The sequence below is a fragment of the Sus scrofa genome, chromosome X, assembly GCF_000003025.6.
Source record: "Sus scrofa isolate TJ Tabasco breed Duroc chromosome X, Sscrofa11.1, whole genome shotgun sequence".
Classification (NCBI taxonomy): Eukaryota; Metazoa; Chordata; class Mammalia; order Artiodactyla; family Suidae; genus Sus; species Sus scrofa.
The window spans coordinates 32,332,609-32,620,966 of record NC_010461.5 but is presented as its reverse complement, the minus strand read 5'-3'; the positions used below and the strand labels follow the sequence as shown (position 1 = coordinate 32,620,966).

Genomic DNA, 288,358 nt, shown 5'->3' with positions numbered 1-288,358 from the left:
ATTTTAAATCATTTTCCATTTCAGATATGTTGTGCTGCTGCTCACACCCCAGGGTTGGATATAAATTTCTGACTAATCCAATATTTTCACCCAAAATTCAGTGTTAATAACATATTAGTCCTCAATGCTGAATGATCACCCCAAATTTATGGTTACAATTTCCAATTTAGTCCCAGAAAACATCTTCATCTATTTACTTTAAGAATACAATTTTGTGCTTAGAATTATAGAATCTAGAATCCTTTTGAAGGATTAATACTAGTTTAGTCCAACCACTGACTTTTTATAATTTTTCTCTAAAGCTTGCTCCAGTTAGGCTTCAATTTCTTCAACCAGTAGAACTGTCTCTTCCCAGGATTTGCTAACCACAGTTTCCTGTGAAGGAAACTACCTCTGGTGGTAGGAATAAGAGGAGGAGTAGAGTTTTGCTGCATGCCAAATGGAGTGTCGCTACTAGTAGTTCCAATTCCTAAAGTGCTACAGCAGAAGAGAGAAATGAGCCAAAATTGAGCAGTCAGGAGAAAAGAATAGAAGTTTGAAAGTAGAAAAAAAGTCAAGGCTGTATCTTGAAGGAGTTAAGCAGAGGCAGGGAAAAGGAGACAAGAATGACTCAGCAGTGAGAAAATAAAGCAAATTAGGTACAGTGTAGGAAAGCTTTAGTCCTAGATACTGCCCCTGTGTGTTCCATAGATCGAGGGTGGGGCTGGAGAGGGGTTGTCCTTTTGTCTAGCTCCTTTGTGAGATGCTTCTGCATCAGTGCTTCTTCAGATCTGCCCATCAAAAGGCTGCTTGAGGGTGTCTATGAGCTGTCAGGCCATGGGTCACTGCAATAGACCTCAGGAGTCCAGAATAGCTGAAGCAGCCCTTCCTGTGTTTCAGCATCCCTTCACTGATGACTGAGATAGGCAGGTTGGGAAGAGGAGTTGGGCTTAGAAGTTACATGTGAGGGAATAGAATTCAGATCCATCATCTAAAAAATAGTACAAATGAACTTTATGAAACAGAAACAGACTGACAGACATGGAAATCAAACTTAGAGTTACCAAAGACAAAGGAGAGAGGGAGGGATAATTTGAGAGTATGGGGTTAACAGATGAACACCACCAAATATTAAGCAGATAAACAAGGAGGATTTAGAGTATAGAAGTAAATGTTTTTCTAATAAACCATAATGAAAAAGAATTTTAATAAAAGAATATATACATATATGTATAACCAAATCACTTTGCTTTATACCTGAGACCAACATGATACTGTAAGTCAACTGTACTTCAATTAAAAAAAAGAAAAAACAGGAAGCCATCCAGACATTTCTTACCAATGTACTTATGGAAAAAATTTTTCCTTCTTTCTCTTTTTTATGGCCACACCTGTGGCATATGGAAATTCCCAGGCCAGGAATTGAAGCCACAGCTATGACCTATCGTGGCCCCAGATCCTTTGACCCAGTGTCCCAGGCCAAGAATTGAACCTGCACCTCTGCAGTCACCTGAGTTACTGTAGTCAAATTCTTAACCCACTGTGCCATACTAGGAACTCTTATGTAGGAAATGATTTCTGATGAATTTATCTATAAAAGGTCATTGCTTAATCAAAATTCTTCATTAAAAAAAATAGAATTGAGGTCCATCAGGGCTTGACTGAAGAAGGGTAAACTAGCATGCAAACTAAGACACCAGAGTAGAAGCCACCTCTTGTCAAAGTAGGGAGGTTGAAGACTGACAAACCCTTATCATATCAAGATGAAAGACTTACAGAAGTATGACGTTTGCCAGATCTGGGTATGAAGCTACTATTTTACCAGCTTTGATCAAGATCTAATTAAGATCACAAGTTCCCACTGTGACTCAGTGGTAACGAACCTGACTAGTATCCATGAGGATGCGGGTCCAATCCCTGGCCTTGCTTAGTGCGTTAAGGACCTGGTGTTGCTGTGAGCTGTGGTGTAGGTCTCAGACCCCGCTCAGAACCCTAGCCTGGGAACTTCCATATGCTGCAGGAGCAGTCCTAAAAAAAAAAAATAAAATTAAATTAAAAATAAAAAAGACAAGATCAAATTAAGATCAGAAGTTAGATGTGGCTTGAGCCTACAGTTTGAGTGATCTCAGTGTGTGTGGCAGAGTGAAACTCTGGTAAGCCAGGGATGGATATTCATTCACTATTAAATTGAATAGAATGATTATTGGTAAATATTCTTTGGTAACCCAAATGAATACTAGCAATTTAATCACGATATAAACTCTCAATTTTGTATGTGTGTGTGTGACTTAAAAAATACACCCTTAAGGGAACTTTTCATTCTTTTGTTTCCACTCTTATCTCACATTTTGTCTTTTGGCATGTTAAGCTTGAGGATACCAAGTGTTTGTCTTTGGAAAGAATTTGAGTGGCTTTAGCCAGATGGGAAATTTGACCATCTGCTGTTATCTCTGCATGCAATATAAATCAACATACAATAAGAGGGACTGGCCAACTGCCCAGGTAACACCACCAATTCTCTAGATTTATTGAATTTTTCCAAGAACTTCACTTCATCATGGAAATTTACTTTCAATCAGAGTACTATTCCAATTTGCTTGGAAGAAGAAAAAAATTAAAGAAAATAATTAAAGGAATGGATGAAAGAATGACTTAAAAATCCAATATTTTATTCTTATCATGTATCCTGTACTAGCCTTTCAGCTTCCTAAAATTATTAAAATTGGAACAATGGGACCTCATGAAGACCAAACCTTCTAAAAAGATATGAACACTGTAACCATGAATATATGTAGCATTCCTTTTTTCTTATTTAATGTAATATATTTTTCCCAACTAAGGAGATGCCTTTTGCAAGGCTGTCTCAGGATCATATCAGGAGAATTCTCCTTGCATGCTGTAGTGTAGTAAAGAAAAATCATTTCTTCTACTTTCTATCCTGGTGAGTTCTCTAGGGTAGATAAAACCAACAGCAACAACCACAACAAAAAAAAGTAATGACTCCAGAAAGGATGTCACCAGTGGGACTACTTTTGCCAATTCACCTTTAGAGAAATTCTTGGATGGTAACCCATGGGCAATTTGTCTCTTGAACAAAAAGTGTTTTGTGATTCTAATACATTGACCAGGTTGGATTTGAAGAGATTCTTTAAGCAGGATCTGTGGACAAAGACCATAAGTATTATGTTCTTTAGCTTTGCTGAATGCCTAAGACAGAGGTGGACACAGAGCAGTAGTTTAAAGAATAAATGAATAAACTACTTTCTTATCTGTTCCTACCTCACTCCTGATTACATTTTTTTTTTTTTTACTTTTTTGGACTAAACGAGTCGTTATTTTTCATAATATCATTTCTTTCTATTACAGTTTCTCCTATTATATATGCTCCCAAATTTCCTGGGTGTCACATCAACTTTTCTCTATGTTTACTTCCATCTTTCCATTAACATTTGACATTCATAACACCCTCAGGTATTAATACCCTGGCAAGGTCCCAAACATACTCCTTTCTGCATAATTCTACAGGTTACCACCCTCCCAACATTTAAAAATTAAAGTATCAGGAATCACCTTATCTAGCTTCATAATTCCTGAAAAAGATTTAATTCTTATGATTTAAGTTAGTGAAGAAGATAAAGTAAGATCTTCATAACATTCACTTTTTGTAATTACATAATTCAAGTAAAGCTAAGAACATAAATGACTGAGGCCAACTTTGAGACCCAGTGCCATTTCTTACAACTGATCCATAGGGTAGAATATGAAATGATAAATCAGCAAGTGTCAATGGCCAACAATCTATGTTAGGGCATACTCAATAATTTGATGTTGTATTTCAGCCTAAATTCTGTACATGCGTGAGTGTGAGAGTCATGGTTTATGGTGATATGAGTTGCAGAAATCACATAGCAGGTAAATTTCCTGTTGACAATTTCCTTAATTGCAAGGGAAGTAAATTCAGGCACTTTTTCCAGAAATGGTTGTATTTGGCTACGTGTTACAAATAGCTGATATAAGGCAAGAATCGTAGCAACAGAAATTTGATACAGAACTACTCCTGAGCAATTTTGAGATGGAAGCATTTTAGTCAAATCTGTCTTTCCTTTAATATTGAGTGATAAATTCAGGCTTCTTGGTAAACACCATGTAAATATAGGTAACCTGGTATGTGCTCCACTCTTTTCTAGCTTTTCCTGGAACTAATCAGTAACTTATCAGTAACATTCTTACATTCATTTATTTTTCCATACAGGGACATTATTGTACATACAACTTGTAATACAGCTCAGAAAATGACTACTCTCTTTCAAAATCGGGTTTTCTCCATACAGATTCCATTATGGAAATACAATTCATGTGGATGGTTTTGAACAGTTTGGTTTCATACAGTATCTTCATTTTTTACCTGCTATAAACATATTTGATGGCAAGCAATTTACTAGTGATTTAATTAAATGAAGATGGGTCAGGAATGTCTTCAAATGTTAATGGGCTCCAAGGCTGACTTCATTCATTGGATGTGGAACTTTTGGCTTTGGGGCAATTGAAAGCACAGAAAGCCAACTGCTGAATGAGAGAAGACTGGGGAAAGGAGTTGGCATGAGCAAATGAAGAGCATCAAGGAAGATCATGTATGTGCTTGAGGAGGCCAGTGGAGTGTCCTTCACCTCCACTCCTATCCTTTTCCCATGGCTTCCAGTGACCCAGGCAGTATGGCATGTCTCTGTGGGCAGTACAGTGGTGGTGCTAGACCGCTGCATTCCTTCCCTACCCACGCCCCCTCCCCATCTCTTTGGTTTTAGAACAATTCTCTGATTCTGTGGTGACCCTCTTATGGCTTCATTAAATTCTGGGAAAAGAAACATATATTTTGAATCTGGGAAAAGCAGGCCAGCCAACATTGGAAATAGGTAGGAAGGATCTCTCTTCCCTTCTAGGCTGTCTTCCTCTATAGTCAGCTGAGCACCCAGACTGAATTCTGCCAAGCAGACCAAGCACTTCGTGCTGTACCAAACCATTTATTTTAACTCTTTTTTTTTTTTTTGTCTTTTTTTTGCCATTTCTTGGGCCGCTCCCACGGCACATGGGAGGTTCCCAGGCTAGGGGTCCAATCGGAGCTGCAGCTGCCAGCCTACGACAGAGCCACAGCAACGTGGGATCCGAGCAGCATCTGAGACCTACACCATAGCTCACGGCAATGCCGGATTCCTAACCCATTGAGCAAGGGCAGGGATGGAACCCGCAACCTCATGGTTCCTAGTCGGATTCGTTAACCACTGTGCCGTGACGGGAACTCCCCAAACCATTTATTTTAAATAATGAGCCTACTCACTGTTCACCTGACAATCAATTTCAGTTTTATACCAATAAACAGTCTAAAGAGATGGCTATCTCTTGCTAACTTTTTCTGAAATAGTCTATGATCATTTTAGGTTTCCAGAAAATATGAGCAAGTTAAGTATGAACAAAGCAAAATACTCTAAATGACTAGCTTCTTCCCAAATTATGGTGGTACACACTCCCCTCCCTCAAACACACACACACACACACACACACACACACACACACTCCAATACTATAAGCTGGGCAAGCATATCAAGCATATGTGTGAGTGTGAGGGAGCCAGGGCATAAACAAATATAATCGTAACCAGCGACTAACTCAATGGAAGGCCTTCTCTAAACTTGAACTACAGCCATATTTTCTACATCAGTAGTGTTCAACCTTGACTGCCCATTATAATCACTTGGAAAGCAGTTAAAAATCCGGGTGCTAAGGCCACAGCCCACACTATTAAGTCAGAATGCCTGGGGTTTTGTCCAGTAACCAGAATTTTATAAACCTCCAAGTGGTTCCAGTGTGCAGCCAAGTTTGAGAATCACCACTTTACATGATAGTTTGCAACCAGAAAATCTTTTCCAGGTCTAGGCCTTCATAATCATCTACTACAGTAGTTTGTGTTTCTATAATGGACATAGATCTGACGACACAGGCCTCCAACAAAGCAGCAAACTCACTTTGATAAGATACAAATTTGTGGCAGGTGAGAACACAGTTCCCTAAGTCATATGTTTTTATATGGGCTGTGGTATTAAGAACAATTATCATTTATCCACAAGCTGCTCTCCCAGGGTTAAGGGGTTCTGCTATGATGCTTTTTTCCCATGGTGCAGATTAGTATATACAGTAAAAGTCCACAGAGACAGGCTTCATTAGGAGGAAGCCAGTGGAGTCAGGATAAATAATCAATGCAGCCCACTTACTGCCAGCATTGGGAAGCATTTGATATCCAATATTCACTAGAATGCATGTCAAAATGCCATTTTCTACCGATTAGCGCTCTGTGGTAAGGTGGTGGGGAATCACAGCAGTTTTTTAAAGAGCTCTCACAAGCTCGTCAATGTGGTCTTCATGCTATTATAGCATTTAGTGTTGCAACCAGTCTTAGTCATATTATATTCTCAAACTCTGATAGGAGTGACATATGCCACTCATTACTGGAATATTAAATAAGAGTTCAGGTCTACCCTTCAAGAACCTGAGTACTTCTGTAAAACTTTTATCTCCCAAATTTATATACTTCTTAAATCTGCATAATGCAAGAAGAAGCACTGAATCATTCAGGTGCTTACTTTGCCAAAGCAATTTCCCACTCCTCTTTGCTCTTTATCCCTTACTTTTCATTTCTTTCACTCAATGTGAGGGAATAAAGAAAGTAAAGAGGGGAGATGGAATAGCATACTTTTTACTAACAACTCTCTTGAACAGTTACCATATAAAACTTGGGTTAGTGCATAAAACACTGATAGGGTCAGGATTTAATCAGTGTTCCATACCTCTAGAACTTATAAAAATCCAAAACTCTTACGCTGCTTAGGTTTAAGGAGTACGGGCTTTATTTTAGAACTAGCTCTCATGGCATGACTTGGATTCTAAATATTTTATATATCAGTTCAGTTTGGGGAACCATTTTTTTTACCCAAATGAATTTGGACTCATTTTTCTTCAAAACTAAATCCATTATCAACATCAAAATGCAAATTAGAACAAAGTTGTAATAGGTACTCTTTGTGGAAATATTTACTCTTTTAATTGTAAAAGAATAAAGATGTTACAATTGAATTAGATCTCCAAAGTGTAAATGATCTTCATCAATGCAGAAGAAATCTGGATTAAAACACATAATGTATTTCCCAAATTTATGTTCCTGGGTCCATAAAAGAAGTTCTTAGAAGTTATATGAGGTGGATTGATTCAGTTACTTTATTCAATACATGTCTGGTATTTTCCCAAAACTGATCTGGGTGTAAGGATACAATATGTGTCCTCAGAACTTTTCCAATATAGAAAAGAAAAAATATACTTAAACAAATACACACAAGTGGGACTGCAATGGCTGTGTGTATGAGGATGCTGTGGGATCATAGCAAAGGCCATGCCGACACTTTCCTAAGATATCCAGCAATATCTTTGTTGAGAAAATTATATATTAGTTGATTTTTGAAATGTGAAGGGATATACAGGAAAGGAGTGGATAATGAAAGTCCAGGAAGAGGGCAAAGCTCATGTAACTTACAAATAATACAGGGAAATTGGCAGGGGCTCAACTCTCAGAACAAAAACTGGGGAGTTGCAAGTGATGAAGCCCAAGGAACCTGTCTTGTGAATTAGTCTAAGGAGCCTGAACTTCATTTACTTGGGAAATCATTGCAGGCTATGGCATGATCAGGTTTTACATTTTAAAATATAAATCTGACCACAGTGGAAAGTTAGAACAATCCAAGAAGGCCAAGGAAATAATTCAAATGAGAATCTGAATGTCTTCAACTAAAAACTAAGCTGTATTTTAAAACAGCATGTTGGGTGATGTTAGCAATATGGCAGACTAGGAGCTTCCAGACCTTGTCCTCCCTCAGAAACATTTTAACAATTACTCATAAGTAACTATGGGAGAGCTTTGGAACACAATGAAGAAGCTGCAGCACTCAGGGAGCACAAAAAATTGAGGATGGCCACATAGGAAAGCATAGGAATATGTTTACCTATGTCATCCCATCCTGCAGCCAAGCCCATTTTGGGGCCAAGAAGTATCACAATGGCCATGACCTCTCCTCATGGAAGGAAAAGAGACCAGGAGGACCCTAGCACCTTTTGCCACAAAGGAACTCAGCAATGCTGTGGACACTCATAATTTTTATCATAAAAGACCCCATTCTCAATCTTTGATGATGCTGACCCCAGCTGATGGAGCTTACCTGGCGTCCATGCCATTGCACCCTTTTCTTGCTGGATAGGCTAAACTTCCACCCTCTTCCTGGTGCTGCCACCTCTGTACTAATACTAACACAACAGTCATGCAATTGACAGCAATACAATAATAATGGGGGACTTCAATACATCACAATAGTGAATGGAGCATCAAGACTAAAAATCAATAAAGAAACAGCTGAGGAATTCTCATCATGGCTCAGTGAAAAAAAAATCTGACTAGTATCCATGAGGATGCATGTTTGATCCCTGGGATTACTCAGTGGGTTAAGGATCCAGTGTTGCCGTGAACTGTGGTGTAGGTTGCAGACATGGCTCAGATCTGGCATTGCTGTGGCTGTGATGTAGACCAGTGGTTACAGTTCTGATTCGACCCCCAGCCAGGGAACATCCATAGGCCCTGGGTATGGCCCTAAAAAGACAGAAAAATAAAGAAACAGTTGACTTGAGCAAATTATAGCCCAAATTAACATGACAAACATATACAGAATTTTCCACCCAACAGAAGAATACACACTATTCTTAAGTGCACACTGATAGATCTCCATGAACATTTTCCATGATAGATCACATGTTAGGTCACTAATGAAGTCTTTAAAAATTTTAAAAGATTAAAACCTTCCAAGTATCTTCTCCGATCAAAATTGAATAAAATTAGAAAAAAATAATAATAAAATGGAAAAAATTCACAAATATGTGGAAACTAAACTCACTCTTGAAAAACCAATGGGTCAGAGAAAAACCAAGAGAGTATCTAAAAAGTAAAAACACAACATATCAAAATTTATATACTCAGTACTATGAAGGAATTTCATAGCAATAAACGCCTACAATAATAAAGAAGAAAGATCTCATATAAGCAACTTAAATTTACACTTCAAGGAAATGGAAAAAGAACGAACTAAACTCAAAGTTAGCAGAAGGAAAGAAATCATAATGAATCAAACACAGGGAGCAAAAATAAAACAAATAGAGAATAAAAATAGGAAAAATCAATGAAACAAAAATTCGACTTTTTTTGGAGAGTAAAACAAAACTGACAAACCCATAGGTAAACTAAATAAGAAAAAGGGAGAAGACTCAAATAAATAAAATGAAAAATGAAAGAGGAGATGCACCACAGCTGCCTCAGAAATAAAAAGGTTCATCAGAGGTTATTATGAACACATTATTATATGTCACAAAAAGGATAACCAAAAAGAAATGGATAAATTCCTAGAAACGTAAATCCTACAAAAACTGAGTCAAAAAGAAATATAAAACTGGAATTGACTAATCACAAATGAGAAGAGTGAATCAATAATAAAAAACTTTCCAATAAAGAAAAGCAAAGGACCAAATAGCTTCACAGGTGAATTCTACCAAACATTCCAAGGCAAGTTAATACTAATCCAATGCAGACCTGCTGTAGCACAGGGAACTCTACCCAATATTCTGTGATAATCTATGTGGGAAAGGAATCTGGGGAAAAAAAATGGGTGTATGTATATGTATAACTGAATCACTTTGTTATACAGCAGAAATTATCACAACACTGTAAATCAACTATACTTCAATAAAACTTAAAAAATGAAAAAAGAAGAGAGAATACTAATAAACCCATTTAATGAAGTCAGCACCATCCCAACACCAAAACTAGAAAAAGACACTGCAGGGAAAGCAAACTATAGAACAGTATCTATGATAAACATAGATGCAAAAATTCCTGATAAAATAGCAAACTGAATTCCACAACACATTAGAAGGATCATATAGCACAACCAAGTGGAATTTGTCCCTGGGATGCAAGGATGGATGAACATACACATATCAATCAATATGATACACCACATTAATAATGAAAGAAAAAATGGTAATTTCAAAAGATGCATAAAAAGCCTTTGACAAAAATCAACATCCATTTATGATAAAATTCTCAACAAAGTAGGTATAGAAGGAACTTACCTCAAAAGAAAAAAAGGCTATACATGAAAAAAAACCCCACACATCTAATATCATAATCAATGGGGAAAAACTCAAAGGTTTCTCCCTACAATCTGGACAAGGCAAGGATGCACCCTCTTACCATATCTATTCAACACAGTACTGGAAGTCCTAGCCAGAGCAAGGAGAAGGAAAAGGACAAGGGAAAGAAATATGAGGCACCAAAATTAGAAAAGAAGAAGTAAAATTATCTCTGTATGCAGATGGCATGATCATATATGCAGAAAACCCTAGAAGACTCAACAAAAAACTGCTAGAACTAATACACTAATTCAGTAATGTTGCAGGTTACAAAATCATCATACAAAAGTGATTTTCTATACACTAACAACAGAATATCCAAAAAAGAAATATAGGAAACAATCTAATTCACAACATCAAAAACAGTAAAATACCTGTGAAAAATTTAACCAAGGAGGTGAAGGATTTGTACACCGAAAATCATAAGACAGTGATGAAATAAATTGAAGAAGAAACAAATAAATGGAAAAACAACCCATGTTTGTGGATTAGAATAGCTAATATTGTTTAAATGTCCATACTTTCTAAAGACATCAATTAAATTCAATGTAATTCATATAAAATTTCCAAAGGCAGTTTTCATATAAATAGAAAAAACAACCCTAAAACTCATATGGAACCACAAAAGACTTTGAATAGCCAATTGTCCTGAGAAAGAACAAACTTGGAGGAATCACACTTCCTAAGCTTATTTAGTCAAAACAGTATGGCACTGGCATAAAAACATATACAGACCAGTGGAACAGAATAAAGAGCCCAGCAATAAATCCATACATTTATGTTTAATTGATGTTCAACAGATAAAATAAAATAGATAAAAAAATAAAATAGATAATTGATGTTCAACAGGTGTCAAGAACATATAGTGGATAAAGACTGTCTTCAATAAATGGTGTAGGGAAAACTGGATATCCACATACACAAGAAGGAAATGGGACCATTTTCTCACACCATATACAATAATCAACTCAAAATGGATGAAAGACTTAAATTTAGACCTGAATCAGTAAAACTATTATAAGATAAGGAAAATGTTTCTTGTCATTGCTCTGGGAAAAGATTTTTTTTTTTTGATATGACACCAAAAGCACAGGCAGCAAAAGCAAAAAGAGACAAATGGGATTACATCAAACTAAAAAGCTTCTGCACAGCAAAGGAAAAATTCTGCAGAATGGAAAGGCACTCTAGATAATGGGAGAAAATATCTGTAAATCCTACATCTGATAAGAGATTAATATCAAAAATATGTGAGGAATTTAGGAAACTCAATAGCAAGAAAATTAATAACCTGATTTTTAAAAGTGCAAAGGATCTGTTTTTAATGGCTGAGTAGTATTCCATTGTATATATGTACCATATCTTCTTAATCCATTCATCTGTTGATGGACAATAAGGTTGTTTCCATGTCTTGGATATTGTGAATAGTGCTGCAGTGAGCTTAGGGGTACATGCCTTTTTGAATTATAGTTTTGTCATTATATGTGGAATTAAAATATGACAGAAATGAACCTATCTACAAAGCAGAAACAAACTCATGGACATAAAGAACAGACTTGTGGTTGCCAATGGGGAGGGGGAGGAAGTGGGATGGATGGGGAGTTTTGGGTTGGTAGAAGAAAACTATTACATTTAGAATGGATAAGCAATGAGGTCCTACTGTGCAGCACAGGGAACTATATCCAATCTCTTGGGATAGAACATGATAGTATGAGAAAAAGAATGTGTGTATATATATATATATATGTATATACACACATACACGACTGGGTCACTATACTGTATAGCAGAAATTGACACAACACTGTAAATAAACTATACTCTAATAAAAATGTTTTAACAGTGCAAAGGATCTGAATAGATATTTCTTTGTCAAGGACATACTAATGGCCAACAGGTGTATAAGAAGATGCTCAACTTAACTAGTCATCCGGGATGTGTAAACCAAAACCACAATGATATATCACCCCACATCTCTTATAATATTTATTATCAAAGACAAAAGATAAATGTTGATGAAGATGTGGAGAAAAGAGATCCCTTGTTGGTGTGAATATAAATTGGTAGAACCATTACAGAAAATAGCATAGTGGTTCCTCAAATAATTTAAAATAGAACTACCATATGATCCAGCAATTACTCTTCTGGGTATATATCCAAAGGAATTGAAATCAGTATCTTGATGATACCTGTGTCAGATACCTGCCCTCAAGAACTATAAAATACTAACTTTGTGTTGTTTTAAGCCACTAAACTGATAGTAATTTGTTACAGCTGCAATAGGAAGCTAATACATGTGCTATCCTTGGACCCTAGATTTGACCCTTATCTGAGATCAAGGCATCTCTAATACCTGCTCAGAGTCAGAGGTTATTCATAAAGAGGAGGTAAAAAGAGATATCTGGTGGATAGACAACCACAGTGTTTGCTAAAGAAGCCTTCTCATAGCACTTATAATGTATTGTAAATTCATCCTTTCACATAGCTGCCTCTTCCCTTAAACTATAAACTGCTCATAAATATTAACCAGGATGTATTAATTTTGATATTTTGATTGGCTATCATGGGACCTGACCTATTATAAACTTCAATAATTTAAAAATTAATAGATAATAGAATGAATGCATAATTATCAAAGTCACCCATTTTGAAAAACAATGGGTTAGAAAAATGGGTAAAGACAGTGGTCCAAAGTAAAAAAAAAAAAAAAAAAAAAAAAGCTGCTGTCAGTTATCATTTTTCACCACTATATAGATTTAGAGTGCTTTTTTGTGTGTGGGTCTGTCACTCCCAGGCCCAAAGCTTTCCACAGTCAATTGCATTTTTTTCCTTGATGACTTTAAAAAGTGGACTTCCAAAGTGACCCATTATTTCATAAGTTTAGCTGTCTTTAAGAGGAATCGCAATTCAGCTTGAGACAATAAAAATGTCATTCTTCATGGTATCATCAAAATTTCATGAATATTTTATAAAACTGAGTCATGGGCACTGCAATTTTCTTTTTGGATGCTGTCAGGATGAGATACTGAAAGTTATAATCGAATATTAAAAGTTTAGGCTTCATGTTTGAAGATTACCTAAAAGTTTACACCTTCCAAAAACTCGCAAGCAATTATTTATCCACAAAAATGTCAAAAAAATTGGCATACAGAAAGTTTGAAGGCAAAAAGTTTTCAAATAATATATTCCTTTTTATCCTCAAAGAAATTAAACATATTAAGAATAAAATTTGGCTCTCTTTGTAAATATACAGTGTAGGTGTTATTCTGTATACATGATACCATAATCTATACTTTAGATAATATATTTGCTAGAGAAAAAATTCTAAGATAAAACACTTCATGCTCAAGTAATCTGCAATATTTGATTCTCTTAAAACGATTATTCAGTGAAGTAAAGAATAAAATTACAAAATTTAGTGACTATTTTAGCACTATTAGATTTGAAGCTCCTATTTCATCCTGGTATCTCAGATCTTCCTCTCTGTTTTCCCTTTATAGTTAGTTAGTGAATGTGCTGTCTTAGAATACTTTGAATAATTCATGATTATTGGACCAGGAACCAATTATTTCAATTGAACCTGATGATTTACAATATCTCTCCAAGAACTTAGTATCTGGAATTATAGTGCAACTATGGGAGCTTTCTATTTTCCAATTACATAGAGATTAGTGGAGTCAAATTTTAAAGTGAAAAATTATATCATCAGCATAGTTTATGAAGTTTTTACATATTAATGATAAAGCATCTTGGTAAAAGAAGACATATTAACCCTTTTCACAGAATTTTGTCACCCAAGAGACATAAAAGACAACCAGGGCCAATATCAAGGGCAAGGAATGTGAGTATCAGAATCAAAATCTCTATTAGAACTAGAGCCTTAACAGCATCCAGGAGTTTTACTAGAATTCCACAGCCAGTGAACACAGAGAAATTATTGAACTGTTGTCATTAGAATGGATCCAAGTATCCAGATTCCATATACTGGGAATGTCAGATCCTGATAGAAGGGAAACAAGCAGACTTAATTGTGCCCATCAAAGTAGGGTGGACATAAAGGATAGCCATGTACAATGAATGGGGTTTGCTTGGGCAGTTCCAGTTTTCACCCTTGTCCAGTTCTGTGTCCCTCAGTATAGAGAAATAATTGTGGTAGTCCAGATCCCAGAGGTAGAACCCTGGCACTGACTCACAGAGATCTGGTTTCCCAGTAGTATTTGAAGTACCTCGTTTTTTATGTAATTTGAGAGCCAAAAGCCACTGAAAATCACCACAATTATATTTTTTTGTGACACGTGGCTTTTTCTCCAGTCTAGAAAAGTAAATAAAGTTAAAGAATGAGGCATTTTTGTAACCTACTGGTGCCTTGAGCAAAAGTAGCCCTTTAGAATAGTAGCTTTATTAAGCAGAATTACTCAAAATTGATTATTGAGAGTTGGAGAAAGAAAGAATTCTTGAGGGAACACAGGAAGAAAATATCCTAAAGAAGGCGACTCTTCCTCAACACCAAAACTGTAGGCGTTATGGAAACTACCATGGGATCATCACACCATAATTCTCTGCCACAATTTTATTGGTAACTTAGAGTAATGAAATATATATCAAATCTAGGAAATTCTGGTGGCCTTCAGCAATCCTTTTATTACCTTTGTGTCTCAGTTTCCCAAAACGGAGATAAAGTGCTAGAATCTGGTGAACTGTAACATCCATCAATCTTTAAGTTTGTGAGCCTCCTTTTTCTTGCTGCTCTCCTGCTTTCTCTGTTTCGGGCTCAAATCCATCTTTCTTATTCCCTCTACTGCATCCTTGATGTCTCCTTACTGTTTCTTGTCACCTTTGACCCCAAATAGACAGCTTTAGAGACTATTAGTCAGAATTACTACATGGTCATCATCAAAACCAAACAAGCGGCCTTCATCAGGGAGAGAAGGGCTGAGCAAGCATGAAAGCAACAGTCATTTGACTGAAATTAATGAGCAACAAACATCACCAAGGAAAAATGGTATTGCACTGGATTGCCTCTGTATTCCATTCTTTATATGCTTTTCTTTCCTGATTCTTTTTTTTTTTTCCCTCATCTGAGAGTTACAGGAGTTTTTGCCCAAACTATATAGGAAAGGCTAATCATAACAGCTTCCTGGTTTTTCCACCTTACCTCCCAGTTTGAAGGATGGACACTAATTATATCTCAATACATGGATTAACTGGCTACACAGTGTCCCAGTTAACCCCAACTTCTGCATTTCCTATAGTGCCTACCGCTTAAATATGTACTAAAATGTGTGTCCACAAAAATATATATATATACATATATTTACACACACACACTTTGAACTTTAAGGAGAAGTTAAACTTTTCCTGCTAGTATTAAATTAAATGATGGATAATGATACTTAGTGGTATTTAAATATAGGAATCAGTTTTACTGGAGAGAACTAAATGTAGATGACTCTAAATTTAGTGTGGATTTTGTTGTTATTCTTCCTTTTAAAAGAGAAAAAAATCCTCAGCATTGCTTTTTTGTCATTGAGCTGAGTCCAAACATCAACTCTGATCATTTTTAGGAGTTCCACTTTACTCATTCCATTTTTTATAGTATTTTAATTTTTTGTGGCTTTTTGTTTGTTTTTAATTTTTTTTATTAAAGTATAGGTCATATAGTTTTTTAAATTAACATTTTTATTTTTATCTGAGCCTAAGGCATATGGGAGTTCCTGGACCAGGGATTGAACCTGTGCTATAGCTGTAACCAGAGCTACAGCAGTGACAACGATAGATACTTAACCTGCTGAGCCACAAGTGAACTCGTCATTCCATTTAATACCAGGTATTTAGAGCAGATTAGAGAAAAACAAGAAGAGGAAAAATATAGATTTTGTTTAATGAAATTGAGTTTAAATTTGTGAAGAATAATAAACGAGGCACACATGAGAATAGGAAGGAGGTTAAAAAAAAACCCTTTAATTTATGCACCAGTATGGTAGATTGTCACCATATCCTACTATTTAAAACAAAAAAGGAAAGAATATTAAGAATTGCTGTAAATACCATTTAGGGTTAGTAGACCTGAAAACCTGGAAATGAGTAGGATATTGGTAAGCTATACTTAAAATATTACAGTTTCTAAAGAGGTGAGAACAAAATAAACTGTGTTGAAGAGGTGATCTACTGGCTTACTCAATAGGAGACTCCTTCAGAGTGTCAGTGTTGCTAGGTTCGAAATGTCCTAACTATATTTACCTCCTGTCACTAGTGAGGTATCCAGGTCTCAATTGTCCTTTTGAAAGGCTTCCAATGTGATGCAAATTATACATTAAGTAAGAAAAAAAGTTAAGAGAAAGGTCACTTAAGCCTATGGTATTCTCTGTTAGTCCCATATTTTTAAATTACTTGCATTCTGATGCCTTACAGTACTTTACCATTACAGAAGTTGTCTGTGACAAAAGCTAGAGTTAACTTTCAGACGCCACCACTAACAATAAATCTGTTGTTTACACGGATTAAAAAAAGAAAAGATTAGCCAAAAATACCAGTGAAAAATACAGGAAAACATCTGTTCATTCATTCACTGAGCTAACACTGCAAGATATTTTCATGTTCCATACAACTTCCTGGGGACCAGAGAGGAAAAATGGTACATAGCTTCTATTATGAAGGAACTTACAATATTAAGTTGACAGAAGACAAATATGTGAACAAATTATTTGAATTTCACGTCCTTAGTGTAAGTGATATCTATAGGTCCTGGAAAGGGCTGAAGTATCACCAATCATTTGCAAAGAAAAAACAAAAACATTGTCAACACCAACATTTGCGAACGATTTCCTTTTGTTCTATTTTAGAACAGATTCAAGTTTATTTCTGTATCTTTTCTTGGACCTGTTTGCTTTCTAATGTTTCTCTTGAATGGGGCAAATGAGATGTTAGAGCTGGAGGAAGTGTCTGCACAGAATTTTATTCATCCTTTTTTTTGGCTGCAACTGCAACATGTGGAAGGCTCAGACCAGGGACTGAACCCATGTCACAGCAGTAACCAGAGCAACGGTAGTGATGATGCTGGATCCTTAACCCACTGGGCTACCAGGGAACTTCTATTCATCCTTCTTTATCAATATCACTGCTGGAACAAAGTACTTCAAAAGCCTATAGTACTTTAATAGCACTCCATAGCTTATATTTTACTTCCTTTTTAAAATTTTATCTGTAATAAATATTTTATATGGAGAAAAGCAAGCATTACCAAAAAAATAAAATAAAATCTGTGATTATATTTTCTTTAATCCTCTGCAAAATATTTTATTTTGGGGTAAATTTTTCATTAAATTCTAGGCATAGAAAAGGGAAAATATCTACAATGAAAGTGGCTCATGCTGGAAAAAAATCTGAGGCCCACTGATCTACAAGATTCAGCAATGCTATAGAAAGACGGGGCACGTGCCACCTTGAGGAGTTTGGGTTTATTAAAATGAGAACAAAATATTTTAAGGAGGTTACTTCTATACTTGGATCTACACATTATACCAGCCCATCTTCTGACTGTGTAGAATTTGATTTTGTGTTGGTTGAAAACAGCATACAGAATATAAATAGAGATACTTGCAATGTTTCCATCCATGAATGAAAGGGCTTAGTGTTGATGTTGAGCGAAGTGAGGGAGTGGACCGGAAAGGAGGGAACACATACAAGGTATATGATGATGGTAAAATGAATATATTGGTCAGTGATTTGTTCTGCTTGAGATAGCTATCTTTTTGGTCTGGGTTGTAAGATCAGGAGAGACTTGGGGGAACAAGATAATGTTAGAAGTTTAGAAATGGTAGTTTGAGATCCCTCTAGAATTGAAAAAAGTGAAAGGTGTAATTTCCATGAAAAAGTCAGTGTTAAGACATGAAGCTAAAGAGAATGGTATTGGCTGGAGGGAAGCACTTGGGAGTCATTGACTTATGGACAGAGATTTAAAATATGCACTTGCACCCAGACAAGGGGCCTAAGAAAACACCCTAAGTAACTGATCACTTGAATGGCTGGAAAAGAAAAGTAATGTTTGGACTGACCTTGAGAAGGAGGTATTTGAGATGCAAACAAAAACCTAGAAGAAATGAAAGAATGGAAAGATAAGAGCACTGGAAGATGAAAGAGATTGTCAGCAATGGCTGTCAAACAGAGCTGAGAAGACAAGTAAAGACTGAAAAGTGCAATTAGAATCTGCCAATTAGGAATCCAAATCAATTGACTAAGAATCAACTGGGACTCAATTAATGCTCTGGGAGGAAGCAAGATTTCAGTGGGTTGGAAATTTAATGGAAGGTGGTAAAGCTAAGTCATCAGGGCAACCAACACTTGGACTTAGGCCTCTATGAGAGGATGTCCACTAGAATGACACTTTGGGTACCTTCATTAATCTCCTCTGTCACTCATTTTCTAGGATAAATCAACAAATAGTGTGGACCCATCAGATATCTTCCATATTCCAGCTGTTTCTTTTACTGTAGTAGCTCATTTAATTTTATTGAAGCAGTACCACCTTCCTAGCAAGAAAAGTTTGTTTTTTTTTTTTTTTTTTTTTTTGGTTCAGGATACATGACTAGGCATGTGCCTCTTCTAGAGTCTCCAAATAAATAAGCTCTTGAGTTTCATTTGAACCAGTCAAAGAAGAACACAATATATTCACATGTTGTAGGCACAGCACTGCACTTGCAGTGGCCCACTCTGGGTAGTTAACATCCATTCTTTTTTTTTTTTTTTTTGTCTTTTTTTGCCATTTCTTGGGCTGCTCCTGCAGAATATGGAGGTTCCCAGGCTGGGGGTCCAATCGGAGCTGTAGCTACCGGCCTACACCAGAGCCACAGCAACATGGGATCCGAGCCGCGTCTGCAACCTACACCACAGCTCACGGCAGTGCCGGATCGTTAACCCACTGAGCAAGGGCAGGGACCGAACCCGCAACCTCATGGTTCCTAGTCGGATTCGTTAACCACTGCGCCACGACGGGAACTCCTTAACATCCATTCTTATCACAGTCAGATCTGAGGGGTTTAACACCCTAATGGTTTCCTTCTATTCCTACAAAGTCTGGTCATGAAATTCTTCTGCAAAGGTGATGGAAATCTCCAATCTCCTGCCATGCTATGTAACTACTTCTTCAACAAATGGTTTCAAGATTGCCGTTACACCATCCAGTCAGTAGAAACTGTGGAGAGTAAACATGAATCACACCCACTTTTAAATGCGATCCAGAAATAAGCATACTACTGCCATTTGCTTTTCATGTGCAAGAACCTGAATAGATTCCAGGAGGCTGGGGGGGTACAGTTCTATCCTAAGAAGAGGGTAGAGGTTTGATGAGTAACTAGTTCGTTTCTACCAATCTACAATTCTGGTCATCGTATATCTATTCTACTATTTCCCAACACACAGAAAACACCCTTCCCCTTTCCAGGAGATACCTCAAGTTCCCTCTAGTTGCTCTATTCAGATGCATGTATTCTAAGCACTTTTTGCCATTCTGAGTGAAATTAATCTTCCCTTTGATAAGCTCATAAATTCTCCCTACACTGCCAAACCCTTTTTACCTTTTAAAGATACAGAGGTTCTTTGTGATTAGTTTGTTTTTGGCCATGCCCATGGCATGCAGAAGTTCCTGGGCCAGAGATGGAACCACATCACAGCAGTAACCAGAGCCACAGCAGATCCTTTGCCTGCAGAGCCACCAGGGAACTCCTAGTTTTCTTTTTTCTTTTCTTTTTCTTTTTTTTTTTAATTGTAATCAATTGTTATGTCCCCAATACATTTTTTTTTTCTACTGTACAGCTTGGTGACCCAGTTATACACACATGTGTGCATTCTTTTTTCTCACATGATCATGCTCCATCATAGGTGACTAGACATAGTCCCCAGTGCTACACAGCAGGATCTCATTGCTAATCCATTCCAAAAGCAACAGTCTGCATCTATTAACCCCAAACTTCCAAACCATCCCAGTCCCTCCCGTTCCCCTTGGCAACCACAAGTCTATTCTCCAAGTCCATGATTTTCTTTTCTGTGGAAAGGTTTATTTGTGCCACATATTAGATTCCAGATCTAAGTGATATCATATGACATCAACCTTAAAAATGTTTTCTCAGGTCTAGTTTTCTTTTTTATTCTGATACATCTATTCCTAATTTAGGAACTTCTGTCCTTTCCAATCCAATCTTTTTTTCTCCTGCCTTGAAAGGTGAATCTTTAAATACCCAAGACTCTTGGGTTTTACAAAAATTTTCAGTTGAGAAAGGACCTTTATTGTTGGTGAGTATTATTCATTATAGGTTCATGTATTTCTATTTCCTGCTTAAGTGTTCTGATAACAAACTGAAACTAAATATATTTGAAGCCTGTTGTGCTGGGGACTGTTGTGAGAGTTTTATTGGCAAAGAATATTCCCAAGTGAAAAGAGAAGACAAATATTTCTTTAGTCTCTAATCCCAGGTTCCTTAAGCTTCACTTAATAGTTCCAAGAAATTTCTCAATGACTCCCCAACTTTCCTCTTCTTGACAATTCTGTCATTTTTGCTCTTTACTGCTCTCTTATTTTCCTATATTAATTCCCTTGCTATTATTTTTTTCTTAATCTTGATCTCATATTTGATCCAGGGATACCCATATCTTTTTTTGGAAGGGGCTGTGCCCATGGCCTATGGACGTTCCCAGGCAGGGATTGAACCCATCCCACAGTAGCAACCCGAGCTGATGCAGTGACAAAGCCAGATCCTTAACCTACTGCACCACAAGGGAACTTCAGGAGTCCCATGTCTTGTCCAAATTTCCTAGGAAAGAAGCTAGATGTTGTGGAATATGAAGCTAATATAATTTGGTGTGGGGGACTCCAAGTAAAAGGATATAACATTATAACCAGTCAGAGCCTCAGAAGCAGCCTCAGCAAGTTAAAGGCCCTGAAGACTGAGTTTCATTAGTTTAATGGTAAATCTGCTTATCACAATTAGTCCATCCCAGATTTTTTTCTTCCTTTACTGTTTGTTTGTTTCTTTCTTTCTTTCTCTTTCTCTCTCTCTCTCCCTTCCTCCCTTCCTTCCTTTCTCTCTCTTTCTCTCTCTCTCTCTCTCTCTCTTTCTTTCTTTCTTTCGGGCCATACCCAGGCCTACGGAGTTGCCCAGGCTAGGGGTCAAAATGGAGCTGCAGTCAAAATGGAGCTGTGGCCTACACCACAGGCAGAGCAATGCAGGATCCAAGCCACAACTGTTACCTACACCGAAGCTCACAGCAATGCCAGATTCTTAACCCACTGAGTGAAGCTAGGGATTGAACCCACGTCCTCATGGATACTAGTCAGATTTGTTTGTGCTGAGCCACGATGGGAACTCCGACACTGACTTCTTATTATATATTCACTAGAGGCCATATTAACAGAGCTTCTGCTACGTTTATTTAGCATCACATGTTCACTTATTATGAAGCAGCTATTTCTACAAAGAAAGAGCAGCGGACTTGTCAGTAAGTCTCAGAGTTTTAGTTCTTAATGTAAATTTACTGTGAATAAAACTGGAGCTAGACAGGATTCTGAACTAGACAGGCAATGCAACTTTTCCTTTGAAGGAGAGGGAGCTGAAGTTAGACAAGCATAGATGGAGAGAGTTGACATACAGTTTTGTACTACTTATTGTGAAATATACATATATCAGGGAGTTCCCGTCATGGCTCAGTGATAACAAACCAAAGTAGTATCCATGAGGATGAGGGTTCTATCCCTGGCCTTGCTCAGTGGCTTAAGGATCCAGCACTGCCATGAGCTGTAGCGTAGGTCACAGATGCGGCACAGATGTGGCATTGCTGTGGTTGCGGCGTAGGCCAGTGGCTCACATCCCCCATTTCGACCCTTAGCCTCCTCATAGAACTTCCATATGCCATGGGTGCGGCCAAAAAGACAAAGAAAAGAAAATGTAAATCAAAGGGAAATTTGGAAGCCGTTGACAATAGTGAGTTTAAAAATATATATCAACTTACATTTTTATCGAGCTTCAACTGCCTATTCCTATTGCTAAAGAAACACTGTCAATTTAAAGAAAGACTTGAGGCTTTAGAATTAAATAGATCTCAAAGCAAACCCTGGCTCTGATACTTACAAGCTATGAGATTATAACATCTCTGAGGTACTACTACATCAAGTATGAATGGAAAGGAGAACATCCAGTTTGTTGTTAGGATGTGTTATGATATTTGTGTGTGTGTGTGTTTTATGTAAGTGATACTAAATGAATCACAGCCATCATGTAATTACTATTATGAAGCAATCAATATATGTGTATGTCTGTATATACATGTATATGATGTGCATATATGTTATTAGGTATATAATATATACACATAATTGATATAATAGCCATTAAATGAAAGTTAGATTAAAAGTTTATATTCATGTTTAAGGCAGAACAATAAGCCTGCTATTTATAATCTATTTTCTGAAGATTTTTTCATAAGAATTTTGCCTTATTATCATTGTAGTAATAGCTTCATAGATTAACAACTGTATCTTTCACTTCTTGAATTTCACAGCTTGAAACAGACTGTCACACCTCATCACTTGCCCCCTCTCAAACTGCATGCTGGTAATTGTAATTGAAATTTATGTTCTTATTAAACATTTGTTTCAGGTAAAAAATTCATTAAACTGCCAATTGCATTTCCATTCTCATAAACACTATTCTATGCAAAGTTAGGAAGCATTTTAAATTCTGAATCATAAGGGGAAACTGAGGCTGAGATCAAAAGGTGTTTTAATAGAATTCTATGCAGAGCTCACAGAATTGACAGAAACAATACTGGAAAAGAAACACAGGCATAGGTCGGCAGCTACAGCTCCGATTAGACCCCTAGCCTGGGAACATCCATATGCCAATGGTGCGGCCCTAAAAAGACAAAAGACAAAAAATAAATAAATAAATAAGAAAAAAAAGAAAAGAAACACAAATCTAGGTAACCCTTGCGAAATTAGCTCAAAAACCTGCATTAGAAATCTTTTATCACTAAGAATCTAATCCAGTGTTTTTCACACTTCAGGTAAAGGCTTATAGTGAGATAGGAAGTCAATGCATGAGTCCTGACCAGAATTTTAAAATGGAATGGAACAGGAATCCCCTTCATGGCTCAGCAGTTAACGATCCCCACTAGGATCCTTGAGAATGTGGGTTCGATCACTGGCCTCACTCGGTGGGTTGGGGATCTGGCATTGCCATGAGCTGTGATGTAGGTTGCAGATGTGGCTTAGATCCCTCCTTGCTGTGGCTGTGGCCAGCAGCTACAGCTCCAATTAGACCTCTAGCCTGGGAACTTGCATATGCCTCAGGTGTCGCCCTAAAAAGCAAAAAAAAAAAAAAAAAAATTAAAATTCAGAAATAAAATGGAATGGAATAGAATACAACAGAAAGAATAGAAACAGGGATGGTACATCACATGGATAGTTCTAATAAATAGTCCTTCAATATAACAAGAGTATCAAATTAGAAAAACCTATATCATGGTCTTGTTCTCTAATATTTTCCAAAATTCATTTAATTCCACTGCAATAAACAATTAGCCCTGGATATAGACCAAAATTACATTAAGAGGGACTGAATATGGGGCACCTGAATCAACATTACCTACTTAGGCCTGGCATGAAACACACATACTCTTGGTATGTTCTGCTATTGGAAGCTTAAAAATTTCAGCATGTATGTCCAGCTGGGAAAATAAAAAATGCTCTCTCTTCTCAATCTCTCTCTTATTCCTTTTTTCTTATGCATAAATATGTGGAAAACTCAAATACTTGGAAAGCTCAGCTTGTTTTGATAAAGGCATTAACCAGGAATAAATAGCTTTCTTCTTCAGTCATTTAATCCTTGTATTAGCACAGACTGCTTGGCGAAAAGCTAAGCTGATGTGGGTCAGGGTGAGGTCAACGTGAAGCTTTGCTGTCTATGCTTACTAAGGCACGTCCTGTCCAAGCCACCTAAAAACCCACCAAGGTGAAAAAACCACATGACTTAAGAAAACATTGAAACCTGATGACTCTTGCCCAGACTGTGTCAGAATCATAGATCTTTTCTTCCCCAAATATCAATGCAAGGCTTCCAGCTAATGGTCCAAGATGCTATGGTATTAGGGTGCCCATGAATACCACTCTTATTCCTTTCACCCAAGTTAGAAACTAGTTTAGTGGCAGGAATCTGACAGAGAAAAAAAAATCAAAGTAATACTTTCATTATTGATAAGGATGAAAGAAAGATTCAACTCCTAACATCAGAAAAATACACAAGGTATAAATAACTTTAACAAATGGTACATAAGTAGTGAATGGTCAAAATTACCAAACATTTTTAAGGTTCTAAGAAGAGTTTAATAACTTGAATTATATATCATAGTCTAGAATAAGATGACATCATATTATAAAGATATCAGCTATTCCTAAATTAATCTATAATTTTAAGACAGTTTCAGTAAAAATCCTACTACTTTCCCTTTTCCATGAAACCTATGAATATCATTCTAAACTTATTTGAAAAAGTAAGTGACTAATATTAACAAAGACAACTTTAGGGAAAAAAGAATGACAGAAACTTATTCTTTCATTTATCACAATATATCACAAAAATTCATCGTGGTTAAGAAAGTAAGGTTTTGGAGTTCCCATTGTGGCTAAGTGGGTTAAGAACCGAACTAGTATCCATGACGACGTGGGTTTGATCCCTGGTCTTGTTCAGTGGGTTATGGATCCCACATTGCCATAGGTTGCAGCATAGGTTGCAGATATGGTTCAGATCTGGTATTGCTGCGGCTGTGGTGTAGGTCGGCAGCTGTAGCTCCAGTTCAACCTCTAGCCTGGTAACTTCCATATGCCACGGAAGGTATGGCCCTAAAAAGAAAAAAAAGTTAAAATCAAAAAAGAATATAAAGTTTTGGCAAGGGTATAGGAAAGCAGACAACAAAGAATACAGAGTACAGAAAGATACACAGAAAAAAAAAAGGATCTGTACATGTGACAGAGAATCATTAATCATGAAACATGAGTTATTTATCTACATGAAATTAATTATACAAATGAAGTAGTGCAATTAAACCAGAATCATTACACCTTACTCTTAAAGCAGTTACAAGTGGATTAAAACATAAAACAAATAAAAAATGCTGGAGAGGGTGTGGAGAAAAGGGAGCCCTCCTACACAATTGGTGGGAAGGTAAATTGGTACAACCACTATGGAAACCAGTAAGGAGGTTCTTCAGAAAACTAAATGTAGAACTACCTTATGATCCATGAATAATATTCCTGGGCATATATCTAGACAAAACTACAAGTCAAAAAGATACATGCACCCCTATGTTTATAGCAGCACTATTCACAATAGTCAAAATATGGAAACAACCTAAATGTCCATTGACAGAGGAATGGATGAAGAAGATGTGATATATATATCTATAGATATATATATACACACACACAATAGAATATTACTTAGCCATCAAAAAGAATGAAATAATGTCATTTGCCACAACATGGATGCAACTAGAGATTATCATATGAAGCAGGTTAGAAAGAGAAAAACAAATACCATATGATATCACTTATATGTGGAGTCTAAAATACATCACAAATGAATCTATCTACAAAACAGAAACAGACTCACAGATATAGAAAACAGATTTGTGGTTGCCAAGGTGGAGGGGATTGGGGAAGGGATGGAGAGGGAGGTTGGGGTTGGCAGAACTAAGCTATTATATACAGAATGGATAAATAACAAGGTCCTATTGTATAGCACAGGGAACTGTATTCAATATTCTGTAATAACCTATATGGGAAGAGAATCTGAAAAAGAATGGATATATGTATAACTGAATCACTTTGCTGCACACCGGAAACTGATGCAACAATGTAAATCAAATATACTCCAATATAAAATAACAAAGTTAGGTGTTCCTGCTTTGGTACAATAGGATTGGTGGAATCTCTAGAGCACTGGGATGCAGGCTTGATCCCTGGCCTGGCACAGTGGGTTAAGGATCTGGCATTGCTGCAGCTGGATCACAACTGTGGCTCAGATTTTCTCCCCAGCCCAGGAACTCCATGTACTGTGGACTGGCCAAAAAAGAAAAAAATATATACATACATACATAAATTAGATTAAATTGGGAAAAAAAATAATGTAAAAAACTGAATGTTTAAAAAAATCTAAATTACTGGACATATATTTCAGACTTTTAGTTACGGAAGGATTTTTTTCTTGTCTACTTTTTGCCTTTTCTAGGGCCGTTCCTGTGGCATATGGAGGTTCCCAGGCTAGGGGTCTAAATCAGAGCTACAGCTGTTGTCCTACACCACAGCCACAGCAACACAGGGATCCGAGCCATGTCTGCGACCTACACCACAGCTCACAGCAACGCTGGATCCTTAACCCACTGAGTGAGGCCAGGAATCAAACCTGCAACCTCATGGTTCCTAGTCGGATTCGTTAACCACTGAGCCATGACAGGAACTCCAGGGAAGGATTCCTTTTTTTTTTTTTTTTTATTTTCCCACTGTACAGCAAGGGGATCAAGTTATCCTTACATGTATACATTTTTTTTCCCCACCCTTTGTTCTGTTGCAACATGAGTATCCAGACATAGTTCTCAATGCTACTCAGCAGGATCTCCTTGTAAATCTATTCTAAGTTGTGTCTGATAAGCCCAAGCTCCCAATCCCTCCCACTCCCTACCTCTCCCCCCGCCCCCAGGACAGCCACAAGTCTGTTTTCCAAGTCCATGATTTTCTTTTCTGAGGAGATGCTCATTTGTGCTGGATATTAGATTCCAGTTATAAGTGATATCATATGGTATTTGTCTTTGTCTTTCTGGTTCGTTTCACTCAGTATGAGATTCTCTAGTTCCATCCATGTTGCTGTAAATGGCATTATGTCATTCTTTTTTATGGCTGAGTAGTATTCCATGGTGTATATATACCACATCTTCCGAATCCAATCATCTGTTGATGGACATTTGGATTGTTTCCATGTCCTGGCTATTGTGAATAGAGCTGCAATGAACATACAAGTGCATGTGTCTCTTTTAAGTAGAGTTTTGTCTGGATATATGCCCAAGAGTGGGATTGTGGGGTCATATGGAAGTTCTATGGATAAATTTCTAAGGTATCTCCAAACTGTTCTCCATAGTGGCTGTACCAGTTGACATTCCCACCAACAGTGCAGGAGAGTTCCCTTTTCTCCACAACGCCTCCAACATTTATTATTTGTGGACTTATTCATGATGGCCATTCTGACTGGTGTGAGGTGGTATCTCATGGTAGTTTTGATTTGCATTTCTCTCATAATCAGGGATGTTGAGCATTTTCTCATGTGTTTGCTGGCCATCTGTATATCTTCCTTGGAGAATGGTCTATTCAGCTCCTTTGCCCATTTTTCCATTGATTGATTGGCCTTTTTGCTGTTGAGGTGTATAAGCTATTTATATATTCTAGAGATTAAGCCCTTGTCAGTTGCATCATTTGAAACTATTTTCTCCCCTTCTGTAAGTTGTCTTTTTGTTTTCTTTTTGGTTTCCTTTGCTGTGCAAAAGCCTGTCAGTTTGATTAGGTCCCATGGATTTATTTTTGCTCTTATTTCTATTGCTTTGGGAGACTGACCTGAGAAAATATTCATGAGGTTGATGTCAGAGAGTGTTTTGCCTATGTTCTCTTCTAGGAGTTTGATGGTGTCCTGTCGTATATTTAAGTCTTTCAGCCATTTTGACTTTATTTTTGTGCATGGTGTGAGAGTGTGTTCTAGTTTCATTGCTTTGCATGCAGCTGTCCAGGTTTCCCAGCTGGAAGGATGAAAATACAACCTAAGCTAATGAGAAGCTTAAAATTGTTCTGAATTCCAGAGTTTGTTCCTTATAGGTAAAAGGTTAGGTTTTTTGCTGTTTTAAAATATGCGGAAGTAAAATAGGCCCTGAGTACGTGTCTCTAGGCATGAAACTTCTTGAAACTATTTGAGATAACAAGAAAAGGGAGTTTCTAACTGCTTGTTTAGCTTCTGTAAAACTGCTTGCAAAAGATAGAAGGAGAGGAGGTTAATCTCTAAAACAACCTCAAATTGGTTGCGCCATAAAGATGTTGAAATGTTGATACACATATCTTGGTGACAACATGTCTCCCCCACCCCGAAACATGCGCAAATGTGTAACTCCAAAACAATTTAAATTAATTGGTCCACGAAGCGCGGGCTTTGTTGTGAACCCCATAAAAGCTGTCCCGACTCCACACTCGGGGCCGCAGTCCTCTACCCCTGCGTGGTGTATGACTGTGGGCCCCAGCGCGCTTGGAATAAAAATCCTCTTGCTGTTTGCATCAAGACCGCTTCTCGTGAGTGATTAAGGGGAGCCGCCTCTTCCGAGCCTGGAGGTTCTTTTTGCTGGTCTTACAGCATGCAGCTGTCCAGGTTTCCCAGCAATGCTTGCTGAATAGACTTTCTTTTTCCCATTTTATGTTCTTGCCTCCCTTGTCAAAGATGAATTGACCCTAGGTGTCAGGGTTTATTTCTGGGTTCTCTATTCTGTTCCATTGGTCTGTCTGTCTGTTTTGGTACCAGTACCACACTGTTTTGATGGCTGTAGCTTGGTAATATTATTTGAAGTCTGGGGGCATTATGCCTCCTGCTTGGTTTCTATTTCTCAGGATTGCTTTGGCGATTCTGGGTCTTTTGTGGTTCCATATAAATGTTTCGATTGTTCTAGTTTTGTGAAAAATGTCATGGGTAGTTTGATAGGGATTGCATTGAATCTGTAGATTGCTTTGGGTAGTATGGCCATTTTTACAATATTGATTTTCTCAATCCAGGAACATGGAATATCTTTCCATTTCTTCACATCTTCTTTGATTTCTTTGATTAAAGTTTTATAGTTCTCAGCATATAGGTCCTTTACCTCTTTGGTCAGGTGTATTCCGAGGTATTTGATTTTGTGAGGTGCAATTTTAAAAGGTATCGTATTTTTGTATTCCTTTTCTAATAGTTCATTGCTGGTATACAGAAATGCTACTGACTTCTGAATGTTAATCTTATATCCTGCTACTTTGCTGAATTTATTAATCAGTTCAAGTAGTTTTGGGGTTGAGTCCTTAGGGTTTTCTAGGTATAGTATCATGTCATCTGCATACAGTGACAGTTTTATCTCTTCTCTTCCTATATGGATGCCTTTTATTTCTTTTGTTTGTCTAATTGCTGTGGCTAGGCCTTCCAAAACTATGTTGAAGAGCAGTGGTGAGAGTGGGCATCCCTGTCTTGTTCCAGATTTGAGTGAGAAGGCTTTCAGTTTTTCCCCATTGAGTATTATATTTGCTGTGGGTTTCTCATAAACGGCTTTGATTATATTCAGGAATGTTCCCTCTATACCCACTTTGGCGAGGGTCTTGATCATGAATGGATGTTGGACTTTGTCAAATGCTTTTTCTGCATCTATTGAGATGATCATATAATTTTTGACTTTTCTTTTGTTAATGTGGTGTATGATGTTGATTGATTTGCGTATATTGAACCATCCTTGTGAACCTGGGATGAACCCAACCTGGTCATGGTGTATAATTTTTTTGATATGTTGTTGGATTCGGTTGGCTAAGATTTTGTTGAGAATTTTTGCGTCTATATTCATCAATGATATTGGGTGATAGTTTTCTTTTTTGGTGTTATCTCTGTGTGGTTTTGGAATTAGGGTGATGGTGGCATCATAGAATGTCTTTGGGAGTATTCCAGGGAAGGATTCCTTAATCAAGGTAAAATAAGCACAATGTAACAAGGAAATCAACTTAAAATTTGACTAACTTGATACTGTAAATGTCATAACCATAACCATAATAATCAAAAGGATAAGGTTTGGATTGTATTTTTTGGATCACTGTTCCTAAGCTGCGGCCCACATATCCCTCCCTGAGCTACAAACACATTTTGGAGAGATGCTAATGGTGGAGAGAAGCCACAGAAGGAATCCTAAGTGCAAATTAACTGCTCCAGGAGCACTTTGGAATGGAATGCTATCCAGAGTACTTTCTTCTCTGTCTCCAGAAGGATTATAGAATTACTACTGAGGGGAGTTCCTGTCGTGGCGCAGTGGTTAATGAATCCGACTAGGAACCATGAGGTTGCGGGTTCGGTCCCTGGCCTTGCTCAGTGGGTTAACGATCCGGCGTTGCCGTGAGCTGTGGTGTAGGTTGCAGACGCGGCTCGGATTGTGTGTTGCTGTGGCTCTGGCGTAGGCCGGCGGCTACAGCTCTGATTCGACCCCTAGCCTGGGAACCTCCATATGCCGTGGAAGCAGCCCAAAGAAATAGCAAAAAGACAAAAAAAAAAAAAATAATTACTACTGAGGATTCTTGTATTTCTCATGGAAAATCTTTACACAACTTGGATAATTTCTTATCGCTATTAACTACCATATGCTGATAGCAGCCCTGCTTTCCCAACTCCATGGATCCAAAGTGAGTTTTATTAAAAATTTTCTTCTTCTAAAAAGGACAAGTTAAATTGTATATTTAAATACAGTGAAAAGGAAGGGCTTCAAAAATCCAATAACCCCTATGTATAATGCTAGCAGCAATGTTTTGTCTTTTCCTCTCAGAATGGTCACCCGTGTTAACCAGTTCCCAGATGTTTCACCACTTGTCTGTATCCCAGTTCAACTCCCCTGTGATTGGAGGATTCCCTGGAATCAACTCAAATTTCCCCTATTGTAGTCACTGACAAACTGGGCAGGAATCATACACTGATGCTTTAATCATTGGGAGAAAAAAAGAAAATCAATTCCGTGCTAAATTTGACCTTTCAAGAAATACTTTTCTTATCACATTATAGTAAAAAAAAAAAAAAAAAAGAAAAAGAAAGAAAGAAACCAGACACCTCTTCAGTTAGGTTTTAAAAGATTTAGTTCATTTTCATATGAATAAAAGAAACTCTCTTCATAGTCAGACATTATAATGTAATCAATCCTTTATGTCATTTAACCCCGGATCAAGAGTTGGTAGGAAATAAGACCCTATGGCAGTTTTATTTTACTGTTGATGGTTGAATGACAGGGCAAACTATCTTACAAGGTTCAAAAATGATATATTAATAAGTCATACACTTGCTGTAACAACACAAAGACATGAAACTTTTTAAAGGAATGAAATAGGATCCAAGAAAACTATAATATCGTTCCTCACATGCACACTCACACCTGCATATAACAATCGCCATTTGGGTGGTATGTGAAGTTTTAATAAGTAATGAAAGGAATAATGAAGCTTTAAATCCAGAGCATAAGAACAGCATCCATAGGGATTTGGCAGGGCCAAAGATAACGCTGAGGTATGCTATTAAATGGATCTGGCTCTGTGTGATTAGACATAGGCAGTCACATTACCTGTTATAATTATAAAATGATGTCAGAGATTAAGGATTTGGGTTTGTGACAATGAAAAAGGCATCTGTATAAACTGCAAGTCTATTATGATTTCTTTTGGAATTTGTCAGCTTTTATAGAGTACAATAATTGAAATCATCTTTCACCCCTTTATATCTCCATGAGGACTACACTCGTTAAGAAGCACTTCTGAAAGTATTCCAATTACCTTCAATATTTCAGCATTTATTGAAAAGTATTAGGTTCCATCTAAAATGAAGCAATGACTCACGGCATGTTTTATTCACAATGCAATCCATGTCCTTGGATGGAACTGAGAAGAGTATATGTTGAATTTTGTCTCTTTCAATTAGCCTTTGAGATTTGAGGGGTTAAAATTGAATAAATATATTCTTTGTATTTCACTCTTCAAATAAAAGATGTACAAATAAAGGTTATCTAACTTTCCTGTCAGCCTTCTTCATCTCCATTTCCATAAAAGGTAGAGCTAAAATTCTCCCAATTATACAAACTCAAATGCACAAGGTCATCATTCGTTTGGCAGATCAGCCATAAACTGGACTAGGCTCATGGAAGATAAAGTATAGGATTCCTTCTCCCAAAGAAAACCACACCTTGGTAAACAGCCACCAAGATGTTCCCCAAGGATCCTCTGCTGGTATCCACACCCAGGCATATTGCCTTCCCACACTGAATTAGGGCTGACCTACAGGATTCTATAGAAGTGATGCTGAGAGACTTCTAAAGCTAGATTATAAAAAGTATGAGTGTTTGCCTGACTCCTTGATCACTCCCTTTAGGGGAAACCAGCATGTTGTAAGAATGCTCAAACAGCCCTACAGAGAGGTCTATACAGAGAACCAAAGCCTCTTGCTAACAGTCAGCACCAACTTGGCATCTAAATTAAGTAAATCTTAGGTGAGGATTGCCCAACTCAATCCAAACCTTCATATAATTGCAGACTTGGCTGATAACTGTCCACAACCTCATAAGATATCCCAAGCCAGAATCACCAAGCAACATCATCCTCAAATTCCTGATCCTCAGGAAATGTAAGATAAAATTTATTGTTGCTTTACATTGCTTAAATTTGGGGAATAATCTGTTATACATACCCTTTATCATTGTCTAATCAGATGCCAAATATGGAAAGTCTATCTTCATAGATCATGCCATCCCCTTTTCCATTCCTGTCATTAGAACCCTGGTTCACCCTCACAACCTCTCACTTATACTATCACATTTCCTCCTCAATGGTCATGCTCCACAACACTGTCAAGATAATAGGCTGATAATGCAAGATGTCAAAAGGTACAAACTTCTAGTTATAAAAATAAGTCTTGGGGGTGTAATGCACAGAAAAAATAAGACAATGTGCTGAAATTACAGTTCTGATTATTTCATTCCCCTGGTTAAAAGCCTTAAAAAGTTACTCACTTCTAAAATTGATTCCCCTTTCTTTATCTTGATATTAAAGGCCCTATATTATATGTGATTTTTTTAAAATTTATATATGTTTCAGGTGTATAGTATTATAATTCAACACCTGTATATGCAACAAAGTAATCACCACCACAAGCCTAGTTACTATCCATTACCATACAGTTGAGCCCTTTACCATTTCACCACCCGCCCACCCACTTTCCCTCTGGGAATCACTAATCTGTTTTCTGTACCCATGAGTTTTAATTTTTTTGGTTTGTATGTTTTGTTTTTTAGATTTCATATATGAATGATTTCATATGGTATTTGTCTTTCTCTACCTTATTTTACTTGGTATAATACTTTTGAGTTCCATCCATGTTGTTTCACATAGCAGGGTTTCATTCTTTTTTTTCTGGCTGAGTAGTATTCCAGTGTGTGTGTGTGTGTGTTTGCACGCACATGCACGCGTGTGTACATACACACACATCACATCTTCTTTATCCATCCATGGGCACTTAGGTTGTTTCCATGTTCTTTGTATACAACCATTTTTTGGTGCTTAGCAACCATGTTACCATGTGTTGTCCAAGCCAAACTGACTGTAAATCCTGCCTTTGTGTTTTCGTTTATGCTGTTCTATCCTCTCCATATGTGTACTCTTTATCCTTCTTTGGTTATCAGAGGACAGATCAAATACTTCTTCTTTCATGGAGCCTTTTTTTTTTTTTTATGGTCACACATGTGGCATGTGGAAGTTCCTGGGACAGGGATTGAATCCAAGCCACAGCTGCAACCTACGGCACAGCTGCAAACTATGCCACAACTGTGGTAACGCCAGATCCTTTAACCTGCTGCGCCAGGCCGGGGATTGAACTGGCACCTCTGCAGCCACCCGAGCTGCTGCAGTCAGATTCTTAACCCACTATACCACAGTGGAAACTCATGGAGCCATTTTTGATGATCAACCCAGACAATATTTCTACCTCTTTTGTTGTTCCACAGAAAGTAATATTTTTTCTTACGGAGTTTACCATGTTCTTCTTAATTCTATAATTTTTGGTCCTTTATTCTTGAGGCTAAGAATCATATTATTCAACTTTGTAGCTCCCAAAGTACTTGGCATCATGAACTGTATGTAGTAGGGACAGAATATTTACTGACTAAATTGGACATGGATTCCTGATTGGTTCTATTATAAATCAGCTATTTTTTCTCTCTTCTTCTGCTTTTTTTTTTTTCTTTTTCTTTTTTAAGGCTATACCTGCAGCACATGGAAGTTCCTTGGGCAGGGGTCAAATCAGAGCTGCAGCTGCAACCTACATCACAGCTTACAGCAACTCCGTATCCTTAACCCACCGAGCCAGGCCAGGGATAGAACTTGCATTCTTGCAGAGACTATGCCAGGTCCTTAACTCACTGAGCCACAGTGGGAATGCTTCAGCTACTTCTTTTTACTCCAAGACTTTGGTCCTCCATTGCCTGCCTGAAATTCCTGTTCTTAAATACCTACTGCTGATGACCTGCTCGGTGAAGTGCCCTCCTCTAGGGCTGAACTCCAAGATGTCTGGCAATCACTGCCCTTTGCTTCTTGGATAGATTCTCTGGGTCCTGACCATATATGAATCTTTGGCTCATGAAAACAAATTTTTCCTTTACCCTGTGAGAGCTTCTAACTTAGTCTCCTTGCTTCTAGTGGGGATCCTCTGTCAAGCAGCACTTCCAGAATCATTTTCAGAAAACTTAAATCATGTCCTTTAACTTCTCTGGGGTTGGCAGTTTCCTGTAAATGAGATTTCATCTCTTTCTCCCACTGACTAAGATAGCAAATCCAAACTAATTTCAGTGGTTGCTTAAGATCTGCTAGTGGATTCCAGCGTTACTCTCTCTGACTTTCTCTCCCTGTGTCAACTCAAGACACCACTCCCATAAAATACCATTTCGTCAAACTAGCCAGATTTACACAAGATGTGTATGGTGTACTAGTCAACTGAATGTGGATACAAATGTTTGCTTAATAAAATGCATTTGAAAGTTGCTTATGATGAAATGGAGAGTCAAATAACAAATTGCAAAGTCAATATCAGGGCCTCCATTCATCAGTAAGCAAATATCACCATTGGGATGTAGTGCTTATTATTACTGCTTTTCATAGGTGTGAGTATGGCACTTCCTTTCATGATGAGATCAGTGACACAGTGAGGAATCTACACATCCCTGTATCTATACACCCGTGTAAATATCCAGATCTTTGGGTCAAGGGAAAGAGAATTGAGGAAAGCTTTGTGGGAAAATGGATTTCAGTTTCACAAAATATGATATACGGAAAGAGGGACTTGACTCAGAGTTAGCTCCTACCCCTCCCCCTTGTCTCAATTCAGGGGTCATTTGGAAATAGAATAATCATCTAAATGGGGCTTCTTTCCCTTAAAACACTAATTTCATAACACAGTTGCCAGGTTTCAGAAATTAGGAAATCAGTGCTGTGATTATGATTTGGGTTTGGTATACTCATTTCATGCCTTTCTCCTTAACAATCTCTCAGTGAGTTCTTATTAAGGATTTTATAAAGACAAGAGAAAGACATAAGAATAAAAGTATGAAAACAAGTGAATGAACTGAGGTACATTCTGTTAGCCAACAGTCAATTAATATGTTTAAAGATTTATAAGAAACTGAAAATTTATACAAAAATAAAGCATAGCTGTGATACCAACCTGGGTTACTGGGAGTGACTAAGGTGATCCCTCCATCCCAAATTGCCTCTGCATCTTCTTTCATTACTGTGATTCTGCATCTCCCTTTTGGCAACAGGGTTTCTCAAATACCACCTCTCACACTCCTTTGTGCAAGACTAGTCCCTTCCAGCTTTCATAATTAACATAGTAATCAGAGAATTTTTAGTCTTTATTGTCCAGATACTCTGCATCCTAAATTTCAGCAACTATGTTTTACTGCAGCTATTTTTACATTCATTTTTTAAGGACTGTTATTCAAATATGCAAAGCATAACTTCAAAGACCAGGACATTTGCAATTTGAGGGCTTGCACATGCCTCTGTATTTTAGAAAGAACCATATTACCTCTCAGGGAATACACTCCATCATTCAAATGTCCTTCCCTTTATGTGCATTTGCTTTCTCTCTCTACAAAGAGCCCCTCTGCAAATAAGTGCATGCCATAGGACTGAGTTAACCAGTTCAGGTCTTTACTGCTTACCTGTTTATTGATTTTATTTATCTTATTTTTTACTTGGTGCCCAACACTATTCCATGCTCTGGGGGACAAATAAGACAAGTTTATTACAGAAGGTGAATACAATATTTCATTACATAAGGCAGACTATTCCAGACCTATAGAGGTGGTTCCAAAAATGTCCTGTTTCCTCATCTACAAATTAAGAGGCAGTGGAAAAGCAGGAAAAGGCTCTTAAAGAAAGCTTTCAAAGGAAGTGATTCATGCCTATAATATAAGGTTTGTAGCAGCACATGGAACAAAGACAGATGACAACATTAGTACTGCATACTGCATTAGACCACAGGGCCTCAAATAGGGATGCACATTGGTGGACATGTAATTATAATACTCAATTCATTAAACTGACCAATGTTCCATGAATGTCACTTCTCCATCTGTAATAGGCCTGAAAAGTCAGATTCAATAGAAGTGAATGCTCTTTGGCTTGATAAATATTGTGAAAACTCTAAGGGACCTTAGAAGTCTTGGAGTCCAGAGTTTGAACTTGGGCAGAAGGAAACTGTTTCTTTGGCAGTTTAAAGAAATGAGCCACAAATCTTTCCTTCATGATCTGTCATAGAGCAGTTCTTTATGAAAATTCACTACCCTTCCAGAGTCTATATCTTCAGGCTTATCTATTCTGGGGAGAAATAAACCTCATGCATCCTAATCATTCACTCATTAATTAACTCATTCAATTATTACTTACTGATGCCACATTTTGTGGTAGGTACTGGTAATAAAATAGTGGATAATACCGAGCTTGCACCTCCCTTCACAAAGTCTGGAAAAGGAGACCAAGAGTTTAAGCAAATAATTGCTACGTGATAAATGATGCAATGGGGAAGTACAGGGTGAGATGTGAGCTTACGGGAGGAGCGACTAACCCAGTCTAGAAGGTTAGAGAAGATATATAGTTAGGATCCTGACAAGAAATAGATAAAATTCAGGTGGTTAAAATAAAACAAAACAAAAAAACAAAAAACAAAAAATACTTGAAGAAAGGGATCACTTATAGATATGTAAATAGAATTGAGGGAATCACCACCTTCCCCAGACTATTGAGAGCAAGAAAAAACTGGTACTCATGGGCCTGAAGAGGAAAACAAAGAAAATAATGTTACCAACCCTAGGAAAAGCTGGAGTCAGAAAAGGGACACCCAAGAGAAACTGTAGTCAATGAAAGGACTCAGCCACTTACTGAAAATGTCACCCAGGACACAGAGGGAGCTGAAAACAAGCATCCCATCCTCTCCTCTGACTGTGTTTCATTGGCCAAACCATGAGAAGCAAAAGAGTCTATGTGTTTCAGTCTCTATCGGTCAGCTTACTAGAACACAGAGGAGGACAGAACAATGGACAATGGATAGAGATAGGGCACAGGTAGCAGTCAGGAGATAGCAAAAGGAGTAACCAGCAGAGAAGGCTTCAAGGAAGAAGTGGCTTCTTATCAAAGAACTGAAGGGTGAGAAGAAATGGTGTAGCATGAAGAAAGGAGAGAATGTCCCCAGATTTGATGAATTCTTTTGAGTTCTTAGAGGCTGGTAGCCAGCTTGAGCACATCAGAATTGAAGACATGAGTTTCTATTCATACCAGTCATGCTCTCATAATTCTCTAACTTAGCCTACTTTTCTTTTTATAGATTCTTAAGGGATAAAGGTAGGCTACTAATCTGAGCTCTTTCTTTTAAATGTAGACATTAGCTTATTAAAAGACAGGGACATTTTTTTAAAGTATGAAATGTTTCAATGACCATCTGTAAATGTTGACTGAAGCTAAAAGCATCTCTCTTTTAGCAAGACAAAGGGAATAGTATTTTACTTTTCATCAAAGGAACAAAAAATTAGTTCAAGGCTTCTGCTTGAAATAATAAGTTTTGAGGTCACCTCACCTGCTTTTTCAGTAAATATTTCCTGAAAAAGGAAGGAAGGAACTGACTTTTATTGGGCATATACTATAATACCAGACAACTGGCTACTTATACTATTCATTTAATCCTTCAAATGGTGCATTGTATGTATGGTGTTACACTGTATGGTGCAAGTTGGGAAGCTTGGGAGTAATAGGTAGCCTGATGGTAAATAATACAGTCAGGTTTCAGAGACAGGATGTTGGGCCTCCACAGTCACAGCTTTAAGTAGTTTATATGTTTAAAGCATTGCTGATGCCGACATTGGAGTTACAGTGCAATAGGCAGCATCTTCTCTAGGAGCGCATATTAAGAATGGCAAGTGCTATAAGAATCCTTTTGATACAAGATGAAATGAAGACGGTATCACTTCTCTATTAAGTAATAGAGCAGCTTTAGGGAGAATAAGATATCTAAGCATGATGTGTTAAGAGAAATCCTTCAGTATCAAGTAAATAATAAAACCTGTGGGCAATATTATGTTAATTTTTCCCTTCTCCTGGAAACATGTTCTTTTTGTTAAGCTAAGTAGGGCAAATCACAGAGCTTCTTCAGATATGCTACATTATCTTCTTGGAGAGAAAAATGAATGACAACTAATCTGCTGGTTTCAAAACTTCTTTGTTTAGGAATTCTGTCTGGCTGTTCTTTTGATTTGTGCATTTCCATAAACAGACTTGCAAGAGATCTGTTCTACTGTTTCATATATTGGCTCATCATTTTTGTTCCAGGCAAAGAAATACGGTGGCTACTTCCAAAACATATCTCTGTAGGAACAGTGACTACCGCATCAGGTTACTCATTCTATGTCCTGCCACTGATAAGTGACTGACCAGGGATATATCAGGAACCCAGGAATGTCTGGAAAACAGAAGATGCCCTCCTTTAGGCAAAAGATGGCACATGCTGTGGGAAATACCTGGGTATTTTTAGGCACTGTTGCAAATAAAGGAACAAAGGATATTGATAAATCCTTTTTTCCACCAGTCTATCCATTAATTTCCTAGATGTATATGTGCTAATGATTTTTGAGAAATCATAGCATACTCTGGACCAGAATAGGGAGCAAGCAGGAAGTAAAAGAACTGAAGTTGATTTTAGTTAATGGTGATGCACGCACCTCATACACCTAAGAGAAAAGTTATATTTCTACGCTTGTTTTAGAAAGGACCAGTTTAAAACTGAATAGCTTAGAGACTTTCCTTGTGCTTCTCCTTGGCTTAATTGCACCTTAAATGCAATCACCCATAAGCTGCAGATCAGGCACCCTGAGCACAACTGCCTGTGGGTCAAAGTTTATAAGCACATGGATGTTCTTTCAGGGACTTGCATAGATTGCCTTAATCTCTGATCAATATGCCCTTTTTGCAAGTATTTTTGTTTTAGGAAAAATTGAGATACAATAACTCAGAAGACCATCAGGATCATGCTGAGATCTCATGACAATTTTGATGACTAAGACTCACCCAAAGAAAGAATCCATATTTGCCCTGAGCCCTGATACATATTCAGAACCTGTTTTTCTCCCTTTAACTATAAAACTACTCACAATTCTTCCCAATGGAGGTCAAAGTCTTTCAGGCATTTGCTTGCTGTGGTCCCTTTTGCCTGGCAAAGCAATAAAATCTATCTTTTTCTCCTTTACCCCAAACTCTGCCTTTGCATTTCTATTTGGCCCCGATGGACAATGGCTGAGTTTCAGCAACAATGGGATGATTTGTTTGGCTATTTGAAGTAGAGGGAAAGTAGAGAAGTGATAGGTCAGGGACCTATTCAAAATAATCCTCTAGTTTGGAGCACAGTGTGATGTAAGTGATACAGCGCTCCCATTATAGAGATAGCTGGAGGGAGGAATCCAAAGCTAGAAAGAAATCAGGTGATATACTGCTCTGACTGTCTGGACTATGTTAAATAAGTGAAAGGTGAGTCTCAATGCCTATGTCTTTTGTTGCAATGTGTAATGAAAGAATGGTCCCACTAGGGATGTATGGGGCATGCTGGATCATACAAGCCAGGGACACACAGGCAAGATCTGGAGTGAAATAGCTCTGAGAGAAAGGGATACTCCTATAAGAACAGGAACTGCACAATTTCAAATTATAGAGGAACAAAACTTACCACCCCCAGGAGTCTCCATTGTGGCTCAGCAATAAGGAAACCAACTAGTATCCTTGAGAATGCAGGTTTGATCCCTGGCTTGGCTCAGTGGGTTAAGGATCCAGCATTGCTGTGAGCTGTGCTGTAGGTCACAGATGTGGCTAGGATCTGGTGTTGCAGTGGTTGTGGTGCAGGCCAGCAGCTGCAGCTCTGATTCGACCCCTAGCCTAGGAACTTCCACATGCCTGGGGTGTGGCCCTAAAAAGACACACACACACAGACCCCAAAAACTTGCCACTCCCAAATGTTTCTTTGATATGCAGATTATTTTGAGCAGAAAATAATCAAGGCCAAAAAAACTCAGGAAGAATCTTTAACCTTCCCCCTCAGTGCCTAAAATAATTTAGATAGAGGGTCTGTTTGTTCCCAGTATAGAGCTATCCTCAGAGAAATCTGCAAATACTATGGGTTAGATGTAGTGGGGGAGACTCAGCAGGACCTAGAGATCAGAGTCCACTCTGTGTTGTCTCTGCATAGTCCAGCAAACATTTATTTACCAAACATTTTTGCTTTTTAATCCCTATGTGAATTGCCTTCCTCTCCTCTTAAGTCCCAAACCACTACCCCCAACATCCTCTTTTGTCTTTAGTTGAAGATGGTATTTAAGGCAAGGGCTTAGGCCATTTTGGCAAGTTGCTCAGTTTTCCTGGGTCTCTCTCAGGTACATATATTATTAAACTTCTGTTTCATTTTCTCCTATTCATCATGTCAATTTAGTTCTCAGAACAGCCAGATGGACCTAGAGGGGTAGAGGAAAATTTTTTCTCCACAAAATTTATATAGGCAAAAGATATAGAGAAACACAAAGCAGGAGCAGTATCCAGAAGGCAGCATATGGGATTAGGAATTACAGAGTTGAGTTTTCAGTACTATATGAACAACGGATTATAAGGGAAGAAAAGAGGCAAATCATGACACATAGGCAGGCTTTAGATATAGGAGAACACAACAAGTAAGAGCTGGGACAAAGTTCATAAGACAACAGTGGCAAACATGAAATTGCAAGCAAAGTGTAGCTAAACTTTGGAAGTGTCAAGTGAAAAAAATGCACAACCTCAAAGTTGAGAATTATATTTCATTCGAAAGACATACTAAGGATCTAAGACCAGGAGAGCCTCTCAGACAGCTCTGAGGGACTGTTCCAAAAAGGTAAGGGAGGAGCCAGGATATATAGGAGTTTATGCAACAAAAAGCAGGTAGTCAGAACATGAAAAGATTACTGTGACTTAAAGAAAAACTAGACATCTCAATTTAATGGATTTCTCTGTGTATAGGAAAATGCAAGAGTCTGGGCTCCTTGAAATCGGTCCTTTGCTATGCACCTTAACTATCTAAGGCCATTAGACTTTTTTTTGTCCCCATCCTGAATCCCCTCAGGATACATAGTCAAGGTGGCTGATGGCTTCATGTCTGCAACATCCTTTATGTACTGATCTGGTAGGCAATTTTCTTTGCCCACAGAAGTCTCACGTTATTTCATAAACTGTGTTACGTTTTGGTTAACTTAGCCTTTCAAAGTACAGAAAACTCTATAGAATATTTCAGACAAAAGTGTTTATGGAATTATGAGTTATCAGAATTCCTCTGTTAACAAATTGCAAGTATGAGGGAATGAGAAATGGGTATGGATGACACTTAAAGTTATGACACTGGAAATCAGTGCATAGACACAGTATGCTCAAGCTTTCGTAAGTTTTTCTAGGGAAATGGATTTAGGTTAGCTAGAAGTATAATGTATGTTTTCAAATCAGTTTGTTCGTATTTCAACTTTAGTATTGTGTGGCTCTCCCTTCCATTCTACAGAAATATGATGCCTGTTTTAGCTCTTCATCCTTGATCATAGGTTCGAGGTACCTGAATTTAGCAAGGTTATTATCAAAGCTTGGTCACTCCACCATATGCAATCTAGACTGCCACAGATGTCCTTACATATTTTTATCAAAATTTATGAAAAATAATGATAGGCTTGGTCTAGGGGTTGGAATAAAAAGAATAAAGACAGCTTAAAATGATAATAAAATATATATTGACTTTGTTCTGGGGAGAGACGAAATGTAGTGCTTTAAGGCCAGGGGCAGCTTAGGTCAAGACAAGGATGTATAAGGAAGGAAAGATAGATTTCTCTTTCCCGGAGGCCACAACAGTCATGAAAAGAAGTGACTCCACCGGTAATAGATGAAGGGTAGGGGTACTTCAGGTAAAAATAAAAACAACATAAAAATTTGAAATATTTTGAAGAATGATATTAAAGATCTTATTCCAGATAGTTTAAGGTTATATGCTTCTGTGACTAGAGGAGCTCTTTCAATGCAGAGTTGACTTAAGTTCTAAGATATTTGATGACACAGACTGTAAATCGATTATCAGTTTATTCCATGTGCCCAATATAGTTTATATATAGTAAATTTTTAATGAGTATTTGTTGAAATGTCACCCTTACAGAAATAAAACAATAAACTTGCTCATGCCTAAACTGTATACTACAAGAAATAAATTACGCTCAAAAATTATGAGACAGTATAATAAACTCTAATGCCTTGTAACATTCTGAATGCAAACTAGCCTGTTTATGATGTAACCATTCCATTAAAATTACATTAATAAAGATTTAACCTACCATTTATTGAGCATCAAGATAATGCCAGGCACTGAGCTAAGTACTCTACCTATATTATTTATTTTTTGAATGATTCTATAAAGTAGGTACTATTTTTATACTTACTTCAAAAATGAGGAACTAAAGATTAAAAATATTTATTAACCTGACAAAAGCTCAGGATTTAGACTCAAAATATTATCAGGACCTTCATATATTAACAAAAATTCTATATAGTGTAATAAGGATGAATTTCCTTACTATTCACATTGCTAATCCCATAAATAGATTATTGAAGTTCAGCAGTTTATTCAAGGTCACACAGCAAGTAAGAGGTTGAAATAAATTTTGATTATAAGATAACATGTGGGATATTACCATAAAATTACATGGTAAAGGGATTAATTACTATGGAAATTACCTTTCTATCTCAAGCAACTAGAAAATTAGACAAAACACATCAAACAACTATGTTCAAGTGAAGAGGAATAGAGTATGCCACCCTGAAGTATACCTTTTTGGTGTAAGAATTATTTTAGCCTAATTATTTTTAAGAAATAAGAGACATCAGTGAAGCTTTGAAAACCCAGTAGAAGTTACAATTTTATAAGATATATTTACATTTATATTTTTATTGAAGTATAGTTGATATACTGTAAAACTTAAGTAAGTTGCAGGTATACAATATACTGTTTCAAAATTTTTAAAGGTTATATTCAATGTGTAGTTATAAAATATTGGCTATATTCCCCATTTTGTACAATATATCCTGGTAGCTTATTTTATACCTAAAATTTGTACCTCTTAATCCTCTACCTCTATATTGCCCTGTGAATTAAAATTCATATTATATGGCAAGACAAGAAAAATTTAAACACCAAAAATTGTTTTCTGCCCTTTGGCCTTCTTTCTCCCCTCCTTGTGCTTTGTATGTGTGCATTATGCATTAACCAAACCTCTCCCACTGGCAGAAACACCCACTCAACCATAAAAAGCCACAGTCTCCTGGTACCAACAATACAACTCCTTAGAAGATGACATTCCTTCTTCATCTAATAAGGGGTCACATGACCCACCACAATGATGCTTAGATCTAAATTATGTAAACTGTCAGTAATCCGTCATTTAATGTATAGCCCTCTGTCTCAAAAAACTTAACTGTACTTCGACTTCTAACAGGCAGAACAATTCTCAGAGCTTTCTGAGATGCTCTTCCTAGGTTATAATCCTCAAACGGGTCGAATAAAATTTTCCATTTCTTTTTAGATTGAGTAATTAATTTTTCATTGATAGCCCCTCCCACCCAAGAGACATTTACATTTACAAGGGCAGTCTTCTTTTGTAAGAGTGCCTCCATCTCTATACAGAGAAGGATGACTCTAAATCTCTAGAAACTCTAGTAAATGGAGAAGATGAGGAGTTGAATCTGCAGAACAATCACCCTTGTTATTGTGCTTTGCCTGAAAATTTCCCATAAGTGGCTCCTGACCCCCAAAATCTCCTTCTGCCTTTAGCTGGAGATAGAATTTAAGGTGATGTCTTAAGTTATTTTGGGGAGTCACTCAGTTTCCCTGGGTGTCTCCCATATATACACGAAGCATACATGTTATGAGAGTTCTATTTGTTTTTATCTTGTTAATATATTTTATTGTAGGGAGGTCTTAGCCAAGAACCTAAAAGGGTAGAAGGGAAATTATTCTTCCTTTCCCATGCAGACATTGGTCAATGGACAGTGTAAGCATGTAATCCACAAAGAAGGGAACAGTCATAGAGCTCAGATCCACCTGAGCTCTATGACTGTTCTAGCTATCTTGTAGGCAATTTTGAGGTAGTTTGAAGTATAAAGAAGAAGGGGGAAAACAGACCCCAGAGATCTTACTGAGTTGAGATTTAAAAATCTGAGTTCTGAAAGGCCAAGTAGGCTAGAATTTCAGTGGTAGAGTACTAAAGAGGAGGAAGCAGAAAAGAGAGGGAGTTCTGCTCTATGACGGCTAACTCACCCTTTGAACTTTTCAGAGCATTACCCTTGAGTCTTTGCTGTATACTGATTTGTGCAAAAATAGAAAGAATTTTCATAAGAATGAGGAAAGAATCACTGGAAAGCTGTAAGCCAAAAAATTCCCAGAGCTCACAGAGGGACATATTGGGACATTTTGCATTCCTAGCAGCCAATGCAGAGACTTTATAATATAGTAGGTAGCATCTGGTAGAGTCTTTAGGGAATTATTCCCTTAATAGTAACACTGAAATAAAGATTTTTTTTTGGAATTCCCATCGTGGCTCAGCGTTTAATGAACCCCACTAGCATCCATGAGGATGTGAGTTCAAGCCCTGGCCTCACTCAGCGGGTTAAGGATCTGGTGTTGCCGTGAGCTGTGGTGTAGGTCGCAGACGCGGCTCAGATCTGGCATTGCTGTGGCTGTGTTGTAGGCTGGCAGCTGTAGCTTCGATTCAACCCCTAGCCTGGGAACTTCCATATGCCATAGCTGCAGCCCTAAAAAAAGGACAAAAAAAAAGTCAGGACTTAAAAGGATAAAGTTAACCCCAAATTTTTGCACAGTAGAACAAAGTTTAATACTCTTTAAAGAAGTATAACAATATCCAGAATAAAACAAAATAAAATTAACAAAGACTAGTATCCAATCAAAAATTACCAGGAAAGAAGCAGGAAAATATGACCCATAATTATAATCGGATGCCATTACATATCTATCAGAATGGCTAAAATTAAAATACAAGTGATAGTACAATCACTATGGAAAACAGTATGGAGGTTCCTTAGAAAACTAAATATAGAACTATCATATGATCCAGCAATCCCACTCCTGGGCATATATCTGGACAAACTAGAATTCAAAAAGATACATGCACTCCTATTCTCATAGCAGCACTATTCACAATAGCCAAGACTTGGAAACAACCTAAATGTCTATCAACAAACGAACAGATTAAGAAGACATGGTACATATACACAAGGGAGTACTACTCAGCCATAAAAAGAAGAAAATGATGCCATTCACAGCAACATGGATGCAACTAGAGATTCTTATACTAAGTGAAGTTAAGTCAAAGAGAAAGGCAAATACTATATTATATCATGTGGAATGTAAAGTGTGGCACAAATGAAACTATCTACAAAATAGAAATGGACTCAAAGACAGAGAACAGACTTGTGGTTGCCCAGAGGGAGGGGGAAGGGAATGGGATGGACTAGGATTTGGGGGTTAGTGGATGCAAACTATTACATTTAGAATAGATAAACAATGAGGTCCTGCTGTATAGCACAGGGAACTATATTCAATCTCTTCAGTTAGACCATAATAAATCAAAAAAAGAATATATGTATATATATGACTGAGTCACTGTGCCGTGCAGTAGAAATTGGCACAACATTGTAAATCAACTATACTTTGATTAAAAAAAATACAACTGTTAACGTACAGAAAAAGTGGTCAGATTTGAGATCCCCAGAGGCATGGGAATTGGAGGAAGGTGATCAAAATGTACAAACTTCCAGTTATAACATTAGTAAGTACTAGGGATGTAATATACAATATGATGACTATAGCTACCACTGCTGTATGATGAATAGGAAAGTTAAGAGCGTAAATCTTAAGAGTTCTCCTCACAAGGAAAATAGTTTTTCCTATTTCTTTAATTTTATATCTATATGAGATGATGGATGCTCACTAAGCTTAAGTGGTAATGATTTCCTGATGTAAGTCAAATCATTATGCAGCACACCTTAGATTATAGAGTGATATATGTCAATTATATCTCAATAAAACTGGAAGAAACAAAATAAGTTGCTGAGAATGTGGAACAATGGAAACTTTCATGTAATTCCCCTCAAATAAAAATATTAAACAAAATGAGTTGGCAGGATAGTGTAATTGTTTGGAACATAAAATCTGGAACCAAACTGTCTAGGTTCAAATCTTGGTTTTGCAACTCACTGTTGTGTGACCTTGGGCAAATCACAAACATTTTCTGCTCAGTTTCCTCATTTGCACCATGAAGATGATAATACCTGCCATATAGGATATTGTCATCTTTAGTTGATATGTGTAAAGCACATAGAAGAGCAACTAGCACATAGTAAGTGCTCAGTGAATGCTCCACTTCTAAGCTATTGCTTCTGATTCCGCCACCAAGCTAGTGACATTGATTGGGTCATTTAAATTCTACGTCATTTTGTTCAACTTTAAAAATGCAGGGATTATATGGACTTACTTGTATGGTCTTTCCAGGATTCTAGGATTCTGACACTCTCAAGTCTATATAAAGACATGGAACAATTTTTTTATACTCTCTTAGAAGACATTCTTTGCAAAATGGATACAGGGAAGGTTTCTAAAAGAAGCATTGGAACCCTGAAAATACTTGTTTATCAAACAGAGAAATTAATTATTTACTTGTCAAAACTCTTAGGATGATACGCACACATTCAGCTCAAATCACGTTTTGCCACAGAGTTAGGCTTAAAAATACTACTGTCATCAAAATCTCTTTTGACAGCTTTGCCAGTAGCATACTCTTTTTGCTACAGCTTGGCTTTCGTTTCTGGGAAAATATGTAAAATTGTTCTTCAAGATTGATAAAAGCCCCCTGATTTGTTTAATGAAGTGCAATTCAATAGGTCCATGAGTTCCCCTTGATGTTGACTACCGAAGACATCAAACCCAGAATCTTGCAGCTGATCAGCACTTTTGCTCCAGACACCTAATCTCTTCTCTCACTTAATGATGCTGTCTTTGATAACATAGTGATGCTCAATTAGCTGGAGGCCATATGTATTTGTCAGTAGATTCTTGACAGATAAATTGAAAGGATTATTAGATTTTCCTATTCAGTGTGTCTACCTTAAAATGATTTATAAGAGAACAAATTAGAATTTAATGGTGAAATGGCTGAGAAAATAATTCTAACAGTCAGTTACAGTATAGGATCTAGGTGGAAGGTCCACTCTTCGAAAATTGTCAAAGGAACTTCAATTTCCTACATGAAGAAAGGCACCTGCTTCAAGAGCTCAGCCAACTTAAGTGCATCCATGTAAATCACCCATTTTCCTGCCGTAATAAAATATCATCTCTGTTTCACACCTCTTGCAAAGATACATCAAGATTAATTTCAATTAATGAAATTTCCTGACATGTTCTTGGATTCTATGAAAACCCCTGATGATTGATTGCATGTTTAATAAACAATAAAACTTACAGCTGTCATGTTCTTGCTAAAACTCTATTTTCCCTCTGGTAATTGTGTGAGGGCAGAGGAGTGTGGTTACATTTCTTGTCCATATTTCCCTGAAAGGTGTTTTATGCAAAGACAGCTCAGCTCTTGAGCCTAATTCATTTACAGGCACAGAGCCAGTATGAGTATGTGATGTACTGCTGGATGCCAATGCATGCTTTCCTCACTGAAGGTGAAAACTCCAACTACTACTCAGCCATAAAAAAAAGGAAATGTTGCCATTTGCTACAATACGGATGGACTCCGAAAGTATATGCTAAGTGAAATAAGTCAGAGAAAGAAATTTCTAATGATCTCACTTATATGTGAAATCTAAAACAAACAGAAACAACTTGAGTTCACAGATACAGAAAACAGATGGGGGGGGGGAGAATTGGGTGAAGGGGTCAAAGGTACAATCTTCCAGTTATAAAATAAATAAGTCATGGGGATATAATGCACAGCACAGACTATAGTTAATGTATAGCATATTTGAAAGTTATTATGAGAGTAGATCTTAAAGATACTCATCAAAAGAAAAAAAATCTTTTTTCTGTAACTATGGTGACAGATGTTAACTAGACTTAGTGTAGTGATCATTTTGCAGTATATATACAAACAAATCATTATGTTGTACATCTGAAACTGATATGTTATATGTTAATTATACCTTAAGAAAAAACTTAGAAAACAAAAATAATTAAAAAGATGGAAACTCGGAGTTCCCATCACGGCTCAGTGGGCAACAAGCCCGACTAGTATCCATGAGGATGTGGGTTCAATCCTTGACTTTGCTCAGTGGCTTAAGGTTCTGGCGTTGCCATGAGCTGTGGTGTAGGTTGCAGATGCCGCTTTGATCTTGTGTTGCTGTGGCAATGGTGTAGGCCAGCAGCTGCAGCTCCAATTCCACCCCTAGCCTGGGAACTCCAAATGCTGTGGGTTGCAGCCCTAAACGGAAAAAAAAAAAAAAAAAAAAAAAAAAGGAAGAATGTGGAGTTATTTTTACCATGTTTCACTCCATGCAACAGTGACATTGTGGTTCAAACTCAGTTCTCATGTGTTTCAGAGATTGAGAGAATTAATCTTAATTACTAAATCACTCAGAAATTAATTACTGCAGAAATCAACACAACACTGTAAATCAGCTATACTGCAATAAGATTAGAAAAAAATTAATTACTGAATGCACACTGTATATATTTGATATTTCTAGAAATTAAAACTCAATGAGATTTCAGTCTGGGGGGGATATAATTAAAGGCATTTGATGGCAATTAAAGAATAATGCAAGGTAGAAAATACAGCTAGGTTATAAATTTACATAATAAAATTTTAATGGGTAGATAAACAGAGACTCATTGGTTTTTATTTTGTAACTAGTCTGATTTGATCCAAGCTACACCTGCTTCTTAGTGAAATACATACACATATACGTTACATGTAGACACAAATATATAGTATAATATACATACATACACAGATTTAGTGTGTAATCGTACTTATATGTATACGTATTTATGTATACGGTGTACGATTTGGTTTAAATTTATGATTTAAATAATGTATGCAGTCATTTTAGATCCTGCCCCATGCCTCATTTGGATTAAACTATTTCAGTCTCTCAGCTCCTCCCCCTTGCTCTTCTCCTTAAAATGGATTCCTGGTTAAGTATCTTCACTGAAGGAGAGAGGGTGTGGTCTTTGGAGTTAATGCCTTCTCTCTCTTCTGATATCTATGGCACTAAACTGTAAGGCAATAGGACTATAATGCAAAGTTGAAAGAAGACACTGAAGTAAGTTTAAGGTTCAATTTTCACTAACGATATCACCAGAAAGGATTCAATAAGAAGCACACTCTTCTGGTTTATTCAAAGATATCACCTCCCAACATGAAATTCAGAAGAAAATAGCAAGAAGAAAGAAGTGATTGTTTGCATCCAAATACGTGTGGTTGCCTAAGAAACAGCAATGTGAACAAGGATAAACACAAGAACAGCTCTGGACATAGAGCTTTTCTACACTCTAAAGCTCTAATGCTACAGAGGATACTATTTTATATATTTTCAACATATCTCAAAAAAGAAGGGCATCTCAGTGACTTGCTAATTCGTGAGAACCTGAAAATTCAAAGCAGAAGATCCAACTTCTGTCAAGCATAATTACGCTAAGCGTCTGATTTCCCTTAGCAAATATCTCACTTCTGGATATCCCATACTGATCTAGGTGCCATGCCACTCAACCTGACTTTCAGCTTTAGGCCTCAGAAAGCACACGTGATTCAAGTCAATATGCAGTTCATTTTGACCCAGGTTCAAGCTGTGGGAACCTGTCTTAACACTAATGAGAGAAATGTTGAAGAAAGAACACCTAGAGTTGTAAAGCACACAAAAGTGTAGATCATAATGGAAAAGTTGTAGTAAAAATAAAAGTCTGGAAAGAGTTGGTCAAAATGCTAAAAGCAAGGAACATGTATAACTTAAATTTTGCAGACATGGAGTATTTCAAAACTGAAAGCAGGTATGTTTATCTGGATTTTCATTTACTTCAAAAATAGAACAATAAATCAATTTTTCCTCATTAAAAATCACTTGACTTTATATAATGAGATATTGTAGGAATTTGTTTATCTTAACCCAACATCCAAACATGTGTGGAAATTTACTACATTATATTGTAAGCAAAAAAGAGTTCTAGCTACAAGTCATATGCTGTGCTTAGCTATGCATGTGACTTTAGACAAATCCGAGCCACCTCCAGGATTGGTTATATGGGGATGTGCCAGCTGTTCTTGCAAAACTCTAGTGTGGGTGCTTCACTTCCTAATCTATGTGAATGATGCTGCCTGCAGTGCAAATACATTCCCACATAAATGAAGAAATCAAGTTCCTGGGGGCTTCAAAAAGGAAATCAGGAACAGAAAAAATGAGAAGGTAGCAGCGTGAAGTGAAGAGTTTGATTGAAAAGAAAAAGAATTTCTGGACCAGGATTACAGTTCTAAAGAGAAAGGACAATTCCCAGCATGTCATAAATCTGCCCATTATCTTGATACCTTTCTTATAATAAGCCATTTTCAAAAACTGGGTCAAATCACATTTAGAGTACAATGCCATAATATGAAATATACAGCTCACCATAATGTTTTTGTGATTCACTCTTATTGTTACTGAGGAATGAAAAAAAAAAAAAGGCCTCTTGGCACATAACAGCAAAATTTAAACCTCTACACTAAGAGACTTGACCAAACTTCAGCATGGTTTCTAAGACCTTAAGGCTATGTCCCTAGGATGACTCCAGCATCCCTTAAAATGTCTGCCTGAGAAAGCTCAAGACTGTCAGAAGAATCTACTCTTTGTTTCAACTAAAACCTGTGGATAGGCAGATAGGCTCCTAAACCTCCACCTCTTAGAGCAATTACTTTAGGAAGTTTGCAATTATAAATCTTTTCTCTGCCCCTTTGAGATATAAATCTTCTAGTATCCAGAACTGTATCAAAGACCTGAGAGCCATTTCGTTGAAATGTACACATTCAAGGAGATGAACCTTATTCTTGGTCTCAGTCTCTAAGAGAGGGTAAGGTCCTCACTTTAGTGGGTGCCTTGCTCCAACCTGTACCGTTGGCTCTTTTCATAAAGGTATGAGAAGTTTCTTTCCCCTCTGACTGAGCACTAATCAGTAAACCCAGATGCCCTTGGTGCTTTTTCTTTAGCACACCCCAGCCTTTAAAGTCTCCTGCCTTTTGTTTTGGTGGAGTTGAGTTCAGGTGACAGTGAGTTCTCTTTACTGTTGCAATTATTAGTACCAAGTTAAAAAAGCTATCCTTACTGCTTTAACTAGTGTCTGGCTTTGTTTATCTTTCACATTACATACAGCAATATTTATTATATTGTTAAATGAATTCCATTAAAGGAATATGCCATCTGTTAATTTTGTCATTCCACTTATAATTGGCTTTTAACTCAAACTCTTTAAGAAGCCATTGTAAATTGAGATATTTGTTTATACCTGATTATTAGAGTGTTTTGGCAGATATTAGTAACCTCCAACAGAGATGGAAAAAGTTTTCTAGGTCTCCTTCCCAAAGATGTCATCACTAAATCACTATGGTGCAAGACATAAATAAGATTCCGTTATGCGAACCACATTTATGAGACAGTAAACATAACTTTGTCTTTTCAGGCATTTTAGAAAACATTTGGCTTCAGATTTCCATGTAAGACAGAAATGACACTATTCTGAATCCTCCAAAAGCAGCCGCACTCAGGAAAGCCAGACATAATCATAGACCTGGGGCTCAGTCCAAAAGGTACAGGATCCCGGCTTCTCAGGACCTCTTGTTTCAATTCATGCAAAGGCAGACATATAGACAGTATTTCTAGCCAATGTACATATATTTAAACCACTCAAGTCAGTAATTACAATCATTCCTTACATTATACTCATTAACAAACCACCCGGTGCTGATCAGCGACAATGATAGTTGAAGGACAGCAGTGGGGTTGGAATTTCTGAATAGAGACTCCGAAATGCTAAGTACCCAGGCCCAGGACTGAATACTCTTAGACTGGGGCCTCACATGCTCACTAATGATCTCCAGAGTGTAGAATGAAAACTAACACCCCTTCCCATACAAACACGCACACATAATACATATCACACAAGCCACATTTTAAAGTAAATTGCAGACCGTGTTAGAAATTTTCTTATAATGTCTAAGTCCAAATTGCTAAAGCAGAGCTCATCTCTACATTGAGGAACTAGCCCAGAGGAGGCTGCTCTTCTTGGCAGATTAAGGGTGCCTGTCATTGTTCATTTGGCTGATTGAGTCCTAGCTTCTTAGCCCTGGGCCATCTTTGAAGTTTGTCTTTAAAGAATCAAATGGTGAGAGACAGAGAGCAAATTATCATCTGTTAGTACAGGATGTTGCTGACCTCAAGTCCCTGGCATTTCACTTGGAAAACAATGGGAACATCTCTGTTCATTAGCTCTGCCACAACACTCTGTGGCCTTTACAGAAAATTTTGTTGGATCTGCAATAGGACAGTAGAGCTGAGACAACTGGGAGTTGGGCAAATTAGGATAGGCCCTGCCACGGTACTCCATACATGTCATTTGGGTCCCAGGCTGGGGAAAGCCCTCTCATGCCCAAGGCATGAGAGGGCAAGTGGAAACACGCGAGGCGTTATAGGGGCTAGGCTCTCGTTCACATCCATCCACATGTCATAGGTCAAAGCAAGTCAGCAGTTCAAGCTGAAAGTCAAGGGGCAGGGAGGGCTGCTCTACCCACCATGAGGCCACGGTAAGGCCTCCATAAGACCTCCCCAAAGTCAAGGGGAGGGCCGGCTACAGCAATCAGCTAGCACAGTCTCCCCATAAACCAAAATGCACTCTTAAGCTTTTGCTGAATTAATGACTTCCCCTCTTCCTTTATAATAGTTCAAAAATCACTGACTAAAAAGGAAAAGATTCTGTTTTTATTTTCTGTATGCTTTTTCCTTTTTCCATACAAGCCTGTGGCAAATATCAGGGCCTGATGGAGATGCTGTTTTAAAGCAAGGTATTTACTCAATTCATTTGATAGTCAGATATTGAGTCCAAACAGATCATCAAGGGAAGTAAATTGTGAGAAATACAAAGTGGGATTAGACGTGCGTTCTTTCTCAATGATCTTGGATGCTTTGGATAGGAGTGGCATCAAGTACAGAAATACAATAGGGTGTTTAAAACCACCAGTTTGGGGCTCAAGCAATCCTAGATTTGAGTCTCAGCCTCACCATTTCAGGCACGCTATTTATTCTCTCTCTGCCTTAGTTTTAGCAACTGACAACTAAATAAGAATACTTACCTCAAAAATAAAGGGTGAAAAATATGTAGTTTGGGCCTGCCACCTTTAAGCGCTCAGTTAGTGGCTCACTCAATGCAACAACGCTACTTTGATCAGTGACATCCTTCGTAATGACAGCCTGTAGAACCCAAACCATAGGAAGTCAGACCTTTTTCAGGGGTGGGTTCTGTAATGAAACCAATTATTGAAAATCCTCAATCACTTTTCTGAAGAAATGATGACGTAGATCCTATCTAGAATAGAATCAAAAAACCTGGAAAGAACACTCATTTCACCCTCCTGATCCTGTGCTATGTGACTCACAGCACAATCTATTTGATTGTAAAACCACAGAAACGATGTGACCCAGAATGACAAGCAGTTGATTTTCTAGAATCTAATGACTGAGAAAATATAGTCTCAATGTGAATTAAACAGGAGACAGGGCCACTCCAAAATAAAACAAATAAGCAAGCAGCTCATGTGGTTTTAGGCAGAGCAATGCTCTCTCTCTACACTGGAGTTTGGTGTCGAGTGGACCCCTTGGGGGCAATGGTCAGTCCCTGCCTGGCCCACCCACCCACCCAGTGAAGGGAGTAGGAAGATGGAGCAATGAAGTAGTTACTTATAAGGATGCTTGCATCATCAAGGATGTTGAAGGAATTGAGATGGATAAGAAAAAGCCGGATGGAAAAGTCTCAGAGATTGAGCAGGATGAGCAGGAGAGGGGGTGATGGGAGGAGTATAGAATGTTATAGATGACTGGTATGAGGCTCAAAAAGTAAAGATCTTTGTTTACATAAAACAAAACATTTTTCCTCCAAAACTGGTACCCAAATTAATTTTAAAAATCTGTGCCTGAGAATTAGTTTAATAATGTCACCTGTGTAAATACCCACATCATGTGTAACATTCTAAACCTTTAGTCTCCTGTGATTTTGAAGGGATAATCTCTCACTCTAACAGATGCTATAGAGACTTTTCTCATTTAATAGACACTGTACCATTTAGCCAATCAATACAGTTTTTTTTAAATTGGTACCTCCCTAACCAGAATAGTCCCATTAATCAGTAAACTTTCTCCGTTTCTACCTCAAGACCCTAATCCAAGTTACTATAATTGGTTGCCTGAATTAATAGCCTCCCAAGCGGTTTCCCTGCTTCCACCCTCATCAATCTGTACAGCAGCTGGTGTTCTCTTTTTAATACACAAATCAGATAATACTTAAAAAAATCCAATGGCTTCTTTTCACACTGGCAATAAAGTCCAAACCTCCTTCTCCTCTTAAAGAATCTGGACTCTTGCTGCCTCTCTTCTTCATTCTCTACCACTTGAGCCACAAAACGCATTTGTTTCTATCTGAGAATATTTGCTCTTCCTAGTTTTTTTTTTTTTTTTTTTTTTTTTTTTTGCTTTTTAGGGCTGGACCCGAGGCATATGGAGTTTCCCGGGGGCTCTAATAGGAGCTACAGCTGCCGTCCTACACCACAGCCACAGCAACACCAGATCCAAGCCTCATCTGCGACCTGCACCACAGCTCGTGGCAACGCCAGATCCTTAACCCACTGAGTGAGGCCAGGGGTCGAACCTGAAACCTCATGGTTCCTAGTTGGATTCGTTTCTGCTGGGCCATGACGGGAACACCCCTAGGACCTATTAAAGGCATAGATTTCCCCATGATTTCGCCACAGTTCAAGCCCTCATTCCCGTAAAATTTCTACTCAAAGACCTGTTTCAAGAAGACTTCTTGACTATTCAACTTAGATGATCCTGTCCTGTCCCCAGTAAGCATTGTTTTTTACATTATCCTCTCTCTCTCTCTTTTCTTTTCTTTTTTTTTTTGAGCATGCATAGTTCTCTGGAATTAGCTTTCCAATTCCTTTGTTTACTTGTTTCTTTCTCTTTCCACTCCATGAACTAGAGGCCCTTGTCTGTCCCTATCACTATTTTATTTTCAGCACCTGGATATCATAGCAAGTTGTTGAATAAATTAATTATGTAGATTTGTATGGGGAATCATTCCCATTTCAGCCTAAAACCAACCTATACTTGGTTTAAAAAATACCACATTCCAATACTCTGAAAATCTGATATCACTTCTCATTTTTCAGATCTCAAAATGTGTTAGATCAATCTCAACTCAGGAAAAGGAGGAAAAGTGATCTACATTCCTATTAAATAACGAGAAGACCTAGAAAACAAAAGAGATGGAGAAGACAGAGGAGGAGAAAGAGAGTGTGTACTGGTAATTTTTATCTTTTTATTTGCCATCAAAAGGAGTCATAAAGGAGATTTGCCAAATGACAATATCATGAGTTAGGATCTCCTGTGCTAGAAAGAAATGAAGCCTGCTTCTGAAACTAAGGGTATTTGACTTGAGTAAAAGTGTTCTTTCTAATTTTTGTCTACATCTTTGAAAAATTAATAACTTTATTAAAGCAAGGCATGGGATAGATAACAAGGAATACATCTGGTGTTCATCATCTACCACTCCCCCTGGCAAAGAACTACAAGAACCCCAGAAATTTCTTGAGGAATGGGACTGTCATTATTATTCAATGAGATGATTATCCCGGGCCTCTAGGAAGCTTCAGGATGGGGGCTGGTAACCAGAAAGACCACCTACCAGGTTGGAACGTTGGGCCAGGATAACTTCAGGGGAAGGGAGTGAGGTGCAGAGCAAGTTCAATTATAGAGCTAATGGTTTACTCAGTCAAGCCCAAGTAATAAAACCTCAGTAAAAACTCTGGAGGTCAAAGCTAAGAGGAGCTTCTTGCCTGGCAAACACACTGGTGTGTGTGTGTGTGTGTGTGTGTGTGTGTGTGTGTGTGTGTGTGTTGGGGCGGGGGGATGCATTCTGAGTGTGTGTGAGCCCTTACTCCAGAGGGAGAGAGTACAGAAATTCTGCATTCTAGCTCTTTCCAAACCATGTCCTATATAAATCCTTTATAATAAAATGACTATTAAAATAGAGATTTCACTGAGCTCTGTGAGCTATTCTGATGAATTATTGAACCTGAGCAAGTCATGTGAATCCTCAAATTTATAGCTCATTGCTCAGAAATGGTGTGGCCCCTGAGAGTTGCTTGCTGGTGTTTGAATTGGGAACAACGTTGTGGAGGGCTGGCCTCTTAAATCTGGAGTCTAGTGCTATCGCCAGGTAGCTAGGGTCAGAATTGCACAGCAGTACAACCACTTATGGTAGAAATAGAGCACAAAGCCTTCAGTTTTCTCTTAGACATACAGGGTGAAAAAGAAATCTATATTATCAGACATAATTTACTTATGTAAATGATTTCCATTCATCATTGGAGACACCAAAATTCTAGTGAGCCATATGTCTCTCTACTGTCTAATTTTCACAATCAGGCCTGCTTTCTTAAGTAGTAAAAAGTACCAGGCCACCTAGGCTCCAATGCTGGCCTAAGTGTGGACTAAAGTATATAGCAGAAGAGTTTTCACTGATATGTGGAAACATGGCATTTCTCTAATTTTAATTTTTTTAATGTACAGAAAAGATGATCCAGGTGATTTCTACCTAGCAAAGTTTTGGTTGTTGCCATTTAATTGTATGTCAAAAACTCATGAAAGAAGCTGAGGACTGGAAAACACGCATTAAGAAGGTTCACTCTATGGGACATAATTAACTCTTTGTCATTGCTTTGTGCTCCAATATTAGTTCCCCCAAAGCCACAGAATCCCACTGAGTTCCACATCTGTGGATTTCTTAGGAGCTGGCCCAGACACATTCAGTAAACCCAACTGACAAACATTTCCTACTTCACCTTAGCCATGTCATATCCAGAGTTCAAGGAGGATCCAGTACCTTAAGAAAAACTTTCTACTGTGAGAGTCACTCATTATTTTTGCTTTGGTTTTTAAATTTAGTAGATTGGATCAATGGATTGGTTGAAATGATGGGCTGGAATTATCCATTTAAAAAGATATCTTAGGATTTTCTGCTACAGTGCAACGGGATCAGAGGCATCTCTGCAGCAATGGGGAGAAGGTTCAACCCCTGGCCTGGCACGGTGGGTTAAAGAATCCAGTGCTGCTGCAGCTGTGGCATAGGTTGCAACTGTGGCTTGGATCTGATTCCTAGCCCAGGAACTCCATATGCCATGGGGAGGCCAAAAGAAAAAAAATATTTCAGGAAAAGCAAAGATGGTCATAGAATTAATCTTGAACACACTTGGGAAATGAAACTTCGAATTCAGTCCTTCATTTCCTTTCATTGCTTTCTCTTCTCAACTCTGATGTTTCAAGAGCTGAGTCTCCCAACATCCTCCCAGGAAAATGTATGCTCTCAACTCATAATTTTTTCCTTTAGTCTCTTCGCCTACCCATACTCTTGTTGAATTTGTACCTATTTCTCACTAAGTGTTTGAGAGAAAACCTTACTGATGTCATAAATGATAAGTAAGTGCTTATCAGGTATCAGAAAAAAGCTTTCAAACTAATAGCCACCTTTTTTCTTTGTAATGAGAATGTTCATTTAATGAGTTTTTCCTTCCACTTCCACAGTACCCCTGCCCTCCCAAAAAGTCATTCAACAATAATCATGTGTTCATTTCTTTGGGGAATAAGGTAAACCTCAGACTGTAGAACCAAGGCCAAAATAATTTTGCAGAATTAGAATGTGTTCAAGAAACCAGTCACAAGGGATAGAAGGGCGAGACTTTGTGAAACTGTACCCTTTAAAGTCGGAATTTCTCAAAAAATAGTATGCATCAGGATCACCTGCAGGACTGGTTTACAACACAGATTCCTGGGTCCCAGCCCTGGTTTCTGATTCAGGAGATCTGAGGTGGGGCCAGAGAATCCACATTTCTAACAAGCTTCCAAGTAATGCTGATGCTGTTGATTACCTTGCAAACTACTACCTTTCCCCCCAGCCACACATGCTGCATGAAGTTCCCAGGCCAGGGATCATATCCATGCTGCAGCTGTGACATACATATGCCACAGCTGTGGCAATGCCAGGTCCCTAACCCACTGCCTGAGGGCCGAGAATCGAACCCACACCTCAGCAGCGACCCAAACTGCTGCAGAGACAACACCAGATACTTAACTCACAGTACCACAGCAGGAACTCCAAGAACCAACTGCTTTAAATTAACCTAATTTGTCTAGGCATCCAAATGCCAGTCAGTATAAGGTGGACTCCAGCATTTTCTGTCCAAACTTTCTAGTCAAAATTTGGGATTTTTGAACCTCTTCATTGTAACGGTCTCAAGCTGCTATAGGGAGAAAGGTATTAAGTTTGGGTTCAGATCTGTATTTGCTGTCTTCTCAGTTACCCACTGGCAGTACTGTCTTGAAAAAAGTTCTTTTAAGTCTCTGAGCCTCTCTTCTGTATCATAACAGAAAATAAATCCAGGCACTCAATTTCATGGTGGCACTCAAAACACAAAACACATGTGAAGGTGCCTGGTAAACCATCAAGTGCCCTACAAATGGTGGTCCTCTCTATCCCTGGATGCAAGAACTGTGGGATAGAGGGCCAACCGTACTACAACATTTTATATAAGGGACTTGAGCATCTGTGAATTTCGGTATCGGTAGGGGTCCTGGAACAAATTCCTACAGATACTGAAGGATGATTAACTGTTTTAAAGTAAGTGGATACTCCAAGTTAGCTATCAAGAATGAAATGACAGAGGATTAACCCCTGTTTTGTGAAAATCAGATCTACCTGTGTTCCTTGTGTCACCCACTAATCAAGTTTCCCCAACCTCTTCTTTCATAAGTGTAAAAGAAACACAGTACTGAGCTTTGATGGGAGGCTTTTTATGCCCTGGGAAGCCTCACACACAGCCCGGATCTATAGGGGAAAAAAAAAAAAAAAAGAGAGAGAGAGAGAGAGAGAGAAACTCTCTGGCATCCTACATGTTTCAAGAAGAGCCGTAGTCCCTGTCATGGAAAATCCATAAGAACACCACCTATGCAATCTTCCTTAGAGTCAATACATTCAGAAAGCATCAGAATAGAGCTGCATGAACATGGTTCTTGAATGGATCTCACCCTATTTTCTCCCTTCATGCCTCACATGGCACTTAATAACTGGGGAAGGGGAAAGAATCTTCTGTGATTACAACACATACCACTGTACATTCCATTTGTTAGACCCCAAATCCCATCTTAAAATCCCTATAACCCCAACTCCTGAAAATAGGCAGCTTTCAAAGGATACAGGTCCAGATACAGAACGGCTGGGAGGAGCCATTCTAGTGTCCCTGGAACAATTCTCTAATGCTGGAGCTAAGGCAGGAACAGATGGTGTCTCTGCAAAGGACAACTCGAAGTTCTAACCCCTTGGAAGCATTTGTCCCTGAACAAGAGCCCTTGTAGAAAGTAGAAGAACTGCACATTGTGGGGTTTGTTTGTTTGTTTGTTTGTTTTCCTCAGCTGGTGAGGTCACTAACACTCAAGGTTTTTCTTTCCCTAACACAAGAGCAAGTGGACATGCAGATGCTGAATAAAGGGAGATGGGATTTCATACAAAGCTGAAAAGAACTGAGTTGTGATAGTCAACTCAACTCATATCATGCCATGGCCCCACCCACCTAATGACAAACCAAATGATATTGTACGTCCCAATGAGACAGGAAGACAAGAGTGCAGCCATTTTGGAAAAGGACCAGGGAACAGCCTTAGGCAAAACAGGCCTTCCAAGCTAAAGAACAAAAGTCCCAGGGGCCTGAGTTGCAGAGACAAAATCCAGGCTCTCAGGAATAAAAGATCAACCTTACCTCTGTTACACTAACAAGTATATCTAGTTGCCACAAGACAAGACACTCAAGTATAAATTTTAAATATATCTGTTGTTGTACTTCCCTGCAGAAAATCCCCATACATTTCTTAACCCTGCCAGGAGCTCTCCCTATTCCCGATGGTCACCATAGAGCCACCTGCTGCTAATCAAAGAAGTTAGATGATTTCTGGAAATTATCAGTGATTTTGACACAATCCCTCAGCTTCGTTATAAAATTAACCTTTCTACTTGGGGAGCTGGCACTTTTCCTTCCACCTTCTCCCCCGTGAACAAGCTACCTTAAACTTGGACAAATTTTGCTTACCTAAAAGTTGTGGAAGTGATATTCATTTCTATGGTATTGCTGTCCAAGAATCTGGAAAGGGCCCACCAGCCCAATAACAACATGAATAATGAAAGCTCGGAAAATAAGGAAGGGGAGGAGAAAGCTACAATTTCACTTCTTATGTGTTTCCTCATCAGAACCTCACCTTGCCTTCTTGGATTCCTCTGCTGTAGCTGCAATAATATCGTCTCTCATCAGAGGGAGCAGCCCCAAACCTCCAAGTACCACCAGGGATGTATGCTTGTTAATGTGACCTATTTGGAAATAGGGTCCTTGCAGATGTTCAAGTTAAGATGAGGTCATCGAACTGGCCCTAATCCAATACGATTTTGTCTTCATTTTTTTTTTTTTGTAAGAAAGATAACTGAACACAGAGATAGACAAAAGGAAGAACACCACGTGAACATAAGGACAGAGATTAGGGTGGGGAATCTACCAGCTAAGGAATGCCAAAGATTGCGAGGAAACCAACAGGAGGTAGTTGAGAGGCACAGGACAGTTTTATCTTCACATTCTCAGTAGGAACTCTGCCCACACCTTGATCCTGGGCTTAAAGCTTCCAGAATTGTGAGACAATAACTTTCTGTTGTTTAAGCCACACAGTTTGTGATACTTTGTTACAGCAGCTCTAAGAATAGAATACAATGACCAAGACTAGAATGGTCTTGGATCACCTGTGAAATCAACAGAAATGCCAGGTAATTCTACCCATTCTGGCCTCTCTTCTCCCTTCTGAGGTTCCACTGTTTCAGAGTTATCCCCTCTACTCCTCTCACTACGCTTCTGCAATTTGTCATTCATTCGTGATTTCTTTCTGGTTATGGCACATGTTACAGGATATAGGGGGAATGCAAGCATAAGAAATGTGATGTCTTAATGTTCATCCATTATGCCAGCAAATAGTTTGTGTGTATATTTACCATCTAGGTGCTTGGCATACATCACTGAATGAAATAAAAAACTGCCTGTCCTTACAAGAGTTTACCGTTCTACTGAGTTTATAATCTGGAATTAAACCCAGTTCTCCATCCTTCTTTTACACCAACGGTGGAATGCATTTATTCTCAGGAAGAAGAAAATGCTAATCAAATCAATATTTCTTAAAGTGTCTTCCAGAAAACCTTCCTCAGAATATCTTAACACATTTGTACAAAGATTAATAGGCTCCAGAGAAGGCCCACTCAAACTCTAGAGGGTGGAGCACAGGAATCTTAACATTCTTTTTTTTCTTTTTAAAATGATTTTTATTTTTTCCATTACATTTGATTTATAGCGTTCCATCAATTTTCTACTGCATAGTAAAGACCCAGTCACACATACATATATACATTCTTTTTCTCACATTATTCTCCATTATGCTCCATTATAAATGACTAGATATAGTTTCCAGTGCTCTTCAGCAGGATCTCATTGCTTATCCGTTCCAAAGGCAATAGTGTGCACCCATTAACACCAGATTCCCAGTCCATTCCACTCCCTACCCCTCCCCCCCTTGGCAACCACAAGTCTGTTCTCCAAGTCCATGAGTTCCTTCTCTGTTGAAAGATTCATTTGTGCCATATATTAGATTCCAGATATGTGATATCATATGATATTTGTCTTCCTCTTTCTGACTTACTTCACTTAGTATGAGAGTCTGTAGTTCCATCCATGTTGCCGCAAAGGGCATTATTTTTCTTTTTTTTGGCCGAGTAGTATTCCATTGTGTATATATACCACATCTTCTTAATCCATTCTTCTGTCGATGGACATTTAGGTTGTTTCCATGTCTTGGCTACTGTGAATAGTACTGCAATGAACATAGGGAGCATATGTCTCTTTTTCAGGAAAGTTTTGTCCAGATATATGCCCAAGATTGGGATTGCTGGGTCATATAGTAGTTCTATATTTAGTTTTCTAAGGTACCTCCATAGTGTTTTCCATAGTGGTTATACCAATTTATATTCCTACCAACAGTGTAGGAGGTTCACTTTTTCCCACAGCCTCTCCAGCATTTGTTATTTGTGAACTTATTAATGATGGACATTCTGAGAAGTATGAGGTGGTACCTCATAGTAGTTTTGATTTGCATTTCTCCAGTAATCAGTGATTTTGAGCATTTTTTCATGTGCTTGTTGGCCAGCTGTATATCTTCTTTGGAGAAATGTCTATTCAAGTCTTTTGCCCATTTTCCAATGGGGTTGATGGCTTTTTTGCTGTTGCGTTGTATAAGTTGCTTGCATATTTTAGAGATTAAGCCCTTATCAGCTGCATCATTTGAAACTATTTTCTCCCATTCTGTTAAGTTGTCTTTTTTTTTTTTTATGGTTTCTTTTGCCATGCAAAAGCTTGTCAGTTTGATTAGGTCCCATTGGCTTATTTTTGCTGTTGCCTTGGGAGAATGACCTGAGAAAATATTTGTAAGGTTGATGTCAGAGAATGTTTTGCCTATGCTCTCTTCTAGGAATTTGACGGTGTCTTGTCTTACATTTAAGTCTTTAAGCCATTTTGAGTTTATTTTTGAGCATGGTGTAAGGGTGTGTTCCAGTTTCATTGATTTACATGCACTTGTCCAGTTTCCCCAGCAATACTTGCTGAAAAAGACTGTCTTTTTTACCATTTTATATTCTTGCCTCCTTTGTCAAAGATTAATGGACCATAGGTGTCATGGTTTATTTCTGGGTTCTCTATGCTGTTCCATTGGTCTGTGTGTCTGTTTTGGTACCAGTCCCACACTGTCTTGATGACTGTGGCTTTGTAATATTGCCTGAGGTCTGGGAGAGTTATGCCTCCTGCTTGTTTTTTGTTCCTCAGGATTGCTTTGGCAATTCTGGGTCTTTTATGGTTCCATATAAGTTTTTGGATTGTTTGTTCTAGTTCTGTGAAAAATGTCCTGGGTAATTTGATAGGGATTGCACTGAATCTGTAGATTGCTTTAGGTAATATGGCCATTTTTATGATATTAATTTTTCTAACCCAGGAGCATGGAATATCTTTTTTTTTTTTTTGGCTTTTTGCCATTTCTTGGGCCGCTCCCGTGGCATATGGAAGTTCCTAGGCTAGGGGTCAAATCAAAGCTGTAGCCGCCGGCCTACGCCATGAGCCACAGCAATGCGGGATCTGAGCCGTGTCTGCAACCTACACCACAGCTCACAGCAATGCCGGAATCTCTAACCCACTGAGCAAGGCGAGGGATCAAACCCGCAACCTCACGGTTCCTAGTCGGATTTGTTAACCACTGAGCCATGATGGGAACTCCCATGGAATATCTTTCTATTTCTTTGAGTCCTCTTTAATTTCCTTAATGCTTTATAGTTCTCAGCATATAAGTATTTCACCTCCTTGGTCAGGGTATTCCCAGGTATTTAAATTTTTGGGGTGTGATTTTAAAAGATATTGTATTTTTGTATTCCTTTTCTAATATTTCATTGTTAGTATACAGAAATGCGACTGATTTCTGAATGTTAATCTTACATCCTGCTGCATTGCTGAATTTGTTGATCACTTTAAGTAGTTTCTGTGTGGAGTCCTTAGGGATTTCTATATATAGTATCACATCATCTGTGCACAGTGACAATTTTACCTCTTTTCTTCCAATTTGGATACATTTTTTTCTTTTGTTTGTCTGATTGCTGTGGTTAGGACTTCCAATACTATGTTGAATAAAAGTGGTGAGAGTAGGCATCCTTGTCATGTTCCAGATTTTAGTGGGAAGGCTTTCAGCTTTTCTCCATTAAGTATTATATTTGCTGTGGGTTTGTCATAAATGGCTTTTATTATGTCAAGTTATAACATAATAAGTTTTTTTTATGAATGGATGTTAGACTTTGTCAAATGCTTTTTCTGCATCTATTAAGATGATCATGTAGTTTTTGACTTTTCTTTTGTTAATATGTGTATGATGATTGATTTGCGTATGTTGAACCATTCTTGTGAACCTGGGATGAATCCCACTTGGTTGTGGGGTATAATCTTTTTTATATGTTGTTGGATTTGGTTGGCTAAAATTTTACTGAGAATTTATGTGTCTTATAATTCATCAAAGATGTTGGCCTATAGTTTTCTTTTTTGGTCGCATCTTTGTCTGGTTTTGGTATTAGGGTGATGGTAGCAGCATCATAGAATGTCTTTGGGAGTGTTCCCTCTTTAACATTTTGGAAAAGTTTAAGGAAGATGGGTATAAGTTCCTCTTTGTATGTTTGATAGAATTCGCCTGTGAAGTCATCTGGTCCTGGACTTTTAGGGATTGTTTCTTATGACATATTCAATTTCATTTCTAGTGACTGGTCTGTTCAGCTGATCTATTTCTTTTTGATTCAGTTCTGGCAGGCTGTAAGTCCCTAGAAAGCTATCCATTTCCTCTATGTTGGTTGTCAACTTTGTTGGCATATAATTGTTCATAGTATTCTCACGGTTTTTTGTATTTCTGCAGTATTTGTTGAGATTTCTCCTTTTTCATTTCTTATTTTTTTTTTGAGGTTTTTCTCTCCTCTTCTTGGTGAGTCTGGCCAGAGGTTTGTTGATTTTGTTTACCCTTTCCAAGAACCAGCTCTTGGTTTTATTGATTTTTTTCTATTGTTTTTGAATCTCAATTTTTTTTTTTTTTGTCTTTTGTCTTTTTTGTTGTTGTTGTTGCTCTTTCTTGGGCTGCTCCCGCGGCATATGGAGGTTCCCAGGCTAGGGGTTGAATCAGAGCTGTAGCCACCGGCCTACACCAGAGCCACAGCAACGCGGGATCGTTAACCCACTGAGCAAGGGCAGGGATCGAACCCGCAACCTCATGGTTTCTAGTCGGATTCGTTAAGCACTGTGCCACGACGGGAACTCCTGAATCTCAATTTTTTTGATTTCCTCTCTGATCTTTATGATTTCCTTCCTTCTGCTTACTTTAGATTTTGTTTGTTCTTTTTTTTCTAATTCATTTAGGTGGTGGGTTAAGTTGTAGAATTGAGATTTTTCTTTTTTAAGGAAGGCCTGTATCACTACGAATTTCCCTCTAAGCACTGCTTTTGTGGCATCCTGTAGATTTTGAATAGTTGTAGGAATCAACATTCTTAGCATCCATGATCCCTAAACTTTGAGAAGATCTGTCGAACTGAAGGGATTATGCTCAAAGAGTGGAGGAGATTCAGATTCTTTCATTCAAGCTAAAGTTTGAGATCTGCTGATCAAACAAGAGATAAGCTCAAACAGAACTTCACATACCACCAGCTATGGCAATGTTTCCTAAACTTCTCCATAGAATCACTGAGAGGCATCTGTTAATACTGGAGTTTCCCAGACTCATTTCAATGGATTCTAATTTAGTGGGGGTGGGGTAGGACCACAGGTGACTCTTGGGAAAAATTTCAAGAACACAGAGTTTTAGAATAAAAGTGCAAATCATGGACATTTGGAAACATTCCACACTCTGGGAAAACTATCCAGGAGTGACTTATTAGTCTTATTTTTCTCCCATTTTACTGACGTTTATTTTTAACACAAACTTGTCTTTTTGCTCCTCTGGTTTCTTTCTCTGCTGGGTATGTGGTTAAATTGCAGCTATGGTAGCCCTGGTTATGAAATATTAAGCTTTCATCACAAGAGTCTTCATTAAATCTTGAAGATTGAGGACTAAACTTGTCAATTCAGTACCCACCTAGGGGCCCTCTCCAATAGGTTCTCAATAAATATTTACATAATACTAGCCTCATTAATAGTTTTCTGAGGGGTTAGAAGGTGTTTGGATCTAATTTTAGACCACATCTTGCAATCCTCCTGTGGTCCTGCAATCAATTTTTCACCATTCAGCAAATGAAGTACCAAGTGTCAGTACCTTTGCAGAACACCCTGTCACACCGCTTGATTCTTCCTGGTGTCTCCTCTACCCCCCCCCCCACTCAACAGACAAGCCCAGAGTAGAGCAAGGTGGGCTGATGAATGGACTTCAGAGCTCTACTTGAAAGAGACTATAGCTTTTGATTTTGGGGGCTGTTGACATCAAGCTGGTTATGGTACCACTGGGATAACATTTTAGTATTAAAGTGCACTTTTTAAAGCAAAACACAGCCAATGTCAGTCATTAGTAATTATTTCAGCTAAGCAAAGTAAACCAATCTCTATCCCAGGTGAAATTCATTCAGTTATTAAAGTTATACATTAAAACAAACAAAAAATAATAGAAGAAAAAAGCAAAATGAAAATCCCAAAACCTACAATTACAAAAGAGATTTCTAAATAAGTTGTTTATCATTGCGTTTGGAATTTAATTTGCATTTATCTCATGATTAAGCCTCTTGGAAAATAGGTTGACATTTCAATAAATTTTGAGTAGCCTTGAAGCAGAATTTCTTACACAGTTCATTAATCCATACCCTAAAGGACTCTGTGCCCTTGGGTACAGACTTCCCTACTTTTTCATGCAAAAAAAGTTGTCAATATGTCCAAGTGAACAATGTATCCAGGTGTAGGGTTGATAACAAAACACTGGTAAATCCCAGTCCTGTTCCCCAAATTTAATTTGATAGGTTGGTTGGTAGGTAGGGGCAATTAACAGACAAAGGATCATTCAGAACCAAACAGGAAATCTGCTTCAATCCAATCAGGTATTCTTAAATGTTTTATCATTTGACAAAATACTGACATCTACCTAATTTTCTCCATTTCTGTTTTACCTGATACATTGACAATATGAAGTGCAAAAGAGAAGGCTTATTTGCAAAGATGAATAATTTCAGATGAGTCAGGACACAGACTTCAAAGAATTCATATAAATTGTTTATAACTTGAATGAATGCTTAGCTCTAGTCTCTCAATGGTAAGTGTGACATATATTCCATCTTCACATGTAAAATAGATTATAAGCAAGATTAATAGATTAGGAAGAACACTCATCTTTTGCAAATAGGTCAGTGTCATCTTGAAGACTCTATGTATAAATATGAAGTCAAAGCATGCATCTGTGAAGGTAAAAGCGTTCTGGTCACCAATGCCAACACAGGGGATATGGTGGGTTTCCTCATACCAAAAAGAAGTTTTCCAGACATCAGCTGGGTGTCCTACAATTCAACTCAATGCTGACACTACTCACCTTGAAATAGCATCCGATTCCATGAGTTGAGGGGTCAGTACTACAAGATTGCTCTACTCCCAACCCACTTCAGATGCCAGCAGGAAGCCCAGGTTCTCACCTGTCATTCTGATTGACTAGCTATAGGTCTGAGGTTCCAAGGACCCGTCCTTGGGCTCAATCAATTTCCTAGAGTGGCCAACAGAACTCAGAGAAACATTTTACTTGATACATTATCAGTCTGTAACACAAGGACATAACTCAGGAATAGCCAAATGAAAGAGATGTATAGAGAAAAGTTTGTAGGATGGGATATGAAGCTTTCATGCTCATTCTAGGCACGCCACTCTCCCCAAACCTCCCAGTGTTTACCAACCCGGAAGTTCTAACACTGTCCTTTTGGGTGTTTACTGAAGCTTCATCACATAGGCATGGTTGATTGTCATTGGCCACTGGTGATTGATTCAACTTCCAGACCCACCAGGAAATCAAGGGGTGGGACTGAAGTATGAACCCTCTATTCAGCGTTGGTACCCCTGGCAGCCCCTATCCTAACTAAGGTGCTTTCCTAAAGTCATCTTAAAAACATAATCCTAGGTGAGATGGAAAGAAGCTTATTATGAGTAACAAGACATGCATTTCACCTTTCTGGCTCTGAAGGGTTTACAGGAACTGAGTACAAGACAGCAAGTATTTTATATATATATAAAAAGATGTTCACATTGTTCTTACTGCACAGGAAATTCCAAGGGGTATGGGTTCTGTGATCCAGGAACCATAGAGAGAGACCAAATATATAATTCTTATAAATCATAGTACCAAAAAAGGAAATCTTGAAAGATCTTAACATTTAAAATAAAATCTTTAACTGTACATCAATAAAATAAGAGAATGACAAATACCGCACAATATCACTTATGTGCAACATCTAAAATATGATACAAATGAACTTATCTATAAAACAGAAACAGATTCACAGACAGAATAGACTTGTGGTTGCTAAGGGTGGGGGAGGGTAGGGATGGATTGGGAGATTGGAGTTAGCGGATACAAAGTATTACATATAGAATGAATACACAATAAGATCCTACTGTATAGCACAGAAAACTATATTCAATATCCTGTGATAAACCATAATGGAAAAGAATATTTAAAAGAATGTTTATGTGTATAACTGGGTCATTTTTCTGTACAGCAGAAATTAACACATTGTAAATCAACTACACTTCAATTTAAAAAATTGAGAAAAATAAAAAAATGGAATAAAATATTCCAAAAATTAGTCAAATCAGACATTACCTAGCTTGTACCTAAAACGTCAGAGCTAATTTAAGTGAATGACTGGCACCTCTTGGTGCATAGACATCTTTTTTCCAGAGTTTCAATATCCCTGTCTGCCCTTTATGCTACAAGGAAACTTTTACTCATGCCCTGGATGAGGATAGTGACAAATGAGACAAGGCAAGGAACTTTCAGCTAAATCTCTGTCTGGTATTATACTCTGTTAAAAAGTAAAAATAGGGAGTTCTCACTGTGACTCAGTGGCAACGAACCTGACTAGCATCCATAAGGACATGGGTTTGATCCCTGGCCTCCCTCAGTGGGTTAAGGACCTGATTTTGCCATGAGCTGTTGTGTAGGTGGCAGACGTGGCTTGGATCTGGAGTTGCTGTGTCTGTGGCATAGGCCTGCAGCTATAGCTCCAATTCAGTCCCTAGCCTGGCAACCTCCATATGCTGTGGATGCAGCCCTAAAAAGACAAAAAAAAAAAAAGAAAAAGAAAAAGAAATCAGATAAGAGGTAGGGCACTTCCTAATAAAATACTGTCTTAAGGATGGTATACTTATTTCCAACACTGAATTTCCTCCAACTCCAAATGTGGCTGTTGTTGATGGAGGGGCTGGTCCCCTAGCTATTTGGGAAGGCTCTGTGCTCATTATGTTGCTGCCCTACAATCTCCTTGCATGGATGATGATCCAGTAAAAAGCTTAAGTAGGTGAACCTTCAATTCAATCCAGTAAAAAATGACAGTGGCTGATGTGATGGTTATTTGACCTTGTAGGCATAGATAAACCCTGTCATTCCATACCCCTAGTGTAGAAAAGTGAGTTAATTTCCTTCCCTCCTTGAGAAAGTGGTGATGTGTAACTTCATGTGGCACACACTAGCTTTACCTTGGAAGCCAGAAAAATCCAGAAAGGAAGTTTTTAATACTACTGGACAATAAAATGATTATATCATAACAGTCTTCCTCTTTTCCTCCTTTATCTGTTCCAATAGTGCAGAACGAGAAATTTATACAAGTTCCAATGCACAATTAAAATGTTGTGAGGGTTGATGAGGTAGCATGCAGGATTTAAGTTTTATCATTTTTAGATAGGTGCTCCTGAAGGCAAGTGCCAGCTGTCACATCCCATCTTCCATTTCAGCAACATTGAAAATGTGCTCACGTAGCGGGAAAGTTCATTTGGAGTAATCTGTGCCCATGTATAAGTGATTGGTGGTGCAGCCACCTGTTGGGAAACAATTTTCCATGGATCGCTCATGTTTATGCATGTCTTTTTTTTTTTTTTTTTTTTTGGCCTTGCCCGTGGCATGTAGACGTTCCTGGCCCAGGGATCAAACCCACACCACAGCAGTGACCTGAGCTGCTGCAGTACATCGTCAGATCCTTAAGGGAACTCCCTGTGTGTTTTTTGAATGGAGAGACTAAGAACTTTTGATCTAGACTCTTTTTTCAAGGATGTTTGTATAAGCAACTGGCCTTGGATGACAGAGACAGTGTCTCATTCTTTGCTCAGGAGATAGATTTGTTAGCTTTCCAACACCATAAAGACAATGTCTTCCTTAGAATAAGGTTTAGTTAGGCTTGTCAGCAGGCTCTTGTAGAAGATTCTGGCTTCTTACACTCAGGCTTCTCAGCTGTGACACAAACCCATGGCATACACAGTCTTCTTGGGACTGTTCCATACTAAATCTGTGGGACTTGAGGCACAAGGGGAACCGATATAAATATGAAGCTCATACTGCCTGCTGTGTTGCAAGTAATAAAGACCTTTGTCTCCGACCTTGGAGTAGTGTATCTTCTGCTAACATCCATTAAAATATGATAGACTAACTTGTTATCTTGCAAGTAGGGTAAGAATCTCAGGACAGTGACAGTTATTGACAAATATCTCCCCTGTGGTTGCTCTTGACACTATGATGCAATCTGTCTTATAAAACCAATTTCAAGGATATGCAGCACTGGTGAATGCACCCCAGTGAGCACTGCCCAATCTTGCACCCTGAAATAAGTCCAATGAATAAGGGAAGTGGCTATTCAGACAGTCTTTAGTTTGCCTAGATGTACTGTTCTCCTTGCCAGCATCTTTGCCACAATGGCTTTGATATAATCCTAACATTTCATTATACTTGTTTAAAAAGTAAGGTATACTACATCTCTTTGATTTCTCAGACCTGAAAACTAACCTTAGGCTTTGGGGGATGATTTTACCTAATGCCATTTCCTATGGCTTATGTGTACCTGGTCATACACACAGGAATAATTATATCATTTTAAGTAGATGATTTCAATCACATGGACATATCTTTGTTTTCTTAGTTCCTTGGTTCCTGGTGTGTGTGTGGTGGGGGGTGGGGGGTGGGGGGAGTAGGGGAAGGGACTTGAAACACTGAAATAGTTTAGGTAGGAAATTAATGCACCAGAGACATTAAATTGTGAGGTAAGTAGTGGATTCTCCTTCTAACTTCAATTTAGGTGGTTCCTGAAACTGAGCAGAATCCCGAGGGTTCCTCTCAAGTACAAAAGTCCCTCCACATTACCTTCCTCTTGTCTGTAGAAAAGCTCATCTCCCAGGCCTCCCTTAAGTCACAAAGGAGTAGATTCAGGCAGTTAGTTATTAGAATAGAGTCATAAAATCTTTAGTTCCCCCCCCCAAAAGAACATAGATTAACAGCGTCGGATGAACATTCCTGAATTGTTTTATAGGTATTATAACTGCCCCCAGAGGGAAAATGTTAACTGCATGATGACCAGACTGTAGCCATGACATAAGCTACATCTTGAGCAGTACAGGGATTAACACTATTGCTCATAACAATCTATCTTTGTGGGCATCAAAATAATTGTGGTTTGTTCTGCTCCTATATGGAAATAGGCAACTGATGTCAGAAGGGACGCTACAGACTCATGTTGACATCTTCCAGTCAAAGACCTCGATGCCCTTTCTGAGCCTAAAGAAGCTACAGAAGATCGACTTTTTCCCCTTACCCCAGAGAAATGGAATGATGTTTGACAGTGGGGATTTGCAAGCAGCCCCTGAAAACTAGCAGATAACAAACATCACCAAGCTACATTTTAACTTAACCTTTACACCAGGTGCCCCCATGCTTCACTAACCTCCAGCTCAAGCATACCTCTCAAATCTTTTGATCACACTTTGCCTTGTCTAACCTGCCAATTCTTCTCTTAGATTGAAGAAGTAGGGATGAAGAATAATTAATGGATGACTAGATTTTCCCCCAAGATTCCCCTTCAGTAATCCCCAAAGCAGACTGTTGGAACCAGATAGCATCTAAGGAAAAATCACAAGAAGTCAACAAGCCTGTATGCAATGGAAGATGATAAAGAATCTGACCCTCAGAGTTCCTGTCGTGGCTCAGTGGTTAACGAATCCGACTGGGAACCATGAGGTTGTGGGTTCAACCCCTGGCCTTACTCAGTGGGTTAAGGATCTAGCATTGCCGTGAGCTGTGGTGTAGGTCGCAGATGCGGCTCGGGTCCTGCATTGCTGTGGCTCTGGCTCTGTGGTTCTCCCTAGCCTGGGAACCTCCATATGCTGCGGGAAGTGGCCCCAGAAAAGGCAAAAAGACAAAAAAAAAAAAAAAAAAAAAAGAATCTGACTCTCTACTTCAATAATTATCTGACCCTCTACCTCAATAATTAACTGCCATTATCTTCCCCGTTCTCCTTTTAAAAACTTTTATGGCCAAGCAGAATCTTTAGAGTTGGTTCTGGGACATAAGCCTGACTTCTCCCTAGATTGCCAGGCTCCTAAATAAAGGAAACTTTCCTTTTCCAACCAACACTTCTCTCTCAAGTACTGGCTATTGAATGGTGAGCAGCCAACCTGGTTTTGGTAACATTTCGATGACCTTGGTTGTTATTTAATTTCTCAGGAGAGATCTGCTTGTTTGAAGGGATGGATTAAATCATTTTGAGAATAACTCTAAAATCTTATGAAACTATATCATTTTTGTTGCTAAGTACAATCACAAATATGATGAGAAATCTTCAGAAATAGTATTCTGGATTAAAGTCTGATATTCATAATCTTCCCATAGGCAATGGATCTATAATGAAGATAACACAAAGCAAAAGATTTTGACAAATGGCCATAAATTGAGAGATATAGGATCTCTCTAGCTTCATCATGGGTATCAGATTTTGATGTTTAGATGCTTTCTTGTAGTGCCCTATTACCTCTAATAGATGATGTACTTCTTCAATGATGAAATACTTCCTTAAAGAGTAGAACACTAGAATCTTTGCCATCACTGATTAAAATAGATAATAACTCTAAAAAGTTGCATCAGAAGCTAAATAATTTTATAGACAGGTATTATTCAGCTTCTTTAATGATTAATGAAAAATTATTCCCTACAGAGTGAAGGCAGATCTGTGCAGGTTTTGCTTCAGTGTCTTTCTCACAAGCTCCCCTCTTACTAGATCTTTTTGACAAGCCCAACACCAAGTGCCCTAACACAGGCTCTAATTTTGGATGCACCTGTCCTTTTCCGCATAACTCAAAATATATTACTTTCCCAATAGTTCTTAGTGTCCTGGATCAGTAACCACCAAAATGATTGTCTGTGAGGCCATGCTGATGGGCCCAAGTCATTGTTTTCTGTTATTCATTTCCACTACCTCTGGTCAGAACTTTTCTATTTTCTGATAATGGACTATTTTGTACTCCATTGTATATAATCAGCCTATCTTCCTTCCTTCTTATTGAAAAGAACTGCCAGGAGTTCCCATCATAGTGCAGTGGGTTAAGAATCCCATTGTAGCGGCTCTGGTCACTACTGAGGCACAAGTTTGATCCCCTGCCTGGCACAGCAGTTAAAGGATCTCATGTTGCCACAGTTTGTGGCTCAGATTCAATCCCTGGTCTGGGAACTTCCATTTGCCACAGGTGTGGCCATAAAAAGAAAGAAAAAAAAAAAAAAGAACTGTCAATCAGTAAACTCTAATCAATACATGGTTACAAAAAAGAAGAGCTTCTAAGGTTTGAACCCCAAATCAGTTAGCATGTCAGCACAAAATCTGATAGAATCCAATGCATGACATTTTTAATACATGTGAATTAATGTACTTTGCTTGTATTACCATAAACAATATGAAAATATTATGTTAAAATTTATAATTCAATCAAATTTTACAAAGTCCTGAACAAAAAGTGAAGAATTCAGGTAGCAAAGCCCTGATATTACTTTTTCCCTGTCCTTGTAATGTGATTCAGGATCACAATGGTTCCTTCCTAAAACAATGCCTTGCAACAAAGAATGGGGCATACTGATGGGGACAACTGCAAATGTAGTTTTGCTAAAGAGGACTGCAATCTGACTTGGGTGACATTTATAAATTAGAGTTTGTTTAATTTTTTTTCTAGGCAACTGTGCTTTACTTAATGGTATGGGTCAACACAACTCAGATAATTTTGTAGCTGAAATCAAGGGGCAAATGGATTAAAGACCACTGCAATGTAAAAAAGCAAGTCCGTTGGAAAAATAATGATGTGTAAATAGGAAAAAGTATATTAGTTTTACAAGATACTTAAAGGTGAAAACTAGGCTCTATGCGATAACGTCAGAGCAAACACTGAAAATGACTAACTGCTTTTTTTCTTCTTTCATAAACAATTTTCTAGTGGGAAATTTTCAGCTCAAGAGTGAGTTAGGAAGACTTAATTCTAGCCTCATTTAATTACTGATTTACATATTACCTTGTAGGGGTTATTAATTCCTGCACTTAAAAAACAAAATTAAAAAGGAGGCCAACATTTACAACGAACCCAGAAAGGGCTGAGTTTTAGATATGTTCTCTCACTTAATTCTCGCAATAATCCCAATGGGAATATGTTGTATCTCCTTTTTGTAGATGAGAAAAATAGGGCTGAAATGCATTTTGTTTATGTTAATATGGCTATTGAGAAACCCATCTAGAGCCCAAACTGAAGATTATCTGACTTTATGTTAGATGCTTACTACTCTGCCACTGCTCATGTGTATATACAGCTACTTAGAAAACGTCACAGACCCATGAACTCAGAATTAATGCATGTATTATTATCATTGCTTGAAATATAATCTAAACTGGGGAGTACTCCATCTCAAAGATTATAGTGTTTAATAGTCATTAGAAGATAAGGAAATATATCATTTCACAATTACTAAAGAGAGAATCTAATTAAGTAGAAAACAATCATATAATGGAGAATAATAGGACTACAGTAGCCTTTTGAAATATCTCACATAAATTAATAAGCATTGTGTTTTGTCATGATAAAGAGAGGAGGTAAAATTACCAATATCAGAAATAAAAAATGACAACAATACAAACCCCAATATTAAAAACATATGAGAAGATGGTGTGAACGTAAACTGTTATAGCCATTGTGGAAAACAGTATGGAGGTTTCTCAAAAAACTAAAAATAGAACTACTATATAACCCAGCAATTCCACTCCTGGGTTTATATTTAAAAACACTACTTTGAAAAGGTATGTGTACTCTAATGTTCATAGCAGCATTTTTATATTTGCCAAGGTATGGAAGTAACCTAAGTGTCCATCAACAGATGAATGGATAAAGATATCACACACACACACACACACACACACACACACTGGAATACTCCTCAGCCGTAAGAAAGAATGAAATTTTGCCATCTGCAGCAACTGGGATCTACTTGGAGGGCATTATGCTAAGTGAAATGTCAGACAAAAAGACAAGTACTGTAGGATAGCACTTATATGTGGAACCTAAAATGTACAACAAATTAGTGAATACAACAAAAAAGAAACAGACTTACAGAGAACAAACTAGTAGTTACCAGTGGCAAGAGGGAAGGGGGGAAGCATAGGGGTGGGGGGAAAAAGGGTTATTATGAGATTATATGAAATCATGTATGTGGAAGTTTTGAAAATTGTAAAGCACTGTAGAATTTAAAGACTCATTGAATAAAAATAAATTTTAGAATAATATAAAAAACATACAAGTAGGCATTAGGAATAGTCTTTTAGCAATATATTTAAAGATTTAGATTAAATAGAAAAAATAAAAAACTCAAATTACCAAAAATCATAGAAGAAACAGAAAACCCAAATAATTCTATATCTTTAAAAAATAAAATTTGTAATAATTTAAAATCACCTCATTCCCACTCCAGCCCTCACAAAGTTATTATTTAGCCCTAGATAGTTTTACCTATAAACTCCGCCAAACACTTAAGGAAAAAATAATAGCAATAATATACAAAAGATGGAATACTTTTCCAATTCTTTTATTAGTACAGTATAATCTTGGTGCCAAAAATGAAAATGGCATTACAATAAAGAAAAATATGGATCAATCTCTTTGAAGAAAACAGATGCAAAAATCCTACCCAAAATATTGAAAAAAAAAAAACAAAAAACAAAAAACCAGAACTAGAATTCCTGTCATGGTGCAGTGGAAACGAACCTGACTAGGAACCATGAGGCTGTGGGTTCGATCCCTGGCCTCGCTCAGTGGTTAAGGATTCAGTGTTGCCGTGAGATGTGGTGTAGGTTGCAGACGTGGCTTGGATTTGGTGTTGCTGTGGCTGTTGCGTAGGCAGGCAGCTGTAGCTCTGATTGGACCCCCTAGACCAGGAACCTCCATATGCTGCAGGTGTGGTCCTAAAAAGCAAAAAAAGAAAAAAAAAAAGAATTTCTTAATCTACCGACATCCAGGTTAAGAGACCCCAAAATTCTCGAATCTCCAATTTTCCCTGAATTCCCTGAACCTATAAAGTGGTCCACTCTTAATGACTAGCCCAACACCCTTGTTTGAAGAGGATTTGAAGATGATACAGAAGTTTCTTCTCCATAGGGCAATATGCACCATGCTCTCCAGGAACTGTTCCTATCTTTTCTCTTAAGTGCTAATCTATAACTAGATTTAATTTACAACATAACTCATTGAGACACATTTTAGGTCTAATAAAGGAGGAGAGAGTCTATGTTATAAAAAATCTGAAGTACCTACATTTTGACGCATATATACGTGTCACAAACAGCAGTAACAATACAAGCCTATGATCAGAAGGCACTGGATCAAGTGTGGGCAGAACATAAAGTTAGAAAATGGTAAGTTTATTGATTTGTGTGCACTTCTATGGGACACAGGATTTAACACCTTGACAAGGACCCACAATTATCATGTGAATATGCTGAAGCATGGGAAGAGTGATAACTTTTATAACTGAGATAGAAAAAGCAGATATACTATAGACAGAGAAGGGGGTATTAAAATGCTCATAAAAGCAAGCATACTAGAATGGGTATACTATGCAATTTCTGAAAACCCACCAGATGAAAATGCTTCATATTTGGGTCAGAGGGTACACCTTATACCAAATGAAAAGAAATATGCTGGTGATAGGAACAATCACACCACTAAAATTTTTAGTGGTTGCTCTGTTCTATCGGTAAAGGCTGATGGTAAGAGATGTTAAATACTGGGCTTGTGATACAGAAAGTAAGGTGGTAGGAGTTTAAAATAATAAACAGCAGCAGTGTGTAACTATCAGAAGTCATATAGATGAAATTACTGTTTTGAGCAGGAAAGACAGAGTGACAGCCAGGGAAGTCTGACCTGTAGAAGGCTATGGGGATGATTATCAGAACACAGCATCTCTGGGAGCCAAACAGATGGGCAACTGACAAGGGTATTATTCAAATGGTACAATTAAAAAAATGGATTATGAAATTTGTTGTCCAATGTTACCATCCCTTGCTTAGTTTCCAGAACAGATCCTGTTTTAAGACCCATAACACTCCAGTTGAAGGAGAGCCCTCATCCCCAGAAAGAAGAGCCCTTCAAAACAATAAAAAGTGTATACAATAATAATTTCTCCAATGCTTTCCCAATTAGAACTATGGCCATTTACTTAAATAGCTGTTTCTTAAGCTAAAAAGGTACACAAATATCTCCAGAATTGTTGGATACAGTTTCCAAGTTGATGTTGGAATCCAGAAAGTCAAAGCATCACATGGACCCCTGTAAGAATTACAACATGTAACAGCCAGGTAATAAATGGTTCATCTCACAGTTAATCCATGGGGTAGCTAGTATGAAATATGCAATTAGAATAGATAATGTTGGAAGTTGGCAGAGCCCCACACTGGTTCCTTGGACTATAGAATAAGAGTTACAATACTGTGGAAGGCCAAATAAAAAGTTTAGAAACTACTCCAAGGATCAACAAGACGAGAAATTAAAACCAATCCTACATTCCAAGGGTAGCAGCACATAAAGAATGCAGAATTGGTGGTCCCTAATCATGTCTGTATTTTACTTTACCAATCTAGAGCTTTCAAAATCCAAAACATATTCTGATTTATATTAGTGGACTACTGCAAACTCAAACATTTAATATGCCCAATTGCAGCTACTGTTCTAGAAGAGGTCTCTTTGCCAGAGCTGATTGACACCACCCCAAAGACATGGTCAGCACTCACTGATATGGCTAACACATTCTTCTCTATTTCTATCAGAAGGGAAGATTATAAATAGTATGCATTTACTACAAGAGATAACATATATTTCCAATCTTGTTCTAGGTCTGTATTAAGTTTTATGTCCTCTGAAGACATCTGAACTATCTGGACATTCCTTAGAACATCTGAATTTTTCAAGATACTGATTATATCTCACTAACTAGACTGTAAGAAGTGTAAAGTACATTGCAAGTCCTGGTAAAGTGCATGCACTCCAAAGGGACATGTGGTACAAATATAGATTAAAAAAGACATACATACATAAAAAAGACAAACTAATGCCATTTGCAGCAACATGGACGGATTGCAAGTCCTGGTAAAGTGCATGCACTCCAAAGGGACATGTGGTACAAATATAGATTAAAAAAGACATACATACATAAAAAAGACAAACTAATGCCATTTGCAGCAACATGGATGGATCTAGAGACTCTCATACTAAGGGAAGCCAGAAAGAAAAAGACAAATACCATATGATAACACTTATTTGTGGAATCTAAAATATGGAACAGATGATCCTGTCTAAAAATAACAAACACAAAACAAATGGATCATGGTCAAGAAGAGCAGACTTAGGGTTCCCGGGGGGAAGGAGGAGAGGGAGTGGGAGGGATGAGCATTTGGGGGGTTTTGGGCATATAAACTGTTATATTTGGAATGGACGGGCAATGGGATCCTACTGTACAGCACAGGGAAATGTGTGAGATTGGGTCACTTTGTTGTACAACAGAACATGAAGAAACACTGGAAATCAACTATAATCATCATCATCATCATCTTAAGGGCCCAGTGAGCTGGGATATACCATTACATCTCCTCCAAAGTAAAGGGCGTATTATCGCATCTCAAACATTCCTCCACAAAGAAAGTAAAATTCCACAGGTGCCCTTTTGGGTTCTGGACAAAGTATAATCCATAACTGGTAACACTGTTCCAGCACACATATTGAGTGACATAAAATGGTCTTAGCTCTGAGTGGAGCTCAGAGTAGAAAAGGGCTCTGCAACAGAAACAGGATGCAATACAAGTGGCCCTACTGCTCAATTCACATCATCTAGAGAATGCCATATTATTATAGGTGCTGGAGGTGACAAAAGACACCATTTTGAGCTTATGGCAAGCTCCAATGGAAGAGTCATAACACAGACTCCTAGGGTTCTGGAGTAAAACTATGCCATTTGCAGTGGAAGATTGTACATGCCTCAAAAAACTGTCTCTGACCTGCCTTAGGACATTGATATTTTTGAAGAATGCAGTCTAGTTATTCTGTAGAATTTCTCTCACTCTGGAGTTTTCTATTGTTTCTTTATCATTAGATCATGATTCACATGCCTTTTTCCAGGAAGATTACAGTGGTGATGTGTATTCTTTTCAGTATATCACATCTGGAAGGGCATGGCTAGTGATCTTGCTTTTAATCCCTTGGTTAAAGTGATATCTGCCAGGGTTCTCCAATATATAGTATTTTTTCTTTTGGAGGAGATTCTTTGAAATGATGCCAGTATCTTATTGCTCTGTGGACTTTCATCCACTAATTTTAGAAGGTGGGGATGATTCTTACCTGAATTAATTTTTATCATGGTGACTACCAAATTCATTCTTTTTGCATTTAACAGTTGGTTTTCTACTATAAAGCAAAACTTTTCATTCTCTCACATTTCCTTAGTATACTACTGGGGTTCTGCTCACCCAATTACAATGTAGGAAGGTTTCCCCTGAACCAAGAGTTGGGTGTCTTACTCAAGGTTGAGGGCTGTCCTACAAGATTACTTTGTACCTGCCCCCCTTCTCCACTTCAGATGCCAATAAGAAGCCCAGTTATCACCTGCGCTTCAGATGCCAATAAGAAGCCCAGTTATCACCTGTGCTTCATTGGTCCAAGTTTCCAATGATCTCCTCGAGTTTGATTAATGTGCTAGAATAGCTCACAGAACTCAGAGAAACATTTTAATTACTAGATGAATAGTTTGTTATAAAAGGATATAAATGAGTAACAGCCAGATGGATGAGAGGCATAGGGCAAAGAATGGGGAAATGACTCCGAGTTTTTATGCCCTCTACAAATGTACCACTCTCCTAGAACTTTAACATGTTTACCAACATAGAAGCTTTCTGAACCCTGTCCTGTTGGGTGTTTATTGAGGCTTCATTACACAGGAATGGTTGATTAAATCACTGGCCATTGGCAATTGATTTTACCTCCAACTCCTCTCCTTTCTCCCAGGGTCAGGGGTTGGGACTCAAAGTTTCAATCCTCTAATCCCAGGGTTGGTGGCAACAAGCAGCCCCCACACCCTTAGCTATAGTATGGTCCACCCAAACTACATCATCAACACAGCAAAATATTCTTTTTCTTCTTCCATCATTTAGGAAATTCCTAGTATTTTAGCTTATGCCAGAGATGGCAACAAAGATTTATATGTATATATCATATATAATATGTTTTGCTTATTATAAGTCACTATCACAATATTATACATCTCTACCTATTTACAGATTTATTTACCTGAATATCCTTTTAAATATTTATACCTATATATACTTTCTTGCTTTGTATTGTGTAGTGATTCGATATGACTTCAAATCCACTTATTTATAACAAAAATGTTTTTTAAGAGTGAAGTTGTTTTTTTTTGTTTTTTTTTAAAGGGATTTAATTTATTATTATTATTATTTTTAATTGTTATTTCCCCAATGCATTATTTTTCTACTGTACAGCATGGTGACCCAGTTACACATACATGTACACATTCTATTTTCACACATTATCATGCTCCATCATAAGTGACTAGACATAGTTCCCAGTGCTACACAGCAGGATCTCATTGCCTATCCATTCCAAAGGCAATAGTCTGTATCTATTAACCCCAAGCTCCCCAACCACCCCACTCCCCCCCCACCCCCCTGGCAACCACGAGTCTATTCTCCAAGTCTTTGATTTTCTTTTCTGTGGAAAGGTTCCTCTGTGCCTTATATTAGATTCCAGATATGTGATATCACATAGTATTTGTCTGTCTCTTTCTGACTTACTTCACTCAGTAAGAGAGTCTCTAGTTCCATCCATGTTGCTACAAATGGAATTATTTGGTTCTTTATGATGGCTGAGTAGTATTCCATTGTGTATATATATCACATCCTAATCCAATTGTCTGTCGATGGACATTTTGGTTGTTTCCATGTCTTCACTATTGTGAATAGTACTGTAATGAACATGGGGGTGCATGCGTCTTTTTTAAGGAAAGTTTTGTCCAGGTATATGCCCAAGAATGAGATTGCTAGGTCATATGGTAGTTCTATGTATAGATTTCTAAATTATCTCCATACTGATCTCCACAGTGGTTGTACCAGTTTACACTCCCACCAACAGTGCAGGAGGGTTCCCGTTTCTCCACAATACCTCCAGCACTTGTTATTTGTGGATTTATGAATGATGGCCATTCTGACCGGTGTGAGGTGGTATTTCATGGTAGTTTTGATTTGCATTTCTCTAATAATCAGGGATGTTGAGCATTTTTTCATGTGTTTGTTGGCCATCTGTATATTTTTGGAAAAATGTCTATTCAGGTCTTTTGCCCATTTTTTCCATTGGGTTGTTGGCTTTTTTGCTGTTGAGTTGTATAAGTTGTTTGTATATTCTAGAGATTAAGCCCTTGTCAATTGCATCATTTGAAATGATTTCCTCCCATTCTGTAAGTTGTCTTTTTGTTTTCTTTTTGGTTTCTTTTGCTGTGCAAAAGCTTGTCAGTTTGATTAGGTCCCATTGGTTTATTTTTGCTTTTATTTCTGTTGCTTTGGGAGACTGAAGTTCTTTTGATCCAAGAATTAAGTTTTTTTGGTAAGTAAATTTGTTTTGTTATAAACGTGCAGTTGTTGTGTCACAATGTCTTGATGGACATCTGTGGTGGCATTCAGTAGCTCAGTTGCTGAAAGGTGTTGCTGGAGGCTTATCAACAAGAACTTATGAAAAAGCAACAAAGTTGAAGGGACATTTAGACTATAAATACACAAGGTTGGTGATGACTGCTGTGCATGGTCTGGGCAAGGCAACTCTTTGTTAATCTAAATAATTCTCCAAAGACCTTGGGGCATTAGCTCCAGATTGGCAAAGCAGCCCTTTAACAGCAGTGGTGAAAACTGTGCAGTGTCCATAGGAAGATCATCTTGCCCTGCAATACTGGTGCCTTCCTCCCTAGCAACATGTTCTAGCAACATGGAACTTTTACCTCTGCACAGGCAGCTCCACATCAGCTTATGATCGGCTAAGCCCATTCTCTCAAGAACCAGCTAGAAATGCACACTTCAACTAAACTTGACCTTTATCGTCCCTTGCTTGGAACAATAGTGTTGTTGATAAATTAATATTAATTTATCATTGGTTTGGTATATGTTATTTATTTACCGCTTATTAAGAGACATTATCCTGTATGATACTGGAATGTGAAGTTATTACAATTCCTGCAGTGAACTTGTGTTAAATAAAATACTGGCAAAACAATCTCAGTCTCTGAGTATAATTTTGTAAACAGAAAGAACAAAGAGTATTGCTCATCATCCCCTTATACAAAGGGTTAACTTGCAACCCACTGCACAAGACCATGGACAAAGCACCCTGAGGGGAATTAAGAATGGAAAAAAACAGATGAAGAATTCTGTGCTTTGTATATGGGCCCCTAGATAGTTATGATGCATATCTAAGGAAGACTTTCAATGAAGCAGATTCTTGGATCTTTCTAATCATAGAAAAGTGATAAAATAACTAATTTGAGATATCTGTTCCTTGTGATTAGTAGTTAATCTTTTTATGCTTGACCATACTTATTTCCAAGTCAAAAACTTCATATATATCCTGGTTTCTCCCTGGACTTCATATTTTTTATTTTTTTAGGGCCACCCCCACGACACCCACGACATATGGAGGTCCCCAGGCTAGGGGTCGAATTGGAGCTGCAGCAGCTGTGGTCTATACAGCCAGCAGCAGATCCAAGCCATGTCTGCAACCTACACCCCAGCCCATGGCAACACCGAACCCTTAACCAACTGAGCAAGGCCAGGGATCTAACCTGCATCCTTATGGATACTAGTCAGATTCATTTTGGCTGAACCATGATGGGAACTTCCTTCCCTACCTCTTCAGAGCAGTTCCTCAGAGCTACTGAGAGGCTGTTTCTCAGGCTATATCCTCAGTAGGGTCTCCGAATAAAGCTGAAACTCACTGATCTTACCTTGTGCATTTTTTTTTCCAGCCAGCTATTTGCTGCTCCAAACCAAACACTTTGGCTTGCCTTCTCCTGATTTTGGAAATATCCCATTAGCTGGTGAAAAATCAAGTATTTTCCCAACCATAATACTCATTTTATTTTCCTTCTACCATCTAAAGCCTGTATCAATATAATTTCTTTTTTAATAATTAAGTAGAAAAGGAAACTATAAATTTTTGCAATTTTTTTTGCTTAATAAATACCAATTTTATCCTAGAAGTTATTTTATTTCTTTCTGATTTCAGTTCTTTTTCTATCCTCTTTCATCCACTAAATACTATTACATTTGTAGAATTTAAATAGATGAAATAGTGACATAAAATATAGTTCTATTTCTATATCCACCTTTTTTCTTCTGCTGGGTGTTTGTTTGCTTTCTTCAAACATATACAATGTAGTTTCAGACTCTAGTGGGCCCCAACCACACACTTCCATAAACATGTGTGTTATCTTAATTTTTTATAAGACTAGCTTTGTTCAGAGTAAAATTTTATAAATTAGATTGGCTTGTTCATTCAGTACTTTTCATCTACATTTTGTCTCTGACTTATAATAATGGAAATTAAAAATGAGGAGGGGGGCAGAACTTGTCACTCCAAAATATGTCTCTTTGGCATAAGGATTATTTCATGCTGATTGATTTTAAGAAAGAGCAGGCATAGGAGAAGCTCTAAAAGCTGAATAGATGTTACCCTTTATAAGGGATATTTACATTTATAAAGGAAATCTCCATTTGCAAGGGTGTCTCCCTCTTTGCACCTAAAAAAGAAGGATTATAAATCTCTAGAAATGCTTATTTGAAGGAGACAACAATTTCAATCTGCAAAATAGTCTTACCCTGTTTACTGTGCCTTTGCTACTAACCTCCAATAACTGGCCTCCCCCTCCAACCCCTAGCATCTTTTGTCTTTAGCTGGAGATTTTTTGGAAGGTAGCTTTATTTAAATGGCTTAGACCTTTTGGGAGAGTTACTCAGATCTCTTTGGTCTCTCCCATGTATACAGGAGGTATACATGTTATTAAACTTGTTTGTTCTTCTGTTAGTCTTTTATTATGGGGGGGGTGGAAATCTCAGCCAAGAACCTAGAAAAGGAAAGGGAAAATTATTTTCCTCCCCTCAAAAAATTACACAGTAAAATTTTGAAGCAGGATGCATATAATTCTAGCAAAACAAACCAGAGATTATGATATTTCTATGTTGTACTCTATGATAAGTCTAGAGCCAAAGCATTCCAACAGATTCCTATAAAGATACTTAACATATAACTGTGAAATAATATTCACATGTTATGGCAAGATAAGAATAAGTTAAACAAAATATTCTCTGCCCTTTGGCCTCCTCTCTCCCCTCTACCATGCACTGTGTATCTGCCTTATGCGTCGACCAAAACTTTCTCATTAGCAGGAATACCTGCTCAACCATAAAGAACAACATTCTCCTGGCACCAGTAAGACAACCCCTTAGAAGATAACGTGCCTTCATGATCTTGTTAAGGGGCCGCAATGATGGGTAGATCTGGATTGTATAAATGGAACCAAACAGAACCTTGAAGGGCACCACTACTTCAGCACAAAAGCGAGCAGTTAATGATTAGGACAAGTGTTGGATACACAGTCCTGAGTTGTTTTATAGATACTATAACCACTACCAGAAAACAAACAAACAAACAAAAAATCCCCAAAACAAAAAAACTAACTGCATGATGACCAGACTGTAGCCATGACATAAGTTGTTCCATCTTGAGCAGTACAGAAACTATGGCTAGCACAATTCCAAGAACTGGCCCCATGAAAATGGGATTAACATTATTGCTCATAATAATTTATATCTTTGTGGGCATCAAAATAATTACAGCTTGCTCTGCCCGTATATGTAAGCAGGCAACTAAAATTGTCAGCAAAGAGATGCTACAGATCCAAGTTGACATCTTCCACTCTGAGAATATGGTGCTCTATGTCAGCATGAAGAAATTACAGAAGACAGATCTCTGACCTTAATCCCATAGAAATGTAATGATGTTTGACAGTGGGAAATTGAAAGCAGCTCTTGCCCCTTTCCTGTTTACCCATTTCTCCCCCTCTAACCTTAAAAGAACGTAATTATAGGAATGAGATCACTAAGCAATTGAAAGTACTAACTCCTGACTTATGCTCTCCTAAATGCACACCATGCCTTGTCTAACCTGTTGATTATTTTCCTAGATAAAAAGAAGAATGAAGATTCAAGCAGTTAAAAAATAACTAGCATTCTACCTGCAACATCCCCCTTAGCAATTCTGAGAGCAATTCATACAGGCAAGGAGAAAGAATTAGCCAGTTTACACTCAATGGAGAGTGATACGGAATACAACCTCCTGCCTCGATGATTCATTGAGATTCTTTCTCCCCATTTTTCCCTTTAAAAACTGTCATGGCTGAACAAACTCTTGGGTGTTGGTCTCTGGACATGAGTCCATCTCCCCAGATTGTTGGCTTTCTGATGGAATAACCTTCCCTTTCTACTGATCTTTACCCCTTTAGTTATTGGTTTATGAATGGTGAGCTGCTCAACCTGGGTTTGGTTATACAAACTCTCATTTAATGTACAACCCTCTGTCTCAAAAAAACTTACGTAACTGTGCCTGGACTTGTAACAGGTGGAAGAGTTCTTGGAGCTTTCAAGATGCCCTTCCCGGGTTATAATCCTCAATTTGGCTAGAATAAAATTTTCCATTTCTTTCTTAGATCGACTGATTTTTTGGCTGACACAATTCACTTTCACGTTTTTGTTAATTTTGTTCACATCATGTCAATTATCCTTTATTAAGTTTCCTGAGTGTGCTACCAAAAAGAGAGAAACCCAGAAATGGAAATCAACGGGGATTGTCTAGCATGTAGCTTGCCTCTCAATCTCAATTTTGCCCAGTCATGGCTTTTTCTCTCTCCCTCATTGGCAAAATAACCTTGTAGCCACTTTTGTTTTCTTAATAGCAGACAAAGATTTTAGATTTGAACACAGATAGGGAGTGTTAAAAAAGAAACGACAAGAGTTCACATTGTGGCTCAGCAGTAACGGAGCTGAGGACTCAGGTTCAATCCCTGGCCTCACTCAATGGGTTAAGGATCCAGTGTTGTTGTGAACTGGGATGTAGGTCACAGATGCGGCTCTGATCCTGCATTGCTGTAACTGCAGCATAGGCTGGCCGCTATAGCTCCTGATTTGACCTCCATATGCAGTGAGTGTAAAGAAAGAAAATAAATAAAAAAAAAAATAAAAGGCTCCAAAGGAGTCACTTGTGCTAAAACCAACACTTAAGACCTAACCTAACTGCAGTTACAACTTTCCCCAGGAATGTAATCCTAAGTGGTCAGTCACAAATTTTCTGGTCAGCACCAATGATGTAAGACATCTAGTAATATCTTTTGGCCCCAAAGGGAGAAGACCGAATTGGAAATAACCTTTTTGTTTATAACCTCATTGTCTTGCCTTTAAAAATCTCTCTTTCTGTAGCCCCTTCTCCCGGCTGGAGGGGATGCTGCCCAATTCATGAATTGGTCAATAAAGCCAATTATATTTTTAAAATTTACTCAAATTTTTAAAAACATTTTTGGTGGCAGTGTCAGGATCTGAAATGAACTTCTGATGGGATTTAGGAACAGTGAAAAACACAGGCATGGTATCTGAGAACCTTTGAGTTCCCTGTTCTTCTTGCTGTTCTGAGGGCTGTCGGTAAGGTTCTGAGCTCTGCTCTCTTTGCATGGAGTTCCTAATCTAAACTGGCTTTCCAGTCCAGGGCATAGTGGGTCACCTTGAGCTGACATACTGGAGTCTGAATCTCTTGTCCTCATTCAGTCTTCAATTTCCCAGTTGTTCAGAATTCCTTTCCCCACTTCCAGTCTGCAGTCTCTGTTTATTGTAGTCTTCTGGTTTTGTCCATGTAGGAAATTGCTAGTAGTGTGCCCAGCCTCTATTGTCCAGTCCACAGTAACACTTCCTTGGCTAATGCTCGTATGTTATGATGCACACACTTGTTTGTGTAGATAAAGGCTACCAAAAAGATATGGGATCTGTAATTTCTGAAGACTCAGGTGCACCACCTTCTGGCATACCTGCTTATTATACGTCTAAGAACTATAATCCAGAAGCCATAAATGTCTACAAAAATAGCAAAATATTACTGCATACAACCTAGAGTAACAATGGCCCTTATGGAGGAATATTCCATTTAGATAAGCTCATTTAACACATATATATGGAAATAAGGGTTCTAAAATTAAACAGAATGAAACATCTATTTTAATTGGCCTGCAGGAGCCCCAGAAAACTTCAAAATTACAAAATAGCTTCACTGAAAGTTTCATTGCTAAAGGTTAATAAAAATCAAAGATACAAGAGGTACCTAAAACAAGAGACTATGAGATGGGACCAACCCCTTCCAGTCCTTCTACTCCTTTATTTGAGTACTCTGTCTGAATCATCTTTCCATTCTGAAGAGACTTTATAAACAAAAGTCTGTCAAGATAATGGCCTTACAGACACCCCCATATCCATTCTGAAAAAGGGCCCTGTGTGAGCCCCTCCTAGAGTTGATGGGATGCTGAAGAATTTTCTGTTAAACTCCTAAGTTATTCTCCTTAATAGTCAAGGGAAGGTTAAATTATAATGAATGAAAACCCTGAATCTGCTGAGAGAATCCTGGGAAACTGTCAGAAACCAGAGAAAGATGGGAATTCTTACCAGCATCAGCTCTCCCTAGTCAATGTCTTCAGGGCCCAGATCAGAGAAGGAAATAAAATTTCACAATGCCTCCTCCTTTCCAAATCCAGAGCCATTGCTTATTGATCCTTTCTTTCCCAAGGGTAGCTTTTGCCTTCCTGCTTTACATCCTAAATACTCGACTTGGCTTTCTGCCTGCCTGGGACATGCAGGCTGTGGTTTTTTCTTTGGGTTATCTTTGGGGGTGACTCTAGATCTTGAGAAGATAATTATTTTGCACCTTCCTTGGGGAAACCTCTTGAGTCGAAGGGGTTATTCAGTATCACCAGAAATATTCATTGCTTATCCAGACTGAAAACTGACAAGATATTTGAAAGGATTTAATAACTTTATAACCAGAAGTTTGGCCAAACTGGAAGCTGATATTCAGAGCTTGATAAGAAAAAGACAAAGTTTTAGGTCAACTTTTCTAAGCTGAATGTAACCAGAAGGAAGCATTTCAGCATTGGTGGGTGGATGTATCAGTCCAGGCCACACCCCAATTCTTTGAGGAATCGAGATCCACTTTTCTATCTCACAACTCTTTGCAAAATTAAAAATACAGCTCTAGAGGACTGCAGGAAAAAGAAAAAGGTGGGGGAGGGGATTTTTAAAAATACTAAGTGCTACAGAAGCACTCAAGTCCAAAAATCTAGTTCTAATTCAAGAAGAACTCTTTTTTTTTTTTTTCTTTTTTCTTTTTCAGCCTTGCCCATGGCACATGGAAGTTCCCAGGCCAAGGATCGAATCTGAGCCACAGATGCTGCCTACACCACAGCTGCGCAACACCAGATCCTTAACCACTAGGCCCGAGACCAAACCTGTGCCACTTCAGAGACAATTCTGGATGCTTAACCTGCTGTGCCACAACAGGAAATCCCAAGGAAAACTTCTAAATGAAAAATATAAAGTCTCCTTTCACATCTGTCTATATATGTTCATCTGTGATTCTCTCTATGTGTGTGTTTTAGATGTATATTTTTCTAGCTCAGGGTGCTATTGGTAAAATAACTTTGCAAAAGAGCTCTATTTAGTTGATCTCGACAAGCAAGGGCATTTTTAGATTTATTTATCATTCAAACTAGCCCAAATACTTTTCAAGTTCATGTGATCTATGATAACCTTCAGTAAATAAAAGCTCATTTAACTGTGTTGGTTTAATTAAAGTAGGTATGTCTTCAAAGTTATCAACAATGAATATAATGCAGACACAAAACTTCCTATTCTACCTGGGTTTATTAGTCAAATAAGTTCATGTAATCTCTTAAAAATTTGTTGGCCTAAAAAATAACCTAGGATGATGACTTTTTCTAATATCTCATGAAGTTTTTGTTGGCAGTCTAAACATAATGGTTGAAAATAAGTCAATTAATGGATGTAAGTGAGATAAAAGTTTCTAGGTGAATATTTTAAATAGTTTCCTAAAATTTTTATGGAAACCTGAAATCTTAAAAATTTGTTAAATTAAATGAGAGCCACTGACTATCTAGATCATTCGCAAATAAGATAAAATACCAAAACATTAATCACTGAACACAGGTTTATCTACTTGCTTTCTTTTACAGAGGAATTAAAGATACTTGGGTCTATTAGCAAATATATTTTGTGCCTTGCTGAGAAGTACATTTCTAGAAATTATAAAAAGTATTTATAAATCTGCCAATCCACAGAATGCTAATGTAAAAGGCAGTTCATAATTAGTTATGTCTCAGTTTTTATTTTCAGTTTTCTTATGGTTAAAAATTCTAATATGGGAGTTCCTGTGGTGGCCCAGTGGTTAATGAATCCAGCTAGGAACCATGAGGTTGTGGGTTCAATTCCTGACCTTGCTCAGTGGGTTAAGGATCCAGCGTTGCCATGAGCTATGGTGTAGGTCACAGACGCGACCCCGATCCTGTGTTGCTGTGGCTGTGGTGTAGGCTGGCAGCTGCAGCTCTGATTAGACCCCTAGCCTGGGAACCTCCATATGCCGTGGGAGTGGCCCCAGAAAAGACAAAAAGACAAAAATAAAAAATAATAATAATAAAAAATTCTAATATGTAACTAAAGCTACTAGAAATAATTAGGAAAAGGGGTTTTATGTGTGGGTAATTTTAGAATAAATTTAAGTAAATGAGTTTTAATATCAAAAGTTAGGTGGTGCAAAATTGAAATCTGGTTTTCTCTCTGTTAAAAAAACAAGGTTTTATTGGACTACTGGTCTGCTCTTGATAAGAAATTATAGAAGAAAAATTTTATTTACCTTTTAAAATAATCTATCTACAACACAAATATTCTGTATTTTATCAAAAGAATTTACCACTCCCCCCAGAAAACTGAATCTGCTCTGTTTCTTTCTTTTTTTTTCCTATTCTTTCTATGGCTACACCTGAGGCATATGGAATTGAAGCTGCTGCTGAGGCCTGCAGTGAGGGCCACAGCCATAACACCACCAAATCTGAGCCACATCTGTGACCTATGCTGTACCTTGCAGCAATGCTGGATCCTTAACTCACTGAGTGAGGCCAGGGATTAAACCCACATCCTCACAGAGACAGCATCAGGTCCCTAACCCACTGAGCAACCAATGAGAACTCCTGAATCTGCTCCATTAAAAGAGCAAAGTTTTTTTTTTTTTTTTTTTTAACAACTATTTAACTTTCTGTATTTACCTTAAAGGCAAACTTCTTCTATTGTCACTTTGGTTAAAGAATAACTAGGCATTGTTTTACAGTGAAGTTTTTTAAAAACTTACCAAAATAAAATTCTGGATGAAATCTTTTTTGACCTCCAACAAACTTTGAAATTTTCCAAAGGTTCTCTGGGGACGTCTCAAAACATTTTCTCCCTCTCCTCATAAAAAAGAAGGTGTTAAACTAATTAGGCTTATTTGATATGTTAAATTACAAGGGAAGCATTGTCAAATAAGAAATAATACAAAGCCTTCTTTATGTTGTGTTTATATGGGTATGTGTTCTAAGTAATTTGGAAATTGTGTGAAGTTCCTGGAAATCTATTTCCTGGTATAACGTTATTGGTCATAATTTCAGTTATTATCTTAAAATGTTGTGTATTACAGAAATAACTAGATTTCATTACCAATTCCATAATATCTTTAATAATGGACATTTTAAGTCTTTTGTCATTTATGGAGAGTTACTATTTTACTTTGATGGTTTGCAAAGGTGTACTTGCAAAGGTATTTCATCTTTAGAAACATTGAAGAAAAGGACTTTTTGACAAATGCAGTTTCTGAGAACTTTAAGTCATAAAACTAAACTGGTAACAACAAAGACTGCCCTTGATTCTCCTGGAAGGGACTATATCAAGTCCTCATTACTCAGATGGCAGTTAAACTTCAGTATTCAAGCCTTTGGTACACATTTCATAGCTAAGACATCTGGTCCCATGCAAATGCTAAAGACCTCCAAATCAAATTGACTAGGAAGAGAAGTAGCTAACCTTGAGGTAGACTGCTTCCTCCTAAGATGCCAGATCAATATTTCATAGTTTCACTAAATATGAAACTTTCTCTTTTCTTTTTTACTCTATTTTGGCATTGGGCTAGAAAGATAACACCATCATCTATATGTCCTAGGTCACTGTTAAGAGGGGTGGTCTTTCACATTGCTGCATTGGTCACCAAATTTCTGATGATGGTAGAAACTTACTAGTTTCTTTCCTTGCCTCTTGTTAACACCCCAAGCTTTGCATCCTCTTTGTAAAGGAAGGGACGCAAGGTAAAGGGATAAGAAGCTTCTTCATCTTCAGTAGTGATGCTATGCTAGACTGTGGTTTAAGGACTAATTCCAAATTAATGTAGAGTAAGATTTCTTTTTCCAAAGAATTTACTCCTTCCTTTTAGTTCTCTTTAAAAAACAAAATTCAGAGTCCTGTTGTGGAGTTATAATCACATAAATCTCCCTGGTGCATTGCGTCCAAAAGCTGTAAACACATGCTTGAAGCCACTAATCAGCAAGCAAATGATCTCCCTAAGATTGGAAGGTAAGAAAAGGAATAAAGATAACAACCAGCTTAACGTCTGTGAACCTGAAGCTGTGACCTGTAACTATCACAGGGATTAAGCAAAAACACCATGACCTATGAATACTACAGAGAGGGTCAACAAAAGCTGAGAGAACTACAGAGCAGTAGCTGACACTGCCTTTAATGCTTTAACTTTGGATCACATATCTCCAAGAAGCTGAAAGTCTAATCAAAAGGGGGGAATTGTTAAAATGGAGTCACATGTGCTAAAACCAAGACTTAACCTAATTATAGTTACAATCTTCCCCAGGAATAAGATCCTTTTGTCCCCAAAGGGAGATGACTTAATCTGAAATAATCTTTTGTTTGTTTATGAATTCCTTGTCTTGCCTATAAAACCCTCTCCCTCTCTGTAGCCCTTTGGAACCCCCTCTATTTATTAGATGGGTCGCTCCTGATTCATTAACCACTCAATAAAGCCAATTAGATCTTAAAAAAATCTACTCAATTGAATTTTTTTTCTTTTTAAAGCTGAATTGTGGCATATGGAAGTTCCCTGGCCAAGGGTCAAATTGGAACTGCAGCTACTGGCCTATACCATAGCAATGCTGGATCTGCAACTTATGCCATAGCTTGTGGCAATGCCAGATGCTTAACCCACTGAGTGAGGCCAGGGATTGAACCCTCATCTCATGGAGATTATATCGAGTTCTTAACCCACAGAGCCTCAAAAGGGACTCCGAATTTTGTTTTTTAAAGAGAACTAAAAGGAAGGAATAAATTATTTGAAAAAGAAATCTCTAAATTAATTTGGAATTAGTCCTTAAGCCACAGTCTAGCAGAGCATCACTACTGAAGCTGAACAAGCTTCTTATTCTTTGAAATTGAGATTTTATTTTGACCTGAACAGCTGTCCTCTTTCTTTAAAGTGTCTTTGATTTTGTTGATCTTCTTTCTTTCTTTCTTTCTTTCTTTATTTATTTATTTTGTCTTTTTGCTATTTCTTTGGGCCGCTTCCCGTGGCATATGGAGGTTCCCAGGCTAGGGGTCGAATCGGAGCTGTAGCTGCCGGCCTACACCAGAGCCACAGCAACGTGGGATCTGAGCCGCATCTGTGACCTACACCACAACTCACGGCAACGCCGGATCGTTAACCCACTGAGCAAGGGCAGGGACTGAACCCGCAACCCCATGGTTCCTAGTCGGATTCATTAACCACTGCGCCACGACGGGAACTCCTCGATCTTCTTATATGAAGAAAAAGTTAACCCAGTACAAGATCTAAAGGCATGAATAGATACTTCAGAGGAGGAAACACATATAGGGGGAAAATTGGGCAAAAGTAGTCAGCCACGAGTGTGAACAAGAAAATGCAAATCATTTTAGAATGGATGCCATTTCACACCTGCTTTCTTAGTGAAAGTAAGAAATCTGATAATATCAAGTGTAGGAGAAGACCTGAATTATTGCAATCTTTTAGATATTATGGATGAAGCATTGATTATTACAACCGAAATAAGAGTTTTAACTAAAGAACAACCCCCCCTCCCCTTGGCTAAAAAGGCAGCTGCAAGCCTTTCCAGCTATGCTTGCTTCATACCACCCTTCTTGTAATAATGTAGCAACTGTGTGCCCTACATCCAAGCCAGCAGCCCTGCTAATGGTGTACCCAGCATTGCTTATCAGTTCCACTTCTGTAACCCAGCTTGCTCAGTTTCTTAGGGAGGAACACTGCTTGGGGAAGGGGGGAGGTCCGGGATGCTTACATGGGAGAATCAAGACCTTGTAATGTATAAATGTTGCTGAGAACAAAGACCTGGTGCTCAGACTCTGGAGGTGACTCCTCTGAGCCTACACTGGTGCTGAGCAAACCTTGCTTTTCCATATCTCTGAGTGCCATTTGTCTCCTTCCACTGCCACGGTTTTTGCAGTTTCCGCAACACAACCATTTTGGAAAACAGCTGGCAATATCTTGCAAAGATGAACATTCACAAACTTTATGGCCCAGGAATTTCCCTATTAATCATCTATCCCAAGGAAACACTGGCATACATACACCACCACCACCATAACCACCACCACGAGATATGAACATGCATGTCCACAGAAGCTCTTACTTAGTTATAAAAGCCTGGAAACAACCATTAGCAGGAAAATGGAAAATAGTAACATGGTGTCAACTGGAGTTTGGCACTTGCCATCAGCCTCTATATGAATTAAATCATGAGCCACTGGAGCTGCTGACCTGCAGCACCCCCTGAGCAAAGCTCAGGTGGAGATCACAAGTGAGGCCCTGTGTGCACTGGGAAAACTGGCAGAACAAATCTTCATAGAGTTATAATATTTTAGGAGAAGATTTTATGAACCCAATTATTTCATCTCCTTGTATCTAGAAAATCGCTAAAATCCTTCTTGGTGATATCTGCTCCTTGTGACCAGTAATAACCTTCAGCAAACCTCTGTGAAATGTGTGCATGGCTACATGCACATCCCCCTTCATCTGCCTGGGCTATTTGTTAAAAAGCAAAAGATGTCACAGTCATCAGCAAATGCAGCCACCTCCAAGGATGAGCCCTAAGGGAACTCGGAAAGAAACAAGAATAGCTGCCGTTTAGCAGCCATCAGACTGCAGCCACCCTAACAGCAAGCCCTGAGGAAACCCAGGCTGTGAAAACAAAGCTTACTGGCCCAGCTAGCTGAGGTGCATATCAAAGAAATTATTTCAGTGAGCGGAGACCTTTGCATCTTCCATAGAAAAGCACTAAATTCCTTAACATAAGATATCCGGTTTTCTGTTATGAGCAGTAATCTTTTGTTCCTACTACCTGCCCTTTGTTGCAAAAACTCCCATATATCCTAACTCCTCCCTTGCCTCCTCAAGAGTGGTTTTCTCAGGGCTACTTGAGATGTTGCCTCCCGGCTTAAGCCGTAATTTTGCCCCAAATAAAATTTAACTCTCAACTTTTAGGTTGTGCACTTGTGTTTAAGTCGATAATAGATATGATTGAACAGCAGCTGTATGCAATAAGGATGAATGTTAGCAGTGTAATTTTGAAGAAAAAAACTAATCCCATAAATGTCATGTTGTAAGATAAGAGCTTAGTATAATAACTGATTTATCTGTCATTTCTGACAACTCCTTTTATTTGAACCACACAGTCCTCCCTCATTAACACAAGACTGGGGGGCTGTAACATTCCATGTTCTTTGCCCCAGAGAAACGGCAACAGAAGAGAATGCTGAGGCAAGATTTAAATTGTTTTACTACTGCCAATTGGGCTTTAAATAGCAAAACAAATCTCTAAAAGAATCAAGAAGCACATTTTAGGTTTCAACAACAGTTTGCAAAAAGAAGAAAAAAGTTATGCAAAATATTATCAACCACAACAAAAACTTACACTTAAAGGCAACTCACTAAAACCATCCTTTTTGAAATAAGAAATGGAAAACCATGTCCGTTACCAATAGTATATTTCAGTATTGTGTATTCAGTCCTGGGAAGTGAAGAGGTGAAAAAAGAACTGTAAGGAAGGAAAGGAAGAAAGAAACTTTGCTTTTCCTTATAAGATACGATAGATAGTATGTTGAGATGAAGCCTCCATCAGCCGGGAATCCTGAGTGACCGCACTGAAATACCACCACTGCCAATCCATACAGAGCATTACGTATGAATGAGAAAGAAATTTTGCTTTTGTGAGCCAGTTAGATTTGGTTGTTTGTTGCTAACTTAGCCAAACTGATAGGGGAGTCCTTCAATTCAACCTATACTGTTTTATAGCTAAGCTGCATGGAAGTACACTGGTTGCTTACAATCATCTTTACCTGAAATAGTTTGTGATGTATAGCTAAAAATGAAATGAATGCATGAGAAGACAAATTTCCCTAATCTGGACACTAGGCAAAGTTAACTCAGTCTGGGTAAGGGAGAGTCAGAGTACAATAGTGTTAGTTAGACCACAGGGATCTCTTAGTTGGAGCAGGGAGTCTGAGATTTCCCCTCTTCCTTCTCAGGGGAGAGACGGAGTGGTTAAAAAAAGAGATGAGGGAGTTTCCCCTTGTGGTGCAGCAGAAATATATCAGAGAAAGTTTAAAAGACTCAGAAAACAGCACTCAGAGGAAAAATGGCTGCAGAAGGGGCTTGGACCAAGATGGCCTACCACACCTAGAATCTTCTTCATTGGGTAGCATCTGTGAGTTTCCCTAGCTTTGCCCTATCTCCTAATAAGGGGCTGCAGAAGGCCTGAGAGGTGGTGATGGTCTGTAAAAGACCCTGTGACTGAGAGAAATAGGACACAGAGTGGGGGATGCATTTACAGAGCCTAGAAACCACGGCAGAACTGGGAGGCAGGTGCCAGTGGATATAGTTGCCAGTAACCAAAGGTGATTCAAGTCCAACCCCACAGTCCCTCTTGCCCCTTCCAGAGGACATCTACACAAAGATATGCTGACAATCCAGATTCGTTTTTTTTTTTTTTTTTTTTTTTCAAATGACACTGTTCTACATGAGCCCTGGACCATATGTGGCCACCTCAGAGAAAGGAGGGATATGCCCAAATCCTGGATGGCCTGAGCTTAAATTTGATTTGACTAGGAAAATTCTATAATAGTGATGACTGAATTAAATGTTTTGCCTTCATGCTGAGCTGGGCCTCAAAACGAAGGCTGAACATTTGCAAAGTTAAAAGTAGGCACAATGATTTGCTTACCTGCCTTTTGTGGTAAATCAAGTACTCCCTCAAAGGGCCGGTTGGACACTGCTAGTAAACTAGACATACCTGAGAGAGAGAGAGAGAGAGCACTGGGGAGGGATCAGGTTTCAATAGCGGATGTACCTTTACAGAGGTTGGTACTTGGGAGAGAGAGCTTCACCAGCAAGGGCTGACTTCCAGCTGCCAGTGCAAAGGTCCCTGATCATTAGAGCCTGTTGCTAGGGAATAATGTTGCTGGTGTTGACTCTTGGCAGGTAAGATGATTCCTTCCAGGGGCCACTGCATGGCTTTCACCACTGCCACTAAATGTCATCTTTACCATCTGCAGAAACTAGTGCCCTAACGTCTTCAGAGAGCTAGGTGAGCAAAGGGTAGCTCTGCCCAGACTGACACTCCCTGAATGTCCTTACAAACTCTGTTATTTATAGCCTCAATATCCCCTCACTGTTGTTGCTTCTTGTTTCTATTCATAAGCTTCCAGTAGCATCCCTCAGCAGCTAAGCTACAAAGTGCTTATTGGCAACCACAGTTGTCAATGAAGACATCCTGACACACAATTTTCTCCCCCCTTTTTTTGTTTGTTTTGTTTTTGTCTTTTTAGGGCCGCACCCACAGCATATGGAGGTTCCCAGGCTAGGGGTCTAATCAGAACTGCAGCTGCCAGCCTATACCACAGCCACAGCCACACGGGATCCGAGCCACATCTGTGACCTACACTATAGTTCACAGCAATGCCGGATCCTTAACCCACTGAGCAAGGACAGGGATTGAACCCACAACTTCATGGTTTCTAGTTGGATTTGTTAACCACTGAGCCACAACAGGAACTCCCAACTTTTCCTTTTTCTGTCAAAACAATATCTGCATTCTCGGATCAAAGTAATTTCACTCTTAAAAACAATTTTGTTTTTCTCATAAACAGGTGGATTTGAAATCGTATCTAATTGATATACAATATTAGCACTTTTGTAGTTTTTTAGAAAAGTTTCACTCTGTAATAAAAACTGTATAGGCACACACTCCTTTAAGTTCACATACCAAAATTTTTGAGAAAATAATTTTCGTTTCAGAAGTTATTGGGTTTTAGAGTTATGGGCCTGTGTTAGGATTCAGTGGAGATATTTCCTAGAACAAAGTTTGTGCAGTGCTGACATATGACCTTGAGGCGAGGGTCAGAATTAAATGTAACTTTTGGGGTAAAATACGTATGTGGGCATTTGCTAAGTATGGTTTAATTGTAGCAGATAATATTTGATCCAAGAAATATATGAATTTGTGTCATAAGAAAATAAGTAGGTATATTCCCTCTAATCTCAAAATGCTATATGAATTTAAAATGATATATGAAAATGATATCAAACACAATGTTGTGTGGGTGTTTTAAAAATGGAAGTAAAAATTAATTAAAATATTACTAAGCAAGTTTGAAAAAGATGAGGTAAAAGTTTCTGCACAGCAAAGGAAACCCTAAACAAAATGAAAAGACAACCCACAGAATGGGAGAAAATATTCACAAAGGAACCAATTGACAAGGGATTAATCTCCAAAATTTATAAACACCTCCTACTGCTCCATACCAAAACAACAAACAACCCCATCCGAAAATGGGCAGAAGATCTAAACAGACAGTTCTCCAAAAAAGACACACAGATGGCCAAAAAACACATGAAAAGATGTTCAACATCACTCATTATTAGAGAAATGCAAATCAAAACCATGATGAGGTACCACCTTACACCAGCCAGAATGGCCATCATCAAAAAGTCTACAAACAAGAAGTGCTGGAGAGGGGGTGGAGAAAAAGATGAGGGACTGGAAGGAGAAAAAGAGGCCTTCTCTAAAACCCTCAGTAAAATAAAGACAAATTAATAAACAATTATCATATGCCTATATGTCTTACAACATTACTTTTACTGCTATGGCAGATAGCTAAAAAACAAAAAAACAAAAAACAAAAAACAAACAAAAAAAACGCTATCGTGGCTCCCTTGGAGAATTCACCTAATGAAATGTTCATCATCTTACAAACTGATCAAACTAGAACTCTACAAAGTCCATGGTTAGAGAAAACCTGTCTGCAGGAAAACCAGTGCCAATTTATGTACATTAAGTTATTATCGTTTTAGGCTATTTATTTTGAGTAAAGCAGTCATAAATAAAAAAGCTAAAATACCCCATTCTTGTACTTTTAAACTATTTTTCCCTGGCTTCTAAAAGTAATTTTCCACCCTAAAATGATGAGTTGTCCTCATTCCTCAGTGAGGTTCAACAGACGCAGCAAGGATGCATAATTTACTAGCCAAGGCCTAACAGAGGGAAGTTCCATAGGGATCAGTGATGACTTGAGGAATAGCCATTAAAATAACTTAGTCCTGGAGTTCCTGTTGTGGCTAAGCAGAAATGAATCTGACTAGCACCCATGAAGACACAGGTTCCATCCCTGGCTTCGCTCAGTGTGTTAAGGACCCAGTATTGCTGTCAGCTGTGGTATAGTTGCTGTGGCTTTGGTGTGGGCCAGTGGCCACAGCTCCAATTCAACCCCTAGCCTGGGAATCTCCTTATGCCGTGGCTGTGGCTCTAAAAAGAAATGACAAAAAAAAAATATATATATATATATGTATAATAACTTAGTCCCACTTGGTTTACATGTGACACTGAGAATGGTACTGAAACAGATGGGACTGGAAGGGGAGCGGTCTCTAATTCCAAAATGAAATACATATCTAGGTACATAAAATAAAACAAGAACCTAAGCCCATAGAAAATAAAAGCCAGAAAAGTTGTGTCACTGAGGACTTAGAACATGGGGTAACAGAATGTCAGCCCTTTATTTTTTCCTTGTTCTCATCTTGTTTGCTACTGTGATTACACATCCTTCAGATACTTTCCATACTTAATTGCTCTGCTTTATTTGATGGTTCCCAGTGGGCAGAGTTTGTAAATAGTTTGCTCAGAGTTCCGTGTGAGTAGTAATTGGTTCAGGAAAACTGCAGGAGTCTTAGGGATGAGTCAGACAGAAGGTGGGTTTGTAAGTGGTTATGGTAAAGCCCATGTATGACTGAGCCTCCACTTAACATCATTACACCACTTTAGAAAGAGAAATTGAGGAATCCCATTTACCATCCCATCAAAAATAATAAAATAGGTACGAATAAACCTATCTAATCTAGTAAAAGGCCTATACTCAAAATATTTAAGACACTGATGAGAGAAACTGAAAATGACATGAACAGATGGGAAGATATAACATATTCTTGAATTAGAAGAATTAATATTGTTAAAATGATTATATTACCCAAAGCAATCTTCAGATTCAATGTAATCCTATTGAAATACCAATGGTATTTTTCACAAAACTACAATAAATAACAGAGCTGGAAGAATCAGGCTTCCTGACTTCAGACTATACTACAAAGATACCGTAATCAAAAAAGTATGGAATTAGCAAAAAAAAGACACATAGATCATGGGCATATATCTGAAAAAGATGAAAGCTCCAATTTGAAAAGATACATATACCCCAATGTTCATAATATTATTATATGCAATTGCCAAGAGGTGGAAGCAACTTAAGTGTCCATTAGCAGATGAATAAATAGGATGTTACACACACACAAAATGGAATACTACTCAGTATAGAGTACAATTAAGAGGTATAAACTATTAGCTATAAAATAAGCTACAAGGATATATTGTACAACACAGGGAACACAGCCAATATTTTCTAATAATTACAATTGGGGTATAACCCTTAAAAATTGTGAATCATTATACTGTACGCTCATTACTTTGATAATATTAAATAGCAATTATACTTCAATTAAAAAAAGAAGTAATCTGGAGTTCCTGTTGTGGCGCAGCAGAAACAAATCTGACTAGGAACCATGAGGTTGCAGGTTCGCTCCCTGGCCTCGCTCAGTGGGTTAAGGATCTGGTGTTGCCATGAGCTGTGATGTAGGTCGCAGATGCGGCTCAGATCTGACATTGCTGAGGCTGTGACACAGGCTGGCAGCTACAGCTCCAATCAGACACATAGCCTGGAAACCTCCATATGCCGTGGGTACAGCCCTAAAAAGACAGCAACAACAAAACATTAAACTAAAAAAAGAGAAACAATCTGACATTGACACTTTCCTCAAAAGAAGAAGGTATACAAATACCATATTAAAGAGTGAGAGGATATCAAACCACTTTGAGGAATGTTTTCACCAACCACAGCTACACAGGATGATTATGCATTTTAAAGCTATGAATTGAATCATATCTGGAGGTATTAGCTGATGAGTGAAAGCCTCTGAAAGGATATTTGTATGTGTTCTGTACTGTTCTCTCCTATCTCTCAGAACATGCAGCAGACATTTTAGTCACCCTTTGAAGATGTGGCAGCTTCATGAAAACAATGTAGTGAACTTTCTGAATCATCTTGTCTTTCCTAGAGAAAATCAAAAAAGGAGTAGATAACTGAGAACCATTTGCAAGACATACTCACTGTATAAATTGTTTGATAAATTAATGAGCAGCTTGAGGGAAGAATAACACATCTGTCAGCCTTCTTGGTTCCCCAGAATGGCAATGGTGTCCAGAATTGGTGCTGAGCAGGAAGATGAGCCAAGGGGGTGGAGGAAGAAAGAGGTGGTTACTCTTCTTGAAGCCCTCAGGACAGAGAAGTGGCCTTTGGCTTGGCCAGTTCTTTTTGTAAATATTTCCTTTTAGCCTTTAATCTCTTAAGAGATATGTTTATAATTTTTCTTTGACAAAAATTGTAATTAGTTTGGTTCCACTTTCTTAATGAACCTTACAAGATGAGTATTTTCACCTCTGTGACCCAAGAACACAATTTTTAATGATTCTAAAATATTTTTCATAATTATGTACAAAAATTATTTAATCAATCCTAATTATTAAAAGTACAGGTTGTTTCCAAATATTTTGTTCTTAAAAATATATTGCCCCCTTGAAATCCTAACATGTACTTATTGGTGAGAATTCAATTATTTCCTGAGGACGGATTTCCTTGAAGTTTAAAGGTTCAAAGTTATAAATCATTTTAAGGCTTTTGATTTAAACAGCAAATCTACCATTCATAAAACTGTTACAATTTTTTCAGGCTACTATTGTGTGATAGGATACTTTCATCTCTCCCTTGGCAACATTATTTTTATTTGATTAAAAAAAGGTATAAAGAATATCTCATTGAGTAATAATTTGTATTTCTTTGTTAGACTGAATTCTTCTGTTTACCATAAACTGCATTTCTTTTTTTTTTAATTGAGGTATAAGTGACATGTAACATTATATCAGTTTCAGGTGTACAACATAATGATTATGTTATCTCAGTAACTTTCAAGTATGCAATACATTATTATTAACTATAATCACCATTCTGTATATTACATCCCCATGTCTTGCTTATTTTATAATTGGAAATGTGTACCTTTTAATTTCCTTCACCCATTTGGCTCACCCCTTGACCCCCTCTGGCAACTACCCCAACTGATTGTTAATATTACTTCAGGAAACCAGCTTCAAGGCTTTATCTTAGTTTTTACTAGAAATTCTCCATCATTCATTTTTGTGTGTCTTGAGAGTCAAGAATTTTAAGCCCAGAGGCTGTATCAAAAGCTTCTCAGACAACAGTTATTGACAGCTTGTTTCCCTTGCTAGTTTCTGAGTAGGTGAGTGATGTTGTGGGAAGATCTTGGTCCTTGGAACAAGAGATGTGGTTCAAGAACTTATTCCCCTATGTTGTAGACCTGGTTAACTTGGAAAAACTACTGACCCTTGCTGAAACTCAGCATTCTCATCTATAAAGTGAGAGTATTTCCCATACTTATCTTGCAGAGTTATTGTGAAAAATGCATGAAATAGTGTGAAAGAAAAGCCATTTGTAGAAGGTAAACAACCACACACATACTCATTAGAATTTATTTTAAAATTTGTTATAAGCAGGACAAAGATTTGACTAGGATGCAGAACTAATCTCCCCAGAAAAAGTGAGAGAACTGTATTTAGACAGCAATAGTGCTTTTGTAATTTTTTTTTTTTTTAGGGCTGCACCCACGGCATATGGAGGTTCCCAGGCTAGGGGTCAAATTGGAGATGTAGCCACTGCCTATGCCACTGCCATAGCAACACCAGATCCAAGCTGCATCTGCAACCTACATCATAGCTCATGGCAATGTTGGATCCTTAACCCACTGAGTGAAGCCAGGAATTGAACCCTCAACCTCATGGTTCCTAGTTGGATTCGTTTCCATTGCACCATGATGGGAACTCCATGCTTTTATAATTTTTATATCACCATTTTCTGTCCTCAGAGAGAAATTGGTGTTTTTCTCTGTGTACTATATTCAACCTCTTTTCTCATATTCTTTAACACACATAACTCATATCCACCTAGGTATTTTCCCCACCCTTGTGGAAATGGTACCCTGACTTCTGTAACTCACTGTCTAGACATCTGAATGACTCTCTTTTGTTCTTAGTTGTATAATACAATCAGTACAATGTAATTGATACACAGGATCTCAAGAAACAGTCTACCATCATAATATAAATCACATCTGTGCTCATTGTGTCCAGGCCCAGCTCACTTGTGTCAGAGGGGATGCTGGCCCTTAGTTCATCCTAGGGAGGGGAGGTGCAAAAAGACAGTGAGGCTCATGACTGGCTAACCTTGATCCATTACTTAATGTGGTCTGTTGGTTCCCTTCAATGTGAAGTCACAATTTCCCCCTTTTTATTAATAATGTGTCTTGTGTGGAGACTTGCTGAGACTAGGCAAATAGCCCATTTCTGATTTTACTTTTGTCTACTAATTTTAGCATCCAGTGATAATTTTTGCATTTGTCTATTTGAGATTTTTTAATACAGAAATTTTTAAATTTCCATCATTTCTGTTCCATTTATTAACTGGAATTCTACTATATGGAAGAGCTACCCCTATGCCTTATTTATTATATATGGTTTGTTTTTAAAAAGGGTGAAAAACTGGAATGCATCAAACATGTATTCTCACAAATTGGTCTTTATCAAATGCTTTGTAATAAATCACGCATTGTCTTTGATTTCTATAGAGTGTGTGTGTGTGTGTGTGTGTGTGTGTGTGTGTGTGTGTGTGTGTATGGGGGAGGCAGTTGTGGCATATACATGTTCCTTGGACATAGAGACCCATTTGCTTTCATAGTCTTGACCGACAAAAGAAATTAATGCCACAGCTTTGACATAGCCAAAGGGAAGTACGACACAGCAATGCAGACCTCATTTTGGGACATCACATAACACGATGAAAGACACAAGCCCAGCATATTTTATCTCAATACAGTCAGCAGGCAAAATAGAAATAAAGGAAAAGCTCTTTGAAAAAAAAAATAACATGGAATAAACTATGGGTTCTCAGAAAACTGTTCTTTGAGTTTTTTATTTCATCTCCAAAGTAATAAATAACATTTAATCTAGACATTTCTTTCAAAAGTATCCATATTCTGAAAGTATCAAATCATTTCATAGAGTCACACTTTAATTGTCTAGGCTGGAGAGTCTTAAATGACCTCCAAATTTCAAATGAAATATCTGCTTCATTGAAGAAGTAGCCTTATAGAATTTGGTATTTACCCTCAATTTTGTTAAAAAGTAAAAATACCTATATTCTTTTGGTATGGATTACCTTAACATAAAACATGATAGAAATTGGGGTCTGAGTCAATTTTCTCATATATCTGCCTTACTAGAGCAGTAAAATTATATGAAAATCTTTCCCTAGTCAAGATCACAGAATACACTAAAAATTTTGCTACAGTTTAATTTTCCCAAAGGCATTAGTCCTTCTCAAAATATTTCTCCAGATGTCAAAACAACCAACTGATTTGATCCTTTCAGATAAATCAGCTAACATATGTCAAAAAACCCCAGCAACTTTGATTAGTTGTATCAGTTTATTCGAAGTGCTTTGAATTTGCTCTAACAGGTAAACGCACGGCTGCAGATACTGTGGAGTCACTATTCAAAAGCTATTTACAATTTTTCCTCCCTTTACCTTCCTATACCAAAGAGATGGGAAAGCTCAGTTACTCACTGATTCAGCCTTCCTTGCAGTCAGGGTAGCCAGATGAGAGGTAGTTCTCGTGGTTAGCAAGATATATACAAAGTATTTTTAAAAGGTGGGGAGGAAAGAAAAGCTTTGGGAGAAGAAACCCTTTGGCTCTTCTTGCTTCATGTTTAAAATGTAAACACATGATAATGGAGTGTGAAGGTGGAAGGAGTCCTGATTCCCTGAAGATATCCTACTGCACAGATTACCCTCCAACAAGGTAGGAGATAAAAATATGCCCCAATGTGTTATACCACTGGTGTCAGGTTTTCTATTGTCTTAAGACAATTTACATTCTTAGAGATACATATATCTGATGAATTCCCATGAAATAGGATAAAAAACAGATTCCACAGGAAATTTGACTGTTCATAATAATGCTTTTTGACTTCAGGTTATGGAAGAGAAAACCCCAGTAATTCTTAGGAGCAGAAAAATGATGCTGATGCTTTTTAGCTCTGATTTAGCTCCTCCAGGAAGTAAAATTAAGTCAGTATGTCTAAATGCAAATTACAGAAATCATATTTTCCTTCATGTTTCCCATAGGAGATAATACTCACTCTCAAGTATTTAAACGACCAGAAAACTTACTTTCTTTTTTTCACCCCCTTGGTAATTTCATCTAGGCGATACTTGACTGGATGGATGGAAGATAATTAAATTCCCCTAGAAGCAAACACAACTGCAATCTAAAGGCACTGAAAGGTATGAAAGGAAGAGGGTGGCCAAGATGGCAGACTAGGAGCACCCTGAGCTCACCTCCTCACACAGGCATACTCAAATTATAACTATTTATAAAGCAACTATTGATGAGAAAGACTAGAAATCTAGTAGAAAAGATCTTCTATAACTAAATATAAAAAGAAGGAGCCACAATGAGATGGGTATGAGTGTATGCATACATGATATACTCAAGACCCAGACCTCTGGGTGGGCAATCCACAAACAGGAGGATAATTACAAATGCAGAGCTTCTCCTCAAGGAGCAAGGGGTCCAAGCCCCACATGGGTTCCTGTGGGGGTCCTGTACCAGGAAGAGGAGCCCACAGAAGCTTTGGCTTTGAAGGCCAGAAGGGCTGACTTTTGGGAGAATCAAGGGCTGTGGGAAATAGGGACTCCACTCTTAAGGGGCACACACAAAACTTCACATGCTCCAGGATTCAGAGCAGAAGCAGTAATCGAAAGAAGCCTGGATTAGACCCAACTGCTGATCTCAGTCTCTTAGAAAGTCAGGAAGCAATTGGAGCTTAACCTAGAGACATGGATATTGGAGCTGGGGAACAAGTCATTTTGGGGAGCTTGTTCTGCCACAAGGAAACAGGTGCTGGCAAGCTCCATTTTGGAAACTTCCCTCTAGTGTATTAGTGCTGGGACCCAGCTACATCCACCAGCCTGTTGGCACCAGTACTGGGATGCTTCAAGTCAAATCTCTAGCTGGAGGAGCACAGACCCACCCACCAGCAGGCTAGCTGCATTAAGATCCCCTGGGCCCACCACAGCCTTGGGAAATAGCCCTATCAACCAGAGGGCCTAGGACCCAGTGTTCCACGGCACTAGCCCTGGAACCCCCAGGACGTTGGCCTTATCCACCAGTGTGCAGACACACCAACTCTGGTACACCAAGAGCCCTGTGGTTAGAGACCACAGGATCTGACTCCACCCATGATAGACCAGCACTAGCCCCAAGCCTCAGGGCTTCACAGCCAGGCTCTTTGTGATCTAGCCCTGCCCACCAGTGGCCAGTAGCCTCTACACAAGTCACAGTCTGGCAACCAACCAGACCAGGGACAAGCCACACCTAATAGATAGCCCACGTTAGCCAACTTGGCACAAGAGAAGGACTCACTCAGCACACACAGGGGCCAATCCTAGAGCATATAGCTCTGGTGCTGCTGGGATGCATAGAACATCTCCTACAAAAAGTCACTTCTCCAAGATCAGGCACCATAAGCAACTTACCAAATACAGAGAAATAAAAACAGCATATTAGATCAAATGAGGCAACAGAGAAATATATTCCAAACGCACAAAATAAAACCCTAGAAGAACTGAATGAAGAGGCATAAGCAACCTACCCAATAAAGAATTCAAGGTAATGACTGTAAAGATGTTCAAAGAACTCAGGAAAAGATTGGATAAACAGAGTAAGAAGTTATATGTTGTTAACAAAGATAAAATATAAAAAAAGAACAAGAAATGAGGACTACAATAATTGAAATAAACAATACACTAGAAGGAATCAATAGAAGATTAGATGATACAGAGTAATAGATGAACAAAATTGAGACATAATAGTGGAAATCACTGAAGATGAACAGAAAAAAAGAAAAAGGAATGAAAAGAAATGAAGATAGTTTAAGAGACCTCTGAGGCAATATCAAGCATACTAACACTGTAATTATAGGGGTAGGGGTCCCTGAAGGAAAAGATAGAAAGGGGCTGAGAGCATATATGAAGACATAACAGCTGAAATTTCACTAATGTGGGAAAGGAAAAAGACACCCAGGTCCAGGATGCAAACAGAGTTTCAAACAGGATCAATAGAAAAAGGACTATCCCAATACACATAGTAAATAAAGTGATAAAGATTAAAGATAAAGAGAGAATATGAAAATCAGCAAGGGAGAAGAAACAAGTTTTGTCCAAGGGAACTCTCATAATGCATTATCAGCTGACTTTTCAGTAGAAACTGCCATCCAGGAGTGTGTGGCATGATATATATATATATATATATTTATTTATTTATTTTTTTTTTTTTTATAATTTTTTTTTATTTTCCCACTGTACAGCAAGGGGGTCAGGTTATCCTTATATGTATACATTATAATTACATTTTCCCCCCACCCTTTGTTCTGTTGCAACATGAGTATCTAGACAAAGTTCTCAATGCTATTCAGCAGGATCTCCTTGTAAATCTATTCTAAGTTGTGTCTGATAAGCCCAAGCTCCCGATCCCTCCCACTCCCTCCCCCTCCCATCAGGCAGCCACAAGTCTCTTCTCCAAGTCCATGATTTTCTTTTCTGTGGAGATGTTCATTTGTGCTGGATATTTGATTCCAGTTATAAGGGATATCATATGGTATTTGTCTTTGTCTTTCTGGCTCATTTCACTCAGTATGAGATTCTCTAGTTCCATCCATGGTGCTGCAAATGGCATTATGTCATCCTTTTTCATGGCTGAGTAGTATTCCATTGTGTATATATACCACCTCTTCCGAATCCAATCATCTGTCGATGGACATTTGGGTTGTTTCCATGTCCTGGCTATTGTGAATAGTGCTGCAATGAACATGCGGGTGCATGTGTCTCTTTTAAGTACAATTTTGTCCGGATAGATGCCCAAGAGTGGGACTGCAGGGTCATATGGAAGTTCTATGGATAGATTTCTAAGGTATCTCCAAACTGTTCTCCATAGTGGCTGTACCAGTTGACATTCCCACCAACAGTGCAGGAGGGTTCCCTTTTCTCCACAGCCCCTCCAGCACTTGTTATTTGTGGATTTATTAATGATGGCCATTCTGACTGGTGTGAGGTGATATCTCATGGTAGTTTTGATTTGCATTTCTCTAATAATCAGGGATGTTGAGCATTTTTTCATGTGTTTGTTGGCCATCTGTATATTTTTGGAAAAATGTCTTTTGCCCATTTTTCCATTGATTGATTGGCTTTTTTGCCGTTGGGTTGTATAAGTTGTTTATATATTCTAGAGATTAAGCCCTTGTCAGTTGCATCATTTGAAACTATTTTCTCCCATTCTGTAAGTTGTCTTTTTGTTTTCTTTTGGGTTTCCTTTGCTGTGCAAAAGCTTTTCAGTTTGATGAGGTCCCATGGGTTTATTTTTGCTCTAATTTCTATTGCTTTGGGAGACTGACCTGAGAAACCATTCATGATGTTGATGTCAGAGAGTGTTTTTCCTATGTTTTCTTCTAGGAGTTTGATGGTGTCTTGTCTTATATTTAAGTCTTTCAGCCATTTTGACTTTATTTTTGTGCATGGTGTGAGGGTGTGTTCTAGTTTCATTGCTTTGCATGCAGCTGTCGAGGTTTCCCAGCAATGCTTGCTGAATAGGCTTTCTTTTTCCCATTTTATGTTCTTGCCTCCATTGTCAAAGATTAATTGACCATAGGTGTCAGGGTTTATTTCCGGATTCTCTATTCTGTTCCATTGACCTGTCTGTCTGTTTTGGTACCAGTACCACACTGTTTTGATGACTGTGGCTTTGTAGTATTGCTTGAAGTCTGGGAGAGTTATGCCTCCTGCTTGGTTTTTGTTTCTCAGGATTGCTTTGGCGATTCTGGGTGTTTTGTTGTTCCATATAAATGTTTGGATTGTTTGTTCTAGTTCTGTGAAAAATGTCATGGGTAATTTGATAGGGATTGCATTGAATCTGTAGATTGCTTTGGGTAGTATGGCCATTTTTACAATATTGATTTTTCCAATCCAGGAACATGGAATATCTTTCCATTTCTTTACATCTTCTTTGATTTCGTTGATTAAAGTTTTATAGTTCTCGGCATATAGGTCCTTTACCTCCTTGGTCAGGTGTATTCCGAGATATTTGATTTTGTGAGGTGCAATTTTAAAAGGTATCGTATTTTTATATTCCTTTTCTAATATTTCATTGCTGGTATACAGAAATGCGACTGATTTCTGAATGTTAATCTTATATCCTGCTACTTTTCTGAATCTGTTGATCAGTTCAAGTGCTGTCTGGGTTGAGTCCTTAGGGTTTTCTATGTATAGTATCATGTCATCTGCATACAGTGACAGTTTTACCTCTTCTCTTCCTATATGGATGCCTTTTATTTCTTTTGTTTGTCTAATTGCTCTGGCTAGGCCTTCCAAAACTATGTTGAAGGGCAGTGGTGAGAGTGGGCATCCCTGTCTTGGTCCAGATTTGAGTGAGAAGGCTTTCAGTTTTTCCCCATTGAGGATTATATTTGCTGTGGGTTTATCATAAATGGCTTTGATTGGAATTCCCATAGTGGCACAGTGGTTAACGAATCCGACTAGGAACTAAGAGGTTGCGGGTTCGGTCCCTGCCCTTGCTCAGTGGGTTAACGATCCGGCGTTGCCGTGAGCTGTGGTGTAGGTTGCAGACACGGCTCGGATCCCGCGTTGCTGTGGCTCTGGCGTAGGCCGGTGGCTACAGCTCCGGTTCAACCCCTAGCCTGGGAACCTCCATATGCCGCGGGAGCGGCCCAAGAAATAGCAACAACAATAACAACAAAAAAAAGACAATAAATAAATAAATAAATAAATGGCTTTGATTATATTCAGGAATGTTCCCTCTATACCCACTTTGGTGAGGGTCTTGATCATGAATGGATGTTGGACTTTGTCAAATGCTTTTTCTGCGTCTATTGAGATGATCTTATAATTTTTGACTTTTTTTTTTGTTAATGATGCTGATTGATTTGCGTATGTTGAACCAGGCATGATATATTTAAAATGACAAAATGGAAAAACCTACAACCAGGAATACTTCTCTCAGCAAGGCCTTCATTCAGATTTGATGGAGAGATTAAGAAATTTACAGAGAAGAAAAATCTAAAAGAGTACAGCACAACTAAATCAGCTTTACAAGAAATGCTAAAGGGACTTCTCTAAGTGGAAAACAAAATACCATGACTAGAAATAAGAAAATTATGAAAACAAAAATCTCACAGGTATGGACAAATATATCTGTATTTATATTATACATATGCATAGTAAATCAAGTACATATAAAGCTAGTAGTAAGGTTAACAGATGAAAGGAGTAAAATGATCTATATCCACAATAAGTAGTTAAAGGATACACAAGACAAAAAGATGTACAATATGATGTCAAAAGCAGTAAACATGAGGGGGGAGTAAAATTCAGGGATGTTCCAATAAACACACTTAGTTTTAAAGTATCAACAACATAAAACAATAACATACATATATAAGTTGCTATATATAAGCCTCATGGTAACCAGAAATCAAAAATCTACAATAGATATATAAACAAAAAAGAAAAGAGTCCAAACATAATACTAGTCATCAAATCACAAGGGAAAGCGCAAAAGAAGGAACAACAAAGAACTTCAAAAACAACCCAAACAATTAAAAAATGACATTAAGTACATGCCTATCAAAAATTACTTTAAGTGTAAATTGATTAAATGTTCCAGTCAAAAGACACAGAATGGCTGAATGAACACAGAAATAAGAACCATATATATGCTATCTACAAGAGACCCACTCTCAAATGACATATACAAACTCAAAGTGAGGGGTTGGAAAACAGCATTCCATGGAAATGGAAATGAAAACAGAGCCAGGGTAGCAGTACTTATATCAGACAAAATAGACTTTAAAATGAAGACTGTAACAAAAAGCAAAGAAGGACATACCATAAAGATCAAAGTATCAATGTAAGATTTAACACTTACAAATACATATGCACTCAGCACAGGATCACCTAAATACATAAAGCAAACATTAACAGACCTAAAGGGGGAGAAACTGATGGTAACATAATAATAGTAGGAGGCTTTTACATCCCATGACATATTAAACAAATGGAGATTATATATATATATATATATATATATATATATATATATATATATAAAACATTCTATTCAAAAGCAGCAGAATACACATTCTTTTCAAGTGCACACAGGACGTTTTCCAGGATAGATCATATGACAGGCCACAAAACAAGTCTCAGTAAATTTAAGAAACTTATCATACATATCAAGCAACTTTCAAGCAACTTATCAAGCAACTTTCCTGACCACAGAGCTATGAGACCAGAAGTCAACACAAGAAAAAAAAAAAAAAAAAAACTTCAAAAAACACGAACATGTGAAGGCTAAACAATATGCTACTAAACAATTAATTGATAACTTAAGAAATCAAAGAAGAAATTTTAAAAATACCTGGAGACAAATGAAAATGAAAACACAGCAATCCAAAATCTATGGGATGTAGCAAAAGAAGTTCTAAGAAAGAAGCTGATATCAATACAAGTTTACCTCAGGAAACAAGAAAAAACTCAAACAATCTAATCTTGTATATAAAAGAACAACAACAAAGAATAACAAACAAAATCCCAAGTTAGTGGAAGGAAATAAAACACAAAGATTAGAGAAGAAACAAATGAAATAGAGAAAAGAAATCAGTAGCAAACATCAATGAAAATAAAAGCTGGTTCTTGGAAAAAATAAACAAAATTTATAAACATTCAGACAGATTAACCTTGAAAAAAGAGGGCCCAAATCAATAAAATCAGAAATGAAAAAGGAGAAGTTACAACTAACACCACAGAAATACAAAAGAACATGAGACTACTATGAACTATTTTATGCCAATACAATAGACAACCTAGTAGAAATGGACAAATTCCTAAAAAGGTACAATTTCCCAAGACTGAACCAGGAAGAAATAGAAAATATAAACAGACCATTTTTCAGTAATGAAACTGAATGTGTAATGAAGCTCCCAAGAAACAAAAGTCACAGGCGAATTCTACCAAACACTTAGAAAAGAGTTTTCAAACTATTCCAAAAAATTGGAGAGGCAGGAATGCTTCCAAACTTACTATATGAGGCCAGCATCACCCTGATACCAAAGCTAGAAAATGATACAAAAAGAAAATTACAGGCCAATATCACTGATGAAAATAGATTTTTTAAAAAATCCTAAACAAAATATTTGCAAACTGAATTCAATACATTAGAAGGATCATATACGATGTTTAAGTGGGATTTATCATGCTTAAGGATTATTCAATATCCACAATTGAATGTTATATACTACAAATTGAATAAATAACTACAAGTTAATAAATTGAAGATTAAAAACCATATGATCATCTCAACAGATACATAAAAAGCTTTTGACAAGATTTAACATCCATTTCCCCCCACACATCCATGGCATAAAGGGGGATCAAATCCGAGCTGCATCTGCAATCCAAGCCACAGGTACAGCAATACCAGGTCCTGAACCCACTGCATCAATCCAGAGATTGAACCTGTGCCCCACCAGTGATCCAAGCTGCTGCAGATACAAGGCTGGATCCTCTAGATCCTTAACCTGCTGTGCCACAGTGGTAATTCCACAACATCAGACAAGAAAAATAAATAAAAGAAATCTGAATTGAAACTGTCACTATTTTGCAGATACCATGATAGTATACCTAGAAAATCCAAAAGAAGCCATCAAAAAACTACTAGAACTCAACAACAAATTCATTAAAATTACAGGGTACAAAATTAATATACATAAATTTGTTGCATTTCTATATACTAACAATGAACTATAAGAAAGAGAAATTAGGAAAACAATCCTATTTACAATGACATCAAAAAAATTAAAATACCTAGGAATAAATCTAAGGAGGTAACGCCTACACTTAGAAAATTATAAGATGCTAATGAAAAAAATAAAAAATGACACAAACAGATGGAAAGGTATACTGTGTTCATGGATTTAAAGATTTAAGCTGGGTGATTTTAAATGTTTTAACAATGTAAATTGGGGGGGGCAAGATGGCAGAGGAGTAAGAGGTCGTGCTCACCTTCTCCCACAAACACATCAAAAAAACACATCTACATGTAAAACTACTCACACAACATTAAGTGAATGCTGGCAGAAGAACTTAAACCTCAAAAAAGGGCAAGGAACTCTTAGCATATCTGGGTAGAACAAAAGAAAAAAAGAGAGAGAAAAGGAAACAGGTTGGGAATAGTATTCCTGAGATGGAGCTGCTAAAGAGAAAAGGAACCCACATTCTGGGAAGCTACCTAACTGATGAAAGATCAGCTGAGTCAGCTGGACCTCAAGGACTCAGAGAAAAGCAGATCAGCTGGACTGAGAACAGCAAAGCAGAGTGAGAGCCGCACAGATCATCTGAACCACCAGCCTGGACACCACAGCCTGAGATGCTCAGGTGGGGGCTGGGAGCTGTGACTCAGGCTCTGGAGGTCAGTCCTGGGGAGAGGACTGGAGCTGGTGGTGTGGAGACAGCCTAAGGGGCTAAGGAGCAGTGTGCCACGGGCAGGGGAACAGTATGCCATGGGCTGAGGAGGGGAACGCCATGGCAGAGAGAACCCGGGAGAAGATCCGGACCCACAGAAGAAGTAAGGCACCATTGCTGGGGAGGGCAAGAAGAAGAGGTATGGACAGCCATAGGAAATTCCCTGCACCAGAGCATGTGCATGCCCATGGGCTCTCAGAGGGTAGGGTGGATCTGGCACAGGCTACGAGGGGCAAGAAGACTTTTTCTCATTTAGGGGAGATTGGGTGCTTCTTGTGTATGCCACCAGTGGCCAGGCACCTCTTCTGGGGGCTAAGGGCATCAGGGGGCTAAGTGCAAAGTGGTGCCTCTTGCACTACCTACAGGTGGCAGGGACAAACTGTGGCAGTCATCTCAGAGGCCAGAGGGAGGTCTGGCTTGCCACGACTGGGGGCCTGTGAGTGGCCTTAGCCTGTGACCCCCGTCACCTCAGGGGTTGGCAAAAAAGAAAAAAAGAGGGCACTGCAACCAAGCACCACACACTGTTGCTCTCCCTCCCATGGGAACCCACCAACCCTGCAGCTCCCACTGCTGAATGCTCTGGGCAGCACCCAGACACTTGGTCACTGTCCCTTCCCAAGAACCTACAAGTAGGAACAGCTGGTACAACACCTCCTGTGTGGGCTAAGTGGGACAGGTTGCTTCTTGCATGGTCTGCAGGGGGCTAAGTGGGACAGGGTACTTGCATGGTCTGCAGGCAGCAGGGGCAAACTGCTACAGTTATCCCTGATTCCAGAGGTGGGCATGGCCCACCACCACTGGGGATGCCTGAAGAAAAATCACTTGCAGCCCCATTCACCTCAAGGGCACCACAGAGGAGGGCATTGTGACTGAATACCACCTGTTGGTGCTCTCACACCCCTGGGAACACACCTGCCCTGTTGCTGCCACTGCCAAACATTCCAGGCATTACCCACATGCCTGATCTCTGTCACTTCCCAGGATCCTGCAACTAGGAGCAGCCTGTACAGCACCTCTGATGTGGGCTAAGTGAGACGGGTTGCTTCATACATGGTCTACAGGTGGTGGGACAAACCATCACAGTTATCACTGACTCTAGAGATGGTCATGGCTCACTCCCAATAGGGGTCCCTGAACAGGCACTACCTCTGGTTCCAATCACCTCAGAGGAGGGCACTGCAATCAAACACAAGCTGTTGCTGCTCTCACTCCCCTGGGAACTCACGCACCCTGCTCTTGCTACTGCCAAATGCTCTGGTCACCTTGAAGATCTGCCTAGAGCTTATTACCACTTCCCAGGCCCTGCAACTAGGAGTAGCCTGTGACACTTTCCTGTAGGTCCTTGCTGCTGTTGAGAGCCCAATGACCAGGCACTGACTGTTGGCCCTACCCATTGCCTCCTTCTCCTTGAAAACACACTGAGCATCCTGGGAATAACAGTCTTCTCACACCAAAGAAAGAGACAGCAAATATTCAAACTTCCACATCAAAAATAAATAGTAACCCCCCCAAAATACAAAGGGGTATGCTTGCATAGAAGTAGCCTTACAAGACTACAGTTTGGCTTCCCGAAACTCACAGAAAAAGAAAAACACAAGCAAGATGAAGAAGCTCAGAAACCATTCCCAGTTAAAAAGACCAGGAGAATTCACCTAAAGCAGTCAACAATGAAATGGACCTTGGCAGTCTGACAGACTTTGAGTTCAAAAGGGAGATAGTGAAAATACTGAAGGAATGAAGAAAGGATATGTACAGTAATGCAGATTCCTTTAGAAAGGATCTAGAAAATACAAGGAGGAGCCAAGAAAAACTAGAAAATTCATTTGCAGAGAAGCAAACTGAGCTAAAGGCAATAAAAAGCAGAATGAATGATGCAGAGGAACAAATTAGTGACGTGGAAGATAAAAAAAATGGAAATCACCCAATCAGAATGGCAGACAGAAAACCAAATGAAAAAACATCAAAGCAATATCAGAGACCTATGGGATAATATAAAGCAGGCCAATCTATGCATAATAGGAATTCCAGAAGGAAAAGAAAAAGAAAAGGGGATTGAAAATATATTTGAAGAAATTATGGCTGAAAACTTTCTAAATCTAAAGGATACTGACATCAAGATACAGGAAGCACAGAAGGTCCCAAACAAGTGGAACCCAAACAGGCCCACAACAAGACATATTATAATAAAAATGGCAAAAGTTAAAGATAAAGAGAGGATTCTAAAGGCAGCAAGAGAAAAGCAAAATTAATTATACGGGAACCCTCATAAGGCTATCACCTTATTTCTCTACAGAAACACTATAGGCCAGAAGTGAGAGGCAAGATATATTTAACGTGCTGAAAGGAAAAAATTTGCAACCTAGAATACTCTATCCAGCAATAATATCATTTATATAGAAGGGGTAATAAAGAATTTCTCCAGTAAACAAAACTAAGAGTACAGCAATACTAAACCCATCCTAAAAGAAATACTGAAAGGGCTTCTCTTAACTAAACAAACAAACAAAAAATGAGAGAGAGACAAAAAAAGAAGAATTAGGATGGAGGAAACCACAACTGAAAAGCAATCACTTAAATAAGCCAGCATACAGATCTAAACATGAAGATGTTAAAAAAAAAAGTCATGCGGGAAAGGAAAGTAAGACATTACAGATTCTTTTTTTATTTTAATGATGTGTTTGAGCCTATATGATTATCAGGCAAAAGCAAGCATATATAGGAAGGGGTTAATGTACTTAAAAAACAAGGCACCACAAATAAAACCCAAACATTACATTCACAAAAACTGAAAAGAAAATTACTCAAGCATGAAATAAATGGAAACCATCCAAACCAAAAAAGAAAGGAAAAAAAAGAGAAACATAGAATCAACTGGGGAACAGGGTTTAAAATGAAATAAATAAACATCTATTAATAATCACCTTTAATGTCAAGGGACTGAATGCTCCAATCAAAAGACACAGAGTGGCAGATTGGATAAAAAAGCAAAAACCTTCAAAATGCTGTCTACAAGAAACTCACCTTAGGACAAAGGACACATATAGATTGAAAGTGAGGGGATGGGAAAAGATATTTCATGCCAATGGACAAGACAGGAAAGAAGGAGTTGCAATACTCATATCAGACAAAATGGACTTTAAATTGAAGGCCATAAAGAAAGAAAAAGGATACTATTTAATAGTAAAAGGATCCATTCAAGAAGAGGATATTACAATTGTCAATATATATGCCCCTAATCTAGGAGTACCCAGATACCTCCAACAAATACTAACAGACATAAAAGGAGAAATTGATGGGAATACAACCATAGAAGGAGACGTTAACACCCCACTCACATCAATGGACAGATCCTCTAGACAGGCAATCAATAAGGCAACAGAGATCCTAAAGGACACAATAGAAAAGGTAGATTTAATTGACATTTTCAGGACATTACATCCAAAAAAACCAGAATATACATTCTTCTCAAGTACACATGGAACATTCTCAAGAATTGATCACATACTGGGGCACAAAGCTAACATCAACCAACTTAAGAGTATAGAAATTATTTCAAGTATCTTCTCTGACAACAATGGCATGAAACTAGAAATCAACCACAGGGAAAGAAATGAGAAAAAACTGACTATATGGAGACTAAACAACATGCTACTAAAAAACCCATGGGTCAATGAGGAAATCAAGAAGGAAATTAAAAAAAACCTTGAGATAAATGATAGTGAAGACACAACCACTCAAAATCTATGGGATGCCACAAAGGCAGTGCTCAGAGGGAAATTCATAGCAATACAGGCTTTCCTCAGAAAAGCAGAAAAATCACAAACTGATAACTTAACCTACCACCTAAATGAATTAGAAAAAGAAGAACAAAAAAACTAATGTTAGCAGAAGGAAGGAAATCATAAAGACCAAAGAGGAAATCAATAAAATAGAGATTAAAAAAAATAGAAAAGTATCAATAAATCCAAGAGCTGGTTCTGTGAAAAGGTAAACAAAATTGACAAGCCCCTGGCCAGACTCACCAAGAAGAGGAGAGGAAAAACCCCAAATAATCAAAATAAGAAATGAAAAAGGAGAAATCACAACAGATACTACAGAAATACAAAAAACCATGAGAGAATACTAGGAACAATTGTATGCCAACAAATTTGACAACCTAGAAGAAATGGACAACTTCCTAGAGACCTACAGCCTGCCAAGACTGAATAGAGAAGAAATAGATCAACTGAACAGACTGATCACTAGAAATGAAATTGAATAAGACATAAAAATCAATCCCTACAAATAAAAGTCCAGGACCAGATGGTTTCACAAGTAAATTCTACCAAACATATAAAGAGAAAATTATACCTATCATCCTTAAACTTTTTCAAAAGGTTGAAGAAAGAACACTCCCAAAGACATTCTACGATGCCACCATCACCCTAATTCCAAAACCAGACAAAGATAACCACCAAAAAAGAAAACTATAGGCCAATATCCTTGATGAATATAGATGCAAAAATTCTCAACAAAATTTTAGCCATTTGAATCCAACAACATATAACAAGATCGTACACCACAACCAGGTGGGATTCATCCAAGGTGCACAAGGATGGTTCAACATATGCAAATCAATCAATGTTGTATACCACATTAACAAAAGAAAAGTCAAAAACCACATGATCATCTCAATAGGGGCAGAAAAAACACTGGACAGAGTCCAACATCCATTCATGATAAAAACTCTTACCAAAGTGGGTATAGAGGGAACATACCTTAACATAATCAAAGCCATTTATGACACACCCACAACAAATATAATACTCAGCAGAGAAAAGCTGAAAACCTTCCCACTAAAATCTGGAACAAGACAAGGATGCTCACTCTCACCACTGTTATTCAACATAGTATTGGAAGTCCTAGCCACAGCAATCAGACAAACAAAAGAAATAAAAGGCATCCAAATAGGAAGAGAAGAGGTAAAACTGTCACTGTATGCAGATGACATGATACTATACATAGAAAACCCTAAGGACTCAACCCAGACAGCACTTGAACTGATCAACAGATTCAGAAAAGTAGCAGGATATAAGATTAACATTCAGAAATCAGTCACATTTCTGTATACTAACAATGAAATATTAGAAAAGGAATACAAAAATACAAAACCTTTAAAAATTTCACCCCAAAAAACCAAATACCTGGGAATACACATGACCAAGGAGGCAAAGGACCTTTACGATGAGAACTCTAAAACATTAATCAAGGAAATTAAAGAAGATGTAAAGAAATGGAAAGATATTCCATGCTCCTGGGTTGGAAAAAAATAATACTGTAAAGATGGCCATACTACCCAAAGCAATCTATGGATTCAATGCAATCCCTATCAAATTACCCACAACATTTTTCAAAGAACTAGAATAAATAATCCAGAAATTTATATGGAACCACAAAAGACCCAGAATTGCCAAAGCAATCCTAAGGAACAAAAACCAAGCAGGAGGCATAACTCTCCCATATTTCAGGCAATATTAGAAAGCCACAGTCATCAAGACAGTGTGGGACTGGTACCAAAACAGACACACAGACCAATGGAACAGAATAGAGAACCCAGAAATAAACCCAGACACCTACGGTCAATTAATCATTTTCGAAGGAGGCAAGAACATAAAATGGGAAAAAGAGAGTCTTTTCAGCAAGCATTGCTGGGAAACCTGGACAGCTGCATGCAAATCAATGAAACTGGAACACACCCTCAAACTGTGCACAAAAATAAACTCAAAATGGCTTAAAGACTTAAATGTAAGACAAGACCCCATCAAACTTCTGGAAGAGAACATAGGCAAAACATTCTCTGACATCAACCTTACAAATGTTTTTTCAGGTCAGTCTCCCAAAGCAAGAGAAATGAAAGCAAAAATAAGCCAGTGGGGCCTAATCAAACTGACAAGCCTTTGCACAGCAAAGGAAACCATAAAAAAAAAAAAAAAAAAAAAAAAAAAGACAACTTACAGAATGGGAGAAAATAGTTTCAAATGATGCAGAAAATAGTTTCAAATGATGCAATGGACAAGGGCTTAATCTTTAAAATATACAACTTATACAACTTAACAGCAAAAAAGCAAACAACCCAAATGGAAAAATGGGCAAAAGACCCGAATAGACATTTCTCCAAGGAAGATGTACAGATGACCAATAAGCACATGACAAAATGCTCAACATCACTGATTATTAGAGAAATGCACATCAAAACTACCATGAGATACCACCTCACACCAGTCAGAATGGCCATCATTCATAAGTCCACAAATAACAAATGCTGGAGGGGGTGTGGAGAAAAGGGAACCCTCCGGCACTGTTGGTGGGAATGTAAGCTGTTACAACCACTATGGAGAACAATATGGAGGTACATTAGAAAACTATACGTAGAACTACTATATGACCAGAAATCCCACTCTTGGGCATATATCCTGACAAAACTCTACTTAAAAAAGACACATGCACCCCCATGTTTATTGCAGCACTATTCACAACAGCTAAGACATGGAATCAACCCAAACGTCCACTGATAGATGATTGGATTAGGAAGATGTGGTATATACACACAGTGGAATACTACTTAGCCATAAAAGAAACCGAAACCCAAATAATGCCATTTGCAGCAATATGTAGAGAACTAAAGACTCTCGTACTGAGTGAAGTAAGTCAGAAAGACAATTTAAATACCATATATCACTTATATCTGGAATCTAATATAAGGCACAAAGGAACCATTCCACAGAAAAGAAAATCATGGACTTGGAGAATAGACTTGTGGTTGCCACGGGGGAGGGGGAGGGAAGGGGTGGATTGGGAGCTTGGGGTTAATGGATGCAAACTATTGCCTTTGGAATGGATTAGCAATGAGATCCTACTGTGTAGCACTGGGAACTATGTCTAGTCACCTATGATGGAGCATGATAATGTATGAAAATTTAATGTATACATGTATGTGTAACTGGGTCACCATGCTGTACAGTAGAAAAAAAATTGTTTTGGGGAAATAAGAATTAAAAAAAATTGAAAAAAGAAAAAAAAAACAATGTTAATTGGTATGTGGGTGGGCTCAAAACGAAGCACAGGCTCTATGTATTAACATTCAAGTTTTGATCTATATTTTATTATCTCCATGTTATTTATTTATAACATTTTAGTAGTTCATACCTGTATGTAAGCCATTTGTAATCTGACCAACTCAAATCATTATAAATCGCAAATTAAATAAATGCCTGTTACTACTAATTTCAATCAAGATTTTTGGTTGATAAAGCAAAAACCAACTTTGAGTCACTTAGGCAGGAAAAGAAGTTAATAGAAAGATAGCATAGATTCAGCAAGAAGGGTAAAGAACCAGGTTTAGAAACTGTAAGAACTGCTAGACACAGTTAAGATCACACCATGACAATAATAATCTTAAAATACTGAGGCTGGTACAGACTGTGTTGAAATTTGAGTACCCACTGTTACTACCTTGGGAGTCACCAGGCTCTTATCAATGGATTTCATCAATCTTGAGTCCTCTCTCTCATTTCTTCTGCCCCTATTCCCTGAATAAGAAAGGTGTTTAGCCACTGATTTTTTTTCAAAGTCCAAGTAACTATTTAATTAGTGATTCAATTAATTTTCAAATTTTTCTAATACAGAGGACTCAAATTCAGATGGCTCTAAGGCAAATATTTTTGTATGTATCTACTGCATAGAAAATATTTATTGCATATATTTGAGGAATAAAAGAAATCACAGGGAATAAAGGATTGGTTTAATAAAAGTTAGAGATAGTAACATTTCATAAAGTAAATGTTTTAGATTCTATAGAAAACATTTCAGCTACTCTAAGATGGAAACTGAAATAAACTGAAATGATCTTTGATTCAGGCAATTGATTTGAGAGGAACAGTATCTACCCAGACAGTTTCTCAGATGTCTTCCTTTTTTTTTTTTTCCCCCTCTTTAAGGCCACACTTGTGTCACATGTGCTAGGGGTCAAACTGGAGTGGCAGCTGCCGGACTATGCCACAACCACAGTAACACCAGCTCCCTAACCCGGTGAGTGAGGCCAGGGATCGAACCCACATCCCCATGGATACTAGTTGGGTTCTTAACCTGCTGAGCCACAACAGAAACTCCATTCCTTTGCTTTTTTAAGTTAAACAAAACATTTTATTCCTAATTAACTAAACAATAATATCCCTAAGATGGGGAAAAAGGGACACAGAGAGTTTGCATTCTTGCTTGCAACAAGAACAAACCCATACTCTGTATATTTTTAAATGGAAATAAAATGGACAGTATTGGTTAAGAATAAATCAGTAAACACAGCTGTAAGTATGTAACAGGTGTAAGGCACTTTCATAATTACTGGAGGAAATGCAAATTTGACAAAACTCTCAGAATTACAAAAGCACATATCCTTAGAATCAGCAATTCTACGTTTAAGAATTTATTATGAAGATATACTTGCATGCATTCATGGGAAATGATACATGTACAAGATTGTTTTTATAGCATAGTTTGTAATAGCAATCTGGAAACAAATGTTCATAAATAGGCAACTGGCTCTATAAATGACTGCATTCATAGAAGAAAATGTTATTGAAAAGAATGAACAAAGCCATTGTGTACTTAAAGGAAACAGTCTCCAACTTGTTTATTACTTTTTACGGCTGCACCTGTGGCATATTGAAGTTCCCAGGCTAGGGGTCGAATTGGAGCTGCAGCTGCCAGCTTACACCACAGCCACAGCAACGTGGGATCTGAGCCATTTCTGCGACCTACACCAGAGGTCATGGCAACGCTGGATCCTTAATCTACTGAGCAAGGCCAAGAATTGAACCTGCATCCTCACAGATACTAGTCAGGTTCGTAACCCATTGAGCCACAGTGGGAACTCCCATCTTCGACTTGTTTCAGGTGAAAAAGGAAATATGCAGAAAATGCATGGGTACTAGATGGATATATTATATATGTGTGTGGAAAGATATACATGTGTATAACATTGTGATGTACATATAATTTATCCATCCACTCCCTGGTATAGCTCTGGAAGAAACTTAATGGCATTTGCCGCCTTTGATGACTGAGGGTAACAGAGTAATATGATTGGGGACAGGGTAAAAGAAAAAGCTTGATTATAAACCTTTTTAAAAAAATTATAAACAATGTTTAAGCTATTACCTATTTTAGAAAGGTGATTTAGAATATATAATTTAGTGAAAAATTTCAAATCTGATGTGATGATATAGGTTACTACGTCTTTACAAACCGATACTGCACAACACTGTGGGCTCTACTGGAAGATGTTAACATTGGTGTTTGCCTTCTGGGTGAGAACAGTCCCCTTTGTTCTCTAGCAGGGACAACTTTCTTTCCACTGGATATTGGCATTTCTGCCCACTGTTGAACTTAAATTGCAGCCATGGCCACTGATTATGGTCATGAATGTTAGCATTAATGTCAGCAATAGCTGGTGACAAAGCCGACATCTGGGAGTTTGCAGAAAGTGAACAGCCCAACTCAGGAAAGTAAAGCAGAGTAATTTGTTGGACATGTCAAAATTCACATCAAAGAATGAGGTAATATAATAAGAAATGAATGAACCCTGGGGCAACATCATTAATAAGAGGAGTTATCAGATTGCCTCTCCAAATCCTCATTATCAGCTCTGCCAGGAAAATACACTTATCATAAAGGAAACACTAACAAAAATGTTGCATGACCCTTGTCTCACTGTGTTTAGGATTTATCATGAAGCCAGAAAATGTGAATGTTAACTCCAAAGTCATTGCAGGGAGAAGTCTCCACTTAAACTAAAATGCAATGGCAAAATCATCCATGTGACAAAATGGAAAGGACTAACTTCATGGGGAAAGGTTGGCAACAGGATTACTTTCAAATATCCTTGTCTCTTTTATACAAATTAATACCTAGAATATCATTCAAAGGTTTTACTTGTCCTAAATATATATTTTGTAAAATTATACTTTTCTTTCTTGCTTTTCTGACCTGTAGCCATAATAGCATTCAAACCATACGAATCCCATGCTCCAATGCATCTATGGAATATTGAACTTCTCTGCAAAGCAATGCTCATCAAACATATCTAAAATATTAAATTCTGAAATCAAGTAATGCCAAATGAAGTCCCTTTTTTTCTATAAATGACTTAGTTTACTACCTTATCTAAAATCTTTGAATATGGTTTTAGAATGGTTAAAATAAAGAAATAAAATGGAAGAATAGAAAGAAGAGAACTGGAGATCGGAAAAGTCTATTGTAAATTTAGAAATATACTGACTGCCAAATAGAAAATCAGGACAAAAATGTTCTAAGCACCTTGGATCAAGTTTTTGCAACTATACTCATGTACCATAATTTTATCTTTAGTGAAAAAAATCTGTTTACTACTGGAATGAGTTTACTATATCAGAGTGGTGACATGGCATGTAGCTATACCATGAAACCACATATGCATATGAGTAAAGCCACGTATAATAATTCAAAACTGACAATGCTTTCCTCTCTTCCTTCCATTTTCCCTTTTTTCCCCTTCCCTTCCTCCTCCCTCCCTCTTTCCTTTCTTAATTTTTTCCTCTTCTCCTTTCTTTTCTTTTCGCAGTCGCACCTGCGGCATATAGAAATTCCCAGGCTAGGGGTCGAATTGGAACTACAGCTGAGGCCTATGCCACAGCCATGACAACACGAGATCCAAGCTGCATCAGTGACCTACACCACAGCTTATGGCAATGCCAGATCCTTAACCCACTGGACGAGGCCAGGGATTGAACCTGCATTCTCACAGAAACCACTTCGGGTCCATAACCTGCTGAGCCACAACAGAACTCCTCTCCTTTCTTTTTTTAAATCTCCACTCTGGGAGTTCCCGTCGTGGTGCAGTGGTTAACGAATCCGACTAGGAACCATGAGGTTGCGGGTTCGGTCCCTGCCCTTGCTCAGTGGGTTAACGATCCGGCGTTGCCGTGAGCTGTGGTGTAGGTTGCAGATGCCGCTCGGATCCAGTGTTGCTGTGTCTCAGCCATAGGCTGGTGACTACAGCTCCGATTCGACCCCTAGCCCGGGAACCTCCATATGCCGTGGGAGCGGCCCAAAGAAATAGCAAAAAGACAAAAAAAAAAAATTAAATAAATAAATAAATAAATAAATAAATAAATAAATCTCCACTCTGAAGTACAATCTAGACTAGTTTCCATTCCATGTATGATTTGTGCAAGTAGCTTTTGGTGAGCTTGAAATAACTATCAATACAATTCCAATTTATTTTAGTGGTGTTTTATCAAGCCCTCATACCTTGACACCTTCCAGGAATGTGTCTTGATAGACTAATCCTTGATCAAATTCTAAACAGTAAGAAGAATATACACACGCAACACATAAGCAATCTCATGAAGCTATGCGTAACTTGCTATGGGTTAAGAAAGGAAGCAAGTTGATAATGCCTGGGGGAATGTGGGAGACTTCCTCTAAGAGGTAACATTTGATCTACCATGGAACAATATACAAGAATTTGCCAGACAGATAAGACAGGGTGGCAGGGTATTTATTGCCTACATAAGGGAGATCAGGAAAAATGTGGCTAACCCAGTCAATAACAACAGATTAGTTGGTTTAGGAAATACTTTTTGATGTGAATTTCTAAAACCAGAGTCAAATCCTACTGGGTCCCTGAAGGATTTAAGTGAGTTCATGTTGAGATCCCATTCAAATAATGACATACTTAGCCTAAAAGGACAGGATATTGCTGTTGACCAACTCATAGTGTGGTTCACATGGGATTGTCAAGGCCAGAGTGGTCTAGATAGCTCTCAAGGTGAACAAGGAAGACCCTGGAAACGTTATTGGATTGTGATGACAAGATGCAGGGGAAACATCCTGAAAACAGGCATCCATAAATGATGTGCTCTAATTTGTGAGATTTTTCAAAAATCTGCAACTGCTTGCTCTCAGAATACCAAATGGCTTGGGCAGGGCACTAGTCGAGGCATTCAAATATTTTTGTGCACATCTAATAATGTTGATGGAAATTCTTAACCATTTATGGTGTTTTCATTTAGAAGCAAGGAAGAGAGAGTCTTTCTATTCCCATTAGATGTTTCCTTTTCCCTAGAATATTGGCATCTTCATGCAAATATAATTCCCAGGGTGCATGCACTTCAGTCTATTCATTGTATAAATCCATTTTTTAAAATCCTTTTGGTTGTCTAAACTATATTTTTCTATAAAACATCCTGGAATTCTACTCACAAAACGGTGAGTGGGTATGCTCCTGATGCCTCAGTTATTGTAAACTCCTAGACTCCAAATATCAGTTTTAGGATTCCTAGAAGTGAGTTCCTTCCCCCTCTCTAGGTGGATACCCCTATATGACTACTTTTTCTTTGTCTTTTTGTCTTTTCTGGGGCCACACCTGCTGCATATGGATGTTCCCAGGCTAGGGGTCTAATCGGAGCTGTAGCCGCCGGCCTACACCATAACCACAGCAGTGCCAGATCCGATCCACATCTGTGACCTACACTACAGCTCATGGTAATGCTGGATCATTAACCTACTGAGTGAGGACAGGGATTGAACCTGCAACCTCATGGTTCCTAGTTGGATTTGTTTCCGCTGTACCATGATGGGAACTTCAAAATTAGAGATTTTGAGAGACCCTCAAAGATCACTTAATGCCTCTATTCTTTGAGTGGAGAGAACTATTATGTTCAGCACAGACTTAAGCAATTAATTTCTTAAGAAACTGACAGAGTAAATTGGAGTATTATTCAAATGTCATTGCCAAATCATCATCTTTCTCTTCAAATAAATGAAGTCAGTTTCATTCTTAAGTGGGTTATTACTATACCTTGGCACAAACATTCTTTTATATTATAGAAAAATTCAATGGAAAATGGGATATAATTTGTCAGCAACATACCCATTACTATACCTTGGCACAAACATTCTTTTATATTATAGAAAAATTCAATGGAAAATGGGATATAATTTGTCAGCAACATATCCATTCTAAAATTTTAAAAACCTCATTACTGTCTTTGAAAGAGTAGTATCATTAAAAGATGCTTATGAATTATCTCAGTTGCCAAGGATTCATTTAATCCTAATGAGTCATTATGTGGTAGAAGACCCCCCCCCCCGGATTTTTCCTTTGAAAATCAGCTTAGAAATATTTCTCCAAAAAAGGAGCAGGCAACTCAATGATCTGGCACCATCAGTTCCCAACAGTGTGTTGACTAACCAAAACACCAGAAACAAATTTGCCTACAAAATCAGTCATTCATCAGGTAACCCCAAAGTCCACCTGAACTGGATTTAGTCAACTGTACATAGGCAACATTGCTTCTTTATTCAAGTATCTACTGAGACCATACTCCATGTGGAGCACTGTAGCACAAAAGCAGTTTGGCAAATTGGACCTCAGACTCCACCATCAAGCTATCTTGGGCCTCCTTCCCCCCTATGTCTTTGAGAGTACTTCTGAAGCAGAGTATCTGGGTCCCAAGTCCTGCTCTGTGGCACATGATAGCTGAGCAATTCCTCTCTAATCCTGTTTCCTTATCTGTAAAATGGGAGTAAGAAGTCCTAGTTCATAGTTTTAAGGAAGGTCAAATAAAATAATACTTCAAAGATACTTAAGAAAATTGTCTTGAGTATAGTTTAAGTCCCCAAAATTGTGATTCACTTTGGTTAAAAAGAAACCATAAAGCAAATGTTTCAATAGTATTTAGAAAATGTTGGAGGAAATAATTGGGGGTTTTTTGGTATGGAAATTTAACCAAACTTTAATTTTAAAAAATTACTAAATTTTTTTTTTTTCTTTTTTGGTCATACCCTCAGCATGCAGAAGGTCCTGGGCCAGGGATTGAGCCTGTGCCACAGCAGCGACCCAAGCCACTGCAATGACAAATGCTGGATCCTTAACCTGCTGAGCTACAAGAAAACTCTGAAGTAATTGGTTTTGATACAAGTGCTTTTGGTAATGCAGGGCCCTTTGTTAATCTTTATTGAAAAGATAACAAAGAAGGCTGGGAAATATTTACAAAACAATTACCATAAATGCACAAGGTATAAAGAGCATTAGTCATGTACTGATTTAATTTAATCTATACATGTTCTTTATCCTGTCATTGTAAAATTGATTTTTGGCCAAGTTTGTTGCCAATGGAAGAAATTCTCTTATAACATTCAGTTTTCATTTGCAGTTTTATTTTTATCCCTAGTGTAACATAATCCTTAACCTCATGACTGTAACAGGGCTTCATGTACCTGTTTTCTATAGAAAATGTCATCTGTTGGAGTATGTATGACAGGAAATTGGATTTACTCAACAAAATTGTAAACACTAGCCCTCTGATGTTTAGCTCAATATCTCTGTCCTGCTAAATGTGGTAATACATCAACTACATATGTGACACATATTATCATATGCTTTATCCATGAGACAGCTTTCTAATGCTAAATTTCTCCTTTTGGGCCTATTTGCAAAAAAAATAAATTTGTGACTCTAACACATTCATTTCAAAGCAAAACAAAGCGATTCTTTAACAATGAATGCTAAGTACAAAGCCAGCATCAACTGTGGCTAGTTATACTTTTTTACTTGTTCTCTCTTCTACCGTTTGACAACTAGCTGCTCTAAGGCTGATAGAATAACGAAACTAGAGTCACCAAGGCTCAGAACTGAGTTAACTGTCCTGCTGAGCTTTCATCCTTTTTTAAATTTTTTGGCCACGCCCATAGCCTGTGGAAGTTCCTGGGCCAGGGATCAAACCCATGCCATGGCAGTGACCTGAGCCCCTGCAGTGACAACTCCAGATCCTTAACATGCTAGGCCATTAGGGAACTCCCGGCCTTTTGTCTTAATCCTTGTCCCTACTTTCCTATAATAATTGCCTACAAATACCAATGCCCTGCTTAGAATTTGGGGCCAGATATACTCTTGCTCTTTCTACTAAGTACTGGTGTCCCAACCAGAAACCCAAGCTTATGGCTGGTGTCTGGCACCTGCTGAGAGGTCTTTGAGTCCCAGTGCCTGCTGGTCTGCCTTCATCTCTGAACAAGATCTTCTACAAAGATACCCTAGGCACTCACCCGTGAAAGAAACAACAACCAAACACCAGATTTTTTTTTTTTTTTTTTTTTAAGTACTGTGTCTTGATCACATCCCATAGCAAATAGAAGTAAATGTAAAATCCTGCAGTCTAAATCATGGGCCTAGTGTTGCTTTTCTCTTTGAGTGTAAGGATCATTCTAGGTCATGGCATCAAGACAGAGGCTGTTTAGTATCTGGTTAGTCCTGGGGACAGAAAAGTAAAGAGAAACTCAGTGAAAAAATTCCTATACTCTCAGTTTGTTTTGGGCTGAACAATGTTGAATTTTATCTGAAATTTGTGCTCCTGGAAAACAGTGATGGTTAAAGAACTACTTCCCATCCATTTGGGTTCAAGGAAATGACTTACTGCAGAGAAATACCCATGCCCATATGGCTTAGAAAAGACTCACAACATTCCCCTTGTTTCTCGAAGACAGAGCCAGGCACAGACCCTCCAAATTCCAACTCTTTGTCTCATCAAAGATTAGCTGAACTAATTTTTCCAGCTGATCAATTAAGAAAAAATGCTTGTTAACCAGACTTTGGTTCATCTTATCTTCTTCCCCAGGCCCCATCCTTAAGCTAAGCCAACGTAAAACCCCTTTGTGCCTCGCCCTTGAGAGGCTTGCAGATCTCATGATGAAAGTACTCTCCCCATTGCAATAGTCCATTTATTTTCTTTTGTATTATCCCTTTCTTTATTTGACTTTATTCCAGGTAAACACATACCTTAGTATGGATTTTTAAAAATTTGACTGTTTCTTGGTTTGATTTTTGGAAGGGGAGCCAGCATGAAGGGTAAGTGGGGAGCAGTAGGAAAACTAATGGAAGACACAAGTAGTGAAGGAAATTTGCAGGTTTTGTGGGTTTGTTCTCAGAAACAAACTTCCCCTCATGGGAATGAGAGGTGGGGTGAAAGCAGAATGGAAGGAAGGTGCTCCCAGAGGGGGTGAGGCAGAAGCAGGCTTTGATTTCTTAGTTTCAAGTTGGGTTCTACACTCAGATCTGGGACTATACAGCAATCTTACCCCTGGTGGTAGGGGCTGCCTGCAAACACTCCCCCTTCTCATCATTTCCCCCCTTGAGAGCACAAATGTAAATCTCTAGGTTGAATTTCTGGGCCAAACAGTTTCCTGTTGAGCCAGAGGAGAGAAAAGCAAATGAATCTTGCAACAAATTGATTAAGCAAATTTCAGCAAAGATCAGAGGTGTACCTAGGGACTGTTTTTGAAAACTCCCAATGACTCCTGGAGTTTAGAGTTGTATTCTTTTGAAATTTAGTCTTATCGTCTCACTTCTTGGGGAGAAACTTATCTGAAAAGACCATCTTCTATCAACATCATAATCACATTCTATTGTCATCATTCTTGTTACTGCATTTTGATCTTATATTTGTATTTCCCTGTCTGACTTACTTCACTTAGTATGATAATTTCTAGGTCCATCTGTGTTGCTGTAAATGGCATTGTTTCATTCTTATTTATGGCCAAGTAATATTCCATTGTATATATATATGTACCACATCTTCTTTATCCATTTCTCTATCTATGGAAATTTAGGTTATTTCCATGTCTTGGCTATTGTAAATAATGCTGCAGTGTACAATGGGGTGCATCTATCTTTCTGAATTATAGTTTTCTGTAAGTTTTATAAAGGAAATGAAATATAAATATAAATATATTTTTATATCATAAAGAATTTTTTCCTTGTTTTTCATTTATGTTTACCCTAACATTTGAGAGAAGAAGTTTTGTTCCCTGTGTTTCAAAATATCCACTTTGAACACTGACAGGTAAGCCTCGAAGCACTGAACAACAGCTTGGAGAGAAGCCATATTGATGAAAGATCTGGTCTTCCCTATTCTAGGAATATAACTCCTTGGAAGAGAAGATAGAACTGAAAAAGCAGAAAAAGAGAGTCACGGAGGTAGGTCCAGAAGGGGATGCTGTTAGGTGGAGCCAAGGAGTTCCCCTTGAGATGAAATAGGATCACAGACACGCTTTATGCCCCACTTCTTATCTGGAACTCCAAGAGTGCTACATGCTAACACCTATACCCTCTCAGTAGAAATGGCCATAGGTCAAGTATAATCTGGAGAAATCCTGAGACTGTCACAAGTTGCTTGCATTCTCAAGTTTCTAGTAGTCTAGGACAGCTCAGTGAAGATGTTGCAGGTATTGAACCACCAAAGATTTCTGAACCTGAAAGGTACATGGAGACAGTCTGAGGAAGACTCAATGGATGTGGAGAGACTCATCGTTTTAGATGAGGAATATGACGTATGCCCCTCGTGGATCTGGCCTCAGAGAACAGACATCAACATGTCCTCGTGGGATTGCATGGATGATTTTACAAATTCAGAGGCATTTCAGCAGAGGCCATAATGCATAGGAAGGGATTATGGACAAAACACAAAACCTAATATGACAAAATAAATTATTCCCCTGTAGGGGAGAAAAAATAATTTCTACCCTTCTAAGTTCTTAGCTGAGACTCCTCTACAATAAAAGATTAACAGGAGAAAAACAGAAGTTTAATGACATGTATACCTCCTTTATATATGGGAGAGCCCCCAGGAAAACCATGTACCTCCCCCAAAAGACCCAAGCCAGCACCATAAATACAGTTTCCAGCTAACACAAAAGAAGATGTTGTGGGGGAGGGGTGGGGAGTGAGTTATGGGAGGTTTTCAGGAAAAGCACAGTTAAACATGGATAAGGTTGTTATGCAGATGTAAATCATTGCCTTCTCCATTGATAAGGGCATCTAGAGATTTAAATTCATCAGTCTTTTCCTGGTACAGAGAGGGAAACACACTTACAAATGGAGATTCTCCTTGTAAATGTCTCTTACTCAAGGGTAACTTCTTAGTTTTCACGACTTTTCCCGAGTTTGCTATTTCTTTCAAATAACCAGCCTAAAATAATCGTTATACCAAAGAGATATATTTTGGGATGGCAAATTCTGCTCCCTTTTACCATCACCCACAGTATAATCATCCCAGGGGAAAAAAGATGAAAAGGGTAAAATCCAGAAATTCCTCTCTAAATAATACTGGTAGAAAACTAGACGCTGCTTGAATTTACCATAAATGTTCAGGTTTCTTTCCTTCACAAACAGGGAAATGGAAAATAAAGTGTGCTAAAACATACTATAAGTTACATATATTGGTATATGTATATATGTGGTATAGGGAAGTTCCCAGGCTAGGGGTCGAATCAGAGCTATAGCTGCCAGCCAACACCACAACCAGAGCAACACGAGATCCGAGCCATGTCTGTGACCTACACTACAGCTACACCACACCAACGTCGGATCCTTAACTCACTGAGCAAGGCCAGGAATCAAACCCACATCCTCATGGATACTGGTTGGATTTGTTTCTGTTTCTGCTGTGCCGCACTGGGAACTCCTCAAGTATTCAACTTCTAAGAAAGTAAGGAACAGTTTCAGCTCAGGTTATAAGTGTGTTACCTGACAATTTGGTAAGAAGTAGAAATCCACACCTGGGCTAAAAAGTCCAGTCAGTCCCAGGGTGGGGAATTAAAGATTCTAGTCACCAGTTCCAATGCGTGTGTGTGCAGGGCGTGGGGGGGGGGGGTAGGGCCTAGGGGATGGGAGGTGTTCCCACACCAACAAGCAGTCTTCCAACATCATCTGGGTGTCCTATAGTTTTACTCAATTCTGACACTATATACTTGGCGAGTGTCAGATCCCACAGATTAAGGGGTCAGTACTACAAAATTACCTCTCTCCTGCAGATGCTATTGTTACTGGCCCCGGTTCTTGCACAAACAGAAAGAATTTGGAGCAGTGGGGCATCGGGATGGGGGTCTTTTCAGTTGGGAAGTGCTGCAGCAGCTCTGGGATAGAGGCAGATAGAAGCAGTGCTGACAGAACCAAAGCAGTGTTAGGAATGGAGGCAAGCAGGCTCTCTAGGCAGGAGTGGCTCTGGGTTGAAAGGAATTCCCCTTAAAGCCACAGCATCTTAGGCTGAAAGTTAAAGGTGGTTTTAAGGGGGTTAGGGTGCTGTTAATGGGGCATTCCTTGTCCATCTCCCAGACAATGCCACAGTGGGTTGCCTTGGAGACCACAATCAAGTTCAAAATCAAGTTTGCAATGTACAACGAATGTATTCATGCCCTCAAAGAGTGGGGGCCATCCTAGAGTAGGCTCTGCTCACAACTGGGACTTTCCTTATATTCCCATGTTGCAGACCAGAGTGAGGACCTGATTTCTCCTGCCCTGGGCCCACTAATTTCTCCTGCCCTAGTCCCCTACACCATGTCTAAGGGCTGAGTGTTGTTTGAGGTCTGTATGGGGCATATTTTATCTTCTGATTGGTGTCAGTCAGGATACCTTATTTGCATGGGGAATGGGTTATACAGAGGCAGGGTGAGGAATGGGGAGACATTCCTTCCCTGGTAGGGAGTGAGCACCCAGGTTGCATTACAATGAGACATGGCCAGAGACTTTTGGGTTTTATCTCCTTGAAGGGACTTGGAGCCTATAACACTATCACAACAGATATGGTAGGGATTTCCCAGAGAAAGAGAAGCAGGCATGGCTTTCTTGACATAAGAGAAGCCATTTTAGGCCTAAGTCATTTTGTGATCTAAGCCTGGCCACAATACTTGCCCTTGAATGGATCTTAGTAATTAATGCTTCTAAGAGAACAAAGGAATGGAGGAACAAAGGAAAAGCAGTCAAGAAACAATAGTTCAGTGGTAGAACAGAGTCCAAGTTCCTCCTCAAGGGATATACATAACAATCTGATACATATTTTTGAGTTACTCAAGAACTAAGGCCTGCCACCCTGGTGGAGGATGGTAACTATACACTGAGACCTTAGACAGGTCAGTAACAGAGAATGACAATGTTGACCTTTTCTGACCCTCATGACTCCCATCAACCAAGTCTTGAACTGTACCATCCTAACTGTATCATCCTCTGTCCCAATTCTATGCTGAATTCTCCTGTGAATATTCATATACTGTCACCTTAAAATTTCCCCAATTTTGCTGTCCGAGGACACACCGCTTTGGGAAAGATTTCTGGTGTTCTCCGTACTTGCTGCAAGTAATAAACCCTTTCTTCCTTCAGTCTTTGGTTTGGTTATATCTTTCATTTTGACATCCACCAAGATGTGAACCTAATTTTCTGGTAATAATACCAGTGGCAGATCTAGGTCATCAAGTGTGATTCTGACTGACCAAGTTATAGATTGGAGGTTCCAGTGACTCTTTCCTTGGGTTCAATTAATTGGCTAGAGCAGCTCACAGAACTCAGAGAAACATTTTACATACCTTATCACCAGTTTATAATAAAAGGATACAACTCAGAAACAGTCAGATGATAGAGGTGCTTAGGGCAATGTATGGGGAAAGGAGGAGGACCTTCCATGCCCTCTCCAGGAGCACCACTCTCCAGCACCTCCTTGTGCTCATCAACCTAGAACCTCTCTGAACCCCATTCTCTTATGTGTTTTATGGAGGCTTTATTACATAGGCATGATTAATTAAACTCTTAGCCATTGGTGACTGATTCAACCTCTAGTCCCTCTTTCCATGCCAAAGGTCAGAATGGTGGGACTCTAAGTTCCAAGGCTCTAGTCACATGATTGGATCCCCTGGCAACCAGCCTCCATCTTTTGGTACAGTCCAAAGGTCTCCTCATTAATATGACAAAAGACATCTTTATTGCTCTCATCACTTAGGAAATTCTAAGGGTTTCAGGAGCCCTATATCTGACAGGAAACAAAGACCACACATATATTTCTTATTATAAATCTCAACATTATAAACATTATAGGAATGGTATGGCATTTCCATGACAGCTAAAGCTCTCACCATACCAGAGCATCCTACTTTCTGTATTATTAAAAAAAAAAGCAAAAGCAAAAATTATATAATAAGCTATAATGATTAAGAAAAAATGGCCAGTAATATGGAAGGTGAGGCAGGTTTAGGAGGTCATTGAGGCCCAAGATACTTCGGAAGTAAAGTAAAGTCAATGTATTACTGAGACAACTTGAGGGTTGTCTTTACTATGTTTCTTTGGAGCCAGACGGTTAATGCCAAGAGACAGACCATAACTCTTCTCTAGACAAGAAAGCATGGCCACATTTTATTTCTGTTATGAAATCGGACCACTGTAAGTGCACTTTCCAAAAAAATACAACCCTCTATGCTGTTTTCTCAAGGCCATTTAAGGCCAGAATTAAAAGTTCTTTGTTGAGGTGAGAGGAAAATGAGGCAAGTGCTGAGAAGAAGATGCAGTATCCTGGGAGAAACAAATATCAACTTCCAATGGAAGAAGTTGAGAACATTCCCCGTCAATGTAAAGAGTTCTAAGAGGCACCCAGGATCAAGGTGATCTATATGATGACAGTGGGCAGGGGTGTTATACTGTCTAGAATTTAGTTAAAATCCTATACACAAGAAGTTGAAGAAGACACCCCCCTCTAAAAAATGGAAAGATATTCCATGCTCATGGATTGAAAGGATATCATTAAAATGTCCCTACTACCTAAATAAATCTAAAGATTCAGCACAATCCCTATGAAAATTCCAAAGGCATTTCTCATAGAACCAAAATAATTATTTCTAAAAATTGTATGGAATCACAAAAGATCCTGAATAGCCAAAGCAATCTTGAGAAAGAACAAAGTTGGTGGTATCATGCTCTCTAATTTCAGACTTTAATACAAAGTAATACTAATCAAAAAGTACAGTATTGGCATAAAAACAGACATAAGCATCAATGGAACAGAATAGAGAACCCAGAAATAAACACATATTTGGAGAATTAATTTATGACAAAGGATCCAAAAACATACAATGGAGAAAGGATGGTCTCCTTAATAAATAGTGTTAGGAAAACTGGACAGCTACATGCAAAAGAATGAAACTAGAGGACTATCTTACACTGCATACAAAAAATAACTCTGACTAGAAACCACAAGAGTCCTAAAAGAAAACAAGCAGTGAACTCCTTGACATTGCTCTGAATAATATTTTTGCGGATGTGACTTCAAAGGCAAGGAAAACAAAAGCAAAAATAAACAAGTGAGGCTATATATATATACATATATATATATACGTATATATATATATATGTATATATATATATGTATATATATATATATATGTATATATATATATTAAAAAAGCTTATGCATAGCAAATAAAATCATTATCAAAATGAAAAGGTAACTTACTGAATGGGAAACAATATTTATAAATCATATAGCTAATAAGTAGTTAATATCTAAACTATATAAAGAAATCATACAACTCAACAACAAAAACACAAACAACCTGATTAAAAATGGGCAGAGGATCTGAATAGACATTTTTCCAAAGAAGACACACAAATAGCTGACAGACACAAGAAAAGATGTTCAACATCACTATCAGGAAAATACAAATCAAAACCACAATGAGATATCACATCATACTTGTTAGACTAGTTATCATAATAAGAAATAACAAGTGTTAGAAAGGGTGTGGAGAAAATGGTACCATTGCACACTGTTGATAGAAATGTAAATTTGTAGAGCCATTGTGGAAAACAGTATAGAGTCTTCAAAAAATTAAGAACTGGAGTTCCCTTGTGGTACTATGGGGTAAGGATCCAGCATTGTCACTGCAGCAGCTCAGATCACTGCTATGTCATGGGTTTGATCCCTGACCCAGGAACTTCCACATGTTTTGGGTGTGGCCAAAAAAAAGGTAAGAACAGAGGTACTATATGATTCTATTTTACTTTTGGGTATTTATCAGAATAACACAAAAAACACTAATTCAAAAAGATATACACAACCCCATGTTCATTGCAGCATTATTTACAATAGGCAAGATATGGAAACAACATAAATGTCTATCACTGGATGAATGTATAAAGAAGCTGTGGTATAGGGAGAGAAAGGAATACTACTCAGCCATAAAAAAGAATGAAATCTTGCCATATCTGACAAAATGGATGGACCATGAGAGTACTGCACTAAGTGAAATAAGTCAGAAAAAGACAAATATTATCTGATTTCATTCATGTGTGGAATGTAAAAAAAAATACAAAAGAAATGAGTAAACAAAAGAAAAACGAACTCATAGCATCAGAGAACAGAATGGTGGTTAATAGAGAGGAAGTTGTTTGAGGAGTGGGCAAAACAGGTGAAGGGTCAATTGTATGGTGACGGTTGGTAATTAGACCTTCAGTGGCTGTAGTGTATACAACTGTAGAATTGTAAGGTTGTACATCTGAAAATTACACAGGATCATACACCAATTTTACTTTAAAAATTCTACACATACATGAAGACTTAAATACACATATATTTTATGTGTATTATTTAAAATTAGTTTAAATATGAACTCATATCCACTAAAGAACAATGCATAACCTGAATGTGGTCAGCTGGCCCTCAGGTAGGAACTCCATACTTAGGAGGCAGCTACTGAAAGTGCCTTTGTTCCTTGTTTTTCTAGGCTTTGCAACTAGGCTTTGCAAATTAACAAATTAAATGCCAAAAATGGAATTTTATTGGTTAAATAGACATGTTGACAAAAATGATTTTTGTAAATGGACTCACATAGTCCACATAGATGAAATAAAAAGTAATTAAGGTTTGTGAATGGGCTGAATCTAGTGTGGGAAATATTGCCCACCTGGCACAAAGAGTTTTAAGAATCTAATGAGGATGGAAGACTTTATCCTTTGGAATGGAGCCAAGGTCGTTTTCCTGCTACTTGTTTGGGAATATGGTTTTTAAACTTGGCTGTACATTAGACATACTTGGAATGCTTTAAAAACTTCAAGTGCTGAAGCCATACTTCAGAACAATTAAATCAGAATCCTTGGGGAGCAGTTCAGGCATTAGTGCTTTTTAAATCTTCCCAGGTGCTTACAATGTGCACCTAAGTTTGAGAACCATTAGTCTGAAAGGATATATAGTGGTGATTTATTATAATGTTTGCAGATTCCAGCCTCTGTACTGGTTTCGGATCTGTCTAGGGTGACCTTTCATTCAAGGAGGTAGTTGAAGCACATAACAGACAAAAATCTGGACATCATGGAATCCACAGAATAGGTTATATGAACTGTTTCGTGCCTGCTCAATAATCAATGTTTGATTACTCTATGTCTGTATATATGGCAGCATTTTTTCTAAGATTCATGTTATCCTGACAGAAAAGTTTAAGAGGAAGCAATTATCCTTACCCACCTCCAACTTTTATGTAGCACTGTCTTTCAAAAATAAACTAAGGACTGGGCAAAAACCAATTGGCCTAAGTCAGTCTGTAGTAGATGCTGGAGGTATAATCCGTTACCAACCCAACCGTAAGTTACTTTGTCACTATACAGATGGCCACTATCTTAGGATACTAAATTCTGGACAAAGACTTCATTACTATATGCATCAAAGAGTAGAGACATTAAATAATAAGTAAATAATTTGAGTCTAATCAGGAAAGCAATATTGTCCTAGGGTATAGAAATATTTATTGGGTAGTCACACACCAGAGGATGGCAAACATGTACCTATCTTTTTGCCTCTGTAAATGAACTAAATTTTGAACTTTAGTTTTCATTCCAGCTCAGTGGTAGAAAATTTAATCTTTCAAATTGAAGGTAAATTCAGTACGCTTTCAAACTCAGAAATTTCCTGTCTCCCCTTTTCTTCTATTTGTCCCGGAAGTGATCTACATTCCAGGAGGATTTATAAGTAAGCTGGCATTTGGGATGGATGGGTAGACAGACAGATAGATGGATAGATAAGTAATGTACAACTTAACACTGGAACTAAGAACCCATGCTGTCTTGGCTGAGATGTGTAATCTTAATTGATTTTATTGACTGACATGTATTCACTATTTCTGTGGCTCAAATGCCTGTATTCTTTCAGCTGTGCAATACCCAGTGTATTGTAGACAGATGTGCACCTTCATTTTCCTGTCATCTGGGGAGGATCTTAAGTCTCCAGTCAATGGGCCACTTTTAGATCCTCCCTGACCCACCACATTGAGGGACATGCACTCACAACTTGCTACTCTTGGTTTCAGACGCCAAAGTGGCTTTGGGATTTCTCCAGGGGCCTCTCACTGTCCCATTCTTATGTTTGGGTCCCATTAACTCTTCCAGACTCTCACACACACCAAACCCTATCACATGACCCTGGAACATTTAATTCACAATTTAATGCGCTTGGTCACCTCTGCCAGATACTTGGGTTCTTTATGTGACCATAGGGAGAAAAAAGTTTTCACATCATCACATAATCTTTTGAGTTACATGCACATGGCATCAACTCTAGGTCTGCTTCCTTCAAGGCTGAATTTTCTGAAATGCCAGGTTTTCACAACTTGTGTGTTCTATGAGTTGATAAAATCTACTCAGAAACTGACTTGATTCTTAATTCCCAGATAACTTGGCCCTTTTGTGCCTCACAGAATACTGCTAACCTGATAGGTGGTATGCCCAAGGTTGTTAAAAATAATAGGAGGAAGAAAAACCGTGGTAATTGTCAAGATATTGCCTCCTATAATACCTGTAACAAAGGTCTGTGGCTAATTGAATGGCTGGGATAAAATGCATAACATTTTATGAGAATATCTGTATTGGCTTATGTTTAAAGTGACTTGTAAGAAAACCAAAGCTCTGATATGTTGAGATGTGTCTGAGATAGCAGCGCTAATTAATAGCAACTCTGGGAACAGAAATGTGCAGTGTTTTTCTGTTGCTGCTCTAGTTTGGACTGAAGAAACAGAAAGTGGCTTCTAGCTGTAAAAAAAAAAATTTAATAAATAGAAAGCTCAATTAGGAGTTCTTTGTGGCTCAGTGGGTTAAGGATCTGGCATTTTCACTGCTGTGGTTCTGGTTATAGTTGTGGCATAGATTTGATTCCTGGCCTAGGTTTGATCCCATGCCTAGGGTGAAGAAAAAAAGAAAAAACAATTCAACTAAATAGTTGAGAGACCAAAAGGAGAACTCTTATGTCTTACAATGATTGCTAAGGTAAATAGGTAGAAAGAAGAAAAGACTCTTCTTCCTTGGCAAAGACTCAGCCAATGAAAAATCATGGACTCTTTGTTTACTATAGCCTTCTCAACTTCCCTTTCCCTCTATAAAAGCAGTTTCCTTCCTTTGCTGGGTGGGCACTTATACAAGGCTCACCACAGGTGGGTTGCCCAGCTCCAAATAGCAACTGCTTGCTGATCCTCAATAAACCCATATTCCCTGGAAAGAAGTGGCAGTCTACTTGCTTTAGGTTAACACAGCAGCTTAGTATCAGTGATTCACAAATATGACTGTGCGCCAGAGTCAACCACCGGGCTTTTGCAAAATACATGTGACTCTCCCCCAGCAAGCACACAGGTTCATCAGGCCCAGGTTAGGTTCCATGCTTCTGCATTTAAAAATAATCTCCACAGATAATTTATTTCTTCTTTTTTAAAATATGGAATGCTTCACGAATTTGCATGTCATCTTGCTCAGGGGCCATGCTAATCTTCTCTGTATTGTTCCAATTTTAGTATATGTGCTGCCGAAGCGAGCACTCCACAGATAATTTCTATGCTTTATAAAATAAACAAAGCTGAAGAGCATGTATGATGCATATCCAGTCAGCCTCAAATGTTACGTTCTCTGGATGTCATTTCAGGAGGTTTTTCCTGGTCTCTTCCGGCTTCTAAAGCTACATGTAGAAGAGTGAATTTAGAATATTCTATCATACCATGTACAAAAATAAACTCAAAATGGATTAAAGACCTAAATATAAGACCAGATACTATAAAACTCCTAAAGGAAAACATAGGCAGAACATTTTTTTTTTTTTTTGTCTTTTTGCTATTTCTTGGGCCGCTCCCACGGCATATGGAGGTTCCCAGGCTAGGGGTCGAATCGGAGCTGCAGTCACCAGCCACGCCAGAGCCATAGCAACGCAGGATCCGAGCCGCGTCTGCAACCTACACCACAGCTCACGGCAACGCCCGATGGTTAACCCACTGAGCAAGGGCAGGGACTGAACCCGCAACCTCATGGTTCCTAGTCGGATTCGTTAGCCACTGCACCACGACGGGAACTCTGGCAGAACATTCTTTGACATAAATCACAGTAAAAGTTTTTTGGACCCATCTCCTAGAGTAGTTAAATTAAAAACTAAAATAAACAGATGTGACCTAATTGAACTTAAAAGTTGTGCACAATAAATAAAACCATAAACAAAAAGAAAAGACAACCTAAGGACTGGGAGAAAATATATGCAACTAATACTACTGGCAAAGACTTAATTTCCAAAATATACAAAGAGGTCATACAGATTAATATTTAAAAAAAAAAAATCAGGAGTCCCCCCCCATCGTGGCTCAGTGGTTAATGAATCCGACTAGGAACCATGAGGTTGCGGGTTCGATCTCTGGCCTTGCTCAATGGGTTAAGGATCCGGCATTGCCATGAGCTGTGGTGTAGGTCGCAGACATGGCTCGGATCCCTCGTTGCTGTGGCTGTGGCGTAGGCCAGCAGCTATGGCTCCGATTTCACCCCTAGCCTGGGAACTTCCATATGCTGTGGAGCAGCCCAAGAAATGGCAAAAAACAAACAAACAAAAAATCAAACCCAATCAAAAAATGGGCAGAAGATCTAAATAGACATTTATCCATTAAAAGACAGATGCCTGATATCATTAATTATTAGACAAATGCAAATCAAAACTAAAATGAGTTATTACCTCACATTGGTTAGAATGGCCATAATTAAAAAGTCAATAAAAAATAAATGATGGAGAGAGTGTGGAGAAAAGGGAACCCTTCTACACTGTTGATAGGAATGTACATTGGTGCAGCCACTATGGAGAACAGTTAGTTATATGCCCCAATTATGGGGTTTTCTTAAAAAACCGAACATGGTGTTACCATATGATCCAGAAATCCCATTCCTGGGTATATCTCCAGAGAAAACTCTAATTCAAAAAGATACTTGCACTCCAATGTTCACAGCAGCACTATTTACAACAGGCAAGACATGGAAGTAACGTAAATATCCTTTGACAGATAAAGGGATTAAGATGTGGTACATATACACAGTGGGATATTACTCAGTCATAAAATGAATGAAACAATGCCATTTGCAGCTATATGGATAGATCTAAGGATTATTATACTAAATAAGCCAGAGAAAGACAAATATCATATATCACTTATATGTGGGATCTAAAGAAATGATAGAAACAAACTTATTTACAAAACAGAAATAGACTCACAGACAAAGAAAACAAATTTCTGGTTACCAAAGGGGATGCAGGGGCTGGTGGGGATAAATTATGAGTTTGGGTTTAATATATACATACTAGTATATATAAAATATATAAACAACAAAGACATACTATATAGCACAGACAACTATATTTGATGTAATAACCTATAATGGAAAAGGATGTGAAAAAGAATATATATATATATATATATACACACACACATATATATACACATATAACTCAATCACTTTGCTGTTCACTTGAAACTAACATTAACATTACTGTAAATTAACTGTAGTGCAATTTTAAAAAAAGAAAAAAAGACCAAATGGGAGGCAACTAAGGTAGGCATCAGCCTAATGTATGTATAGCTTGAGGCAGTGGTTTTAACACTTTTGTGTGCCTCAGGATCATCTAAGGTGCTTGTTAAAATTGCAGTTGTCAAATGCCACACCCAAGTCACCTAAACTGCTTTATGGACACTTGATAATGGGTGATTAATAAATGGATATATGCTAGAGTTTGAACTGAAGACGGCTTTTATTATAACCTGGAAGTGAGGCCTTGTGACCCATTCAACCCCTACCCACCCCAAACCTTTAGGCTGCTCTTGTGCAAAAAGAATAGATTTGTATGACCAAGTTGGTTTAGGTCATGGGGCTTATTTACCAAGTGTTTGCTACCAGTAGTCAAACCAACCTTCCTTTGGAAGCAGCAAACAGTTCGTCTCCTGGTCTTGGCTTTGGGACATAGTCTGGCAGTGAGTCAGAAGAGAGCATATTTGTCTGTTGGGGGATTTGGCAAGATGGCATGTAAAAACATTTTCCAGAGTATTTCTGAGACTGCTCAGAGAAATACCAACACTCTTCCAAATCTATAAAACAAGCTATGATATTTACTAAGTGTTGAGCTAGAAAACACTGAATTTGCTGATTGATAAATGCCTGTTTGGAGAACAGAAAACACCTGCCAAGCACAATCTGCCACTCAATAATTTTCAGGAAACACAGATGGCAAGAGTGTTTGGACCTTAACAGCTCTGGCGACCTAGAGAGTTCATTTGTAGTTTAATCACTTCACAGGTAAAGCAGAGGACAGATGTATCACACTAGGTCCAGCAGCAGGATGAATCTTGGTATTGGCCCAAACCATCACTCCTTGGCTCCTTGCATGAATCCCTGGGAATATGGAAATAAGAGACTGAAAATCTGTGTGGTGAACTCCATAGCCTGTACTACCAGACAAAGCAGGTAAGAACCATTAGGAGAAATGGCCCTGTCGGGATAATTATTAGGGCTGCCTCCTTACCAGTAGATTGACATCCAGTGGGAGGGAAACCTGGAAGAATGGGTGGGGTTGGGGAATACTATGAGAAATAAAGCAGAAAAAGAACTGGAAGATGGAACTGCAAATTAAAGGTGATCCTGGCAAGACCCAAAGGAAATCCTAATTTGGCCAAGAACAGCCTATCTTCTGATCTGCTTTGCTGTCTGCTCCAGATCCAGAGACTCCTAAAGACAGTGGAGAAGTCAGAAAACATAGGAAGTAGTGACACCTGAAAAGCACTGAAAGGAAACAAAACTACACGTTCTTATGGAAAAAAAGAGCATCCTGCTTGTGAAGGGTTTTATTTACTGAAGTGACAGGGACATAATTGTCTTCTTTACATATTACCCTCACTGTATGCTGAGAACTTTGAATGGAGGCATGATAAGGTATTTATTGTGGTACTTCCTGCAGAAAGCGTAAGGTTTACAAATGGTAGGTGTTTAGTACATGTTTGTTGAATGAATGAACATAATGCATATGTTGCTGTTGAAGTGGAAGGGTAGAGGGTGACAGGAGATGAGCTATGAAGTCTACAGGCATATGTAATAATGATAGGGATAGAGTACGCACAGGTGGTTGTAGAAGTCCTGATAGGGGATCATAGATAAAGAGGGAAGCCTGGGAGTTGGTGGGAGACCACTGTAGTAAGTTCAAGAAAGCCACCAGAACAAGGCAGGCCTGCTTAACTCGTGGAGATGCGAGAATTGCCTCAGGTCACTGGGTTGGGAATGGGATGAGGCTTGCATTCAGATTCAGATCAAGGGCAAGAGTTTGAAGATCACCCTTCAGCTAATTTGAATACCCACCTTACCAGATACTGAGGAGGAGCTACTACTCTGGAAAGGAAGAGGTGGACCTTTCCAACCACCTCTCCCCTTGGATGATAAAGGTGTAGCCCACCAGATCCCTGGGCAAAGCTTTTTTGCCTGCCTGCTTATATCTTCTATAAGTGTTCTATCCTAGTAAATCTGTTTCTTGCCTATCACTTTGTCTCTTGCAGAATTCCTTCTGCGTGGAGGTATAAAGACCCTGAGCCTTAGTGAGTTCAGACACAGGGTGAGTAACTTGTATTTAAAACCCTATGTTTAAGTCTCAATCTGGCTTTAGGTTGGGTTCGAGTCCAGGCACGTGGGTTCAATTTGGGTTTTGGCTGGGCTCAAGCCATTGGTGCTGTCAGTTTCAGTAACACTGAGAATTCAGAATTTGTGTCCCTCATTCCTTATTCTTTCTTATCTTCATCCCTCTGTAATTGATTTCCTTCCTTTCCCACATTTCTTTCTGCACTCCCCCCTCCCATTCATTTCCTTCCTTCCATCCTCTCCTCCCTCTTTCTCTCCCTTCTGAAATTAAAGGAACCGAGGCTAAAAAGGACTGGCTGACACCTCCAACTTCCTCCATGAAGGCGATGATAGAGCTGGGACAAGGCTAATTTTTTTGTCACCCAAGCCAGGTCTCTTTTCTCCCCATTGCACACATACTCCCTAGTTTAGATTTATGTACAATTGAAGAGAGCCAAGCTGTCACCATGACACTGAATGAAGCTCCTCATTACTCTCTATGAATTGCTCCAAAATTATGACAGCTAAGAAATTAGTGGCACTTCACACTCTGCAGTATTGCAGGGATAGGAAATGCTTGGTTGTGATGGCCATTAAAAGGACAGACATGAGTGATAGGAAACAAATTTTGTTAATAAGTATGTGTCAAAAAGTACAATACATGTAGATTATCAACACAATAAGTGTTTTCTACAATGGACTGCTCTGAATTTCAATGACTATCTTGGGCTTTGTCACACTTGAGCTGTATCCTCACAGCACCCAGATTAAAATGAAAATATGAAAAATCTGTCAGTTCATATTTGTTGGAGTATACAATTCCATAAGTGTGCACATTGCTTTTCTAGCTAAATCCATCTGTTCTGTTGGTATCATGTAGACATATCTACAATTATAATTTTATTTTTGTATTGCTAAGTGAGTATTTCGGGAGGCAGAAGACTTGAATACTCTTAAGGCTTTGATAGCCTCCCAGTAACCTGGAAACAAGTTACTTAACCATAGTTCTACCCATTAATATTAAAACTAATAATATATACCCTTACACTATTTAATGGAGGATTGTGAGGGCAAATTAAGTGACAGTCAATGCATAGAGGAAATTTTTTAAGGGTCAGCAAAATGCATTATTCACTTTATTTTTTAAGTGGAGTGAAATGGTGATATTTGCCAAGGGACTAGGAAGTACCATGAGGAATCGATCAACTTTATTTTCCCTCATGCATATTCTTACTTTTCCCCAGAACTAATGAGCCCTGACTCTGCTCAGCAGTAGTGAATAATCACATCTGAATTTCTACTGAGATTTTGCTCTACTGGTGATGTTTTTCTTCTGCATTTGTTACCTTCCATTTAAATTTACTTTCTCATATATGCTTTGCTGATTAGAAATTGTGCTCTAGGGCAATTGTTCTAATTTTTTATTCTTTTACCTTTAGCAATGATCATTGCTTGATGCAATTTAATTTAAAGGGTTGGAGGGGAAGAAGCTGTAGGCAGGGAGGGTAATTTGGAGGCTACCAGCTTGTGAGTCAGTTAAGTCCTTGGTGAGTGATAATCAAGAAAGCCATAAACTATAAACAAGAAACATATTGTATTTTTTTTCTTGTGTGTGACCTAGAATTATCTGAGTTTTTATTGACTTTAAAAACACACAATAAATGAGGTTAACATTATTGAGTACCAAGCTTTAGAACATGTTATATCTAAAGAAAATACCTGGGCAATACTCCTCAGTCTTCTCTCTCATCTGATAGGAAATGCTAAAAAAAAATGCAAAAACGCAAAGAAAGCAGAAGCAAAATGGGTAATACAGAAAAAGTAGGTAGTTGAAGACAATTTACTGACACAATCTGTCTTAGAAATTATTCTTATTACTTACAATAAAAAGAACATAGCAGAGTTGAATGTTAAGCACTGGAGAAGAAAAAAATTCCATAAATCATTGTGCACCATGAGAAAGTTGAATGAGATGTTAGTGAGAAGATGTATGGAACCAGCTTGTACGGTTTTGCTGGGTTTTGGATGGTTGAACATAGATTTATCTTGGGGGGGGAGTTAATGTGTCATAAATCCTTACATCTGATTGGGTTTGGAAAATAACCCCAGAGCATACATGGAGGTTTCCTTTGATTAAATAGATTTAGGGCTTGTTAATACATTAATCAAGGTTTTTCTAATGGGCACCTGGGATTACTTCAGAGCCAGAACTATGATCATATGCAGGAACTGGCAGAAATCAATCTCTATCTCTCTCTCTTTTTTTTTTTTTTTTGCTTTTTAGGGCTGTGCCTGAGGCATATGGAAGTTCTCAGGCTAGAGGTCAAATCAGAGCTGTAGCTGCCAGCCTATGGCAGGGGAGCAATATGGGATCTCAGCTGTGTCTGTGACTTACACCACAGCTCACAGCAACGCCGGATCCTTAACCCACTGAGCAAGGCCAGAGATCGAACCCACATCCTCATGGATACTAGTCGGATTTGTTTCAGCTGAACCAAGATGGGAACTCCTCTATCTCTTTTTGAATGGTACACTTATTAGATTATATCAACTTTAGGTTAAACATTCTTCCTCCCCCATAGTCTAAGAACTCCTGAGAATATTTTGTATGTGTAGGTATACTGTGTTATTTAATGCTTTATTACCTGTGGCTTTTTTTGTTTTCCTATGATGTTAAATAATAAAAATTCATGTGACATCACTAAATTAAGTAACTTCCCAGTTTTTGTTTTGCTTTTTTGTTTGTTTTTTGGCTTTTATATAATCTTACAATTTCAAATACTAAAGACTTTGAAGCAACTTGTTAAACCTGTAGGCCATGGATTTAGATTGCCTTGTTGCAAACCACATTCTTGCTACTGACTAGAAAAGCTGTCTTAGGCCACCCTCTTTTTTAGTTTTCTTATTTGGAAAATTGGGAGAGGGAACTAGTATTTGGACTCCTTGTTAATATAGTTATGAGAATTTTATCATACATGTCTTTCTTGACTTATGATGGGGTTACACCTCTATAAGCCCATCGTAAGCTGGAAATATATGTCAAAAATGCATTTAATACACCTAACCTATCAAATATCATAGCTTAACGTAGCCTACCTTAAACATGCTCAGAACATTTATACTAGCCTACAGTTGGGCAAAATCATCTAAGGAAAGCCTATTTTATAAGAAAGTGTTAACAACTCATGTAGTTTATTGAATACTACAGGTAAAAAATACAGTGTATATATGGGTTTATAATGGTTTTAAGTGCATTGGTTATTTATCCTCCTAATGGTGTGGCTGACTAGGAACCACTGCTTGCTGCTGCTGCCTAGCATCACAAGAAGTTATCATAAGGCATATCACTAGTCTGGGAAAAGATCAAAATTCAAAATTCTAAATACAGTTTCTACTGAATGCATATGGTGTTTGCACTAATATAAAGTAGAAAAATCATAAGTTGGGTCTCATAAGTTGGGACAGTCTGTGTACCATGTGTCAAGCTCAGAGTAAGCATTAAAGAAAGGTCAACTATTATAATGGTTATTCAGTATATAAAACTCATTTCTCCCAGTGACTTGATCCTTATCATAAAACATGAATGGAGATTTAGGAGTGATGTCAGCAAAATGGCAGAATAGGAGTCCTCCAAACTTGTTCCCCCAGAGACAATGACTTATCAACAATATAGGGTCTAGATAGTCTTGGATAATTTCAGAAACCAGTTAGAATGACTCAGTACCCCAGGAAAGTGCAAAGCCAAGAAGAGCCATGTAGAAATGGGTAAGAAAAGTTGTTGGATTTCACTTAAGACAGCCTTTCTCCAAAGCCAGCACAGCTTGGGGCAGTCGTAAGAAAACACACCACTCAGTGCTTCTCCTTTGGAGGAAAAGAGAAGAGTGGAACATATACCCAATATTCCAGCTATTCAGGGGGCTGCCCAAGGAACTGAATTCTGTCTCCATTGACTTGGAATCCTGACACGGAACCAGATTATTTTTGAAGTCTGGAGGCTGCTGAGAACAAGGTAAACCTGGTAGCCTCTTGCAGCAAAAAGTACCTAAAGAAGCATAACAGACACTAGAGAGGATAAGAGATTACAAGCTCCTGAAAAAGAAACTGGAAAATCTGTATAGTTGGGAAATTACATGTACAAGCACAGAGAAGATATACCCCCAGAAAATATTTGAGAGGCTTCTAAAATCTGTAGCCAGGTTGACTGATAAAGAACTTCCATACAAAGCCAGTCTACAAAGGCTGGAAAAGGTGGATGTTTTTGCAAATACCCAAATCTTAGCAAAAAAAAAAAAAAATAATAGTAATGAACACAAAGACACAGGGAAATATGGCTAAATTAAAAAAACAAAACTCCAGAAACTGACCCGAAGAAATAAACATCTACGAATCAACTGAAAAAGAATTCAAAATAATTGTCTTTTGGAAGCCCAATGGGCATTTGTTGAAAGCAAAACATACACACACACACACCAAAAAAAACATGTTGGTGAGGATGTGAAGAAATCCGAACCCTTGTACACCGTTGGTGGGAATGTAAAATGGTACAAGTGGTATGGAGAACACAGTATGGAGGCACACCAAAAATACAGAAGCAGAATTTATCCTATGATCTAGGACTCCAACTTCCAGGTATATATCCGAAATAATTGAAAACAGATTCTCAAAGAGATATTTACACACCCATATCACATCCATTACAGCTATATATATATATATATATATATATATATATATATACACACACACACACACATATATATATATATAACATATATAAAGCTTTTTAGGGCTGCACCCATGGCATATGGAGGTTCCCAGGCTAGGGGTCGAATGAGAGCTGCAATTGTCTCTCTACATCACAGCAATGCAGGATCAAAGCAGTGTCTGCAACCTACACAACAGCTAAGAGTAATGCTGGATCCTTCACCCACTGAGTAAGGCCAAGAATCGAACCTGCATCCTCATGGATACTAGTTGGGTTCATTACCACTGAGCCACACCAGGAACTCCTACAGTGTTATTTTAATAGCCAAGAGGTGGCTATCCATCACATATGAATGGATAAAGAAAATGTGGTATATATATGCAATGAAATATTATTCTCCCTTAAAAAAGGTAGAAATTCCAACTCATGCCACAATATGGATATACTTTGTGGATATTTCTATCATATGCCACAAAATGGATGTACAATGTGGATATTGTGCTAAATTAAATGAATCACAGGAGGACATTTACTGTATAATTGCACTTACATGAGGTATCTAAATTAATTAAATTCTTAGAAACAAAAAAAATAGAATGGCAGTTGCAAGAAGCTACAGGGATGGGGTAAAAGGGGAGTTGTCTTTTATCCAAATCAAGACAACATGCCCCAAATGGAGTCATTCATACTAAGCCCCGGGTCACCAAACAGACTTATAGTTTTGGCTCTCCCACAAATGGAATCTTAAACCAGTCAGTCAGGAATCACCTAATAAGAACCAGTTAGATAATCTGCCTGATACACCCCTGTCACTGCCTAAAGGCAAGTGATCTTGCAATAATCAACCCACTTTTTTTTTTTTTGCCCAGTATAATTTCCTTGTTCCCACTCCCTTCTGTCCATAAAAGTCTTGCATTTTGTACAGCTCCTCAGAGCTCCTTTCTATCCGCTAGATTGGATGCTGCCTGATTCACGAATCACTGAATAAAGCCAGTAAGTTCTTTAGAATTTACTCAATTGAATTTTGTTTTCTGACACTTTCAGTGGGTACAGAATTTTGGTATACAAGATGAACGTTTTCTACAGATCTGTTGCATAGCAATGTGCTTATAGTTAACACTACTATACTATACAGTTAAAAATGCTTAACATTTTAAGTTGTTAGTTTTTTTTTTTTAACACAATAAACAAAGTTTTCATGCTAGGGTAAGCTCTAAAAAAACTAATACTTCATCTATTCCCATGCCAGCATTTCATCACAATTTCTCTCTTATTGTCTCTTCTCCTTGAACTTAACACTTCCTTTGTCTTTTGAATTTCTCATTCAGTGCCAACTATTTGAAAGTAACAGTTTTCAGATTTCTTTAAGAAATGCTTATAAGAAGAGTACAGAACTCAGAAGATTGAATCAAAAGATTTTGGTCTATACCACAACAGTTTCTCCATGCTACATCAACCTGTAGCTAAAATTAGCTCTTTGAGTAATCTGTTATTGGGGAGGAAAAATATTTTTGTATCCTTCTAGTTGCTTGGCTGTAATAAAAGATTAAAGGAAAAGAAAAGAAAACAAGCTTAGAAACATGTATACCTGATGTATGCATGGGGAAAAGCCAAGAGAACTGAGTAACTCCCTGAAATGGCCCAAGCCGTCACCTTATACACCACTTTCAACTCAAGACAAAACATGGGGAGAGCCAGTTATGGGAGGTTATCAGGCAAAGCACAGGAAATAGATAATGTTTATTCTACAGATTTAAGTCATTGCCTTCACCATCAATAAGAGTTTCTAGAGATTTAGTCATTTTCTTAGTGGTATAGAGAAGGAGATATTCTTACAAATGGAGATTTCCTTTATAAATTTAAATTTATTACACAAAAGGGTAACTTCCATTTGGTTTTCTGAGCTTCCCTTCTATTTCTCAAAATAATCTTTATGCTGAAGAAGCATATTTTGGGGTGGCACATTCAGATCCCCTTCTGAATAAACCAATTCTAAAACTAGGGAAGGTATAGTAAAAATGTGACTCCAGGATTTCCCGTCGTGGCGCAGTGGTTAACGAATCCAACTAGGAACCATGAGGTTGTGGGTTCGATCCCTGGCCTTGCTCAGTGGGTTAAAAGATCCGGCGTTGCTGTGAGCTGTGGGGTAGGTTGCAGACGTGGCTCGGATCCCGCATTGCTGTGGCTCTGGCATAGGCTGGCAGCTACAGTTCCGATTGGACCCCTAGCCTGGGAACCTCAATATGCCAAGAAATGGCAAAAAAAAAAAAAAACACCCCAAAAAAGTACCTCCAAAGTTAGTAAAGGCAAAAACATGTTACACAAAACAAAAACAAAACCCAAACAGAACAAAACATGAATTGAGTGTTCTTATCCTAATATTAACTTCTTATCTGGATATTTCAATTTTTACCAATTGCCTCCCCTGTCTCTTTGAAACCCATCTTGTAGATTTCCCTTCCTAGAGTGAACACTTGCTTAAAAAGTAGAGAATATAAGTCTGATCTTCCTTTCTCAAGTGGAATTTCCCATTTCCATTTAGAAGTTATTATTTCGCAGGGTTTATCAGGATATTTAAACATATCACTTTACAGTGAATATTCACTCATTAAAGAAAGAAGAGGCAGGAGTCAGTATTTGAGGTCCCTTTCCATTTTATTTTTCATGTTTTTATTTTTGCGTTTCTACTCCATGCCCAACACTATTCAGGAACAGAAGATTCAAATAAGACAAAACCAGACCAAAAATACAGCACATAGTTTATCCTACAGATCTCAGTTAGGGACTATATTAGATAACTCGACTTCAACAAATTTATTCACAAGGGGGACTTGACCCACTTCAGTAACCAAGGGAAGGTGGGCAGTGGCACAGCCAGGCCTCTGAGACAGTGGGAACAGTGGCGCCTCTCTGCAGGGCTCTGTTTCTCTATGGTGGTTGCCTTCATCATCTGTAGCCAGCTTCTGCCACAGGCTCTTCAGCCTGACTCTGACAGCTCCTGTCCTCACAGTGTCACCATCAGAGAGGGGACGAGCAGAGCCCAAGTCCCAGAGAGGTGCTCTGATTCCCTCTGTGTCTAGGAAGATGCAGGACTGTGATGGGCAGCCTCCACCAGGATTCTTTGTGGCAGTGACCGTGCAAATGACTGAAGCCGTGTGTATGCTTTGAATGTTAAGCAGTAGGTTGTGAGATCAAACATAGATTTGAAAGAGAATCTCCTTCCCCAGGCCTAGGTTAGTTGAGCAAGACAAAAAGGTGTTGAGTAGATTAAAATATTATCCCATGAGGCATTCCAAAAAAACTATTTTTCTCCCATATATTGTTCCCTTTCAAAGATAAAGTTTAAAACATCCTTGTTTGGAATGAATAACTAGCTTTCCGTCTGGACATAATCATAATCATCTATAAGTTCTTGGTGGAAAATTACTGCTTGTATCCTGCAGTTTTCTCCTCCTCCCAATACATGGCTGCATTTTGCTTGCAGTGTTTTATTTCTAGGCATCTATTCAGGTCAATTCTGTTAACTCATTTCTCCACAGGAAGAAGAAAATTACGTCCCACCCTAGCACATGGGAAGATTTTATCTCAATTTATAGAATGTTTTATGTGGCATTTATTTAAATTTTCTTCCACATGGTGGACTGCAGATCGCTCTCTTCTTACATAATGTCAATTTGGTGCTAAAGTAAAATGTGAAGATTGACAAGTATCTTTTCAAAGAAACACTATCCATAAACTCTAAAGCAAAAAATAAAATAAAAAAATAAAAAATAAAAAAATTCACTGTAGCAGAATGAGGGAGAAATCTCAATGATAGGAAGATAAAAATCCCCAAAATGACATTTGGTGTGTTTGACCGGAGGGGTAATTCTGAAATGGTGAGCAGGGCAGTCTGCTGAGGTATGTGTGTGACGATACCACACACTAAGCAGTGAAAACTCCATGTGACATGTAATCTCTGCATAGTAGAAACATCCCCAAGGAGGAAACAATGCCTTATAGGCTGAATCTGCAGATCCTTCCCAGTTTTCATCTCTTCTCTAAGTCTAATCTCCTGCATCCAGTGAACCCCTGTTTTCTCCCTGGAAATCGCAAGCAGTTTTAAAAGTGAGGTTCTGTTACTTTACTCTTGGTTTGCCATGGAATGTTGTGAAAAATGAATCATCGGTGAGTGCAGTGAGGAGACTTCAGTGCCTGGTTGACTGATCGCTACACACCAAGGACAGCAGCCCCCTAAGGTACTAAATGGCCAGGGGTCCTTATAGGCAAACAGAGGAAGCCCATTTCCTTCTCAGTCTAGTAGATGGGATGCTGTCTTCAACAACCAACTACCAGGCTGCTGGTGCCTAGGTATGATGGGAATTGCTTGTTCATAAGAAGCACCTAGTGGGAGTTCCCCTCGTGGCTCAGTGGTTAACGAATCCGACTAGAAACCATGAGGTTGTGGGTTTGATCCCTGGCCTTGCTCAGTGGGTTAAAGATCTGGCGTTGCCGTGAGCTGTGGTATAGGTGGCAGACCCGGCTCGGATCCCGTGTTGCTGTGGCTCTGGCGTAGGTCAGCAGCTACAGCTCTGATTAGACCCCTAGCCTGGGAACCTCCATGTGCCATGGGAGCAGCCCTATAAAAGGCAAAAAGACAAAAAAAATGTATATATATATACACATGTATATATGAAGCACCTAGTGAATAATGTCCTAAGAACATCTCTGCAAATACCTACCAATAAATATGTCAAGCCACTAAGACTACCTCTACATTTCCTTACAAGACAGTTTAGTATTCTATTCCTGGAGAATAAAACTGATTTGGGTCAGTGATTCCAGCAACTTATGCTCTCACTTGGATCATCAAGCCTTCTTTTCTGAAAGGGCTGTAGAAATCTAGTGAACTATCTCAAGCAAATTTATCAGTCCTCCGTTGACTTTTCCTTCTTGTGGACTTTCTGTCCCTTCATTCCAAGAGTACTTTGAAGGTTTTCCATAACTGTCACCCATAATCTCTCATTCCTCAGCATCACCAGGTCATGCACTTATCTCATAAATATAAGGCCAGGCACTGATCAGCCCTGACTTTAAAGATGCTCAGGATACAGAGGAGGACACATGGAAGAAACTCAGTCACTGCCATGCAGCATGAGGAGGCAAAAGCAGAGTATCTCCTGAGTCAGCCCGAGGACTCTGAAGATGCTTATGGGGACCAGTTAGCATCAAGTGAACTGATTCTTGAGGGACAAGTAAGGATTAGCCAGAAAGATCAGAATACAGGCACAAGGGGAGGAAAAGCCATTCCAGCAGTTGGAACAGCATGGCTAAAGACTTGAAGGTTTGAAGGACCTTAGCACCTTGAAAGAATTGAGGATATACTAATAGGTCTGAATCTGAGACCTTGTAAGTCACCTGGCTCATTACAGTGTTCACATGTTTTCAGGGGATGAGGGATAATCCCACTGCAAACAAGGCACAGGAAATTTCTAGTCTCCCATGGATATAGGCACCAAATGGGGGGCGGGGGGAGCTGAACCAAGCGTGTGATTTTCTTTAGACAGGCATAAATTCACAAAGAGATGGAAGAAGTTGAAGACTGAGGTAGAGGGGCAATTTCAAAGATCCTCTTGTGCTGGATTTTCTCAGGATGACTTTCTTCTTCCTCTTTTACTTATTATCTTCGCAATTATTTTTGAAGTGCTGCATGTTTATACTGCTCTCAATGACAAAAATCCAAATGCAGACTGACTCTGGTTTATAAATACTTTATGTCCCCAAGTCCCATTTCCACTTTAGCTGTTTTACTAACAATGTGTTTGTTCACAGAAGCAGCAAACACCATCACCTCAGCTCATTCACTGCATAGTTAGGACTCCTTCTTTCTACTGTAAAGTTCTATGGGTTTTGTCAAATGAATAGCGTCATGTACCCACCCTTATATTATCATACAAAATAGTTTCACTTTGTCCTCAAATCCACTTTACTGCACCTATTTTAATTCTCACTCATACCCAGAACTACTGATAATCCCTGCTATATTTACCATTTCTATAATTCTACCCTGTTTCCAAAACATCATATAGATAGAAGCATCCAGTATGTAGCCTTTTGACTAGCTTCTCTCATCCAGCTATAGGTATTTAAGAGTCAGTCATTCATGACTTTGCATGGTTTGATAACTAATTCCTTTATCTTTTTAAATTAATAGATTTTGGAAGCAGTTTTAGATTTATAGAAAAATTGAGCCAAAAATACAAAGAGTTCCCATATTATCTCCTCAACCCCCTTACCAACTTTTCCTTATTATTAACTTGCTTTAGTATGGTACATTTATTACAGTTGATGGGTCAGTATTGACGTATTATTTTTAAAGTCCACCATTTACATTAGGGTTTATTGCTTGTGTTTTATGTTCTGAGGGTTTTGAAAACTGCATAGTGACATGTATCCACCATTACAGAATCATACTGAATAAAAACTATACTGCTCTAAAAATTTCCTGTGCCTCCCTCTCTCTTTGCAAGTCCCTGGCAGCTGTTGATCTGGCAACTTGTCTCATAGTTTTGCCATTTCCAGAATGTCATATAGTTGGGATCATACATTATGGAGCCTTTTCAGATTGGCTATTTGCACTTAGCAATATGCATCTAAGTTCCCTCTGTGTCTTTTGATGGCTTGATAGCTCATTTCTTTTTATCACTGAATAATATATTCCATCACATGGTGTACCATGGCTTATCCATTTGCCCACTGAAGGACATCTTGGCTCCTCCCAAGTTTTAGCAATTATGAATAAAGCTGATATAAACATCTAGGTGCAGGTTTCAGTGTGGATGTAAGTTTCCAATACTATGGGGGGAACACCAAGAAGTATGATTGCTGGATCTTATGATTAAACTAAGTTTATTTTTATAAGAAACAGCCAAGCTGTCTGTCAAAGTGCCAGTACCATGTTGCATTCTCACCAGCAATAGATGAAGGCTTCAGTAGCTCCAAATCTTCACCAGTATTTGGTGTTGTCAGTGTTTTGGACTTTGGCCATTGTAGTAGGTATGTAGTGTTTTAATTAGCAATTTCCTAATGACATGATGTTGAGTATATTTTCATATGCTTATTTACAATTTGTATAACTTCTTTTGATGAAGTGTTCATTCAGATGTGCTGCCCGATTTTTATTAGGTTCTTGATTTTTGAGTTTTAAGAGTTCTTTGCAAATTTATTTTATCACATATGTCCTTTATCATATGTTTTGCAAAGATTTTCTATAAATGTTTGGATTTTCTTTTCATATGCTAATCGTGTCCTTCACAGAGTACAAATTTTAAATTTTAATGAAGTCCAATTAATCAATTTTTTCTTTCATGGATCATGCATTTCATGTTTTATCCAAAAAGTCATTGCCAAAGCCAATATCATTTAGATTGTCTCCTATGCTTATCTGTAGGAATTGTATAATTTTGCATTTGCATTTGGTTCTGTGATCCATTATGAATTATTTTTTGTGAAAGCTGTAAGGTTTGTGTCTAGATTCAGTTTTTTTTTTTTTTTTTTTTTTGCATGTGGATGTCCAGCTGTTCCAATACCATTTATGGAAGAGAATATCTTTGCTCCATTGTATTGCCTTTGCTCCTTTGTCAAAGATCAGTTGACTCTATTTATGTGTATCAATTTCTGAGCTGTCTGTTCCATTCCGTTTGATCTATATGCCTGTTTTTTTTCTTTTTCCAATACTGTAGTATCTTGATTACTATAGCTTTATATCAAATGGTTTTTATTCTGTTTTTTCTTTCTTTCTTTTTTTTTTCTGAGCAGCAGCTATGGGAATGCTGGATCCTTTAACCCACTGTCCTAGGCTGGGTATCGATCCCACTTCCTCAGTAACCCAAGCTGCTACTCGAGTCAGGTTCTTAACCCAGTGTGCCACAAAGGGAACTTCTTGGCTCTAGTTTTAACTGTAATAGAAGTTATGCCATTTCCAGTGGTAAATCCATGTTAAATCTTCCCCATCTCTTGTACTCCTTTTACCAGCCATGTTCGGGTGCATGCCAGCTCTGCCATGGCTATCCATTAGGCAATACCTCAACTGGGGCATTTCACAAGCACGCTTTCAAATGTTCTCCTGTTTCATTCAATAGCTATCATAAGCTGCTTAATGTGACTTCTATCCGCACACAATACTGATGATCCTTATTTTTCTAGACTTGCCTTTACTTTTCACTCCTGAGTCTATAATCCTGTTTGCAGTTAAACTCTTTTTACAGTGAATAGCAATCGAAATTTTCTAATGGTCTTTTCTTCTGAAGGAAGTCCTACTGATAGCATTTAATATTAAGTTGGCAGCTTGTACCTTTGGAGAAGAGTCTTTTTGGCATTTTAACAGATCACCTAGCATATCTGAAGGATGTTGTTTTCTCTTCTTTTCTTTCTTTATATATTTTTTTTCCTGCTTTTCACTTCCTCTAGAGAGCCGCTGGGGCACATTTTTAACGACACTGCTCTCTAAGCTGCTTTTTAGAGCCTGTTCAACTTAAAAAATCTAAATCTGGGACTTGAGAATTATTTTTGATGGGTATTGTCTCCTCTCACCTTCAAATGAAAACATCTGGACTTGTGTGATTATTAGCATCTCTCCAGATGTACTACCAGTTTCTTCCTCCTCCCCTCCTCAGCACCATAGCCAGATCCAACCCCCTTTCTAACTGATAACTGCCCTAAGGGCCAATATAGTTTCTGCTAATTAACGGGCTTATTCCATGAGCTTCCTCAAGATGTTCTAGTGTTGCAAGTTCCTGAGTTAGGACCAGGGTCTTGTCTTTTTCTTTTTTTGGCCATCCCACAGCATATGGAATTCCTGGGCCAAGGATCAGATTAGAGCCATAGTTTCAACCTATGCCACAGCTGCAGAAACACCAGATCCTTAACCTACTGTGCTGGGCCAAGGATTGAACCTGCATCCCAGAGCTCCAGAGATGCCATTGGTTCCATTGTGCCACAGCAGGAACTCCTTTATGTCAAATCTTGATATTGAGTAGTGTGAATTCTCCAAATTTGTTCTTCAGTATTGTGTTGACTGTTCTAGGTCTTTTGCCTTTTCATATAAACTTTAGCTTGTCAATGTATACAAAATTGCTTCCTGGGATTTTGGTTGTGATTGCATTGTATTTATACATTGAATGAAATATAATAGATATTGTAATAATACTGAGTCTTCTAAATGATGAACACAGGCTATCAATTATTGAGATCTTGATTTTTTCAACAATGCTAATTAGTTGTCTGTGTAGAATTACTGTACAGATTGTTAAATTTTTACTTAAGTACTTTATTTGGTGCTATTTTAAATGATTAAAAAAGATTTAGATTGCAATTTTTTCCTGCTTACTGACTTTTATATACTGACCCGATATCCTAAAACCATAGATAAAGGGTTATACAGGTTATTTGCCCTCATGTGAGTTTTAGTAGTTGGTATATTTCAAGGAATTGGTCCGTTTCATCCAAGTTATCAAGCTTATGCGGGTCCAATCAGAGCTGTAGCCACTGGCCTATACCAGAGCCACAGCAACGGGGGATCCGGGGGATCCGAGCTGCGTCTGTGACCTACACCACAGTTCACGGCAACACCAATCCTTAACTCACTGAGCGAGGCCAGGGATGGAACCAGCATTGTCATGAATGCTAGTTGGGTTCATTAACTGCTGAGCCATGATGGGAACTCCTAAAGCAATTGTTTCATTTACCTTCATTTGTTACTTCTCCACCATTCTTCTTTTATGTTGGTTTAAATCTGATCTTTATCATTTAACTTTTTGTTTGAAAAAATTCTCTTAACATTTCTTACAAAACAGCTCTATTTGGGGTTATTTCCTCCAGCTTTTGCCTAAAATATTCTTTATTTCTCCTAAAGTTTTTATTTTCAAAGTATCTCCTACAGTCTTTATCTTCAAAGTATTATTGAAGTGTGGTTGATTTATAACATTGTGATAATTTATGCTGTACAACAAAGTAATTCAGTTATACATGTATGTACGTTCATTCTTTTTCAGATTCTTTTCCCACATACATTATCACAGAATATTGGGCAGAGTTCCCTGTGCTATACGGCAGGTCCCTGTTGGAAAATCATTTCATATACCTCAGTGTGCATATACCAATCCCAAACCCTCAGTTCATCTCTCCCCCACCTGTCCCCTCTAGTAACCATAAGTTTGTTTTTAAATTCTGTGAGTCTATTTCTGTTCAGCAAATAAATTCATTTGTATCTTTTTTAATTTTTAATTTTTCCTTTATCTCTATTTTATTTTGATGAAACCCCAAATCAGTGACTCCACATATAAGAGATAGCATATGATGCTTATCTTTCATTGTCTAATTTCACTTACTATGATAATTTCTAGGTCCATCCATATTGCTGCAAATGGCATTATTTCATTCTTTGGTTATGGCTGAGCAATATTCCATCATATATATGCACCACATTTTTCATCCATTTCTCTATTAACACACATTTAGGATGTTTCCATGTCTTGACTATTGTGAGTAGTGCTGCAATGAACATTGTGGCATATGTATTTTTTTTTTTTTTTTTTTTTTTTGCTTTTTAGGGCCACATCCACATTATATGGAGGTTCCTAGGCTAGGGGTTGAAATTGGAGTTACAGCTTCCAGCCTACAACACAGCCACAGCAATGCAGGATCTGAGCCTCATCTGCAGCCTACACCACAGCTCACATCAACACCAGAGCCTTGACCCACTGAGCGAGGCCAGGGAATGAACCCGCCACCTCACGGTTACTAGTCAGATTTGATTCCGCTGCACCACAAAGGGAACTCCGCATGCATCTTTTTGAATTATGGTTTATCTCCAGAAAAATGCTCAGGAGTAGGATCACTGCATCATAAAGTAGTTCTATTTTTAGTTTTTTTAAAGGAACTCCGTAGTGTTTCCTTAGTGGTTGTACCAATTTATATTCCCACCAACAGTGTAATAGGGTTCCCTTTTCTCTGTACCTTCTCCAGCATTTATTGTTTGTAGACTTTTTGATGATGGCCATTCTGGCTGGTGAAGGTGATACCTCATAAAAGTTTCAATTGAATTTCTCCAATAATTAGCAATGATGTGCATCTTCTCTTATGTGTTTTTGCCATCTGCATATCTTCTTTGGAGAAATGTCTATTTAGATCTTCTGCCTATTTTTTGATAGAATTGTTTGTTTGATCTTGAGCTGCAGGGTGTGTTTGTGTATTTTGGATTAATCCATTGTCAGTAGCTTCATTTGCAAAGATTTCCTCCCATTCTGTGGGTTGTCTTTTCATTTTATGGTTTCATTTGCTATACAACAACTTTTAAGTTTAACCAGGTCCATCTGTTTATTTTTCTTTTTCTTTTCATTACTCTAAGAGGTGGATCTGAGAAGATAATTGCTGCAGTTTATGTCAGAGAGTATTTGGCTTATGTTTTCCTCCTAGAGGTTTATAGTATCCACTCCAAGCCCCACAGTGCCTTCCCCGGCTGCGTCATTACAGTCTACACTCCCTTGAAGTCTTGAATCTTGTTGGCTATGTTTTTCCCTCTTCTGTGAGACAGGAAGACTAGAGGAGGCTGCTAGCATGTGAGGAATTCCCTTCTTCCAGCCATAGCTCAGAAAATCCTGTAGAATTTTATTATGGAGAAGGCTCAGAACATGTTTCAGGATGGTTACTCTCCTCTTTTGCTAACCAGGCCTGTTAAGGGACCTTTCTTGGATTTCACTGTGCGAGATTGATAAGGTTCCTAGAGCTAAAGCCAACAAAACCCAAAGAGGTTCTCCTGAGACTGTGACCCTCCAAGAATTTCTCACTCTAAAGCTCATCCACACCCAGCCTCTGGCTATTCACCAAAGTTAATGTTTACATTCATACCAGTTCCTGGTTCTATCAACCTCTTCTTCAAGTAAACATATCTTGGCTGTGTTTCCTCTTCAGACTTTGCCAACTCTTAGCAAGTTGCCCTGTAACCTAAGTTCTTTGGTGGGTCCCCCCCCCAAAAAAAAATCATTAATTTCAAGTCCAATTAGCTTCTTCTGATTGTAAGGATGGGTGCAATGACTTGCAAACTCTATGTGTTTGTGCTAAAACTAGAAGTGCAAATGGTTCTATGTACAGATTAGGTTATTTATATCCACGAAGTCAGATAGAAAATACAAAATTTATTCTAGTCTATTCACAAAATTAAAATTCAAAGTTAAAATATTTTTGGGAAGAACGTTTTATGCCCAAAGAGAACATACTTGGCAGAGCTGAAATAAAACTCAGCTTGCACTAAATTTATAATAGTATAATTGCATTTGTGTGAATTTGGTTCCCAGCAAACATTTATATACCCCAGACCAGATTGTGTGTGAAACATGATGCTGGGCTCCACCAATACAGGAAGCACAAGCACAAAAACCACTAAACTCCTGGAGATAACATTCAGTCGGAGATAGACCAGTGAATAAAGAATATGACATATGTTATAAAGAAATATGAGCGTAGTGTTATGGGCAGAATGAAGTGCTTCTCAATACAGAAGTACAATTTCAGAATTTGTTTTCCATATATGCATTTAGATTTTCGTTCTTAGCACTTGGAGATGCACTCAGCAATAGGGTTTGTCCTCTGGAGGCCATGAAACTTTGGAGGTTGCCAGGGATGTATGTTAAAAGGAGTTCTGTGCATAAATTGCATTAGCATCAGTTTTAATCCCCATTTCCCTAATCGGCTTACTGAAAGCTATCTCCAATATTGACATTTCTCTATTTTATCTTCTTTTCTAAAAGCCTTATGATAGTTTTGACAGGAATACACATACTTAATTCTCAGGAAAAGTATATGTATATTTGAGCTTTCATAAGGCTAAATTTCTTTAAGGCAGTATTACTGCATTCATGAAAAATAAAATGCAATGCACAGTCTCAGGAAGCAGACACTACAAAGAATAACAGAATCACCTGACCAGCATCATGACATGCATTGCCTAGCAACCTTCTGTGATTTGCATTAAGTCAGCAGGTTCCATGGTCCTGAGGAATAAGAAGATCTCTGTAATACCCTTTAAAATATTTATTAATTTTGGCATCCAAAGTTTATACTCAATTATTTCTTTTCACTTTTATATTGTCCTCCAGATCTGGGCATGGAGTGATATATGAATCTCCTTTGCATTTTGACAACACATAGAGACCACTTGATTGCAAAAAAATGCTCCAACTCTGAGGTATCCCTCAGGTCACTTAGTAAAACTGTCATTTTTCTTATGCCTCTATTATTTTTGTTTATTTTCCTTTTCTCATACCCTCACCTCACACATGTTATGTGCCTCACTTACGAGTACACCAGGGATACTAATTTTTCTTCATGAGTTAACGGTAGGGCCTCTTGGTTTTTATCGTCTCTAAAAGACTAAGGAAGACTAGAGCTTAAAAGAAAATACTGAAGTGCTTCCATAATTTAAACTGAAATCACATCTTATTTTTCATCTTCTGGAGACCACCATTTGTTCTTTTCATGCTAGACCAAAGAAACGGAACAGACGTATGTGCCCAAGTTGATGACTTATTCGAATCCTCTTCAGGGAGTGGCAGTGGTCTTTTGGACTCAATGTTCATTCCAAAGCCTAGTAAACACTGTCCCTTTCCCACCCTCCCTTCTTATGACCCTCTCATGAAGGCTGTGGAAAATTTGAGAGGACCAATGCTTCTTATAATTCTCAGCATACTGTATTCCCCTCCTGTATGTTTGCAATCTTAAATGGCCTTTAAATTATCTCTGTATCTCTGCCTTCCCCTTTCTAAATGTTCCAACGTGAAACCTGAATGAGTCCCAAGGTGAGCCCTTGGCTTTCCCTGGCCAGCCAGCCAGCGTAGTTACAGCAGGGCCTGATTCTGGCCTTTGAGATATGCAGTGTTCAAGGCTGTCACCCCTGAGCTCAGTCTCTGCATCCGTGAGCGTACTGGACACAGTGAAAGATGAGAAAATAAATCTTCATCTGTCAAGTTGCCAAGAGACATAATTCTCTCTTCCTTTGTAAAGGGGCTTGCTTGGTAATCCTGAAAATAAAGCCCTGTAGTTCTACTGCTTTATGCCTTGTCACTTAACTATATATAAAATGATCCAACCATATGATCTGTTCTTCCACTGAGAAGTGAGGGTAGGTTTCCCAAACAGTCAGAACAAAATGGCAGAAGCCCTCCATCTTCCTTGGTGGAGTCAGGAATGGGCTGAACTCTGCAGGGAACTTTCTCCTGTTCTCTGGAGATTAGAGTTGTCAGTATCTGCATCTATATAGTCTCCCGCAATCTACCAGGACGTATTTGAAGTAGATTTGAAGGATGCTTTAGCAACAACATTAGCTTAAAGCCTTAGAATGCTCTGTCTCCACCTGAGTAATTTCATTATGAAAGTTTTTGGAAGAGAGAGCAGATGAAAAAGAGCAGAAGCTGAATTTACCAAATGTTCCTTGGGCTGTTCTACTATTTTCCTATGAGAATAAACTAATGAATTCATGGATCATTGGTCTATATACTGCTAAAAAATCCCTTTAGTCTTTTGGAGGCCACAAAAATGAGAGGACCACAATGATCTACTTATTTCTTTCATTTAGCCTTCACTGATCATCTGAAACATGATACCCAATGCTATAAACATTAGAAATACAAATAATAATAACTTATTCTATAGTATATGCTTGAGAAAGACAGAGTCAACTAGAAACTAGCAAATATTTGTCATATCAAGCTGTCAGTTTTACATGCAAATGAATTCCCCAGGATTATTTAAATTTCAAGTGCTTTTACCCATAAAATTACATATTTGGCTCTTCCCCACCCCATTCCACAATCTTAAACTTATGTTATTCAAATCTGAAGAAAAAAAAATCAGTGAAGATACTAAGTTCAATAAGCACTCTGTAAGAAGCATCAGGGGAACTTGAAATTTGATCTGGTCCCACAAGTGAGCTACAAAATGGAGCATTTAGGCAATTCCACATCAATCAAGCTCAATGACTATTTATCTGAAACAACCAACAAATGGAGACTATGGTATTTTCTTGGCTTAATTATTCAAATGATTGCCTCCACTTTCCATCTGGTTTTGCATAAAGTGACCCATGTGAAAATCTGAGAGAAACTTCTTTGTTCCAAAGCATATCCTCCATGGTCATGGCTTCTATTGTGACTTCTATTGTGAATTCATAGTTGGTAGAACTGTTGTTTGGGGCCATGTTGTTTAAGGCAGGTTGGCAAAGGGAGATGGAGACGGTGGAGGTGTCAGTATTCTCCTGCAGGTGGTTTGAACTCACACTTAACTGAGGGCTTTAGAGAGGAAGGGTGATCCCTAGAGAACATTAAAGAGAACTGACCAGGCTATCAGTGAGATTATAGGGGTAAAATTTCATAACTTTTTAAATGGCACCACACTTAATATATCTTCCAGTCAAGATATATTAATAAGGATTGGATTTGCCCTTTCATGTAAAACAAACTTTTAAAAAACTGGCTGAAATATATGAAAAAAATACTTTTCAAGGAATTATGCAATGAGGGGCAGTGATTGCTGAGATTTTGAAAACAATCTAATTATTGACGAGATGTATGAGGTAAATATGATTAAGAGAGGCAACAGACATCAAATGTTGGGAAATGGGACAGGTCATGTACCATAAAACTAAGGAAGCACTTGGACAAACCAAGACTGTAAAGACAGATGAAGGGTCCTGCTTTAGTTTGGGGTTTTATTTTGATTTTTGCTTGTTTTGTTTCTATTTTCTTCTTGATACATGCTCCAAGTTTAAAGGTGAGACAGAGAGGCCCTAAACACAATGCAATTTGCAGCCAACACTCAGTAAATCAGGACCATAAAAAATGAATTTTAGAAAATCATATTGACTGGTGGCAGTTGCACATTAAAGGAAATATGAGTTCTGTAAGGGAGCTCGAACAAAGAGTTGAACAATAAGACTGACCCACTTTCTCTAGAGAGTTGTTGAGCTGTGTTTCATTTTATCTCATACTAGATCTTTAAAGCCCAAACTGTCATGAAGTAGTGGTAACTGTCCACTAAATTGAGGTAGTAAATAACTCAGCTTGAATCCTAGTTATGTCTCTAATTTTTACATAATAGAGGTGAAAAGCAGATGGCTAATAGTCCTCATTTGTCTCTGTTTAGGCCCATTTTCTTATTATCAGTGGCCTAAGTAAAAAAAACTTCACAAGCGATTAACATTATTTAAATAGCTACACAATAAAAAGAAAACTCTTTCAGTTTCAGCATAGACACACAGGTACCCTTTCCCACTAAATGATCTCTCATCTTTATGACATTCATTTGCTCATTTACAGTGGGGATTTCTGCCAAGCTTCTGGTGAAATAAGACATGTTTATGACTAAGACTTTCGCACGTTGAAAAACTTTTCAACTAGATACTTGAGAAACTTAACAATATCTCCTTCACCTAAAATCAAAGTAATTCATGGAGATACCAATGTTGAGCGATTTGAATTAGTTGTGGTCTTTCAGTTAGTGGATTAAGAATATCTTTAGTTCTGTCTTGGTTTTGCCAGAAGAGTAACATGATTTCTTTGACCTGCTTTCATACCTTTCACCTTATGGTCTTAGCCCATGGGGTTTTATATTATTTCTCCCAATGGAAAATATAAAAGACTTCCATAAACGAGGGCTTGATATTTAAAATGTTTATTGCTTATTAGGTATATGATCTGCAAATACTTCCTCCCATTCTGAAGGTTTCCTTTTCTGTTCATTGACTGTTCCTTTTGCTGTGCAGAAGCTTTTTAGTTTAATGGTGTCTCACTTGTTTCTTTTTGCTTTCTTCTGTCTGTGCTTTTGTTGTCATATTAAAAAATTCATTGCTAAGACCAGTGTCAAGGAGCTTTTTCTCTAAATTTTCTTCTAGGAGTTTTATGGTTTCAAATCTCAAGTTTAAGTCTTTAATCCATTTTGAATTTATTTTTGTGTGTGGGGTAAGATAAGCGTATAATTTCATTCTTTTGTATTTAGGTATACCAATTCCCAAATAGCATTTACTGAAGAGACTATCCTTTCCCCATTGTGTAATCTCTTCGAAAATTGAGATATAACTGACATATTCATTTCAGGTATCCATCATAAAGATTCAATATTTGTATGTAATGGGAAATGACCATCACAATAAATCTTGTTAGCATCTGTCACTATACATAGCTACAAATTCTTTTTCTTATAATGAGAACTTTAAAGATTTACTCTCTTAACAAGTATCAAGTATGTGATACAATATTATTAACTACAGTCACCCTGCTGCACATTACTTCTCCATGATTTATTTATTTTCTAACTGTCTCAGACTTCCCATTACAAACTTCCCATGTGTATTCTTCGTGCCCATGATGAAGCAAATACTACATAATCTCACCTATATATGGAATCTAAAAAAAGTCAAACCCACAGACGAAGAGAGTAGAATGGTGGGTTGTCAGGGGCTCGAGGCTGACAGAAATGGAGAGTTCTTGGTCAAAGGGTACAAATTTTCAGTTGTGAGATAAGTAAGTTCTGAGGATCTAACCTATAGCATGGTAACTACAGTTAATAATGCTCTATTGTGTATTTGAAATTTGCCCAAAGAGTAGATCTTAAGTACTTTTACCACACACAAAAGATGTGAGGTGACAGATGTGTTGATTAGCTTGACTGTGGTAATTATTTCACAATGTATATATTTACCAAACTTTAATTTGAATACTTTAAATATGCACAATTTTAACTTGTCGATTATACCTCAGTGAAGCTGGAATAAAATAAGATACATGTTCGTTGTTGCATAATGTTCCCATTTGGCAATGAGATCCCCCGTACTGCACTGTCACTAGACATGCAATGTAAGTGACTATAAACATTTTCCTCAGCATGCATTGTCAATAAATAGATAATTTGGATTTGCTTTTCAATATGTTATAAAGAGGAGGTTAATTCTTGGATGACCTAACTCAAAGATCAATTCCAGAAGAGACTGGCAATACCCACATACTCCTGTAACAGGTTCTAATAAGAAACATAAACCTATTACTGCTGTAACTTGACGCTTCAGTCACTACTTTGGCCCCCAAAGTAAGGACAGTAGTGAAACAAACACTACTGTACTTTCATATAGCTTCTCTAGCAGGCCTACAAACTCATCTAACAGCCCTAAGATCAGCCAGCATATCCTTCTTCTTGATATTTATCAGGTACTTGAAAAATATTTTCATTAAACACTTAATGATCGCTGTAGAAAATTCAGAAAATCCAGAATTGTTAAGAAAACAAAATAAACTATAACTCCATATTCTAAAGATAACTTCAATTATTTTTGTGTGTTTCCTATAAATACTTTTACCTTTTGTTTTGTTATATTATCATGAAGTATCTTTTCATATCCTTAAACATATGTAAAGAGAATTTTAATGGATGAATAATGTTTTACAATATTCAGGAAATACATAATTTATGTAACCACATCACTATAGTTAGGAATGTTTTTTATAGAAATAGAGTCAAAGATTTCAAAACCAAACTTATGGTTACTAAAGGGGAAATGTTGGGATGGATTGGGAGGTTGGGATTGGCATATATTCACACGACTATATACAAAACTGATCAGTAACAAGGACCTACTATATAGACCAGGGAAATCTATTCAATAAGCTATGATAGCCTATACGGGAAAAAAATCTGAACAAAAATGAATACATATGTACATGCATGGCTGATTCACTTTGCTGTACACCTGAAACTTACACAACACTCTAAGTCACCTATACTCCAATAAAATGTATTTTAAAAAAGGAATCTGTTTTAAACATTTTAGAATACTGTAATGTGGTGCATGCTCTGAAATATAATCTTCTAATTCACAGTAGATCCATGCTTTATGCATTTATCTTTTAAATCATCTAGTATCCTTGTGTTGGCTCACTAACCCTCTCTATCACAGTATCTTGGAAATGATAATTAGTTAAGGGGTGTTTTCATGACCTAAGTAAGGTCAATCTAAGACATTTTCTGGTTTGTTAGAAAGATACTAGGAGAATAAGTGAAGAAATACTCTTTTAACTCTGGAGTTGCTAAAGCAGACAGGGTGGAAATCTATAGCTGCTGGGGGTTGTATTTTCTTATTTGAGAGGAAATCTGTCTGAACAGTGAAGTGGAGTAAAATTAACACAGAGGAATGACAGATGAAGTCCAGAAACATCCAAGCACACACTGGTCTTTACTGCCTGAACTTGGGCCATCCTGAGTGTTGCCACTCCTCCTCCAATTGTGTGAACTTCCGAAGTATTGTTTCTAGCTTTTGGAGCAGCCATATTTTCACCTTTTTTTCCCCTATTATTTTCAGCTGGGTAACCGTCACTTAAAACTTGAAAAACAAAACAAAGCAAAACAAAAAAACAACCAAAAAAAAAAAAACTAAACGTTTCTTTCCTTTGGCATCAATAATTTTTTTTTCCTCAAGACTACTTTTTAAAATAGAGTTTATATATCAAAGAATAATATTTCAAAGCTCTTGATACTTGTGGCAAAACCAAATTCCAGAGAATTAACATCAACTTGCACTGCATTAGTAATTAAAGTATGCCATTGACATGTTCCTGAAAAATCTCCACATGATGATACAACTACAGGCTTGAGGTTGCTTCTACTTCTGAATCTTAATTTATTGCACTCACATTTAAAAGGCAGCTGCTACAGTGTGATAAAAATTGTCCATGAATTAGAGTGAAAAAATGAAGACACAGGCCTAACTTAAAGGAGTTCACATACCGCTGAGGAAGAAGGCTTCCCATTCAAAGATATCATGATGTGATTAGTAATATAACAACATGCTTGAAAATTGAGCCAATAGGTTATGAGGACCAAGAATGGCTTTGTAGGATTGATAGAAGGTATACAATTTTAAGAGTCTTCCCAAAAGGGGGACTAAGAACTATAGAGCCCACATAACCATAGAAAAGATCTGATAAATCTACAGAATCCCTACAAGGTTGAAGGAAAATAATTCTCTCCCGTGGGCATTCAGTAAAAACTTTAAGAGTTTACTGTTTCTTCAAATGTGAAGTCAATACTGCAAGATAAAAGAACATGAAAAAATGGCAAAAACATGTTAGTACCAAGGGAATATATTTTCTAGTAACTGACCCCAAAGAAATGGAGATAGTTGATTTGCCTGGTAAAGAATTCAAAACACTTGTTTTAAAATAAATAAATTGGTACAACCACTACAGAAAACAGTATGGAATTTCCTCAGAAAACTAAATATAGAACTACCATAAGACCCAGCAATTCTACTCCTGGGCATTTATCCAGACAAAACTATAATTCGAAAAGATACATGCATCCCTATGTTTATAGCAGCACTATTCACAATAGCCAAGACATGGAAACAACCTAACTGTCCATTGACAGATGAATGGATTAAGAAGATATGATTTTATATATATATAATTATATAATTATATAGCAACATGGATAAAACTAGAGATTCTCATACTAAGTGAAGTAAGTCAGAATGAGAAAGACAAATACCACCTGCTATCCCTTATATGTGGAATCTAAAATACGGTACAAATGAACCTCTCTACAGAACAGAAACAAACTCATGGACATAGAGAACAGACTTGTGGTTGCTGAGGGAGAGGGAGTGGGACAGACTGGGAGCTTGGGATTACCAGATGCAAACTACAGCATTTGGACTGGATAAGCAATGAGGTCCTGCTGTATAGCAAAGGAACTATATCCAATCACTTGTGATGGAACATGATGCAAGATATTATGAGAAAGAAAAAGAATGTGTGTGTGTGTTACTTTGCTGTCATATATATATATATATATATGACTGAGTTATTTTGCTGTACAGCAGAAATTGGCACATTGTAAATCCACTATACTTTAAAAATTAAAATTTAAAAAATAAAATATTGAATCCTTACATTATAAAGAAATAGAAAAACAATTCTAAAATTTGTATGAGACCATAAAAAAAAAAAACCAATAGGCAAGGTGATCTTGAGAAAGAACATAGTGAAGCTGTCACACTTCCTGATTTCAAAATATATTACTAAACTATGGTAATCAAAACAGCATGGTACTAGCAAAAACACAGACACATAGACCCATAAACCAGGCTTGTGAGCCCAGAAGTAAATCCATGAATGTATGGTCAACTAATATTTTACAAGAGAGCCAAAAATGGGTCCCCAAATGGGAAAAGGATAATCTCTTCAATAAATGGTGTTGGGAAAATTGGATATTCTCATGTGGAAGAATGAAATTGGACCCCAATCTTTTTTTCTAGGGCTGCACCAATGGCATATGGAGGTTCCCAGACTAGCGTTCCAATCAGAGCTGTAGCCACCAGCCTATGCCAGAGCCACAGCAACGCAGCATCTGAGCCACATCTGCAACCTATACCATAGCTCATGGCAACACTGGATCCTTAACCCACTCAGTGAGGCCAGGGATTGAGCCTGCAACCTCATGGTTCCTAGTTGGATTCATTAACCACTGAGCCACAACGGGAACTCCGGACCCCAATCTTAAACAATTCATAAGAATTAACTTGAAATGGAATTAAGACTTGAATATAAAACCTGAAACCATAAAACTCCTAGAAGACAACAAAGGGAAAAGCATCATTGATGTTGGTCTTGGCAAAACTTTTTTTTTCCTGTCTTTTAGGGCTGCACCTGTGGCATATGGAAGTTCCCCATCTAGGGGTCAAATCGGAGCTTTAGCTACTGGCCTATGCCAAAGTCCCCCCAGATCCAAGCTGTGTCTGCGACCTACACCACAGCTCACAGCAATGCCAGATCATAACCCACTGAGATAGGCCAGGGATCAAACGTGCATCCTCATGGATACTAGTTGGGTTTGTTACTACTAATCCACGATGGGAATTCCGGCAATGACTTTTTGGATGTGATGCCAAAAGGACAAGCAACTAAAGGAAAAACAAACAAGTGGGACTACATCTAACTAAAAAGCTTTCACACAGCAAAATAAATAGTCAACACAATAAAAAGGCAACCTACAGAATGGAAGAAAATATATGCAAACCATATATTGGATAAAGGGTTAATATTCAAAATATGTAAGTAACTTATTTATCTCAATAGTAAAAGAAACCCCAAATAATCCAAATAAAGAAGTGCACAGAATACCTAAATAGACATTTTTCCAAAGAAGACATATAGAGAACTGACAGGTACATGAAAAGATGCTCAACATCACTTATCATCAGGAAAATGCAAATCAAAACCATAATCACATATCACCTCATACCTGTTAGAATGCCTGTTATTTTTAAAAAGGAAAGCTATAACAAGTATTGGCAAGGATGTAAAGAAAAGGGAACTCTCCTACACTGTTGGTGGAATGTAAATTGGTACAGTTGCTATGGAGAACAGTATGGAATTTCCTCAAAAAATTAAAAATAGAATTACCATTTGATCCAACAATCTCACTTCTGGGCATATATCCTAAAAAATGAAATCACTACTTGAAGAGATACTGCTCTCTCATTTACTGCAACACCATTCACAATAGCCCAGATATGTAAATAACCTAAATGTCCATTTCTGGATGAATGAAAATGTAATATATATATATGAATATATTTGTGAATATTACTCAGCCATGAAAAATAAGGAAAATCTTGCCATTTGCAACAGGAATGGGCCTTGAAGGCATTACGCTAAACAAAATAAGTCACAACAAAAAAGACAAATACCTGATGATCTCACTTATACATAATCTCTAAATTAGCTGAACTCATAGAAACAGAATAAATAGTAATTGGGGAGTTCTCTTGTGGTTCAGCAGATGAAAGAACCAGCATTGTCATCACAGCAGCTAGGGTTACTGCTGTGGTGCAGGTTTGATCCCTGGCCCAGGAACTCCCACATGCCATAAAAGCCAAAAAAGGGGGAAAATGTTACCAATTTAAAAAAAAAAAATTGTAGTTTAGTAGTGCCAGAGGGCTGAGGGATAGAGAAAATGGGAATATGTGGTCAAAGGGACAAACTTCCAGTTATAAGATGAATAAGTCCTGAGGATCTGACGTACAGCAGGGTTACTATAGTTAACATTACAGAACATACTTGAAATTGCTAAGAGAATGAATCTTAAATGTTCTTACCACAAAAAGTAGTAATTATATGAGGTGATGGATGGATGTATTAAAAAACTTTATTGTGGTAATCATTTCACAAAATATACATTTATCAAAGCATTGCATTATATACCTTAAACTTACAAAATGTTATATGCCATTGTATCTCAACAAAGCTGGTTAAAAAAAAAAGAAAGAAAGAAAAAGAAATGCTCAAAAAGAAGTTGTATGACCCCTGCTGTTCTTCCTTGATATGATCTGCTGGAGAAAATACATTTGTCAGTAAAGCTGCTGGCAAATTCCTTTGAACCACATCTCTTGATATCAAGAATAACTAGCTTATATATTGTTCTGAATTTAAAACTCATCTAATGAGAAAATGAACATGACTACCTGCTGGGGATGAAAAAAATATTTTCTGGGAAAATTTTCCCAGCTGAAAATTTCTTTACTGATTTCACTGAACCATTTGTTTCTTTTATTCTTTATTTACTATTATATTACATACCTCACTATTACATTTCATTTAACTGTCTTTCAGTGAGTAGTCGGCCTCACACCTGAATTTCACTGCTCTGTAATATCATTTTTTATATGTAATTTTATACTTAATTATATATATTATTTTAATTTTTCTATTTCATTTTATTCATTGAATTTCCAAATAAATCTCCTCTGTAATATCTATGTATCTTTAGCTAGTCACATATAGTCATTTTCCAAAATGAAATATCCAGCATATCATGCACATATAATATTTTTCAATGCTTTTGTGATGCTAAACATTTCATCAGCTTCAATGAAAACTGCATGATTGTAAAATGTAAAAATGAGGACATCACCAGTAAAATAGAAAGACTGACCTTTATCAAACCAACTTGCCGACTAAGGATCCAAAAATTCTAGGGACATTCTATCTAATAATACTAGTTTAATCAAAGATATCTGCCCAAGAAAAGGAAATCCTATTTGGTGTCTGGTTAACTGCTAGTCTGTTAATGACATCAATTCTGTTTGTGAGAACAAAGAAGAACTTGGCAGGAGAGGCTGGAGTTAGGGAGGCACATGGAGTCTATGGAGGGTCACCTTCCAATAAGGCTGTCACTCCATCCTTCCCTTATCTGCCTACACTCAAGAGAAAGATAAGAGAGTAAGGAAGAACCTAATATAGAACATTCACTATAAAGCTGCTGAGGGGTAGTATCTGTGAAATATCCATCAGCAAAAACACAAACTGAAAGAGAGAATGGGTTATTTCTTCCTCACATTTCTACTCAAAGATTTTCAGACAAACTATTTAAGCCAAGTTGATTCTATTATGTTTTAACAGATATATATATATATTCATATATATATATTCATATATCCACATACATTTATATATATTCATATATCTTCAATATATATTCGTGTATATGTGTGCATATGTATCTATTTTTGTCAGCTGATTTTTAAACAGTTGTCAAAGATAGAGGCATTGTTCCCCTAAATGCTCACTTTACAAATGTAAAGTATTTTTGGTCTCAAGGGTGATGGATGGGGAAGTACAGTAGCTTCCATGGTCAAGCACTATGACTAGGACTGCCATGAATAACTAATAAAACCAAATGCTGAACTTTAGCCCTGGCTTCGGGGGCATTCTGTCTGCTCCAAGTGCTAGCACAAAGAGGATATATTTTCTGGAGATTTTAACAATAACAAAACCAGCTAAAAGTCTATTATGCAAGCTGTCCATTATGTAAGCTGGGCAATTCTAAATATCTGGGATAAAATATTCCTATCTGAAGAAATCTTCTAGTGGCTGGTCTAAATTCTGGGGTCATTGCTCAAATTTAGGACGATAGATGAAAAGCTTTAAATTAACACACTTTTCTTTCTTATCCTCTTACAAACATTGGCAGCTAATTGGGAAAATCCCCATTATACAGGCAGCTTTCAACAAACAGCGACTCAACTACAAGTGTTGTTTCAACGAGTTCCTAATGTTCTGAGCTCTGTGAGCTTGCCTTAGTCGGAGCTCATGTCACTTATCCCTGTGGTATTGCCTTTTCTTGCATTTAAACAGGAGATTAAAATCAAACACTGCTGGCACAGTGAGTAACCAAGCAAAGAAACCTAACTTGAGTGACTTCAATTCTGTCATTTTAAGCAACCAGTTGGAATTTTCACGTGTGTTTAAAATTTTAAACAGTGAAAAATAATGTGAACAGAAAAGTATAATGGTTTTTTTCCATTAAGTGAACATTTTGACTGGAACATGAACTATTTTTATGAACTTGAATATTCTTCAGATTTAGTCTTCTAAAACTGTTTGTCCTTTAGCTTTAAAACAACAAAAAAATCAGCTCCCTAATTGAAGTGATTGCATCTTTATGGATATGATTTGATATGTAAGAATTCCAATAAAAATTGCATTCTGTTTTTCTACTATACACCTTTTGTTTTACAATACTACTGACAATATTTTTCTATGTCGATCAATGGAGTGTTAAAAATGATATTTTTCACGTATGAAATATATTTGGCTCGTCGCCATCTCATCAATATCATACGTGCTTTACTCCCTTTTATTTCTGTGGATTTTACACATTTCTTCCACTTATACTCCCACCATTTAATGTCTCCCATCTTATTTAAACTCTGATGAAACCCAAATACTTTATACAATATGGTCACTGCCCTGATTGATACCAATTGTCTGCAATACCATTTTTTCCTTTTAATTCAGAGAATTTATGTTTCAGGTCTTAAAGTTACACTCTGGTAAGTACAAACACTCTGCTATGACATCAACAAGTGATTAAAATAATTCCTGTGTGTGACTATTAATCCAAAAAAGTATTTACCCAATTGTACTTCCAATAATTCTTCTACCACTTAATCACACCCCCCACCCTAAGACAATACACGTGCACCAGACTTTGTCATGTGTTATCTCCTCTGTTCATCACCTAGATGACAGCATAGCTTGTTTCTTGTTTCATATTCTCAAAGCACATTATCAGAAAAAATTTCTTTACCACCTATAAAAATAACTCCAATTCCTTTCATTCTGTCCCTTTTTTTTTCTACTGTATTTTCTATTTATTCATTTATTATGTTCTTCCAATATTTCAGGAGCTCCAAAGCATGAACATTGCCTGTGTGTGTGTGTGTGTGTGTGTGTGTGTGTGTGTGCGTGTGCATGCGTGCACACATGCCTGCGGCATGCAGAAGTTCCCCAGCAAGGGACTGAACCGGCACCACAACCGTGACAACACCAGATCCTTAACCCGCTGTGCCACCAGGTAACTCCTGCCTATCTTATCTACCACAATATTTGGTAATATGGCCTAAAACAGTGCCCAGCACCAGGAAACACTCTATTTGTCGAACATATGCTCTTATCTGTAGGAGCGTCTGGAAAGGAAGAAAAAATGTAAATTGCATTGCAGGAGACCCACTTTCTCCCCACTAGAATTTGATGAGTGTGAAACTGGAATTAATTGTAGTTATTTATTTATTGGCTTTTTGTCTTTTTAGGGCCGCGCCCACAACATATGGAGGTTCCCAGGCTAGGGGTCCAATCAGAGCTGTAGCCGCTGGCCTACACCAGAGCCATGGCAATACAGGATCTGAGCTACCTCTGCAACCTACACCACAGCTCAGGGCAATGCCAGATCCCTAAACCACTGAGCGAGGCCAGGGATTGAACCTGCAACCTCATGGTTCCTAGTTGGATTCGTTAACCACTGAGCCACGACGGGAACCCCCGGAATCAATTTTTTTAATTTGGAGACAGCAAGATAGAGTATAGGCCTCTGTACTAGTTTGCCAGCGTTGCTATAACTAGGAATCGTAAACTGAGTAGTTTTAAACAATGGAAATGTATTGTCTCATAGCTGTGGAGGCTAAAAGTCCAAGATCAAGGTAACAGCAGGGCTGATTCCTTCCGAGGGCTGGGAGGGACAATCTGTTCCAAGCCTCTTCCCTAGATTCTTGTTTGTGGGCAATCTGGCAATTCTGGCTTATGAGAAGCATCACCCTCATCTCTGCCTTCATCTTCACAGGGCATTCTCCCTGTATATGTGTTTGTCTCCAAAATTCCCTTTTTAAAAGGACACCAGTCATATTGGATTTGAGCCCATCTTAACGACTTCACCTTAACCAATTACATCTGCAAAGAGCTTATTTCCAAATAAGATCACTGAGGATTAGGATTTCAACGTATGCATGTGGGGGAAAACACATTTTAATGCATAATAGCCTCCTTGGCAAATCCAAGGGGGATGGAAAGTCTTGTAGAAAGTGTTCTGAAAAATCATGGCAATCCAGCACAATATTAGAAATGCTGGAGTGACATATTCCAGGTGAAAGGGGCCAGAGACTGCCATTTTCCCTCCTAAGGGTCCTAAGGTTCCAAACAAATAATAGGACATCTACAAGCTCAAGTGATACCCCAAGAGAATATTAGTTTAGAGAGAAATTGCTGGCAGAACTGTAAATATCTTGAAGCAACTTCAAGGGAATGATGCAGCAGAGGGTGCATTTTGCACTGGCTTTAGGATCCAGCCAATTTTGTGCAGCTGGCTGATGGCAGGGTGAATGGAGACAAAGCCTAATACCAACTGCATGAGCTATATCGCTTTAGAAGCCAGCGTGGAACTGAAGGATTAAGATGGAGAAAAACGCTGTCTCCCCATCAATGACACTGGCATTTGTGTAAGCCACTAGGATTTAACATCGATCCCAAAGGAAAAAAAAGTCTAAATTCAGAATTTTTCTAAAATAAAGCTAAAATGAGTGAGAACAATCACCAAAGTTAACTGGGCTTATCTGAAAGTGATAAGATCATCATCATAACGATGATGATGATGATGATGTCATTTATTGCATCAGAGAGAATAAGAGACTGGTGTAGAATGTGTTGTGATAGAAATTAATGTATGGAAAGAAAGAAAAATTACATTCTGTCACATAAAGCCACATACTATTAGGTCTGTACCCATCAAGTTTTCTTTAACCAAAGAGATTCTAAATGATAGAATATTAGATGGATAACTTGCTATCAATTCTAAATAACAGAATATTAGATGAATCACTTGCTATTGATGTACTATTATGAACACTTACCTAGCACTATGTAAAAATTAAAGATTTCATATATTTTGCTGGCTGGAAAAATACACACTATCGGTAAAAATCCATATTTTTTATGATGTCAACAGGATCAATATTGCTTGATAATCTCCATTAAATAGCAAACAATAAATGAATCACCTGAAATAATAAGGAATAGTACTTGCCCTGTTCTTGGTAGTAAAAACTTCAAATGGTTACTTATGCCCTCTTGCTCACTCTTTAAAGCATATCAGGTTGCTCCAGGAGACGTGACCACAGCTGCCTCCATATCCTCCTCGGGTCCTTGGTTTTTCTCATAGGGAGCTGACTCAGGACAGTGTCGATTCTGTCTTTCTTTCCCTTGATACCCTCCCAGGCTGTGCATGGCCACTGAATCTCTTTCTGGCTTACTGGTCATTTTTTCCCCTTCACTGTAGTGAATAGTATGTTTTCTTCTGGAGAAAAAATATGGAACCCCTAATTTTGTTTTTGTTTTTGTTTTTTTTAATTTTTAGGGCCATACCCACGACATATGGAAGTTTCCAGGCTAGGGGTCGAATCAGAGCTACAGCTGCCAGCTTACACCACAGCAACGCAGGATCTGAGCCATACCTGTGATCTACACCACAGCTCACGGCAATGTCAGATCCTTAACCCACTGAGCGAGGCCAGGGATCAAACCCATGTCCTCCACATGGATACTAGTCAGATTCGTTTCTGCTGCACCACAGTGGGAATTCTGAGGAAATTCTAGTTATAAATTTGATGGCTCTTACAATAACTTTTTTTTTTTCCCCACTGTACAGCAAGGGGGTCAGGTTATCCTTACATGTATACATTACAATTACAGTTTTTCCCTCACCCTTTCTTCTGTTGCAACATGAGTATCTAGACAAAGTTCTCAATGCTATTCAGCAGGATCTCCTTGTAAATCTATTCTAAGTTGTGTCTGATGAGCCCAAGCTCCCGATCCCTCCCACTCCCTCCCCCTCCCATCAGGCAGCCACAAGTCTCTTCTCCAAGTCCATGATTTTCTTTACTGAGGAGATGTTCATTTGTGCTGGGTATTAGATTCCAGTTATAAGTGATATCATATGGTATTTGTCTTTGTCTTTCTGGCTCATTTCACTCAGTATGAGATTCTCTAGTTCCATCCATGTTGCTGCAAATGGCATTATGTCATCCTTTTTTATGGCTGAGTAGTATTCCATTGTGTATATATACCACCTCTTCCGAATCCAATCATCTGTCGATGGACATTTGGGTTGTTTCCATGTCCTGGCTATTGTGAATAGCGCTGCAATGAACATGCGGGTGCATGTGTCTCTTTTAAGTAGAGTTTTGTCCGGATAGATGCCCAAGAGTGGGATTGCAGGGTCATATGGAAGTTTTATCTATAGATTTCTAAGGTATCTCCAAACTGTTCTCCATAGTGGCTGTACCAGTTTACATTCCCACCAGCAGTGCAGGAGGGTTCCCTTTTCTCCACAGCCCCTCCAGCACTTGTTACAATAACTTTTCATTTAGGGGGGGAAAAGAAGACTATCTAGACATGTTTTGCACTATACATATGCTTAGGGGTACCATTCTCTTTAATTTTCACTTTCTTCATGCCTTTTCTAATAATACCATCTTTTCCTTTGGGAAGCCTTACCTGATGTTTCTGAGGATGAAGCACCCGAGGGTTTAAAGAACATCTCTTGCAGCTCCATTTATGCTTCCTTATGTCAGGGCACCACCAATCAGGATCCTGAATAATGAGCAAGTCTCCCCTCACCTGACTGCTAATGACTTGGTCCTTCACTGATGGCCCTTCCTTCTCAGCCCCGGGCCCCAGTCATTTGGCTTCTTGGCTTTTTCCAGGATGTTAATAACCACTCTGAAAAATGTTTTCTCTCTCTTCTTCTTCTCACTACTTTCTTGAAGGAGTTTTTGGGAATATGCACATTAAATCATCCCACAAAAATGGAAGACCTTCTCTTGTTAAGGTCTTTCATGTGTTCTGACATTTAAAAATAAAGATTTAAAGGAGCAGAAAGCCCATGTTTGCTCAAGTGGTGTGCTCATGGAAGAGGTTTTTACAGCAATTTGCAGGGGACAAAAGATGACATTATACTGGTTTGCTTTTTGTTCTTGTTAAATAAAACGAGAAATAACTCATAAAATATTCACCTTAAGAAAAGTGCAGTCTATTGGCAATATTTCAATGTACATATGAACAGGCAAATGTGATTTTTAAAGAAAACTATATATTATTCTAATCAGTAATTACTGTTATCTTTCACACGTAATTCTCAGTTTAATTATTTATATGCATAAACTTTCCCAAGGACACCCAACAAGGGCTTTTCACATAGTGGGGGCTTTCACATATATGCATTGTATGTGCATACATGTAAATATCAATATTAATATTTTAATAAAATATTAGTATTTTCATATAATGCACAATTTACTAAATCTATCACATATCTACTACATATATAATCTATCATGTATACGTCCTAAGTATATCATCTACCTATTTTGTTTTACTTTACATGTATGCATCTTGTATAGCTTATAAAATATGTATGCACATATTTTAGTTCACATGTATCTTACGATATTTTCATACTTGGTGCAATTCTTATTTTAACAGACTTTTTTTTTCCCCTCTAGGAAGTGAAAAAGATTTAGAATAAAAATAGATAAAGATTTAGATAAAGACCTATGTTAGACTTTTCAATGTTAAGTATACTATGAATTCCTAAGCTGTGTGCTAACTTAACACATTATTAAAAGTGCTAAGATTCGAATATAAAAATCAGTGGGTGAGAGAAAACAGGACTCTGGTTTGCACAAAAGCCTTCATCCTGGGGACACAGGGTGAAATAAAGTCACCAGAGCAGAAGGGGATCTGATGCAATTGTGAACATTCTCCCTGGGGCAGGATACAAATTCCTCCTTTCACTTAGTCTGATGCAATCAACAGGGCTCATTTCACCCTAACTCAGAATTCCTCGTTATCCCTTCACACCCAGCAGACACAGCCTCTGAAGCAGTTTTCTGTGGTGTTGGCAGGTCTAGACAGGCATGATTTGCTCAAATATTGAGAGGTGAAGGGGCAAAGCCCGCAAGGCTCCCTAGTGAATTTCACAGGCGGGTCTCTCACTTGGTTGCTTGTTGGACCTGCTAACTGAAATGGGTGTGTGAGAAATAAAATCAGCCATCCAGCAGAGGCTATAGTGCCAGCTTCATCTTGGCCTTTATCCCAGTGGGACTGTGTTTTGATGCAGTGGAAGTAATTCCAGAGGGAAGGATGGAGCTGTGGCAGCTTATTTGTATCTAAGATGAGGTTTCAAGACATGCCCAGAAAGGCTCCGGCTGGGACAAAACCCTCAAGTGTCTGCCCAGGACCTGAAGATGCTGTGTTGGCTGCTGTCTGTGCATTTGCACGTTCTCAGTTGTGGTTGTCAACCTGTCATCCTCAGCTGTAATTACCTCCTTTCTAGCTTATTCTCTAATCAGCATCACTCACAGTGCACATCTTCCTATTGCACATCCTCTGGTGGCCTCTTGGTGACTCCAACACCCAGGTGCCACGATAAACACTCTCAGAGAAGTGGGTCCACTTTTAATGCTTGTGAAATGGGTTCTCATTACTTTCGCCTCCCTCCCTCCCTTCCATGGGCTTTGTCCGTACAGACATGGCCTACTTAAGGCTAAAACTGCATTCCACTGCACACATTCTGGCCTCTTCAGTAGCCAAAGTGAATTACCTTTGCCTTAATTTCCCCCCTTTGGTAAGGGGTAAGAGGATTAGCATAGGACAGCCAGATACAACAATAAACCAAATTCCTCCACATTCCACATTTTTCTAAATGGATTACTCAATATATACTGCTAATCACATCATTTTGTTTATGCAAAACAGAGAGAGAGAGCACGAATGAGAATATCAAGCTGTTATTATTCACTACTAATTACAGATGAGAAAGGATTAAGTTGGAAAGAATCTCACTGCAGGAAAAAAGATAAAGGAGCCTAATATTACTATTATTCAACACAGACAACTAACAAAGCAAACAGAGTTTAAGCCTTTCTTCAAAGGAATTTTAGGGGTAATTTGATGGATTTTTACAATGCAAGTAGGTTTTTTTTCTTTCTCTTCTTTTTTTCTTTTAAGAATCAAAAGTACTTTTATTTTTGTTAGGGCAGCACCTGCAGCATATGGAGGTTCCCACGCTAGAGGTGGAATTGGAGCTATAGCTGCTGGCCTACACCAGAGCCACAGCAACACAGGATCCGAGCATCATGGGATCTGCAACCTACACCACAGTTCATGACAATGCCAGATTCTTAACCCACTGAGTGAGGCAAGGGATCAAACTTGCGTCCTCATGAATGCTAGTCAGATTCATTTCCACTGAGCCATGATGGGCACTCCCAAAAGTACATTTTTAAACAAAGACCTCACAGAATGGCATGATTTCCCCAGCACGGACTAGAAAGAAAAGATTCTTGATAATTTCATAGTAGTGGGTTCTCTACCATGAAATCTCTGCTTTCTGTCTTGTTTCGGCTACCTTCTGCCTAGCGTCCTCTATTCCCTTATTTTATCATAAGCTTTACGCCCAAGCCATCTAAACAGGTATTCTTCCCAATATGATTTTGAAACTTTATTGGTCACGCTAAATGAATCTCAGTCTACAGTGTAGAATACGTGCTCTCATGCCTCAGAATTGCATTTGTTCATTTTTAGGTGCTTCAAGAAATAAATTACTCTGCTGCTTGATGCAACATAACGATTCCATGCCTCATTGTGCTCTTTATGCTGATTGAACTTGTCTGCTAAGAGAGGTTTTGAAAGTTAACAGCCTCAGACCTTCAAACCCAGTGAATTCATATTATCTATCACACAAACATGGTGTGACCAGAGGAAATGACAAGGGAAAAACTGAGGCCAACTGCCAAGTTTTCAATAGCATTTCAATTTAAGTCACCATCATTAAGGAATAAAATGACTCCTCTTTTAATTTAAAGAGAAAATAAGTTTTTCTTAACATTTTTGAAATTACACTGGCACATACATCTCATGCTTCACTTGTGTCTGATAATGTGTAATGCAGCTGTTACAGAACCATTGACCAAAACTGCTCACCCTGGCCAGGCATGGTAGTAACTGCTTGCAGGAGTGATCTCACAAGAGGAGTTCCCAATAACTAACACAGCACTAGCAAGACACCACCAGCTGGAAGAATTCAGGTGGGGCCAAACAGAGGGAGGAGACATGAGCCAACCTCCCAGAAGCCTCTGAGCTGGACTCCATCCTGGCTGAGAGATGCACATGCCACTGAGAAAGACCCTGAAGCAGACCCAATATGGGCTAAGCAAGATGACTGGACAGAGACAACCCAGAAACTAACCCCATTACCATAAAACCTCAGACTGTGAGTCACGTGGCAGAACAGTTCTCCTGGTTCCTTACCCTGCTACTCACCATCCAGGTGCCCCTTCCCAATAAATTTTTTTGCTTTGTCAGTATGCATGTCTTCCGAGTGTTAGACAAGAACCCACTCTTGGGCCAGAACCTGCTCTCAGGCCCTGGAAGGGGTTGCCCTTCCTACAACATAGCTAGAGTATCCGAAACTTCCGTAACCCCACAATAAGTAGGGGAATATATTTATGAATACTTATTGAAATGGACGTTTCCTTTCTTTAGAGAACTTCTGATGAGCTGACTTCTGTGGGAAAACAAGCAGAGCAAGCAAAAAGCTATTGTGGTGTTATTTTGTCTGCTAATGCCCCTAATAAAATCCGGAGGCTTACAGCAAAATGCAATTGTAGAGAATAGTTGACTATGATGTTAATGATGAGACTTTAGCTCATAGTGGAAGCATAGGTAATTGAAATCTTTAGATCATTCCCACACTTTATTTTAGATATTCCTATCTACCTTTATTCAGAATAAATATTGTACCATATCTATAGCATTGTACCTTTTGAATATAAATCTAATGGTAAAAGGGCACTTGGATTTTTTAATTGGCCATTCGTTCAGTCATTTACTCCATAAATAATTATTGAGCATCTACAACATGGCACACATGCTAGGAGGTTACAACTGTGATAGGACATTCACAACCGGAGCCCCAGCAGAGGTCAGCACTTAATGGTTTTGAGTTGGCCCAATTTCTTTCTCTTCCAAGGCTGACAGTCATCCCAGTCTCCTTGGACTAACAGCTGCCTCCATGCTAGAGTTGAGAGCTGTGATCTGTGGCACAAAGTTTTCTCTTTGAGAAGAGATATTGGGGGTGAAGGGGCCAAGGCTGCTAGCATTTCTACCCCAGAAACAGAGGACACAGCACACCCACCCGGGCAACTTGGAATCCAAATACCACAGTTTGGGCTTCATTTTCTCCTTAGGTTGATTTGCTCGTCAGGAGGAGGTGCTACTCTTCTAAGCAAAACCAAAATGCATGCGCGTCTTCCTCTTCACTGCATCTCCTCTCCTTGCAGCTGGGCTGTGACAGCTTTCCCCAGTGTTCTGCTGCAAGGCTTGCCGACTAAGATCCTAGGTTTTCAGAGGGAGACAGTGCCAGCGCTGTTCCGTTTGTGCCATCTTGGACGTGTTGGATGTGTTATGTAGTATTCTATTTTTTTTTCCCCTAGCTTTAATGATGTGTAATTGACATAAAATAAACTATGTATTTAAAACAGTTTGCTAAGTTTGGGCACATGAGTGAATCCGTAAAGCCATTAACACAGTCCAGATAATGAACAAATCAATGACCTCAAAAATGTTTCCTTATGTCCCTTTGAGACAGCATTCTAAGCTCCCGATTCTTCATCTGTAAAAACACTATGGAAGTTCCCGTCATGGCACAGTGGTTAACGAATCTGACGAGGAACCATGAGGTTGCAGGTTCGATCCCTGGCCTTGCTCAGTGGGTTAAGGATCCGGCATTGCCGTGAGCTGTGGTGTAGGTTGCAGACGCGGCTCGGATCCCGCGTTGCTGTGGCTGTGGTGGAGGCCGGTGGCGATAGCTCCGATTGGACCCCTAGCCTGGGAACCTCCATATGCCGCGGGAGCGGCCCAAGAAATAGCAAAAAAAAGACAAAAAAAAAAAAAAACCCCACTATGAACATAGCAACTGCATAACGTCATCATAAAAATTTTAAAAACACAAGTAAAAAGCACACTATGTAACAGGAGAGGGGTCTATGTCAGGTCCTTACCCCCACTTTGCATTTGGTGAATATTCATCGATCATCAAGTTCTGACTGGATCTACCATGTTATGCTTCCAATTCTTTTCCCACAATAAGTGAAATCTTTTCTCATGCTGATACCAAGAAATAAAAAATTCCTATACAAGCTCTTCAGGAGGTCTGCTGAGTTAGTTGGGGTGAGGAGAGAGCCTAGCACTTTGAAGTATCCAGGCAGTGGATGGTAACTACAGACACAAGCAGTGCTGTCTGACAGCTGAGCAAATAAATGTATGAGAGTCTGGAAAGGAGGGGGCACATCAAGGGCATTAACGTCACTACCTGAAGAGACCCTGATCTTACATCAATAGCTGGCACCAGGGAATGGGGATTCACAAAATTCTGTCGGCAAGGAAAGTGCTATCTGGTTGAACAAGATGGAGTACACAGATAGTTAGCTTCCAGGAGGAAAGAGTCTGCATCCAATCCATTCCTGTTTAATTCTGTAGACGATCAAGTTAAAATGGCTGAGATATGATACTCATGTAATAGCTTCTTTTTTTTTCCTACACAGGTCCATGAAAACAAAGGAAGAAACTATCTTAAGGAATTCACTTGCATTGGAGAAAAAGAATGAGCACAGGAAAAAATGCTGAGAATTATGTCATGTTTTCCCAAGTTAGAAGGAAATATATGTTGACTAACCATTGCCTAGTTCGAAGACCTCCATTTAGTTAAGTTGCTTTGAACTGATTCTTGCTCCTTTTCCAACTGTAAAAATGCACGTTTAAGTAATTCTTGAGCACCACATAACTTGAAACAATAAGATTGTCCAAGTAGCATTTGGAAAATTTTAAAAGTACCCTATAATGATCCACACCCCCAACATACATTGACCTACAAAATATTTTAAATCATTGTTTTCCAACTTGGAACCTCACATTTCTAGCATAGTCCATTTTGATGTTTTTTCTTTTTTTTTTTGGCTGTGCCCACGGCATGAGGAAGTTCCTTGGACAGGGATCAAATCTGTGCCACAGTAATAATCTGAGCCACATCAGCGACGACATTGGATCCTTAACCTGTTGCACCACCAGAGGACTTGATGTTTTTATTTTTTTCTTAATTAAAAAATAAAATGTTTGGACACACCTGCAACATGTGGAAGTTCCCGGGCCAGGGACCAAACCCGGGCCACAGCAGTGACAACACCAGATCCTTAACCCCCTGAGCCATAAGGGAACTCCCTGATGCTTTTTAAAGCAGTAAGCACTTTGAAGAATAATGGAGACAGTAAAGTTGGAAATATTTTTTAAAGTTTTGAGGACAGATGAAATGCTATTATATTCACCATAATAAACTGCCATTTGCCAAATGAAAATTATTCAAATATAGGTGATTTTATATGGTTCATCCTAAATAATTTGGATGCTCTAAGAGAACCTTAGGATGGTCTATTTACAGAAAAGCACAGTTTATACATTTTAGGGATTTTTTTTGCAAAGCATCTGTTGATTATGAAGAAAAGGCTTATGAGCAAGTCCAGTGACATTCCCACTAATTTAGAGTTATGCAACAGCTCTTAATGTTTTTTCAAGCATCTGAAATAGTATCTGTTCATGTTTTTTCCTATAATTAAAAAACTTCTCATTGTTATTTATGTTTATTTACGTTGAGTGACACATCCCAGTTGTTCCAAGACTAAAGTTGCCTGGAGATCTTGTTAAATGCAGACTCAAGGGCCATGTCCCAGACCTATCGAGCATGTGGGTGTTTTAGTCAGCTCAGGTCTGCTGTAACAAAATATCAAAGACTGGTTTACTTAAACAAGAGAGCTTTATATTTTTCACAGTTCTGGAAGGTGCCAAGTCCAGGGGAATCAAGGTCATGGCTGAGTTGGTGTTTAGTAAGAGCCCCCATTCTATCTTTTAGACAACTGCCTTTCTCTCACTGTGGCCTTTCCTTGGCATGTAGAATGAATATCAATCTCTCTTTTTTTATAAGGGAACTAATTCCATGATGATTTCACCCTCATGACGTAAGCTAAACCTAAGTACCTCCCAAAGATCCCATCTCCGAATATCACATATGAATTTGAGCAAAGATAAACTTTCAACCTATAACAGGGTAAGAACATGGAATTGCAATTTTAACCAAATTTCCTGGGTGAATATTAAACACATATTTTTGAGACATTGTATACTTTCGATCCTCCTAATTTAAAATTTATTGCAACTGTATATAGTGGATTCTACAACTGCTATTTTAAAAAATAGGACTGGAAATTCAGCAAGACCAAAGAATTTGCCAAGGTTTGACAGCTATAAAAACAAAGTTCAGATTGCTTTCAAATATGTGATTTCCCCTACATGTTTCAGGCCTTTTGTATGCCAATTAGTTTTCATCCTTCTGGAACCTTTTGCACATCTGTCTAAGTCAAATAACAGTTGCCTGAATGTATTAAGGCTGAGAAAAATATTGGCTACCTGAAAAGAACAGCTGTGCTCTTGGAAAAAAATAGATTTGGTTGGTAATTCTGAGTCAAAAGTACAATAAGAAGTCATCCAAAAGAACCTAATTAGAGCCATGTGGACAATCTATTCTTTATCATGGTAATTCGTCAGTTAGGTATTGGCTATTGACAGAAAAACCATAGTTCCTCTGTTTACAAAGGCTAAAGTAATCTGACTCTGGATTTAAAAAAATCTATTGAAGTTGATTTACAATGTTGTGTTAATTTCTACTGAACAGCAAAGTGATTCTGTATACATATATATTCTATTTCATTATGGTTTATCATAGGATATTGAATATAGTTTCCTGTGCTATACAGTAGGACCCTGTTGTTTATTCATTCTATATATAATTGTTTGCCTCTGCTAATCCCAAACTTCCAATCTTTCCCTCCCATACCCCCAACCCTTTCGGGAACCAATGTTCCCTATATACATTCTCTATATCTGTGAGCCTATTTTTGTTTCATAGATATGTTGGGTTTTGCCATATTTTAGATTCCACATATAAGTTGTGTCATATGGTATTTGCCTCAGATTGTACTTAGTATGATAATCTCTACAACAATGCCAATGTTGCTGCAAATGGCATTTCATTCTTTTTTACTGCTGAGTAGTATTCCATTGAATGTATATGTGTGCATGTATGTGTGTGTATGTATGTATGTGTGTGTATCACTTCTTCTTTACAACTCTGTCGATGTATGTTTCAGTTGTTTTCAGTCTTGGCTATTATGAATAGCATTGCTATGAACATCAGGGTGTATGTACCTTTTGGAATTATAGTTTTGTCTGGGTATACACCTAGGAGTGAAATTGCTAGATTTTATGGCAAAACTGATTTTGGTTTTTTGAGGAACATCCATACTATTTTCCATAGTGACCAATTCATGTTCCCACCAACAGTATAAGTGGATTGGCTTTTCTCCACATCTTCTCTAGCATATATTATCTGTAGACTTGATGATAACCATTTTGACCAATGTGAGGTGGTACCTCACTGGAGTTTTGATTTGAACTCTTTTAATAATTAGTGATATTGAGCATCTGTTCATGTGCCTATTAGCCATCTGTACGTCTTCTTTGGAAAAATGTCTACTGAGGTCTTTTCCCCATTTTTCGATTGGGTTGTTTTGTTGTTGTTGTAACTGAATTATATGAGCTATTTGTATATGTTGGAAATTAAGCCTTTGTTCATAACACTTTATCAGTTTGGCAATGGTAAATATGCTCTAGTATTGAATTAGGTTAAGGTATTTCCTGAATGTTTAATATAGCTCAGAACAACCATAAAGTAAGAATTTAGTATACAGAAGGGCAGAGAAGCATACCCAAGAGAAAAGTATTTTGAGATAAAATTTTGAAAATGTTTAATTTTTTTTAATATATACAGACCACTCTATTCAATGATAGAATATAAATTGTTCTTAAGTACACAGGGAATATTCCCTAGGACAGCCAACATGTTAGGCTACAAAACAACTACTTTAAAAGGTTGAAATCACACAAAATATCTTTTCTGATCATGATTAAGTTAACTAATTTATTATTAACAGAAGGAAAGCTGAAAAATGCACTAATAAGTGGAAATTAAGGAACATATTCTTACATCAGTCAAAAAGAAGTAACAAGAGAAGCTGGAAAGTACCTTAGGACAAATGAAAAAAAAAAAAAACATACAAAAACTTATGGAATGCAGTGAAAGCAGTTCTAAGAGGGAAATTTATGGTTGAAAACTAGCTTATGGAAAGAAATAAAGATTAATGAGATGATCAATAAAACAATAGGAAAACAATGGAGAAAGACAGTGAAAGTAAAAACTAATTTTTTGAAAAGATCAACAAAATTAACAAAATGAGGTAGATTAAGAAAAAAGGAGAGAAGACTCAAATAACTAAAATGATAAATGAGAGTGGGGATGTTAATACTGATTGTGCAGAATTGCAAAAGAATACTATAAACCATTTTACACAAATTGGATAACCTAAATTAAATTGACAAATTCAAAGAAACACGCCTACCAATCATAAGGAATACAAAAACACTGAATAGACCAATAACTACTAAAACGAATCAATCAGTAATGAAAACATCACATCAAATAAAAGCCATAGAACAAAGGACTTCAACAGTGAATTCTGCTAAATATTTAAAGAGGAATTAACACCAATTCTTTGCACACTCTCCCAAAAAACTTCAGAAGAGCGAACACTTCCTAACTCATTCTTTGAGAACAGCATTAACCTAATAACAAAGCCAACTAAATATACTATAAAAAATAAAACCACAGATCAATATCCCCTTAAGAATATTGATGCAAAAATAATTATCAAAATGCTATCAAAAAGAATTCAGTAGTCTATTAAAAGGGTTATATAGCATGACTAATCAGTATTTATTTCTAGAATGCAAGGATAGTTCAACAAACAAAATTCAATCAATGTAATACAGGTTAAAGAAAAAAATCGTATGGTAATCTCAACAGATTGAGAAAAAAACATTTGATGAAATTCAACACCATTCCATGATTAAAAAAAAATACTCAAAGAAGAGAAGAAAAAGCATCTTCAACATGATAAAGGTTATATATGAACAAAATGACAGTGAACATTACACTTCATGGTGAAGGACTGAAAATTTTCCCTCTAATATTAGAAACAAGACAAATACAAATATGCCAGCTTCTGCCACTTGTATTCAATATATAATTGGGAGTTCTAGCCATAGCATTAATGCAAGAAAAAGATAAAAGGCATCTAAACTGTAAAGAAGAAAATTATCTTTGCAAGTTATAATCTTATATGTGAAAAATATTAAATATGCCATGAAAAAAGCATGAAAGCTAATAAGTTCAGAAAAGCTGCAAAATACAAAAATCAACAAATAAAAATTATTTGTGTTTCTCAACACTAAAAACAAATAATTCAAAAAGGAAATTAGGAAAACAATTACATTTATAGCAGCTCAAAAATAAATACTTAGGAATAATTTTTTTGGTCTTTTTGTCTTTTTTTTTATGGCTGCACCCATGGCATATGGAGGGTCTCAGGCTAGGGGTCCAACTGGAGCTGTAACCACTGGCCTACACCATAGCCACAGCACTGCAGGATCTGAGCTGCATCTGAGACCTACACCACAGCTCATGGCAATGTTGGATCCTTAACCCACTGAGTGAGGCCAGGGGTGGAACCCACATCCTCATGGATGCTAGCTGGGTTCACTAACTACTGAACCACAACAGGAACTCTCAGGAATAAAATTAATCTAGGAAACCAAAGATTTATTTACTGAAAACTACAAAATATTCTTGAAAGAAATTGAAGAAGACACAACTGAATGGAAAGACATTCTGTGTTTATGGGTTAGAGGATTTGATATTGTTAAGATGACAATATGACCCAAAAAGATCTACAGATTCAACATAATTCTTATAAAAATCCCAATGACTTTTGGTAGAAAGAGGAAAACTTATTCTAAAATCCATATGGGATCTCAAGAGACCCTCAAGAACCAAAGTAATGTTGGAAAAGAAGAACAAAGTTGGAGCACTCATACTTCCTAGTTTCAAAATTTTAAAAACCTATAGTATTCACAACAGTGTGGTACTGTCATAAAGAAAGACATGTATACCAACAGAATATAATAGAAAACCCAGAAATAAATGCTCTCACATATGGTCAAATGACTTCTGATAAGGCTAATACCATTAATTAGGGAAAAGGCAGTCTTTTAACCAAGTAGTGCAAGGAAAGCTGGATAATCACATGCAAAAAAAAAAAAAATGAAGCAAGACTCTTATATATTTAGTTCTTTGAATAATTTTTATTTAAGAGCTAAAACTATAAAACTGCTAGAAGTAAACAAGAGAAGATCTTTACGACACTGAATTTGGTAAAGATTTACTTGAACATGACCCTGAAAGCACAGGTTAAAAAAAAAGAAGTAAATTGGATTCAATCACATTTAGTTAAAAAGTGTTGTTCAGCATAGGACTATAATAAGACAGTGAAAAAATAACTCACAGAATGGAATGAAATCTTTATAAATCACATATATCCGATTAGAAATTAATATCCAGAATATATAATGAATCCCTACAACTCAAGAGAAGCACAAAAAGGATGAATTAAAACCTGGACAAGGGAGTTGAATGGTCAGTCATTTCTCCAAAGAAGATATACAAAAGTCCAATAGCACATGAGAAGATATTCAACATCACTAGTCATAAGGAAATGTAAACCAAAACAACAATAAGATACCACTTTACATCCACTGGGATACCTGTTATCAAAAAAAAAAAAAAAGAAAAAAAGGAAAATTGCAAATATTGGTATGGTTGAAGAGAAATTGCAATTATTATGCATTACTGGTAGAAATGTAAGATGGTGCAACCAGTATGAAAAACTGTTTGGCAGTTCCTCAAGGTAAAATAAACTTTAATTTTTAAATTTTTTATTTATCTAAAACAATTTGTCAAAAATAATGTATGTAATTTGGTACACATATAGTTATGTATGCTTATATGTAAGTGAAATGAATGATTGCAATTATCCAAGGGACTGGAAGGAGGAATTAAAAATATTTTGTTTTTATAATGTACTTGCACATTTGAAGCAGTACAGTGTTACTTGAAAATGTTCCCAGATTAATAATAAATATATATATTGCAAACCCCAAGGCAATGACTAAAATCAATAAAGAAGTGTAACTGATACGTTAAGCAAAGAGAAAACAATCTATAAAATGCTCAAAACCACAAAAGACACAAAAGAGTGTAAGACAAAAATAGGAAATAAAGGGTGACAAATAGAAAATGTAACATATTGTAGTTATTAATCAATCTATAACAAGAATCACTTTAAATCTTAATGGCCAAATATACCAATTAGAAGACAGGGATTATCACATATATATATTGCTTACAAGATTAGCCACTTTAAATGTAGACATAGATTAAAATAATGGAAAATATATACCACACTAACAACAATCAAGTGAAAGTATAAGTAGCTCTATCTCAAAAAAAAGAGCAAAGAAAGTTATAAAGAGGGACACAATGTAATGAAAAAGGGGTCAATTTTGCAAGAAGGCATAACAGTTCTTAATGTGTATGTACCTAGTAAGAGAGAATTAAAATATGTGAGAAAAAAATAGAACTGCAAAGAGAAATAAATGAATCCAAATTTATAGATGGAGACTTTAATACCCCTCTATCAGAAATGGACAGATCCAGCAGGCAGAAATCAGAAACAAATAATTGAACTCAAGAGCATTATCAACAAAATGAATATAATTGACATCTATAGGACACGCATCCTGAAACAGCAGAATTCACATTATGCTCAAGCCCACATGGAACATTCACCAAGAAAGACCGTATTCTGGGCAAAAACCCTCATACCTTAACAAATTTTAATGAATAGAAATCATATAAAGTCTGTTCTCAGACCACAAAGGAATATAACTGGAGAGCAAACAGAAAGGCAGATATAAAGTCCCCAAACATTTGGAGAAAAAACAACATATTTCTAAATAACACATGGGTCAAACAAGAAATCTCAATAGTGATGAAAGATACTTTGAACAAAATGAAAATATAGTTTGTTAAAATTAGTGGGATGCTAAAAAAGTAGTGCTTACAAGGAAATTTGTAACATTGAATTCATATGTTTGAAAAGAAGATAAGTATCAAATCAATAATTACATTCCCATCTTATGACACGAGGAAAAAATAGCAAATTAAACCCAAAGTAAGAAGAAAAGAAATTATAAAACCTAGAGCAAAAATCAATGGAATTTAAAAGAAGAAATCAAGAGAGAACATCAACTAAACCAAAATCTGATCATTGAAAAGATTAATAAAATTGATAGGTACTCTGCCTAGAAACTTAAGAAAAAAGAGAGGACACAAATTACTATTGCAGAGATCAAAGAAAGGACATTACTACAAAACCCATGGTTGTTAAAATATTAATGAAGGAATACTATGAACAACACAATGCCCATTAATTTGATAATGTAGATTAACTGCACCAACTCAGACACAATCTGCCAAAACTCACACAAGAAATCAACAATTTGAATAGGACTATATCAAATTTAAAAACTGAATCAGTAATTAATAACCTTAACCTTTGTCCTTCACCTCCAGGAAGAGGTTCCAAAATGCTATTTTAAAACATCTATGATGCAGTCCACTACAGTGAAGATGCCATCTATGTGAGGCCAGTGAGGAACCTAGGGATACTTCTTCAGCTTTAAAGGCAATTGAGTCTGATACTTGCGTACAAACATTCCTGGTTTAATCCTCTTAGATTAGTTAGACAGAAATGTAATGGAGCTTAAATGGTAAAAAAACAAAAAACAAGGAATGTCATGTAACTTTTTTACTGTCAGGAAAGCACCCCCCACAAGTTGAAAGCAACACTAATTTATTATATTCTCACCATATTAAAGAAGTTGGTAGCTCTTGAACATCAGTTGTAAGAGCACAATTACTTTTATTTATCTAGAGTGATATTATCCTATTAACAATGGGGCTTAAGGAGCGAACACTCCATTTACATGCTGTTCTCTATTGTTCGCAAAGCTCCTGGCTCATCAACTGTTGTATGAGGATGGAAGCTGGATAGAATTTTTAATATATGGTGGATTTGAGAACCTCAAATGGCAAGAGAATTAGTTTATCCTGAAGTATTACATGCCACCAATTTCAACACAGGGGACACATTTTCAAGATGGAGACTTGATTGGTAACAGTATGATTCCTTGAGTTAATATCTCAAGCAAGCAGGATTAATAAGCACAGTGCCAACAACTGTCTTTTTTTGGTACAGTGGGAAACCATTACAGTTTAAACAAATGCCATTTGAATGTTTTAGATCTCCTGTTTGTTTTGGAATGACATGATCCTTTTTGACTTTAGAAATGATCATATCATTTTCTTCCTCTCTTAATCATCATAGCCATTATACCTTTCATCTCAAGAAGACATATGGCATCAGGAGTGGTCAAACCCATTATGAGATATAGTAATGCCAATTAATGAGGCTTAAAAAAAACAATGTAAAGAGTTTACCCTCCTCTGCCCCCCTCCCTACCTGATCTGAATATTTAACTAGCCTGTTTAATTGTTTAACAGATATATTTTGGGTTTAAAGTAGCATTTTCCAGATGACCATATGAAAATGAATATACAGTACAAAGAGGAGATAATAAATATAGACAATGGCATACAACAGGACCCCAGTAAATGTTTTGATGGAAGTGTTTTTGAAATAGTAACACTCTTAAGCATGTTAGTTTGGATGGATGAAGTGTTGAGTTCATGATCATAAAGAAGTATCCCATGGGGATGGGACCCAAGGCAGAGGGATGGCAATAAACCAGGACAGGATATCAAAAAGAAAGCATGTGAATGCTGATGACTGTGAGCATCTACCAGAATTAAGCTTAAATAAGGGAGGAAACTTGGCTGACCTTCTCAAAGATAACCATTGCCAAGAATAGTGCATGACAACCAACAAGGCATTTAGTATTTTTAGTGTAAAAGGATAAGGTCAAATTCACTAACAAAATTGTGCTTGAAATTAGATGTTATCTTGCTTTGTGTTGTTAACAATCATCATCTTTTCAGATCTAGAATTTTGACTATCTAGTGCTTTATATATATACTACACTGTTCTGTCAACAGCTTATTGACAATTCCTAGAAAAAAGAAAACCTATCAATCCCCAGTTTATTAATTCTGTGATGCTTCAAGAGAAGCCAGAATGATATTCTAGAAAGAGTTCCGTATTTAGTATCTTTAATATCCATTAGAAAAGAGATAACAAAAATATCCTGGTTGAAAAATTGATTTCAAAATGTATAGGCAATTCCTGACAAAGTAAGTACAAATGTTCAATCAGCATGTAAAGTTATAACTCAGTTATAGAGCCTGACAGAATAATATAACAATTTGATTATTTTTGCCTATAAAATTAGCAAATATTTTATTGCTGCCTCATGGTAGGTGATCAATGACCAAGATTATGAACTGCCCCATGTGCTAATCATTAGAAAAATCTCTCTGAAAAGCAATTGAACAATGTGTTATCAAAAGACTTAAACATATTACAACAGAAATTGACAGAACATTGTAAATCAACTGTAATAGAAAAAGTAAAAATGTAATATACATCATATATATTTATTTTATTAAGGAATTTATAATCTGGCTATATAGTCTCAGTAGATAATAATGAATGTACACAAACTTTACCTATAAGATTGTTCATCATAGTAACATTATTAAAGTAAAATAATCATAAACTAAAAATTCAATGATAGGTGTCTGGCTACATATAAATGAATAGGAATAAATTTTCTTAATGTAAAAATCTAACTTCTATTACAGAAGAATATCAAATAGTACCAAACATAATGCCAAATTGTGTGTGTGTGTGCGCATGTGCAGTGGTAATGCTGATGAGGCAATACAGAAAATTACTACAGAGAATGAAAATTGGACAATGGTACAAGAGCTTGGCAGAAAATTATTTCCTTTTTGTAAAGAAAAATAAGAATAGAAATGGCAGAAGCAAAATGAAAAGACAACCTACAGAATTGGAAAAAATATCTGCAAAGTATGCAATCAACAAGGACTTAATATCCAAAATATACAAAGAGCTGATATAGTTTAACATTGAAAAAAAACAAACACCACAATCAAAAAATGGGCACAAGATCTAAATAAACATTTCTTTCAAAAAGACGGACAGGTGGTCAAAAATATGCTGAACATCAGTTATTACTAGAGAAATGCAAATCAAAACTAAAATGAGCTATCATCTCACACCACTCAGAATGGCCATCATTGAAAACTCTACAAATAATAAATGCTGGAGAGGGTGTGGAGAAAAGGGAACCCTGCTACAGCGTTGGTGGGAATGTAAATTGGTGCAGATACCATGGAGAACAGCAGGAGGTTCCTTAAAAAGCTACGAAAACCTACCATATCATCTAGCAATCCCATCCCTAGGCATATATCCATAAAAGATAAAAATTCTAATTCAAAAAGGTACATGCATCCCAATCAATGTTCATAGTGGCACTATTTACAACAGCCAAGACATGGAAGCAACCCAAGCATCGAACACCAGGTTATTGGTTTAAGATGTGGTATATATACACAATGCAAAGTTAGTCTGACACAAGAATTAAATACTGCCATTTGAAAAACATTGATGGACCTAGAGAATATGGTATTTAATGAAGACTGAAGAGAAAGATATATACTGTATGATGTGACCTATATGCAGAATCTAAAAAATAATACAAGCTGCGAATCAGATTCAGCTCCTGGCCCAGGGAACTTCTATATGCATATGCTGTTTGTGTGGCCAAAAAAAAAAAAATAAAATAATAATAATAATAATAATACTAGTACAAATAAATCTCTATATAAAACTGAAACAGACTTACAAACATAGAACACAAACTTACCAAAGGGGAGAGAAAAGTGAGAGAGAGGTGAGGCCTGACCTCCTGCCTACGGGTTTAACATATACAAACTACATACATAAAATAGATAAATAGGGACTTACTGTGTAGCACAGGGAACTATATTTAGTATCTATTAATAACCTATAATGGAATATAATCAGAAGAAATAACTGAATCACTATGCTGTACAACTACCACAATATTATAAATCTACTATACTTCAATTAAAGAAAAAGAATAGATATGTGCCAAATATGATTTAAGTGAAGGGGGGGAGTCGAGTAGTAAGAAAAGGTAATTAAGTTTTATCTTTCATTTTTCCCCTCAGGTCTCAGTCTCAGGTGTTCATTTCTTGAATAGTCAGTCTGTGAACTATGCCATGGAGCATTTTCATCCATTCTCTCACTTAATCGTAACAATTATGAACTTACATCTATTATTTCATAGATGAAGAAACAAAGACATTGAAGTTCACCCAGGTAATAAAGGACAGAGCTTTCAGAGCTTTTGAGGTGATCAAACACAGAGTAAAGGACATGAGATACTTGTATATATGTTAAGTTAGTTCTGGGAATGGTGATTCTGAGTGTAGTGTTTGTAGGTGAGACTGGCTTATGAATTTAAGGTGGTTTGGCACTGAGAAATAGATCCCCCTATGTCAGCACACACAATGCATAAAAGCAGAGATTTTCTAAGAGATTGCCTTTTGGGTTAGTGAAGGTCATAGTAAAAGTTTCAGCTTTTGCCTATCAGTGTTATCTTTCTAATGATAACATTATTTTCTGAAAATTAAAAAACTTATATTTACCTCTAACAGGGATGATGAGAGGAGTTCCTATTGTGGCTCAGTGGTTAACGAATCTGACTAGGAAGCATGAGGTTGCAGGTTCGATCCCTGGCCTCACTCAGTGGGTTAAGGATCCGGCGTTACTCTGAGCTGTGGTGTAGGTTGCAGATGTAACTTGGATTTGGCGTTGCTGTGGCGTAGGCCTGCGGCTACAGCTCCAATTAGACCCCTAGTCTGGGAACCTCCATATGCATCAGGTGCAGCCCTAGAAATGACAAAAAAATAAAAAATAAGAGGGATGATGAGAAGTAGTGCCATCTGTGGGAGAGAGAGCAAGGCAAGGAACAACACAATAAAAAAGAAAGCACTTTATGGGGAGACACAAATATTCTTAGCAAGTGGCTACATACCAGACTTCGTGCATATTTCATTTCATTTAATCCTCAAAAATAAAAACAAAAGAGAAAGTTCCAAAGAAAACCTTATAAAACAAAGATTAGTATCACTGAGAGTTTAATAAGAGATTTATTTCATCCCATAACATGAAGACATTTTTCCAATGCCCAAGTGCTAATGGATGGTGGAGTCAGAATTGCTCTATGAAAAATAAACATTAGAATGAATGACAGAACTGAAATTTCCATCAAGTGATTAATGGATAAACAAGATGTGGTATATCCATATAATAGAATATTATTAGAAAATTAAAAGTACTGTCAGATGCCAAAATATTAATGAACTTTTAAAACATTTTGCTAAGTAAAAGAAGCCAATCCATTCAATCGAATGTCCAGAATAGACAAATCAGTAGGTACAGAAAGTAGGTTCGTGGTTGCAGGGGATATGAGAGGTGGGGAATGGGGAGTGGCTGATAATGATGACAGTTTCTGAAAATGTTCTGGAATTAGATATTGAGGATAATTGCAGAACCTTGTGGATATATTTTGAATATACTAAAAATTGCTCAATTGTATAGTTTAAAATGAATTTTATGGCATGTGAATATCTCAATGGTAAAAACTGAATGATAATGAGGTTGTGTTGGGCAATTACAAATTTTCTTTTCCAAATTTGGTGTAATATAATTAACTAAATTTCAAAACAAAAACGAAAAAACACATCATACATAGATCTAAATAGAATCAGCAGCACAAATGCCAGCCACATCAAGAATTACTAGATTTGTTTTCAGCTTGAACTAAAGAAGAGATAATTACTAGGCAGGAAATGAGTTTAGGAGCAGCTGCTCTTGTTACCATGGCAACCCAGAGGTTCTGACCTTCCTGAGATGCAGCACCAAATAAAACTGACCAAATCCACCTAGCAAATGCCTTCAATCCCTCCCTCCATAAAAGAATTACAATTGAGACACGTGCCTTACCCCTCTGAGCGAGCTAAGGATGATGAAAAGAGTGAGGTGGAACACACTTTTGATTTAGTGATGTGGTCAGTGGTGAAGCTGTGGGCCCTTGACCATTCTCTTGGCCAAACACTGACCAGCTGGATCTTCAACAACTTACCTGCCTTTTCCAAATCTCCATTTCTTCACCTGTTACCTGGGGCTAACGTGTCAGAAGGACTCGGGGAAACCTTAGTATGCAAAGTGCTGGACATTGTGCCAGGCCCCAAACCAGGGCTTAGTGAATATGGTTGGTTCCATTATGGACTTTTTAAAAACTGAGGTATAGTTCATTTACAATGTTTTGTTAGTTTCTGGTTTATAGCGAAGTGATTCAGTTACACATAGAAGTATGTATTCTTTCACAGATTCTTTTCCATTATACGTTATTACAAGGTATTATAGTTCCTTGTGCTATACAGTAGGCCCTTGTCATTTATCTATTTTATATATAGTATTGTGTTTATGTTAATTCCAAATTCCAAATGTATCCCTCCCCACCTTTCCCCTTTGGTAATTGTAAAATTATTTTCCATGTCTGTGAATCTGTTTCTGTATTGTAAGTTAATTTGTATCCTTTCTTTAGATTCTACATATAAGTGACATCATATGCTATTTGTCTTTCTCTGACTTACTACACTTAGTATGAGAATCTCTAGGTCTGTTCATGTTGCTGCAAATTCATTATTTCATCCTTTTTCATGGCTAATATTCCATTATTTTATATATATTATATATATCACATCTTATATAATACATAATATATAATACCACATTATCTAATATATATATAACATCTTCTTTATCCATTCATTGTTGATGGATTATTGTGTTGCTTCCATATCTTGACTATGGTAAATAGTGCTAAAATTAACATTGGGGTGCATGTATCTTTTCGAATTAGAGTTTCCTCCAGATAGATGCCCAGGAGTGGGATTGTTGGATCATATGGTTACTCTTTTAAGTTTTTTAAGGAACTTCCAGACCGTTTTCCATAGTGACTGCATCAATTCACATTCCCACCAACAGTGTAGGAGGTTTCCCTTTTCCCCACACCCTCTTTAGCATTTACTCTTTGTAGACTTTTTGATGATAGCCTTTATGGACTTTTATCATTTCTTCCACTCCTTTGATAATCATGTATTAATTGCCAGCTCTGTGTGGCACACTGTTCTGAACACCAGGAATACAGCAGAAAACAGAACAGGTGAAAACCATGGTGCTTACGTTCTGGTGGAGATACACACAGGTATGATTTGAAGATTATATATATAGAGAGAGCGAGAGAGAGAGAGCATTCGTGCAAGAGAGAGAGCTTATCAGGTATTGATAAGGGCTGAAGAGAAAAAATCAAAGAGGGAGCTGTGAGGCATCAGTGCGGAGAGTTGTTTTATCAGTTTGGGTGGCCAGGGAAGGCCTCAGGACATGGGACTTTGGAGTAGAGATATGAGGGAAGGGAAGGGAAGGGATCAAGGAGCCAGGCAGGTACCTGGCAGAGAAGTACTTCAGGTAAAGCAAAAGCCAAGCCAAAGTTCTGAGTCAGGAGTTTGCCCAGCATACTTGAGGAACAGCAAGGAAGCTGCCTTATTGAGATCAGACTCAAGAGGGTGGGGAAGATGGGGGAGCTCTGTTTCAGGGGCAAGAACTTGGGAATTCAGACCAGAGGTGAGCATAGACCAAGTTGGTGACAGTGGAGATGCTGAGTAGCGGTCAGATCCTGGGTGTCCTGTGAAGGCAGAGCTTACAGGGCATCCTGATGGAATAGCATGAGCGTGAGAGTTAAAGGCCAAGGATCCATGCTCATTTGCATCCACTACAAGGAGGGAAATAACGACCTACTCATGGTAGGCCCTTCAGAAATACTGAACATTCTCAGAGTTGGGAGATTCCTTAAAGCCTGCTAGTTAAGTAAGCCAAGTTGTTAGTCCTTGATTTTTCTCATTATCAATCACTAGCTGGCTTTCACCAAATTATACTTGCATAAATGCCAGAGGTAAGCATTGCTTCTCAGGGCAATCTCTGCTATCCTTAAACAGTTCTTTGCATGTGTGTAGCCTGTCTTCTGCAGCATTAAAAAATAAATACAAACATGACAAATAAATGCAAATACAAAAAAGTCCATTTCACCTTTCTAACTTCCAAGGTGTTTTTTGGATTTCTATGCTGCCATGGAACATAGTCTATTTCACATCAAATACTGTCATCTGTATATGCAAAGGTAACAAACCCTTTAAGATTTCACCCAAAGTGCTAACATAAATGAAGAGGGAAGTGCTAAAGACAGCAGCCTGTGGAAATGCCTCCATGCTGTTTTTCTGCTGCAGCTGGGTCAAATCATTTATAAGCAGCTTTTAGCCATGATAAACCAGTCAGTTACAAAATCATCTAAGTATATTAAAGTGTAGGTATACTCTATTCTTTTTTCTCCTAGGAAGAGAATAGAACATTCTAATATACTCTTGAAATCCAGGTATATTTAGTATTCTGCATCTTAAAAGTATAGTTGTTCTTTCAAAAAAATTTTGACTTTTCATAATTTATTCTTAGTGAACCTACGTAAGAGTCTTATGACTAGGGCTCACTTTTAAAAGTACAGTAATTAAAAATCCTACTATTTCTCCACGATAATGGCTGGCTTTCTAATGTATTACTCTAACGGGACTATAGATCATATAATTTATTCTCTTACTCAAATTGAAAACTGGAAATGTATGCATACACATCCAACCTATGAGCAAATTTCCACATCCTTCTGATTCTTGAGAAAACACTACAACTCTTTTCATAATGTCGCTAAATATTACTCTACAAAGCAAAAATTTTTGTAGACAAATATGACTTTTGGAGTAATTTTCACAGTTCTTTAGGGGTATTTTAATCTGACAGTTTAGCAGAATACTAGGAGAAGAAAGAGCAGGCTGTCCACCTAGATTTCACTTGGCATCAAATAAACTATCTGGAAAGAACCAGCAAGTACCATAAAAACATATCCCTCCTCAAGTGTGAACTGTTCTTCTTGAAACACTTTTATCTACTTGTGCTTTGTAATTTTTCTTTAATTCATATGTTTGTTCCTCAATTTTAAAAAATCATTCTACTTGGTGGGGAGAAAAAAATCATAAGTAACATGAGATGGGATGTTTCCTTTCTGTGATGTATTATATGACATCAGCCCATCTCTTTTCTTACTCACTGTAAATATAATTCAGGAGTGATTTATTCTTGTCCTTCACACTTATTTTCTCAAGCCTCCATTTACTATAGATTTTAATTGATGTGATGCTCTTCTTATGATGCTCTTTTCTACTTGCTCTATTACATTTTCTACATGTAATCTTGAGGATATGAGTCTTCTTTATGTTTAACAGTATTTCTTTAAAAAATTTAATACATACAACTCCCTAAGTGATGTAATAAGGAACATTTGGGACTTTTTCTTCTAAAAATTCATTTTTACCTCATTTTAGCAGCAAAAATTGCTTTAGAACAGATGAAGCTTTCCTTTTGTAATTTTAGGATAAGTGTGGAAATACATATAATCTTTAGAGAGACATCATTTTGAGATGAAACACCCACCATTAATGAATGATAACATCCTTTATCATCTCACATTTCACTATGAAGACAAAGAGGAGAGAGCATAACACTGCCTGAAAAAGTAGGACACCCAGGAAATCATGTCCTTTATACCTTAAACCTATTTTTTTCTGACACGATATTTCTTTTTGGAAGCCAACAACTTCACCAACCCTAGGGCCCCACAGTCCCCTCTAAGCAACCTCATCTTTACACTGGTCCCAGCCATGTCCCCATCCTGGATCTCTCCGCACTAGTCTTCCCTTCCTCCTTCCATTTTGTTTTGTTTTGTTTTGTTTTAATATAACCTTCGGCTTAAATTAAGATCCTTGATTTTCTATCCTTTCACTCAGAATTCTCCCATGTACCACCAAGCCAATAATCTACATCAGAGCTCTCTTCTTTGGAAGGCAGTGGGGTTACAAATGGAAAATGAGAATGATTTTGCTTTGATTCTGCCTGGTTTAAGGGTTCTCATGCCGCCTTCATATATCACAGGTAGCTTAAAATATAGGTTCTGGGCTCTCTCTTCCATTATTACAACCCCTTAGTTCAGGGAAAGATCCATTTTCTCTTTCTAGGAGATAGAATCTGAGAGTTTTCGGTGGGAGTATCCACAGCAACGAATTTGGATATGGATCACAAGAAAGCCAAGGGCATGAACTTGCATCACTTTTGCTTGGAGGTCTTTAGGTAAAGTGATGGCTGCTCTGATAAGGAGTCCTTGTTAGATGCTTGTTCAGCCTCAGGGCCCAGGCAATGTAAGGTGACTTGAAATTAGGGGTTTTGCAGTGGTGCTGGTGACTCAATTTCAACAGGCTTCTGTGCAATTTAACAATGCCCAAATGTCCTGGCTATTTGCTGCGCTGTCGTTCACTTCTAACTAGACAGTCCATTCAAGGGCCTATCTGTTCCTCCAAAGCTCCTTTCTTATGACTTTTCGTCCATATTTCTGTTATCTCTCAATCCCTAAGAATTCCTAAAAGCCTAAGCATGAAGCCTTACAATTTCCCAGCCCCATTCTCTCAAATACATCTTTCCACTTTCTATGGGCCATTATGAAAATGAAAATACATTTTTGGCATTTTTCAAGTGTTTCAATAAAGTTAAGAAAACAGAAATTGTCTTTTTAGAAAGAATCAAAAATTGTTTTGCTTTGTGCAAAATGGCTCTCTGGTGCTGCTAGAAGTAGATCATACAATGCTTTCCATAAGAAAAATAACCTGTTTTCTTTTTAGACAACTAATTCTCAATTTGTCTGCTCAGAGGAATCACCTGGGAATCTTAAACACTGATGTCTGAGTCTCCTCTCCAAACCGCTTTAATTGATCTGGAATAAAGTCAGGATTTTGGTTTTTAAAAGCTTGAATATGCAGTCAAGATATACATCACTGGTCTAGTCCATTTTTATCTAATTCCATCACAGAAAAAAAACCCATATTTGTCTCATAACCTTTTTAGCCTGTATTTTAAGACAAATTCTACTCTATGATACAGTTGTTATTGCTTTGATTTGGTAATTCCAAATAGCAATTTTTCAATGCCTCTTTGAGGTGTTACAACAGTTATTCAGAGAAATGCTTGAGGGCATCATATTTGCCTTAAGAAAAAAAAAGAGGTACACACACGCTTAGAATAGAAGGAAGTCAAAAGATAGATATGTCAATTTTTTTGTGGTGATGATTTCACAATATAAGCTTATTTCTAAATGCAAATTGTTTATATTAAGTATTTGAAGTTTTGTATATCAATCATACTCAAAGCTAATGATCAAGGGATCAATCCAAGAAAAAGATCTAACAATTGTAAATATATATTCACTCAGCATAAGAGCACCACAATATATAAGGCAAGTGTTTTTTAAAAAGATAGCTCTGCTAATCCACCTGGATAGTTCTCCAGAAAGACTGACTTTATGTCTATGTAGCAGAAAAAAATTGCTGTAGGATCAACCTTTTACATACAGAATTATGATGCAACTACTAGCTATTTATGAAGCACCTATTTAAATTTTTTTTCAAATGTTCAAATAAAGTAAGTGGGAAATAATTTTTAACAATCTAATGTCAATCTCTCTAGGAAGTCTTGATTCTAAACTTCACATCTGTTCTTCTGACAATCTTTCATAGATACTCAGTAAGAGATTCCTTACTTTTTTCCTTGCAGTCATACATCTTCAAATGTCTTAGACTCACATATAGTATCACTCCTCCAATATTTGGTCCCTAGTTCAGTAGTTATCAGTATCTCCTAGAATCTTTTTAAGTGTTTCAAACTTTCAGTACCACCTCAGAACCACTGAGTTTGAAACTCTGGATATGGAAACCATCAGTCTATGTTTTAATAAACCCATGATTTAGATACATACTCAAGTTTGAAAATCACTGATATAGAATATATTTTATTATTTTCACTCTGACTCCAGTGAAATTTTCAGCTTGAGTTGGCTCAAAAGAAAACTTTGGAAATTAGTTTATCACTGTCCCTAAGCCAGGATCCACAAGACTTGTAAAAAACAAACAAATAAGAAATCCTAAAGGAGCCAACACAAGACCATTGTATGGTAAACATTCTTTGACTTCCATTGTATTTTTTGCTTCTTTTTCACTTTACAAATAAATAGCCAAAGCCACACCTATGCTTTTATCACAATATTGAATAATGTTGATCTTAATATAAATATCTGCATGGAATTCTTCTAAAAAATCAAAGGTGATAAGGAAGACAGATTCCTGACAGCCTGCTCTCTTCTGGGGGTACATACATGTTCTCTGTCAACACTTTTAATTTCATTTTCCAGACTCATGATCCTTCTATGTCCCTATGAAAACCTCAAGGGAAGATTAATGCTTAAATCTGCTAAGTAATTTCCCCCTTTCGTGATGTTCATGTTCCTATTTTCTTCTTCTATTTCCTATAATTCACACCACCTTCATTTCTCTTTGTGATTTCCCTCACAATTTACCTCCTATTTGTGTTCACAATAAGTCTCTCATCTTTCCAGGATTCACTTTTTTATACAATCCATTGCATGTATGCACAGATTCATTAAACATCCTTATCTTGATCCATGTTACTTAGATAATAGAGCTCATAACAAATCTGGAAGTCAAATGTTTCATTAAGGATTTGGTGGGAGGAGAATGAAACCCTAGGGAAGTAAGGGATGTGACAGGTGACAAATTGAGGCAAAAGAGAAAGAAAAAAAATAAAGGAAAATAAATCTACTTCTGAGCATATATCCAGACAAAACTTTCATTGAGAAAGATACATGCACCCTTATGCTCACTGCAGCACTATTCACTATAGCCAAGACATGGAAACAACCTAAATGTCCATCAAAAGATGAATGGATTAAGATGATGTGGTACATATACCTAATGGAATACTACTCAGCCATCAAACAGAACAAAATAATGCCATTTGCAGCAACATGGATGGAATTAGGGGCTCTCATATTGAGTGAAGTAACTAAGAAAGAGAAAGACAAATACCATATGATATCCCTTACATCTGGAATCTAATATACGGCAAAAATGAACCAACAAATGAACCAATCTACAGAAAAGAAACAAACTCACAGACATGGAGAACAGACTTGTGGTTGCCAAGGGACAGGAGGAGGGAGTGGCATGGACTGGGAGCTTGGGGTTAATAGATGCAAACTACAGCATTTGGAGTGGATAAGCAATGAGATGCTGCAGTATGGCACAGGGACTTGTGATGAAATGTGATGGAGGATAATATGAGAAAAAGAATGTATAAACATGTATGGCTGGGTTACTTCGCTGTACAGCAGAAATTGACAGAACATTGTAAATCAACTATAATAATTTTTAAAAAATCTAACAGGCTGTATCATCAAGCTGGCCAGAGCTTCGTTTAAAAAAAAAAAAAAGTAGCTATTTACTTATCTCATGGACCATCCTCTAAGACGCTATATGAAGCTACTGTACTTTGGAAAAATATAAGGGAAGAATAAATCGAGTAGGAATTATCTAACAAAATCTTTACAGTATCACACTGGTTCAAGCTTAACAGAACATTAACTCCCTAAGCCTCTAGTTGTGTTACTGAGCTCATTTAGGTAACCACTAGCAAACTCTGATCCCCTCACACACGATGTGGGACATTATATAAACCAACAAGGAGTGGGAAGAGCATTAACTTCTCAGGGTTGTAGTCCTGGGATGTTCAAGCTGTGGTGGCTCCTACTCTGAATCCATGTAGAAGCCTTGTATCACCCTGAGAGTCTGAGACAGCTGGCAGTGGTAGGAGATGTATCCATGAAAATGATGGATGAGGCTCTGCACTAAGCAGGTGGAAGAGCCTTTAAGTACTGGTTGTGGGGTTATATAGGTCCAGGAGAATCTGCTGAAGTATAGAAACCAGATTGCCCAACTGTACCCCTCCAATCTACTGACACTCTGAAAGAAAGTGAAAGTTAAATGTTTGAGCTACAATATCCCAAAAATATAAATACTTTTATGACTGCCACTGTACCTGCCCTTGAGGCTATAATAGATATAGCCTCACCTTTTATGGGTACTCCAGATTTCCATCATCATCTGCCAGCCTGTAGTCTTATCTGGGCTGCTTGTCTGGGAGGTGAAGAAGAGCTTCATTTCTAAGCAGTCTATGCCTTTGTTAGCCTTTCCCTTCTTGAGCTGATGTTGCCAAAATTGCCTCTTTTTTACCAGTCTCTTGGAATGGAAACATTAAGAGATGTCCCAGTGAAGCCCCTGGGTTCAATATACACTTGGCCTTCTCCCTATAATGAAGTAGCATCTCTGCTCTTCATAGTAGTCAAAATATATTTCATCACCCAGTTTAGGAACTCTATGCTTGCTTTCTTACTGATATAAGGAGTCCCAGATTGAGAAAAGGTAATTACACCTGCCAGTTCAGTGGAATTGTTGATGTCTCCCTGTCAGTTTATTCCCCCTGTGGGAACTATGGCTTCTTACCTGGCAAACTCCAAAGTGGATCCCATGAGAGTGATGGTGATATGATCCAATCCTACATTCTGTTTATTCAGCTATTAAGGGCAAAGCACATTATACTGTTTGCTGCTTCAGTGTATACACTGCACCTGAGAATGTTGTTGCTATCCATGTATTTAGTAATTCATATCTCTACTGAGTGGGCCATATTGTGAGAGAGCGCTCTTCAGCAAGTCCAATGTGAGGCACAACTTACATTAACACTTGGGTCATATGACATATCTGATGACGCTAAAGGTATCCAGTGTGGTTAATGATACTATGTAAAGTCTATGGCCAGCCCCAATAGAAGAGTTGCAGAGCAGATCCCTGGAGTTCTGAAAATAAGGTATGTTCTACACAAAAAAGAACTCTTCGTCTTAAAAAAAAAAAAATCTGCTCCTGGACGCTTGTAAATAATGAGCACTTGGGTACAGATGGCTAAGAGACCAGAACTGCTCATCATAAACTGGGTGTTATCAAATCATTGAGTTGTAAATCAAAGCTGGGTAAAAAGAAAAGGAGAGGCTTATCCAGACTAAATTTTCCAAGAGACTGTTATGGAGAGTTTATGTCCCTGCCCCACGGCCCCCACCAAATTCACATGGTGAAGCCCTACCTCACAACATAAGGGTATTTTGAAACGAGGCCTTTGGGAGATAATTAAGGTTAGATGATAAGGCCCTCATGACCTGATTAGTGCCATTATAAGAAGAGACACCAGGGAGCTTGCTCCCTCAACGTGTGGACAAAGACTACGTCATGTGAGCACACAGTGAGATGGTGGCCACCTATGAGGCAAAAGAGTCTTAAACTGAGACCTAACTTGTTGCCACCCTGACCTTGGAATTCCCAGCCTCAAGAGCCATGATGAATAAATTTCTCCTGTTTAAGCCACTTAGTCTATGATATTTTGTTAGATTAAGCCGATGGGACTAATAAAATAAAACACAAAAACTTACATGAACAAAACATATCAGATCTCTGTAAATTCATCATTTAATTTTAGAGGAATCTTGCAGATTCCTCAAAATCTATAGAAATTGAGAGAAAGGGAATTCCTAATGTCCCATAGCTAACTAATGACTGCATAGGACTAAATTGAGGTCACATTTCAGTGTTCTTTCCATGAACGTCCTTGGCTGCAATTGAAAGATAGATGATGTGGAGGGGAAGGGTATTAAGATGGCAGAACAGGAGGACAGAGTGGGGGGGGGCTCACCTTCCCTGATAAATACATAAACAATATATCTACATGAGGAATAACTCTCACAGAAAAGTGGAAACTGGCAGACCTCCTATAAAATCACAACTCCAAGGAGTTCCCGTCGTGGCACAGTGGTTAATGAATCTGACTAGGAACCATGAGGTTGCAAGTTCGATCCCTGGCCTTGCTCAGTGGGTTAAAGATCTGGCGTAGCTGTAAGCTGTGGTGTAGGTCACAGACACGGCTCGGATCCCGCGTTGCTGTGGCTCTGACGTAGGTCGGTGGCTACAGCTCCAATTAGACCGCTAGCCTGGGAACCGCCATATGCCATGGGAACGGCCCTAGAAAAGGCAAAAAAATGAAAAATTAGAAAATAATAAAAAATAAAAGAAAATCACAATTCCAAGTAAGCTGGTAAGCTAAAACAAAACAAAACCCAAAACATTAGGTCAGGACCTGCACTCCTGAGTGGGATGTATAAGAAAGAGAAGGTCCACAGGAGAGGGACCTGGCACTATGGAGTGAGTAGTTTGAGCCATAGTCTTGGCATCCCAGTTCTGGGGTCCTGCACAGAGGAGTCTAGTGGCCCTGCGTGCTGAAAAACCCACTGAGACAGATAAAAGGGCTAAAGGAGCCTCTACTTGCAAGGAGTGAATGTGTGCTGGCTTGCTAACCATCAGTGTACAGAGACTTGCATTGGCAGCTGCGTCTCACTGCACTACCCAATTTGAACAAGCAAATGCCACAGCGCACCCCCCCCCCACTCTACACCACAGCCTTGTGTAAGATCAGGGCAAAGATGTGGTCTAGCTATGGAGAAACAGGCCAGGGTGCCTGGGGTGTGGCTTGGGTGTAGCAGAGGAAGCCATTGTCGGCATGCACAGAGGATACCACCACAAGAACATGCAGTGGCTAAGTACTGAAACAAAGACAGAGAGGCCCTGGGCAGGAGTATATAGCATTCCCAGTGAGTGTGCTCTAGTTCTGCCCACTCCACAGTGTAACTTAGCACTCGAATTGGGGCAGAAAGATCCTGGGAGAAGTCTGCCCGAATCTTAGGCAGCAGTGCATCCATCTCAATTCTGGCAACCACAATGCCCTGATCTCCAGCACCAGCCTACTCCACACCACTGCTTTGCACTAGAACTGGGATGAACAAAACAAAGAATGGGATGTGGCCTTGGGCTGCTTCTGCAAGGAATCACCGATGCCTACACAGGGAGCACATAGGGCTTTTGTGAAAGCATAAGCCTAACTTGTTTCAGTAATTAACTCCTTTGGGGAAGGGCACAAAGGCAACAATGTCTGATCAAACGTGACCCTCAGGACTTCTACAACAACTGAGAGCAGACCCTGTGCCTTACAGTGTGGTAATAGGTACAGAGTAAAGAGGAATCCCAGTCTAACATCTAGCACAGGCTCTAGATACTACAACATCAACCACACCCCTTATAAAGGGGATAATTCCCAGCATACTCTGAGGAAAGACATGAATTGCATCCATACTAAAATCAGTCCTTGCACCAAAAATATTGGATACACAGTCTACACAGGGATGCTCCCATATTAAAAAACCCTTAAGACCATAGTTGCTAACTTTTTCTCAGTTCATAGAGAAAGTTAAATAAAATGAAAAGGAAGGGGGGAAATATTGCCAATTCAAAGAACAAGAGAAATCCTTTAAGAAAAAAATAGTAAAACAGACCTCGTCAGTCTATTAGATACTGAGTTCAAAAAGGAGGTAATAAAAATGCTGAAGCATTAAGAAATCTATCAATAGAAGTACAGATCATTGTAACAAGGAACTCAAAATGATAATGAACCAATCAAAAATAATTCAACTTCTCAGATAAAAACCAATCTAGAAGCAATGAATAGCAGACTAAATAACACAGAAGAATAAGTAATCTGGAGGATAAGAGTAACAGAAATCACCCAAGCAGAAGAGCAGACAGAAAGACAAATTTAAAAAAAAGAAGAAAGAAAGCAACATATGACACATATGGGATAATAAAAAGCCTGCCAAACTATGCATGCATAATAGGGGTTCCAGAAGGAGAGGAAAGAGAAGGGGATCAAAAACCTCCCAAACATAAAGAAGGAAACAGATTCAGGTACAGGAAGCAAAAAAGGTTCCAAACAAAGAGAACCCAAACAGACCCACACCAAGACATATCACAACTGAAATTGCAAATGTTGAAGAGAAAATTCTAAAGGCAGCAAGAAAAAAAAACAAGAGTCAGTTACAAGGAAACCCCCACAAAGGCTATCGCCTGACTTCTCTGCAGAAACTTTGCAAGACAGAAGGGAGTGACATGATACATTCAAAGTTCCAGAAGGGAAAAACCTGCACCTAGGATATTCCACCCAGCAAGATTATCACTTAGAATAGAAGGAAAGGTAAAGAATTTCTTAGATAAGCAAAAACTGAAGTAATACTAAACTTACCCTAAAAGAAATAGGAAAGAAGCAAGAATCTGTAAGAAAGGGAAATATGTAAAAACTCTGAAGATCAGATAAATAAGCCAGTATATAGGTTAAAAAGCAATTAAACACTGTCAAAGTGATTATAACTACAATTAACAGTAAAAGGATAAGCAGGGAAATGTAAAATAGAACATCAGAAATTAGAAAATGTGAGGAAGGAGAGGATAAAAAAGTAGATCTTTTAGAATGTGTTTAAACTTGAATGACTATCAGCTTAAAGCAAGTAGATATAGCCATGGCTCAACATTGTTGGTAACCACAAATCAAAAACATACAACATAGTCATAAAAAACAAAAGAAAGGAAATCAAGCATATGGCAAAATAAAACTGAGCCACAAAACAAATGGAATGAACAAAGTAACTACAAAAACTGGAAAACAAATTTTAAAATGGTAATAAGTACATATCTATCAACAATTCCTTTAAATGTCAGTGGACTAAGTGCTCTGGTCAAAGTATAAAGAATGCCAGATTAAATTAAAAAACAAGAACCTACAATACACTGCCTATAAAAGACTCACTTTAGGGCATAAGACACACACAGACTGAAAATGAGGTGATTGAAAGATATTTCATGCAAATGAAAATTACGAGAAAGTGGGGCTAGCAATATATGTATCATACAAAACAGTCTTTAAAACAAAGGCCATAAAGGAAGACAAAGAAGAGCATTATTTAATGATACAGGTATCAATGCATTAAGAGGACATTATACTCATTAAATTTATATGCACCCAATATAGGAGCACCTAAATATATATAAAATAAATACTAACAGGAGTTCCCTAGGGGCCTATCAGGTAAAGATTCCGTATTGTCACTGCTGTGGCCCTGGTCACTGCTGTGGTACAAGTTCAGTCCCTTGCCCCTGAACTTCTGCATGCCACAGGCATGGACAAAAAAAAATACATACAATAAAAAAATAACAACCATAAAGGGAGAATGTGACAATAATACAACTGTAGTAGAAGACTAATACCTCACTGACATCAACAGACAAATCATTCAGACAGAAAATCAGTACGGCAAGAGAGGTCCTAAATGACACAATAGTATAGCTGGACTTAATTGATATCTACAGGACACTACCTCCAAAAAACCAATTAATAAAAAAACCCCAAAACTAAACCAGAGCATACATTCTTTTCAACCATGCCTGTAAAGTTCTCTAGGATATACCACACACTGAGTCACAAAACACGTCTTAAGTTTAAGAGGACAGAAATTATTTCAAGCATCTTTTCTAACCACAAGGGAATGAAACTGGAAATCAACCACAGAAGGAACAATGGGAAAAGAACAAACACATGGAAAGTACACAGCATGCTACAAAAACAAAAACAAAAAACAAAAAAACAGGGGAGGTTCTCACTGTGGTTCAGTGGGTTACAAACCCGACTGGTATCCATGAGGATTCAGGTTTGATTCCTGGCCCTGCTCAGTGGGTTAAGGATCTGGCATTGCTGTGAGCTGTGGTGTAGATCACAGATGTGGCTCAGATCTGGCGTTGCTGTGGCATAGGCCAGCAGCTGTAGCTCTGATTAGACCCCCAGCCTGGGAACTTCCATATGTTGCAGGTGCAACCCCAAAAGGCAAAAAAGGGAGGGGTGTCAATGATGAAATCAAACAAGAAATCATAATACCATGAGGCAAATGAAAATCTAAGAACAACCTTACCAAATCTATGGGATGCAGCAAAAGCTGTCCTCAGAAGTAAGTTCATACTGATATAGGCCTTCCTCAAGAAACAAGAAAAATCTCAAACAACCTAACACACCACCTAAGAGAGTTAGAATAAGAATACACAGAACCCAAAATCAGCAGAAGGAAGGAAATAAAGATCAGAGAGGAAATAAAATAGAGATCAAAAAGCAATAGAAAAGATCAATAAAACAAAGAGCTGGTTTTTGGAAAAGATAACCAAAATAAAAAACCTTTATCCAGGGTCATGAAGAAGAGAAAGAACCTGAATGAAGAAATGAAAGGAGAAATAACCAACACAGCAGAAATACAAAAAAAAAGTGAGAATATTATGAACAATTTAATCAACAAATTGAATAACCTAGAAGTAATGGCCAAGTTCCTAAAAACATACAGCCTTCCAAAACTGAGTCAAGAAGAAATGGGTATTTTGAAAAGATCAATTAATAGAAGTGGCATAGAAATCACGGTGAATTCACATAGAAGTGACATGAAATAATTAAAGAAAAACCCCTGCAGACAAAAAGTCCAGGACCGTATAGCTTCCCTGGGGAATTCTACCAAACATATAAAAAACTTATACCTAACCATCTCAAACTATTTCAAAAAATTGATGAGGAGAGAACACTCCCAAAATCATTCTATGAAGCAACCATCACCCTCATACCAAAATCAGATAAATACATTACAAAAAAAAGAAAATTACAGGCCAGTATTTTGATGCATATACATGTAAAAATCATCAGTAAAATCTCAGGAAACTGAATCCAGTAATATATACAAAAGATCATTACACCATGATCAAATTAGATTCTTTTCAGGGTTGTAAGGATGGCTCAACAAACACAAAAATCAGTATGCTTCAACACAGTTAACAAATGGAAAAACAAAAACCACACAATCATCTGAATAGACACAGAAAAAAGAGACATTTGACAATATTCAAAGTGCATTCATGATAAAAACTCTCAACAAAGTGGACTGAGAAGGAACCTATCGACATAATGAAAGTCATTCACAACAAACCCACAGCCACATAATATTGAATGATGAGAAAAACAAAGTCTTCCCACTAAATTCAGGAATGACAAGCATGCCCATTCTCACCATTTCTATTCAATATAGTATTGGAAATCCTAATAACATCAACAAAACAGGAAGAAGAAACAAAATGTATCCTAACTGGAAGGGAAAAGGAAAAACTGTCCCTATCTGCAGATGACATGAGACTCCATTATAAATAACCCTAAAGTCTCCACTCAGGGATAAATGAATTCACTAACACAGCAGGATACAAGATTAATATACAGAAATCTATCGCATTGCTTTATACTAATAATGAAATATCAAAAAGAAAGTAAAATAACAGTATTTTTAAAATTGCATTTAAAAAATACCTAAGATAACCTTAACCAAGGAGATCAAAGATCTATATACTGAAAACTATAAAACACTGATAAAGGAAATTGAAGATCAGAGAAATGGAAAGTTATCCTCTGCTCACTGATGGGAAAATTAGTATTGTTAAAATGATCATACCACCCAAAGCAATCTCCAGATTTAATGCAATCCCTATCAAAATACCCATGATATTTTTCACAAAACTAGAGAAAATAATCCTAAAATGTGGAACTAAAAAGACCCAGAACTGCCAAAGAAATCCTGAGGAAAAAGAACAAAGCTGGAGGCATAACCCCTCCAGACTTCAGACTGTATTACAAAGCTGCAGTAATAAAAACAGCACAGTGTTGGCACGAAAACAGACATATAAATCAATGGAACAGGCTAGAGAGCCCAGAAATTAATCCATGCACCTATGATCAATTAATCTATGACAAAGGAGGTAAGAATATACAATGGAGAATAGACAAGTCTCTTCACCAAGTGGTGTTGAGAAAGCTGGGCACTTACACATAAATCAATGAAATAAGAACACTCTTTCATACCACATACAAACTCAGAATAGTTTAAAGATCTAAATATAAGACATGATACCATAAAACTCCCAGAAGAAAGAAACAGACAAAACAGTCTCAGATATAGATTGCAGCAATTTTTTCAGATCATTCTAAGGCAAAAGAAATAAAAGCAAAAACAAACAAATTGAACTAATCAAACTCAAAAGTTTTTATATTGCAAAGGAAACCATCAACAAAACAAAAAGACAACCCACGAAATGGGAGAAAATATTTGCAAACAAAGCAACCTACAAAGTGTTAATATCCATAATTATAGGAATAGCTGATGCAATACAATATAGAAAAAGACAACCCAATCAAAAATAGGCAAAAGATCTAAATGGGCACTTCTCCAGTGAAGACACAGATGGCTAACAGGCACATGAAATGATGCTCAACACTGTTAATTATTAGACAAATGCAAATCAAAACTACAATGAGGTATTGCCTCACACTGGTCAGAATGGCCATCATCAAACAGTCTGGAAACAAATGTTGGGGCGGGTGTGCAGAAAAGTGAACCCTCCTACTCCGTTGATGGGAAACTGGTACAGGTACTATGGAAAACAATATGGAGGCTTCTTTAAAAACTACAAATAGAGCTACCATATGAGCCAGCAATTTCAGTCCTGAGTTTGTGTTCAGAAAAAAAAAAAAAAAGAAACCCTCCAATTTGGAAAGATAAATGTACCTTAGTGTTCATAGCAGCACTATTTACAGTAGCCAAGACATGGACACATGAAAGAAATGATTGTTCTTTATTTTATAAAACATCTTTATAGAAAAATCCGTAGGTCCCTTTTGCATCTAGTATAAATGGGAAGCAAAAAAATAGGGAAGAAAAAGGATAATTTTTTAATTAAAATCATATAGATCTTACTCTATCAGTTCTTCATAAATGTTACCTACTTAACTTCATAACAAACCTATGGAGTTTTATTATCCTCTTTTTATAGATCAAATTTTGTAACCTTGAAAATTTTAATTTTTTAATTTCTCAGTTTTCTTATCCAAAGTTGGTAAATGCATTGCAGGTATGGAAAAAAAATGTCCTTATTCTTAAGAAATTAATGCAGGAAGTCAACAGTGGAGATTTTGTTTTCATGAGCATACTCTCACAACTCAAAAGTTATGAAATTATTATACATCATGAAAAATCATCACCAGAGTTGAGCCTTTCCTAAGATTCACAAATAAAGAAAACCTGCTTCTATGATGAAAAAAAATAACTCTTCTTCCTTTATAAAACAATACTGAAATAAAACTCCAGTTTTTAGCAAATGTATTACTGGTAAACCTGTTAAAACTCCAGAAAGAATCCCCATACAAGAGAGAAAATGAGTTTACCAATATTACAAATGTCTCATGTTTGCAGCAAAAAGAACAAAGTGGTTTTTGCTGAATAAAATGCATTAGTATCACCACTGAGATTCATTTTTGGGGAAGAAGAGATAACCTATTTTCCCCACAGTTCTCACTCAGATGGAAAACCAACTTAGAAAGACAGTAACAATAATGTTAGGAAAGTTCCACATCTGACTTGGTGGGGGGAGAAAACAATCCTTCTGACTCTTGACACATTGCGTTAGGCGGGGAACCATGATACACAATAACCTTCAACTGTGCACTAAGTGTGCACCTCAAGAATTGACAGGCACTAGAAATTTCCAGCGAGCTCCTGACATGTCAATAGGATTCTTAACAAACACCAAATTTCCTAACTGGGTGTCTGTATCAAAGAGTATAGAAATGCCAACACACTCTGCACAAGACGGTAGCTGGCCTCCATCTGTGTCTCACCTCACTAACTCTTCAAGAATCTCCACAAAACACCTTTCAAATAAAAAAAACTTGTCTCAGGTTTTGCTATAAGAGAGACCCATGAAAACAGACATCCACTGTGGGATTTTTAAAGCCCCTTAGATAGGAAGTTACAACACTCTAGGACTTCAGGTCCATGGTAAATCATACATATATCTTACTACAAATTTTTTTCTGTCAAAATGAATTAAGCCATTTAACAATAAAAGATCTCGCATCTCTTCTTGTTTAAGTTTCAAAGCTTTCATTTAATACACACAGAGGAATGGAGTATCACACAGATGTATACATTTATAATAAGGCATGAGGACGGGAGAAAGAAAAGAGCAGAAAAGAGTAAATCATCTCAAGGTTCCATGGAAAGTTCTGCAATTATAGTCAGTCCCCAGTTCTATCCGTGTCTCTGGTTATCAATTTGTGCTTATGCTTCTTGACTTGCTCTACATATTCATTTTTATCATCTTTCTAAAATTGTGGAGATTATGGAAAACTGCAATTTACTATCTGCAACAATTAAAATAACTGAAGAACTATGACTTATAAATGCTGTTAAGATATCTAAATAATTAAGGTAGACTTAAGATGCATCGGAAAAAGCATACTTTTTCTTTATTGTATAAGATGAAATAATAGCTGATCAGTATTCTTAGTAAGAAAGAGATATATAAAGATGTATTACATATAAAGATGTATTATAACACATATAAAGATGTATTATGAAATCTTGAGCATGTTACTTAACCTCTCTGAGCTCAGTTTCCTTATCTGTATCTCCATGTCTACTTCATAGAGTTGTCATTTATTATAAAAATTAAATGAGATAGTAGATATTGAAGTTAGAACAATGTTTGATCCATAGTCTGTGACAGGCATAAATATTAACTATTGTTTTTATTGTCATTAATATCATTATATGTTTAAATACAGTAACCTATGCTATGATTAAAAGTAGAAGAAAATATATTATTAATATACTGCTATAAATTTTACTTCCCATGTATTTTGCCTTAAACTATATTTATTTTGTGTTTTCATTTAAGTTCTTAGTTCTCAGTAATTTGTGAGTTCTTGGAATTAGGGGGCCATTTCTTTTCTGGTTTAAAAAATAGGTGATTTTTATCTTATTCCTATTTACTTTCTCGATCTTATGTAATAAGCGCCTTGCACACAATAAGCATTTAGTAATTGTGGACTTGAATTATGTAAAGATTCACCTTTCTTATCTGTGAAAGCCCATGCATGGCTAATAGTCTATTAAGCTGGTAACAGAAACTTCTGCCTCCTAATTCCGCAGAAAAATTACATCTGTAATGTTTGTTTAACCAGTAAAATTGAAAGATGTTTTGACTTTGAAAAAAAAAAAAAGATCTCACAAGATGAATGTGCAGCATAAAAGATATTTGAAAGCAAGAAATTCTGCTTGCTGCCCATTATGCATTTTATCTCTTATTAGATATAAGATGTATTTCTATAGGGGAACCAAGGTATTAAGTATCACTTTTAGGAGCAACTGGTTTTATTTCCTAAGCTTTTGCTTCTGTATTCGCTGAGTCATTTCTTCACCTGATTCATCAATATAGATGCAGATAAAAGCGACATATTTATCAACATTTTTCAATTCTTAGGATAACCCTTGAACGGTTTCCCTTAAGATGTTATGAGCAGCATAGTCAGGTAAATGGGATGAGCCAAGAGCAAAGGAATGAATACATATGTGCGTTAGAAAGTTACAAAGGGTGGCATTCCCAATGTTTAGATTCCCCAGGCCTTGCTGTCATATCTCTCCCTCTCCACTAAACATCATCGCCACCAGTGAGATTGTACCCTATGAGGTTTCCAAACTTATCAGTTCCAAGTTTGGGGGGCAGAGTCCTTAGGGTCTTCTGTAAGTAAGAGCTTATCTGAAAACAGAAAATTTTACTTCATTTCTGATTTGGATTGCTTTTACTTAATTATATTTGCTTGCCTAATTGCTCTGAGTAGGATTTTCAGTACAATGTTGAATAAAAGATTGGGCATCCTTGTCTTGTTTCTGATCTTGGAGAAAAGATTTTATCTTTTCATCCTTGAGTATGATGTCATCTGTGAGCTTTTCATATACGGCTTTAATTTCTTTAGGTACATTCCTGCTATATCTGATTTGTCGAAATTTTTAACCATGAAAGCATGTTGCATTTTGCCAAATCCTTTCTCTGCATCTATTGTGGCAGTATAGTTTTCATCCTGTATTCTGTTAATGCTGTGCATCAAATTTGATTTGTATTTGTTGAACAATTCTTATATTGTAGGCATAAATTCCAGTTGATCATGGTGTATGATTCTGTTAATATGCTGTTCAGTTTGGTTTGCTAGCGTATTATGTTGAAGATTTTGGTAACTATATTCATCAGGGATATTGGCCTGTAATTTCCTTCTCTTATAGCGTCCTTGCCTGACTTTGGTATCAGGGTAATGCTGGCATATGGAAGTGTTTCCACCTCTTCAAATTCCTGGACAAGTTTGTGAAGATTGGTGTTAACTCTTAATTTTTTGGTAGAATTTACCAGTGAAATCATCTGGTACTGGACTTTGAGTCATTAATCAGAAATATTTCAACAAAGCAATCTCCTTGTTACAGAACTATTCCAATTTTCTATTTCTTCCTGACTCCCTCTTGGTAGGTTGTATGTTTCTAGGAATTTATTTTTTCTGGGTTATGTAATTTGTTGGTGTAAAATTGTTCATAGCCGTCTTATGATCCCTCAGTTCTATAGTATCAGTTGTAATGTATCCTTTTTCATTTCCAATTTTGAATTTTTTAGTAAAGATTCATTTTGTTTACTTTTCAAAAAAAATAGCCCTTAGTTGCAATGATTTTTTTCTATTGCTTTTCTCTATTACTGCTCTGATCTTTGTTATTTCCTTCTTTCTGCTGTTAGCTTAGTTTTTTTCTTCTAGTTCTTTTAGCTGTAGATTGAGGTTGTTTGCTATCTTTATTCTTCCTTCATATAGGTGTTTATCATTATAAACTTGCCTCAAGAACTGCTTTTGCAACATCCCCTATGTTTTGGTATATTTTACTTTCATTTTTGTTTGTCTCAAGATATTTTGATTTCCCTTTTGATTTCTTCTTTGATCCACTGGTTGTTCAGGAATGTGTTATTCAATTTCAACCTATTCGTGAATTTTCCAGTTTTCCCCCTATTATTGATGTGACTTCATACAACTGTGGTTGGAAAATATAAATTGTTTTGTGACCTAATATATGATGTAACCTAAAAAATATGCTGTGTGTGTTTAAGAAGAATGGGCATTTTGCTGCAGGTGCATGAAATTTTCTTTAAATTGTCTAACTTAGTAATTTGGCCTCTGGAGACTCTTTACATTGCCCTGCAACCTGCAAAACAAACCCTTATTGTTATTATTATTATCATCATCATCAATCATGCCCACACCCACAACACATCGAAGTTCCTGGGCCAGAGATTGAATCTGAGCACAGCTGCAACCTACGCCACAGCTGTGCCAGCACTAAATCCTTTAACCAATCGTGCCAGGTTGGGAATCAAACCTGTACCTCCACAGAAGCCAGAGTTGCTGCAGTTGGATTCTTGACCCACTGCAACATGGCAGCAACTCTCCAAACTCTCATTTTTAAAGAAAACCTGCTGTGTGTTAACCACCATTTCTCCTTAATGTAATCAGAGTTATTTTCAGACTCCTATGGAATAAAGCGGCCAGCACCCATTCATTTATCTGATGCTCCCAAAGGAAAAAGAAAACCTACTCTTTACAATATTTCAGGTTACTTTGAGGCTAACAATGTAACATTTTCTCTGAAAATAGCCCACTGTTCACTAAAAATATTACTCAGGTATGGAAAAGTCTTACTCTTGTCTTTCCCACAGAGCATTTCAACTTGTCTCTTCCAAAGTTTTCGAATCTGGAGTTCCCATCGTGGCTCAGTGGAAATGAATCCGATTAGGAACCATGAGGTTGTGGGTTTGATCCCTGGCCTTGCTCAGTGGGTTAAGGATCCAGTGTTGCCGTGACCTGTGGTGTCGGTTGCAGACATGGCTTGGATCTGGCGTTGCTGTGGCTGTGGCATAGGCCAGTGGCTACAGCTCTGATTCGACCCCTAACCTGGAAACCTCCATATGACGTGGGTGTGGCCCTAGAAAGACAAAAAAGTTTTCAAATCAAATTGTTCTTAAAAGAAAGTAATTCTCAAAAAAGGTTATACAAGACATTAAGACTTGCTTTTTACAAAGCCCAGCATGCATTTTCATCCCTTCAAAACCACAGTGATAACTTTGGCAAGTACCTTAGACAAGGGCTTTCGAAATTGCAGTTTGCATAGAAACATCCATGTTAACATGAAGATTCTGATTCAGTGGTTCTGAGATTCTGCATTTCTAACAAGATCCCGGTGATACTGCACCATGCCTCGTACTTTGAGTAACAAGCATCTAGACATGCTGAAAGGACATATATTCTGCCCAAAGTCCTGATAGGAATGAGCTACCTTAACCTTTACTACTTTTGTGACATGAGCCAAAGTGACCCAGTTTGCGACACAATTATGGAATTTAACTATAGCTTTAGATGTTCTGAGACAGAAGCAAGTATAATCTTTTTATGAGTTTTGTACAACATTTGGGCTCTCTTTCTGCAGCCCGAATCGCCACATTTGGCTTTTTCCATTTAGCTCACTTTGAACTAATCATCACTAATATGGTCTCTGCCTTTCCCCTTTCTTGCCCACAGACCTGCAAGAACTCAAACATGTACATCCAGCATGGCAGTCAGACATTCTTCTGAAAATCCAGCAGAGCACACTCAAAAGGAGAAGCAAGCTGGGAAGTGTGTTTAAGGCCCATTATCTCCTCCCTCTCATCCTTGTTTATTTTCTTTGGACATTTGCACAGGGGAGCCCAGGCTCTTCTGATCGCTGTAGTCCCAAAGATATTCCAACTGGAGAAGTAGGAGACTGCCTCTACAAAGGGACCTTCAGGCTAACTGGGATCTTTCTATAGCTCATTGTGTTAAGTAGGATAGGATAGGCAATCAGCCTCAGGTGACTCAGAACAGGCCATTTATCATTACCAACATGGAAGGCCTGTGTTCAAACAGTAAGAACACATGCACATATCAGAGGTATGCTCTTCAGAGCACTTCCCTATACAAATGTGGCATGCTCTTCAGAGAGCACTTCCCTATAACATATCCCCCATGAGGATAAGGCATCCTGCCTGAAACCAATTGGAGGATCAAAATGCACCCTCATATGGAGATCAAACAACATTCAGCCCTTTCACATGGCACAAGGGAGCTGGGACAGGAAAAATTAGTGGGCCTGGGGCAGGAGAAATCAGACCCTCAAGATCCATGTCATGGGAATGTAAGAGAAGACCCATTTTGCAAATAGATCCAGTCCCTTCTCCAGGATGGGCAGCTCTGAGGGTGTAAATAAAATGTGCTGTACGCTGCTGTGAACTTGACTCAAACTTGATTGCAGTATCTGAGCAACACTTGGCAGGAATATTTTTCGGCTTTGGGAGACAGACTGGGAATGGCCCCCTGAAGCACTCTAACAAGAGCTCTAACTTTGGACCTAAGATACCATTGCCTTGAAGGAAATTCCCTTTGATCTAGCACCACTCCCATCCTGAACTGAATACTCCTGCCTAGAGAGCCTGTCAGTCTCCCTCCTTACAGGGTGAGATTGGTGGCTCTATCCCAGCACCACTGCAGCACTCCCAGCGGGTACAGTCCCCCACCAGACTGCCCACACCTCCAAATCCTTGCTTCGTGTGGGCAAAAAATTGAGAGAACACAGAGGGACGTGACAATTGCAGCTTTCAGTACTCTGCAGTGGTGAACATGACAGTATTTTCATTAGTTGTGGCAAAGAAGACATCAAAAAATGATAGAGCAGTTCCTAAAGCTCAAACCTATTAAGATTTCTTACCCACTAACACAGGAAGAGAGGCAATTTCATTAAAACCAAGTGGATTGGCCCCATAAAGCTTTCTTATTAGAGGCTAAGCTGGTAAGCTCACAGATTCAGCTCTTCCAATACGGTGTCTCCTTTAGGGATCAGCATCACATGAGATTTTAGGAAGAGATGAGGAAGAAGAAGAGGAGAATATTTTTGACAAAGGTCCTACTAGAAAAGCCGTAATTAAGCAATATTATATGTCAGGCCCCCTCTGTGTACTCTGCAAGGATGCCATGAGGAGTGGTGCTTTGTGGTGAAATAATCAGCAGGACATATACTGCCCACAGCACTTGGGTTCTATTAGGAAATGGCATTCTTAATAAAATGTTTTTTAAATGCCTGAGTCTTTTCATTTCCTGGGCATTATTAGCATGAGTCTGAAAATTACTGACAGCCAGTCAGAACATTGTTTGTGTTCTTTGCTCTCTGGGCATTTCCTAATTATGAATAATAATTCCATTAATCATGCACTTGAAACAAGCAAATTATCCTGCAGAACATCATAATCAGTTGCATCAAAGTGCATCCCAGGAAGCCCCATGTGGTGTTGCTTTGGCTTCCCCATGTGCAGCTCTCTCCAGGGACCCTCAGAAAGTCAGAGGTTCAGGGCTGTCTCCTTACACAGAAAGCCATCCATCAGCAGTCACTTTTGCAGATGAAGCCACAACCTTTGTGACAACGGATGCTTATTTGCTTATTTAGGTTTAATGTCAGACTCAGGACTTGCCAGACATACCCTGCAGGTGACCACCAGGGTATGCTACAGCTGACAGTGATCATTTGCTCCTTTTTTCAAAACTTGCAAAGGACAGGTCCTTCCTTTAAGGCTACTAAGGGTTTCTGACATTCACATTTCATCCCAGCTACCAGCTGGCCCTCCCTACTATATTTAGATGTCTTAATCTTGTCTGTAAGCATCCCACAGTCATAAAATTATCCTTAGTCCACTGACAAAAAATGCCAGTTGTCATTAAATTTACTCAGAGGAGCCTCCCAACTTTCAAATTTCAGTGTACAATTATTTTCTATAACCTTCCTTCTTTCCTCCCTCCCTAGATTTGTGTTCACCTATGAGTGCCTGACTCCCTCCATCTGTAACACATCCTGCCTCCAGCCATTATGGGGTGGTGCTGGAAACAAGATTACCTTTCGGGAGATGTCACTGGAGTGGCGGTTCCCAGAAAATGCTATTTCAATTTTTTATAAATATTACATTTCTCCTTCTCAGTATTTATTACCTCATGCTACTGAGAGATTTTTTTCTTCTTTCATAAAGAAGAAAACAAAAAAATTGAATTGATTTCAAAGCCAGAGTCAGAACCACCAGCAACAGTAAGTGATACAGAGGCTGTTTGCATTGACAGTGAAAGAGAAGGGAAGGAAAGAGGGTAAAACATTCTGAAATCAGTCATTCTATTAAACTCAACATTTACCACGACCCTTCTGGGCAGTGGGACCTTTCCAGGCCTTGTAACATTTTTTTGTGGGGGTGAGAAGGGAATAGGAAGGTATGAAGATAAAAAAGATCCTCTTTTCTTGTGAAGAAATTCACCTTTTACTTTATCGAATGGAAGCTGAAATGTGACACAGAATTGACTCACGTCACACAGTGCCCCCAGTTCCATGTTCACTAGATTGATTCTTAAGAGTTGCACATGTAGGGTATCCAAATGGTATTTGACTATATAGAAATGGTTGATCAATATCTAATAATGAGGCATCACAAAGTACTTCCTACCCTTGTAAAATTAATAGAAGAGCTAGAGATGCAGAACTTTACATGTGATGCAGCAACTTTACATGTGATGTGATGCAGCAGCTTTACATGGGGGAGCCAGGGAGCTGCATCACTTAAGATCTCCCTTCAACAAAGAACTCACTGTTCAGGTACAACGGGCACACTTGGTTGATGGCCTCTAATTGGACTGCCTTCAGGATCCACTGCATGTTTGTGTTCTTTTAAAATGCTGTATCCCTCTAAAATGTTGAAACCCTAACCTTCAATGTGATGGCATTAGACAGTGGGGCCTTTGGAAGATCATTTGGTCACAGAGGACAAGCCTCAGGAATGAGGTTAGTGCCCTTATAAGAAGGGACTCAAGAGATCACTTCCCCTCTCTTGGCTCTCTACCATGTGACAATATAATGAGAAGATAGCTATCTTCAAAAGAGGGAGTGGGCCCTCACTACACACCAGATCTGCCAGTATCTTCATCTTGGTCCTCAACAGTCTCAAGAGCTGTGAGAAATAAACGTCTGTTTAAGCCACTCAGTCTGTGGTGTATTTGTTGGAACAGCCTGAGTTGACTACGTTATATTTCCAACTGATGCCATGCTTTTCCCCAGACATCCTCTAGGCAATGGCTATTCAGAGTGGGATTACTAAAGCCTGGCCACTCCTGCCCATCAAAAGGTAATTCTCATTTCCTAGCTCCCTAATGGATTGGCTGAGACTTTGTCAGATCTGCATTGTGGACTAAGGCTCTCTGCCTAATCCTGCTCCTTCTCTTTAAAAACAACACAACACAAACCACAAAAACAAAACAAACAAAAACCCCACAACTTTCTCAAGCATTTTTACAAAGTAATCTCCTTGTGCTCACAACTCTGTCTCCATGTCTGCTTCCAAAAGGACAGCACTGGCCCACTGTATCTGCTTCAACCTGTAACTAATTTAAAGAAATAGATAAATGACTTAAAAATCAAATCCAGAGATTATAAAATGTCTAAAAAATTATCTATTCCCAAATACATTTTCTTTCCCTAGGAAAAGAAGGTGAGTTTCTTTGGGCAAAACACCAAGCCCCTGTAAGTGTGTTTTGGAGGAATCTCAATTGGCAATAGTGTAACAAGAGGGAGGTTTGCTAGAGACTGTTCCTAGGGCAGAGGAATTAAAATTAATAAAAACTCAAAGTTTGTATGTTCTTATCATCAGCATATGCCAAGTAATTTTTTTAAATGTCAGTGATAAAACAGTTTTCCCTATCACAGTGGAATGCCTCCACACTTCCCACCATGGTACACCACTGGGAACTGGTTGAAAAATAAATGAGAAATAGTCTGTCTTTTAATTACTTTCAACTATGAAATCTCAAATTCTCTCTTTAGCAGTCCCTTATTGTAAAACTGGGCAAACCTTTAGTTTGGGATATTAATTTTTTGCCTGTACCAAACTCTACTACCACATTTATTATTTTAAAGATCTTACAATTAACACTGGGTTTGTGTGTCAAGGGGAATGGAGTGATAGAGGTTACAGTCTGTTCCCCTCCTCACCCCTCCTTGTGTCAGTGTAGCACTTGATGAATGTGTCCATGTGTTGATGGGGGTCTGAGCCTGAGATATTCCTTCTCTTACACATGTAGTCCTTCAGGTTTGGGAACAGGGAGGGCATAGATGAAGGGCATAGAAATGCTCCTATGCAACTGTTGCCTGTTGAAGTCCTATGTCTCATTTTAACTTGGTTTTATTTTGTCTGTAGCTACTGGTATATAGGTGGTGTAGATGATACTCTAGGTGGGCATCTGCTGTACTGTGGATCACTCCAGCAACGAGGATTCCTAGAGAAGGAATGTGTTATCTCTCACTGGCTTCCTGCCAATACTCCATACTCCCAATCTCTTCTCTGGGTTGACTATCCCAATAATTTTTTTAGTCAGTGGTTTTAGAAACCCTTGAGCTCCTCTTGGAGCCACAGAAGAGCTAGTGTCCCATTCTCCAAAGACTATGGAAGATAGGTAAGATGCCTTGCTATATTTTCCCAAGTCCTCCTACACCATGATCTCTTGAAGTCTTGCTGGCATTGACCTCTGCATTGAGACTGCCATCTTCAGAAATCTCTAGATCAGAAAATGGCATCAATCTTTCTCTTCACTAACACATGAACTTCCGGAGAACATCTATCAACTATTCCTCAAACTCTCTCATGACTCCCCTTAGGCTGTGCTGCCAGGATATCTAGATGAGAAAGCAGAAAAAGAGAACGCAATCTTTTATTCCTGCAGATTCATCTAAAATTTATGATCAGTTCTTTTAGAACAAACCCATTCCTATTACTACTTAGATTTAGGAAGAGAATCTAAAAGTGCAAGGAAAGAAGTAACATTTCTTTGGACACCCTATAAGCTCCACAACCTGTCCAGCATAACTCTTTCCTCCCATCTCTAGGTCTTGGCCAATTCTGAGATCAAAGAGTACATAAGAGGAGTAACCATGATGTTGTGGGTTTGATATCTGGGTTCACTCAGTGGGTTAAGGACCAGCGTTGCCATGAGCTGTGGTGTAGGTCACAGATGTGGCTCAGATCCTGCATTGCTGTGACTGTGTCTGGTAGCTTTAGCTCCAGTTCAACTCCTAGCCTGGAAACGTCCATATGCCACAGATACGGCCCTAAAAAAGCAAAAAAAAAAAAAAAAAAAAAAAAAAAAAAAAAAAAAAGAGCAGAGCTAATTCTGTTGCCTGTAAATTCCTTCAAGAAAATGGTGTTCATAGAAAGGTTTTTGAGTTTAATAGTCTTTTTTTGGCTGCGCCCATTGCATGTGGAAATTCCTAGGCCAGGGATTGAAACCATGCCATAGAACTGACCACAAGCCACAGCAGTGACAATGCCAGATCCTTAACCCACTGAATCACCAGGGAACCCCCATCTAACCCATTTTTTTAAACCAACTGCTTTCCTTCACAGCCAAACCTGGACTAACAGGGAAAATCCCCCTCAACCTTCATTTTATAGCTAAGAAACTAGTGTAATACATCAGACAAAACAATCCCTAAAAGTTTCTTTCAGTTCTAAGAGTATGTGAGTCAGAACTCTTTTACCAAAATCAAGATAAGGCCACTCCATCCCCTCTGCAACAAATTTATCTACTCATTACACATCTATTGATATATCACATCATCACATAATTTTTCATATATGTCTCTTCCTATGCCACCACAAATTTCTCAATGGCAGGGCTGTTTTCTTCTCGTCGTGTTCCTATTTTAACTGAGCAGGGCCTTGAGGGGCTCCTGGGCAAAAAAGGTTTTCTGTGTCCCCAATTTCTCATTTTTAGGAAATGGGCCTCATTCAGCCTCCATGACCTCCCCTGAGTTCTGAGGGGCAGGTTCAGACAGTCGCTTATAAGCAAAGGAAGGAGATGCAAAGACAAGGGAGGAACAGGCAAGAAACAATAGTACAGTCTTGGAGCAGGTTCCCAGTCCCCTCTCAAGGGATACACATAATAACATAGGTATCTTACACACCTAAGAAAAAGGTTACATTCCTTATGCTTCTTTAAGAAATGAGTACTTTGAAACTAGACAGCTTAGCGTCCTTCCTTGTCCTTCTCCTTGACTTAATTGCAACCTAAACACAATCACCCATAAGCTAGAGATTAGGCATCCTGAGCATAATTGCTGTGGGTTGAACATTATTAGCACATGATGTTTTTCAGGAACTTTTCTAGTTTGTTCCAATCTCTGATCGATATGCCCTTTTTGCAAGTACCGTTATTCTAGGCAATAACCCAGAAGACCACCGTCATGATCATACCGAGATCTCCTGTCTCCAGCTTTGATGACTAAGATCCCCCCCAAAGAAAGAAGAATGCATCTTTGTCCCAATCCTGATTCCCATCTGAAAACCTGTTTTTCTCCCTTTTACAGTAAAACTCCCTGCAATTCTTCCCCAAAGAGGGCACAATCTTTAAGGCATTAGCTTGCTGTGGCCCCCTTTGCCCGGCAAAGCAATAAAAGCTATCTTTTTCTCCTTCACCCCAAACTCCCTCTCCCTGTTTCTATTCACACCAGTGGACTGAGGCCAAGTCTTGGCAACACTGTCACATAATGGACTCTTGATAAATCTGATCTGAAGGAATACAAATTACAGGTAATTGTCAGTTGTGGGCTATGGATTAAAAAAAGTATCATTGAATCCCTTCTCATGAGCCTAGCACCATGTTATCATTCTGGAAGACTGATGGGAAATGGAAGACATGGTTACCTCATGAAGCACAAACTGTGAAAGAAAAATGAAACTAAAGAAGATACAGCTGTATCTTAGCACACAAGCTGGACAAGTTTTCTTAGAAAACATTAGCGAGAAATCAAAATGCAGATATACCTCAGCCACATTCTGTTACAACTACTGTGATAATATATAAAATAAATGGTCTTCCACTGGGGGTGAAACAGCAACCATTTATTGCTGAGGACCCTCACATCACAAATACCACATAACCCTTAGTGCAGCTTGGTGAGGTAGTAGAATGTTGCAATTAAGCCCACAGTCTCCCCCCACCACAGGCAACTTATTAGCTCTGTGATGTTAGTGATGTTAGTAATTCTCTCTGTGCCTTAGCTTCTTCCTTCATAAAATGGGAATAGAATGTTTCTCAGCAGGTTGTCTTAAGTATCACATAAGTAAATACTAATAAAGAACATGGTGCAGCACGTAATTACCACAATATTAATGTTTGCCTTCCTTATTACTGAATGTATCACACTTCCAAGGTTGTGAAAATGATAATACAGGATTTATGTTAATCTGTTTTAAATTTTTTAAGTATTATTTATGTATAGTTGATATAAAATGTTGTGATAATTTCTGCAGTACAACAAAGTGATTCAAGTTACACATATACACACATCCATCCTTTTTCGGATTCTTTTCCCATGTAGCTTATCACAGAATATTTTTGGGTAGGGTGCCCTGTGCTTAAATAACTAAACAAAAAAAAAATCAGTCCTTGGTAGGAGTTACACACACACCACACATGCGTATGCATGCAGACACTAAGTTCATGCATTGGTATTCTGACTTCAGTGAGCACCTACATGTTACTTTGAATTCTGTCAGGTATTTCACATGTGTCTTTCATTAGGATGGGTTTCTGGTCATCTATCTTATTCTTTTATATGGAACACATTTCCCTGTTTCTTCACTTTCCTTTATTCTCTGTGTTAGGATATGCACATTAGACAAAATAGTCCCCTCTCCCAGTCTTCACAGAGTGGCCTTGTACAGGAGAAGATGTTCAACCCACTCAGCCAGATATTTGGAGCATGCGTCAAACCCTTGTGCTATTCTGAACCACTGTTGTGTTCTTAGCAGCCCCCAGGCCTCTACAATCTGCTGGGCCCTGTTAGTGGTCTGAGACAGCCAAGACTGAAATTGGTGCCTTGAACAGCCATAGGAAATGTTGGGGTTCTGGTTGTGTGGTCCAACTCCTTTTATCCTCAGAGGGAAAGCTTGGAACTGAAATTTATCACTGGTTTGCTCTGCACTGAGCTGCGGGAAAAGATGTGGCCTATGTACCGCCTACCCTGGGAAACTCCTTCAAACTGCTGCTTTATTCCCCCATAGCCTCCAGGACCTGCTATTTGTCAGGTCCTGTCAACTCTTAGAGACAGGCAAGCTAGAAGCCAGATTCTGGGGTATCAGCCAGAAAAGCTGGGGTGCTAGATGTTCAGGCTAACTTCTTCCATGGATAACTTGGGAGCTGGGCTTTATTGGCTGCTGTCTATGCTGAGCCAGAGAAGGAGCTCTGGGGGGTGGCTGCATGCTTGTTTGAATCTGCTACTTTGTTCTCAGTAGCCCCCAGGGGAGTAGCATATGTTAGCTCTGGCAGCTCTCAGAGGCGAATGAGTTACAAGCCAGATCCTTGGGTACAGACACCTAAGGGACAAGCACTTGGGGTGGGGGCAAATATATAATCAGACATATTACTGACAAGAGGTTGATTCCCCAGGAAGCAAATGATACTTCAGCATCATCAGGGCCTCTCAATTGCATGGGTTCTTTGGAATACAGGAAGTCTGTGGGAGAGTTTTAGCGTGTTCTAGATGGAGACAAGAAGCTAGCTCACTAACAGGAAACCAGTATATAGAAGCACTGTTGGCAAATTTCCCAATTTTTCTCGGAAAAAGAAATCAAATTTCCAAGACAACCAAAACTTGTCAATTCTTTTCTAATTACAAATAATATTTAAATTTTCTGCTTAATTTTGTACTCATAATCTTGTATCGTTATTCTTATAGAAGCACCCACAAATGGCAAAAACTTCAGATGCCACAAAATTTGGACCCAAACTTGCAAATGACCTCTTAGCTTTTGCAGTAACTTGTATTATTTGCTCTCACACGTTTTTCCATCTTGCCCATCCCATTTAATTTCTCAGTCTCCCAGATATAATTAGTGGGTGAAAGGTAAATATTCCCCAAGTATTTTCCATCAATCAGTTAAAGTTTATGTGAACTAGGACTGTAGATTTGATTTGGAGTTTTGGTGAATGAGTTACTGTTCTATGTTTATCAGCTGATTTTGCTACAGAAACACTACAGGCCAGAAGAAGAATGGCAAGATATATTTAAAGTACTGAAAGGAAAAAATTTGAAACCTGGAATACTCTATCCAGAAAGAATATCATTTAAATAGAAGAGGAAATAAAGAATTTCTCCAACAAACAAAAGCTAAAAGAGTACAATACTAAACCCATTCGAAAAGAAATACTGAAAGGGTTTCTCTTAACTAAACAAACAAAAAATGAGAAAGACAAAAAAAGAAGAATTAGGATGGAGGAAACCACAATTGGAAAGTGATCACTGAAATAATCCAGCATACAGATCTAAACATGAAGATGTTAAAAATAAAAAAAAAAAGACAACAAAATTAAATAATGTGGGGAAAGAGAGTAAGAAAACATAGATTCTTTTTATTTTAAGGATGTGTTTGAGCCTATATGACTATCAGGTAAAAGCAAGCAGATACATGAAGGGATTAATGTACTTAAAAAACAAGGCACCACAAATAAAACCCAAACATTACATTCACAAAAACTGAAAAGTACTCAAGCACAACATAAATGGAAACCATCCAACCAAAAAAAGAAAAGAGAAACATAGATTCAACTAGAAAACATGGTTCAAAATGGCAATAAATAATCATCTATCAATAATCACTTTAAATGTCAATGGACTGAATACTCCAATCAAAAGACACAGAGTGGCAGATTGGATAAAAAAGCAAAAACCTTCAAAATGCTGTCTACAAGAAACTCACCTTAGGGCAAAGGACACATATAGATTGAAAGTGAGGGGATGGGAAAAGATATTTCATGCCAATGGACAAGACAGGAAAGAAGGAGTTGCAATACTCACTCATATCAGACAAAATGGACTTTAAATTGAAGGCCATAAAGAAAGAAAAAGGATACTATTTAATAGTAAAAGGATCCATTCAAGAAGAGGATATTACAATTGTCAATATATATGCCCCTAATCTAGGAGTACCCAGATGCCTCCAACAAATACTAACAGACATAAAAGGAGAAATTGATGGTAATATAACCATAGCAGGAGACTTTAACACCCCACTCACATCAATGGACAGATCCTCTAGACATACAATCAATAAGGCAACAGAGATCCTAAAGGACACAATAGAAAAGGTAGATTCAATTGACATTTTCAGGACATTACATCCAATAAAAAGCAGAATATACATTCTCAAGTGCACATGGAGCATTCTCAAGAATTGATTACATACAGGGGCACAAAGCTAACTTCAACAAATTTAAGAATATAGAAATTATTTCAAGTATTTTCTCTGGCCATAATGGCATGAAACTAGAAATCAATCACAGAAACAAAAACGGGAAAAAACTGACTACATGGAAACTAAACAACATGCTACTTACTAAAAAACCAATGGGTGAATGAGGAAATCAAGAAGGAAGTTAAAAAATACCTCAAGACAAATGATAGCGAAGACACAACCACTCAAAATCTATGGGATGCCACAAAGGCAGTGCTCAGAGGGAAATTCATAACAATACAGGCCTTCCTCAGAAAAGAAGAAAGATCGCAAACTGACAACTTAACCCACCACCTAAATGAATTAGAAAAAAAAAAAAGAATGCCTAAGGTCAGCAGAAGGAAGGAAATGATAAAGATCAAAGAGGAAATCAATAAAATAGAGATTAAAAAAATAGAAAATTATCAATAAATCCAAGAGCTGGTTCTTAGAAAAGGCAAACAACATTGAAAAACTTCTGGCTAGACTCACCAAGAAGAGAGAAAAAAACTCAATCAAAGTAAGAAATGAAAAAGGAGAAATCACAACAGATACTACAGAAATACAAAAAACCATGAGAGAATACTGGGAACAATTGTATGCCAACAAATTTGACAACCTAGAAGAAATGGACAACTTCCTAGAGACCTACAGCCTGCCAAAACTGAATCAAGAAGAAATAGATCAGCTGAACAGAATGATCACTAGAAATGAAATTATTTCATAAACCAGGACCAGATGGTTTCACAGGTGAATTCTACCAAACACACAAAGGGGAACTTATACCTATCCTCATCAAACTTTTTCAAAAGGTTGAAGAAGGAATTCTCCCAAAGACATTCTATGATGCCACCATCACCCTAATTCCAAAACCAGACAAAGATACCACCAAAAAAAAAAACTATAGGCCAATATCTTTGATAAATATAGAAGCAAAAATTCTCAACAAAATTTTAGCCACTCGAATCCAACAACACATAAAAAAAATTGTACACCACGACCAGGTGGGATTCACCCAAGGTGCACAAGGATGGTTCAACATATGCAAATCAATCAATGTTGTATACAAAATTAACAAAAGTCAAAAACCACATGATCATCTCCATAGATGCAGAAAAAGCATCTGACAAAATCCAACATCCATTCATGATAAAAATTCATACCAAAGTGGGTATAGAGGGAACATACCTTAACATAATAAAAGCTGTTTATGACAAACCCACAGCAAATGTAATACTCAACGGAGAAAAGCTGAAAGCATTCCCATTAAAATCTGGAACAAGACAAGGATGCCTGCTCTCACCACCATTATTCAACATAGTATTCAGTATTCAAAGTCCTAACCACAGCAATCAGACAAAGAAATAAAAGGCATCCAAATAGGAAGAGAAGAGGTAAAACTGTCACTGTATGCAGATGACATGATACTGTATATAGAAAACCCCCAGGACTCAACCCAAAAACTATCCGAACTGATCAACAAATTCAACAAATAGCAGAATATAAGATTAACATTCAGAAATCAGTCATATTTCTGTACATTAAAAATGAAATACTACAAAAGGAATACAAAGGCACAATATCTTTGAAAATTGCACCCCCAAAAATCAAATACCTCAGAATACACCTGACCAAAGAGGTAAAGGATTTATATGCTAAGAACTATAAAACATTAATCAAGGAAATTAAAGAAGATGTAAGAAAATGTAAAGACAGTCAATGCTCCTGGTTTAGAAAAATTAATATTGTAAAGATGGCCATACTACTCAAAGCAATCTACAGATTCAGTGCAATCCCTGTCAAATTAGCCATGACATTTTTCACAGAACTAGAATAAACAATCCACAAATTTATATGGAACCACAAAAGACCCAGAATTGCCAAAGCAATCCTGAGGAACAAAAACCAAGCAGAAGGCCTAACTCTCCCAGACTTCAAAAAAATATTACAAAACCACAGTCATCAAGACAGTGTGGGACTGGTACCAAAACAGACATACAGACCAATGGAACAAAATAGAGAACCCAGAAATAAACCCAGACACCTATGGTCAATTATTTTTTGACAAAGGAGGCAAGAACATAAAATGGGAAAAAGACAGTCTTTTCAGCAAGCATTGCTGGGAAACCTGGACAGCTGCATGCAAATCAATGAAACTAGAACACACCCTCACACTGTGCACAAAAATAAACTCAAAATGGCTTAAAGACTTAAATGTAAGACAAGACACCATCAAACTCCTGGAAGAGAACATAGGCAAAACATTCTCTGACATCAACATTACAAACGTTTTCTCAGGTCAGTCTCTCAAAGCAAAAATAAACCAATGGTACTTAATCAAACTGACAAGCCTTTGCGCAGCAAAGGAAATCAAAAAGAAAACATAAAAAAGACGTCTTACAGAATGGGAGAAAATAGTTTCAAATGATGCAACGGACAAGGGCTTAATCTCTAGAATATACGAGCAACTTATACAACTGAACAGCAAAAAAGCCAACAACCCAATGGAAAAATGGGCCAAAGACCTGAATAGACATTTCTCCAAGAAAGATACACAGATGGCCAACAAGCACATGAAAAAAAGCTCAACATCCATGATTATTAGAGAAATGCAAATCAAAACTACCTCTCATAGATACTACCTCACACCAGTCAGAACGGCCATCATTCATAAGTCCACAAGTAACAAATGCTGGAGGAGGTGTGAAGAAAAGGGAACCCTCCTGCACTGTTGGTAGGAATGTAAGCTGGTAAAACTACTATGGAGAACAGTATGGATGTACCTTCGAAAACTATACGTAGAACTACCATATGACCCCACAATCCCACTCTTGGGCATATATCCGGACAAAACTTTCCTTAAAAAAGACACATGCACCTGCATGTTCATTGCAGCACTATTTACAATAGCCAGGACATGGAAACAACCCAAATGTCCATCGACATATGATTGGATTAGGATGATATGGTATATATACACAAGGGAATACTACTCAGCCATCAAAAAGAACAAAATAATGCTATTTGCAGCAACATGGATGGAACAAAAGACTCTCGTCCTGAGTGAAGTAAGTCAGAAAGAGAAAGACAAATACCATATGCTATCAGTTATATCTGGAATCTAATATATGGCACAAATAAACCTTTCCACAGAAAAGAAAATCATGGATATGGAGAATAGACTTGTGGTTGCCAAGGGGAAGGGGTGGATGGTGTGTTGGGGGTTAATAGATACAAACTATTGCCTTTGGAATGGATTAGCAATGAGATCCTGCTGTGTAGCACTGGAAACTATGTCCAGTCACTTGTGCAGGAGCATGATAATGTGAAAAAAAAGAATGTATACATGTATGTGTAACTGGGTCACCATGCTGTACAGTAGAAAAAATTGTATTGGAGAAATAACAATTTAAAAAAATTTAAAACTCAACAAATTGGGTATGGAAGAAATGTACTTCTACACAACAAAGGCCATATATGACAAACTCACAGCTAAATCATACTTGGTGCTCAAAATGTGAAAAGCTTTTCCTCTAAGATCAGGACCAAGAGAAGGGTACCCACTCTTACCTCTTAGTGGTGGAAGTCCCTTAATGCTCGAAGTCGTAGCCAGAGCAGTTACACAAGGAAAATTGAAGGCATTCAAATGAGAAAGGAGGTATAAATAAAATTATCTTTATTTGCAGATGATATATATAGAAACTCAGAAGACTCGACCAAAAAAAACTATCTAGAACTAATCAACAAATTCAGTGAAGTTGCAGAATACCAAACCAATATACAGTAAACAGTTTCATTTCTATACACTAACAACAAAATATCCAAAAAATAAAGACAGAAAACAATCCCATTTACAATAGCATCAAAAACACTAAAGTACTTAGGAATAAGTTTAACAATGTGGTGAAAGATCATATACCACAAAGTATAAGAATTTGATGAGTGAAATTGAAGATAAAGTAATAGAAAGATAGCTTGTGTTCATGGATTGGAAAAATACTGTTGAAATGTCCATAATATCCAAAGTCATCAATAACTTCAATGCAATTCCTACCAAAATTCCAAAGGGAATTTTTATTTAAATAGATAAGACCATCCTAAAATTTTTATGGAGGCACAAATGACCTTTAATAGCCAAAGCAATCCTAAGATAAAAAAAAAACAAAAACCTGAGGCATCGTACTTGTCAATTTCAAATTACATTATAAAGCTATGTTAATCAAAAATGTATAGTACTGGCAGAAAAATAAACACATATCTAGAGTCCAGAAATAAACCTCCATATATAGAGTCAACTAACATTTGCCAAGAGGGCCAAGACTATTTTAACAGGCAAAGGATAAACTTTATGGTGCTGGGAAAATTGGATAATTACATGCATAAGAATGAAATTGGACCCCTAAACACCTCAGAAATTGCTTGAAAAAGATTAAAGATTTAAACATAAAATCTGAAACTGTAAAACTCCTAGAAGAAAACAGATAAAAAATCTCCCCTGAATTGGTCTTGGCAGTGATTCCCTGAATACAACACCAAAAGCACAAATAAAAAAACAAAGTAGCACATCAATCAAAAAAGCTTTTGCACAATAAAAGAAACAATCAGCAAAATGAAAAGGCAAACTATAGAACTGGAGAAAATACGTGCAAAACTTACCTCATAAGGGGTTAAAAGCTAAAAAATATAAAGAACTATACAACTCAGTATGAACAAAAAATAACTTACTTAAAAAATGGCAGAGGACCTGAGTATTTTTCCAAAGGCAATGTACACATGGCCAACAGGTACATAAAAAAGATGCTCAATATTATTAATCGCCAGGGAAGTGTAAATCAAAACCAGGATGGGATAGTATCTCACATACGTTAGTTGTGACAGTTCTTTGTTGTTTTAGGTATTAACTCCTTATGAGCAGAATTGCTCAACTTCTAGTTGGGTTTTGGCTCCAGACGTGAGTTAGTTCCCATAGAATACAATATTCCTGTAAGTGGTCTCTGACCCATATCGCAGGAGTGGTATGATCCTAGTGACAAGCCAACAAGAGAAGCAGTAAGATAGTCCTGCAATGTTAATATGGCTTTCATACCGACTTTATTATTAAAATCATTGTGACCTTATTTGCAACTGCACAACATGAAGGGGGCTTTATTGGTTACAGTTAGAATTGGAAAAAAATGAGTTCCCATTGTGACTCAGTTGTAACAAACCTGACTAGTATCCATGAGGATGCACATTTGATCCCTGGCCCTGCTCAGTGGGTTAAGGATCCAGCGTTACTATGAGCTGCGGTGTACGTCACAGACACAGCTCAGATCTTCTCTTGCTGTGGCTATGGTGCAGGCTGACAGCTGCAGCTCTCATTCAGCCCCTAAGCCTGGAACCTCCAGATGTGATGGGTGCAGCTCTAAAAAGACTAAAAAAAAAAAAAAAAAAAAAAAAAAAATGGAAAAAAATTTTTATTGTTGGCTGTTACGGGAAGAATGAAACCGATCATCAGAAAAGATTTGTGGCTGCCTGGCGGGAGAATGAGGAAGTGGGAATGTTCGGGAGCTTGGGGTTATCGGAAACAGAATAGATTTACAAGGAGATCCTGCTGAGTAGCATTGAGAACTTTGTCTAGATACTCATGTTGCAACAGAACAAAGGGTGGGAAAAAAAATGTAATTGTAATGTATACATGTAAGGATAACTTGATCCCCTTGCTGTACAGTGGGAAAATGAGAAAAAAAAAAAAAGAAAATACATCCAAATTTTACCACCGGAGAGATGTGCCTGTGCATTTCTACCATTTACATGTTGACCTGGCTTTTGTTACCCTGTAACCTCTGAGTCCTCTCAAGAGCAGCACATAGATGTCTGAGGGAGCTGACTTGCCTTTACTCACGAAGAAACTGAGCTTGAACATGGCCATCAGCTGTCAAAGTAATTATTCCATTCCTTGTCAAAATAAGCTATCCATTTGCTCCAAAAATATTTATTGTAGAAGAAAAAAGGGGGGGTAAAAAATGCCCCAAAGCAAGAAGGCTTGAGCCCAGATAGCATCATTTGTACCCTGAATGCCAGAGATATTGTTTTTTTTTTTTTTGTCTTTTTTTTTTTGTTGTTGTTGTTGTTGCTATTTCTTGGGCCGCTCCCGCGGCATATGGAGGTTCCCAGGCTAGGGGTTGAATCGGAGTTGTAGCCACCGGCCTACGCCAGAGCCACAGCAACGCGGGATCCGAGCCGCGTCTGCAGCCTACACCACAGCTCATGGAAACGCCGGATCGTTAACCCACTGAGCAAGGGCAGGGACCGAACCCGCAACCTCATGGTTCCTAGTCGGATTCGTTAACCACTGCGCCACGACGGGAACTCCAAGAGATTGTTTTGTCTCACAAGGCTGCCAGGGCCACATGGTACAAAGTGGTGAGCCAATGGTTTCCTAGAATAAACTCGGCAAAGGTCAGTTTTCATTTGTACATGCCGCTTTTCATTTTCCCCAAATTTCCTACTTGTGTTTGCCCACAATGGTCACAAGTTGTTCTATTTGTGTTCAGTGTACCTGAAGAAAAGTGTGACTCACAGGGACTCCTTTAAGTCTGATGCTCATGTCCTATGTTGTAGGCACTGTAATCTGAACCAGGTTGTCAATCTTTTGACTTTTGAGCATGAAATTCTCTGTCCTCCTAACAAACCAATACTGCTTACAAATCCATAGATTCTCAAGAGACTGCACTGATGATAATGAATTGTTTCTTGTCTCTGCCCACTGAGACTTGTTAGCATCGGCGAATGTTGTAAATCATGTGGAATCAGGAATTGGGATATAGGATTTGAGTTTTGTAGTGCATTTTGGAAGTATTCTTAAGGCAGAGGGGGGAACAAGGAGGGTAATAACCAAGCAAGGGAGATTCAGATCTCAATTTTTTAGGATGGGATATCAATGTGTGCTACATATAAATAACAAATAGGATCGCTCCCTAAAATTTGAGCTCCAGGCCCTCATTGGTTAAACTAAGCTGCTTTTAGGAATGGAAAATATTCATCACAAAGCCAAGCCGATATGAGGAATGCAAGAACAAAAAGGAAACTGCCCCCCCCCCACTCCCGCCCCTGCCACCATGATACAAAAGACCACCATGACAACAATTCTAGTATATGGTAAAACAGGAAAACACTGACTGTACTGCAGGTTCTCTCTTAGCCACATATGCCATGGAGACAAGGCTCAGCAACACAAGTGCACACCTTGAATCAGGCCCTAGAAAAGGCTAAATTTAAGAGTCCTACACAAGATTCCTAAGAAGAAAGTTATGAGGATTCTATATATGCACATTCACGGGATGAGCCTCAAGTGAGCTCCAAATGAAAGGGAATCTCGTGATGAATTTCTAAGAGGGGCATACAGGAAGGGGCAGGCTTGTGTATGCTTAAGGAATCAGACCAGAGAAGGAATGGTCAAAGGGTGTCCACTGCAGGATTCCTAAGATTTAAGGAGAGGTAGGTACCTGTGTGTTTGCATGCAGGAAATCAGACCTGAGAGAAGGCCAAACGGAAGGAAGTCTGTGCTGGATTACTAAGAGGAAAGGGTAGAGTATCAGCAGTGGGCTATCAAGGAACAAGCCTGAGAAGAGCCAAGTGCTTTTACATGGTCCTGACTTAGGTTCCTAAGAAGTAACAATGGGGGAATGTCCTGTCCATGTGCACTCAGTCAGGCCCAAGAGAAGGTCAAGAAAAAAAAAAAGAGTCCTAGGGTTGATTCCTAAGAGAAAAGGTTGAGAAAGGGCCTTCAAGTGTGCTCTCTGGGAAAACAAAAAACAAAAACAATCGAATCAAAAGTCAACTGATTGGCATCCTAACCAGGATTCCTAGAAGTTAAGGGTGGAAAGCATACTGTCTGTGTGAACTCAGGGATTCAGCCCCAAGAGAAGTTAAGAGGTAGATGGGTCCCTGGGCTGAGAACAGCTGGAACTTGTTAGGCCAAGTAAACCGGGCCTTGTTTCTCTTTGACACCTCGTTAAAAAGTTAGTTGAAGGAGGTGAGCTCAGCTGGAGTAGAGATAAGACTGTTAGAATGGCAGGGAAGGAGGCGGCAGAGGCTAGAGCAATGAGATTGCAAGTTGAGTTTGTTGACCAACACAGTGGTCAGGAGCTCTGAGCAGGCCAGACTCAGGCACCCCCACAACAAGGGAGTGCTTGTTTTGTTTTTTGTATGTATATGTATACATATACAGAGGTCATTTTGTTGATCCATATAGTCTGTGGCCTTGGGGCTATCTTTGTCTTTGGGAACTCATCTGTTACCTGGGCTTGTTCGCTAACAAGTCTGTGTCCTTTTAGGCCTTGTTTTATTTTCCACCTAAGAAAGATGACCATTCCATCACTCCTGGGCTCAAGGAGACCTCCCCAATTACACATGCACAGTAAGGGTCCTAGGGGTCAGAAATGGAGGAAGCAGCAAGCCCTGATACCATCCCAGCATCCTTTGCTTTGGAATCCATCTTTGTCAAGAGACACACACACATATTGCAAAGAGTCCTATGTTCAGTCAGGTGTGAGAATTAAAACAAGATAATTGGTATAGGTAAACAAAGACCCAGAAGAACTCTCCTATACAAGTGATTTAGATCATTTCTCTGGTGGGCTCCTCACTCAGGGCATGCCTGCACTCGTACTCCTTGCTACTATATGTATTACTTCTTTGCTTCTGACTTTAACAAACTTTTTCTGTGTGCTCTCCCTCATGCTGTATTGTGACTGTAACAATAAAATTTGTACCTGTCTTTACATTTTTTGTCTCCTTGAAACATTCTTGTTTTCAATAGGGACAAGAATCAGGGCAATTCTGCTTCTAGCCTCTAGCTGGTCTTGGTTTTCAACCAAGATGCCCAGGTCAATTCCGAAGCAGAGCAGAGGATTAAGATCTGGCCCCAAGCCATCACTCAGCACTCTTTCTCTGAGATCAGGTCAAGTGGAAGGAAACGTCGGCTGGATTCCTAAGTGTAAGGTGGGAAGAGGAGAGATCGTGATGGTCAGTTCTCTCAGGCACACCTGCTATAAACTGATGAAGAGTAATTGACCAGGTATCTTGTAGGGCAAAAATGAGTCTTGTGTAAGCTCTTTTGTTTCCTCCACTTTGGCTGTGCCTCAGGGCAGTGAATGCCAGAGCCATCACTCCCTGTGTTTATTTATGAGTTCACATTCTTTAAAACAAGGGGCTACCTTTTCTTAGAGTCTTTGATTAGACTTAATAATGCCAGATCAAAAACATTCCAGGAGGCAATGTATTGGTAATACATATTCCAGGGGTAGAAAACAAGTCACAAAGAAGAGATCGGTCTTAGACTGGACTCAGTCCTCCATGGCTCTCTCATATTTCTGCATGTCCTATCAACAGAGACTCCATACAGTACCTTTGTTCTAGACTCTCTTTTCAAGGATGCTTGTATAATCAACAACCTTGGATGATTAAGTTTGAGTTTGATTCTAGTGTTTCAAGAAGTGTGTTTTCATATAACATGGAATCTAAAAGCCAGCCAGCACTTCATTTGGTGCTCAAGAAACAGAAACCACTCCTGTTCTTAAGGGGGAAAAAAAAATCACGCGTTGGATTTTTAAGGTAGTTTTTTAGCCCTTAATATATCACCTTTCTAAGGAATTCTCAAGTGCAATTTTGACTTAATTATTTTTGTTCCTAACTCTTGTGGGCCAAGAATGCCATTTGCCATTTCAGTCAACAAAGGATTCTGTGGCCACAGTGCCCTCAGCCAAGGCAGCTGCCTTGATGGTGTGCCCTAGAGGGAATTCAAAACAGAGAGAAACTGGATACTGGCCCTAGATAGTTAAGATGTGTATAAAAAGAGTAATTTCAATGAGCCTAGACTCCTGCATCTCTGCATACATGGAAAAGAATAAAATCATTAACTTGAGATGTCTGGTTTGTGTGTGTGCCTGTGTGTCTGTGCCTGTGTGTGATTAGCAGTCATCTTTTAATGTTCAATTACATTTTTTCCCCTTAGCAAAAACTCCTATATGTCCTGGCTCCTCCCTTACCTCTTTGGAGCAGTGCCTCAGAGCTAACTGAGAGGCTAATTCAAGAGTCCTCAGTAAGATCAACAAATACAACACTCAACTTTTAGGCTGTGCTTTTTTGTTTGTTTTCAGCCAACACTCTCCACTTCTTTTTCAGCTTAAGATATGAATCCATGATTGTATTCATCAGAAATCAGTCCATTGGACAGATGGCACCCTAAGAATCTCAAGTAGAAAGGAATAGGATATATGGAATTACAGTGGTAAACAACCATTAAAAGTGCTAGAAAAATACAGTCAGAAATAACAATGTTGATTCCAAGAAATCTGCAAGTACAGAAATCTGTGCAGGCCACTGATGATGAATGATCTCAGCTCCCTGAAGAACTGAAGCAAGTGATTCACAGGTGCTCACTCTCAGTCTACTGTAAACTCTTTTGCAATTTCCCAGTACTCTCTTTTTAATGCTGAATACTATCATCATCTACTTCTCTTCTGCCTTCCAAATCTGATATATAAATCTTCTTATTGGCAAAATTTAACCCAACTCTGCTGGCAGTAGAGTTTTTAAAATGAAGCTTCTCCACTGTGATACAGAATCAAGTATACATTAGGGTCTGGATCATGTTCATTTGACGCAGTCAGAGACACTCTAGCCCTCTGACAAGTCAGTATCTGTACACACCATAGTTAACTTTCAAACGACCAAGACAGCAACAAAAGCCCACTCTCACCTAACATGTGGTGGCAGCTATCTCTGATAAAAACTAAGTCATCTTCATTTTCTACCCCAAATAATAGACCCTAAATGCCAAAAATCCTTTATTATTCTGTGATAGTCATCCCCCTTCTGTTTCACTCACAATCCTCTTTTGATGTTCTGTAGTCTTAAAATTAAATTTTGTTTTACCGCCTTGAATAAACATTACAGAAAATACCACATGAAGAGAAGATGGGGAACATAAATTGGTTAATAGATATGAATATATGACAAAGCAAGCATAGAAAATACTTAGAATTCAATGTTTTCATTTCCATAGTTGCTCACAAGCTAAGTGTTTATAACTTCTTCCATTACCCAAGTTTCCTGTTGCTCACAGTTCATCATAGTTGTTTACCTTTATTCCTGAAAGATGTGAGTCCTTTAAAATCCTGTCTATATTGGATTGCTATGTATTAATAAATTTTGAACGCCTTACAAAGAAGGACAAACAAGTCCTCTAAATAATCACTTGAATTCCATGCTCAACACATATGAACCTTGACCTCACTGTTAAGTAGCAACTCTTTGTCTTAATAATCAGGATCAGTTAGCACAGGAAATTGAGTAATATTTTCCCTATTAATTTACTGGTATGCTGAATCCTAAACGGGTCATTCAACAGTTTCAGTTTTCGCATTATTGGAAGAGGTGTTGTGACTCTGATGGAACACATACTGTAAGCCAGCAGAATTCTCAATTACATAAGGGATTAATTGTAATCAACCTCCCACCTGTTAGGTCATTGCCCTCTCCTTCACAGTGCTACTATGTAGAGTTCTCAGTACTTGTCTTGACTGTCAGTAAATTTACTGAGCAATGGAAGTACAAGGTCAATCAGAAAACTAAAAACAATGACTTACCTAAGCAAAAAAAAAATAAAAAAATAAAAATCAGGGCAAGCCCTTTTCCTCATACTTTAGGTATTCTCAAAACTAGATTATTGCTCACATCATTCATATAAAGTTTCACCCTCACTGGATTAAAAAAAGATCTGTTAATAAGTGTCTGTATTATCTTTCCCATTTATACCTCATTGGCTGCCATGGAATTTGGAGACAAAATCCTCTTTACAATTGTATAGCCAGATTATTCTCAAGTGGCCACATCACATGCTTTCTTCACAAGGAAAGCTGAAAACTTACCTCAAGATGAAAATTTTGAAACCTGTCTCAAAGTATTTCAGTTTTAATGGGTACAATGTTATTGCCAAAGTAATTTAATAAGTAACAGTGAGCAATTCCAAGACGCTTAAACTAATGTCAATTCTTTACCTGTTAACGACTCATGAAATCCTCCTAACGCCCTCAGCAAATTAGGTTTAAAGTCATATGCATTTTACAGATGCAGAAATTAAGGCAAGGTGGTTAAATTACTTGTGAAAAGTCACAAAGCTATAATCTGGTGGGGTGGGGGTTCAGATTCAAACATTTAGTTATGTATCTCACATTCAGCCCACGATAGCACATTTTGCATTTTCATCATTAACCTACTTCCCAGTTTTCTGTTGAATTTCTCCAGATAAAAATAAGTACTGTAAAAACTCACATTTAAAAGATGTTTGGAATTCCCATCATGGCTCTGTGGAAATGAATCTGATTAGCATCCATGAGGACGCAGGTTTGATCCATGGCCTTGCTCAGTGGATTAAGGATCTGGTGTTGCCGTGAGCTGTGGTGTAGGTCGCAGACGTGGCTCAGACTGGTGTTGCTGTGGCTGTGGTGTAGGCTAGTGCCTACAGCTCTGATTCAACCCCTAACCTGGAAACCTCCGTATGCCACAGGTGTGGCCCTAAAAAGACAAATAAATGTATAAAAGGTGTTGAATTCAGCCATACATTCTAACTTTATCCTAATTTAAATCCTAAGAAATTTTGAATTTAGGCCTTGATAGTTTATTTTAATTATTATTAGAGCTTCTTAAAAAACTCTTCTTCTGATTAATCTCTGAACCTGGAACCAAGTTTGAGAAAAATGGGCAAAGATGCAATAAAAGCATTCTAGTAATACCGATCACATGAGTAAACCCTGGTTAATATGTGTGTTGATACGAAGTGTTGTTAAATTTGATATATTGAACTGGAGGAAAAATTGTTAGAATTGAAGCCAAATGAATGTCTGCCAAATACATGGGCTAGCTACTGGCCTTCTGACTGCTACTCTGAGGTCATTTAGTCTTTCAATCCAATACATGGGAAGTTTAGACAGGGAAGAGAGACCTTAGAAACACATCCCCACTTCTATCAGTCCAGTCCATTCCTGCCTACAAATACGTACAAACAATGTAAAGACCACACTAGCAGTATTAATTGTGACCATTAGTCAACACTTGTTTATAGCATTCATCTGTGGATAGTCTGAAGTTAACAGCACTGGTAATGTAATTGGATTCATATTTTAAGGCCAAAATCTAAATGATACTTTAATAGGGCATGGAATTAAGTTATCCTGAGTTTTACTTAATCCATAACCACATACCAAGCCCTTCTCCCTCTGGAAAGCAAGCAAGGATTTCTATTTCTTCAGTGAAAGGTAACAGCTGCAGTAGCTCTGTAAATATCTACATAATTAGCATAAAGAACTGTAATGAACAAAATGGCCACAGCCAACAAGCCACCTACAAATATTCAGAGGAAGAATACTCGCATTTAATCACGGGGATAATCAAACTTAACCATGACATTTTAAAGATTATTACTAAGAAAGAAGGAAACGTGGGGAGTTCCTGTTGTTGCACAGCAGAAATGAATCTGACTGGTATCCATGAGGATGCGGATTTGATCCTTGGCCTCGCTCAGTCGGTCAGGGATCCAGCGTTGCCATGAGCTGTGGTGTCGGTTGCAGATGTGGCTTGGATCCTGAGCTGCTGTGGTGTAGGCTGGCAGCTGTAGCTGCGATACGACACCTAGCCTGGGGACTTCCATATGCCGCAGGTGTGGCCATAAAAAAAATAAAATTAAAAAAAAAAGGAAATATGACTGATGTGTAGAAGGAAAAAAAAATCCTTGCACTCAGAAAACTCACAAGGAGAGGTAGCCTAAGATAGATAAACCTTCCTAATCACCCAAAATTAAATGTTCACCTGAGCTATGTATTTGATCTTCGTTGCTCCTTTCATCCACGTAAAACACAACTCTCTCTTCTCTGATTTGCCTCTTTATTCATCTTTGCTTTCTGCTCTCACGTCTAGGAGCAGAAACTTAATTTCCCAAATTTCTTACATCTACTGTGGATTGAACTGTGTCTTCTAAAAAGCTCTCTTCAAATCCTAATCCCCACTACCTGAGAACCCGTGACCTTCTCTAGAAATAGGATCTTTCCAATTTTAATCCAGTCAAGATGAGGTTCTACAGGGTTCGGGGGTGGGGGAGGAGTCTTAAATCCTTATTTCCTTATCCTGATGTTCTTTTAAGACTCAGAAACATAAGAAAAGACGACCATGTGATGATGGAGGCAGAAGTTATAGTCATGCATCTTCAAGCAAAGAAATGCTAAGGATTACTAGCCAGTACCAGAGGTAGGACAAGTCAAGAAAAGATTCTTACCTTGGGTGTTCAGAGGCAACACAGCTCTGCCAATGTCTGTCTTGATTCTGGACTTCTAGCCTCCAAACTGTGAGAGGACCAATTCCTATTGCTTTAAGCCATCCAGTTTGTGATAATTCATTGTGGCAGCTCTCGGAAACTAAGATGGCATCTATTAAATTATTCTCTTTGCTTCCTTTGTTCTCCAAATCTGGTAGATAACCACAAAAACAAACTTTGACACTGAGTTCATCCATTTCAATGTGGCTATGACCTAGGAATTCCTCACTCACTAGAGTTTCTGCTGACAAATCCCTAATTTCATCTCATTTCCATAATATAGTTTATGTACTACAGCTTTCACATCACTATTCATTGATGAACAAAATTACACAAGTGACCTGCCTCCAAAACAAAGCCAGGGCTCTAACCTTAGCCAGGCCCACATTACCACCCTGTATATATTTTTTAAATATGCTCTGTTTTATAATTGTTGATACTATGTTCCTTTCATCAGTTATTCCTCATTTCTAACTTCAATTCTGAAGCATCCCTCTCTACCTCTACTAAATTCTGCTAATTGCCTGATGGTAAGCATCGTGTTTCTAATACTGAAATTTTCTCCTGCAGCTTCCCTCATTTTCTTACCACACCATTTTCTATCTCTGTAAATTTTGTCTGGCTATGTATATGGTCCCATTTATTTTTTCTATTCCAGAGAAAAAGTATACTTCTCCCTTTGTAAAGGTTTCTCTTTCCTTTTCAATGAGAATAGGCATTATTATTTCAGTTACTCTGTGCATGTTGTATTCAACAATTTAGAGAAGTATCAAAATTCACCTATTTAAGTTGTAAAGTTCTGTGGTTTTTAGTATACTCACAGTTGCACACTCCAAATAATCATTTTTTTGTTTTGTTTTGTTTTGTTTTAGGGCTGCGCCCACGGCATATGGAGGTTCCCAGGCTAGGGGTCTAATCGGAGCTGCCCACACCAGAGCACAGCAATGCCGATCCATGGCACACATACAAATTAACTCAAAATGGATTATATACCTAAATAAATGAGATATTGGGGCACTCATAAACTGATGATGGGATTGCAAGATAGTGCAGCTGCCAGATCGGAGCCACATCTGCAACTTACACCACAGCTCATGGCAACGTCTGATCCTTAACTCACTGAGCGAGGCCAGGGATTGAACCCACAACCTCGTGGTTCCTAGTCAGATTCGTTTCTGCTGCGCCACACCGGGAACTCCCCAAATAGTCAATTTCAGAATATTTTCTTCATCCCCAAAGAAACCCTGAAGCACTAATTCACAATTACCCTCTCCACCCATCCTATGGTGTTCTATTCCTATGGATTTGCCTATCCTGGACAGTTCATTTAAACAGAATTATTCAATATGTGGTTCTTGTGCTTGACTTTCACTTAGCGTGATGTTTCTAAGGCTCGCCCATATTTTAACATAATCAGTACCTCATTTCGTTTTTTTTGCCAATATACCATTGTTTGGATATACCAGATTTTTTTCTTCCATTCAACTATTGACTGACATTTGGGACTGTTTTCACTTTGAGGCTATTATGAGTGCTGCTATTATGAATATTCATGTACATAGGCATGTAGGTAGGAGTATATATTTATATGTTCATTTCTCTTAGATATAGGCATAGGAGTGGGATTGCTGGGTCACATGGTAACCGTGTTTAACATTTTGAGTAACTCTACAACTGTTTTCTAAAGCAGCAGCACTATCTTGCAATCCCATCATCAGTTTATGAGTGCCCCAATATCTCATTTATTTAGGTATATAATCCATTTTGAGTTAATTTGTATGTGTGCCATGGATCTAACTTCGTTCTTTCATATGTGGATATTCAGTTGTCCCAGAGCCATTTTTTAAGGAAAATAATTATCTCCCCAGTGAATTTTCCTGGCAGTCTGCTCAACACCAATTAACTTAAATGTAAGATTTTATTTCTTCACACCATCTGATTCTATTATTCTTTGCATCTGTCATCATTATGCCAGTAACACACTATTTTGATTAACATAGCTTTGTAGTGAGTTTTGAAATCAGCAATGTTTGTCCTTCAACTTTTTACCCAAGATGATTTTGCTACTTTGAGGCCCTTGCATTTCCTATTAGTTTGATGGTCAGCCTATCAATTTCCCCAAAAATACATACTGGGATTTTGAGAGTGATTGGATTCAACTATTGATCAATTTGGCAAGTATTGCTATCTTAATCTTCTGACCCATGATACTGAGAAATCTTCCATTTATCTACTTTGATTTCTCAACAATATTTTATATTTTATAGTTCATTTTTACAAGACTTGCACCTTTAAAAAGAAATCCTTATTTTTGAATTATTACTAGTAAAGAAATACAAGACCAATATACAAAAATTTTATCTTTTATCCTTCCTAAACCACTTCATTACCTCTAATTGTTATTAATGGCTTTAGAATTTTCTCTGTACAAGATCTTGGTCATTTTTGACTAGTAATAGTGTTTAACATTTTAATTCCTATTTTTACCTTGAAACATTTTCAGTTATATGATTGGTTGTCCTAGTGGTTACAACTAGCATATAAACTAAAGTATCTAGTTGGGATTAATACTAACGCTTACAGTAGCATATGGAATAGGTGATCCAGTACAATCACTCCTCCGACTTTTTCTATTCTTGTCATTCTAATTACTCTTTTATAGTTATAAGCCCATCAACATAATTTTTGTTAGGTTTTGCCATTGTTTTTGCCATTGTTTTCAAGCAGCAAGAAATAAAGGGGCAAAAAAAAAATACACACTTACACTCTTTTCTATTTAGCAATCTTTACCTTTATGCTCTTTATTCCTTTATGTGATTAAACTTAACATTTAAAGGCCTTTAATTTTAGCCTGAAGGACTCCTCTTACTATTCCTTATAGGGCAGGTCTGCTAATGACAGCTCTCTCAGTTTTCACTTTTCTGGGCAAGTTTTCATTTCTCCCTTATTTCTCAATGCTAGTTTTGCTTGCCATAGAATCCTGGTTGACAGTCTTTATTCAGCAAATAAATGTTACCCTGCTATCTCCTGGCCTCTGAGGAAAGAGATGGGATAGGCCAAGGTACTAGAGTTTGCTATTCTTGACATGGTTCCACTGTTTCTCTTGAGTATGTGCTACGTATATTTATCCAACCCTTTGATTAATTCCCAGAGTTCTCAAAAAGGTTGATTTTAGTATCTTTTTCCAATGTTTCCGTGTTTTAATGGGGGAATGTATTTATGAAGTTCCTTATTCTATGATTCTGGGAACCCCCCTTTATATGTATTGTGAAGCACATGCTTATCAATTATAGTAAAAAACAAGTGTTTTAGATGTTGATACCAACAAGGGTGATAATAAGGCATATTCAATCATTTTAGTGGGTAGATAATGGTTTACTGGAGAAAGCTTAGATTCATAATTATAAATGGCATCATGATTTCAGTAATTTATGTTGAGAACATTTCATCATCAAGGGTAAGACTATCTTTGGTACCAACTATCACCAGAAGAATAGAAATATTTTTCAGTAGTTCTTTTTCTTTTCATATTTTAAGAACCCCACCTACTACAGTAATAGCATGCTTATACACGTCAATTTGAAAAACCTGCTCATTTATCTGTGTTCCACTTAGCTCCTCCAAACATATAATACGATTATATGTGAATGTAAGTAGAATTTATACTTTTTTTTTTTTGTCTTTTTGCCATTTCTTGGGCTGCTCCCGCGGCATATGGAGGTTCCCAGGCTAGGGGTCTAATCGGAGCCGTAACCACCAGCCTATGCCACAGCCACAGCAACGCGGGATCCAAGTCGCGTCTGCAACCTACACCACAGCTCATGGCAACGCCGGATCCTTAACCCACTGAGCAAGGCCAGGGACCGAACCTGCAACCTCACGGTTCCTAGTCAGATTCGTTAACCACTGCGCCACAACGGGAACTCCGAATTTATACTTTTTTCACTTATGTCTATTGAGCACAATAATGAGAATTATGGAAAAGAAATTATTATCTAGACCAGCCTTGTCTTGGGCCATAATGCATACTCTTAGTGTGCCTGTTGCAGCAGCACCAGGGTATTCAAGGAGAAGTTTTCTGACTTCTATGCTGAATCATTCACCATCTCCACTAGGTTATTGAGAAAAATCCTATGATATGAAGGCCCTCTGCTAGGCATTTAAAATGAAATACAATGATCTGAGAACTTTTTCCTACTTACAAGGCACATGCAGAGATTCTTTTCCCAGTGCTTTCCTTCATTCAATATTCCAATTTCATCCCTTCCAGAACTGTGACCCAACTAGCCAGGACATTTTCCATCACCCAGGAGTCCATCTATATCCATTCTTAAAGCTCTATCTCATTTCCTGTGAAGGAAATGAGCAAGTGAACTCTTCACAATCTACCACTTGGAAGGCTTCTTTTCACCACTGCACTTTACAGCTATCCTTAGGACTACACCTAAATAGCTCTCCAGCAAAGCAGCAGTGTAGTTTCATGTTGACTCATCTGTGAATCAAGACCAAAATTCTTCCTTATTCATCATTAGATTGTACTGGATTCACCAAAGGAATAAGTTTAGAAGAGGAATTTGTGCAATACAATTAAGTGGTATGAGAGTCTGCAATATGCTCACATGATTTACTTTTAGATATGCTGTGTCTGTTCCTAGCCCTTAACATAGTGTTCAGTTTTTGTACCTGTCATAATTTAACAATCACTGAGTTTGTTAACAGCCATATAATTATGGAAAGATCCATTTGTACCATGTACCATCATATAGCATAGATTAGAGGAACTGCTAAAACCTAAAAGAAATGCTATCATCATGTACTATTATGAAGTCAAACAGTCCTTGATATCAAAACCTGCTAAAGGCATCAAGATAACTGCACATTGAGATCACTCATCAATACAGACAAAATATCTTAAATATTAGGAGAGAATTTAGTAGTAATTTACTAAGAAATAAAATATCACATATAAACAATGCAAGGTTGGTTTCATGTTTATCTCTAACACCATACACAAAAGTAACCTCAAAAATGGATTAAAGACCTCAACATAAGGCCAGATACTATAAAACTCAAAAGGAAAACAGAACACTCCTTGACATAAATCTCAGCAGTATCTTTTTGATCCACCTCCTAGAGTAATGAAAATAAAAACAATAAACAAATGAGAACTAATCAAACTTCTAAGCTTTTTCACAGCCAAGGAAACCATAAACAAAATGAAAACACAACCCACAGAACAGGAGAAAAATCTTTGCAAATGTAGTGACTGACAATGGATTAATCTCCAAAATATAGTAACAGTTCATACAGTTCCTTACAAAAAAAAAAAAAATCCAAAAACCAAAAAACAAATAACCCAATCAAAAAATGGGCAGAAGATCTAGACGTTTCTCCAAAGAAGACATGCGATGGCCAACAGGCACATGAAAAGATGCTTAACATCACTGATTATTAGAGAAATGCAAATCCAAACTACAACAGGTATCACATCACACCAGTCAGAATGACCATCATCAAAAGTTCATAAACAATAAATGCTGGAGAGTGTGTGAAGAGAGGGGAACCCTCCTACACTGTTGATGAGAATGTCAATTAGTACAACTACTACGGAGAACAGTATGGAGGTTCGTTAGAAAACTAAAAATACAACTACCATATGATCCAGCAATTCCACTCCTGGGCATGTATCCAGAGAAAACCTTAATTTGAACTGATACATGCACCCCAATGTTCATAGTGGGATGATTTACAATAGCCGAGATATGCAAACAACCCAAGGGCGGCCCATGAATAGATGATTAGTTTAAGATGATACACACACATGGGCTTATTATTCAGTGATAAAAAAGAATTACATACTGCCATTTGCAACAACACTGATGAACTCGGAGGATATTATGCCAAGTGAAATAAATGAGGCAGAGAAAGACAAATACTGTATGTTATCACTTATATGTGGAATCTGAAATGCATAAATGCATCTACATACAAGACAAATAAAACTCACCAATATAGTAAACAAACATATGGTTACCAAAGGGGAAAGGGAAGGTAAGAAGCTGAGTATGGAATTAACAGATATTAACTATTATAGCTATAAACTCTGATTGACTATTTAACACTAAGAACTATGTTCAGTATATAGTAGAAAATAATCTGAAAAAAAAGATACAACTTAATGACTGCTGTACACATGCAACTAACAATATTGTAAATCAGCTATACCTCTTTAAAAAAAAATCAACATCATTAGTCATTAGGAAAGCAAAAATCTAAAACCCACTGTGAGATTCCATTACAGTCTCTCAGCAGACAAAGTGTTGGTTTGGTTTGGAGCAATCGCAATTTTCATACTTTACTTGAGACAACCACTTTTGTAGGACAATTTGATAGTTTCTTTTAACGTTAAAAATATACTGCCATATAACTCAGCCATTCTATTCCCACTTACTTATCCAATAAAAATGAAATCATGTGTCAAAATACCTTTGAACATATTCTCAGCACCCCTATTCTTAATATCCTCAATCTGGAAGCAAATCTCATGTCAGTCAGATATACAGACTATGACATAAAATGAAAAAAATCACACAGCAATTTAAAAAAATGCACTACTGATACAACATGAATGGATTTCAAAAACAGGTGGTTTTTTTTTTTTTTGGATAAAAGTCGAGTATTCCCATCCACATGCACAAACAAAAATTTAAACCATCTAATTTCTTTTATTTATGTCTTACAAAAGGGAAAAATTAACTTACAGTTAAAGAAATCAGAGTAGATATTATCTGGGTCAAGATATAGGAAGGGTTGACTACGGAACATGGGTAAAATTTCTGGAATAATGGAAAACTTCTATACTTTTATTAAAATGCTAGTCAAAAGGTACATAATTTTTGAAACTTCTTAAACTGTACCCTTAAAGTGGGTACATATATTGTATGTGAATTTTGAGTTTATTTTGTAAAATAATTGGATAATCATCCTTCAGGTACAGTAATACTCAACATCACTTTCAAAAGCACAAATGTTGGAAAAGGAAGTATGTTCTATTAGTTTGCTAAGGCTGCTGTAACAAAGCACCATGAACTCAGTGTCTTACTTAAATGACAGAAATTTATTGCCTCATAGTTCTGGAAGCTCCAAGTCTGAGATCAAGGTCTCAGTAAGGGCATGCTCCCTCTGAAAGTGCTAGAGGAACACTCTGTTCCAGTTCCCCATTCTGCTTCTGGTTCTTTCCTGGCTTGTGGTAGGTTAACTCTCATCTTCTCAAGGTGTACATGCCTGTCTGTCTTCACATGGCTTTCCCTTTGTAAGGATACCCGTCATATTGGATTAGGATTTCCATAGCCAGGCAAAATCATTCCTTTCTATTCTATCAGTCAATGGTATAGAAATTGTCTTCCTTTACAGCTATCATTGGGTTTTAGTGGAGGAAATCAAGTCAGTATGGCAATGGCAGGATCCCCTATGTTGTCCAGCCCTACCCTTGCCACTTGTTGATAGTACATCATTTTTGTTCGGACCTATTAAATGGTTTTTTTATGAAATCTGTTCTCTAAGCCAACATTAAAGAGAATGAAGGGTAGTCTTGCAAACTCTTGAAGCAGTAATATAATCAATTAAAGAAGTAAGATCATGTTACAACTCCAGGGAAAGACATAATCAGAACAGATGGCTAACTTACTTAATTGATTCTTGGTCCCTGACTAGTGTGGGCTCCACGGCTAAGAGAATAGAAGAACGGAGTTACATTGAAGCCACATCGTTAAGGGGCAGTAAGAACTTCTTGGGAATTTCCAAGCAATGAGTAAGTTTTATTAATGCTTTTCATCAACTCACTAGCTGCTGAAGTTATTAAGAACCCTGCAGGGAACATTCCATAAAGAGAGTACCTTGAGGAGTTTGTCTTCAAGCAGATGGTAGTAGTTCTGGTATCATATGTTGGTTTTAATGTTTCATGATTTTATCCAAAATGTTAAACATTAAGTATTAAAACAGGTGTCTAACTTAAAGCTTTATGGGCAGGCCTTGTTTCACTGCATTTTGTTTTATTATGCTTCACAGATCCTTTCTTTAAAATGGTTTTTTTTCATCATAGCTGGTTTACAGTGTTCTGTCAAGTTTCTACTGTACAGAAAAGTGACCCAGTCACACATACATATTCTTTTTCTCACATTATCATGCTCCACCATAAGTGACTAGATACAGTTCCCAGTGCTATACAGCAGGATCTCATTGCATATCCACTCCAGATGCAATAGTTTGCATCTATTAATCCCAGACTCCCAATCCATCCCACTCCTCCCTCAGCAACCACAAGCCTGTTCTCCGAGTTCATGAGTTTATTTTCTGAGGAAAGGTTCATTTGTGTCACATATTTGATTCCAGATATAAGTGATATCATATGGTATTTGTCTTTCTCTTTCTGACATACTTCACTTAGCATGAGAGTCTCTAGTTCCATCCATGTTGCCACAGATGGCATTATGTCGTCCTCTTTTATGGCTGAGTAGTATTCCATTGTGTATATATATACACACACACACACCACATCTTCCTAATCCAATCATCTGTCAATGGACATTTGGGTTGTTTCCATGTCTTGGCTATTGTGATAGTTCTTCAGTGAACATACAGGTACATGTGTCTTTTTTAAGGAAAGTTTTGTCCAGGTATATGCCCAAGAATGAGATTGCTAGGTCATATGGTAGTTCTATATTTAGTTTTCTGAGGTTACCTCCATACTGTTTTCCAGAGTGGTTGTACCAATTTACATTCCCACCAACAGTACAGGAAGGTTCCCTTTTCTCCACACCCCCTCCAGCACTTTTTATTTGTGGACTTATGAATGATGGCCATTCTGACGGGTGTGAGGTGGTACCTCATAGTAGTTTTGATGTGCATTCCTCTAATAATCAGTGATGTTGAGCATTTTTTCATGTGCTTGTTGGCCATCTGTTTATCTTCTTTGAAGAAATGTCTATTCAGGTCTTTGCCCATTTTTCCATTGGATTGTTGGCTTTTTTGCTGTTGAGTTGTGTAAATTGTTTTATATTCTAGAGATTAAGCCCTCGTCCATTGCATCATTTGAAACTATTTTATCCCATTCTCTAAGTTGTCATTTTGTTCTTTTTTTTTATGGTTTCCTTTGTGATGCAAAACTTGTCAGTTTGATTAGGTCTCATTGGTTTATTTTTGCTCTTATTTCTGTTGCCTTTGGAAACTGAACTGAGAAAACATTTCTAAGGTTGTTATCAGAAAACACAGTACCTTTTTTGTTGTTTTTTTAAACAAATTGAAGGTTTATGATAACGCTGCATTATCATAATAGTTAGCATTGTTTAGTAATATAGTACTTTTTAAAGTATGTGCATTTTAAATACATAGTTCTGCACACTTAATAAATGATCATATAGTGTAAACTTAACTTATGTAAATTGGGAAACCAAAACAAAAATTGTGTGACGTGATTCCTTTTATTGCTGAGCTCTGGAACTTAACTCGCATTACCTTTAAGATCTTAGGGACTAGAAAAACAAACATCAGCAAGTCCTGGCAACACAATATCCATCATGTGAGGACATGGCAAAAAATATTCCTGTCAATGAACCAGGAAGAAGCCATTACCAGACACCAAATTTCTTAGTGCCTTGATATTGGACTTCTCAGCCTTTTAGAAATTTTGAGACATAACCATTCTATGGCATTTTTGTTTTAGAAGTCCAAATGTACAAGAACACTATATTAGTCTAGTATATTATTCTTAAATCAGAGATATTGATTAAAATCTTGCTTTTATCATTTTGTACCCGTGTAACTTTGGGTCTCAGTTCCTCTATCTAAAAGATGGAGATAAAAGTGGTACCTCCCTATGTGTCTTCTGAGGATTAAAAGGTGACACTTTGGTATTATTTCACCTGATATAATCACCTCCCCACCTTTTTTTTTTTTTTTTGAAATCTATTATATACAGAATTACTCAGAATTTTTTTCCTTCTTTTGATCCTAGCCATTGAGGTACTAGTGAAATTCATGGATGAGTACTTCATCTAGTGTGTACTTTCTCTATCATAACTACCTGTATCACGATTTTTCCAACCACTCAAATAGATAGATTTGACTTTCAATGAAATAACTTAGTCAATGTGAAGTTTTTCAAAATACATCTTCTGTGTATTGAGGACCATCAGTGGCACAGGAAGTAAGGACAGGTAAGTGATGTTGTATCTCAGCCCAAGGATCTTACCATGCACTGAGGGAGATGGGAATGTATGAGGTAAACAGGAACACAGAGGAGGAAGGCTAACTCTTTTGGAGGACAATGAGAAAACTTTCCAGGAGTTCCTATCATGGCTCAGTGGTTAACGAATCCGACTAAGAGCTATGAGGTTGCGGGTTCGGTCCCTGGCCTTGCTCAGTGGGTTCACTATCCGGCATTGTCACGAGCTGTGGCGTAGGTTGCAGACGCGGCTGGGATCCTGAATTGCTTCGCCTCTGGCGTAGGCCAGCGGCTGCAGCTCCGATTCAAGCCCTAGCCTGGGAACCTCCCTATGCCATGACAGCGGCCCAAGAAATGGCAAAAAGACAAAAAAGAAAAAAGAAAAAAAAAAGAAAACTGTCCATTGAGGAGGTGAAGATTGAGCCGAGTTTAAAGTTCCAATTCATAAGTCATTAGGAAGACAGGATAAAGGACATTTATGGCAGTGGGAACTGGATTTGCAAAATCATGGTGGTGTTTGAAGGAATGGAGGTTTGAAAGAACTAAAAGCAGTGTGGTATTTATAGAGAAAGATTTTTGAAGATGGATGGGGGAGGTGAAAGCAAGAAAAGTAGGTCTAAAAGACAGTGTGTCTTGATAAACAACTAAAGGCATTTGCCTTAATCATCTTCTGTATGAACAACCCATGGTCTCAGGCTAAGTATTCAATGGCAAAAACCTGAACATGCAATGAAAGAAAGCAACAACATATACTGAGCACCTATTATGTGCCAGTCTCAAGACTAAGGACTTCTCACATAGGGTCATATTTAACTGACATAAAATTAATCAAGAATTCCATCCTCTTTCACAGTGCCGCAGATAAACTCCCAAGCAAAGCTTCTGGGGGAAACAATAAAGGAAAAGGGAATTGTGTTTATTAGCCTCTGTTGATGATACTTGAGCTGTTTAAGAATATCAAATCCAGTATAGTAGAACTAGCACCTGGTAAAAATTTAAGAGCTTGTGCCCTGCACTGTTTTGCACTGAGTAAGTCAACTTCCCTTGACATATTACCACTGTAAAACATGAAGGGATGGACCAGGGGATGTCTGGCATCACTTCCTGAAAGAAATTTTTTAGCTCTATTAAGAAAAAAAGAGAAGACTCAAATTAATCAAGTCAAAAATCAAAGAGGAAATGTTACAACTGAAAGTACAGAAATAAAAAGGATCATGAGACTATTACAAATCATTACAGACCAAAAAACTGGACTTAGAAGAAATGTTTACGTCACAGAAATGTATCAACTGCCAAGACTGAATCGTGAATAGAAATTTTGACTAAACCTGTAACTAACAGAGGTTGAATCAGTAATTAAAAACCCCTCAACAAAAGCAGCTCAGCATCATACGGCTTCACTGGCAAAACTTGCCTAACATTTCAATAGGCATTAACAACAACAGTTAATAAAACTGGACTGTATACTTGAAATTCACTAAGAGAGTAGATATTAAGTGTCTTCACGACTCCTCCCCGCAAAAAACAACCTAGTAAGTTAACTATGTGCATCAATGGGTGTGATTAACTTGATTGTGGTAACCATTTCACAATGCACATGTTTATCAAATTATTGTGTTGTACACCTTAAATATACAATTTATTGAAGCATAATTGACAAAAATTATATAAAGCTAGAGAAGAGTTAATGCCAACCCTTTTCAAAATTTTAGAAAAGCTGAAGAAGGAATACTTCCAAACTCATTTCATGAAGCCGGAATCACCCTAATTCCAAAATCAGACCAAGAAAAATGAATTATAGGTCAATATTCCTGATGAATTTAGATGCAGAAATTATCAACAAAATACTAGCAAATTGAATTCAACAGCACATTAAAAGGATCATGCACCCTAACAAAGGGAGGTTTATCCCTGGGATGAAAATGATTCAACATATGAAAAAAATAAATAGATCAGTAAACATGATAGACCACATTTCATAATGATAAAAGTCACATGATAAAAATCTAAATAGATACAGAAAAATAATAAAATTTGACACCTTTTATGGAAAAAATGAGGTATAGAAGGATATTACCTCAACATAATAGAAGTCTTAAGTGAAAAGCCCACAGCCAATACCATACTCGGTGATAAGTTTTTCCTGTAAAATTTGGAGCAAGGCAAGGATGCTCTCTCTAATCACTTCTATTCATCACAGTGCTTCAGTCCTAGCCAGAGAAATTAGGCAATGAAGAGAAATAAATGACATCCAAATTAAAAATGAAAGAAATAAAAATGTCATGGTTTGCAGATGGTATTATCATAACAAAAACCTCAAAACTATATAAAAAACTATTAGAACTGAAAAAAGAATTCAAAGAAGTTATAGGATACAAAATCAAAACACAACAGTCAATTGTGTTTTAATACACTAAAAACCAACTATCTGTAAAGCAAATTAGGAAAACAATCCTACTTATAGTAGTATCAAAATAAAATACCTAATAATAAAATTAAAGAAGTGAAGGACCTGGGGCACTGAAAACTAACACTGTTGAAAAAAATTAAATGACACAAAGACATCCTGTGTTCATAGATTTAAAGACTTAATATTGGTAATATATCCATACTATCCAATGTGATTTATAGATTGAACATAATACTTGATTATAGATTCAATCCACTATGTATCAATACCCCAATGGCATTTTTCTCACAATAGAAAAAAGGCAAAATTCATATGGAATAGCCAAAACAAATCCTGAAAACTATGACTCAAGCTTGAGGCATTACATTCCTGATTTCTATATATGTTACAATGCTATAGTAATCACACCAGGTATATTACTGGCATAAAGATATATAGCTATATATATGTATCTATAACTCAATGGAATAGAATAGAGAGCCTAGAAAAAAACTCCTGTATATATGGTCAACTGATCTTTGACAAGTGTGCCAAAAAGACAGAGTGGGTTAAGACTAGTCTCCTAAAGCTATGATACCTATGATAATATTATAATTACTTATGTATATGCAAATAAATAAAATTGAAACCTTCACTTATACCATATACACAAAAAAATCAACTCAGAATGGATTAGAGACTTCTATTTAAGATGTGAAACTATAGAACTTAGAGGAAAACAAAGGGGAAAATATTCACGATATAGATCTTCACAATGATTTCATGGATAGAACACTAAAAGCACAGGCAGCAAAAGCCAAAATAGACAAGATGGATTACATCAAACTGAAAAGCTCCTGCATGGCCAATCAAAAACAATAGAATGAAAGACCAACTTAACAAATGGGACAAAATATTTGCAAACCATATATCCAATAAAGGGTCGATTTTCAAAATGTCTAAGAACTACTGTAACTCAGTAGCAAAAACCAATTATTAACCTAATTTTAAAATGGGCTAAGAATCTAAATAGACATTTCTCCCAAGAAAACACACAAATGACCGACATGTATACGAAAAGATGCTTGGAGTTCCTGTTGTGGCTCAGTGGTAAAGAACCCTACTAGTGTCCATGAGGACAGGGGTTTGATCCCTGATCTCACTCAGTGGGTCAGGAATCCAGCATTGCCATAAGCTGTGGTGTAGGTCACAGACATGGCTTGGACCCTCTGTTGCTGTGGCTGTGGTATAGGCCGATAGCTATGGCTCAGATTCATCCCCTAGCCTGGGAACCTCCATATCCTGCGGGTGTGGCCCTAAAAGACAAGAACAAAAACAAACAAAAAAAGAAACAAAGAAAAGATGCTTGACCTAAGGAAAATATGAATCCAAATCACAATGGGATATTACCTCACACCTGTTAGGATGGCTAATATCAAAAGAACAAAATACAGCAAATATTGGTGAGGTTGTGAATCACTTGGAACACTTTTATACTCATGATTGGAATTCAAAATTGCGCAGTGACTTTTGCAAGTAGTATTGAGGTTCCTCAGAAAGTTAAAACTACAAAAATCATTATTACCCAGCCATCCCTCTTCTGGGTATTTATCCATAGTAATTGAAATCAGGATCTGAAGAGCTATTAGTACCCCCATTTTCATTCTGGCCTACGTACCATAGCCAAAACGTACCAACTTACATGTCCATATATAACTGAATGGATAAAGAACATGTGGTATATACAAACAATAGACTATCATTCAGCCTTTAAGACAAAGGAAATTATGCAACATGTGACAACATGGATGAACCTGGAGGGCAATTACGCTAAGTGAAACAAACCAGTCACAGAAAGACAAATGCTTCATGATTCCACATATGAGGGATGGAAAATAGCCAAACCCATGGAAGTAAACCACTGAATTTTGGTTTCCAGGGGCTAAGGGGAGGGGTAAATGGGGCATTGTCAATCAACAATTTTAAGGTTTTAATTATGCAAGACATAATTTGTAGAGATCTGCTGAACAATATTGTGCCTATGGATTATGACAGTATTTTATACTTAAAAATTCAAGTGTTCTTAAGTTCTAAATCTTAAATGTTAAGTATTCTAACCACAATAAAATAAACAATACTTTAAAAAACACATCTTGCTGGCACCTTGATTTTGGACTGTTAGACTCAAAAATTCTGAGAAAAATCAATTTCTGGTGTTTAAGCCATCTGGTCTGATCTTTTGTTGGGGCAGCCTGAATTGATCAATACACCAGGGAAATCACTGCTTTGTTGTTCCTCAAGTCCTAAGCCATCCTACCATCTCTGCCTGTCAGAGTCTTCCTGTCCTTTTTTTAAATGATGCTAGGTTTAGGGCTTTTCATTTCAAGACTGAGGACATACCAGAAAGGGGACTCCTTCATCTTGGCTAGAATTGGAATCTTCTGCTCTGTTCTTCAAATTCCAACAATTAAAGGTCACCAGGCAGAAGTATGGGATAACGACATTAGGTAAAACCTTTCTAATTGATAAGGATCAAATGAAATAGGCATATCTCAGCTATGTGCCAGGATTAGCTATGTCTTTTGTGACCCTCCTGTTCATAATACTGAATGCTCAGCATGAATGGGAATAAAGTAAGCATCAGATTTAGTTCCCACTTAACTATTCTTCTCTCAAATTTTCTAAATAAGAATACCCAACTAAAGACTCCAACGAGTTCAAACACCTAGACTTGCTCCTTTGCTAGTCCATGCTCCCCTGAGGGTTAAAGTTGCTTTACAGCATGTAAACATTCATGTGTGCCTTTGTTATAAATTTACATGGTTGCAGCATTGCAAGCCTTGCATATGCCTATTGTGAAGCTTAATTCCAGCCTATTCTCGTCATTATCTACAAGGATTAAATAATAATTTAAGTATCTCCTTTATCCACAAGACACTTTAAATCTGTAAATTATAGACCATTACGGGATGGAAGGTGCTTCCTATGGATCTTTAAGGATTTACTTTTTTCTCAGGCCGGGATGCTGTATTCTCTGAACTTGGAGGTCACAGAACCTTGACGCTTTCCTTGTCTCCATTAAAAGTTCTTTAATAGTGACTGCAAGAGTGAAGAGTAACCCTAAGAGCTGCTCCCACTCCTAGATCCCAGAAATATTACCATCAGCTGTGGGGTTGCAGGATTTAATAACAAAGGAAGCTCCATCACATTGCAGAAAACATGATTCCCAACGTGCTTCCCAACGTGGCTCTCGCTTACATGCTTATTTTCCTCATTACTTTGCTATTATTTTTAAATGCTCATCCTCAGTAGTATTGGGCAATTAACTATGGAGCTTCATAGAGGTTACTCGTAACCCCTGACGCCCCCTCGAATTCATGTAATCTCTACCCTCTCTAAAGATAATTCAAGTAGACAAAGCTTCATGACTCTAGGGATTTTTAAGATCTTTTTGTGAACCAGAGGAGAGTAGTTGGATTGTGTGAACACCTGCCATGATTTGGTGCTTAAAAGTCCTTTAGCAACACTTTTTAGCTTCACAATTGTTCTTTTGTAGAAATAGTTACAGTTAAGAGCATATGTGTTAGTTTCTTAAATGTGTTAGAGAAAGTTTGAGTCCCTCCTCTACAAACAGAATGCAAAGCTGTAAAAACGTAATTACCCCGTTGTTTATACTTACTAATAACTCAAACACCATTGACTATTATAATGAAAAACATGAAATAGTTTCTATTTATGAAACAATATTTACATTTTCAAACTGTATCTGGAAGTGAACTCTTCCACCTATACACAAAGAACTCATTAATTTATGAATGTTTAATTATTACTTGTTTGCATAGTTAACCAAGGCTCATAATTTCCAAGCTCTACAGAGCAGTTTCCCAGCAATCACCTTTTCTCATCTACTTTGGGTGTATCAGAATTATCCTGAGAAGCCCAACTAACCCAGGAAATCAGAATACCCAGACTTCATTGAGAGATGAAGAAATATGCTCAAAGAAAGTAAGTGGCTACTCCAAGTTATCCTATTTCTTAACTGCTGGACTGTTGGTTTCAAAGCCTGGGCATTCCATTGGTAAAATCTGAAACTGGCCGGCATAGAAAGACCAAGGAGAAACCAAAAAAGAGAAAAGCCACTCAGATCTACATGTTAACAGATTTAAAAACAAAGGAACTTACATGTGAAGGTTTCTCCAGCAGCCACAAGAACATGTCCGGACTGGCGCGGGAGCCTCCTAACAGTTTATATAGAGTATTTAACGAGGTTGCATCACGTATATGCCCAGATGGCTTCAATAACATTATCATCTGAGGCTGCGTCCATGAAGAAGCAACTAGGGGCGGAGGGTACGGAGCCTCTGATTGCCCAAGCCCAGCCTCCCACACAGACCAATACTATTTTCATCACATTAATGATTTTCACATTTCAGTGGTATATCAGAATCACCCGGTGGGCATGTGAAACCACAGATAGCTGGGAAACACCCTCAGAGTTTCTCATTCCGTTTACCTGAGGCGGGCCCCACGCAGATTCATTTCAAACACGATCCCACACAGCTGCTGATACTGCTTTTCCCAGGGACCTCTCTGAGAATCACAGCCCTACAGAAGTTTTCTCCTATATCTATATGTTATTTTAATTTTAAAGGACTTTTAAAACCTTTTTATTTTGGAGAATTTTGAAAATACACAAAAAATGCCCAGAAATGTAGAAAGAATCCTCACAAATCCATTGAGTATGGAAAATCATCCAACAAAAGGGACTTCATGTGCTAAAGGATTTAATATGTTTAAAGTGCTAATATGGCATATTATTTATTTATTTATTTTGCACTTTCCCTTAGGAGATAGGCATTCTCATAATTTCCAAAATGTTAATAAAAGTTGTGTTTTATATTATACTGTACTAATTTTCTGTTTCCACTGTTACTTAATGTATACTGTCTCTAGAACTCTAAAGCGGTGATAGTGGTTTACTAGCTTCCATGTTGCGGTGGGGGAAATGGAGGCTCAGATGGTTATTAAGCAACTCACTCAGGACTCATCCTTAAGTCTGCCACCAGAACTCATCTTGACAGACTATTTTCATTTGTTTCAGTTAAAGTCAAACTCATCTGACTTTAAGGCAAAAGCATATTTCATTTGTGCTTACTTTCATATGTATACCCAATAATGGTGATACAACCTTAGCACTTGTGGCCAGATGTGTGGTGTGTGGCCCAGGAAGATTCTGACCTCCTAGAGGAGAGGAAGTGGCTGCATTTTAAAACTCCCAGTGTGGCTAACTGCTATTAGGATTTAAACACCACCACTTGACTCAATCTTCATGCCAGACTGTGGAGTTCTTCCTTCTTTTAGGACCTGACTCTCCCTGGGATTTGTCAAGGAGAAAGACAAGAAACTTTGAAAGAAAGAAAAAACCTACGCTTATAGGTTCTTTGAGGTGGTCTAATAATTAAATGGACATGAGACAGATTAACAGGAGAAAATCAAACAAAAATTTAGTAACATGTATATATAGGAGAGACCGAGGAGAACTGAGTAACTCACCAAAATGGCTGAAGTCCTTAACTTAAATAGCATCCTCATCTAAAGACAAAAGAGGATGTTGACAGGTGGGGAGAGGCAGTTATGAGATTACCAGGAAAAGAAGTAAACAATTTTTATGCAATTTAAGTCTCTGCCTTCTCCATTGATAAAGAATTTCTAGACATTAGAGTCATCCTCGTCTTCCTGGTACAATGAGGGACACATACTTACAAATGGAGATTTCCCTTGTAAATGTTGGTGTTTCTTACAACAATTTAACTCCTATTTGGTTTGCTGAGTTTTTTCTTTGTCTGCTGCTCCCTAAAAAATAGCCAGCTTAGGAGTTCCTGTTGTGGCGCAGTGGTTAACGAACCCAACTAGGAACCATGAGGCTGCGGGTTCGATCCCTGGCCTCACTCAGTGGCTTAAGGATCTGGCATTGCCATGAGCTGTGGTGTAGATCACAAACGTGGCTTGGATCCTGCGTTGCTGTGGCTGTGGCTTAGGCAGGTGGCTACAGCTCCGATTAGACCCCTAGACTGGAAACTCCATATGCTGCAGGTGCAGCCCTAGAAAAGACCAAAAAAAAAAAAATTGCCAGCTTAAAAATTAATGTGCAAAAGAACTATATTTGGGAATAGCAATGTTTTTCTCCCCTATAGACTTTTGTCTCTTATTTTCAGAAACGTGCATAGGTTTTGTCATTTATGTGCCTCAGACGACTTAAGAGGCTTAATGAATAACTAGGAACTTTTTAGATAAATGCTCATTTATAGTGGAATGTGTCTCTACATAATTCTCTGTATTACACATACATATTCATATGCATGTATGAGTTATGCATTTATGACTCACTGCTCAGGCAAAATTATGAAACATCTGTGTGTGTCAAATAAAATGCCGCTGATAATGGCTTATGAAATCTTATAAAGTGCTAACCTTTACAATGTTCTAATAGTTATCACCTTTGAGATGTAACTGATTTAGTCAGTATTGTCATGTGCCTCTCTGATTATCTGTGATGGACATTGTGCTCTGGACATTTTGTGATTAGTGTGGGACAAAAAGTAAAAGGTACAAAATTCTTTGAGATAAAACTTGGCAGCTACAGTATGTAACACTGACCTTTTTTTTTTTTTTTTAATGGCCACACCCAAGATATATGGAAGTTCCCAGGCCAGGGACTGAATCTGAGATGCAGTTGCAACCTGACCTAGGGCTGTAGCAATCCCAGATCTCTAACCCACTGCACCGGGCCAGGGATCAAACCTGCACCTCTGCAGTGACACGAGCTGCTGCAGTCAGATCCTTAACCCACTCATTGCACTATGGTGGAAACTCTGACTATGGCTTTTTAAAATGTGATTCATATTTCTTTAATTTTGTTAAAGTGAGATAATGCAGAGTGGCTTTAGGGAATTTGTGAAATTATTTTTATCTAAGCTCTACGTAGAAAAATGAAAATAATTTATGATAAGTTTTTATTGAGATATGATTGACATATAACATTGTATATGTCTGAGGTATATGTATGAAACTGTGCAGGACCCTGTGGGACCCTCCTGGGCACAAAAGGCTTTTAGTGTGCCCTGTTTCCTGTTTATAGGAAATAAGTTTTTTGAGATTTCTGTTTTTACTTAATTTTTATTTTTTGATGTCATATTTTTCCATTATTACTATTATCAATGTATAGTTGATTTACAATGTTTCATCAAGTTCTGTTGTACAACAAAGTGACCCTATCACACACATTTCCCTATGAGGCTTGCAACATAGGAAATAAGTCTTCATTCAGCCTCCTCGACCTTCCCTGAGTTCCAAAGGGCAGGTTCAAACATTCCACTAATCAGGGAAGCGAGGGAATACAGAAACAAGGAAAGAGCGTCAAGAAATAATAGCGCATACTAAGTCAGTCAGAAAGAGGAAGGCAAATACCATATGATATCACTTATAGCTGGAATCTAATATGCAGCAGAGATGAACCTTGCCACAGAAAAGAAACTCATGGACTTGGAGAACAGACTTGTGGTTACCGAGGGGGAGAGCGTGGGGATGGACTGGGAATCTGAGGTTAGTAGATGCAAACTATTGCCTTTGGAATGGATAAGCAACCAGATCCTGCTGTATAGCACTGGGAACTATATCTAGTCACTTGTGATGGAGCATGATGGAGGATAAGGTGAGAAAAAGAATGCATATATGTAGGTGTGACTGGGTCACTTTGCTGTACAGTAGAAAATTGATGGAACACTGTAAACCAACTATTATAGAAAAAATTAAAATCATTAAAAAATAAAATAAAAAAACACACAAGACTGGAAGAAAAAGAAAAAAGAAAAAAAAAGAAACAATAGTGCAGTCTTGGGGCAGGGTCCCAATTCCTACTCAAGGATCACATAACAGTACCTTTTAGTTCTTCTGCAGGAAAAAAGCAACTACCACACCCTGCCCCACCCAGGTGGAGGATGGCACCTTCAGGCTGAGCACAAGATTCCTGGAGCACCGCCCAGATACCTCACCACCCACCAATCAAGAAAAAGCCTCACCCCTACAGCCCTCACCCCAAATTTTGCCTGTAAAAACTTCCCCCCACAAACCGTCAGGGAGTCTTGGGTTTTTTAGACCCCCCCATTCTTGCTTGGTCCCGAAATAAAACTTTCTCTGCTCCAAACTCTGAGGTTTAGGTTTGTTCACCCTCACTGTGCATGTTACTGAAACGTGTTGATTTGATACATTTATATATTACAATGTGATTTCTAAAATTGTTTGCTTACACCTCTATCATGTCAACTCATTTTCATTTCTTTGTTTTACTGAAGACAAAATCTAGTCTCTTAGCAACTTTGAAATTTATAATACATTATTGTTGACTATAGTCACTATGTTGTGATTCCATCTGTAAGACTTATATATCTACTAGTTGCAAGTTTGTGCCATTAAACAACATGACCCCAATTCCCTCCCCTTCCCCAGTCCATGGTAACTATCGTTCTACTCTCTGTTTTTATAAATTCTATTTTTTTAGATTCCACATATAAGTGAATAAATTGCTAATGGCAGTGATTTAATCAATCATACCTGTTTTATGAAACTTCCACAAAACTCAAAAGGGCAGGGTTTGGAGAGCTTCCAGGTCAGTGAACACGTGGAGATTACGGAGAGTGGCATGCCTAAAGAGGGCATGGACACTCCATACCCTTTCCCCAAACTTTGTTCTATGCATCTCTTTCCATCTGGATATTTACCTGTATTCTTTGTCATATTCTTTTTATAATAAACCAGTAAGCCAGTAAGTAAAATGATTCTCTGAGTTTTGTGAGCTATTCTAGTAATTAGCTGACCCCAAGGAGTGGGTCATGGCAACCTCTGATTTATAGCCAGTTGGTCAGAAGTACAAGTGACAACCTGGACTTCTGACTGGTGTTCTGAGTTGGAGAGGGTTATTGGAGCCTCCAGTTTGTAGATGGTCTGTCAGAAGTACATGAAAAAAACTTGAATTTGTGACTGCTATCTGAAGTGGAGGGTGGGCTTGTGGGACTGAGCCCTTCACCTGTGTGATCTCATTCTATCACTAGGTAGACAGTGTCAGAATTGAGTTGAATTCTTGGACATCCTTGCTAGAGTACATTGCTTGTTGGTGTGGGGAAGCATCTGCACACACACATTGGAATTGGTTCCAGGAAGCTTATTTAGCTGAATACACAACACAAATATCTATATACATGTGCACCAAATAACATGGTCAGGGATGTTTCTGGCACTTTCGTACCAAATGACCCAAACCTGGGAATAACATAAATATTCAACCATAAGAAAAAGGATAAATACATGTGATACATTCATATAACATGATATATCAATACTGTGGAATATAACTCATAATGAAAAGAATGAATTACTGATAGATGCAAAAACATGGATGAATCTCACAGACAAAATATTATATGAAAGTCAAACAAAAAAGAGGAAAAACTATATAATTCCATTTATATGAGGTTCAAAACAGCCACAAATCTTCCATAATAACAGCATTTGAAATCACAGTGACCTTAGAAGGTCATCAAGTAGGAGAGAGCACAAAAGAGCTCTCTTGAGAGTATGTTCTATATCTTGATTGGTGTACTGGTATCGTAGGCGTATATGTATATAAAAATTGATTGAGCTTTATACTTGAGAGTTTTTTACTTGCTAAAATTATTCTTTTTAAATAGAAATAAGATCTATACTATAGAAAGGCCCCGTTGAAGTGACACTTGGACTGGCTGATTTCTAAGCATCAAGCCTTGGTCCCAGAATGACCTTACTTGTGGAGGTTCTATATGGGCAATATGATTTAAATGCTGTGCTTAAGAGCAAGTGATCCAGAAATGTAGATTTAGCATCATCTCTTTTCGTTGTGAAATGTCATTCAGTCATATAGCTCATCATTTTCTATTCTTTTATTATAGTTACTTTTTAACAGCTATTTCCCCAATACAAATTTTTTTCTACTGTACAGCATGATGACCCAGTTACACATACATGTACACATTCTATTTTCTCACATTATCATGCTCCATCATAAGTGACTAGACATAGTTTCCTGTGCTACAAAGCAGGATCTCATTGCTAATCCATTCCAAAGACAATAGTTTGTATCTATTAACCCCAAGCTCCCCAACCACCCCTCTCCCTCCCCCTTCCCCTTGGCAACCACAAGTCTATTCTCCAAGTCCATGATTTTCTTTTATGTGGAAAGGTACATTTGTGCCCTATATTAAATTCCAGATATAAGTAATATCATATGGTATTTGTCCTTCTCTTTCTGACTTACTTCACTCAGGATGAGAGTCTCTCATTCCATCCATGTTGCTGCAAATGGCATTATTTCATACTTTTTGATGGCTGAATAGTATTCCATTGTGTATATATACCATATCATCCTAATCCAATCATCTGTCGATGGACATTTGGGTTGTTTCCTTTCTTGGCTATTACGAATAGAGCTTCAGTGAACATGCAGGTGCATGTATATTTTTTAAGGAAAGTTTTGTCCGGATAAATGCCTAAGAGTGGGATTGCTGAGTCGTATGGTATTTCTATGTATAGATTTCTAAGGTACCTCCATGCTGATCTCCACAGTGGTCGTACCAGCATGCATTCCCACCAACAGTGCAGGAGGGTTCCCTTTTCTTCACACCCCCTCCAGCAGTTGTTATTTGTGGACCTATGAATGATGGCCATTCTAACTGGTGTGAGGTGGTATCTCATGGTAGTTTTGATTTGCATTTCTCTAATAATCAGGGATGTTGAGCATTTTTTCCTGTGCTTGTTGACCATCTGTATATCTTCCTTGGAGAAATGTCTATTCAGGTCTTTGGCCCATTTTTCAATTGGGTTGTTGGCTTTTTTGCTATTGAGTTGTGTAAGTTGCTTGTGTATTCTAGAGATTAAGCCCTTGTCCATTGCATCATTTGAAACGATTTTCTCCCATTCTGTCAGTTGTCTTTTTGTTTTCTTTTCGGTTTCCTTTGCTGTGCAAAAGCTTTTCAGTTTGATTAGGTGCCGTTGGTTTATTTTTGCGCTTATTTCTGTTGCTCTGGGAGACTGACCTGAGAAAACATTTGTGATGTTGATGTCAGAGAATGTTTTGCCTATGTTCTCTTCCAGGAGTTTGATGGTGTCTTGTCTTACATTTAAGTCTTTAAGAACACACCCTCACACCATGCATGAAAATAAACTCAAAATGGCTTAAAGACTTAAATATAAGACAAGGCACCATTTTCTGTTCTTAAACACAGAAATAACAACTCCAAAACAATTTACAGCCTGTATTCATCTATAGTCAGCACAATTTATACAACTCCTTGTAAGCCATCGTTTAAATAATTGCAAAGTTGTATCTATTCTCAGAGAGCTGTGGTATAAGTCTAAGAGAAGGCCTTTGCTTAATAAAATATTTATCTTTTTTGAGATTTACAAAAATAAATGTCTTATAAATATCTAATTTCATACTTTTTTCATAGATGCCTTATTTTCAGATGTATCATTGTTTCAAATAATGATAAATAATATTCAGACCTGGAAGAAAGGTAGGGCCCCTATTTCAAACCAGATCCTGGATGGGACTATTTTCTACCCAAGCTGGTTTATCTACAAAGGCATGTAGAGAGGAAGGCTTTTTAGATGCTGAGGAAACTCAGTCCAAAAGACATCTGCTGAGGCACTGAGTTTTGCTTTTGGTAAGCTTTTTCAAGATCCTCTGCTATGGTTGTCCCAGATACAAAATCACAAAGGGAATTAATTCCCAGGAATAAAGCTGAAGTCACAGGTTTTGTTTGTCTTTGGAACTCTCAGAATTCTTTTTCAGTTCTGCCTTTCTGATCTTTGAAACGGAGATGATTTTTACACCAGAGGATACACTTAAATATCATTTTTCTTTTGAGGTGTGTCTCTTTCTTAAATGGTAACCTTGACATATTATTAAATGTGTCACTTCTCCCAATTAAAATATCTTTTTACAAGCCAGGTGCCACTCTCAGCATTGCAATGGCTGAAACAAAGTGAAATATGGAAAATTTTTCACATCAGTGGAAGTGGTAGAGCCAGAAAATGAATTGGATTCCTTTTAGATGATCTTTTATGGATGAGCAGACTTATTCGGAGTTACTTAAAAAGCAGTTAACATTCCATTAGCAACAAACTGTGATCTGTGTCAGCAGTAAGACACTCTTCAGTCATTTATTTTAGCGCAAAAAGTCACTTCAGAAAAAATGCAATTATTAAATCCCTAAAAGGCAAATAAATACTGAGCAAAACTAGGTCATTTTTCTTATATAATTGTGAACATTATGCTTGACTCTTTGCTTCATTTAATCAAAGCATTTGTTTTATTTTTGTAAGTTTATGATGAGGAAAGATAAAATGATTTTTTTAAAAGAACAGTAAAGTTAACTTATTTTCACAAAGTTCATGGCAATGATTTCAGTATCAAATGCTTGGAGTTATTGCTCAAAGGGATAGGAGATGCTATCTGGGGTTTTCCAAAGCTGTGTTGTGGGCCAGGGGCACTGCGGGGGAATCTTGGAGAGGCCAGTGTTTAGAGGCTTTTTAATGCAGAGTGTCCTTCACCTTGACTGCATTGGTCCTAGCCTCAAGACCATACACTGTAGAATTTCTTTTGGTATTAATAAGAAGGAAGCAGATAGTAGAAAAATTACGCATGGGGTACATGAGTCATGCTGAAAGTTGGCTTCTCAGAGAGAGGTAAATAGCCCTGAACCCCTTTGACTTTTGAAATAAATGCATGACCAGGATGCTGGAGGAAACCGAAAGCATTAATTTTATTTTTTTCCTCTGAATTAATTAAATGAATATGAAGCTAGACTTCCTCTTCTGGGAAGATGGAGTGGAATAAGTGTATTTATCTCTTTTCCTCCCAGTAAGTACAACTAAAATATACACAAACACATTCACATATATATGTATATATCTGAAAGATAGAGAGAAGGCAGATGGGCTAAGGACAACTTTGCAACCTTGGAACTCAAGGAACAACATGGTGGTGAGTTCCCAAGCAAAGTGCTCTGTTTAGAGAAAGGACCCAGAAAAGCTCAGCTTAGTAGACAACAAATTTAAATAAAATATCTTTACTCCAGCCAAATACAATAGCAAAAACTGTCACCTCACACTCACCCTCACCAGTAAAGGCCAAATGGGTCCCTAGACTTACAGACTCACACTTGCCAAGTTGTAAGGAAGTGCCACAATCCCCTACTGGGGTGGTGTCAGAGAAGGTTAAGTAGGGGGCAGGGCTTTTATAGTCACCCCTGCTGGGTAGGCTCTGCCCTCAAGACTAGCAGGGAAGATCCATGGATAGACTGGACACACCCTGCAGCAACAAAATACTCTTGCTCCCAACTGGGGTGGTGCAGAGATAAGACTTTCACCCCTTCTCACCCATGATGAGGCAGCAGTAGCAAAATGGAGGGGACAGAAAAAAGCAGTAGTGACCAGAAAGATAGAACAATTCTAATTCTAATCTGAATGATAGAAAAAAAGGGAGAATTTAAAAAATGAAGAGGAGTTCCCATTGTGGCATAGCGGGAACAAATCCGACTAGTATCCATGAGGATGCCGGTTTGATCCCTGTGCTTACTCAGTTGGTCAGGGATCTGGCATTGCCGTGAGCTGTGGTGTAGTTTGCAGACGTGGCTTGGAGCCTGTGTTGCTGTGGCTGTGGCGTAGGCCGACAGCTGTAGTTTTGATTTGACCCCTAGCCTGGGAACTTCCATATGCCATGGGTGTGGCCTTAAAAAAAATTTAAAAATGAGAGCCTTAGGATCTGTGAGATTATAACAAAACTCTAATACTCATGTCATCAGAGTCCCAGAAAGAGAGGAGAAAAGGGATAGGGCTGAAAATGTACTTGAAGAAATAATGGAGGAAAAATTCCAAAATTTGGCAAAAGACCTACATCCATAGATTTTAAATGGTGAAAGCTATCACGATAAATTTATACAAAGAGGTACTCTTAAAAAGAGTTTAGATGAATCAAAATGAGATTTATAAAACATCCAGGTTTTTAAAGCCATAGCAAGATAGGACCTTAAAAAGAGAAAAAAAAATGAAGTGAACCAATTTAAAAAACGAAATGATGAAAGGGAAAAGATTAGCATTTTTCTATTAGGAAAGAAATATATTGCATCATTACAGACCCTGTAGGCATCAGAAAGTTAATAAGGGAATAATACAAAAATGTCTACAAACACACATTTGTCAACTCAATTGGCAAGGATGTGCAGAAATTGGAACTTTTGCGAATTGCTATTGCAAATGGAAAACGGTGCCGGCACTATGGAAAATAGTAGGGAGGTTCCTCAAAAAATTAATAATTGGATTACATATGTTCCAGCAATTTGACTTTCAGCTACCCATTAACTGAAAGCAGGGACTCTAACACCTATTTGTACATCCATGTTCATAACAGCATTATTCACAATAGTCAAAAGGTGGAAGCAACCTAAGTGCCCACTGATGGATGAAGGGATATACAAATATTCAAACACAACAGAATATTATTCAGCTCTAAAAAGAAATTCTGTCATATGCTGCACTGAGGATGAACCCTGAGGACATGAGGCTAAAGTGAAATAAGTCAGTCATAAAAGGACAAATACTATATGATTGCACTTATCTGAGGTCACTAGAGTAGTCAAATTTATAGAGACAGAAAGTATAATGGTGGTTGCAGGGGCTGTGGGAGAGGAGAACAGGAAGTTACTGCTTAATGGGTCATGTAGTTATCATTCCAGTTTGGAAAGATGAAAAGTGTTCTGGGACAGAGGGTGTTAATAGCTGAATGTGAATGTACTTAATGCCACTGTCCACTTAATGGTTTAAATGGTCAATTTTGTGGACTTTACCACACATACACAAAAATACTGAAATGGAAAAAAGTACTTGACTCAAATATAAATAAGGTACTCCATAGTATTTATTTATCTCTATATCTGGTTATATATCTCATCTCCCTCATGCCAACTTGCCCTGGCCTTGGTAAAATGCAGAGGCCATCAACCTTCTATATGCCTCATTCCATATATCAGCGTTCTTGTGCTTTCTCTTTAAACAGTTCCAGAAGGAAATCCATCTGGCAGAGACATTAGGAGTAGAGAACTAGTTTCTTAAGTTTAAGTGTAAAGGAGATGTCAGGATTCGGGCGAAACCTAAGGATAAGCAATATAGACAGACATCTCCAGTGGTCTGAATAAGCCAATGGCATCAGTAAGTGAGACATATCCTAGCAGCTCCTATTTGTTTCACTCTGTACATTTTACTTTATTTCTCTATCTGAAGTTGGGCCTTATTAATGTTTTGTCTGCTGTATACACTGTCATACCTCAGCTCCCAAACTTACCTGAGTAACTGAGACTGAAAGAGCTCCTCTGGTCCCAATACCAAATTCCTAGAGAAAGAATCTGATGTTTTTTTCCAGGTCAGTTCCATGTTCTTTTCCCCAAGTGACTGTAGAGTCATGTGGGAGGATGAATATGGATACTGAGGACTCAGATCTAGAATCCAGTGATATTTGTCTTTTGAAACAGATGATGTGCAACATGAAACTATTGGTAAGAGAGAACTACAGGTATGAATGAAGCACATAACACTGGATGAACTCTTTCTTGGGGTCTCGCAAATACCACTGCCTAGACAGCCTATGCAGGTAGGGGGGATACCCTCAAACTCTCTGTGATATGGATGTCAGTAGTTCCTATATAATTTCCTATATAAATATTAGAGGATGGGAATAATTCATCAATTCCTATTAGTACCTCTCCCATATTCTCAGCGCTCACTGGCTAGTACATAATAACTCTGCTCCTTTATAAATATCTGCCTAAGGGCTTTCTTTCACACATGTGTGAGTCAAGGCTCTTAGAAACTAAATGTTCCTACACAGTAGGCCTTAGCAATGACAAATGAGTACTAGAGGATAAATATGGACCCAACTTGTCTCTGAGAAAGAAGGGGGATTACTCTGAGGCATGCTCTGTCTTGGACTCCAGAGACCCCAGAGAAGTGACCCCTACTTGAACACAGAACAAACTTGCTAATAATTCATCTTTTTTTGGCTTTCTCCACTTCCACTTATCATCTCTCTTTCTCACTCCCCTAATGGTGTTTTCTGTGATCAACTCCTAAATAAACTACTTTCCCTCAAATTCCTGTCTAAGGGTTTTCCTCTTGGGATACAACATAAGACAGAAGCATAGGACATAAATTGCCAAATGTGCATCTTCAGAACTGGCATGATGAAGGGGAACAAGAGAGGCCCGTAGTTGGGAAAGGTAAGAGCAAGAAGCAGGGGCCATTAAAAAGCTTCAGGTCTGCTGTGTGCCCAGATGAGTCAAGGTGGAGAGCGTGAATATAGCTTGAAAAATGGAGGAGGATCTGATATATGAAGGGAAGGCCAAAATCAGCATTGAAGAAGAAGGGCCAGTGGCCTTAGACAGATCATAGAGCAAGATCAGGAACAGACAAGCTGAGTAAGAATCATCCCTTTGCAATCTTAGCAGATGGAAACACCAATGGAGCAGGGCCTTGTTGGCTGCCTGCAGACATAGGACCTGAGGTATATTAGGGAAACTTCCCAGCTGAGGTCCAAGGGTGTGAATCAAGAATCCATTAAAATAGTCTTAGTTCACTTGAATAATTAATTGTTAAACTGTCAGTATAACGATGCTGCCTTACAAATTAAAACATTAGCTAATGTTTCACTTTAGTAAAGTGCTTCTTGTAAGAAGAAATTCTTTCTTTGCAGATATAATTTTAAACAGATAAGGTCTTCACTATAAACACTATAAAACACTATAAATTTTAAGGCTTAAAAATAGAGAATACTTCAGCGTTTTACTCTGGAACATATTAATTAATAAGCAATGATATAAAGATCCAACAATGTGATACGTATTCACAGAGAATATGCAAACTCTGGCAGAATAAAGCATTGAAATTACTTACTTATCTAATCCTAAAATGTAGAGACCAAGTATCTTTTCAGTGATAGTTGATGAGAAAGAATCAGTTCCAATATACTTCACTAGTTGATAGAACTGCACAGTTTAACATAACTCTTTAAAAGCTAAGTATCTCCTGAAACAGAGGGAAAAAAAAGACTTTAGTAACTGATTACAATCTATATAATTAAATCTCTAGAAACTCTAAAGCCATATATACTTGAAAGTGATTGGATTTCCTTTATTAATTAATTTCCAATATTCTAATTTGTAATTAAAAATTAATGCAGAGACACCAGTAAAAAGGCATGCTATGTTCCTTCTTTGATGTATGCCCTTTGGCTCTAAAAGCTCAGCAATCATGGATACAATCTAAAAATAAAGAAGCAAAGAGACTTAGGCAAGATAAACATTTTCTTTTATTTTTTTTTTCCTTTTTACAGCCATACCTGCATCATCAGCAAGTTCCTGGGCTAGGGGCTGAATTGGAGCTGTAGCTGCCAGCCACAGCTATAGCCACAGCAATGCTGGATCCAAGCCACATTTGCGACCTATGCCACAGCTTGCAGCAACACAAGATCCTTAACCCACTGAGGGATGCCAAGGATCGAACCCACATTCTCACAAAGAGTATGTCAGGTTTTTAACCCACTGAGCCACAATGAGAAGTCCAATGTTTTCATATACAAAATACAACATAGAAAACTGGAGTGGTTAATGGAGTTGATGGTCTATATTTCAAAGCAGGCAGTGGGAGATGCAAGTTTACTTCTTTGGGATAAGAAGGACAGAGGTCTTCTATGTGAAATGGAGTAAAGGAGTTGGCTTCACTGCTTAAATCCAAGGGCTGTTATTTCCAGAAATAGGGTGAAAAAATACCGGTAACTGCTACCTGAATCTACAATTTATACACAGCTATAGACAATGTAAGCTGGAGCTGCCTGAGGCTCAGTTACCAGTTCTGTATATTCTTCATATTTCTACCAGGAAAGAGACCCAAGTCTGTACTGTGAGAGGTATATGTCAAACTAGAGCCCCAGGATATCCCTGGAAGTAGCTTCATAATGTCTTTTTATATAGTTTGAAAGAACCCTGAGAGTGAAAGAAAGAGAAAACAATGCAAAGAAAAAAAATTTCCCCTTAGACAAGCCTGTGATCCACCATTATAAAATATACGAAGAACATGAAGAAACCTAATATAAGAAAGACTATCAACAAGATAAATATCAGATCAGGAATTATCTCCTCATGATGATAACTTTATGGAATACTTTGACACATGCTTTATAATAAGCATGGTTGGGATACTCAGAGATAAAATATTATTAAAGAATGAACAAGATGGAAGAAGGATCAAGATGGCAGAGGAGTAAGATGTGACACTCACCTTTTCCCACAAACACTTCAAATAAAAACATCTCCCTGTAGAATGATTTGAACAGAACATCTACTGAATGCTGGCAAAGACCTTAAACCTCCAAAAAGGGCAAGAAACCCTCCACATAACTGGGTAGAACAGAGGGGAAAATAAAAGAGGGAGAGGAAAGGAATCAGGATGGGACCAGCACTCCTGATAGGGTGGGAAGCCACCCAGCTGACCAGGAGATCAGCCAAAATGGAGGCAACTCAAAGTCACAGAGAAAAGCACAGCAGCTGGACTGAGGAGGGCAAAGAAGAGAGAGAGCCACACCAACAATTGGTACGATCACCCAGGTTACCACAGCCTGAGACTTTTGGAAGGGGGCTGGGCATTGAAACTCAGGTTCTGGGGGTCAGTTCTGGGGAGAGGACTAGGACTGGGTGTGTGAAGATAGCCTGAGGGTCTAGGGAGCCATGCACCATGGGTTGGGGTGCTGAGTGCTACAGCCAAGGGAACCCAGGAGGAGGTCTGGGCCTGGAGGAGACACAAGGCACCATTGTTGGGGAGGATGACAGGAGAAGGGGGCAGACTGCCATAGGACTAGCTTTCTCGGCACACACACACACACACTCTCAGAGGGTGGGGCACCTCTGGCACAGGCTATGGGTGGCGAGGTGTCACTTGTGTGGACTATGGGTGGCCGGGCACCTCTTGTGTGGGCTAAAGGGCAGTGTGTGTGTGGGGGGGGGGCAGGGCACTAAGGACAACATGCTGTCTCTTGCATGGTCTATATGTAGCAGGGGCAAACCACAGTAGTCACCTCAGACACCAGTGGTGGGTGTGGCCCACCATCACTAGACATCTGTGAACAGGGACCACCTGTGGCCCCAGTCACCTCATAGTCACCAAAGAAGAGGGCAATGCAACCGAGCACCACACAGTGTTGCTCTCACTCCCCTGGGAAGGGACCCAGCCTGCCACTGCCACTGTGAAATGCTCTGGGCACAACCTACAGCTGCCTGATCACTGTCACTTCTCAGGGCCATGCAACTAGGAGCAGCCTGTGCCACTTTCCGGTAGGTTCTTTCCACTGTCAAGGGCCCAGCAACCAGACACTGGCTACTAGCCCTGCCCATTGCCTCCATCTCCCTGGAAACATGCACAGCAACCTAACAATAAAAAGTAAGCTCTCACAAAATACCCAGGGGTGCTTGCACATATAAATAGCCCTCCAAGACTATAGTGGTTGATTTCCCTAAACTCACAGAATAAGAATAATATAAGCAAAATGAATAAGCTCAAGAACCAGTCCCAATTAAAAGAACAGGAGAACTCATCTGAGGAGAAAACAATGAAACATACCTCTGCAGATACTAAGTTCTAAAGGAGATAGTGAAAATACTGAAGGAATTAAGAGGGAATATGAAGGAATTAAAAGCAAATATGAAGAGTAATGCAGATTCCTTTAGAAAGGAACTAGAAAATATAAGAGGAACCAAGAAAAATTAGAAAATTCATTTGCAGAGATGTTAATTAAAGGCACTAAAGAGCAGAATGAAAAATGCAGAGGAACAAATTAGTGACTTGGAAGGTAGAAAAATGGAAATGGCCCTATCAAGACAGCAGACAGAAAACCAAATGAAAAAACATGAAAGCAATATAAAAGATATATGGGATAATACAAAGCAGGCCAATCTATACATAATAGGGATTCCAGAAGGAGAAGAAAAAGAAGAGGGGATTGAAAATATATTTGAAGAAATTATGGCTGAAAACTTTCCAAATCTAAAGGAAACAGATATCAAAATACAGGAAGCACAGAGGGCCCCAAGCAGGTTGAACCCAAACAGACCCACACCAAGACATACTATAATAAAAATGGTGAAAGTTAGATAAAGAGAGGATTCTAAAGGCAGCAAGAGAAAAACAAGGAATTAATTGTAAGGGAACCCCCATAAGGCTATCAGCTGATTTCTCTGTTGAAACACCACAGGCCAGAAGAGAGTGGCAAGATATTTTCAAAGTTCTAAAAGGGAAAACTTTTCAGCCTAGAACACTCTACCCAGCAAGAATATAATTTAAAATAGAAGGAGAAATAAAGAATTTCTCCAAAACAAAAACTAAAAGAGTAAAGCAATACTAAAACCATTCTGAAAGAAATACTGAAAGTGCATCTCTAAATAAAAAATAAGTAAGAAGAAATAGGAGGAAATCACAATTGGAAAGCAATCACTTAAATAAGCCAGTACACAGAGCTAAAAGGAAAAAAAAAGCTATGGTAAAAATGATGATAAACATAAGGAATAGCAAAAGGACAAACACAAAGATGTTAAAAAGGACTTCAAAATCATAGCATGTGGGAAAGGAAAGTAAGAAAATCTAGACTCTTTATTTTTCATTAAAAAAAATGTCAACAAATTTGACGACCTAGAAGAAATGGACAGCTTTCTAGAGACTTACAGTCTGCCAAAACTGAATCAAGAAGAAACATACCAACTGAACAGACTGATCAGTAGAAATAAAATTGAGTATGTAATAAAAACACTCTCTACAAATTAAAGTCCAGGACCAGATGGCTTCAAAGGCAAATTCTACCAAACATACAAAGAACTTATACCCAACTTTCTTAAACTGTTCCAAAAGTTTGAAGAAGAAGGAACAACCCCAAAGACATTCTATGAAGCCACCATCACCTTAATGCCAAAACCAAAGTTACTACCAAAAAAGAAAATTATAGGCCAATATATTTGATGAATATGATGCAAAAATGCTCAAAAAAATTTTAGCCAACTGAATCCACCAACACATAAAAAAGATCATACACCACGACCAAATGGGATTCATTCCAAATTCACAAGGATGGTTCAACATATGCAAATCAATCAATGTCATATACCACATTAACAAAAGAATAAACCACATGATCATCTAAATAGAAGACGAAAAAGCATTAGACAAAATCCAACACCCATCTATGATAAAAACTCTTACCAAAGTGGGTATAGAGGGAACATACCTTAACATACTCAAAGCCATTTATGACAAACCTACAGCAAATACAATACTGAATGGAGAAAAGCTGAAAGCCTTCCCACTAAAATCTGGAACAAGACAAGGATGCCCACGCTCACCACTGTTATTCAACATAGTACTGGAAATTCTAGCCACAGCAATCAGACAAACAAAAGAAATAAAAGGTATCCAAATTGGAAGAGAAGAGATAAAAACTGTCACTCTATGCAGATGACATGATACCATATATAGAAAACCTTAAGGACTCCACACAAAAACTACTTGAAGTGATCAACGAATTCAGCAAAGTAGCAGGATACAAGATTGACTCTCAGAAATCAGTTACATTTCTATATACTAACAATGAAATATTAGAAATGGAACATAAAAATACAATAACTTTAAAAATCACATTCCCCAAAATTAAATAACTAGGAATAAACCTGACCAAGAAAGTGAAAGACTTATAAAACATTAATTAAGGAAATTAAAGAGGATTCAGAGAAATGGAAAGATATTCCATGCTCCTGGATTGGAAGAATTTATATCATTAAAATCGCCATACTACATAAAGTAATCTACAGATTCAATGTGATCCATATCAAATTACCCATGACCTTTTTCATAGAACTAGAACAAATCATCCAAAAATTTATATGGGACCATAAAAGACCCAGACTTGCCAAAGCAATCCTGAGGAACAAAAACAAAGCAGGAGACATAACTCTCCCAGACTTAAGACAATATTACGAGCTACAGTCATCAAGACAGTGTGGTACTGGTATCAAAACAAACAAACAGACCAATGGTACAGAATAGAGAACCCAGAAGTAAACCCAGACATCTATGGTCAATTAATCTTTTGAAAAAGGAGGCAACTATATAAAATGGGAAAAATTCTCTTCAGCAACTGGTGCTTGGAAAACTTGACAGCTGCATGTAAATCAATGAAACTAAAATACAACCTCACACTGTGCACAAAAAAAACCTCAAAATGGCTTAAAGACTTAAACATAAGAAAAACACCATAAAACTCCTAGAAGAGAACATAGGCAAAACATTCTCTGACATCAACTGTACAAATGTTTTCTTAGGTAACCTCCTAAGGCAACTGAAATAAAAACAAAAAGAAATCACTGGGACCTAATCAAACTGACAAGCTTTTGCACAAAGGAAATCATAAAGAGAAATCAAAAACACAAACTACGGAATGGCAGAAAATAGTTTCAAATGATGTAACCAACAAGGCTTTAATCTCTAAAATATACTAACAACTTATATAATTCAAAAGCAAAAAAAAAAAAAAAAAAAAAAAAACCAAAAAAAACCCCAACAACCCAAACAAAAAATGAGAAGACCTGAATAGACATTTCTCCAAAGATGATATAGAGATGGCCAACAGGCACATGAAAAAAAAATGCTCAATATCACTAATTATTAGAGAAATGCAAATAAAAACTAAAATGAGGTACCACCTCACTCTGGTCAGAATGGCCATCATTAACAAGTCAATAAATAACAAATGCTGGAGAGGGTGTGGAGAAAAGGGTACCCTTCTTCACTGTTGTTGGGAGTGTAAATTGATACAACCACTATAGAAAACAGTATGGAAGTACCTCAGAAAACTACATACAGAACTACTACATGATCCAGTAGTCCCACTCCTGAGCATATATGTCCAGACGAAACTTTCATTGAAGATACATGTACCTCTATGTTCATTGCAGCACCATTCACAGTAGCCAAGACATGGAAACAACCTAAATGTCCATCAAGAGATGAATAGATTAAGAAGTAGTGGTACATATACAAAATGGAATACAACTCAGTCATATAAAAGAACAAAATAGTACCATTTGCAGCATCATGGATGGAACTAGAGACTCTCATGTGAAGTGAAGCAAGTCAGGAAGAGAAAGACAAATATCATATGATATCACATATCTGGAATTTAATATATGGCACAATTGAACCTATCTATAGAAAAGAAACCAACTCATAGATATGGAAAATAGACTTGTGGTTGCCAAGAGGGATGGGGAGGGACTGGGAGAGACTGGGAGTTTGGGCTTACTAGATGCAAACTATTGCATTTGGAATGGAAAAGCAATGAGATTCTGCCATATAGCACAGGGAACTGTATCTAGTTGCTTGTGATGGAACATGATGGAGGATAATGTGATAAAAAGAATGTGTATATGCATATAAATATATATATGTTCCATATATATAAATATATATAAATATATACGGAACATGATGGAGGATAATGTGAGAAAAAGAATATGTATATATATAAATATATAAATGTGTGTATATATATATACACACACACACAAATTTCTGCTGTACAGAAAACTGGGTCACTTTGCTGTATAGCAGAAATTGACAGAACACTGTAAATCAACTATAATAGCAAAAATAAAAATCTTAAAAGAATGAACAAGATCAAGTTCCCTGATGACTCAGTGGGTAAAGGATCCAGCATTGTCACTGTTGTGGCTTGGGTCACTTCTGTGTGGCGTGGGTCCTATCCCTGGCCTGTGAATTTCTGCAAACCACAAGCCTGGAAAGAAAAAAAAGGATGAACAGGAAAATATTAAACAAGAAATTTATATGTTTAAAAGGTAAATATTAAAAAAAACTATTGAAATAAAAATTTGAAAAAATCATCAAATTAATAAAATCAGAGAGGATAAACTCTAAATAGAATACCACTGAAAAGGCTATTACTGACTTGGAAGACAGCACTGAACACTTCATCTACCACACAGCAAAGAGATAAAAGAGGTAAAATATGTGCTCAAGGTGTTAATATTCCTACAAGAGCTACTGAAATCATTCACACTTAAGCTTCAGGCCCTAATCTCTTAGGATCTCTTTTCAGAATACAGAGAACGCAGGCAAGGAATAAAAGGAAATTTGATAAGATACTAGCTGAGAATTTTCTGATACTGAAGAGCGATATGAGTATTCAAATTGATAGCATACTTTGAGTACTGATCAGAATAATAAAATAACAACTTAATAGACCCATTGCTATGTATCTAGTAGAGAAATGTTTAGGAAATCGAGAATGAAGGAAAAAATCCTTAAAAGCTAAACGGAAAATTTGGTTTACTGTTGAGGCAAATTTGACACACAAAGTATTTCTCACCAACAAGAAAGTCCACAGAAGATGGGTAATAGCTTCTTAGTGATGACAGGAAAAATCATTATGAAGCCATAATTCTATGCTGAGATAAAGTGTAGTTCGAAAGTAAATGCAAAATGAAGACATTTCTAGAAATAAAAAGAGTAAAAGAAGTTTCCATAAACATACCCTTAAAATACTGACTTTGGTTAGAAGAAAGACCTTAAATGAATGATTGTTGTTTCTTCCTGCATGTATGTTTCAATAATGGGCTTTGTTTACAAGGAGGTTGCACAGGACTCAACACTTCCACAGGCTTCTTATAATCCCCATTTAATTCTTTCTTCCCCAGGGTAAATACCCCATGTCGTCCATTCGGTTCTCCAGGAACTATGCCTTGCTATACCGTTGTTGGGCTCACTGGGGACAAGACCCCTGACTGGTGCCCCAACATCAGGAGCAGGATCTAGACATGCTTTAACCAACTTCTCAGTTTACACCACTGCCTCTTATTCTGTCTGCTTGCTACTTTTAAAATATTTGTTTTTCAGAGTCTATCCATGGCTTTTCTCTTACTGAATATTTTGTCTTACTATGTGAACATTAGAAACATCTGAACACATGTTAACATGTAAATTCTTGCATTTAGCCTCAAACAATGAATCAGAATGAAGGAGAATGAACCCTGTAATTGCATTTTTAGCAATCAACTCATAATTCTAATGCATACTAATGTTTGAGAACGACTATTTTTATAAGCTTTATATAAGCATTACTATGCTTTGCTTTTGACTCACCAATAAACCACAAAATTTATATCAGAATCAAATCCATGTTTTAAGTTCCACATGAGAATATCCACCTGCTAACTGGCCACTTTCAATATAAGCATCCTTTGTTTATCTTAAGTAGTCCATCCAAATTTGAACCCATCTTCCTACCACTTTAATTCAATGAAGATCCCTAGCTGAAAATGTGTTCCCACCAACATTTGCTTCCAGACTTTCTGTCAATTCCCAACCCATTAAGCCTGAGTTCGGACCAATTCTTACTCCTGGACATGCTAGGTACTATCACATTTTTATGCTTTTGGCACTTGTCCCTCCTCCCGGTCTAAGAGGTAACACTTCTCTTCTATACCCAGAAGACTCCATTAGTATCGTGGTCAAAGGTAACATTTTCTTTGAAACTTTTTCTTACTCCTCAGCCAGATTCCCTCCTCTATCTTTCTACATCAAGGTCTCAGTCACAGCACTTTCCATATGATATGGAAATTACCTTTTTATATCTGTCTTCCCCAACAGTCAGGGAGCACTTGCAGGAAAGGTCTGATCAGTGCTCATTTGTTTTTGTATCTCAAGGTTGAGTACAGAATCTAGTTTGGAGTAATACTCAGCATCTGTTTATCAAGTAAGGGTATAAACACACAAGTGAATTGATAGATAACTGGCCAACATTCACAGAATCTACACTCAGATTCCAAATTGGCATATATATATTTTTTCAAATGTACATTGTCAGCTTCATGTGGAAATTTCATCATTTCAGAAAACTTGTATCTTCCCTTCTTCAGGAAATTCACATACTAATGAGCAAATCATGGTTCTCAAAAAAGAAACTCCAGGTAAAATTATTTAATGCTTTTTAAGACTTATTTTTAAATATGGAGCTACAAATACCAACAGCATGTTCCATGTCCACTAGAGATAAAGAAGAAGTCTGTGGACATTGTTAGTTCTTTTTCTGTTCACTTCCCCTATTCCTCATGTAATTGCTCTACCCTCTGAATTGATTTGATGGCATTTGATTTTTTAAATTGAAGTATAGTTGCCTTACAATATTGTGTGTTGCAGGAGTACAGCATAATTATTCCTTTTTTTTTCCCTGATTACACTCCATTATAGGTTATTACAAGACACTGAATATAATTCCCTGTGCTATATAGTAAATCCTTATTGCTGATCTATTTTATGAATAGTAGTTTTCATCTGTTAATCCCATACTCATTTATTCCCCCCTCCTTTGGTGAACATAAGATCGTTTTCTATTTATGTTGAATCTGTTTCTGTTTTGTATACAGATTCATTTGTATTTTTTCAGATTCCACATGTAAGTCATATCATATAGTATTTACCTTGTGTGTCTTACTTCACAAAGTATAATATTCTCTAGGTCCATCAATGTTGCTGCAAAAGGCAATATTTTGTTCTTTTTGTAATGGCTGAGTAATATTCCATTGCATATATACACCACATCTTCATAAGCCAGTTGTCTATTGATGGACATTTGGGCTGTTCCATGTCTTGGTAATTGTACTACCATGAACACTGGTATGCATGCATCTTTTTGAATCAGTTTTCAAACTTTCTGGATATGTGCCCAGGATTGGGATTGCTAGATCAAATGGAAATTTTATTTTTAGTTTTTTAAAGAATCTCCATATTGTTTTCCATAGTGGCTTAACCAATTTACTTTCCTACCAACAGTGTATGAGGCTCCCTTTTCTTCACAACCCCTCCAGCATTTATTATTTGTAGACTTTTTGATGCTGGACATTCTGACCAGTGTGAGGTGATACCTCATTTTGTTTTTTTGTTGTTGTTGTTGCTATTTCTTGGGACGCTTCCGCGGCATATGGAGGTTCCCAGGCCAGGGGTCTCATCGGAGCTGTAGCCACCGGCCTACGCCAGAGCCACAGCAACGCGGGATCCGAGCCGCGTCTGCAACCTACACCACAGCTCACGGCAACGCCGGATTGCCAACCCACTGAGCAAGGGCAGGGACCGAACCCGCAACCTCATGGTTCCTAGTCGGATTCGCTAACCACTGCGCCACGACGGGAACTCCTCATTTTGGTTTTGATTTGCATTTATTTATTTATTTTTTGCTCTTTTTATTTTTCAAAATAATTGTCATGGAAAGTTATATTAGTTTCAGGTATACAACATCATTTCATACTTGCATTTATTGGGAAATGATCTCCAAAGTAAGTCTCATTAACATCCACCACCTTCCATCATTACAAAATTTGTCCTATGATGAGAATTTTTAAGGTCTCCTCTTGTGGCAGGTTTTAAAAATATGCAATACCATATTAGCTATAGTCACCATGCTGTATTTTACATCTTTATGACCTAATCTTATAACTGAAAGTTTGTACCTTTTGATCATTTTCACACATTTATTCCATCCCCTTCTTCCTCTGGCAACCACCAATTTATTATATACGTAGGAGCTTTTTTTCATTAAATGAAGTGATTGGGTAATTATCTGACTTATTTCTCTTAGCATGATACCCTCAATGTCAATCCATGTTGTTGCAAATGGTTTTATTCTTTTTTATGGCTGAATGTTATTCCATTTTCTTTATCAAGATATCTATTGACAGACACTTAGGTTGTTTTCATATCTTGGCTATTGTAAAGAATGCTGCCATGAACATGGGGGGGTGCATGTTTATTTTTGAGTTAAGTGTTTTTGCTTTTTTATTTTGGATAAATACCCAAAAGTGGAGTTGCTGCATCATATGATAATTCTATTTTTAATTTTTGAGGAACCTCCATACTGTTTTCCATAGTGCATTTATTTTATAATTAGTGATGGTGAGCATCTTTTCATGTGTCCATTGGCCATTTGTGTCTTCTTTGGAAACACGTCTCATAGAGTCTTCAGCTCATTTTTTGATTGGGTTTTGTTTGTTTTTCTTAATATTGACTTGTATGAGCTGTTTGTATATTTTAGGTATGAATCCCTTGTCAGTATTTTACAAATACTTTCTCCCA

At 37.8% G+C, this 288,358-nt stretch overlaps 1 long non-coding RNA gene across 3 annotated transcripts; it reads right to left on the bottom strand.

Moving 5' to 3' along the window:
- On the bottom strand, nt 143,322–264,302 carry LOC106506936. 3 transcript variants are annotated; one of them, XR_002340699.1, is made up of 3 exons: nt 264,224–264,302; nt 247,392–247,581; nt 143,322–144,273 (listed from the first exon to the last, which is right to left on the bottom strand). It is a non-coding gene; the product is annotated as an uncharacterized LOC106506936 (long non-coding RNA). The 3 variants fall into 3 exon arrangements; XR_002340700.1 differs by lacking the exon at nt 143,322–144,273 and adding an exon at nt 152,667–153,416; XR_002340701.1 differs by lacking the exon at nt 143,322–144,273 and adding an exon at nt 236,765–238,100.